This window comes from Chlamydotis macqueenii, chromosome 14 (assembly GCF_036417535.1).
Source record: "Chlamydotis macqueenii isolate bChlMac1 chromosome 14, bChlMac1.mat, whole genome shotgun sequence".
NCBI classification, from domain to species: Eukaryota; Metazoa; Chordata; class Aves; order Otidiformes; family Otididae; genus Chlamydotis; species Chlamydotis macqueenii.
Genome location: NC_141569.1, coordinates 18228109 through 18516466, shown reverse-complemented (window position 1 = coordinate 18516466; position 288358 = coordinate 18228109). Strand labels below are relative to the sequence as shown.

The following is a 288358-nucleotide window of genomic DNA, read 5'->3' as shown; positions in this document are numbered from 1 at the left end:
CCTGCAAAACGTAACCTTCCAGGTAATGAGGTGGAGGTGCTAGAGACGGAGTCCGTGTGACAGAAGGACGAGTGGCGCTGACTGCCTGGAGCAAGCGTCACGTGCCAAGGACAACGGCCCCGTCCCATCGCTGTGCGCCGTGCGCCGGCCCGGCCCTTTGCTCTCTGCGCTTATTCAGGCCAACGCGGCGGGGAAATCTTGCAGGGTAAAGCAGAAACTGAGGGGTGGGAAGGGAACCCTGCCGTGGTGCGCTCGTCTAGGGCACAACAAATGCCAATAACAGCAACACACTTATTTCAGCCGAGCTGCCCTCAGGCAGCTTTGTTATGCTGAACAGCCCCGTTGAGCAGAGCACGTATTTTGTTTTAAGCGCACGTATTTATCACCTTCATGGGTGATTTATAACACGAAGCATGTTCAAACAATACGGGACAGGGCTCGTCTTGCCATAAAGCTTTTTGTTTGTGTTTCTTTTTTGACTGCTTGTGTGCTGGGGTGCGAGTCGCTGGGGTGTTTGTGGGCAATAGTGTTTCACCGGAGGCTGTTTGTGAACCATGTGGTGTTTGAATCACTTGGTGGGAGTTGTGGTGAAGTTCAGAAATTGTAGCTGTTTAAATCAAAGTATCGGATCAATTGGGCAGTCTGGTGGAGGTGCTCCCAGAGGAAACCATTCTTCTGGTTCTGCTTTTCCAAGGAATTCAATGGCTGCTTGCACTTATTGTGTACTACATTCCTTCTTTTGAGGGTTAAATTTCATGCTTCCACTCATAGCTCTTGTTTTCAGTGTCAGGAAACCGTGGCCCACTTCTCAAAAATGAAGGGATTCCTAGGGTTTTAATCAGATCTGGCTTGTCTTCTAAGGGCCACGTCCTATGCTTTGCTTCCTTGGCCTTCATCAGTGGAGAGTTTTGCTGGGAAAGAACCGCAATGCTGACTGTAATAGTTCTTATTTTACCCTTAAAAATGTCTCCTCCATATATGAACATTCCCATTGCACGTTAATCTAAGCTGGTGACCGACTGCCCAAGACGGAGGGGGACGTCCCTCAGCCCCCGGGTGTGCGTGGCACTGTGACGGGGCCGTTGCAGCATCTCCTGAAAGCCACTGGCAGGGAGATGCTGAGTTTGGACAAACCCAACAGCTCCTGCGCAAACGACCTTCAGCCAAGCCTCCCTCTCATGAGGGCGGCCAGGTAGGAAAAAAAGATGGTAAATGGATAAGAAAACGCCAGACTAAATAAGCAGACCAAAATAACAAGTTTAAATTCCGTCGGGGCTGAGATTTCAATCTGCGAGCACAATGCATTTTATTGAATAAAGAGCAAGGTAAAGAAGAGGTCTCTTTTCTTTTTGCAAGTGTAGCATGCTGGAGATGGAAATTAGTCAGCAGCATGAGAGCAGGGCTGGGTGTGTGGAGATGCTCCCTTTGGTAAAGCAGAGCATCCACGGGGATGCTGCTGACGGGACAGTGAGCGAGGAGCTCCGTGCCCGCAGGCAGGGAGCAAGCGGGGATGCCCAGGTGTGCCAGCAGCATGGCACCCAGCCTATGCGATGGCATAAAATCAAAGATAATGCAAAGGTTATGGACCTTGGGAATGGGCTGAATAAGATTACTGCCAAAGGGAACAGCCACGGAGCTCTGACCAATGCCTTCTTACGCTGTTTCTCCCAACACATTGCTTCTACCACGGCATTTCATTTAAATGTGCTGCTGCTTCCCATGATTTCTCCCTGTTTTATTTATTTTGAATGTTGCTTAATGTTTATCTTACTGTCCTGCTGGCCTTCCACTTTTATTCTTCCTCTTCATACAGTCTCTGAATTGTCTTTGTCCTGCGTGAGTGGTGTTCGAGAGCCCATGCGTGCGTCCCAGTCTGTCCGTGCTGCCCATCCCATTTCCCAGGAGCGCTGCGGAGCCTTCGGCCAGACTCACCACCGCGCCGCCAGCCTGGCTTGTTCCTCCTCGCAGCCCGGCGGGGATCGGCAATGCCCATGAACAGGTCGTCAGAGGTGAAACTCAAACTTTTATGCACTCTCTGTAAGTGTTAATGAACCTTGTGAAGCAAATGCTCACCCAAGTATATCGAGTCCCAGCTGTTCTCCCCAGGGAAGGTAACCTGGCAGAAATTGCATGCTGTTTGCTGAAAATTCTTTAGTTTCTGGTGGTGGTGCGCATATACAGGCGATGGTTGCAAAGGGACATCCTTGCAAAGGGATTGCTACTCCTGGAGAACTAGGCTCCTTCCAACATGGTGGTATTTCCTTTTAAAAATTATTGTGTTTCTTTTGTTTTCTTCTTCTTTCTTTCTTTTAAACCACCATGCCTGGTCACTGCCCGTAATCCCCTTGTAGTATTATTTTTAATTTTCAGAAGGAGAACACAGTTTTATCCGGCGCACCCACTAGAGACGTGCACTCCCCATAGTCACATTTGTGAATCGATTTGTCTTTGCCGGGCAGAATCAGGTTTCCAGCAGTGAATCTCAGGTGCGCCTCTGGAGAAATCCAGGATTTTTTTTTTCCCTCTCCCTTGATTTACTAGTGCTGACACAAACACTGTAGCTGACATTTTGGAAGTGATCACAGAGAGAACTTGGAGCTGAGCTGAAGGGTGAGGATAATATCTGCAGCAGCAGAAGATGCATTCGCCCTCTACCAGGTGCAGATGGCAAGTCCTAGGACAAAGACAAAACCAAAGAGGAATGGGTGAAATTAAAACAAACAAAAAAAATCTCTCTTTTGAAGTCAATCGCTGAAATGCTAAGGCTAAGCAACTTCTCTGAGTGAGTTATCAATAATCAACAAATGACATTACAATTCCCGTTGCTAGCCTGACTGGTGGCACCCGTTGTGGTGACTATCTATAAGTTAAGACAGACGTCTTTAGTTGGGATTGTGCTGGAGGAAAGAGGTAGAGTTGTGCTCTTCCAAGCAACCCATTAGTTTCTCCCTTCAAACAAATAATTTTCATGATTCACTGTAATACTTAAGACAATAGGAAGCACTTTAGTTCTTAGAGGAAAAAATGTTACTGTGTTATACCACAATTTTTTGGCATTACAGAAGATCTACTGTTGTCGGTTCCTTATTCATAGTTATGAATTGCCATTCTTGTCATTTTACATTGGATATTGCTATAAAAAGAGAAGATACAACATTTCTTTTCATTTTTGTTCTGTTTCGGTAAATTGCAAGCCGTGATTTAAGTTTCCGCATTCAGGTTTATTTCTGTCTCCCAGTGGGATAATATAATCAACAATACCTACTGTTGCTTTCATTTTTAAGAGAGGATGGATGAACCAATTCTCCTGTATGTCCTGTATAAAGTTAAATTAAATACATATTTTGATCCTTCTTTTTTTCCTTAGGAGCAAATGGATATTGTTTAGTTCCAAAACAAAAGATGAGAAATCCCAAAGGTGAGTTACTTACTGTTCAAATTCCCAGATAATAAATTAATGAATATCCTTTAAATGAGGTGAATTCTAATCTTTCTCCTGCAGATGAAGTGCCCCTGGACTAGTTGTGAGACTGAGAAGGGCACCCAGCTCCTTCGCCTTACGGAATCTTACGTCTTAACTAACGGAGGATCACCGAAAGGGCTGTAACACATCTTGAATGCATTTGATAGCCCGTATGTTTAAAACTTTATCATACAGCCATATGTTAAAAACTTCCCCAAATGCTACTTTTCCTTATTTTGGGGCTGTTTTGAAGTTCTAAGAAAATGACAGTCTAATGCTGTGACCCCAGCTACTCCAGCCTGTGCCAAACATATTGTATGCAGTTACTCCGTGGTGACCTAAACACATGGAAAGCGTAGGAGTGAACATTAAGAGCAGAGAGAAGCTTGGCAAGTGACTGCAGGGAGGAAAATGAAGAAAAGTGCTTGGGAGATGCTATGATTATTATCTTTTAAGTGAATCAAGGCTGCCTCCTCCTTTTCCTGTTATTATCACAGTTTCCTCGCATTTTCTGGATACTCAGAGGGGCTAAGCTTAGCCTAGTGAGCCTGGTTTTGCCTGGCTGCCTCTACAGTCAGGGAAGAGAGAGGTTCTTGAAGTGGGCAATTCATGCTGGCCGTTCATTGAGTATGGAGGGTGGCTGAAAAGACTGGGTTACGAGGCTAATGCTGGCCTGAAGGACTACCTGCCTCAACCGTCTTGCCCTTCAATTTGCTCGTTTGGTTCTATCAATGGCCTTGCAAGAAAAAAAGAGATATTAAGGTGTGAAAGTAGCCTGCAAACATCATTGTGTTTTCTTTCCACTATTTCAAGGATGTGAGGAGCGGTAGCAGTGCAACTTGGTATGAAACAGTGAGCCCATGAAAGGGTTTTTTTGGTCCTTTTATGGTAACAGCACCATATCAAGCCATGACTGTGCAAAACAGCCTTACGGAGTTGATAAAGAAGCTGATGCAGTGTAGCTCCAACTCCCAGTACCACCAGCTTCGGGCAATGGGAATTGCTCATTGTCTTAAAATAGTTCCTTGGGCAGCTCATGTCATGCTCAAAGCTGACAAGGTCTTCTCAAGAAGACCTGCTCAAGGTCTTCTTGCTTGTATGTAGGCTCATCTGCTTTCCACCCGTGCAGTTTATCGGTGGAGAGATGCATTGCTGGTTCTGCAGGCAGCTGACTTCTCAACAACCACTGCTCAGCACCAGAAGAAACTGGAGTGAAGGCTTCTTGACTTCCCCTTGGTTTCTGGGTTAGTGGAGTAGAGAAAGTGCTCCCTTAGCCAGAGAAGAACTGTGTCTCAGCTGTTTACAAATGTCCTGAAAAGGCTTTTTACCCAAAATAAATTCATTTAAGAAGTGAAAAATGAAACAGGTTGTAATGCAGGACTGTAGCCCATCCAACAAAAGAGCTTCATTTATTTTTTCTTGGTAATAATTGTACAAGAATTTTCATTGAGAGAAAAAAAAATCCTGCCAGAAGGACATTGTAATTGAAAACCAAACTATAATCCCTCTGCACAAAATGTTGCAGGTCATCAGCACAGAACCTTCTTCATACACACGCAGCTATGATTTTATATTTTCTTCTTCAGGGCCTGCTCATGCTCTGACATGTATTAAGTCTCTTTCTCTAGAAATGATTAGATTAAGGACCTCTTTTAAGGATATCACCTTCTTTTTGAACAAGGGAGATTTGGTGTGAAACTCATGAATTATCAGTGGTCACTCCTGAAGCGGCGTTCACCCGATGAGCCGTGCTGGGCCAGCGGTAAGACAACTGGACAAACAGGCAGCAGGAGCTCCCTCCCACACCTCCGTGTGTTTGCAGTGGGTGTCACGAGCGATAGTTACAGCTGAATGAATAATGCAAAATGGGAAGCACGTGTTTTCTTCTCCACTTCCTGCTCAAGAGCACGTTAGATGCTCGCATTGGCTGGGAAATGCCATTTTCCTGATCTCTTTGTGTGAGCACTAAGCAACTTTCACTGAAACTGAATGGCAGCAATCCAAAAGTGCACAAAGAGAATTGTTTTTTGGCCTGGAATATATTAGAATATAGAACATGTCAATATAAGAAGTCTAATCCCCCCCATCAGCGCCGAGTCCTTGGTCTAAATGCTCGGTGGGAATGCCACGGCGGAGAGTTCAGATGGAGGACTCGAGCCTGATAGAGGGATTAGCCATATGATAGGAGAAAGAGAAATAGCCAGCGTTATTGGACTTAACACTAACAGAGACTTTCTGGAGGGAGATTAAAAGCTCCTGCTTTTGAATTTAAACCAGCATTTCCCTAGGTCTGGAGCAAGCAAACCTGCGTCCCTGTGGGGCCGTCCTTGCCGGCTGGCGCAGCGGGATGCCTCTCCTGTGGCTGGAGAGCGGAGGAGACACTTCTAAGAGAGGAGTATCTCACATGAACCTTTTTGTATCTTGCTCTGAAATGCACGATAGTGGCTTTTCCAGTAACCACTGGCCTGTTTTGGTGGTGCTCTGTTTTTCCCGCTGTGTTGGTGATGGCCCGTAATGAATTAAAATTTCAATATTTTGTCTGGCTCTTAAGTATTTAAGGCAGAATAAAAGTAAGACTTCAACATCAGCCATATTCCAAATCATGTAACAAGATCTTTATTTCTTGCATATAGTTACGGACGTTGTACCTGGGAGGCTAACTGCGTCGGTTTTGTTGGGATGTCACCCGCAGGTTTAATGGAGCGATCAGTAAATGGTTGAGTGTGCTGTGCTTGTGTGCCCTCCACGCTGACACTGGTGAGCAAATTCTCTGGTTTTTGAGTCTGTTTGACAAAGGCAGTCTGGAAGTAATTTTTCAGAAATGATTTAGAGCTACCACAGCACAGTTAGCATGCTGACTTGGCACGCCAAGGCCTCCAATGTGTTAAATGTTTTGCGATTTTTTTTTTCTGCTGGAAATAAAGTTAATGTCAAAATACATTTTTTGATGCTTAGGCATGTTCCAAACACTCACCAGCAGCTGATGGACACATCCGAACAAACAGAGAAAATTCATTTATAGACTTGTTAGCAGAAATGTTTGGAAAACAAGATTTATCCACTATTTCCTATCGCAGAGAGCAGCCCTACGTGCTCTCCACTGCACTGCTCTGTCCCAGCAACCCCCGGCAGCACTCCGGGGCCAGCTGCCCAGGACCTGACAAAATTTATAATAAATCTACTTTAAATTCAAATCTTTGTTTATAACGCCCTTCTAGGAGGCTTTGGGGGCTGTTCTGTATCAAATTATCTTCCATTCAACTCCATTAACACCGGTCAAATCATGCAAAGGACAGGTTTTATTATTGGTTTGGATTTTTATGCTCTAAAGACGCAACCTAGAAGTCTCTAGAAAAGAAAAAATTGTGAATGTCTGTCATTTGAAGATCCGTTCCACGCCGACGCTGTGCCCAGCGGTGGAGCAGCTCCCGCTTGCTGAACCCTGGAGGTTCTCTGCCCATCGCATCTATCACCCTAAAAAAATCCCACACTTAAAAATTGGTGCTGTTCATCTTCCTGAAAGCTGGCTATAGGTTTGCGCATGCCTTTGGAAATCAGAGCCCTGACACAAGGGCAGAGCAAAAGCAAGAGGAACCTGGATGGACCAAGGCGGGAAGCCTCCTTCCTTCTTGCTCCTGCGATGGAGGAGTAGCTGCAGGCCGAACCAGCTCGGTGCATGCTAATTCGGCTGGGGTTTGTTTTAAGTGTGCTCCTCCGTCCAGGAGACAATTTTTTTCTCAGTCTTAGATCCGAGGAAAAACCTTCTCCCCTGATGGGAGAGGTTGTGCTGGGCATTATAGAGCGGAATAAATATATATATTGTCGTGCGGCTCCTGAGCAGCACTTTTGGCCCCACGCAGAGTGCGAGTTGAGAACATCCCCTGTGGACAGCAGCTTCGATTTTACACCTCGGAGAGGCACTGCGGCACGGCAGGAGCTCAGCCAGATTCGGAAGACGTTTTTGCAGCTTCTCCCCGCCGTGGGGGCACCTGGTGTGGGGGAGAGCTCTGCAGGTACCCCCTGCCCATGAGCTGTGGGGTTTATTTGGGCCTCTGGAGCCCCCCACACAACACACATCTCTGCTTCATCCCTGGAAAGGCTGGAGTAAATTATTTCAATATCTCAGGCTGCGTTTACCCAGCCGCAGGAGGTATCTAACACCACTTTGAGGAGGTTAACACGCAGCGTCAGGAGTAAATTCTGCACCGCTCGGTGATGAAAGGTGCTGTGCAAGTGCCACGTATTTTTATTATAAAGCACTTAATAATGAAGTGTGCCTCTCGGAGGGGAAAATCCGCAAATAACTCTCTGCAGTAGAGAGGGCACTTGGTTTTGTATTGCAGTCGTTGCTCAGTGAATACCCCGGAGAAATGCTGGAAATGAGGGCGATATCTTCCAGGGAGATCAGTGTGCTTCCAGAGGGATTTTGCTCAGAAGCCTATGAAGCTTCTGTTCCTATAGCTTTTGATGACTTATATCCTTCTCTATTTCTGTCATAATCCTTCATTAGGTTTTGTCAAACTGTTCCAATTGCTATAGCAACTCTAATGAAATCTTCCTCCCTAAATAGCCACGCCAATTTTATCAGGTCAAAGTCTGCCCTGTACAGCTAATTCCCTACCTTTTGACTGTACTTTTTTCCCTCCGAGTAGAGAGTTCACTGTGAGAAGGAGCGTAAAATTATTGATTGAAATATATATATATTTTTTTCCCTTTTCAGATTAAACCAAAGAGTTTCTTTTAAAATCACGTGTCTATTCAACTAACGTGCGCAGGAGGGACAAACCCTCTGGAGATGCAAGCTGCTTGCCTCTTTTTCCTTCGGATGCTCTTGCCAGCTGACCTGCTGGGTCAGAGCAAGACAACGGAAGGCCATCGTCGTTACAAAACAGCACGTGTAAGATTTCTTTTAAATCCCCTATAAATCTGAGGAGAGGGTGTGGTGTGTATTTTATGATAAAATTGCTGCTATTTCATTGTGGTGAGATCTGATCCGTCTTGAATTGAAGCCGCTGACAAGGCAGCCCGTGTTGTATTTGCAGTGCTCTGAAGCACTCAGTCTCCCCTTTTATCCAGAAATCCAAGACTGCATTTTACGGTACCTTTGTCGGCATGCGAGCCAATCTGTAATTGAATAGTAAAAGTCTCTTTTGCCGCTTCCCTTCTGGAATCATATCTTCTGTGCAAGCAGGAAATTTTCTTCCATCTTCTGCCACTGAATGAGCTCCTTAGGCTGGTTATTTAAAAAAAAAAAAAATTGTTTAACTTTCTGAGTTGGGAGAAATAAGATGAAAATGAAAGATGGGTGGCACGCTCTGCCCCGGGTGTCGGCTGTGGCCATACAGCACCGTTAGATATTCCCCAACTGGACACAGGTGAAATTATTCTCTTTGGCCAGACAAAGGTTTTTTTTTTTGCTAAACGAATTACTGAAGTCAGAATAACAGTGCTCTAATCATAAAAATACCATGTTTCACAAGTTTTGAACAGAAAGCAGGGAAATGTAGAATGAATTCAGCAGCTGAAATAGTCGGCCTAATGTGTATTAAGGTACTTTGAAAGGGTATTGTGAAAGTTCCATTATATCTTCCTACATTTTACATGAACTGAGGCCTTCCTCTTGCCGAGCATGTATATAGTTCTCCACAAAAAGAAATGAAAAAACTTTTTCCTTGCTATTGGGGAAAAATGGTTAAAAAAACCTCTGAGGTTTGCATATTTCCCCGGATCAGAGAATTGCTTAACAAGCACAATGCTATGGAGTCTGGGCTAAATTAATATTTTCTTTCCTCATCAATCCCACCACCTGAAATTCATTAGGGATGGGATCTTTAAATATATTTGAGGAATGGAAATGAGGCAGATTCCCAGATTTTGCTAATACTCGGTGCAAGTTTCATGCTTGACGTTCTCCTCTCTTGGTTCATGTTGACCATGCCATACTCCTGTAAGTCTTGCTCCGACACCTTTGGTGGTACGTTGTGTTCATCACGTGTCCTCTGACCCCTATGTTGGGAGACGACTCTCAGCGCCATGGTTTGGAGAGTATTGACAACAACAGAACTTGCAAACAAGATCCAAGGCTCTTGGGATGATGCTGTGCGAGTTATCTGCTAAAAAGGGAGAAGAGCTCTTGCAACTCTCAGTTTGCACCACCATTTAGGATATCTTTTGCTTCTTCATCTACTCAGGATGCCATAACCCAAAGGTTTCGAGTCTCGCCCTGTGCTCCCGGACAGCAATGAGGAGGTTGGGAGGCAGGTGCAACACTTGCTTTGTAATCTTAACGCGCGCTCAGAAAGCAGCAGGGATGTCTCTTTGCCAGACTCGATAACAGAAGTACTGTTGGGTTTGAGAAGTGAGGGGGTGTCGGTGACCTGATGGAAATGGGGAGTCTCTTGCCCGACTTGCAAGGAAAACTCCCAGAACTGATAACCTTGATAAAGCTGCTCTTGGCAGTGCTCTCACTCGCCTACAGCTGTTTCCAATTTCTTATGCTATCTGACAAGATTTACATCACCTGGCCACATATCCTGTATTTAAATGGGATGCTGGAACTATGCTTTCTGGAGATCAAGATATGCATCATCTTTGGGAATGTACCACCTAAATACCACACAAACAAATCTAACTTCGCTGGAAGCGGTGCGTTTGTAGGAAGCTGATGCAGGTAAGCCATATGTGTTTTACAGAAATCAACAGTTTAAGGATCGCAGAAAACATTATTATTTTACATTGCAGACTGGTAGCAGTCGCGTCAAATGAAAAGGGAAGGCTGGAGGCAGGAGTGCTGAGATCTCTTTGAGAGACGGTGGCTGCAGAGAGAAAGGTCTGCAAGGCAAAGGCAGGAGGAGGGTGTCTGAAATCAAAGCAGGGTCTGATTAAAGTGGGAATATTATGATGCTGGGGGAATGTAAGTATAGTAGATGACAGAAAGCCAAAAAAGATCTCCAGAAGCAATGTGCAGATTCAAATGATAATACTTTAGTGGCCTGTGATGAAAGGAGAGAAGCTGATTCCCACCACAGCAGCATTGTAGTGCCAGTAATTATTGGCTTGTTTAAGCCAGACTTTGAAATTCTTCTCAGCAAACCACACTGTCCTCAATTCTTTTTCCTATACTCATGTGTTCAATTAAATGTCTGTTCACTACATACTTTATTATAATCCTGTGTCACCTCAGAGTCTTACAGGAATGTGCTGGTACTCAGGAACTTTGCTTCCCTGTGTTACAGAATTTTGATTCCTTTTATAAGTAGCCTGAGCTCATTATACATTTAATAAGCCGCGGCGGCCAGCCACATCATCTCAATTCTCTGCAGTTAGCAAATGCTGCTCTGCTTTAGCTTCTGCTAATCGTGACAACCAACCTACTCACATTACTTAAGTCGCTAATTCCACGAAATAACTTGGTGTCACTCTCTAGAGCAGATAAAAACCCAAAACAAAACTCTCATCTGAAATGTAACGTCAATCACAGAGAACAGTTACACATTAAATGTTAGCTACAGGGAAAGAAAAGGCCAAAATGTCTCAATTTTGTTCACAGAACGCTCTTTAGTTGTGAGTTTTCACAAAATGCTGTCCAATTCAATACATTCACTAAGTTAAATTACCATTTACTTGTGACTCTCCTGTTACCCATAGTAATTAAAGCTTCCTCATCCTATGCCCACCTCAGCTGGAAAGAAGGAGAGAGCATCTCTTGGTTGGTGAGCCGCAAAACAGCAACTTCTTCCTCCCAGTGTTTTTTCTGAGAAAGGTACTATAGGGGAATTGAGACATCTCCAATATTGAGGATCACTTAAAAATAAACGTTTCGCTAAGTAAAAGGTTTCCCTTTAAATTTTCCCTTTGCCAAATCCCATTTGCATTTCTAGTCCCATTTACCTAGAGATTGTCCCACATCTGTTCTGGGAATTCAGGGGCTCATATTCTGGAAACTGTATTTCTGGAAATAACTTCAGAAACTAGGAAAATCTCACCAGCTGGGAGAGTTCTCCCCTTCACACCCTCTTTCTCTCCGTCATCCTTTGGGATGTGAAAGTTGTCTAGGGCAAGTTTCTCAGCAGCAGCATTTCAAGGAACTCGTCTTTAGCTTCTTTTATCTTCTTCGGTGGCAGCAGCTGAGCACAGATGGCAGATCGGCAACAATTATGAACCCAATTAACCCAGTTAATGGCACCACAGCCCCTTGTGAGGTGACAGATTATTGCAAGTGGACATGGTGCAGCCACTCACCCCTGTCACATGCCCTTGTGCCACCGAGAAAATGAGTGGAGGTAGGAGCCACCAAGTGATTAGCCTCTGTAATGTTGTTAATTAAGCATTGGTAGGAAGTTTGCCATAAAAATAAAGCTAGTAATCTTCATCTATTTTGTCTATCTCATGTTTGGCACTGTGTTATTAGATCACAGAAAATAATCTCAGTCCAGTGTCTGGGTAGCAACTTTAGAAGAAAACGTGAACATGAAGCAAGGTGGGAGATTCAGGAGGTGTCATCATGCCACAGCGTGTTCACTGAAGTGAATGAGTGAAGCAAATTTGGATCAAACAACTCCTGAATTTCCCTGGGGTCATCCACTCCTGCATCCCTACGACAGCAGGTAGCGCGGGTCTCTGACCAGGGCGGCAAGCTGGAGCAGCCGGGAGCCCATCCGGACAACACAACCTGAGGTATGATAATTTGCAAGATTACAAACAGAATATTGCAACCTGTTACTGCAAAATGGTGAGTGGTTTCTCAGCTTCACAAAAAATGCACAAAGTAGGTGAATGCAAATAGTTTATTTTTTTTTGAGAAAGGCTTCCTGCAATCCCTTTTATCTCTTATTGTCTGGTTAACAATAGCATCTTACATTGGTTAGTGGTAGATCCCATGCTGTTTTATGCAAGGGGTTCATATAATGTTCCCCAAATTAGCCAGCTCAGGACTCCTGCCACCCTATTCACCAGGTCATTTTCTCCCTGGAATTAAACTGTTTTTTTTCTGTGCTGTGTCACAAGGTCCATTTTGCAGAGAGCTAAACCGAACAGAGCAGTGCGATGGTAAGTGGAACAGCTGGGGAGCAAAGCTGCTGTTGCAGGGAGAAATGCTAAAGCTGTGTTTCAGAGGAGATTTTAAGAAAACTACAGATAATATCCTGGACTGTGTTATCCATTCAGCTTAAATTGAGTGTAATCCCTACCCCTATCGCTACACCACTAAATGCATTTAAAAGAAGAGATTTATTTCCCCTCCTATTATCCTTCCTTTCTCCTCTCCTCTTGCACTCCACGCTCTTCAGGAGTTCAGGTTTTATCAATGAAATAAGATAGTTTAGCATGAAACTTCTGCACTCTCCGTTGTCTCTGGGAGATTTCTGGACTAATGTTCATTTATTTCAAGGCTCTCTTCCTCCCTTCTGCTATTACGATTCAGGACATCAGGGATCCATTTTGTAGGCAGGCTTTAAAGGTTACTCCCTTTAGTACCTTAATACCTCTTACTCTAAGGTTATTCTGCCATTTTTCCCTTAGAAGTTTTCAATTTTTGTTTTAAATGACAAATGTCTCTTCCAACGCTTTTGAAGAGAGCTCCTCATTTTGCATGGCTTTTCCAGCTCTTTGTCTTAGCACATGCCATATTTGGCTGCAAATAACTGCAGCAATTCTTACAAATCCTTTAGGTGCGCTGGTAATTTACAACTGGCAATGAAGTGGTGGCCGTGGATGTGTAGGTCTTCCTGCATCATCTTCTGAATTCAAGAACAAGTTGAGGTTTGACCCCGTTCTTGGTATTTTGAGTTAATTTGGGGGAATAACTGGGAAATTGAGCCTTGATGGGCCAATAATGCTCATTATGTAAATTCTAATCCAGAGTAGGCAGCATCATTTTGATTGGACGTGTTTCTCTGATTCTTCACCTTTAGGACAGCAGGACCCACCTTGTGCTGAGCTGAGAGCTCTGTGTAACTTATCACCTCAAAAAGGGCAGAATGTATTAAATTTAATATTTAAATTCCTGGTTTGTTGCTTAGTTACATATGTCATGAAGGAAAAGCAATAATACTGCATGATTTATGTAATTACCTGGCAGTCCAAATTTTAAGGCTTGAATGTTGAATATTCATACCATGTTTATGCAAGCTATTACCTACGGGGGGAAATGTCAAGAATAAACTCAACATCTTCTCTTGACGTTTTTAAAGTCAAATAAATGGAACTTGACAAACAAATTATTGTCTGAATAGTTGGCAGAGTTACACAATTATATGTGTAAATATGACTGTGCCCAGGGTAACTCTTCTTTTTGGCTGAAATTTTATCACCACAACGATGGACAGATTCTACCCTCTAAATTCTGTTGAAATGCACCATGCATTTGAATAAGGGTCTCTACAAGCATACGGTGTGCTTCAGGAAGGGAAAAAAAAATCAACTATTGAAGCATCATGTCTTCAGTTCTTCGGGGAAGAGTGAAAATGCATTTCCCCTTGGTTGCACCCTGTACAAAAGGTCCCTAGGATAATAGGAGAGCCTTTTTCCAGAAAAGTGTGTACTTGGGAATCTGAAAAAGAAATGTTTTTGCCACGACAAATGTACAGCAGCATTTAGAAAGTGCTGTCTACTGAAATTAGGAGATTTGCAGAGTGAAAAGTAAATGCATTTCCTCATTACTTTGGAGGAAAAGGCACTAAGATCTTCATTCTCAACTGAATGTGATAAATTCCTCTTTTTAAAACACAATAAATAAATGTTAAAGATTTATAAATCTCTCTAAAATGCATCCTTTCCCATAATATGCTAAGCTCTCTGTTCTGACTAGCGATCAGAGATAGAAGGTGAGCAGCTCTTTTGTGTTCGTTTTTGTACGCACGCAGCAGTCCAAGAGTGTGGTTCAGCATGTAATGACGTTCATAGGAGTGTTCCAACAGAGTCTGTATCAGGCCTTTAGACACTAAATACAGTCTATATAACTCTGGGCAATCTCTTTTTATTAATTTTAAGCTTGTTCTGTCCCACGTGTTAGGAAGGGATTTATGCTAATCTGACAAAGTACCGAATGAGCTGGTTTAAATTGCTGGCTGCTCCTGTGATGTCTGGAAGGAAGACAAACCATGTCAGCTTTGTTATGTGATGGAATTAAAAGTCTAGAATTTAAGCGAAGTCCCAACACTTTTGTTGTAATTCTTCTAAATTTCCAAAGAAAACTATCCTGTTGCCTGTCTGCATATGTACATGGGAGCAGTGCAAAGGCCTTCGTTTCTCAGCTCTGCCTCCCTGCGCCGGTTGATTGAAGAGAATTACTTTATTTAGATTTTTGCAGGATGTTGCCTTGAGCTGGAATATGAGCTTGTCCATGAGCTGGAATATGTTTTTTTTTTCAGCCAAATTTCATTCAAACCAAGAGTCCTACAACAAAACCTAGAATAGGGATGGATAAAGGGATGGTATTTAGGAAATTGTACATGGCCTTGAACAGGCACAGCCTGCAAGCCCCGTAGGAGAGGCTCTGCTCGTTCATCTAGAGTTCACACGGAGGCCTGAAGTAGCATCAGAGTTTTTCAGAGATCAATGGCTGACTTGCCTGGAGAGTTAAGAGCCATTTGACCATAATAATCGGACCTCATATTGACTTTGCGATGAACAGGACTCTCTCACGGGAATGTAAACAATCTGGGAGCTGATTTGAACAGATGAGCTGCACCATGGCTCAGCCACAAGAAAATATACTTCACCTGTCAAAATACACCCTTGCACGGTTTATGAGCTGAGAGTGTTCAGTAGGAGGTAAGATAAACTTGTTATGGGAGCAATGATCTGCCCTCTGAGAACCAAAGGACCTGGGGCTGGTCTGCACTGCTCGGCCAAGTGGATCTTGAGCGTGACCCACAGCTGGATTGGAAGGGAACTGGGGAAAGGAGATGGACTTCTCCAATTGGCCTTGTGGGACAGGGAGAGGAGGAAAGGAGGGATTGTCCTTCAGCAGCAGGAGGTAGGGAGGACAAACACGCTTTGGGCACCGTAAGCTATGGTGGACAGATATATTTGGCAAAGAGTCTGTCCTGAGACAGACACGTTGACACGTCCTGAGATATACGTTGACTTCCCGTCTGTCTGAGGGATATTACTTAAGGCTTCGAATCAATGGAATGTCCTATCAGGTTTCATTATGCTCAGCAGATTTCAGCTAGCCAGCCTCGAGCTTAGAGTGAAGACATGAAGAAAATGCAAGTTTTCCCAAACTTTGCTTTCCATCGAGGCAGTTTGTATGTTTTTTTCCCTTGGTCTGTGTATTTTCACTTGTGTGTTTTCACTGTAGGAATGAAGTACAGCATTATGGTTTTTTAGAGAAACTATGGAGCTATTGTCCAGCATAACGAAAGGAATCCATTTGTGAGTGACTTTGCCTTGTAGCTCCAGTCTCCTCAGAAGCTGTGAATTATGGCCATTTTTACTGTGCTTGCAGGGTTGGTACCCTTCGTGCTAGTCTCTACCTTCTTGTTAAGAAAAAAAAAAGTTTTCTACATCTCCCCCTCTATGTTTTCCACTCCTGATGCTGTATTGCTTCATTCTCTTTGGGCTCATAGTGAAAGCCCGTTCCTTTGTCTGATCCTCCCCCTTTGCTACTCTCCCTGTTCCAGTATTACCAAGGACTAAATTTGTGAAGTATATTTAAATGCTTAAACCTTTTTTAAGCACCTGACTGACTTTTTTTTTTTCTCCCTACTGTGATTAGGATATAGGCCTAAGTGATTAATCTGTCTTCTTGAATAATGACAAAAACGTTGCATCAGCATGAGAGGATCTAACCTTTGAAAAATTCTCCTGGGATCATCCGTTTCTGTTGGGGATTTCGCTGCCAGTCAGAGCAGTTAATAAAAAAGGGAAAGCCGGTAACACCGCCACAAGTTTTTGCCATATAAAAGTCAGAGAATCGGTTAGAGGCTGTCAAATGTAATGTATGACATTATTAATATGAAGAATTTCAGATCAAAATGGGGCTTACTGTCCCAGCAACTGGGTCATGTGGAAGTGGCTGAGGAAACGAGGAGTCCTCAAGTGGAACAACCAGAGAAGCGTGCTTGGGCAGACTCCGCAAAGTCATTAATCTTAGCATTTCACAAGGAAAAGAAAATGAAAGCAGAGGAGATATCCCAGCTGTAGTGTTGGGCACCCCTGGGGTGGTTTTCAGCCTTTGGTCTCTAGGCTCTTCAAGACATGGCAAGCCCTTCCATCCTGGTTGTGGATGTGGATGCCCGGACAACGCTGAGGAATGAGGTAGGACCCCACCTAACTGCCCTCCTGGCTGGTTGCAGTGCCGAGGTACCAGCACTATGAAAGGCAATCTTCTCAGACTTGCCCCAGTGCTTTTTCTCTTCTTTTTCAAATGTCAGACTCTGAACACATTGGTTCAAACGATGTAGGAATTTGCAGTGCCTGGGAAGAATTAATTATGCAGTCATCATGTTTTCATAAAACCATGGACTGTTTATTTGTTTAAATGTTTGTCTCATTTGTTTCATGTAAATGATGACAACTCTGATTATCTGCACACGCTATGTAAATTCAACTCACATCCAGTGGGACAATGCGCCAGGCAGCCTAGAGAAATATTCATAAGGCATCCCGAGCCTAAAAATGGCTTGGTAACCTACGGAAGATTTTTAGCAGCTTCTGTTGAGTGCACAATTTGTTTGATAAATCCCATCTTCCTTATCATCCACAAAAAACCTTGCTGTTTTTAAGCGTTAGTTAGTTTTAAATAATTCCTCAGAGCTTCATAGGCTTTCTCATGGATGTTTCATGACAAGATATTTGTTTGAGTGCAGAAGGGACATGCTGGCCTCAAACCCCTGTTCCATGACTGAGCATAACTCTCATAAATAAACTTCAGCTGCATGTATTTGGCTTCAGAAATTTCTTTGCATGAATGTTCCCGAGTTTCTCGGGCTGGTCTGTGGTGGTAGCTGGTACCCTGAACACCCCAGGCACCCGTGACTCTGGCAGTTTCACCCTGACCCAACTGCAGGACCGTGGCCGGGTGGGGAATTTCTGCATGGAGCCACGAGACCTCGCAGGGAATGAGGGCTGTGGAGGAAAAGTACAGAACTGGTTAATATTTTTTGCTTAAATAAGCTCGTCATCAGGTTTGAATGATCATTTTGAAGCAAAATTGATTCTCGTCCTGCTGTGTTAGTGGTTTGTTTTTACTTTAATTTAATTTTCTTACATTAAGGGCAGCTGAAACACTCACAAGAAAGGCTGGTTCAGGTAACGTTTGCTGCTTCGTTGTGACTTTTGCCAGGAGCAGTACTGCTGCACCGCTGCAGAGGAGGGAAGGGCAGTTAACAAAGACATCAACAACATATATCTCCATTCCTTATTATCTCTATTAGGTTTTTTTTTTTCGTCAGCAATACCAGTAGGTATTAGATTATAGGTGGCCACCACTTCTTTTGATGGACTGGATTTTATTCCTGTGATCATCTCGCTGCTCCAGCAAACCTTTACTGGTCAATGTTGACTTCATTCTCCCTCGTCACAGGTAGGCAGGAAGGTCTGTGGCAAAACACCTGGCTGGAAAATCTCTTTGGTACTAAGACATGGATTCATCCCATGGACACTGCACTCCTCTCTCTTCTCCGCTCCTTGTTTGTGCTGTCCTCCTCTTCCTTGGCAGATCTCCTGCTCTCCTCCTCCTCCTCACCTGCATGTCTTTGACCACTCTCTCTGGCTGAGCTATGAAATAAGGGAAGACTTCTCTTTCCAAGTGAACTGTGATGAAGTGTTCCCCTCCCGAGCCCAGGGAATATTTACGTTAATGTTTAGCATTTTGTGTAGATAATCTCTCAGCAATGGAAGAGTACCTCTATAGGCTGCACGTATGTCTCTGGCCATCTTCCTCAGCCCTCTCATTGCAAGGGATCTTTTGCAGCATAGACAGGAAAATTCCTTTCTCCAGTGGGAAGGTTTCCCAGCTCTCTAACTGATGATGTTTTTTCTCCATTACCTACCATGAGCTGTTCATCAGCTCCTGCCTGAACCACAAAGTGATCTTGAAATGCCTCCACGACTTGCAGGCAGCACGCCCTTGTATCAGGGGAAATCAGGGAATATTTACTTGCCCAGATACTTTTCCTCGTAATGTAATTTTGGAGCTTTTTCAACGAGGATTTAAAATACTCATTACCACGATGGAGAAGGTCTGCGCTGCTGCTCATCCTGGTGGTGCTTGGTGCCTCTAGGGACTGCTGCATTCCTCAAGAGTCTAAACGTTCAGGTGGTGGGATTTTAAAGCTCTTTGCGCTAATAATATTTGTCTTATAAGACTGTATTAAAAAAGGTAAGGTCATGCAGCTGGGAAAGGTTGTACCCAGAAGATTGGTTCTGCTGTGCAGCCAAAACACCTACTGTTCTTTACGGTGTAAGAGCATATAACTAAAATTTGGAGTGGCATATTGCATTAGATTTCCTCGAGATAAAAGTCCTACGCTGTGCTTTTTGTGATGTCTTTATTTCAGCAGCGTTAGAGCACCAAAATATTACCGCCTGCTGATAACCTGATAGAAAATATCCAACTTGCCTTGAGTGAGAAAATATTCAGTGCATGAAAATGTTCCTGTTTCCAGTAAACCCTGCCAATGACAGAGACTCCTATTCGGTTACTTTAACCTTGCCTTGCACCTTTGGGTGACAGAAAGATTTTGAGAGGAGACCTGCAAGAACTAACGCAGAACCTGCTGCCAGCATTTTAATTTAAAAACAGGTGGGATCAAGACACAATGCTTTTAAGTGTGCTGTACTGTATAATACCTGAATTGTCTTCTCTAGTGAAAACATGCGATGGGTATGATCCATATTCCAGACGTCCTCATTCTGGGGAAAGTGTAAAACCTAATTACTGATAGCATTAAAAGAAAAAGTTTATTGTTTTCACCTTGCCCAGTGTAAATGTGCACTTTTTTTGTTTCAGTTTCTGCTGGCTCCTGTTGTGTTTTACAGGTTGCCCGCTGGTCTTGGCTCCATCCCAAGGGTGATCGCTCTCTGCATGAGCCAGTTCTCACGGTGTGAGCCTGGGCCCTCGAGATCTCCGGCTCCGGCAGCAGCTCTGGTGCAGGACTGAGCTCACCTGGTGCTTTGGTGTCAAAATTATTGAGATGATGTACGAACACATCGGTTCAGCTCTGAGCTGTATGTCGGCACTGGTAGGGGAGAAACAAGGCTGCGCCAGGATCTCACCGCTGTGCAGAGAACTACGGCTACCTATTTTCTGAGAAAAAGGGATTTCCTGCAGCCCGTGGACTAGGGTGAGGTTAAAGCAAGTGTATTTTCTCACCTCATAGCCTGCAAAGTGTGGCTAAAGAGGCGTGGAGATCCCTGTCTGAAAGCCGTGCCTCCCTCACTGCTCTGGAGGGTTTGTAATGAAGCTTTTGCCCAGAAAGGACCGAGCAGCACCAGTACGTCGAGCCGCCGCGTGGATCCCAAAAGGAGATGCCTGTCTTGTCCGATCACATCTTCCTACAGCGACACACTCTGTGAGATGTCGGACTCCGTACGCTCACCCTGTGACCGGTAAGAACTGTGTTTAAAAGGGAGGGCTTTAAAACGAGGATTGCTTGAACATGAAGTAAATATTGGAGACATGTCTTTGAGCTGTGTCTAGAAATATATATAGTATATCTTTATGTACTTAGAGGGTATTGCTCGGAAAGAACAGGGCTGCCTTTTTTTATTTTTTATTTTTTTTTAATTGCTGTTCTTCAATGTATTCTGGAAATCAGGGCCAAGAAGCCCAGTGTGGAGCAATTTAGGCTTTTGCAGCTGATGGTGCTCTGCAGCAAGGAACGGAGATAAGGTGTTTCCACTCCAGAGGTGAAATACCCCCTCGGGGAATCCTGCCCTCTGAGCACAGCGCCGAGGTCTGGATCCGTGCTGGTACGGTCACAGCACCACTCGCCGCTGCCACAGGTCACGGGCATCCTCTGTTTGTCAGAGGAAGAGACAAATCGCAGGATTTTGTTCAAATCCTTGCAACGTATCTGCGAGCGTGGGTGACGCTGCCTTTATCTCGCTGGGGGTTAGAAGCGCTACCTTTTTTGTGTCTTTGGGTTTTCAGCTGTATCTCTTCATTTGAGCAGAGAAATATTTCCAATATGCAGTTACGCAGAGATAAACCCTCTGCTTCTCAGGTGCACGGGTCTTGGAGGTGCTGGTGCTGCTGGGAGCCTTCTCTTCCCTTGCAGTACGCAATCTCTGTTTTTCTCTGAAGGGATGCCCGTTTTAAAATCTGAATTAGCATATGCTGTGCAGGCAACAAGCAGAGGAGAGAACGGACTGGATGCCCCGGCTTGGAGGCAATGCTTCAAATTTTGAGAAGGGAGAAGAAACGGCACCCCTACCAGTGGGACTGCTGACCCAGTGCGTTTCCAGGGAGGGGAGCGATGCCGGGGGTGACACGAGTGGGCAGGGGACAGGAGTGGGCAATTGCCACCACGCGCAGCTCCAGCGCCCAGGCTGGGGTATGAGCTGGCCTGGTGACCACGCCCCTGCCCCGATGACAAAATGGCAGGATTAAAAGAGGGAGGAAAATTAACATGAGATCAAAATATTGGGCAGAAAATTACTCAAGGAAGGAAACTATCTGGATTGATTACACCGAGCGTAAATTCCACCTGGCTGGCATTACTGCAGCCGGATGAGGGGATGGGTGTGACTGGAATGTTAAAGTCATTTTTTAATGATTTATTTTGCAAGTTCTGAACTGCCCAAAGAGCGAGTGACACTGTCAACGATGTCATTGCTTGTTGGAGCTAGTGACAGCGCGGAAGCAAGCGACATCCTGGGACCGGGGGTTAAATCGTGAGCACAGCATCAGGTTCTGGTTATAGCTGCTACCGACCCCAGATCGTACCCCAGAACACCCACAAGCACCCAGCCTCCCAACCTCACCCTATGCTGGGGCTGTAAAAATTAGATGAGAGTCTGCTAGTTTCGTAAGCATAGAATTGCAAGAAAGTGACATATTTAGATGTAATTTTATCAGATCTGGAGAATTTGATCGCCAAACTGAAGTTTAGCACTGGTTGAACATACATTACTCTGACTTTGCCATTCCAAAGCTGGGTTTCATGCATTGCATGAGTGCAAAACCGGTAGCATACATGTGTGTGCGTGTATCTACAGAGCACACGCACACAGGCAGGCACACACGTGTGCACGTACACATGCAGTGACACACACACATGCGCACGCACACACACAGAGAGTGCATTGGCAGAGCCAGACTGCAGAAGCTGGGAACTACTGAGCCAAATCAATGAGAAGGAATTTAAACAGTTCCAATTATTTTTCGTGTTCCTTTGATTTAAAACCCATTAGTGGAGACGAGGGAAGTAACAATTAAGTGTTAAGAGACTGAAGGCCAGGTTAATTTAAGAAGAAACAGGTTGATTTTCCAGCAAAAGATATCAACAGAATCTCATTTTATTCAAGTGAGACATTTCATTTTATTAGAGGTGTATTTGCTATGGTACATATCTCCAATTATCCCTATAAAAGCGCCATTTGGGGCGTTTTGCTGTTAACTCCGTAAGGGAGGGTGAAACCGAAAATGAAACCCAGGAATGCTCTCTTGGAACTTTCTTATAAATGTGAAGCTGGAGAGGGGCTTTTGACAAGGGCAGGTGGTGACAGGACAAGGGGTGATGGCTTTATACTGGAATAGGGTGGGTTTAGATCAGATATAAAGAAGAAATTCCTCACTGTGAGGATGCTGAGGTGCTGGCCCAGGTTGCCCAGAGAAGCTGTGGATGCCCCACCCCTGGCAGTGCTCAAGGCCAGGCTGGGCTTCGGGGTTGGTTGCCGGAAGGTGCTGCAGGTCCCGAATCGACTGGAGGCACCACGCAAAGCAAAGGGAAAGCAGTCGGTTCACTTCTGTGTCAGTTCTGGGTTATTTCTGCACAGCCAGAACCAGATCCGGAGGGGAGAAGATGCTGCAGGGCCAACGGCAAAGGACGGTGCTGAGCCTTATCGTTTCCTCCAGGTTTGGGGTTTTTTTTTTTTTTTGCTTCCCAATGACAGTATCTTCGTCTCCTGTAACATCTCTCTGTTTCAGTGATCGCAGCAAGCAGCATGCTGCGGCAGTCGCTGCTCTGTCAGCGTTACCTTCCGGTTATTGTTTCAGCCTGAACGGGTTGGTGTTGACTCTGCTCGCCTGGTCCTATGGCTTAACTGGATTTCTTATCATGTCCATGTCTGCTGCCAAGAAAGGGATGAAGACCACTTATTCCTCAAAGTGGGATACTGTGTGGGAAAAACTGAACGCAGCAGCCACAGCCTAAGGAATTGCTATGGGAAGGGAGAAAAAGGAAGAGGCTGAAGATGAGGACAAAGCCAGGAATCGAGAGTCTTCTGGTAGAGAGTTCCTGGTAATATCGGTTTGCTGATAACGAATCTGTAAATGCGGTGTGACCGGAGCTGGTGAGCAGCGAGGGTCCTGGCTGCTTTGGCCCTTCACCTGGGCTGGGTACCACCTTGGTTTCTCATCATGTTTTCGGACTCTGGCAGCTCTTGTGTCCAAGAAAAGTGTCCTAAGAGCATTCCTTCCCTGGCTCTGCTGTCAGCTGGTGTCCTCTTTACAAACCACTGCCAGCAGAGAGAGAAACTGGCTCTTGCCCTTCTTAGAGCTGATGCTGTCGGCTATTTCAAAGCTAGTTCCATGCCACAAAAAAATCAGAGTTGTCAAATCAGTATGAAACCAAAGTTGATGGGTTGACAATTTGTTGTAATATATATGTATATATCTCAAGTTATATATAAGCTTCATATATAAAAAGTATAACTAGATCTCTATAGAAAGTGCATACACAAAAATACATCTGTATAAGTTTGGTGGTGGTGCTGCTGTGGTTTTCTGGCCAGTCCCACTCTCACAGGTGCCACCAGGCTCCAGAAAAACTGGGGGGTTGCTGCGGTCCCTGCGTTCAGCTCAGCCCTTCACAGCCCGCCCCCCCCCCGGCTGAGCAATGGGAGATGTTCTCCTTCGCGAAAAAATTGCATTTTCATGTGACATTTATTTCAGTTGTTTGTTCTTGTTTGTCCTTATTTTCATTAATGAGAATACACACATGGGCCCGTGCACGGTTACGTGCCGTGCTGAATCAGACGTGAAGTGGTAACTTGGGAAGATAAAAGCCTTTCCAGTGCTGTATCAGTTTCTCGAGCGAGCTATTCCTGTTTATATCTTGAACTTTAAATATTTGCCTTACGATCCAGATTGCAAGCAACTGGCCTCAGAACAGCATATGAAAGAGGAATTTTAAATGGAAGTGCAGAACGGAAACTGTGACGTTCTGGAGCTGGGCTTATCGGGGTATGCAGCAGAGATGCGGCAGTCGGACAGAGCAGCTCCTCCCGCTCAGAAGGACGTTCAGCGGGGCAAGCTGGGTGCTTTTTCCTGACTTGAACACGCAGGCTGCCTTCCTGCCATCTTTCCTTCATAATGCCTTTTAATCAAGTCACAGGATGGAGAATTTGCAGTCAATCCAAGCCAGGAATGTATAATCTCATCCAGAATTACTTTGTAAATAGAAACAATTTAATACTGTTGTATAAATTTATGTCCACTATGTGGTCTGGATTTAACATGAAATGTGTTTTCTGTGCACCTGGATGGCCAGCGCACAAATGAAAGCTGGGGGAATGATTCAATTTGTGTTTTCCTGGCGGTGCGGGGTGCGTTCGTCCCGTTGATTGCTGCTCGCAGGCGAGCCAATTAACGAAGCGCTTTCTCTTACACTCTCCATAGCAAAATCACATTAGTTAAAACAGCTCGCACAAGTGCTGCTGTACCGTGTATAATGAGGAAATAATTAAAGAACCAGGCATTCTGATTGAAATATGTCACTGGAAGAGGAGCCAAGGCTGTAGCAGTCTCTGCCCTCCGATTCCATCTGCCGGCTGCGTGCTGGCGTTCCTTGTCCCCAACCCAGGTGCCGCGGGGCCAACGGTGTGACATCTCCTCGCCACGGCACACAGGGAGACGGGGGCTGGAGCTCTGCACGTTTGATAAACTCACCAGAACGGCCGTGTGGGTTTGCTTGCAGCAAACATCGCTAGGTGTGTCTGCTCACCCACGAGCCCCTTGCACCGAGCGAGAGAGGATGCCCTGAGGGACAGGACTGGACCAAGCTTCTGAGCTCCCTGGCTTGCATTTGCCATCGTGAAGACTTTAATTTTGCCTGTGTGACGGGCATGTTGATGAGACAAGCTGCAAAGTTTTGTGCTCATTCCATCTCTCCTGTATTCCCCAGGGGTATTTTCCTGCAGGGGATGATGGGTTGCTCCCATACATCAGCCTTTCTGATGGATGCAGACATGCAAGAGCCAGATTTGATATAAAGCACGTCTGCCCGGGAGCCAGGGAGCGAGAGCAGTCGTACCTGCTGTCACACAGCATCTTCCACTGCAGCCTCTCGGAGTAATAGGAATTTATGATGCGTGTGGAAAGCATAAAACGTAACTGATGAGTTAAAGGTCAAAACTAGGGCTGGGGATAAAGGACAGAAAAATCACGGTAAATAAAAGGACTGCTGACAGCAATGGGAAATGAATAATTTCATACAGCAGCTATTGCTTAAAGCTCTTACAAAGGATGTGGGGAATTACTCACCTCATGCTAATTCAAAGTTACTGTCCCAAGCCCTGGCAACCACTGATAAGAGTGAGATTAGCATGGCTTGCCTCTACGTGAACTTGTTCAACAGAGACGCAGAGCAAAACAGAGATGTAGGATGCTGGCTGGGCGTGTGCCGGCAGTCGGCGCGTTGGTTGTGCAGCACGATGGAGGCTGAGCAGAGACGGGACGTGAGGAACCACAGCCTTCACTGGCAGCCGGGGGAGAGTTTCACTGATGAGATTTTCGGCAAACCAACTCATAGGTAATAGTGACAAACCAACCCTTTTTATTTCCACCCACTGCCTGTTTTCCTTCTTTAAAATGCTGCTAAACTCTGCCGTGATTAGTTCACACTCTATCCTTTTGAAAGCAAACAGTAAATCCGAGAGAATTAGGAGGGTATTTCATTTGGCAGCCATTTAAAATCATGCATTTCCTACGAAACATCAGCAAAACAAAGTCAGTCGCAACGCATCGTCTGCAGGTCCCTTGGTTTGCTCTTGCATGGGTTCAGTCGCCCGGCTGGGAGCTGTTGGGCTGGTTTTGGTAGTTCTCCAGAGGAAATTACCCACGCGTCATCACAAACAGCTCCATGTTCTCACAGAAGGTAATGTCTCTAAGTTTTATTTAGCTGATTTGCTTATTACATTTTGGAAAGTTTTCCATTAAAGATTGGAGTTAGGATACGCTATCCTTTATAGATAGATGGGTAAATTTCTCATACATACAAATATGCGTGTGTGTATACAAACATACATACAGACATACACACATACATATATGGCAATTATTTTGAAGGCAGTGTATAATATATATTTTTTTCTATTATGTATTTTTTAACAACACAGCTCAGATAACTACTGGCATTAAGGGACTGCATCCTGCACTCTGGTTCACGCTATGCGTTACTACACGCTTTAGTAAATCAGATATTGTTCTTGCAGGGACAGAGGCTGTCAGAATATTTTCCAGTTAAACATGAAGGAAGCCCAGTATAAAAAGGCAGGGCTGTGTGCAGAGCTGCTCTTTCCCTTTCTTTCTGCGTATGCATATATATTTGTGCAAGAAAATTAAAGAATGTAAAATACCATAGAATGTATTTCTCTTTAAAGCAAATACAGTGAGAAAAAAAAAAAGCTATATTCAGACTAAAAGGAAGGTGAGAAAGACCATTTCTTTTCATCTGGAATACTACAGAAGTCTGAGGAAATTTTTTTGAGGTTATGTCACCCTCTCCACATTCAATCAAGGATTTGTGAAATGGAGCAGGATTGGGAGCAGAGCTCTTGTTTCATGTCTTCTTGGCTCTCTTTATCCTTGTTCCTGCTTCAGAAACCGATTTTTTTATTTAGTTTTCCCAGAGCAATCAGACTGAACACAGATTAGAGCCCTGAGAGTAACTTTAAAAGCAGCTGAAACCTGCACCGGGGTAACTGCACTGAGAGGAAAAGTGTCCTAAATGAGGAGATTACTTGAAGTTTAACTAGACACCTGTGAAAAATAGACCTCTAGAGATGATAAATCAATATTATTACTGCTGGTTATTTTTAATTTAGGTGGTTGGCCTTTAAAGAGGACTTGGCTACCTACAGTTGGAAGTTAGAAGGTTGTGCTAGATGGAGAAGGTGTGATTTTGAATGGTGTATCGTCACACGTGAGTTATTACACAGAAAAGTTTTAAAAACCTGTTTAAGATACATTGATTTTTCTTGTTTTAACCAAAAATATATATTCAAGGCTAGACCCTTCATTACTAGACTGATCTACGTTTGCCACCATTTGCTGTGACCTTGCTGTGGGTTCTGCAAGGACAATGAAATTGTAGATACTTTCAAAGACAGAATTAATTCCCTGCTCAGTTGAAAAAAGCAAATAAACCAGCAGTGCAGCTCTCCATAGTGCGATGCGGTCCTGGCTGGGTGGCTTTGGTTTTTCATCGGGAAGGGTGGGCTCTCCAGAGTCTGCACAAATTGGCTGCCCCCGGGGTGGATACTGAGCTTTCTTGTTTAGAAAATTAGCATTGCAAGTTCCTAAACTTTTTTTTTTTTTTAAGACACTTCTGTTTTTTTTACGTTCCTAAACATCAGATCAACTCCATTTGCATTTTAGCCTAGGAATAAAATCCAGACATTTATTTTCATTAAGAGGATTGTATTGTTTTTGTCCGAAACAATGCGGCAAAACATCACAATTACTCCAAGTGATCATTGCGAGTGCAGCCAATAATTAGCGACTGATTTGGGGAAAAAAAATCCGCTTGGGAATCACGATAATTGCCCACATATTTCTTTGGGTCAGGCAGCCATGTTACATAAAAGGCTGGATTTATTACTCCATTTAAATAATTTTGAAATAATTAAGAATTGTGTTGTGCATCTGACTGAGCAGATCCCAAGTACAGAATCATACGTCTAAATTATGAACATGCATTGCCAGCAAATATGAGAACTGAAATACTTTTCTCACTTCTGAAGCGAAAAGGAGTCAGTATGTATTTTTCTACACTACCATATTTCAAGCTAATTACCATTTTGTTTCCATTTGTTTTCCTGTGTATGTAAATGTGCTAAAAAAAAAGCGCTAAAATATAAATCTGAACAATATTTGGAGAATTTCAGTATCTCTGCAGCGTTGACTGGTAGCTGCACCTCTTGGTATTCTCAGAGGCAATAACTGTGCCAGCTACGGCCTTGACTGACTGCAGCATTGCGTGAGCTTTAGCTCATTAATATCTTATTAATATCAATATAGAGAATTAGACATTAATATCAAAGCAAGGCTGATACCTATCGAGTGAGAGCTGCTGAATGTGTTTAGTCTCATACAGGTACCACGTTGTACCGGGGAGCATCCAGTCGCTCTTGCGTCACCTCCACCAGCACTAGTTCTTACGGATAAAATGCCATGTGGTCTTATTTCTGTATTCCCAAGGGATGAGCAAAAGATGCCAGTGTTAAACTCAACAGAACAACGTTTTGGCAAAAAAAAAAAGTTATTTCTAGACACTCCAAACCAATCTGTTGGCTCACTGCTTTAATTTGATGTCGGTATAATGGCAATAATTTGGAATCTGTCTCATGTTTTCTTCTGCAGTTTCCCTTTCTTCCTCAATACACAGTGAATCATCAGAAGATGTTTCTATAAATTATGTATTTTTTTTTCCTCTGTTAAGTCCAATGAGCTGGAAGCAGTGATTTTATTTTTTTCCTGCATTGCCTTCAGTAGAATTGGTATCAGTAATGTTCGCAGCACAGAGAATGTGTAGAACTTAGGAAGTTTTATTATTTAATTGCTGATCAGTGATGGTTAAATAATTGCCATGGAAGAATTACGGATTTGCAAATAAAAATATTATTTCTGGGATAAAAGAAATGTTGAAAGGAGTGTGGTTACTTAAAAACTGGTAATTTTGCACAGAGTTCAGTAATTTCTCTAAGGATTGAGAATTATTAAAATACTGCTTGTAACATGAGCGTGTTGACAAGTATCATCAGTTGTGCTCCAGTGCACATTGCAGCTTCTTCCTTCGGTGCACGCACAGATTTAACACTGAGGATATTTCCATGGAGCGTGGGGAAAGGAGGCTCCAGCTGCCCAGAGGTCTTGGTTGTCACGATGCAGAATATCACTGGGTTTTTTTTCCTTTAAATGAGAATCTTAATTTTGTAAGATGCCTTGATAATGATAGGATACTCAAACGGTGGTTTAAGAATTGCAATGATTTACAAAGGAGGATGCTGAGACCCAAGCCAACCTGTGGGAGGAACTGGCATGGTGGTGTGGTTTATTGGCATTGGCAGTATGGCGTGCTGCCCTATCCCTTGGACCAGGCACGGTGCCACCCCCATAGGACTCATCCCTGCTCCTAAGACCCTGCAGAACAGCTCGGGCTGACAGATCACAGGCCAAGGGGCTGATTTCCCAGTGGAGTGGCTGGAGGGATCCTTAGGTTCATGCTCATTCACTGGCCTGAAGGCCAAATCTCTTCCCTTCCCATCGTTGGCTGTAACCGGGCTCCCAGCGTAGCATTGAAATCCTGTATGGGGAATTTTTTTGCAGTCTTTTGTTGCAGTTTGGGGATTCCTGCTGTGAGGACTACATGAAAAAAGAGAATAATGTTCCCTATTCCAGCAAGGTCCGTGGTGTTGTGCAGAGTATATCGGCTTTGTAAAGGGTATTGCATTTAGCAGCAACAATAAACATCCCTTTTTGGTGGTGTTGTGTCTGTGTGCTTGGTCCCAGCTTTCCCAGAGACCTGTTGGCATCTAGTCCTGTATTCTCCAGAAGCACCTGGGGTGAAAACGCCTAGTGAAGTCTTCAATATTAAAGTTCTTTAATGCTCAGAAGGACAGAAGTAATTCTTTACTTGAATTCTGATTTCTAAAAAACCCAAGGTCATTGATGTGCTTAGTCACATAGGAAACCAACAAGATGAAATTATTATTTTTTTTTTTAAGTTGGTTTAATGTGTATCTATTCATGGTTTTTAAAATACGGTGATTTTTTGTTTGTGGACCTGGCAGGAAGACAACATCTCCCTTGGGATGCTGCAGAGCGACGCTGAGCAGCAGCCGAGGTGTCTCCAGGGATAACGGCCGCCCGGGTCTGAGCTAGCAGCCCCAGCAGCCCCCACTTCAGAACTTTTGCTTTGCAATATCTGAGCTATCTGGTTCTGCTTTCCCTGCCCTCAAGGCAGAGACACATCTTTTCTGCAGGACATCAGATCTGTTTGCACGCAAATCTCCGGGCAGGACTTGCTCTGTAACGCACAGCCTTTCTCCCTGCTATTTTATTTCAGCCTTTTCCTTTTATTCTCGAGTGAACCAGATTTACTGCTTGCAGAAAAAAAATATTGGTTCAACTTGCAAAATGTCAGCATCTAGCGAAACGAGCAATATTCACTGAGGAGGGATGGGAGGGGGCTGTGCTGGCCAAAGCCAGTGGAGCAGCTGACCGCTTGTGGCTGTTGTATCCACCCTGCGGCAACAAAATCCAACCTGTTTTCAGAAAACGAGCAAGAGTATGGGCAGAGGGGAGGTGTGATGAGATGCAAAAGCCAACACAACATCCCAGCCAGGTAGCGCTTGTCACCCCCAGCAACGACCCTCACGCCCCTCGGGTCTATCCTTGGGAAAAGCACAGCAGCATCCCACTCCAAGCTTCAGTATTTTGTTTTTTTCCCAGTTTCTATCAATTCAATTTTTCTGCCGCTGTGCCTCTCCGGAGTTTTTGCTGACAGGACAGAACTGCTGGTAGCAAACACATTATTCACTGTGATTGAGTGCCTAGTAATTACTTTATTTATTTTTTCAATTCTCAAATTAAAACCATTTACTAGTAGGAACAGATGTTAAATTCAGGACTCTTGTTGATTGTTAGTGTGACACACACATGAAATGTTTTCAATGAGAAGGCTGATTGAATTTTAAATATGCTGATCACACTGGTGGAATTGAAAATAATTGAAACTGGGAATAACTGAAGTGTTTCCAGGAAGAGAAGACAGAGGTGGGGTTTGTTTTTCAAACTCCACATTGAATAAATCATGTTAAAACCTGCAGACTAAATACAATAAGTTACTGTACGGTGGAGTACCAAACATGAAACTTGCATGGTTGTTACTTCAAAATGGCAAGAGAAAAGGACTTTAAAAATAAGGCAAAATCTATTTTCAAATCAATATTTTCAGATATTATCAAGCTCCTACAAGTGTATGGATTTTTTTTTTATGTTTGCTTATTCAGTAAAACTATATTTTTCAGGAGATCTGACATTATTGTCTACCAAGGGATCAGTGCCCATCATGAAGGCTGAGCAGATCTCTTGCTGTCCCTTTGCCTGTAGAAAGCCCCAGCTCACGTCCCCAAACTGGAGAAGGTGATGGCTTCACTCTGCAAGGGCTGGTGGTGAAAAGAGGTGAGCACATTATTCCAAAGCACCCAACACAGGATACAAATCTCTACATTGGAGGTAAGGGCAACTTTAAATAAGGAATGATAAGACAGATTTGTCTGTGCATGTATTTTGCATAAGAAAATTAAAAACCCATCAATGTATTTATGAAAAAAATGTCTATTTTAATCAGAATGGGAGATTTTGCGACGTTACATTTTCTAGTGACCCTTTGAAACCTCTTTGCTGGACAGGTGGCACCTCTGGGTTGTTCCTTGGGAGCAAGGCGCGGATTCTGCTCCCACATTTGCCCTGAAGCCATGGAGGGTCTGGCACGAAGGCTGTAACACCAGTTCCACCAACCTATAACGTGGGTTATCTTTCAGCAAAGGTGCTGAGTGTCTGCAGAACACTTCCCTGTATTGGAATTGGAGAAGATGCATGTCTTGTATGTAGAGCTTCTTCTTTTTTTTTTTTTTTAATTTTTTAACTTGATTTCACAGGATTTATTGCATACAAGGAATGAAAATTTGAGTTTGGAAAGTAATACATTAACAATTGCAATTAACCTCCACAAGCCCCCGGTAACCCCTGGGTGCTGGGTTTCAAAAACATTGCTTTTAATTAAGTTTAGTGGCCGAGTACTGCTTGTTCTAAAACACTTTACTGGCATTTCTTCCCCAGCACAATGCTTTAAAGCCTGAACGTTGTGCCAGCTTGACCCCGTGTGAACTAATGCCAAGAGGTAACGACGTAGGGGAAGGAAATACAGGGTGAAAAAGCAGTTTCGGAGCAGATACAACTTTTATTTGTTACAAAACACTTCGGTATATATATGTACTTTCCTCTTCTGTCTGACATAATTTACAGACTTATAACACTCGCTGAACTTCTCAAAATGAGAAAACTCCCACTGAGCCAGTAAATTGTTGTTGCATTGGATGATCTTTGACAATCTATTGTCACAATCCGTGCCCCATTAAAGCAGCCCGGCACCGATACTGGAGAAAACATTCTGACACACAGCATCTTCTGGGGCCGTTGTGCTTTGTTGTGCTCGTGATCCATGGAGGAAAGGTTGCTAATAGCAGGCGTTGACCCACTGGTGTTAATTGCTGTGAAAACATTATTCAAGCTTATTACGTTAATGACAGAAGGATGAGGCGCTTCCTAAAAAGTTAGTACGGCATCACCAGAGATGCTTTGTTTATTTAACTGATTGATCATTTAAAGGTTTATAAAATGCCTTCTCGGTATAATAGCACTGCATAATCATGTACGTACAAATTAAATAATCCGCAAAGCTAAAGGCAGAATGCTTGTTGCAGATCTGATTTTCATGTAAAAATGCAAGACTTTTATGGGCTTATTTACATAACAAGTCATGGTCTAGTCTCCTTTACCAGCGTCAGCCTGCCACGGAGCTGGCTTCAGCTGTAAATTGTTATGGTTTGCAGCTAGTGGAATAGAAGAGAATGTTTCACATATTTTAGTGATTTAAAATACTTTTTTTTTTTATTGAAGAAAACAGTGTAATTTCCTTCCAGGGGAATTATCTCTTCACTAAAAATGTGATGCTTGCACTCTTTCCCGGGGCAAAATTATGAGTTTTCTCCTCTCAGTTAATGCCTACAGATTACCTCCTCCGTAAGTACTCCCCTCTCTACCAGAAACAAATCTGCTGCAAACTCTGGGTCTGAGCATCCCTGATCCTCTGGAGCTCTGGGAAAATCCAGCTCAAACTGCCCTCTGGCTGGTTAAACCAAAGGAAATAAAAAGATCTTTACACAGACAAGATGTAGGATGGGCATGTTCTCCAGCTGGAAAAGCGCAGCAGAAACAGTCAAACTATTTCTCAGTATAAATGGTGTAACCGAGGGATCTGGAGGGGCTCTACCAGATTTGATGACAATCGGCTGAGCAGAGGCTACAACCCAAAGCCGGGAGAGCAATGCGGTTCTGTTGGCAGAGCAGAAGGAGAGGTGACTAAGAGCAAAATGATGGCCAAGGCTACTCTGCTCTTCCCTCTGGATTAGTCCTCCGTGTTTCCTCTAGACTCAGTCTTCAGGCTCCCGGCTCTCCTCATGATGAGGTTCTGAGCAACCTTGCAGGGGGGTTGGACTAGACGACCTTTGAAGGTCCCTTCCAACCCTTACCATTCTATGATTCTATGTCACATTGACTTGACTTGCAGTCAAGGGACAGTTAAAGTAACTTCAGTTGTATCATCTTAAACTTATTTGACTACAGCCAGAGAGCTCTAGAAATGGATTGATAGATTTTCACATTCAGAAGAGGCCATTCCCCATTTAACCTATAGATCTGTTGCTACAGCATTTCTCATCTTTGGAATCTATCAATGTGTTTGATAGATCTGACAAAAACGGCTAAAACCAAGCAGATCTGAATAATCTATTTTCTCTTCCCTACCTTTACTGCCCCATCTAGTGCAGAAGCATGCCTCCTTCCTTTTGCTTTGCAACTTAAGACAATTTTTGCTTTTGCAACCCATACCAAGCTGCATAGAGGATCCATCAAAACTCTGCAGCTTTTGACAAGTTTTCGAACAGCACGGCCAAAACTTGCATTTATGTCAGCAAGCATTAAATCAGTCCTGCGCCTTTTTTAGCAGTTATGACTTTGAACTTCTGCATGAAACAGGAACACTGACCCTTTACAGATGAAGCACATAAATGAAGCTTGGCTTAAACACCTTAAGAAAATCAGTGCTTTATTGCAAAATGTCTCTAGTCACACTCCTCCACTCCTCTCTCGTATATTATAAAAAAAGACAAACCCAGGTGTTTGCTGTGTATTCAATGGCTGGAAGAGAAAGCAAGTTTGCTGCCTTATTTTCCATCTTATTTCTTACAGGGTAATTGAAATAAGAATTAAAAAAAAAACAAACAAACAAAAAAAAACCCCAAAAAAAACAGAAGTTAACGTTTTGACATACCTCTGTTCTTGCCACCTTCTCAGCATCTGTGTTACCTAATAAAAAAGCAATTAGATGGGCAGATGAGTTTTCATGGCTCTTTTTGTCCTACAGACCACAGGGGGCAACATCTGCTTCTCCTCAGCCTTTTCCTCCCTTGAACAGGAAATTAAATACAAATTACTGAATTAAAGTAGCCTAAGGAATTAACTTAATTAAAAATAAGAAAGTTCAAGCTCAAGTCTCTTCACTTCTGTCCTTTTGAAGGTTGTGCCACTGGAGCTGAGGCGGTGGGAGTCCTTTGAGGCGGTCCCCTTTGCGACGGCGCCGATATCCGCCACTCCGACAGAGCGTGTGGTTGGGCGCACGCCTACATCTCCAAAGCTACTTTAGCGCTGTCAGCTGCTATTGATTAAAGTGTATTTGATAGTGCTATTGGTGGCTGATCGGTGCCAATCAACTTCATTCCCAGCTTTGAAAAGTCAGTGGTATGGTTACAGCTTCCCCAACTGGTCCATTGCATGAATACTGATAAAGTACCTTCGGCGTAGGGAGAGTCATTAAAAGACCAGCCGAAACGTTTGTAATTCAAGTATTTCTGGGGAGAGTTCGCTGTTCTGAACATCCCTGTGTGGGCATCAGATTCTGATATTCTGAGCACGCAAATCATCTTTCCAGATGGAAATTCAATAGCTCTCCCTAGAACTACCTGTTAAAACTCAGAGAGTAGATTAAATATTTACTTGTTCCTTCTCAGGTACCTCTGCTTTGCCAGGAGAATTTAAAGTGATGCTAAGCCTGCGGAGTGGCTGGGCTGCAGCAGGAGGGTGCCCAGGGCTGGGGCTGTGGGCATGGTGGTGGTGGTGGTGGCCCTCAGCTGAGCCTCGCCGGATCTGGGCACCCTTTCCTGGGATTCGACACTACAGATTGCGAAAGTCCAGAAGATCTGCTAAGAGCTGATTTAGCAAATTGATGAAACCTGTATCTAAATTCCCCTTAAAATCACTGCAACGTCAACACATGCCTAGTGTTTAGGAGATCATGTGGTTTTGAGCTTGTGTTTGAGCATGGGGTTGTACCTTGGGCTCTGCTTTGAATCAGAGCATGAACGAAGTCTGCAACAGTTAATTTTTATAGACTTGAGATATGAGCAGTGTGCTGCCAACTGAACGAGTAATTTTCTGTTTAAAAAATCAAATTACCTAAGATTCCAGTCTTTCATGCTTTTCCTCCCTTATTCTTACGCAATATCCATGCAACCATTGAATATTTTGTCCTGTTTAATTTCATTAGAAACCAATGTGGCCAAAATAATTGTTTTCACTGTTGGTGCCCAGCTAATATTTCCTTTTATTTCATTATTCATTCCATTCACTTGGCCTGAAATGGATGCTTGATTGTCATGTAAACGACTTTTCAAGTGCACTTCTGAACCGCAAAAATACAGGAGCTGTCAGTACAACGCATTCCAGTAGCGTTAGCCCAGATGGCAAGATACAGCTGATGTTAATAAGGTCAGGCTTTCAATGGTAACCCACTCGAGTGGTGCTTTTTTGTGTGGCTTGTCAAGGTAGATTATAAATACTTCCAGCAATGGTTAAAAAGGCAATTTAGACACAATGATCTTATTTCACTCAACCATATGGACTTTATATCTTCCACATCCTCTATTCCGTGTACATTTTTTTCTCTCCTGAACGGCTGCTTGCTGTAACAGCTGTGCAGCGTAGAGAAAAGCCTGAAATCTGAACTAGAGAGTGCACTCATCTTGTATTTGCAAATAGATACGAATTTATTGCAGGAGCGAGGGCTGTTCCGAGTTTAGCAGGCTCCCCTCTGCTTTGGAAATGACTGGCAGAAGGTCAGTGAATATGTGGAGAGGTAACACAAGAGAACTTTGGCAGATTTCCTCTGCAACTCATATACTTTTTATGTATTCTGTTTCATGAAAGGCAGAAAAGGGAAACTTCAGTGCAATTTACTTCGGAAGTTAATTGGAGCAGACATTCAAGTCTTAAGTAAATCAGCTCTATATCGTTTGACACACAACATTACTTCAATTAGTATGACTTCCACCATTATCTAGACAGAGGAAAAGCTGTACCATGCTAATCAGAATATTAAAGTGACACTAGCGTTTATATATTATGAATATTTACTTAACAAATGAATACATGATGAATGAGAGAAGTCTAGAAATCTTTTTTTGGTGGAGGACACATGGCTTCCCCCCCCCTCCCCCAGGAAATTCTTTATTGTGCCTAGTCCAGTTATCAAATTTTCAGTGCATCTTAAGCTGATATCTCCTTCGCCTCCCACAGAATAGCTCGTGTCACAGCTTGTACAGAGTTTTCTGCACACACAGAAATTGTAGTGAACCTGCAATTTTCCAAATGACCCATGATGCTGAAAGTTCTTTTGAGGCAGCCCTTTCGCATATGTTTCTACACCACTTGACCCAACCATAGATCATGGGTCAAAATCTGGAGCATGAAGCCCCATATTCAACCCAATTTTCACGGTCAGAGCTCTGTGATCACGGGGTCCACAGGTTAATGTGTGGACTTCCTAAAGCTGAACAAGCTCCAGGTCCCATGTCAGGACAGATGTGCCTGTGCTTAGGGTTGTGGACATCTATCTTCTCTAACGCTCTCCCAGTAAGACTCGTGTACCCTTCAGTATCTTCCCTCCTGGCTACTTCTGGATGGCGCAGGCAAAGCACAGCTCAACATCTGTACGTAAGCTTCAGTCCACACAAACACAGGTGTCTGCCATCCTCCAGAGTGTGTGCAGTTGTAGGCTTTTCCATTACTTTTGTTTGCTTAGCATTCTTTTGGGAAGAGGCACATTTCTAGAACCAGGAGAACAAAGAGATTGAAAATAGCCTCTGCTTCCTATTTAAGGGACGTTGACAAATGCTGACCTCGAGCTCCACGTTGAGAGGTACATCGTACTTCACTTTGAAAGCTCTCAGTCAGAGTCAAAGTGATCACACGTTTCCTCCATCCGCCTCTGTGGGTAACCACGCAGAGAAGGACACAAAACACGCAGGCTCTTCCCCTCCACTGGGCAAAGGGTAGGGAATACACAGGGACTGGCTCCGTGGTGCGGAAAGCCCCAGGGATTTTTACCAACTTTGAGTCTAGGATGGAATAATCTTCAGGAGGTAAAAAAAAGAGTCTTTTTTTTAGCAGCTCATCACTGAGTATAGCAGTGAGGTATAACCAGGGGGGTCTTGTCTGTAACAGTACATCAGGGCTTCAGCACTTTGTTTCCTTTAACATCGCAGGGCCTGGTGCTCCATCTTTAAGATGCGGTTGGCTCCAATGTTGGTGTACAGCAATTCGTACAGTAACCTTGTACTAGCATTGTCATGGTCATTTCTTGGCCATCCATGACACCAGTATCTCCATATCCTTTTGCAGAGCAAGTGACACCTTCCAGCAGCAAAGGAACTTCGATTGCATCTTATCTAGAGCTCAGGACAGAGGGTAGCTTTCCAGTAGCTCTGTCTGGGAGTGTAAATCAGCTTCTTTGCCTGCTTTTTCTGCCACATACAAAATCTTGGCAGGAGATTTTGTGGCATAGGTGGCTGTGATGTGGCTCCTATGTTTGTTTGTTTTCCTTTATTTCATGCTGTTCATGTTTGTTCTCCCCAAAGCCTTTAATCTTCCTGGAGGAAAGATGTTGACACAAAGTTGACACAAATCACACCCTCACTGGGACTTGCCCCAGACTCTAAAAAGAAGAGGGGGATTATAAGAGCCCATGATTGTTAGTGAAAGTGGAGATACAATGGTCTTTCTCCCCAACAAACCTGCCGTGGATGTCCCAGCAGCTTCACCCACAGCAAGCTCATGGGCAATGCAGCCCGTGCTGTCGGGGGCTGGCTCTTTTTCCTACCAAGACAGATAAAATACTTATCACCAGACTCCTGCTAATTAACGCTGCCTCATTGACTTCTTCTTGAACAGAGGAAGTCAGCAACTGCAAAATCCAGTAGCAGGAAAGGATCATTTTCTTGGAGTGGGTGATGACCATCGACAAGGTTTGTATGCGTGACTGACATGGTAGATGATTGATTTACAATAAAAATGCAACTTTCACATAAATTACATCAGGAGGTATCGTTAGTGCTACGCTCATCTGCCTGAAGGGACAATGTGGTTTTTCTATTACTGCTAAGATGCACAACAGCATTGCTCGGCTGATTTGGTTTTATTTTGCTATTGTGCTGCCAGATCAATTACAAATATAGACAAGCTGCATCAACGGCAATAAAATGCCCACCCTCCAAACCCCAGGTTCCTCTACCTGTCAAACAGTGAGGGCATCTAAGAAATCACTTCTCACTTTTGAAAATGTGATATCATTGTAACTTTGAAAAAGGAAGGTATGTGAATTTACACAGTGCTTAAATACATTGCTTTGCCCAAGTGAAAATGTATTTGTTGATCTTTTATAGTGCCCTTCACGTCTGGAATAGGCATGTCATGTCCATGACTTCTATTTGCCTAATTTGTTGATTTTTACAGACTTTTGGGAAAATTTCAGTTCACACATACACAGCTAAGACATTTAAGATTTTTTAAGAAGTCATATTAACCTAGATTTAAGAAGTCACATTAATCCAGATTTGTGCCTACATTGGGCAGGCTGTGGCCTATGACATTCCCTGCAATTGCATCTCTGACGGCAATGTGTATGCGAGGAAGGCTGCACGATGAAGCCGTTGTTTGCTTTTTGAGGACTCAATATTGTGACCTTAAGGATGTCCTTTTAGCACAGCTAAAATGCCTTTGGAGGTGTGTGGGGGCTGAAATTGTACTTCCTTTCCATACATAGAATTGACCTAACTTCCATGCTCTACCTTACCCTTTTTATTAACGTTATCTTGACATGGGGCAGGGGGTGAATGCAATGAGTGTCGAGAGCGAGTTGATTCTCCTACTATCTTATTGTCTGCAGTACATAAATCTTGAAAAGTGTGCTCTGAATGGGAAAGGATACAGACTTAATGATACATTTACTCTAACTACGACTGGGTGTGCGCAGAATCCTAATGTCTGCTGCGGGCTCTTCGTCGTAACAGATGTTGCTCTCTGCTTATAAAGTAAGTTTATTGCATTAGCTGCCTGTAAGCAGTTTAGTCTCTGGAAGATTCATAAAATAAATTAAAATTATCTAATTATTTGTTATCTAATTTAATAGAGAGAAGGTCTTGATCTTCAGATATCAGACATATATTATTATATTACAAGCCAGTGTGGCAGAGGTCCCTTTCTGAGCTCTGAATAGCTACTGAACATGAGTCTACTCACACATAGACATGTCTAGAGATTGGCTGCAACAGCCTTACCAGGGAGAACTCATTGGACTTTTATTTATAGATATTTTTCTGCGGATACTTGCCCGTGCCTGTTCACTTATCAGAGCCCTCCCCACCCCCCGACTCTTGGCACCTTGCTTGGCGGCCGAGAGCCCAGCTCTGCTGCGATGTCTCTGGCGTGTCCCTGCTCACCAGGTTCATCTTCTGTCATTTAAAAAACAGATACCAAACTCTTAGCAAGATTCCTTATGTCTTTGCTTAAGCTTGCTGGATAAACATAATTTAAATAGCCTTCATTAACACTATCTATTGCTGATGATGAAGAAATGAATAATGCAGTTATGAGAGAGGCTTACTCTTCGGTTACTCATAATGCCGAACAAGCGCACAATTGTTACGTGTCCACTCTACATTGGACGCCTAAGAGTGTGCCCAGGGCTGATGTAAGCAAAAACACATTTCTGAAATTGAAGATATGAATGTTTGGGTAGATGCATGTTGATTGTCCAGTCTCTCCTTTCTGAAAATATTTGAATGTACAAAATTATACACAGCACTTTTCATCACCACAATGAAGCTCCTCATAAAAGCACATTAAATTCCGAATTTTATACAAAATGTCAGAAATAAACCATGTAAGATTTTTATTAGAATTTTTTTTTTTTTTAATACTTGAATAAGGATTAGTTCATGCTGAAGTGCAGGATTTTCCCTTTGCTGCTTTTTTTCTCTGCAGGAACTACAACTGGATTGCTGAGGTACGTGTGTTTGTTAGTTGTGAAAACACTGTCACAGGCTGTCTTGGCTTTAATACTGCAAGAAATACAAACCCTACATCTGTAGGAGAACACTTTGTGTTTGGCTTGGCAAAAATATCTGCAGGGAAGCTATGGTGCTGGGTTTTAATGTACCGTGTTGTTAATGATAACTACTTAATATTTTCCTCATAGAGTCCTTTGGGTTCATTTAAGCAGCAGCTCTCCTAAGCACTGCAGAAAGACATAAAATGATAAATTAAGCTAGGTCAAAGAGGAGAAATTATTTTAAATGAATACCAACATCTAATTTGTCTGGACTCTTAATGAATTGAAACACCAAAGTTGCTAGAGATGACAGCATTGTAAATCCTATTTATCTCTACTAAAATGTCCTTATTTTTTTCCCACTCCTTCTTCCTGCACTCATACATCAAGTCAATGTAGTGAGACTTGCTCTACTAAAGTGGAACCAGAAGCCAGGATTTGCAATTCCAAGGTACCCACGGGGCCATCTTTGGGTAATGTCTGACTGGTTCATACTGGGTTTGTGCAGACCAAACCTACCACAGCACTGGAGGGCGTGGTGTCATCTGAGTTGCCATAGTACTTGCTGGATTTATTTATATACGGCTGTTTTTAACTAGTGATCCTGGACTGCCCGTCAACGCTTATTACCAAATGTAACCCCAAACAACCACAACCCAGTCTTTGCCTCTGGAATGAAGGTACAAGAGGAATAATTTCTTGATGTTTTTGTCATCATGGGATGTTTTTCCCACAGTCCCAATGGGAACAACAAATGCATGTGACATATATGTCTTCTGTGGTCTACCAGAATCTGGTAGAGGCTGCTGCCTTGCCCTGTTGTTTAATAATTAGTGATGGCACAACCAAGAATGTAGTAAATAAAATGGGGCAAATGATTAAATAATTTACCCACTAAGATGTTAAATGTATTGTTAGTTTGTGAATATTTATTGTAGGAATAATGAGTTGAATGGAGATTTAATCATCATCTTCAGTGAACTGACACTACTTAGCTCAAGTGTCTGCTACCGCAGGAAGATGAAATTGCCTGCCCCATGCAGTGACCACACAGCATCTTAAAAAAAAAAAAACCAAAACCACAAGAAACCACAACATGCTGATTTAAACTTCTGTTTTTGCAGTTAATTACAAACCGGTGCTGCAGCTGATGAACTTAGGGGTGATTAGCACAGCCCGTGAGCTGATGCACCCCTGGGCCAGCCAGGGCTCGGGCGCATGGGGCTCAGCCGGGAGCAGGACCTTTGCTTCCCATCCCAGCAGGGATTTACCTACCCCACTGTACCTCATCTTCAGAGGGAACTAAGGGTGTAAATCCCTGTACACTGGGTTGAAGCCATTAGCAATCAGAATATTAATCCTGCTAACAGCCATCCTCATGGTTGCAGGTAGAAATGTTTTTTTTTTTTTCTTTTTTTTTTTTTCCATTTTGAAAATGGCTTCCCTTTCACCAACACCCGACACACTGTCAAATCCTATGGATTGTAACTCATTCCTGAACCCGGGCAGTGAGGGGGTGTCATGGACATTGCTCACGTTACCATGCAGGGGTCACCCCACAGAGCTTTGCTGCCCGTGGGAACCTCCCTGCTGCCAGTGCTGCGAGGCTGGCACTTCCATCGTGTGTTGAGTTTCATCCTGCAAAGCACCGTCATCTTCCATGAACCATCTAACACTTCAGTTGACTTTAACCTCAAGAGCATAAGTAAATAAATAAAAAAAAAAAGTTCATATAGTTATAAGTTTGCTAGAAACCATGAAGTATGTTCTGATCTGTTAAAAAAAATTATAGTAACACTGTATTAGATTTCTTACAGTTCTTTCTCCAAATCCCTGCGGCTAAGCCTCCCAACTGAGCTGCTCCTTCAGCTCCCAACTCCAGACAGCTCACTACAGCCATTCATAAAGTTCGCCTAAAAAATATTTTTTCCCTCTGACAGGGGAAAGGACAGCAAATCCTTGAAGATGCCATATTCACTTTATTGAAGGTCTGGAAACTGGCAGCCTGTACCCGGGGCTGGGTGACCTGGGTTTTTTTTTTTTTTTTTGGCAGTGAGTTTTCAGCAGTCTCACAGCACACTCTGGACCATCCAAGCCTTCCCACGGAGGTGTGAAAGGGAGTGTAAATCTTCCTGGCTATCACTCGCCCATCGATCGCGAGGCGCTTGGCAGTGGTCTGAGCAGTTTTGTGAACAATGTGTGCTACACATCCAGCATCCATTAGCTGCCTCTCCTCTGGCCCGCAACACCGCAAATATGTTATTTGCCCCCAGTGAGCATCTCCTTCCAGGCTTGCATTAATGCCGTTGCCACCACAGCCCCTAATTTATTGGGCAGGGTGTGCTTTTCAAGGATATTTACAGCCCGGCTTAATAGCGTGGCTGCATTTTGTTTGCTGCAGATGATAATTCAGGGATTTGTTTGGCTCACTTAAAGAAACACCTTAAAACAACTGCCAGTGGGTTTGATTTTATTGCTGGAGGGATTTAAATAAACACAATTTTAACATATTCTGTATCATCACTTGTTGCTTTGTGAAGACTGTATTCAACTTTGGTGATGTTTTAAAGGATGCTTGACACAAACCTATTTATAGCTCCCAAAACCTGTGTCTTATCCAGAGTCCATTTTATTGGATACCCTGGCCATGGGATGCGACACCAAGAGACCTTTTCCTGGTGCTCTCTCTCACAAGCCATCAGCAGAAGCTGCTAATCAATGTGAGCCTGGTTATAACAATGTGACTTGCAGCAGCTGCCAGGCTCTTGGCTTATTGGAGGGACAGTTTTGCTTTGAAGAGTGCTGTACTTAATCTTCCTTTCAATATAATTCCAGGTAAGTGCATCTGCTAATTGTCCTTTTCTCCTCTCTGATGATAACATGGGCCAGTGCATTTTCCCGCTCTTGGCCAGGACGGGCAGATCCTGCAAAGTGGCTGGGCTCCCACCGCTCCCATCACAGCCAGGGAAACCGCGAGGGACCAGCAAGAGCTGGGAGTCAGCCTGTAGTTGAAATTGCAGTAATTAAAAGCAACACCTTCTCTGCTGCCCTTGTTCCTCCCATGCTTGCCAAAACCATCCGGCCTCCATTAAAATGTTCTGTGATTCTCTAACGTGTCCGGAAAACTAGCGGATGAACTGTGAGTGGATGAAGTGTCGTGCCCCTTGCACCATGGCTGTTACTACTGAACATTTTTTTTCCCTACTAACTTCCAGATGTTGTCACACAGCGATGGAAGAGCAGCAACTTTAGGGTGCTGATCAGAGCATCCCCAGTATCCCAGGATTCTGAGCTCGCAGAGCCTCTAACGGGAGAAAACAAGTGAAGCCGCGTTTGTTGACCGTAACACAAATTGACTGCTGCTTGTGCTGATGTTTTCAGCATAATTCATTGCGGCTTGAACATGTTGACTATCTGCATAATTTCTCCTTGAATAATTTTACTGCCATGTGGGATTCTGCAGACTCTGAGCTGCTGGCTCTGTGTATAACCCCTCCGTGCGTTAAGGAGTCTTGCTCAACGAGCAGAGCACAGCAACCTCCGCATCCTGGGAACGCGCCCACAGTTTCTGCTGAGTTCAGCCGATGCGGTTGCATGAGGGATGGTTTGCTAACACCCACGAGAAGCATTCGTGAATGGTGATGGTCTTGCAGATGTCGGGGCTCTGCAGACCTCGGGGCAGGGCGTGCAGAGCAGCCTGTGCTGGTGAAATGAGGTTTTAGGGCACAGAGAGGATTTTAGCCTCCAAAGCTGTCAGGTTGGGTGTTCTCATCAGCACTGATTGAACTTCTAAAGTAAAACAGTGTTCAAGAAAAATGACCAGCTTAGCCTTACGACACGGGAAAGCAAGAAATTCTTCAAAAAGCTCCTGTCCTTTACCATTTAAACTTAATGCAAAGGATAGCCTCCAGCAGCCCATGCAGCAGTTAATATTGTTGACAAGCAAGGATGTCTTTCAGGGCAGACTTCGCGTCTTAATTAAATGGAGTTTGTTTCAGCAAACAATGCTTGTCAAAAGTGTGGTGTTTTGTTTTTTTTTTCCTTAGGTCTATTACAAAGATGCCATTAGACATTTCAATAATCAGCCATCTGTGTCTCAGCGTTACAACAGCTCCATGTGAAGACAGCCTGATTCTTCCCAGGCCAAAATTTCAGCTGAATGCGGATGCCCACGTTCCAAAAAGCCGTTGACTGCAGTCTTATATCCAGCACAAAAGGGAGACAGCACCCTGTCATCAATAATCCTAACACAGAAAGGATAAACCAGACACTGTCAGCAGGAGCTTTTGTCAGGTTTTATTGTAAAATTTAAAGAAAAAGAGCCTTTACAGTATTGATAGAGAGCACTTTGTGCGATTCTGTTTTGCCCCTCCTCGCCTATACTGGCTGTTACTGCAAATACGCTGTGTGAGCAGTACCGTGTAACACATCACATTACACAAATGTGTTTCAAATGCTGCACGCTAACATCATGTTGGTACAAATCTTTACTAAAGTTGACGTAATAAAAATACTTTTATATAGTTTGTAAATAAAGGGGAATATGCTCATTTAAAAGCATTGCAAGAGGAGACTTTTCCAGGCAAAGATGATTTTTTTTTCTTCTTCTTCCATTGCACATTTTCCAGTGTATGTGTTCAGTGCTGAAAATTATTACTAGTCTGTTTTGAGACAAATGAACTTGACTTTCAGCAAGACTTAAAGGGCAGGGATGTGCTGCTGGTGTGCTGTAGCTGTGCACACCATTGACACCAGCGTGTTAATTAGCCCATCTACACAGAGGCTTTTCTGTCTCAGGGGGAAAGAAAAAACCACCCCAAGCCCACCTACTAAGGTTCCCAAGGCTTCTAAGGAGGTCTTGTGGCATTGTTTCAATTCACCTGGGGAATAAGCTTTTGTCTGCAGGATGAGTGCAGGATCTTGGCTTTGGTGAGAGTTGGGAGCACACAAAGGTTTCGATGAACTTGGGGGTGGGGGAATAAGGAGCTGGAAATGCTGTTCAGAGACAAGGGGAAAAAGAAAAAAAAGGTGAAAAAAAAAAAAAAAAAAAACCACTCAGCTTGGGAAACATCCCCTGACCAATAAGTGGCAGGTCACTTCATAAATTTATCTGAAGGCTTTGATACAGCTGCTCTTCAGCTGCCCTACAAGGCTGTGCCTTGTCCTTGAGCGCCCCTCGCACGCTCCGACCCACAGGCTTCCCCGTGCCTTCACCTCCACCTCATCGCCACAGCGGGTGGGAATTTCCCTCCACATTCCTGGCCCTATTTCTAGACTTTTTCTTCATGGGGGACTAAAAGGACACGTTGAAGTCCAGGATAAATAAGGAATCCACAGAGGCAAACCGCAGGCTTGTGTGTCCAAACTACAACGTGGCAGCAAAAGAGGCAGATATTTGTCTATTAAAATGCAAATGAATGTTAAAATGTTTCTCTCTGCTCTTCATGATTTAGGTATTGACAAAACTATTTACATTTTGTTTTTCTCAGCCATTGCTTTCAAACTTAATTATGAATTTTCATTAGTTTTCAATGTCCTCAATGAAACTTCGGGAAAGAAATAAAAAAAGCTCTTAGCCTGCAATACCCTCACCTCTTATTTAGAGAAAATAATAATTTCTTGTGTCATTATTTTTGGCCATAAGTTTGCCCAAAGATTTGTCCATGAGGAAGGGGCAGGACGTTTGGGACGTCCTGTGCTTGGGAAAGCTTGGGAAAGCTTTGTGCCTCCAGCCACCCTTGCCACCTCCTCAATGACCATTAAAAACAACAACAAAAAAAATCACATAAAGAGTTTTCAGACTTGAGAAAGTCTGAGAGAATAAAATCTGCTTAAGAAATTAGAAAAAAGCTGATGTATCTACTGGATCAGAATAATTTTACAGAAAGAAAATGCTGAGTAATTTTGGCTATGGGACAAAGATGGCATCCCATGTGCCATCGGTTACATGCCAGCGCCAGCCAGCTTCAAAGCTGCAGTTGTGTTTACTGCAGCGCTGACTTTGCGCCGAGCAAGCGAGGGAGCAGGGCTCGCTGGTGCTTGCCATCTGTGCCAACACACGGTGTCATCACGGAGGCGTGCAGCTCTGCCTGATACGGCCGGGAGTTCTGTTTGCACTTGGAGTGGATGTGCTGGTGAGCTGGAGGAAGAAAACAACCTGAAGCTTAGCTATGAGGTGGGATATAGACCATTTCAGAACAGGCATTTGAAAGAAAGCGATGCTACAGAGGGTAATTAATAAGCCAGTAGTTAGCTTTTCTAATGGTCCACCAATATTTTTTGACACTATTTTAAAGTAATCATCCTGGATGACATGTGAAAAAATAAGACTGGAGCCCAATGCAACACTCCAAAGACGGATAAAAAGAGTACAGCTGTTCATATTGCAGTGTCTGCACAACAGGGTGTTCAGGGCTGACATTCCGCATCCTTACTGCTCAGACACAGCTCACGGTGCAGTAGATACCAGCCTGCAGAGTGTGGTGCTGAAACAGTTGAGGGTTGAAAGTCGGAAATGAATACATTTGTTTAAAAAAAAAAAAAAATCACTAGCAGATGTCTTATTACTCTTTCTTAGCTTGGTAGGGCCTGGTTAAAGAAAAGGGAGATGGGATCCAAGGCGCCAGCCTGGTCTCAGACAGACAGTGCACGTCCTCAAAGTTAATCCTCTGCAGAAATTGTGCACTGTCCTCTGCAGAAACTTCCCTCTGCTTTCTGGAATTCAATTAACATCGAGTTTACTGTGGCCTTACATAAAACATTAAAAGCACTTCCTCTGCAATACTCCCTGCAGTAAAAAAAACTTGCTGTAGGTTAAAGAGTAACTGGAAGGCTCTTGGGCTGGGCATCCGATGGCGTGGCAGGCAACGTGCCCATCAAGCCATGCAACTGTGGGGAGAAACCCCTGCTAATCTGGAAATTTGAGCCTGACTTCTGGAAAGGCCAGTGCTCTGACCTTTGTAAACCAGGATGGGCTTAGTGTTTGATTTAGCGCTTGTCTTGTTTACCAGACACAGCTGGCTTTCTGCTCTCCGCTGCGCTCGCTGGCTTTGGACACGTGTCAAAGACACCATGGGCTGCCAAGGGTTAGATGCCGAAGTGCTTAATTAAACAAGCCTCCAGGCAGCGGCAATTTGAATTTGCACGGTAGAAGCACCACAGTAGGGCTCTTGGCTTTTTTTTTTTTTTTTTCCTTCTTTTTTAAAGTTAATATTGGGAATTAATTAAAAAAAATTACTTACTTTGGTCTTGCTTTTTGTCTTATAGCTACAAGAAAAGACGGAAAAGATGACACACAACCCTTCATGTTTCCCAGACTAAAGATGGGACCTGCAGAAGTCTTGTTCCACTAATGAGTTGTCATTCCTTTTCTAGGAATTTTCATTTTTCTTACAATAAAGGACAAATACATCACAAGAAAGGAATAAAACCAAAACCAAAGTAAGACAGAGCTCCTTTCCTATGCAGTCTTGTCTGTGAAGCTGTAAGTCACCCGAGCATCCCATGCCAAGGTGCCGAGGGTCATTAACAGCGCGGCGTGACGGCACCGGTACATCTTCCCAGCGGGCTCTGCAGGGCTGACCTTTAACGCCGTACGTGCCACTGAGCCGAGATCTGGGCATCAATTCAGCTGGTGCGGAGAGGCCAGGAACACGACGAGTCGTTCGGTCATGCCCTAGCCAACCGGCCCCACCTGCAAGGGCTGTAAATCCCACCTCGCCATGGCGTGGCCACAGGACTAAGGTATTTTGGCAGCCACCTCACATTGAATGTAATAAAAATAAAAAAAAAAACCTGAAGAGTTGCAGCTCTGTGCTTGCAGCATCCTTCATTACACAGCCCCAGCTCAGCCCCACCACCTGGGCACGAGCCCTGTGTCACATTTTGGGGGCATCCCGATTTTTACCAGATGCGAGCAGAGGTGAGATTGACGCCTGCCTGTTTCTCTCCTCTGTTTTCAGGGTAATTAAAGAAATCCTCACAGCCTTGTTATTTCATTCTTTATTTTCAGAGATCAGTGTTAAAAAATGGACCAGTCTTCTTGCAAAGGCAGGTTAAAAAGCAAGGTGACATTTCAGGTGTCCTTTTCTTCCTCTAGCAGGTAGGATGCTCTCTTCCCAGGCTCACCGCGCTTGGCTGGGAGTTTGTCCTCTCCTCAACACCAGGTATCTCCGCACCATCTCTAATTTAAAAGAAACACACGGGTTTTCCTGGTCTCCAGATGGAGAGATTGCCATGTGTTTTATTTCAGTCTGCTTCAAAAAGTATCAAGGGGAAAAAAAAAATAAAAATGAAACTCTCTTGCTGCACAGGGTGAAGCAGCAGGGGCTGGGTGGGAGCACGCCAGAGCGATGCAGTGGGAGCTGTGCCCACACCAGGGCTGAGGGCCCGTGTGCTGCAGCTCTGGAGTCGAGATGCAGGAAGGAGGGGATGGAATCCAGTTCAAAGCATTTGGGGAACAGCAGCTGCTGGTACCTCTCTTGAGAGAACACGGCTGGCAGTGGAGGTGTATGCAAGGGAAGGCAGAGAGGATGCTGAGGTGGGGATGTGCTCTTAGGAGCAAGTAACAGCACTAGAAAAGGTAAATACAACATTGAGCTCTGCGTTGTTTGCCATAACCTAACTGCATTTTAGGGTTTGGGGTGGGTTTTTCTTTTTTTTTTTGGCTAGCCCAAAAGAAAATGTGCAAAGCAGTGAGTCAGGCAATAAACACAAGTTTCAGAGCGGGAGTTGTAATCTGGTACAGAAACCGGGCGCTGGCTGCTCACCTTGTGGGATGCCCTTGGTTAGAACAAGTAAGATTTACTCCCAGGGAGTAAATTCTAAGGGAGAAATTTTCTAAGGGAGAAATTACCCGAGCATGAGCTGGCCAGTCATAGTACACAGAGGGGACAGGGAAATCCCTGGGGTCGAGTGGCCCAGTCCCAGTCCAAGTGATGAAGAGCAACAGCCATGTGTGTAAACCCCATGGATGTTCACTTTAAATAAAGCCCTGAATGGGGAGGGACAAAGGGGGCTTTAGGGAAAAAAAAAAAAAATACACAGGCATCATGGCATGACTGGATCTTTGATGAATAACCAGGTTATTGCACATATGTCAACTCCTACGCCTCCCTCAATCTCTGTTCCCGCTTCCCTGTTCATTATGTTGACCTCCTGTAGGGTCATACGGGGAATTAGCTGTTATCTCCTTACAGAATTGAGATCTTGGCCTTTTTATCTGTTTTATGGAGTATCTAGCACACTACCAGGCACTCTAGTAATTAAGACCTAATCATGGTATAAATCAAGTAAATAAGTACTTGTCGACAGGTCATCAGGACTCATGCGTCTCTCGGGCAAAGCCGCGTTCATGGAGGTCAACACAGCTAAAGTCCTTTGGGGTGGGTGAAGCATTCTTCAATACCTTCCCTTGCCAAGGGCCTTTTGCAGGGGTGACAGAGCAGCCCTGCCAGCTTCCTGTCTCCCACCCATCCCATGGGCATGACCACCAGAATCTTTTGGACACTTTGTTCATTTTTTTTTTGTAGCGGTAAAAAAAAAAAAAAAAATAATGAAAGTGTTGAAGTTAATTACTGTCACAGATTCCAAATTAAGGCACTCGTGAGTTTTTTCTCCAATTTAAAAGAAAAGTGGATGGCTTCTAAATAGTCACCGAGTTGCATAGTTAAAGATGTTAAGTAAAAATTCTCTCTCATTCAGAAAGTAAAAATATTGAGACAAAACAGTATTTCCATGATACTGCTGTTTAACCTCAGCAATGAATGGAAAAATGCACCTGCTCTTGGCACTAGAGTCTCACTGTCAACCAGGGACTATTTTTTCTATGATTCTAGTGTCAGAAGATCCAACTGATATATGAGTGCTATAGGATAACCAAATGGCATTAATTCCATTTAAATTCATTTCAATTGATCATTGTGATTAATTAGCTAGGAATTAATTGTGACTTGGTGGAGAACACGAAGGGAGTGGGAAAGAAACTGCAAACAAGGAAATGTAGTCTCTTTGACAGAGCTGAAAGGCCAAAATGAGTTGAAACATTGTTTTGAGTATATACAAAATTTCTGTGTCATAAAAAAAATAAAATCAGAGTAACAAATGTGCAGCACTTTAATGTCAGGTTTGACTGTCATTGGAACTGTTCACAAGTAGTGTGGACAATCTATGTTGTACTTCATTTTCTAAGTATGATATATAACCATCAGGATAATTTAGAAAACACGTCACCAGAACTTGGGCTGAAGAGGGAAGAAAAGGAACATCTTTGGGAGGTCCAAGTGGGAGTTTTCAAGTGAACGCTATTCCAATATTTTGCGACAAACAGGAAGAAGTGAGGTCTGTTACACATCTTTCACAGCCTAAATATAAACCAACCTCAAGAATATTTACCTGAACAGATATATACAGGGTTTTTTTTTTTTTAAAATACTCTTGAAAAAGTAATATTTGCTTGATCTATGACACAATGAACGTCTCTACAGGGAAACTTACCATAGGCATAATAAAATATTCAAGAAGTCATAAAAGATAACACGAGAGCAGTGTTCGGCCTTGGTAAAACACATTTAGGATGACGGCAATGTATGGATACAGCTTTGTTCAAGAAAGGAGTTGTGCATATTTAAAGGTAATTACAAAGCTGGTCTTCTCCTTTCCTTGACATGGGTATGTTTCCTAACCAGATGAGCAGAAAATCATGGACACCATGCATTGCTAAAGGAAGGCTACGCTAATCTGTTTTCTATGTCTCTGTTGCAATGATGGGATAGTCTCTTCTAACCCCTATGGCTCATAAGCGAAGAGAGATGTAGGTTTCAGCCTATGGGTGCTGAAGGGCAATTTCAAGGACTCCATGTTTAATGAATTCATAGGATTCAGCTCCCCTTCTTCGTCTGTCTGAACAGATTTTTATATAGTCTCTACAGAACCGAAATGGTTTAAATTACTTCAGGTCTACAGTCATGGTAAAATGCTACCCTTTCGGCAAAAGTTTAACATTTAAAACAAAGATTACCAGTGTTAGTCTGCATTCTTCTCATTTAAAATCCCTCTGTGTGCACTGTGAAATGGGTGACTTTAAGCATCTGTGTTGGAAAATGATTACTATACCACGAGACACATCACTGGATGTGTTTAGCAGCTGCTTTCGTACAAACTCTGGGCAAGGTCATCCGCAAACCGAGCTGGGTCTTTCAAAAGGCCGACGAGTGGCTCTGATGCAACAGATGTTTTCCTTCCAAGAGAGTTTTCCACCCACATCAAGACCGCATTTTCAAAGTGGTGCATGAGATACAAGCGCTCGTATGTGCTTGTTTATGGTGGCAGCGATGCTCACCCGGTTTGCATCGCTTCACGAGCCATAGATGCTCTTGCCCTGATTACTTCATGGCAATGGACATAGAAAGTTACAAAAACACAACTAGAAAAGTTTTTATATCCTCCAAATGTGCAAATGGATCCCTGTCTTTATGGGAACTCAACTGAAATTTCTCAATGCCAGCTGCTGCATTCTGGGGTAATCCAGCTGGTTTTACATTAACTTCTTTGCTCATAACTAAAAGATAATTGACTCTAAACAAGTGTACCGTAAATGAGAAGAAAAAAATCACAAAGAAAAATTGTTTCCTAGGATGTCTGAAAAGAAATAGGCAAATTAAGGCTATGACTAGAAAATGAGTGAGTTTTCTATTAAAAATACCTTCTGTCATCGTAGCTATTATTTTACAAGGAACCAAGTGACTTCAGTGCTACTAAATATTTAATGAGAGAAACCAATGATTTCTAGAAGTGTTGCTGCTTCCTATGGGAATAACAGTACCTAATGCTCTGCCCCGCAAGAGCAGAGTTTGCATATTGTGCTCAAGCTGACCGCACTCACAAGCTGCTGAAAGACTAATGCCCCCTTCTCAACAACAATTTTTACAAACTCTAACCCCCCTTCAGTGCTTCCTGGCTTTTACCCACTCTAATGGCCTGGATATTTCATGTTGCATTCCTCAAATACAATCACAAATATGCATTAGAAGAGGGGGGACTCATAACCTTGCCTTCAGTAGTACCAAGAGCAAAATTAAGTGCAGAAGAAAGCAAGCTGACAGTTACTATTTCTGTTATGCCTCCTTCTAACATCACATCCGTGAATCCTCCCAACGCCATCCTGCAGAGAAAACTGATCAGTTTTCATTAAATTGCTCTCCTAGGTTTCTGTGGGTTGAAAACTGCTCTCTGATGCTTAGTTTCCCTCCTCATCCAAAGGTGAATTTCAGCCGTGGTCATTGCTTCTGTAGTCTCTCCGTGTTGGGGTGGGGTAGCCAGCACGGCTAACGGGCAAGGCATACAGGAAAGAAAACTGATGGCTCAAATGTAACATAAAAGCTCCTCAGTATGAAACTCAAAATCTGTTTTGTTCTACAGAATCACTAGGTTTCGTGGCTTATACGATATCTCAGTGGAGATATTATTCGCTCCCCAGCATTTTTCTCATAACCACAAATCATAACCCCAAATAAAAAATATCCCATCCAAACCACTTCCTATTAGCAGAGCATACCTTGTATTAGAAAACTTGCAAGTAGACCAGTATTGTACCATGAAGCCTATACAGGGGTTTTTTGTTTTTTTTTTTTCTTTTTTTTTTTTTTTTTTTCCCAGTGTAAAAATATACAACGCTACTGCTCCTTTGCTGCAGTGTAAAGGTCCAACTGGTACTTGCCTGCCGAAGGCTCTACTGCTATTGCCCTTTTCATACCTCTCCCACCCAGACCACTGTGTTACCCCTCCTTATACCTGAAACCTCACAGCGTAATGTATTTTGCCTCCCATTAATAACAAACAATGAATCTTTAGCTGGTGTAATGAGATACTGTCCAAATAATCCACTGTCTTTCACAATTCTGTTGTAGCTGCTCCAGGGCCAGTCTTTGGATGTGATAGGGTCCTTTAAATTCTTCAGTACATTCATTTTCCCCGTTGACAGCTCTACAAAAAGCACATCTGTTTGCAAATGTGAAGTAGCATATATATAGTACTGATTGCCTTCAGTGAAAGAGGGTTGAAATGTCAGATCAGATACGTGTATGTCTGTTTGTAAGTCATAAATCAACTTGATTTCCCCTCGGACAGATAGAGTCTGGACTTTCATCCTGCCGCTATCTTCATCCGCACTGACCAAATAGCGTCCGTCCGGTGAGATATAAGGTGTGCCCGACACGTCGCTGTTGGGGCCGATGACGGTATCGGTAACACTGTCAATTATGAGCTGCGGCGACGCAGCCAACAACCTATTTCTCCTACACTGGACAAAGTAGTAACCGCCCAGGTGGGTATAAGCCATGGTCTGTGGTACGCAGCTATAGTTTTTGAAGTTGATAGTCTTGATGTAGGTCACAGTCTCCAGGTTAACCTTGTGAACTGCCGATTTCGATTTGTTAAAGATGAAGCCAAACCTGAAATAGAAAACATGACACTGAAGTCATCTCTGGAGACATGGTGATACACTTGAGAAAAGACAAAGGTCAGCAGAACTGGGAAACCCTATCCTGTTGTTTTTGGAAGTGTGTGTTTCTGTAATAAATCTCTCTCATATTAGCGCTTCTAAAATGCACTAAAAGGAGGTATATATGTTTCAGTTAAAAATAGCAACCCGATCCTGGAAGCTTGGATATGTGCTTGGGCATTTGAACAACATCTTCAAGAGCTGAAGCCTTTTATTAGGAAGATCAATTTACAATAAGAAATATATCAAGGCTTGGGTGTTTTGTAGGCTAGTGTGGATCATTTTTCTATTTAATCTGTTTCGGGTCTAGAGTGATGTAATTCAATATATACTCAAGACTTTTTCAATCTCAAAATATAAAACTGTTCAAAATAAAGCATATTCCTGCCAGACTGGGACCAGGAGCAACTTTGAGCTATATATACAACCATTGAGTGAAGATCATGTCCAATCTCATCTCTTAAATTACAGCACCAGAGGACAGCTGTGACGTGTTTGCTACGCGTGGTGCCTGGGGACCACTGCAGGAGCTGGCAAGGCTGAAGTGTACAGCAGACAGTGTTAGGCACCGTCCCACCAGCCCAGGGAAGGTGTAAAACATTTCTCGAGGAACACAACCAGCCAGGGTGGACTGAAGAAAAGAGGTCTTTGTTTCCCATCTCAAGAGAGGGCAGACAACAGCGAGCAGAGAATGAACGTTCCGTAAAAGACAGACGCTGAAGCACGTCTGACCTTTGGTGGAGACAAGAAAAGGTCAAGAATAGCCAAGAAAGGTTTCTGCTTAATTTGAGAGGGAGCCCACAAGAACAGCCTGTTTGTGTTCCCCTGGATTCACAGGTCACTGATACTGACTTACAAAAACTCATTTTACATCGAGTATCTTTTCATCCACTCAATGCAGACGGAAGGAAATGAAGTGAGTGCTTAGTTTTGTGTCTCTTCCCTGAAAGATGTGAAATTGCTTCGTGAAATGTGGAGGACAACGTGCTTATGTGCAGATAATATGTATTTTGCTTAAAACACTGGGTTTATTTCTTTATTCTTAATCCATCTGTCAATGAGACACTCAGCAATGATTTCACTTCTAAAGAAGGAGCCAGCGTAGTGTATGATCCCATGAAAATCACTGGGCTAAGCCTTTCATTTTCCCATTATGCTCACATCCATTAGAGGCTTCAGAAAATATCTGCAGTGGAGATTCGTGGCGCACTGCGTGTGGGGAAATTGGATATGACACTTGTATTTCTCCTGGATGAATGCATTTTAAGTACACTTTAAAAAATGCTTTCCCTTACAGCATTTTTTTCCCCAAGACTTCCGTAATACTTGGCCAAATGCTTGAAGAAGTTAAAAAATGGCTCTTATCATAAACTTTAATTTTAAAAAGTAGGTCAGACCGTGTTTTATGTGCACACAGCTACAGAAGGGTGCAGCGCTTGCGTGAAATCTATGATCTGAAATCTCAAAAACCTTGCACTTTGAGATTTTTTAACGGACAACAATCCACCCTAGGAACTAACAAAAACGGCTACATTCCTAGATATTCATCTGAAGCAACAGGCAGCTGAAATACATATGCAGAAACATTTGCATACAAATATTTTTTGGCTCATGGAAGAGATTAACTATTCACCTCCCTGGGAAAGGCTGGAATTGCCATTTATTGTTTCTGAGTGGAGAATTTAGAACATGGTCTCAGTAAGCCTCATTAAACTGCGAGCAATTATTTTTCTGTGCTGAGGGTGAGAGAGAACGGGCAAAGATCTGGCCCTGAACAAATGAAATAGGAAATTAGGTACAGCACTCCCTGCTTTGCACACGGAAAGCTACAGACAATTATCTACATTTAACACTTCTTATGGAAGATCATCTGTACACAGCCAATTAATCACACTGGAGCAAAAAGACAACAGAATAATAATAATAAAAAAGTGTAATTGTTCCATTTTCCTGTCTTTGAACCCAGACCATACCTCCTCATCTCAGGCTTTAACATTCAGCAGAGTCATCTACCTCCTGGCACCCCTATCACTCATAATGATAGTTTGAGAGTAAACTGGGAAAATGAGGTAGGGAAAAATTGAGAATGACAGTCATGAAGTAGATCTCATAATTTTGTGTTTGAAGAAGCAAGGTTATTTATTTTGGATCAGATTCAACACATAATCATTTACGCGCGACCCCCTCCTCTCCTCAGTGTGCACTGCAGGGAATCAAAGATTAATGTAGGGAGTTACATTATGATTTTTTTTTGAGAGTTTAACTTAGTTAAACTATACTGGGGACAGAAGATGGTTCAACAGTTGTTATGTGACGAGACGGTAAGAACAGTACAAATTGCTGTGCAGTTACCATCAATTTTGATAATGTTAATGGGAGGCTTCCTGTGCCTGCTGGGAGGCAAACAGTATTACTCCAAGTTATTAGTATGTTAGTTACACAATCTCATTAACTACTACATCACATTAACATTCAAAACTGATGGTTCAGAGAGGTTTTTTGTTTTTTTTTTTTTTAAATATGCAGTGCATACCATTTTTCTGCTCAAATCCTACACCTCACAAAGAGATTCAATATTTGAACAAGTAAATAGCTGGAAACATGTGGAAGAATCACGCTTTATACTTCAGGTAGTATAAACTTTTACCACTTCAGGTAATAAATCTTTGACACAGGTTTCTGCCCAAATCCATAAAGTGGTTTTCAGGAAGAAGGCAGCTTTCTGGCCATCAAATTCCAGCACAAACAAGCCAGGGTAGTGTGTCCTGCAAGAAGGCACAACTGACCAACCTGAGGTTTGCACACCTATGCATGGTCTAGGCGACGTCCAGGTTTGTTTCTTGTGTTTTCATTGATTTGCTGAATAACTATAGGTAATTTGTTCGACCATTTCTCCATTTCACACGTGAAAATGGGGGTAAGAATCACAGAATGGTTTGGGTGGGAAGGGACCTTTAAAGTCCACCCAGTCCAACCCCCCTGCAAGGAGCAGGGACATCTCCAACCGGATCAGGTTGCTCAGAGCTCCGTCCAACCTGGCCTGGAATGTTTCCAGGGATGGGGCATCCACCGCCTCTCTGGGCAATCTGGGCCAGTGCTCCACCACCCTCATTGTAAAGAGCAGTTAGCTTGATCATGAATTAATTCATTAACATTTGTCAAGTGCTGTAAGATTATTAGAAGAATGCCCATGAGACGAGAGCAGCATGGCCACTGTTCCTATTCATTAAGATCACTTCTTACCTGACGTGATTAATAATAAGATTTGTAGGTGGTATAAAAAAATCCTCCACTCCTTCAAACGGTGTGCGGATAACGTGCTGCTCCTCCCCTGCGCTCGCCTCTGGTATTACCTACAACAAACACACGCGAGGTTGAGCGCAGGAAAAGCAGCGAGTACAGCAGCGAGGTAAACACAGATTACACAGTCCTACACGGCAGCGAGTGGCTTTTCCAGGGATGCAGTAGACTCAAACTGATTAATGACTTCAAAATACTGTTTGGTGTGGCTGTCTTGAAAAAGGTGTGCTAACAAATAGCATTTGAGGCTTGACATTTGAAAGGTAAGTACACAACTCTACTTTCGTACGATGTTCATATCTCGAGAAAGAGCAGTCATGCAGGAGCTGAAGTACTATGACAACACTACGACCATAATAATTTATTCCTTGCTGTCTGAAAGAAACATTTATTTCATGGTCATATTTATTAATCTCACTTAAATGCACAGCGATAATTTACCAGCTCAAAGGATGAAACACTAACTCACAGCAGTTAATTATCACTTTTGAAGGAGAAGAGCTGTTCCTCCATCCACCGCACCATACAAAATTCAGGGAAGAGCAGAGAAAGGCTCTTTGGCACAGCACACACCTCCACGGCCACGGCAACTCAGCTCCTCCACCGCTCCAGAAAAGGAGAGGTAGAAGTTTTCAATAATTAACATGTTAAATACTCAAACTGTTTGCTCAGTTCAAGATAACTTTAGTCCGTTCAGTTCATTAGGAACATCTGCTGGTCTAACGTGCAACAGTAGTTGCTTTGAATTTATAGCTACGTAATTCATTAAGGAAACGCTAAAACCCTACAAGGTTTAGCTCAGACAGCTGTTCTGTTCATGCCATTTAGATTTCTTCCAACCAAATTGCTCAAGAAAGTTGCCCATGCTTGCACAATGCTTTCACGAGGCCAAACATTTGCTTCCCAGAAGCCAATAACAACAGCATCCCATTAGTCGGCTGCACGGGCTGTTTGATAAATCCCTGACTTCCAAAGAACGAGTGGAAATTCAGATCAACCTCTGCAGCAGCATCTTTGTTAAAAAAGATATTTTACTGCTTGTCTGCAACAAAACACTGCACGTTTTAAGAATGAACTCTGCCAAATTAGTCACTGCCCACCTTTTGGGAAAGAAGGTCGGAAAAAAGAAAAGATCTGCCAACACTGATGCTAATTGCATTCCCTATATGTGTTACTGCACTTCATAAAGATAACAGAAAGGACTACCTGAGAGCTGGAGCCTTATAACAAGTTTCCAACTGTGCAGACGGTGTGTTCTTCTTAATAATCACATGCTTGCGCCATCTCTCCTTTAATTACAGAAACCTCTCACAGCTGGACGGAAGAAATTAAGTCAGAAAGGGTAAAGAGAGCCCATTTTGTCTCCTTATACCCTGGTACAAGAAACTGCTCATCCCCAGGTGAGGCAAGCTGGCAGCATTGCCTCAGAAAGCTTTGTTTATTTGCCCCCATTCTGTTTCTGGTGTCTTTTCCTGGAAATGCCCATACTGAGTTGCTGGTCCACTCTTTATTACCAGAAGCTTGCTGTCTCCAGCCGTTATCTCAGATGGCGCATGTGGCTGGTGGGGATGGCTCGTCTTGCCTTCATCTCCAGCGAAGCCTTGGGCAGCCCCATGACTAACGTAGCCTCCAGATTTGTAGGCTTTTAGGTCAGAAAGCAGAGTCACCCTTCGTCTCTGCCTGTTGGGGAATGCTTTAATGCAGATTTAGAAGCAAACATTTCTGGTAGAAGTATTCACACGACACCTACATTTCCAGAAAGGCCGGGCAACAAGTGCCAGAAAATAACAATCAGAGACGGGCACGTCTGGATGGATCAAATCAGCTCTGGTGTCAGCTCTGTCATACAACACACAACAGCAGCAAAATGCCCTATTAGATGCCTACACTTTGTGCTTCTGTACCATCAACAGAAGCGTGAATCCTCCAGGGCAATCCAGAAACGGAAGCTAATTTAGTTGTCCAAACCCATCTGCACTACTCTGCCCAGTATCACGGTGGGTCTGACGGTCCCGAGTGTGGAGCATCTCCAGGGAGCTCACCGGCACCCCGTCAGCAGTCACTGATGCCCAGTAACAGAATTTGTCCCTGAGGCTTTACTTCTGCTGTTTACATTTTTTTTTTCATGCCCTAGAGAGCTCCTTTTGGCATTTTACTGTGAGAGGAACAGTTCTACCACACTATGCTCCATCATCATCCATAAGGACGATGAGACACAAGTGACAAAATGAGTTTAAAGAAAATAAGTAGCAATTTAGTGCACTGGGAGTCAACCTGGACTCCTCCTGTGTGGAAGATAAGAAGGGATAAATGCCTTTCCCAAACTGGAGAACAGCGCAGTTCTGCTCAAAGCATAACGAGGGTGCTAGGCGAGTAATCCTGGAAGAGTTATGAATCTTGAGGCACCGTATGACTCATTCACCTTTCAGTGCTTCTTTTAGATGCAATGCCCTCAAATTCTTTGCAGACAGAAAAAAATCGGCAGGCTGTGAACACACAGAGTCCCTACCTTAGGCTCATCCTTGAATGTGCTGCTCAGCCTGACTTCCACCTCCAACAAAACACTACCACCAGCCTGCAGAGTCACAGATGTCTATGCAGAAAGCGTGTTTTCTCTGGCTTCTTGGTACCCACTGCTTTTAGATCTCAATCAAGTTAGAAAGAAGCCGCACTCACTCGGGCTGCACAAACGACTTGGAGCATCTCTGGCACGTACCGCTCGCAGCCAGCTGCCAGCCCTTGCTGTAGGACTTTACAGCCCTTGGCTCTGTCGTCAGCCTTAAAACAAAACAGATCCTGGCAACAAAGCATCCCTGCTGCCAGCCTATGGCACAGTCATTGCTCAAAAACAAATTAAACAGCAGGAAAAATATGGGAGGATGGCTGGAGGAGGGATGAATAAAACACACTAGATATGCAAATGAAAGAGGAGCTTTATATCCAGACCATTAAATGCTGTTAATTACCTGTAACTGACCAGCCACCAGCTTGCAACTGATGACGCCAAGCCAAGGAAGGGCAAAGGCTCAGGGGCACAAGGACTTACCTGCAGCGTCGGTGAGGACTTGTGCATGTCACCCCAGCTAAGCACCCAGACCTGGTCATGGGACTTGTCGTAATGTAATTTGGTTGGCAGTGGGTCAACATCCAAGGACTTAAAAAAAAAAAAAAAAAAAAAAAAAAAAAGGAGAGATAGGTGCTTCCATAGTGACCCAAATGCAGATGATGAAAATTGAATTAGCTCACTGCAGACATTCCCACGTCCCACTGTTATGCCCATTTGTGCAGCTTTGCACAATTACCTTCAAACCAATTGGGGGATCAGCAGCAGGACCACCAGTAGAAAAAACCTGGCTGCTTGGCATCATTTTCTGGCTAGACACCACTCCATCTTACGCTGTTACTTATAGTCAGTAGATCAGGGGTCAATTTCTGCTTGAATTACGCCCACACCAGTTCATTCTTCCCAACGTGCTTACAGCCGAGGTCAGGCGGCAGCTCAGTGAGCGTAAGTCAGAAATTCGTCCTGGCATTATTTTACCATGCTAGCTGCAAGCCTGGCTGCAGATGCAGCCTGGGATGATGACAAACAGCCTGAAAGCCACACAGGGCCAACGTTTCAGTGATGCCAGCAGATCTACTGGACAATGATCTACTTTTTTTTTGTCCCATATCAGTCTTTTGCCACCACTGAATAAAGCATTCCCTCTGTAAGTACCTGCACGGCTTTCTGAGCCTGGATATCAATTATCGTTACTCTGTTCTGCTTAGGCTGTGTCGCATAAATGTACTTGTCTCTGACATTGACTGCTGAAGCCCAGAGGCAGGACTGAGTGCCTTCACCTTCCACTCTAGGACAGATCTCTTCCTGAGAAAAGGAAAAAAAAAAAAAAAAAGAAAAGAAAAGGAGAAAAGGTTTAATTTCTACAAGTTCAGGGCCTGGAGCAGCAAAGAGCTTAGCCTTGAAAACCATAGAAAAAAAAATTCTAGGGGGATTCCATTAGGATGATTTTTTTCCCCCTTTCTTACCTGGAAAACATGAAAATTATTTTATCAGGTAGCACACTGCAGCCTAGCTCTACCCAGTGACATTAAACAGCTGGACCTCCTGCAAACTCACATTGAATTTAAATAACCACACACTCTATGGATCTGTCTTTTGAAGTATGCTGTGGTTCATCAAGACTTGCAGTGCTGCCAGCATCTATTAGCAACAGAAACGTCACTCTGTGCTTTGAAAAAACAGAGATTTTCATTAATTGGATTACAGCTTTGTATTTTTCATAAAGTCTTCATTTTCATTTCAGGAGTGTGCTCTAAGATGCTTGCGCCCAGGGGAACAGCAGCAAAACAGGTAGGGTCCTACTGTCCGTTGCTCCAACACAGAGACTTCCCTTGTTCCAAAGGAACCAAATCTTGTTCCTTTGGACCAAATCCTGTTCACAGCTGCCTGATGCCACATTTTGTCTCTGATCCTCCACTCACTAAGTCCCGTGCAAAACTGGTATTAGCTTTAGCGGGAGTTCACTGGTACCCTAAGTTTGAAGAGTCAAGTGTGATCTCACCAACAAGCCTCTGCACCTTGGCTACTCTTCATCACTTTTCCTTCCGTTGTGTTGGTTTATGTGAAAGAGCATTGTGTGGGACCAGGCTATGGTTCGGAAACGAGGGTAAAACTAAAAGAACATGTAGATATTTCAGCGAGCACAACTGTTGATTTTTAAATCTTGCCAACAGCTAGGTCACTTTAAACAATGGCACAAGCTCCCTAAGAAGAAAGCGATTAGAGCAGCAGAGCTTGTTTGGGGAAAGAGAAGTACAAGCAAAAGTAATGCCAACACCAGGTCTGTAGCAGAGCAATGGTGATGGACAAAAAGATTTCACCTCTGAGCAGCCCACCTTTGTCTGTTCAGTATCTTGGTGGAGACCACCTGGAAGGGTTAAAGATACAAGATTCAACAGCTTGGTTGCATTTGCCTTTCTGGCCCTCCAGCCAGGCTGGGGATCTACGCTACTGCAAGCTAAAACAGGCTACAAAAGCCAGCCTTGGGCTTCCAGTAGCCGTTCACGTAGCCAGGCACCTGACAGCCTCCGAACTGCCCTCCTCATCCTCAGCTGTGCACTGAGGCTTGGGCTATCACAATACAGCATCCACCCAAACCAACGGGAGCAGGGAAAGGTCTCCGGCCTTTTGTCCCCTCTAACAGCAATCAAAGACACTTTCATTGTAGAAACTCTCCTGAGGTTGCAGGCTGGTGTCACTGTCTACGTGGCAAATACTCAAGATACTAAAGAAGAAAAGGGAGGAAAAAATGTCCATCCTCCGTATACCAAGGGAAAGGGCCCTGTGATATCTGCAGGAAACCCTCAGAGGTCTCTCTGAAAGGCAGCCAAGTAATGACGTTAAAAATCCCCTTCATGCCCACCACTGTGCTGACATTATTTCCTTAAGTGCCCTCTCTCCTCTGTTCTTTTCAAGCTGTTTCTCCAGAACTACCTCTTCAATATTTGCAGCTCTTTGGAAAAGAAACACAAAATACCCGTCTTCGAGTAGCAACAGCTCAAGTGTGGCTTAATAATATTAAGTCCATGTTAAGGACCAATCTTGAGGTGAGCATCAGTCTGGAGTTCAAGTGAAAATAAAATATTCCAGTGGAAAAGAAACCCCAACAGTATCAACCAGAAATTTCCTGAAATTTAAAAAAATACCGAATATAGACTCACAAGAAAATCTTTACCTATGACAGCAGAGCCTGACCCAGCCTGCAGGGCTCATGATCCTTATTCACCTGTGCTTTAACCTGGGAAACTATTTCTGAAGAGCCCACTCCTTTGCCTACGGAGTCGCCAGTAAAAGGGGCCAGCTAGCACCAGGGAGTGATGTCTGATGTCCTTGCTGCTGACTTTTGCACTTTCTGTACAGCCCGGTTACAACTTTTGGGCATGGATATGTAAATAGGTCAAACAGGACAAGTGAAAATCTTTGCCTACATTTTGACACGCTAACTGTAGGCAAATTCTCTGCAGCACATCACTAATCCTCCATGCCAGTCTTATACGTGGTTCCCTTAATTTTCAAGAAGAGAAGATGATATACCTCAGGGATGCCACATGAAGCCCACCAAGCTCCAACATCACTGTGTCAAATGGTTCCTTTATCAACAAGAACATTTGAAGAGATTAAGAGAAACTTTCACAGCTGTTGGCTGTAGCTGCCGGGTTTAGGACTTACATAACTTGTGAAAATCCTCTCTTCAGGCCTGATGTGTCTTCGGATTTCACATTCGTTTGGCTGAAGGACTGTGATCCCATCATCAGAAAAGACATAGAACATATTCCCAACACTCAGGCCTTGAAGGGGGATAAAGCAAAAAGAGTAGGATTTTTTTTTTTAATGTATCCTTAGGTGTTAGGACTTTAAGAACTCTCCCTCCTCCCCCAGTAAACAAAATCTGTCTTACATAAAAGGCGGTCATTTGGATGCAGTTGGTGCATTCACAAAATCAAATTCCATGTCACAACAAGGGCTTCAAGGAGTGAAGAGGTACAGACACATTCAAAAATGCGTTGCCTTGGTGGCGGTGGTTGTACCCAAGTAACTATATTCAGGTCTCGTGCATATGAACCAAAGGAGGGTTTGATCAAAAGAAACCCCCGTACTACACTGTATTACTCAGATTATGACTTAGTTTTCCTATGTTTTCATTAAAAACAGCTTGCTAATAATATGAGAACTGAGAAGCTACAGTCAAAATTAATCTGAAGGTTGTTCTGTTACAGTTGACTTGATTTCTTGTAACCGCGACACAAAATGAATGGCTTAACATCTGATCCATGAACGAAAATACATTCTCTATTTTCTTAAACTAACTGTAGCCACCAAAGCAAATACATTTTTGAAATCTTGCAAACTGTAATTCACAAATGTGGAGTAGTTCAGCATCGCAATACCACTCATTTATCCAACTGGGGCATTCCAGGAGATTCAGAAAACTGGTTGTCTGTCATTGCTTTGCTGTGAGAAGATCACATTTTCTCATTTCTGTCATGCAGAAATGCCTTAAAACATCGATGATTTAGTTGTTCTACAGCTACATGCTATTGAAGTAACGAGCATCTTTAAGAAATGTTCAGGATCTTCTCAAACACTCTAGGTAGAAAGATCCAAGCATCACTTAATCTTTTCCACACCACCACCAATAAGTGTTTGCAAAGACCACCCCGTAACGTTGATAGTGTACTTATCTGCCAACGAGATGGTGATGTGATAATTTGTAATTCGTTATTAATTACAATTTACCTGTGGAGAAATAAGGTCCCAGTTCTACAGATCTGAACAATGCTCAGAGTTACGATTCCCTCAGCTGGTCCTGTGGCAGCAGCTCTAAACGCTGCTTACGTCTACAGAGTTTCTCACATCTCTTAGCATTTGCAGGATTGAGGTCTAAATCCTCATAGGAAAACTTCATGGTAAAAACCACGTATAATTTGGATAAATACGTTTTTGGAAAACTTTGTAAAACACATAGTATTTCATAAGGCTAGGAGGGTTTTTTTTTTTTGGTGCTAAAAACCCCTCTTCTTGTGCCAAATAAGTGGCTTCAGAGTACAACTTCACAGCGTGTGGTGTTTGCTGTACTGACAAAGTTCAAGTTGAGTTTCTTTAAACCACAGAAATACCCCAGTTAAGGCATCAGGCAGATACGGGAGCCGTGATCCTTAAATGTGATGCCACGGTGAGGGATCATGCACGTAGAAAAAAAAAAAAAAAAGCTATCGAACTTCCATCAACTACTAAGTTATCTTTATGGACTAACGGCTAATTTCTTCCAGGTACATTGCTAAAATATTGCATTTGGGCACTTTGGACCAAAGTCTGCGCTTGCAGCACGCACACAACTCCCACCTGCTGCAATGGGATTTGCGTGGATGCAGAGGGCAGAATTTGACCCTGGCTGGAACGAGTGCACATATTTTCATGAGGAACGGATTTTAACCCTAAGAAGTGGAAACAGGCAGGCAAGAAATTATGATCACTGTGAAGATGCTTATTATTATTTTCATGCACGATAGTAGCGTGATTTTGTCTGATGATCCAATTACAATGAGAGTGTGTTTCCAAATTAAGGCCTTAATTAGTCACCAAAATACTTTGATAATAATTTTACCCCATAGGTTTAGAGTTAGTGACATGGCAAGCCCCACCATTTATTTTACAGGAAAATGAGTGCAAGTTTTTCCACTGACTGATTAAAATATGATACAAAGTACCAACAGCATTCAGGTACTCTCTTTTTAAATTTACCAATTCAAATTAAAATACCTTTTCAGACAGTAATCTTCACACTGATTTTTAGACAAAGCAGGATTTTAATAGACAAACTAGGTGTTTTCTTGTGACTTATGAAGTATTTGCCAAATTTTGATTGGGCTAAGTCTATAGACAATCTCATGGACACTGGTAAAACAGACTCCAATCTTGATTACACTCCTCGGTCTGGGGAGTTATTTTAGTAGAGAGGTGGGGAACGGAGAATTTTGCTCTGTTGTGCCATTTATACCAGTGAAGTAGGTACTAGATTGGGAACTAAGGGAATAATAAGGAGGGTTTTGCTTTTTTCCCCTTTTTAATAGAAGACATTTCAAGTTGGATGACACAACTAGTTCAAAAACTACATAACAGTTCTTATTCGAGCCATTCCAGATGAAGTTGACTCTAACTTCTCTATTTTTAAAAAAACTTCAGGAGGACACCTGATGACAACAAGAGTCTTCTTTATTTGAGGAACACACTCCCCTATCTGAGCATACATTCGTATTTTCCTCCTTTGAGATCAAAGGGCAAATTTGTCATTGCGGAATACTCTTCTGATCTGATACTTGAATAACTTTCCTCAATTTAATCTAAATGCTTGGAAGTATTTTAGAACTTAAATTTGGTAACAAAAAGGCTTTCAGCTTTTTAAGTGTATAGGTTTATATAACTGCTGATTGCCTGCTGGCACGATATGCTCCCTCTATCCAGGTATAAAGAAAGCAACACTCACTGCAAAAATGAACATTGGCATGAAGACAAATCTCTGCCTTACATCTGGGCTACTCATAGTTTTTTTCTGTGCAAAATTAAAATCTAGTTTGTACATTGCATGATACTGCACGTGCTTCCAGTTCCACGTTTAACTGGCTGGCCATGCTATGTGCACTCATTTCCTGAGGTTTTACTTGGGCATGGTCTGAGAAAGGTTTTGAGAACAGACCGATTGACTTTTAAAATGACCAGCTACTTGTGGTAAAATTTTGACTAGCAGCAAACCCTTGTTCTATGCACTTTCCCAACAGCCTTAGTTACTGCAGACCTTGCGAGCATCAGGATGTGATAATTTTATAGGAGCTCAAGTCTACCAATCCCTTTGCTGATATTGCTACTTACACATAGGTTTTCATTTTAACAGAATTGAAACAATACATTAAAATGTAAAAACAAAAATATAATTCCTCTCTTCCAGCTTTCCCTGTGCCAAAATTTCACATGTTCAAGTGTGTTCGATGGACAATTTGTCTAGAATATATGTACTGATCAAACGCTATAGAGCAACACAGGCAGGGGAATAAATCTGCTCTAAAGATACTGAATTGTTCAGGAGCATCAATAGGAAATCTGCTTTTACTGCCCATGTTTTCCCGTTCATTGCTCATCCTTTTATTTAAAATGTGCAAGATTGATAAGCAGTAAGTCCATAATGTTTAGCAGAATTATAATAAGACTTTCTGCAGCCAGCTTCTTAGTTGCTTTTTCAATATTACCACACTTCTACGTTTGGTAGGGTTATCCAACTACTTTCTTTCAAAAGGAGCATAAGGGATGCAGTATATAAATAATCACGTAGCATCATGCAGATGATGCTGGACTGATTAGAAGCACTACAGATTTTACTTCCAAGCAGAAGGGAAATTGCAATTCTTGGCGCCCGTAGTGCCATTTATGGGAACACCAGCAGTAAAGAGACGCTCTCCATTGCCGTAGCACCGTAGCATTGCAAACACACCATGCAGGAGGTGTATTTGGGAATAAGTGTTGGAGAGCTGGCTTAGACAGCTGTGCTGCATCTCACGACCTCCAACTGGCTGCATTTGCTGCATATACGTGTCCGCAGCCAACAGCGGGACAGCAGCTATACTTTGGGTGTTCACATAACTGGCCAAGGTAGCACCGGTCACTACGGGGTGGCACTTTTCTTCTGCCCCTAAAACCCTCGGGGCCAAGCCACAGCAATCCAGAGAGCTCCAAGCCGAGGGCATGAAGCACAACTGCCATTTTGGGTACCTGGAGGCACTACTGATGAAAGGGTCTTAGCACCCTCAAAGGCAGAGCGGGTGCGCAGCCCTTCCTGGAGGAAAAACGGGAGAGAGGGGTGTTTGCAATGGGCAGGGGGATGCAGTTGAGATCCGTTTGGATGTGCAGAGACCTTCCCCGCAAGGCTGGAAGGACACCAAGGTCCCAGCTTCCTCATACACAACTGGCAGATGTAGGAACTGGCTTACGCCTGGACTTCCATCCAAAAAGGAACATCCTTCCAGCGGACACCCTGCTCACGGCCCCCAGAACCCAAAGCCGAGGGGCTTCCCACCCCTGCACCTGGGCACTGTGCAGATGGGCGAGCTGCTGGAGAGCTCCTCAGGCCTTTGCACGACGCGTCTCGCTGTGCGTTTTGGAAATTATGACAGCATAAGCGCTCACAAAATCAAATAAATTTTCATTTTAAGTGCCTCCATAATATCTTTGACTGAATTTGCTGAACAGGATGGGTTTTTTCCTAATTTGGCTTCCAAGATACACAGATGTTGACCTTGTGTAGAGTACACTATAAATTTGATCAAACTAGAGATCTTAACTGCCAATTAAAACCAGGAGAAATTGGGGAACCTTTACCCTACATCGATTTAAAGGATACAGGGAAGCAAGACCTGTTGTGGGCTTTTTTTTTGCCTAACAGTCAAGAACACAATTTTTGTTGCTCATTTAGTAAATATCAATATGTGCTACAGAGGAGGAAGAGCTTGAACTGCTTGCTTAAAAATGCAGTGTATTGAATTTATGTCTTACTTGTTCAATTATGGTAATTTGGGAAGACTTCTGACACGTGCAATTGTTAATGCAGCTTGAGGATCTCAGGCTACTCACATTAGTGGCGGCTCATATAAAATTCACATTTTTTCTCTATTTTATGGTCATCTATTATTTCACAGTGGGAAAATGGAAGAAGTTATAGGTACGATTTATATTACCAGAGTGACATCTCCCATTTGAATAGTTTAGCTTTTAAATGTCTGGTCTGTACTTAATCTGGTATCTGTGAAAGTTGATAGAGTTAGTGGCAAGTCAGTGGAGAATGGCCCATCATGGAATTATTAAAGCAGACAAGCACATTATCACTACGACAAAAGAACTTTACTGCAGTACCTTCCTCTCGCCACAGTATGTTTGCAACTGCAGCATCAGAAAATTGGGAAAGCCAGAAAATAATCAGGAAAAGAAAAAAAAAAACAAACAAAACACAAAACAATGTCAAAATTTTCATTGTAGCAAATAACTGAATTAATACTCATGTTTACATGAACTGATTAATTTGTGAAAACTCTGTAACATTCATTCAAATAAAGTATCAGGAAAGACAGATATTTCTAAAGACGTTTACTCCTTCAATAGACAATTCTGAAACTTTGACATGGGAAAAATTGTCACTGAAATGAAGCCAACTTTAGCCTGTGCAAAGATCAAAGTCTTATTAAAGAGCAGATGTTATCTCCAAATGTAACAGGAGGTACAGTATGGGCCGTGATTTTCTGTACGTTCAATAAGCACACATGGCATCCTTCAGAAGCCTCAGACTGGCAGTTCCAGCAGTGACACACTTTGCTGCACTTCTTGGAATTCCATGCAACTACATTCTCTTGTAGGATCCAAATACTCTTTGAAAGTACATCTGTACTTGAATTTCTGTTTAAGATACATCCAATTATTTCTCAACATACTGTAATTTCCCTTGCTCAAGTATTCAAGGGAAAACAACAGATATTACAAGAGTACATAAATCTCTTTAATGAGGAACAGAATATATTATCCAAAGAATTGCCACGAAAGCACGTATTTATGGCTAACTTTGTTTTCAACTCTTGCTCTGTATCAACAGCCGGAAAAGTAGCAAAAATCCTATTTGCATCTAGCCTTTTAGTATCACCATGAACCCAAGCAATCTCCCAAGCAGTTAAGACGGGAGAATTAGGAAGGATCAGGCCTCTGGGAGCTTTTTCCATGGGGGCAACTAATCACCTCCTTCATTAATTGCGTTTTGCGGACATTTCGGTCAAGATAACACTGCTGCACTCCTATGGGAGACATGCAGCCAAGAGTGGCTGGGAGAATATTTGTCTTTGAAGTGGAAGATAATTTCACACCAAGGGAAAATTGATTTTGCTAGTTAGAGATGTAAATACAGGTAAAATAAATAATTCAATTAGAACATTTTTCAAGCATCTAAATATTGGAGAACTTTGATGTGTAACTGGCTTTAAAAGAAGTCTCGTACAGAAATCAATGAAATTTATTTTCTGAAAGTGCATATAATTCAACAAAATATTAGGGTTTGGATTATTTTATAACTAAAACTACTGCCAATTTGTTACTCTAGTAAAGATGTTACCCATACTACAGCCAGTACACTTCTGGCATCTAAGAGACATCATCGTTCTGAACGAGATTTCACCTTCCCCACGTAATTCCCTCCCAAAACAATATCCAATCCACTGATCAATGCACAGACCAAGTTGTTATTACCTCACACATAAGAGTCTAGCATACCACATGCAATGGACTGAACTATTAAATTGTATACGTACCACTACATTTAAACACACTTTAAAGAATTAAATACACGAAAATTAAGCTTACGGGTCTTTCTCGCCGAATCTTCTATGAAAAGTGAAGATATGTCCTCATCCACTCCCACCTCATTTTTAGCAATACAGGTATAGGCACCCGTGTCTTCATATCGAACGCTACTGATATGAAGTTCACTTCCGTTTGCTGTAAGAAAGACACCCATAAACAGTGTTCCTCGCTGCTGCTAATTGCTTTTACTGCCCTTAATTGCCTTCCATTGCCGCAGCCACCCGGCTTCACCGCACAACATTTCCTCATGCATAGCTAGAGGTATTTGTGGGATTCTCATGGGAGCTATGTTTTGCTTCTTTCCGTTAACACATACACACTCTGCACCAGAAATGAACAAAGAACAATCCCAAGTGCAAACAAGAAATTAAATTTCATTTATTTCTTCTTGTTAAAGAAAAAACTCTTTGGCTTTAGTGGAGAAAAATTCACCTCAATTTTGCATACTGTTTTTCATCAGATCACAAAAAAAAAAATGGGTTTGGGTTTGGTCTCTCTGAAGTTCCTCCTATCATTTTGCTTTCTGGAGTGGGACTGTTGCCTAAAAACTTCAGAAGATTTTGAGATATCACACCCACCTATGCAGGGATATCTGTGTCGCCAACTGGGCTGTAACACACCATGGACAGATTGGGGAGGTTCTTAATATTTTTACACAAAATACAGCAAACAAATATTTTTGCCTTTCATTGTGTCTGCTGCCCTCGCATTTGAACAGGGACCAACAGGAGGCAAGAACTTGATTCCCTCTGCAGAGGCGGGTGCGAGAAGAGAGATGAGCCACAGCCTGATTCTTAGCTGACTTGCATCCATTGTCCTGCTTACACCCAAACAAATCATTTAATGCATTTCTCTTCTGATTTGCACAGTTGTACACAAAAGACGAGGCAGTGGAGAACCAGGCACGCTGTCTTTTAACACAACACCGTTACCACTTATATCAATCAATACTGCATTTCCCGAGAAACTCACAGGAGAAAAAGACAAAAAGAAAGAACAGGGATTTTGTAACACGATTTCCAACGACTGTGGCTTAGTGAAAGTACAAGAACTTCTAATTCAAAGTGCAAAATAATCCTCCTTAATCCCCCTCTACAATACTTTAATGAATCAAAATTCTGGTCTTACCTAGGAGCGTTAGTTGTTTGGATAGTTTTGGCATGATATCAATGCCGTTCTTTAGCCAGGTAATTCGGGGATTAGGGATGCCTTCAGCATGACATTTGAGGCTCGCCGACACGCCGGGCTCCTGCGCCTGCGTTTCGGGGTAGACACGGATCACGGGCGGCACTGTGGGAAACAAGGAATTGGCGACTTTAAACTCACCTGCCAGGTGCCACCTCTCGTCAGTGGCTTGAGAGCTGCTGCAGAAGAGGTCCGATCCGAGAACTGGGGAGATGTCAGTGCAAGCTACAGTAATGATTCTTCTACTTTGGGGGCAGAAAATAGACAATAATAACAGGAAAGTGTAAACTAATAAATCAAGGCAGGGAGCAACCTCGGTATCTGATTTTGTAGTTGGACTATTCTTGCTTTCTTTCATGAAGTGACTGATTGAACTTAAGTAAAGTTGGGTTAAAACCTAAGGTGGGTACTCACACATTTTAAAATTAAAGTATAAACTTCAAATCTTCCCTGAATCTAGGAAGGAAGGAACTGGAGCTCTTGCCTATTAGAAGTAGCATATTATTAAACTTTTTAATTAAATATCCATAAGGAATACGTGTTATTCTGAACAAAGTGTTTATAAATTACTTCTCTTTTTTTTTTTTTTTTTTCCTGAGAGGCTTTCAAAGCGTGACTTACCTTATTTCAGGAAGGCGCCTCTGAACTATTTAATATACTCAATTGGCAGAACTAGTAATTATATTACAATTTCAGACAAGTTCATTGATTTTTCAATCATGTTGCCTTCATTACTCAAATCAACAAGGCTTAATATCACCCATTAACTATTTCTTAGCAATTTACTCACATGCTTTAAAGAGAATTTGCAATATTGCAGTATCAGTGAAAAAAAATCAGCATGACTCCCCTTCCTTTCACCTCAATGGACATGACAAAAGGAAACACGAGGATGTGCTGTATCACGGCTGACGGTATTTGAAGAGTCGTGGACTGCTGTGTTTCATAATCAAGTGGCCAACTTTCCTACCAGATCAGGAGATTTTGGGACTCATGATGTAACTGTTGGAAGGTGTACAGTTTTGTAAAACCACAGTCAGAGTGAAACGTGGATGTGATTTATGGGGGACCAACTTATTCCTCAAGGAAAATGAATAACCTCTGCCAGCACTAGCATAGGGCTGAGGAAAATTTGTGAGTTTTTTTAGAAAGCCTGAAGGAGTCAAATAACAAACTTCCACTGGAAACCACTGGCTGATGGTACCTAACCCACTGCAGTGTTTTTATATAGTCCATCACTAGGCTCCAGAACTGGAAAAAACTAAATTGCCTTAACAGGCAGCTTGCTATGTGCCTATATATCCATATGGGGTTAGTGTAAATAACTACACTCACTCGCATCTACTTTCCATCCTTCTGTTTTTCATGGGCCTTACCAGAGAGCGTTGTATTTTACTCCTGTCTTACCTCCCAGCTGCCAAGGATTAACCACAGCTGGGTCATCAGCTTGGAAGGAAATCAGCCACAATGGAAAGCCCTCAAAAACACATAGAAAACAATTCTACTTGGTTTTTATAGCTTTAAAAGCCAGAGAGGAAAAGAAAATGTGTTGTAAGATGCAGGGCAGTGAGTAGAATACCACCCAAGAGCTTTTTAATCAATTTTTGCAAATTCTAAATAAATGCATTTACTAGCTTTTTATCTTCTCTTCCTCCCATCACTGTCAGGGTCAGAGCTCCTCCTGATTTCAGGAGGTGCCAGATCAAGCGGAAAGAGAGCAGAGGAAGCGATCCGCTGTCGGAAATGGCCGGCAGCTGTCAGAGCCGTCCCCGTGTTTATCTAAGGGACAGTGCCCAAGCAATTCAGGGGAATAACGCTGACAGCCAGGGGCCTCTGATTCCCTCTGTACCTTGGAAAATGAATTTAAATTTTGCTGAGTCTCCAGGTGTGATAGGATAAAGATAGTAATTTTTGTCCACTTTGACAGAATTTTATGAAGGTCCTGCACCTAATACTTGTCTCACCTACAATTCGCTCACTACGAGTAACATTTTTAGAGTGAAATGATTTAGGTACTGAGCTGCATTGAAAGCTTATGTGATCTATTCAGCCTCATCAATGAGAAGTGAAAATTAGCTTAATTTGAAATTATAACAAGGTGTATTTTCAAAAGTGATTAATAAGGAAACTGCTTTTTTTTCACCTACAAAAATGTGTTGCACCTCCACTCCTGCTCTCTTATCACTTCCCTGCTCCTTCCGCTCTTAAACTTTTTATTTCTTCTCCCTTGTCTTACATAATTCATTGCACAGGTAAATTATTGCACGCAACTGCCTTGTGATAACAGCAAACTGCAGAATGCATTTTTATTGTCCTTGCTACAAATTAATACATTCCGAGTAAGCACATTTTACTTTAGACTTGCAAAGGCTTCAGCTCCAGACTTTGGAATATATAGATTATCCTTCGCTAATTCTCTTGGTGAATATACATCATTGCTAACCATTACTGTGTCTGCAGCCAAAGGCAATATAAAAATGCTATTATCTTAAGCAAAGTAGGAAAAAAAAGAGGTATTCAAATAAGTGAGAGATTGGGTAGATTGCCTGCTACTGCATACTGAGTGGCACCCCAGCCAATTCATTACAATAAAGCAGCTCAGGTCATAAAGCACAGGAGGAGCACAGATAGCGGGAGGGAGCACCCAAGATACACACTGCTGCTATAGGACCTACAGACTCCAAGACTTAATAACAATTAACACATCAATCCTTCACTTGAAATGTTTTAATCTTTCCATTTATGATTTGAAAGAAGTTTGCAGTGTTATATGTTTTCTCTTGAAAAGCCACATTAACAAAACATCCGCGTTTAAAACATCTCTCTGCTATGGGAAAATGTGTCCTATCGGACCCTTGTAATTGGGCCGAGGATCGAACGGCTTTTTAAAACTGTTTTCATGGAATACAATATTCTGATTTATGCTGATGTTTTCCAGAGTGCAAGGACCAAAGAGAATGATGGCCTACACTCAGCAGTCTCTTGATTTGCAAACTATCAATTTTCATAGTTGATTACAATTTTATGAGATTCTTTATCCTCAGCAACTCTTTCTCCTCTGGAAAGTGACAAACTGCCCTCCTCCCTACAGCCAGTGTATGCTGCACGCATTTCCCAAGCAATATCCATATGCAGGAGAGAACATAATTTTCCTACTGTTCTTGGCTTCTCCTGATCAAATATACCAGCACGCAAGATGAATTTTTCATTCTTAAACTTTGTGCTGCCTTTCAGTGCGTTCTCTTTTTCCCAAGACATGAAGGTCTGGCTGTATAAATACACTGACTTAAATTTTACCGCTGCTGTGAATTGAAAGATTGATGAGCTTAACCCAAACCTACCACATCAAATGTCACATGTCGGCTGCATTTCACGTGTGTGCTCTATGCTTCTTGCCCAGAAGATGTGAGCCAGAGGTTTGGGGCATTCACTTGGTGGTCTTCACATCTTCTGCCTGACAGGATTCTCACCTCTTCTTGCCAAAACGAGTGTCTAGATCTGCCCGTGTTATCTGTGATACCCTGAACCAACTGGCAAAAACTGGGCTCTAAGCTTTCTATTTCCTAATTTTCTGTATCACCTAATCAATGAGCTGTTACAAGCCAGTGTTATCTTCTAAAAAGGGATAAATGAGGAAGTAGGATAAAGAGAATACATTGGATAAAAGTATATGAAGAGGGCACACATAACTAGGATCAGATTCTTTTAAGGAGAAAAAGGCAATAAAAGGAAAGAACTTTGTAATCTGGACTGATGTGCCTCAGTGGGAACAGTAAGCCAAGGACCAAATGCTACAAAAAGGATCAAAGGACACTGGAAGACTTACTGCAGCTTCAAAAAACAATGAATTAACTGAAAGTTAATTCTAAAGTTAAGTCCCAGTCTAAAAGTTGGGACCTGCCTGTACAGACACAGTGAGCTTGGGAAGGGTTGGGGATAAATCCTTTTACTTCCAGTTGGTTCCTCTTTCTCTGCTCTTTCCCAACAGAGAAGGCTCCCAACAGAATTTTCTCTACTAAAAAGAAGAAAAAAATCTGATCGTTTTCACAGAATAAAAAACCCCTGTGTTTGTGATGATCAAGCATATCAGTCCCTCCCTGGAGGAGACAGGCGAGCAGACACAGCCGAGTTCTGGCTTTCTTGGTTCTGTCACATTCTCTTACAGTTTTAGTTCAACACAGAAAAGCAACAAAAACCCTCCCGTGTTGAAGATGGAGTTTTTAGTTTGATACAGACAGACAGAGACAAGCCCCGGTGCTGAACAGAGCCCATCAGCTACACTTAGCTTCTTGGCATCTTCACTCAGTTCAGCTTGGCTCAGCTTCTTCCCCTCTCCTCCTGTCAGTAGAAATTCCTCAATTTGTCCTAGAAGTTACTAAACCAAGAAGGGTTTCCTGAGCAGGGCTCTGCCTTGGGAACCCCTCCATGCACCCGAAGGTAAGCAGCATTGTCCTGCCGTTGGGGCTGCTCCCCCAAAATCAGCTGCTGGAGGAAGCCCTGACACAGGCGGAAAAGGAGAGAATTTAGTGATGTGGGCAGCCAGCCAGCCACATCAAGAACTGCAAAAACCCGGCTTTGCAAAGCCTAATGGCTCACATGGGAATATCAGACGCTGCAAGACAAAGATTTCTAGACTCTGCAGCATTTTCTAGCAAGCTTGGGTTGATACTAGAATGCATGACGTTTTTTTGGCAGTATTTAGTGACTATATAGCAGCATTAAAAAGCCAAACGAACAGGTTTTTTTTGTTGGTTTTTTTTTTTTTTCTGTAACAGTCTTCTTGTATTAATAAGAAAAACCACATGCAGCTCCGGTGTGAAACTTCCATTTAAAAAGAAAATGGGATCTTTCCACAACAAGTTAAATCTAAGTGGCAGGCATGAGCATGAAACGAATCAGCCCCTCCCAGCGCTCTATCTCGCTTTCCTCTCATTCTGGTTTCAGTTTCAAAGCCTTTGGGCCTTATATTCTCAGCGATGATAAAGTCTACATTGTTGTCTGCCAACTAAACTCCATTCAGGCTTCATAATATATCACATAATATACACGGGATTAAGTTGTTAGCTCGCTTTTCTTTCAACTGCCATTCATCAAACAAATAGCACTTTGAGGAAGGAAACCTATTTTCCCAGCTGCAGCACGCACAATCTAGTTATCCACATCGCTGAGGCTTTACAGTTTACTATCTCAAAAGATGACAAATTGTTATGTAGAACCATTAAGTCAGTTTTCATTCAAATCAACTGGATGCTTCGTGCTCTCCTCCAGGTACTCGCTGTGGGTGGGGAGCACTTACTCATGTCCAAAAGAGCAGAGCTGCACTGAAACCTAAACCCCACATCCTCCGCGGTGCTTCTTAAAGTGCATAAATACCCCTTTTTTTACTGTTTCTCATCCTGTCAGCCTCTCTCTATGACCCTGTGCGTAGCTATCTGCTCTTACCAGTAGACAAGGTCTCCTTTGTAGAGGTCTGCGTACATCTAGAGAAAGAACTAAATACTTATTTTCCTTATAATATATCCTCTGTAATAAAGTTACTGAATTTTCCTGTAAAACTGGGTACTTTAATACCAGAGTACGTCAAAATCTACCCATAGCGAGCAATGAGTTACCCCATCTCCTATTCTGGAGATACCGCTGGTCACATTAGCACGGGTAAATATGGGCTTAAAAGTTGGACAACGATTGTGCTGCAGGGGAGGCGTATACTCCACAAGCCGGTTCCTCAAGGAAATGCTGGTTTAAGCTAATGTAATTTTAAACTAAATCCGACTGACTGAGTTTGAGGTCAGAAGAAAGACAGCAAACGTCTGAATATGAATTCCACCAGGCACAAATGCGGTCCAGGGGACGAAGGTGAATGAGGATGCTGGAATACGGCCCGTGCGATTCTCTCACCTGTAAAATGGTTTGCCTTCATTTTGCAACCCAGCAGGCCACATCTTTAGCCAGCGTAAACAGCCCTCAGCGAACCAAGCTGGCTACAATCAGGTAACAATCTGATACAGAGCCGGGAGTTAGACAGCTAGCTTGGGAAACATTGTGCTGTATTTATTTAAATGTCCTGGGCTACTTCATGCGGCTGAAATGATTTTTTGGAAGAAGAAATTATTGAAGCAACACTTCCTTCGACAAAAGCAGTCATTAATCTAAGAGATGCTTTGAAACATTGATCTTGACTCTATCAGAACGTTACTGACAGCTTGTTTTACAGTGAGGATACCTGCTGAAGCCCAGGTAATTACACATGCCCCACTTGGTACCTTCCTTTTGATTGCACGAGTGAGCAAACCACGAGCCGCACTCGCTCTCGTACAAAGACAATTTGGCGTGTGGCTTCTCACGTCTCCGCGCAAACGAGATTAACACATAACTTTGCTTACAGAAACGTTTCCATGGATTGTCATATACGCCATTTACTAACCATTCACCTGAAGGATGTGGGTCTGATACAGCTCTTCATAGCCGTAGGCATGGCAGGTGTAATTGCCCATGTGAATAGTTGTTACCTTGGTGATGTAGAGGGAATCGTCTTCTCCAAAATCCTGTATGTAACAAAAGACAGCAACGGTGCCTTATTATTTAGTAAAAAAATTTAAAACACCATGTGAAGGAAGACTACCTGTTCAGCAGTTTTGACAGCATCGCAGCTTGGGAACACAGCTTGAATTTTGAACAGTAAGTTTTAAAGTTCATAAATCAACATGCAGGGAGAAAATGAGCGGCAATTTAAGAATAAGGCAAAGTAACTTATCTGAGAACATGAACTTTTGTGCTGGTTGCTAACAAGGTGCTATTTGCACGTAAAAAGGATGGCAATCCCCAGCTGTTTAATTTATGGGGGAATTTAATATCTACCCGTTAACCTCAGACGCATAAAACAGTAACTTCTGGGTGGGTTAAAGTTTCCTTTATCTCTGCTGGCTCTTAGAAAATGCACCGTAACCTTGAGACTTGACAAGAAAGAACTGAAACTTTTCCTCATTTATCTCAGGCGGTATCCTAGGCAGAAGACAAGAAAGCAGATAAAAAGCATTTTCTCTAAGAAACTTGTTTTGATCTGTAATTGCTTGACGAGTATCCTTCTTTATCTCCTTCATCTTCCCAGGTCTGGTTTTGCATTATCTCGATTTTTGATTATAGATGGGGAGAATATGAGTTAGTAGAGAGGTTCTGGCATTTGAAGATGTTGTACAAGTGCCCTGCTTAGGAATTTATTTCAAATTATAGTTAACAGAACCAAAGCACTGATGGGTACAGGAAGCAGCTTCTCTTGTTACTCCATTAACGCTCAGACTCCTGCAGCTCCAGAATGTTTGTAGTTCCATGCAGACCCAGAAGGATACATTTAAAAAACAGTTTATGAGCTTAAAGAACAACTTTTCTTTAATTAGCTCGACACGTGAAGCTGTGCTCCTCTGGCTGAGGAGGCCAAAACTCACAGCCAAGGTCTTCCAGTACAACGTGACCGAACCTACCAGGGTGGATAGCATGAGAGAGGAATGCAAATTTGCTCTGCCAGGTGGGAGTCAAGAACTTGGGTCCCAATTTCTTTGTGATGGAGAAAGGAACCATCCTCTTCCATGCTGTTACTGCCAACCCTCCTTCCAGTGCTCAAACATCATGACTAAGAATTGTTTGACCATCAGATGGACTGCTTTCTAAACAAAAGCCATTTGGGGCTCCTTATATCTCACATTTTCTGCCTCTTCAGGGTGCATCTGCTTTACAGTTTGGAGCTTTCCTTTCCAGACATGGTACTTTGAATGCTATTGAAAGGAAGCTGCAATCCTGATGCCGACTTGCGATGCCAGCTGGCGCCCTTAAAGAAAAGTACCAAAAGTAGCCCATCTCTTGCAGTACAGGATTGATCTGGCACTCCTTCTGCTGGCTCTTGACTCTTCTCCAGTAGCTTCTGTCTGGCACCAAGAAACATCTTCATGCCTCTCCTCTCAGTGGCAAGCCAGCGCTGGCAGTGGGGCAGGGAAGTTTGGGAACTTGCCTAGTTTTTAGACATGTTACAAGGCAGATTGAGAGTGAGCCCTGAGAAAATCAGAGTTTAGAGGCAGGAAGACAACCCTTCCCAAAGCACAGACCTTGACCTGAGAGGGCACAGATGTAACCACCCTGGTTCTGCTGTCTGCTACCCCAAGGCATGTGCAGCCTCAACGTGCAAATGTACGAACAATTATAAAGAACAAGAGTAAAACCACAGATGTTCCTAAAGTTCATTATCTGTCATCAAAATAATCTCAGACACTACTGCCAACCTTGGGTGTCAGGCAGATTTGGCATCTACACCGTGGGATAAGCCGGTTAAACTACTCAATAAGTTACAAATATCTACGCAAAAATTCCCATTTCAATGATTTGCCTGTCTACTGGTCAGCTAGATCTTTCCTGACGGAAAGCGAAGATGCATGAGTAACTGCAAATAGAAAAGATAATAACCCTGTTAAAATGACATTTGCATGAGATGGAGAAGATGTTCACAGTGGAGGGGACTTGATAACAGCTTTTTAAAGTTAATCCCAAAGCAACTCAAATTGAGTTTAGATCAATAAAAACAGGATAGCTACTTTTACGGGATGATTTATAAGGAGTTGTGGAAAAACAGGACAATAAAATATTTTCCGTTTTAAGTATGTTGCTTCCTTTAAGATATCTCAGAAAAATATTACACATGCTCGGTTTGTGCTCTGTAATTGTCTTTTTATGGACAATGTTTTTTTTTTCCAATGCATACAAATGTATTAATATAAGTAAAGACCCTTGCAAAAGCAAACTGATGCAAGATTGTGGTATTATTCTCCTCCTCTCCAAACACGTTTTTCTTGTAAAAAGCAGCTTATATTGGTAAAAGCATGGTTTATGACTTTTAAAAACTATTTTCTGACTTCTAGCACTTAAAGAAGGTTATCAAAGATGATTAAGGTCAACACCACAGCATTTATGAGTAAATTCACATAAGAGTACAACATTATTAAGAACGACCAGTGTTAGACGTGGGATGGAAAAAGTGATTATGAAATTCAGTTCAATACTGAACCTTTTGTTGCTGCAAAAAGAATACTGAATTCTGTAACAAATTAATGACTCTTTCCATGTGTTTATTGCAGCTCATGGTTTCTCCTTATGTTTCCCTGTGGATATAATTAGTACATTAGGATTTCACAGTTACATTTTATGTATATGCATGCATTCTTACACACAAGCACTTTCTGTGTATATTCTATAAAGGTGTATTTGGAAGCGCTGTAAAAACCCAGGCCCTCGAGCATTAGGAAATGATGAGTCTTTGATTCCTTAACCGCCTCTCACTCTACACCTTACCCTCATCCCAGCCAGGAGACCTGCAGCACACCGGGATTACATCCAAAACAGCCCTCCCCACCTTTGGGAGCTCCTAGGAGCTGCTCCGGAGCATCTCTTGCCACCGCCGCTGTATTAACGGATACGACACCGTACACGTGTGAGCTAACACCAACAGCATGTCTAGCCACTGCTTCGGTTTGCTGGGAAGCAGTCCTCAACAGGGTGTAACACCGTTTTGTCAGGCTGAGAAGGAACTGCAGGTCAATAAGGACTTCTTGCCTCTAAAAACGGGTATCAGGCAAGTGGGAGCACTTTGAACAAAAGTTCTCAGAAGCTGTTTAGGACAAAACACTTTCAGAGGCTCAGGTTCTGTGCTCCATCCCTCCGTCCAAACACACACACGTAAGCTTGCTGGGAGAACTGGCAGGGGAGAGGATGGGGTGAGCAGAGAGAACGGGAAGAATTTAGGCTGGAAAAAAGGCAGAGGAAACATTTCATGCGCTTTGACTTTTTTCAGATGGCTTTTGCTTGCAAAGCCAGGTTTCCAAGTCACCAAGAGCCCAAAAGCAGTCACAGGGAACTATAAACATCTATAAAAATGATGTAATTTAATTCTTTTCTCCCTAAAACTACCCTGTCTTTAAAGCTGAGTGTCCCCGGGCTGTCCAGGAGCTGCAGCGAGTGCTGCACCCACCCTGGGAGCTGGGACTGCCCCACCCCAGCAATGCCCAACGGTGAGCTGAAAAGACATTTTTATGGACCATCCCGTGAAAGAGCACAGGCAAGCAGCAGAAAGGCCAAACAGTAACTTGCAGGACGCAGTTTTCCTCCTTTACCAGCAAAGGTGAATTTTCTTGTGCAGAGGAAGAAATGAAAGTGATGAAAAGGGACGGACAAAAGGCAGAAATCATTCTAACCCCACAAACTGATGAGCCTTGCATCAAAGCATCCAGATAAGGATAAGGTGTTCATCATCTCTGTTTTATGAATTTCATTATAAAGTAACATTACACGTTCTGGTAAAAAAATGATTCAGCAAGCTGTGCTTATAATTTCTCATAATTGATAAGGCTGACTAGTGGCAGATGACAAATTGACTTCCCCAGCAGTTTGTCTCAGGTTTTCTCTCCTTTTTTTTTGGAATAAAAAGTTCTCTGCCCTTCGTTAGCTTCTTCTATGTCTTGCAGTTAGCCTTCAAATAAAAACCGATTAAGTGACTTCAGAATACATTTTAACTTTTCAAGATTAAAAAAATGTACCACCCTGCATTTTAAATTGATAAGAGCTCAGTAATCTAAAAAATTTTTTAAAAGTTGACACTGCACACAGTCAATTTCAAAAAAAAAACAAAGCAGATCCTAGAAGAAGGATATGTACGTGTTTTTATATTGTATTTCCTTCCCATCACTACTGATTACCCAAGGCATCAGTCTCTCCAAACAGAAGATTTTTCATATTTATTTATCCCATTCCTTCCTCCTCATGCATTCTCCGGTCATGCAATCCGCCACGGCTCGCAGACCCCGCGATTCAAAATGTGTAAAACATTGCATGGTGCTTGTAAATCTCCTCCACATTCTGTCTCAAGTGAAATCCAAAATGTGATTGCAATGCTACAAATCTCCTGCTCTGACACCCAGGAACGCAGACGGCGGAGAGGGAGCCCACGTTAACGCGGCACTGCCAAGCCGGTGCCCGGGGACGATGCTGGAGGGTGCAGGGCACTGGCTGCCTGCCTTTTTTTGCCCATTTCAGATGTTTTTTTTCATGAAGCTTTCTAATACGTCTTGGGGGCGTTCCAACACAGAACGGAAACATATTTAAAAGCCTTTACATTTTTGGCAAAGTTTCTTGTTTTCCAGCAAGTTTGAAGAGGAATTAGCACAGAATAGAATCAAGCTTATTAGTTTTTAGGATAACTTCCAGTTACTTAAGAAAAAAAAAGACTTGCCTTGTAGCTATAAATAGGAAGAAGGACTAGAAAAACATGTCCCAGTGGCACACAACCAGATGATCTTCCCATCTCTCCAGCTATCGGCATGCGCCGTACCGCAGTACCGCACTACGTACCATGTACATGCTACATACGCCCTGGGCAGCAATTGCTGTCTGGTCCACGTGATTTTAAACCTACACAGTGATTTAAATCACCCCAGTTAGGTATTGATGCTCCTACCATACTTTGGGGTGAGTCCCAAAGACGGTTGATACGCCCAGAGCAATGGAGCTCCCCAAGTGGTTTCTACTCTTCGGAAAATCCTACAGGTTGCTGGGATTTCTTCCTAAATAACATTAATAATTCACTTCACTTTTAAAACCCTTCCCTTTCAGCCCTTTCCGCCCAGGGAAGATGGGAGCCTTCCCCATGTGTTTTCAGTGCCTACTGACAAAACCAGTCCCGGCACTAGGGCTAGCTGGTGTCACTGGTTTTCCACTACACAAAGAAATACACCATCACGATTTCATAATAACCAGCACAGCAACAAAAATGTATTAACTAGTTCACATTAAAAAAGCTTGCTTGATCCTCAGAGTCCTAGAAATCTCTCTCTGATAATGTTTACAGGATTGTAAAACAAAATGTACCCAAGCATTTAATGAGATTATTATTATGCAAAATCTACAACAATGGCTATCACTTTTAAAATGATTTCTCCTCACTAATCAAATGTCTCTGATCTTTTTTACAATAGATTCATGAGTGATTCATATAAAAATAATAAAAACTAAATTAGTCATGGGCTCTTAAATCACTTTCTTTGGTGCTTTTAATAATTCATTTCCAGAGACAAGCTGAGAACTTATGCTTCATTAATATTATTTGTTCTTGGTTTTACACATGCTATCACTTTAGTAATTTACGGAGAGAAAAATTCAGCCTTAAGCAAATGCCAGAAAACTACTGCAAACACAGCCTGACGGGGTATTAATTTATCTTTTCATGTTTTTCTGCTCAAAGAATTTAGCACAACACAGGACTTTGCTGGTGAGCCAAAGAAGTTTTTTTGCTTGAACATATGGAAATTAACTTTTCAGACAGTTGTGCAATTATAACATAGATAAAAATGGATGACTTTCATATCCTGAGAAACTCACGGAGACAATACCATGAGGAAAATCAATGGTAGGTCGTGCTGCTGGCACTGCTGGAAGGGAGGAATTAACATACCAGGGATTCAGCGACATGTTTCTTCTAAATGGATCTACTAGACGTTTCAGAAAAACGCAACGACCATGACTGAACAGGTAAGTACCAATCTTGGGAGGAAATTACATTAATAAACTCCAACTTTCTCCCTACAGTACAGAGGGATTCAGGGTGTGGGTCTGTAATTCGATTATTAGTTCCAACAGCCACAGCAGATACGGGAGAGTACGACTGATTTCAGGGAGTTCTAATTCATCACATTCTCAATTTTTTTCTAATGCATTTTTTTTTGAGAGCGCCTGTTTAGTTACCTTAAGACTTCACAGCAGATGGGCTCACTCCTTTCTTCTCATTTTCAGAAGATTCTCTCTGTGTTCATAGTTCTGCTTCTCTGCTATAACACCCAGACCGAGTGCATGTAATTCATCTACAGAAGAGCTGCATCTAACACCTCAGGTTTCTCAGAAATTTCCCAAGGCACGTGCCCTGTATGCCTCTTAAAAATGCAAGCAAAACAAAACCACCCCAGAGGAACACCTTCCTCCACAAACCCGGGATATTTAGGAAGGGGAAGCCTTATACTCCATCAGTTATTTAGGACCAAGTGAACAACTCTATTCTCTCCATGAAGGCACCTCTGCATTTGCAAGAATCACCTAAAAACTTTGGTCTGTGGCCCAAAAACGAGCTATTTCACTGAAGTGGAATACAAGTGGATACAAGTTCTGTGATCTTCATTACAGCAAAGTGAGGAATTATATATATATATTCTGGAAATATATACACTTACTCTCTAAGTATTAATTTTCCACTTAACCTCTAAAGCCTGCAAGGACCTAAGATACTATAAGGACTGTGCAATTTCTTAAATTTTTATTCGAAAGAGAAAAAACTTGGCTTTAAACATGCAAGTTCCTGTAATTTACTCCCATCATTGTATTACTGCAGCATCTAGGATGACACAGGGTTTGATCACTTTAACAGCCTGATTTCTATTAGCGGGTATTAATTGGGGTTATTCACACATGGTCTTCTCATTATTTAACAGTGAAACTATATTAAAAACATCAACAAGAATATATTGCCTTCATGCAGCCTGTTTTAATGAGAAATCTAATCCAAGTGACTTGCACTTTAAAGGCTGGCCATTCACTTTGGGTTTCAAGCATACGTGGAAAATGGACATTTAAATGAACGTGTGTGAAACGTGTACCAAGGCAGGTGGGCACAGATCTTGTAAGAGCCATGAGATGCACATGGAGGTGAATCTTTCTGAGTGCACAAGTAGATGGGGAATATGAGCAATCAACCATTTAGAAAGAGGTCTGTGCCCCCCGAGATTCACTTCTGTCACTTCCACACCTCTGTTTGCACCGTGGACCTGGCAGAGGTTTGGTGGGCACAGATGGAGATAGGCTTGGATTCAGCTGGAGTAAGGCACACAGATTTGTATGAGGAAGAGGAAAACCTGTTTGGAGAAGAGAATCACACTTTTTCTTCCAAGCACGGACCTACATCTTTGAGCTCAGCCTACGTATCTCACTTGCCTCTGGGGTACTGGGTGATGATAGGAACTCCAGCAGCAAAACTCAGATTTTCTTCACATGGCTTTATCAAAGGCAAGAATGGCTGAAGGGGAGAGCAGAGGTCTCTCCACCCTAGTTTCCTCCCCCTGGCAGGAGACGACGGCAGAGGAGACACGTGGCAACTGGGCGAGCCTCAGCAGGACATGTGGCTGCGCTCCCATCAGCTCCTGCTCAGCCACTTCCCAAACTGGGGATTTCATTCTCATGCTGAACAGCTTCTCGTTGGACTCATCTCGTCACAGCTTCAACTCATCCCTCTTTCATCCCGTGTGACATCCTTGCACTATAATACAACGCATGACGTTGGACAGGAACACTCAAGACTTCTTCGAGAGTCTAGCACATGGACACCTTACTGGACATTTCTCAGCCTACTTTGTGCAAGAATAGCTGATTGATACACACAAGTGGCAATAGTAAACAAATGATACGCTGCATTTTGTTAACTCCTGGAAGCATCTTTTTAAGAACAATTATTCATTTTTCATCAAACAAGGAGAAAGATGAGTTATAAGGTAGCTGCAAAGCACTCTCTCTCCCCTGCGTTTAATCCCCCGGTGTGCTTCCACCACGTGGGACTCGATTCTGGAGTCTTGAGCTCGTCCCTGGATTTTTTTTGGAGAGCAAGGACACACTATCCTACTGGGCATCAGCGGAAATGAAGAAACTTGTATTTCAAGTCATGACAAGCTTATTTTTGAACCAGTGATCTAATGCAGATTTGAATTAAAGTGTACAGATTAAAACAAAATGAATAATGAAAGACATTAATGAATTTATGTTAGAGCTACCTGCATGACGCTTGGTAATTCACCAAATTCTTATCTACCCGTATTCCATAATATTTGTTTTCTTTCTTCTCTGTTGTTTGTGTATGCTTTCACCATGCTTCTGAAGGAATAACTTTTGTTAATAAATCTACATATGTTTCTCTGGAGATACTGTCAAATCATGTGAAACAATATCCTACAGATATTGTATAAATACATTTGATTCCATGAGGAGTTTATTACATTTTCAAATTGAGGAATGTTTTCATAATCATATATTTTGGAAAACATACTGCTTGTTCCTAGAGATCAAAAAATATATTATTTTGAAAGACGACACATTTTAACCACTTCACTATTTGTAGTCAGAAATCAATTTATAGCTCACAATCTTATCAGTTTCAGATATATCATAGTTATTTTTTGCATGAGAAAAGTTGAGTTTAAAAGTATAGCTGCAAAGAGACTTCTAATGGATAAATAATATGGATGGGTAATTTACGGATAAATAATAGTTTTATGCTAAAAGCAATCTTAAACATTTGCAAGAAAAATTGTTTAATTACATGAACCATTAAGATGGCTCTTTTGCAAGAGCTATGTGACAACTCATTAACAGAGTTCTTCACAGACAGGACAAGACAAATTATTATTATGCTGCTTATGAAAGCTTCTGATTAAAAGAGTAATTTAAAATTATTAATATTTTGTTGCCAATCAAGATATAACATAAAAGTGATTTAAGTAATGCACATAAACAACCAGGCTTTATACTAATCTTAAACCTTTCAGTTCTGCGCAAATTTAGGATTATCTAGGTTTTTGTTGACCATCTTTGTCACTTCTAGAATTAATCTGGAACACAGTCAACCTTCTCACAGCACATTTGTCACGACTCTGGAGAGCATAAAGCCACAAAGGACTTTTCAGTGGTGCCTCTCTTCTGCTGCTGTCACATCTAGATGGGAGGATTCTGGTTTTTTTTTTTTTTTTTTCAGTGTTGGGCTTCTATTTTCATCTGATTTCTTGAATTAGCATTTAGAAGAGAAAGAGTTTAATTGAAATATAATACATGGATTTTTCCAAGCGCGTGAATATTCCGTAGGTTTGTAAGTGATTACCATTGTGCCAGGAGCAGGGAGGATTTTTGTTCAGTTAAAAAGGTACAATTAATCTCCTGTTGCACTTCCAATTAGCCAAATTGCTAACCTTACTGTGAAAAGCAGAAATGCAATCGAGTTTCTGCTTGAGGCATACCGAAAGAAAACTGAAGTAATTTAATTAACTGACTTCAAGTATACTAAGAAGCACACTGGCTTTACTTTCCTGCTGTCAACGCCTTTAAATAGATTATTATTTAATGTGAGTTTCTGCACCCATGAAAGGCTGAAGCTCTGAACTGTCTGCTATCACCCACCCCAACCCATGGTGTTGAGCATGCGTGGCTGCACAGATTTTCACAGTGCAAACTTCAAAGCGAATGTTGATGCCACCTCCATGCTACACACAAGCGTCAACCCCAAACACAAGTGTGTTCACGCTGCAGATGAACGTGGCCCTTGCTCCACGGGTATCGGACTTTTAAAGCTTCTGATTAATCTAAATAAAAAGACTGGATTTACCAGCTGAAGGACCATCTCTCCAACTCTGCTACAAAAAAAAAACTGCTTCAGACATGCAGGTGCCCATCCTTGGTAGCCAGAGAGTCGACACATCTGAGCTCAAGAGTCCCACAGACTGCCCACAGCAGAAGACGGGAAATAAAAGACGGTGATCCCCAAACCGTGTCACCTCAAGTAACCAGATCAGAATACAGACGGTAGTGATACACAGAGAACGTCACAAACTTTACAGTTTAATTAAAGATGAAAAAGGTGTGGAGGTGTTTATTAGACAAAAAAAAGTTGATGCACACTAGTCACAGATGTTACATAACAAGGTGATAGAGGTAATAAACTGACATGTGAAAAAAAATTGAGGCAGAAATCCTGGTTTTCCTCCTTGTAAGAATCTCAGAGTGATCCTTTGATACAATTTCTCAGGGATATACTAGTTCAAACAGATCAAAACGTGACTTTTTTTTTTTTTTTCCTGCTGTATTGGATGAGACTGCCCTAGGGGGTGTTGAATCATTCAGGAACCAGTCAGTTTATGTGCAAGAACATAACTCTTTCTCTTAACATTTAGTAACCAATAAGAAAGGAATTATTTAGAACTAAACCAGAGATTCACTTCGGCCAGCGCTAAATTAGGGAGGAATTGGCATTTCAGCCTGAAAATTTACTCTTCTAAATTCTACTTAAAACAATAGTAGGAGTTGCAAATGAAGCCTCAGAACCATCCTTCAAGGATGTGTCTGTAGTAGAATTCCTGGACTGTTATTTTGTGTCCAGTTCACATGTAAATTTCTGATCTTTTAAGATTAGTGTGATCATAACAAAAATTTCATAAAGGTAATTTTCATTATTTTTGGCCCCAAAATTCTAAAACTGCTCTTCAGCATCCAGAGTGTGTGGAAATAAGTTTTCAGAACAGTTGAACCTCACTTCTAATCCCAACTCCGTCTAGAATCCAGCAACAAAACTGAGCCTAAAAACACATCATCTCAGATCTATTTAGTGAATAAAGCTGCCAAAAGAAAAGGGTCTTGCTAGACTCTGACTACACAAAGCTGTTCAATGTGCTTACTAGAGATTAAACTAAGTACACATGCAGTGTGTGTAATTTCTACTAAGCTTAATCTGTGTCAAGGAACAGATCTGCTCTGAAGAGTATTTGCACAAGGCGGTACAGGCAGTAAGCTGCCAGGTCAACCACCCGCACGGCTCGCTATGCCACGCTCCGACTACAGCACGGAACGCCTGACTTTGCGCATCGCAGCTTGGCAGGTTTCCATGTATTTTCAGTGCCAGTGACCCACAGGTCATTATTCTAACCCTGGCGCTGATGGATGTCTGTAAGAAATCTGGTCAGGTACATTGGTTTTGGGTTGTCTGTGCAATCCTGAGCATCCCTGTTAGGGTTCCTGCATAGTCCCGTGCCAATCCTGCAGCGTGATGTTTGCCGGATTCATGTTGCATTTCAATGTCACGCTCCAAATGGTGACAAGAAATGCATTTTAACAGGGTAATACTTGCTTTGATGAAAAGAAAAGCATGTTTAGATGGCTATAATTACTGAGTTTGTGCACACAGCAATCATCTATACATAACACACATGATTCTCCTGCTAAGGTAGAGTCGACAAATAATGCACCAAGTCGCAGTGAGTTTTTTTTATCCCACGTGCTGTAGTTTTCGTATATTAATGCAGAAGAGTAAAACGAAGATTTTTCACATTTCAACAATCCTGGATATGGCAACAGTTTAAAGAGCTATAGTATTAACTGTAACAACTTGGAACTGAGCAGTTATCAAATTAACAAGAGATGAACAAAAATATAAATCGACTCTTCCTGTAGTGTAATTAAAATAAAACCTGATTTACTGTGTACTTTAATGTAAGGAGAAACGAAATACAGACAATGTTTTGGTACACTACTTTACACTCTCTCTGTAATTAAATGTTATTAAATAAATGAGTAAGTTTATACCATTATTCAGGTATTGTCTTTACTACAAACTATGAATCACACATCAGACCAGCACTGCGAATTAAAAGAGATTAATCTTCCCTCCTGCGAGGGTATTGCCACACCCTGCTGAATAATCCCATATTTTAAACTGCTCGTCAGAAATAGTAACCGAGGAATGAGAGACAAGAATTGGCTGAAAGGCAAGTGAAACAGAGGAACAGAGATAAAAACATATTATTTGATTTAGATAGAGGAGAGGTTTCATTGCCAACCATAAATGTATTGCTTCGTGCTCTCAATGAACCTGTTTCATTGTACTGGGAATGGGATCCCTGAGGAGTTAATGGTTTGCAGGGCTGCTAGAGTGCTGGGTTTCCAGGGCTGCTGACCGTGGACCACAGGTTGCACCAAACTGAATGAGCAACAAAGGATGAAGCACCAGGGCTATGTAAGTGCCGGGTTATTACAGTACTGAGTTTTAGTTTCATAATAACATGTTTCAAGCACTCATGCTCTCAGCTGCATACATGTTGTTTTGCTTTTATTCCCGAGACACAGTCACATAAAATCAAAATATCATGCCAATTTTCAGATTTCCATAATAATAATGAGATAAAACTTGTTCCCTTAAAACTATTGTCTGTTAAATGAAATCACATTCAAAGCCCTAAAAAGAAAACGACAAGAGTAATTCAGGACTTACATCGATATCCTCCAAGTCGAGGAAGTTGAGGATGACGCCATTGCGTTTCCAGACGATGGGGGGCCGCAGCACCCCACGGATGCTGCACGTCAGAACAGCGCTCAGGCCAACCGTGATGGTGGTAACACGGATCTTCTGGTCCTCCGGCAGGCTCAGCTGAACCACCTCTGCCAAAGGCAACAAAACAGGAGTAACACTGAATACTACAAAGTGAAGCTGTTCCCCTTCTCCCCACTCTGCCTTTCTTCTTCCTAGTTCCAGGAATGACTTCGAAGGATTCTGGCAAGGAGACGGATATCTATGTTGTAAAAGAACTCCTAAACAGTAAAGCCAAGTAAGAGAGATGGCAATTAAGTCTGCAACAATCAAACTCCCTACATAATTTTCCTGAGATGTCTAGTGGCATTTGTGGCATTAGGGCACTAAGATAGGTCCCCTGGCAAACCTGGCTGCAATATTTAATCTACAAAGCAGTCATCAACAGGAGGACAAGCAAAGGCTCTCCTGCTTGAGACCATCTGGGTTTGTTTCTCTAGAGGACTCCTGCCAAGGTCCTTTGAAAAGGCACAAGAATGAGTCAGGTTCTTTCCTTGAAGAAACACAATTAAGGTAAGAATGTTGTCACTGAAATAGAAAGCAACCTGTTTTAAATTGCCCAAATATGGAGAAGTTACCAAGCACGAAAGCTCCTTTAGCAAATGCAGCCATATATGGCATCTGAGATACAGATGTTCTTATATCCAAGGAGTGAAAAGCTTTCTCATATTTTATTTAAACTAAAAAATACATTTATTTTGACTTATACATACCTCACAAAACAATCACCTGAGGCAGTCGACCTTATTGAAAACCACACCAACATCTCCCTGAAACCACACTAAGATCACATCATTTCCTTCTGGCCAGTGCTCACAAGATGCATCTGCATACTTCGCCATGTGTGGCAACACAGGTAGGTAACACATTTGATACCAGAATTGCTGTGGGTGCAGACTGTTATTATCAAGGATTTCAGCAGCAGCAAGCCAGCAACAGGGCACTCGGGGCACATTGTCAAAGCTGCTATGTTCACAATTTCATCATTCACATGATGTTTTTTGTTTACTCTCATTCACAGGCTCTGCAACAAGAAAGTATCAAAACCATATTGCATACAAATGCTGAAAATCAGTCTTTCAAGGTAATGGCCCATTGAGATGAGCGGGGAATGTTCACAGGACTTTGGTGTTACATTGCTTCAGCCACCTCAGAAACTTGGACTGGCCACAAGGCCCCTCCTTCCTCATGTCCATTGGCATTACCTGAGGTAAAACAGGGATCAAAGAGACTGATGTTGCCTCACTCAAGACCATGCACTTTGGGAAAAACCACTTCCAGCAGCGCCGACATTATAAAATGACATATGGCATCAGGTTACTCCCTCCCATCAGCTAGCAAAAATGCTCTTCATCCTGCCTGCTTGCGTCTCACCTCTGTCATTATGACCTGCACAAGATCCACGTGTCACTTACAGTGTCTCTACCTTGGTAAGGTCCAAATGCTATGTGCATTTTCTTCCAGTCCTCTGAAGAAGCATTGACTTTCACTGAATCCAAACACTCATTTTTATTATGTCAGTTCACAGCTTAAGATGTAATTTTGCCTTAAAAGTTAACAGCTTTGGTTGGAAAATCTTGCACTGTTTTATGTGGCTTAGACTAGGGAAATGCATAGAATAAAAATAAAAAAAATAGCATCTACTTTTGCAAGCATCATAGAATCATAGAATGGTTTGGGTTGAAAGGGACCTTCAAAGGTCATCTAGTCCAACCCCCCTGCAAGGAGCAGGGACATCCCGGACTAGATCAGGTTGCTCAGAGCCTCATCCAGCCTGGCCTTGAACGTTTCCAGGGATGGGGCATCCACCACCTTTCTGGGCAACCTGTTCCAGTGTTCTATAACTCACATCGTAAAAATTTTTTTCCTAATTTCTAATCTAAATCTACCCCCCTCTATTTTAAAACCATTACCTCTCGTCCTATTGCAACAGGCCCTACTGAACAGCCTCTCCCCATCTTTCTTTTAGGCCCCCTTGAGGTACTGGAAGACCGCTATCAGGTCTCCCTGGAGCCTCCTCTTCTCCAGGCTCAACAGCCCCAACTCTCTCAGCCTGTCCTCATAAGAGAGGTGCTCCAGCCCTTTTATCATCTTCGTGGCCCTCCTCTGGACCTTCTCCAACTGAAGAAGGTATCATTTTCCATCTCTTCACATATTCTCTAATTTTAAAATTGTTTTAACATCTCTTGAGCAGTAAATCTGTTAAATCTGTTCACTAAAATATTCAGTCCATTTCAGTCTCCTTGGGAAGCCTGAAAGGACTCCCTTCAGTGCACTGGTCTAGCAACTGATTGTGAACACTTAGTGCAAAACCTGCTTGTGCAGCAGTACCCAAACAGGTTTGCATCCTTTCTCTTCCTGTTCCTTCCAACTAAGCGAGAAGTTAATTCAATGTGCCACCAATGTTATTCACCACTGCAGATCTGAGCCTGACCTAGGGCTGCAAAGAGATCGATACAGCATTGCATGTTGCGTCTGCCAGCGGTTAGCCATTCTCCCACTTAATATTCCTAGCGCTATTTTAGAAAGAGTACAAGCTGTTTTAAAGAAACCGTAGCTATAGTTTTGATCAAAAATAGGAATGTTTGACCAACTTACTGCTATTATTTGGGTTGCAGCGGCTCCTGTAGGCGTTAAATGAGAACAGGGCCTGAGACAGCCAGACGACCAGTTTCTACATCTGAAACCTTAAAATCCAAATGGAGAGGAGGGTTGGGAAGGGATGAACGTCACCCACGAAGCTCACCGAGCAGGTCAGTGGCAAAGCCAGTTAACAGACCATTAAATCGCGCGGCCCTCGGTACCAGCCGGAGACCAGAGGCGCGGCCGTTCAGCACCACGGACAGCGGCCGCAGGGTGGTGATGTCCCAGCCCACCCAGCTGCGCGGGGCATCCCAGCAGCACACGGGGGCTGCCGACGTGGTTATTTTCTGCACAAAAGAGAGCTCCCTTTTATGAATAAAATATTTGGAGTGCACTTGACAGGATAAAGAACTGATAATTACAATAATTTGTAGCATGGAGTAGGGCTAATGAGGACTTCTTTTCTTGAGGAGAAATGAAATCGAGGGTCATTCATTTACAAGAGAATTGTTTTTGCATCCTACTGCTGTTTTCCTTAATTCCCTCTGCTGTTTCTCACGCTGCCTTGAGTTCTCTGGCTCACGCTGGCCTCCCATCAGCTCCCTCTTCAGCATCATTTTTGAGTGTTTTGTTGCAGTAGTATTTAAGGCTCCCTGCCCATCTTCCAAATGATAGCTAAAGAGGCATCGGTTTTACATTTTAGAAGCACACTAATGAAAAATATATTAACTTTTAATTAAGAAGACACCTTGTATAGCTGCCATTCTTGGATGAACCATATCAGGCCAAGAGATGACTTTTTATGTTAAAGTGTCTAATTAGTATGGATCACTTTAACACACATACACTCCTGTTCTGAGTATTTCTATGGAGTATGCTTGAGGGCATCTTATTAACATCTGAAAGCCTTTCTACTAATACAGGATTATTTTTTTGGTGGCTTTATTCATTGCTTTACTGTTATAAATAGAAAAGATTTCCTTACATAACCAGGTGTATTAGGAAGGAAACAGATATTGCCTAAGAGGATGCAAGGGCTGGGCTCTTAAAAAATCTTTTAAAAAACTCAGAATCTTGAACTCAAGTTACCAGAGTTTAGACACACCAATGCTAGCTGGATTATGCGTACAAATTATTCAAGTCACCATAATGATTTTGTGTAGAGCCTCTAGATTAAGTATTGAACACTGTTCATTTTATTTCTAAAAACTGTTAGGAGATAAAAGGATTTTTACCATGCGTATAAAACTGAACAGAAGAAATGGGTAATATTCAAAGTGTGTTCCCTTGCAGAACACAAGCTGGAATGGAGTTTGGTCCTAAAATCAAGCAATTTTACGTTCATTTGGAAATTCTGCAGGATGATGCATGCAAAATAACTTTCTATATTCAACACATTCAACGAGTATCTGTCCTAGCTGATCATATTTATCAAGGTGTGTCAAACCTGGTACTCTTCTCTGGGATTTCAGTTGAAGCAAGTCCTCAGTCCATTCCAGCTGGAAATAAAAAGAAAGGTTCCTGCCAACCACTCTGCCATCAGAGAATGGGATGCTATAATTTTTGACTCAATTTTTAACAGTCCAAGACAGGGTTAAAGCCTTCTTAATAACCACTTTTAAGAAGGAAGGGCTGTAACTCTGTTTCTGTGCATCCTGGAGTCATTGTTCAGGTATTGTGCCAACCGTAGAACAAAATCAAGGTCAGTAAAAGGCAGCCAGGACACTGCAAACTTTCTTTGGTGATGGTTGCAGCTCAGTGTCTGAAAATTATGCAGCTCTAGGAATTAGGGCAGTGCCATCTTCAAACCCATATCCCCTGTGTGGGAGGGCGAGGGATCACTCCCTGCATGCCAGCGTTCACGCCAAGAGGCTACTGAGGGGAAGGATCGCTCTGTCCTGTCTCTCACACCTTTTCTCTCTGCTATTATATTCACTTCGAGAGAGGCTGTGAAGCACTGTGGACCTTTGGTGACCCACGTGTAGCCATTCTGATGTTCTTATGTTAAATTTCTTGCAATACCAGGTCCCACGGTGGCACATTAGAGAACATGAAGTCTTACTAATTCCTTTTCTTGTTAAAAATGTCAAGATACTGTTGAATATTTTCCTCAGCCCTTCCTCTGCTCCAATTTTATTTCTAAGGTGCTAAGCTGGAGTTGCACCGCACCTTTGCAAGCTGTGCATACTAATGCGAGCAGGTATTACTTGTTGTGCTGTTTTATCATGGAAATTTTTTCTCTGCTGTCATTTGCAGCCCGCCAAAGGCAATCATAATTTCACAATGAAGACGTGTATAATTGAGGTCATTATAGGGAGCAACCTGGAATGAGCACCTATGGTGAAAAACTCATTGATTTAGGGCTGCGTGGAGATAATTTACACGGGAAATGTCAGTTGCCTGCCTGCCTTTGCTCACGCTACACTACATACAGAAGCAGATTTCACACTTTAAAAAGAGCTTAATATCACTAATTAGATCTTCTCCCTTAAATCTGAAGAAAAAAATACTTTAAAATACATTGTTGTCCCCTTTAATCATTGTTACATTTGTTCATGGATATCCCATCTTGCTAAAACAGAATACGGAGCAACTGACTACTGCTTAACTTCTGCTTAGGAACAAGGCAATGCTTTTTTTTTCATCCTGTAACTCGCTCTCAGTGGGGAGACAATGAACCAAGACGCAGCCTTCTTTGAAGCAACGGAGGATGACTTTCAAAGCAAGTCTCAAGCACAGATTCTTGCCCCCAAATTAAAACTCCTGAGCAAAAAGACTTTTTGTTTCTGAACTGAAGCATGGGTAATGCAACCCTAAATATACCATGTTTCTCCAGCAGCGGTTCAAGTCAGGATTGATTTAACAGGATGAAATCTTTAGCCTCCACCCAAATCCCCAAGTCCTGTAGCTGTGTTCATGCACCGCATTGCGTTAACAAAATCTGTTTCCTGCCTTGTGGCCCAGTATTGCAGCATGAAAGTCAGCCGTGATTTTAGCGTCTGTTTCAATAGATACAAGAGTCTTCCCTAGCTGAATACATTCTCAGGTGAGGAGCTAACTGAACTAAGGAAACCAAAACAATTAATGGAAAAGAGGCAAAACCAAGATACATCTTTTATAATTATTTTTTTCCCCCAATAATTTTGATGAGATGTATTTGGCTAGAGAGGCGAGAACAATTTTAGATCCTCTTAAATCTGAGCCAACTGCAGCCAATGGATGTTTAAATGACCGTGTTATAAATGAGGTATATTTATAAACATGCAGCTGAACACGAGATTTGGTCAGCCAAAGAGCGACTCCAGCGATACTGTTTGGGAGACCCTGGGATGAGATGTGGTCATCTAATTAGTCACCGCAGAGAGATTAAAAGAAATGAAGGGCAGTTCACAGTGGGTTTGAATCTGTAAAGCACTGTATAATACGCTTATAAATTACTCATATTAGCATGTAATTTAGTTTCTACCCTACTCTGTAGACCAAACAAATGAATTAATAAAAACCTTAGCACACAAATCACCCTGGGTTTGCATGCCTTTGCAAACTTGTCACACTGGCTGTTTTTAGGACTATCTCCAGAAGAAATGTTGCCATGCTATCACATTTTGCTGGTTATTAAGGTTCAACCAACCAGTCTTACTTAGATGTATTTGCTGTCTTCTCTCCTTTCCAGAGTCAGGTGAAAGGACTATTCATCACTCTATTTTCTGAACACCAACTCGGAACTACAGGAAAGCCAGTCATCCTACTAAAAATGTTTATGTTATTAATTAACAACATTAGAGCTGTTAATGAACATGATTAAAGTTGTTCACAATTAATTAACCCAGAGAAATCCTACAGCTCCTGCATCAGCTCAGAGCAGGTGATCAGGACGTAGCTTCTTGGCTTTATGACCTGTGAGAAACATCATCAACAGCTGGCTCTGCCCCCTTTGGTGTGACCACCGCTGCCCAGCTGGCCTCCACAGGACATTTTAGGAATGTGGTTTCTCTCAAAAAGAGGTACGACAATGCAGCATCCCTCTAAGGCTCTAAGCTTAATTAATGTGAATAATAAAATGGTTTCTAAAGCTAGGTAGAAATGTTCATATCTCAGCTTTACTTTGTAACTGCAATAATTCAAGTCCTTAATGTAATTTATACATCCTCAGGACCTAGGGGGTGCTCCTTCAGGAAGCATTTTATTGTAAATTCTCTACTAAATTAGTAATGCTGTTTTCTAAGTCATGAAAAAGCATAATCATATTTCTAGCAGCAAGAAAGAATTTAGTACCTCAAACACTCTCCTGTCTTTACTCTTGAAGGCCACAGGCTATGACTCCCTGAGGTAGGTCCCAACCTTGCACTGAAAGCTAAAACCTGTCTTGTCGTGGAATTCTGAATAACTATGTGCAAATCACCAATGACATTCAGCCCTGGCACGGTGCTAGAGGACAAGACCCTGTCTCTCATCCCTGTCAAGCTGAACAACTCTTCAAGTCTGTGTGACTATGACTTTTAGATTAGATGTAAGAGAAAAGCAGCTATTAGAACAACTAAAATTACAATGTCTTTTACTCTTCTTCAGCAACTGAGACATTTTGTGTGTTCATAAAACACCATTACTGCCATATCACAGAACGGTTTAAGTCGGAAGGGACCTTCACAGATCATCTAGTCCAACTCCCTGCCATGGGCAAGGGCACCTTTCACTAGGATCAAGTTGTTTAAATTTGTTGATTATTTAGATAATAAGAATATGCAGAATAAAACAAAGCTTAACTTGAAGAGGGGAAAAAAAAGATCTATGACAGTCTGTTCCAGCTTCTATCTAAGAGGGATTAGGACGTCACATACAGACCAAGCTGCCTTTGCTCCTGCAAAGTATCTGCATATTCCCCCAAATCCTCTGGAAGAGTAAAGAAGTGCACCCATGGGAGGATGAGTGTAATTTCCATCTGTTGGATTTGACAGCAACCAGGACATTTTTTTTTTTTTTCCCCAGCTCTCTGAGGATGGATTCAGATCTCCTGAACATCAGAGATCTGGAGGCCGGTACCACCTCTGAGCTGGTGTCTCAATCCCCTCCAGAGCCCACGCGGGGCCCTGGGTCACCATGCCTGGCTTGGCCATTCCATGGGACGGGGCGATTTGCACCCAAGGTAGGCCAGTTTCTCACACTGACTATAGAGAAACTCCAAGTGAGTAACTCCAACAGAGCCACCTGCACTGGAAACATCTACATCTGGAGAGGCAAATTCTGTTCAAACAGCTGCTTAGGTTTTTATCTAAATTATACATAAATTCATTAAAAAAAAAAAATCACACATATGCAAGAAAAGAAGCCCAGCTTTCCCATATGAATTTGTATCAAGAACATTCACATAGCTAATCAATTTGATAAAAATAACTTATATTGACTTTTAACCAAACACAGCTTCTTTATGTACTGTATTCTAAATATCAATTTATTTTCTTTTTTTTCTTTTAAAGAAAACAAACAACACACTTTCCACCATAAAATCCCATCACTGCCCTCCTGTTACTAATCAGAAGAACATTTAGTTTGTGCAGAAAGGGATAATTCATTCACTCTTGAAAGTACATGAATAAATATAAGTTGTTCAGTGCTTAATTATCTAATCTCCTGAGGGTGATAAGTGATGGATTCATTATGTAAATAGGCATAAGTAGTCTATTTTAGAGAACAGTTTACATAAATGCATTTGTTTTTATTTTAAATTCCTATTTCCCACAGATTGAGAGCAATGTTGATATGATTAATTTTTGATAAAATATTCCCATGTTGTGCCAACAGTGTCCTGCCCAGATTGTAACAGCCACGCATTTCCCCAGTAAATATATTAATTTGAAAAGTAAAATTGACTTGACTCAAAATGTTTAACACCTTCTTAAGAAAAGTCAAAACCATACTACAGTATACTATATACACCCACCATGTACTGTAACATACATACTCTCTGAATAACTATGGGAGAGCAATATTAAAATCATTCGCTGTATCTTGCACTCTCTACTTGAACCTATTTGAATTTACAGAAATAATTAGTTTTTTCTCTGTCACAAAAGCAATAGTTGTCCCTTGTAAAAGGCTTATTTCGGCATTTTTAGGGGTTTAAAATTTTTTCGCAGTCCTTAAGAAATACCTTAACTTCGAAATGGAGAACTCTAGCACAGGCAGCTTCTTTCAAAGCATTGAAACTTTTAAGACCAGCCACTATCTATATTGAAACTATGGTATTTCAGAGGACGAAAAAAACATATGAAACCACTAAACTTTTTTTTTTTTTTTTTTTGTAACTTTTGTAAGTCATAGCAGCTGAGCTGATTTACACCTGATTTAAGGCAGGAAAAGATAGCTTCTGGTGGAGGACGTGGCATGCCAAGTTTCTCCCTGGAGTGAATTTTTATGGTTGCTCTATAAACTCCTAGGGTTTATCACAGAAATACTGTCAGACCATTAAGTCCAGCATGACTTGTGGGAACCACTGTAATGTGTACGTAAATTACTTCAAAAATAGAGACAAGTCAGGCCACAGGGTCTTTGGGGTTCAAGAAGCATTCGTTTAAAACCACTGAGACATCAAAAATGGCTGCATCAAACTGCTCCAATCTCTCACTCTCCGATCGCTTCACTCCGAGTTCTTGGCCAGCATTATGCGACGAATGCGATACACTGAAAAATGCATGAACCAGGAAACAAGGAGCCAAGGAAAAAGCCCCACACTGCTTCTAAAGCCCACAGCAAGGGTTTCTAAAAAAAAAAATCCCAGGCATTTAAAATCAGGTGTATTTATTTCTTTCATATTCCCACATTTACTGCATCCATAAACAGCCGAATCGAGTGATAGCACACCTTTTGAGCTGTAAATAAGCATTAGTAATATTTTTCATGGAGCTTTCATTGCTCTTTCTGTGGATGACTGCAAATTCAGCCACGGCGATTATACAGATTTTGCACCTTTTCCGACTGTAGCTATGCTCAGGATACTTAATAAATGCAAGGACTCTGCTTTCCGGCGCTCACGCCCTCCCAAGCCAGAACCTGAGCTATTTCATCCCTTCCACTCCAGCCATTGCCCATTTGGGGTCTTGACTCATTAAAGTAAAAATTCAGCCTCTCTCCAAGGCTTTTGGTGGTTTTCCTTAGGAACACCTTCCCGGGTCCCAGACCAGCAGTATAAAAACAGAACACATTTCATTTGCAAATTACGGTTATGAAACCAGGGAAAAAACAATGCAGTAAGAAGCGAGGGGCTGTAGGGCGTACCCAGGTGTTTATGCCACACATCCCTGGCTGGATGTGGGATTTGCATAACATCGTTCAGAAACGCCGCCTCCGAGGCTGCAAAGCAGGATTATGGACATAAAAACTCCATCCACCTACGCCAGGGCTCAGCCCAACGTGCATCTGGAAGATGCATTTCTCCTCATCCCGATGCCGGTGCTGCCGGTCCTGCCTTGGAGGGTGAGGCTTTGGACCGACTCACCGCGTGTTGCAGCGACACGTAGCTCTGAACTGGCACAAACGGCGCAAATTCGGCTGGGGGACTGTGCAAGGTTACAGCAAGGTTGCTCTGCAGCAACGTTTATCCAGATAGTATCTTGTATTTTAAAAATACATCACTTAGTAAAAGCTTCTGCATCAGCAATCTCATCCACGTCCTTCCCATATTCAAAACCGTCTAAGTAAAGTTTGGGAGAATGTCAGAAATGTGCAGAGGAACAGCAGTGATTGGCAAAGAAACAGGTAATTAAAGAACATTTCCTTCTGGAGAGGAGGTCGAAGGGAAAGCAGAAAGCAAAGAACAACGCCTCAAGAAAATCTCCTGGTTCTTACTATCAGCACATCTATTGTTGGGGGCGAGTTTTCTCCCAGTCAAACCTTTTCAAGCCGAATCCCCTGCAGCTAAAAGCCTTTTAACCACCGCGCAGAAAGGGCCGGGTAATTCATCAGCGCTCCTGCGCCATGTCTGGCAGGCAGCTGGGACTTCTGAACAAGATTTTGATTCAGCATTTCAAGACTGTTGCCGTGGGTTTAGTCTCCACGGGGAATTGCAGGATGGACAACAGAAGGTTTGGAAGGGACAAGGAGGGATCGGGTAAGCACAGGCTTCACGCACGGCTTCTCCAATGGAGCGGAAACCTCTGCAGAGAGCTCCAGAGATGGGGACAAACGGTGGCGATGGCAGGAGAAGTAAATTTAAGTCCTCATCTGGAAAGACCGTGACCCCTCCTCTGCCTCGGTTTTCCCAGTGGGAAAGACCTCTCTGGGCCATTCTAGGAATATGTTTGTAAAGATTTATCAGCAACCATGGCAATAGGGGCTACAGAAATACCCACAAGCGTGTCATGTCTCTGGATTTCTCATTAAAAACCCTTAGAGGCTCACAGATAAAATCCACATATAAAACTGAAATTTAATTACAGAAAAATACTTTGAAGCAGAGATTTGCAGCTACTGCTGTGAGAAACTTAAATTTCAGTAATACAAGAATGATAAATGCTGCATCCTTGAAAGTAACAGGAAAAACAAATCATCCAGGCTATCGTATTAAAAGGCATATTGAAAAGCAAGATATGCTGGCAAAATCTAATGTGGCCAGTCAGACTTTGTGTACCAACTGACATCAGCTTCTTGAAACTTTTAAATCTGCACAGCAAGATGATTTATAGAAGCTGTGCTTTATCAGCCAGGCTTATAAGTCTTATGCCACATAAAACCCCCTGGCATTAGAAGAACGTTCAGGTTGCAAAGGGCAACAAGAAAAGGAGAGTCTGCATCACTCGGGTCGCACGGGCACCCTTCTTAATTCCGCCAGCGTACGCTATTTTTGCACAGAACAGACACGGCTTATTTAGAGAGCAGCTATTCAATATTTTGTTTTTCTTATCTTATATCCTCAACCTTATTTTCAACTATTCAAATGCAGCTCTGAAGGCAGAAATGATTCATTTCTCCCCGGATTTTTCCTGTAACACCCTTCACCGTTAAATCCGCTTCAGAAATGCTCGCAAGCACCTTTGACATGTTTGCCTTAAGCGAGTTGCGCGGCCTCAGAGAGGGATTGTTCCACACAAAGTACGTTTTAGCCCCTCAGCTTCATTTCTGCTCAGCTCCGACCCAGCTGAGACCTCCCGTCACCCCATGGAGGACTGGTCCCGGTCTCCCTTGCCCGTTGTTGCTGGCACAGCTCTTCCCATCACCTCCAGACTCAACATCCGCCCTCCTCACGCGTCCCAGGCCTAGCAAAGGCTGATGAGGATAAAAACGCAGCATGGTCCTACTCCTAGCTCTGCGGGGACAGCCACCACCGCTGTGGCCAAAGGAATTTCTCTGCTAAACCCTACAAAGTATTTCCTCTGTGCAAGTCTGTGCAAACTGCACCCAAGTTTAGATCTTAAAGCCCAGGTTTACTTGGGCTGCCACTCCCGCACAGCCCTCAGCCCACCTCAGCTCTTCCACCACACCAGCCTGCCGCAACACGTTCGTACTCATCCCTTCCACCCGACAGTATTTAAAATAGCGAGCACATTTCCATTCCTCCTTACCATGAAAACAATCCTTTTTTCCCCTCCTGTTTTTTAATTGTTGCCTTCCCAATTTCCACCAGCTGCATCTCATCATCCCCACGTACGCGACATTAAATGGCTCCGTGGTACCCACCAGCTCCTCCCTACACAGGTGATTATGGACCACAACACAGAGACTTCTCTTCTACTAACAAAACACAATCTTAGGTATCGCCATTTTGCTAACAGCTGTTACACACTGACTTTTTAGGCTGACTGCAGTAGGTGTATGCCTTGTTTACATTTAATGATCACAAATTAAACCAGGCTCAATAAACTGAACATTTGAGGAGTGTGCATTGCCCTATATATACATATAATGAATTATTGCTGGTTAAGTCTATAACTTAAATACAAACATAATCTTTAAACGTATCTTTAATTTACAACAGCCCAGAAATCAAGCTTGTTTAATGCTGAATTATTTGCCAGCATAGCCACCATACGCCGAGTGCCACAAATAACAATATTCATCACACCAAGAGCCTGGGGATAGTTTCTTTTTAAGATCTTTAGCACAGCGCTCATCACAAATATTATCAACCAGATGCTCTGTTTTTCCAAGAAACAACTCGCTTTTAATGTGAAGAAAAAACCCAGAAATTGTCCCAGACTGCAAGTCCATGTGTGCATCACAACAACCCAATTACAGAAACGGTTAAAGCGGCGTTCCTCCTCGTGGCCAGTCCCTCCCTGAACAAGAGCCTTCCTCACCTGCTCCAGCCAGACCTTCCTCCTCCTCTGTTTTATGCAGAGAAACAGGAACAACATTCAAAATACATTCATTCACTCTCCAAAGGTCAGACACAAATTAGTACATCACAAAAAGCCACACTCTTGTGCAGAACATCAGCACTGACAGCCCAATTGCTTTCGCTAATACCTTACCCAAATAATCTCTCTGTGATAGGAAAACCGCAGAAAACAGCATAAAAGTGTAGCTACTGCTCACGATGGTAACGTCAAAGTTAAAAATTTCCAATGTAAAGCTGGCAGCCAATGCAAGTCTTAGTAAGATCAGTGGTTGGTTTGTACACACCAGTATCTATTACCCATTCCGTAAATCATGGCTTTGATAATGAAATGATTTTCACAAACCTGATATGACATACACTCACCAAGATATAACACATACCTGCGGGGCATTCAGGGAAAAGCCTTCTGCACTACTTTAACTGATGTACAGTCCTTTGTGGCTGGTATCTGCTCAAAGCAATCTTAAATCCTACATTTTTAATTGGCTCAACCATATTATTATTAATTTGGGTAAACAATTAATGGTAATCTATAGAGCTATTATTTAGTTAGTCCCAACGCTGTCGCAGCACCCAACACGATGCTGGACAAGATTTGGTTCGGATTTTACACATGGCCGGTGAGACACAGCACACCCAACCATGATCAGGGATTCAGAGGGCAAAGCTTTGCTCAAACTTATACTAAAAAAAATGGTTCATGCTCTAGAGAGCTGCAATGGAAATACGCAGTAGTGCCAGAAGATGGCATGGGAAATGGATAGATAAAATGACTTCTGTCAAGCAGAGCAAACCTTGTCTCCCTGCTCGTGAGCAGTACCGCCGAACCCCCCCAAAATGCTATAAATGATTGATGGGAATAATTGTTTATATCTTATCCCTGAATTCTGCTTTCAGATGTTTTCACTACGGTGACCAACTCAGCTACAAGTATTTGACATTTCTGTCTCTGGCAAGACCCGAGGTGCGCGAGCGAGTGTTTCTGGCAGTGGTTAATCCTAGGTGGAAGGGATTCAATAAGCATTAGCTAAATTATGCTGTTTGAACCCGGTGACATGACTACTCTTTCATTTGTCTTACAGCTACGCTTCATCTTTTGCCAAACCTCTAATTTCTCTGTCTTTTCTAGTATTTACTCCCTCCCCTTTCTTGCTACATTGAGCAAGAAAGCAAATTGTCAATGTGTGGAATAGAGACGACTGTCTCTGATCCTATAAAAAGGGCGTCCTGCAAATGAAAATGCCTCCAACTACTGCCAAAAGCTGAGAGACACTGCTCTTTCCGTCCAGGTCAGACCAAGGAGGACTGTAATTTCCCACCCATTTCATTAAGAGCAGAGGACGGCCATGCTTAGCGCTGTGGTGAGCAAGGCAAACCTCACCTCCAACCACGGGCAACACAAACCTTCCAGGAAAATTCCTCCAGACCCTCTGCAAAGCGCTGGCGGGTTGGCTCATCGCACAGGCTCACAGCACAGCACGGGCTGTGGGCAACACTTGATAAAACCTCATCAAACAGCTTGGAGGAGAAGCACAGGATCAGGTCCTGTGGCTATTCAAAAGCGCGCTCTGAGATGAACCCTGCTCCCCTGTGCTTTGGCTGTTCCCCTGCAGCAAGCCACTGACTGCCCCCAAAAACATCATCTCAAGGTGCGCGCCAAGGACTGACTAGCACAGGCACTTCTCTTCTTTGCCCCAAGTTAAAGCTACGCCTGTAATTTTAAGATCTCCCTCTGAAGCCACGGCTCTCGTACTTCATGCACTGCAAATCATTAAGTCTCAGTATAAATCAAGAGCAATGCTTATACAGGAAACATCAAGGATGAAGTACTGAAGTCAGGGGCATACTGTGACAAAAAGACTCTTAATGATTCAGAGCAATATACTTCAAATGTTTGAGCAAACAAAGCATTCATAAACCATGGCAGAACTGCTCCTTTCAGACTGAACGGAGCCTTTTTTTTTTCCCAAGTTACAGATAACAGTGACTGAAGGAAGGAGAAAAGCCAAGGACACTAAAGCAGGTAAATCAGTGCTCCCCAAAATTTTCAAGCAGGGAGGCACAGAAATATTTCACAATGATCTTCTGTAATACTGCCTACTGCGGTGTGGAAACTTGCTTAAACTATTTTCTTCACTTAGCCGTACCTGAGCATATTACCTGCTCATCACAACTCACGCTACATGTTTAAGCAAAAAGCACGCTTATCTCCTGCAGGGTTGGAAGATGAAAGTCGGGAGAGCCCGCCTTCCTATTCTCCCACTAATACCCGGCACAAGGGCTCCAGTGGCCTCGCTCCAGGACTACGTGGACCATACCACTGAAACTCACGCTTTGCTGTAATGGCAGTGGGAGATGCCAACCTCTGCTTGTTCTCGAGGTATGGAATGCAGCAAACGCCCAAGAACTCAACAGGGTATTTCACGGCAGAAGAGGATGCGAGGAGTTTGTGTTTGATGAGTAACACAGAGGAGGAGAAGTTGGCATTTGTCCAGGATGTCAAGGTTAAAAACCACCCCTCTGTTACAAAAAACGTTATGGGTGAATCTTAAATGACTACAGATGGTCAGGTGTTGATTTTGCATGTCCTCTGAAAGACAGTGCTGTCAGCAAAACAGTGCCTTCTAACCAAATTTTGAAGTTCAATACTCTGTCAGCAGGAAGAGTGTTGGCTCTTTAACTGACTCATCAAAATACCATTCTTTTAGTTTCCTCTAGTGACTTCCCATTCGAGTACTGCTCTGGGGATGGGTCTCCAGGACAAAAATATCTGCATAATTCATAGCTGGTTTGTTTTTTGTTGGGGTTTTTTTTTTTTTTCTTTTCTTTTTTTTTTTTTTTTCTCTCCCAAGTAATATTCCTTTATGGAAAGAATGTAAAATTCCTTGCTTTACAGATGGTGAGCTGAAGCAGACACAGACGTTATTTAGCTGCAGTTACAGAGCGTATCTGAACCAGAACCAGACACACGCCTTATTTCCCAACGTTACTCTTCCAGCCTCTCCGAGATTACTTTATAATCCCATTACGGGTGGAATAGCTACGTCCACACAGTTGCCTTCTTGGAGCATTCGTCTTAAAATGTGAGCAAGGTTTGAGTTTTCAGTGGTCGTCAGGTCTTGGTTTGACCTTGGCTTCTGCAAGGGCTTGCAGAAGAGCAAAGTGGGGACACAGTCTGAGAGGAGACTGGGGGCTGGATTAAAATATACGACCACCGAACTAATAGCCCAACACCAGGAGAAATGTCATCAAAAGACTTTCTGCATCTTCACACTGTTACTGCACTGTAAGTCACCTGAGTTGGTATTGGTGGAGTCTCTTGATCCTTACTGAGTCTTTGCACGCGCTCTGGAGACCTGTCCAGCTACCTCCGGCAAAAGCAAAAGAACATGTGCTACCCCATGGCAATGGTGCCTATGGGACCAGGACAAGAAGCCACATCCTCAGCTGTGCTGGCAACTTAGAATCCTAAAATCCCAGAATGGTTTGGGTGGGAAGGGACCAATTAAAGCCCACCCAGTCCAACCCCCCTGCCAGGAGCAGGGACATCTCAAACCAGATCAGGTTGCTCAGAGCCCCGTCCAACCTGGCCTAGAACGTTTCCAGGGATGGGGCATCCACCGCCTCTCTGGGCAACATGGGCCAGTGCCTCACCACCCTCAGTGTAAAAAAATTTTTCCTTGCCTCTTTTCTACTTCAGCTAGGAGCTTTTCACATCCCCCACTTCTAACGGAGGAGACGCCGCCGTGTCCCAGGCAGGGTGCCCCTGATGCAGGTGGGGGCTGGGGACCCAGCTGCGCTGCTGCAGGATGCTCCACTCCTCCCGGGCTCCCTCCCAGCCTCATCACCCCGACATCACTGTCACATTTCTCATCAGGTGATGCATGCAAACAGAAAATACAATAGACAAACTCATTTATTTCCACTTGTTATTGATGACCTTTCATGACTTTCACAACTCCGCCTTGCTCCACCACTTATGAGTTATGAGGTCACCTGTAACTCAGCGAAATAAATGAAGTTTCCCATCAGCCTATTGTATATCCCCATTTATTACCTTTTTATTACCAACCTTTAAAGTTTTATCCCCTAGTATCTTGTTTTACAATGGCATAACATTCAGATGCAGGCATGTATAGGAATTAGGCCAATCTGGCTTGGTTCAGTTGGGTGTCACTGGAGGAAGAGCTATGTGGACCCAGAGATAATGCCATTTCTTCCAAGCCATCAGACCACGTCTGAGCCTCCAGAGTGAAATTGTGCCAGTGCTCAGGGTCTAGTGTTTATATTAAATGAAGTGTTTACCATGTTTTCTTCTAGTTCACACTAAGACCATCTGTGGAGCAAGTTTTGCTATAGAAATGGTAAGGCATATCATACAAACCATTGGTTCAAAGGTTTAGAGAAGATGTTTGAGGGCTAGCTGCTAGAGGATACGATGGCTGTACAGCATCGCATACCACAGGTTGAATAACGATCCTTTAAAAACCTTCAGCTGCAGCATTTCCATGCAAGTGCAGTGCTTCTTAACAGAATCATTTTTGTCTTTGACTTGTCAGTAAAATGCCAGAAGAATTAAATCAGACGGAACAGCAATCCTCAAGGTAATACTTACACTCCTTGGCCGTATTTATCGCAGGAGCTCCTGCGCTCCCGATGCTTTAATGACCGGTTTTGCAGGACACGGCAGCCTGTGCGTACACCTTCACGGCCGCTCTGCTTCCCACAGAGGTGCTGCAGTTCCCTCAGAGCCCTCAGCTTCACAAACCACGAAATGAGCCACGGCCAGGGCTGGCCTGCGGAGAGCCTTCCTCAGAGGAAGAGAGGAGGGAGGAGGGGATGCATTTGCCAGCGAAGGGCAAACTCCTTTGAAAACTGGAAGCTAAGTCCATGCTGGAGTTTGGGCAAGCCTGGTCCCTTCTCCATGCAACAGAGAACCACAAAGTTCAAGAGGCTTCCTTAGGTCTAGAAGCAGAATAAACCATAAGGAAGGCTAGAGCTGTCTTCCAGAAGTTTTTGCCTGACACAAGGAACTGTAGCTGCAGAAATCAGCTGCTGATCGGTGTAGACGAAAGCAAAATAATTAGCCCATGAGCTGAGAACCTATTGAGGGAGCAGCTGCTAATTGCTGCAGTCATGTGCAACACTCAACAGGACTTGAGCATTAATTTATTAATTTACTTATTTTGAATGGAAACCTTTGAGACCACCATTTAGTGCACAGTCAGAAAATCAAAGCACAGCTATTACGCCATGAGAAAAACAAAACATTGTGACTTCTCTTCTTGCTTACTGTGCCTAGGTGGCCGTGGCAAGGAGCATAGTGTCACTGTCCCGTGAGACTGACAGTGCAGCCCCAAAACTGGTCCAAGACCTGAAAGGTTGAGGGTAGGGCACAAATAAAGCCCTCACTAAATTAAGAGGAAAATACCGGGATTACTCACTGAAGCTTTCAAACTGCGAAAGGACCGGAGACCTGATAATACTGATATATTGCCACACTTGCAAAGACTAAGAGAGTGCTATAATAAGGAAATATGGGCAGACTGGAGAACTCAGAGCAGCTTCATAAAATAAAACAAACAGATCTCAAAAAATATTTTTTCAGGCAATTAAGTGAAGTCAAGAACATGGAGCAAGTGCTGGCTTGTTTCCAAAGGGAAGGCTAGAAAACAAATTGAAAGGACAAGAAAATTGTCTCTGAATCAGGACCAAATTCTATAGCTCATGAGATCATTTCTACTGACTTTGTAGAAAGTAATTTCCTCTAAAAATACAAACATAAGTGTCCTTCCCTGGGCCCAAATGAAGATTTGTCCTCCCTGGACAGCAGAAAGCTCCCCAACCCCAGTTCATGCTGAAGGGCTTATTCCCCACAGCTCAGGAGAGGAGGACAGGGGACCTCTGCCAACCTTGAACCCGAGCTGGGAGCTGACCCTAGAAAAAGAACTGCAGAGCCATGGTCTCCTTCCCGAAAGGACACTCAAACCCATGCAACCTGTCCTGGAGAAGGAGTACCTCGTGCTTAAATACCCACTGCTCTTGGGAAGAGAAACAAGGAATATGACTCTCTGCTCTTCATGTAGCAGTTTCCCATTGCAGATCACTTACTGGTAATGGGAAAAAAAAATCTTAAGTATCCTTTCTTTCCATAACTCTTCCTTGTTTTGTAAACCAACACCTTCTCAAGTAACATTTCTCTGCAAGTCCTGGTAAAAAGGTGGGTCTAGAGGAGCTGAGCAGCAGGGTATACAGCCTGCAGAAGACTTTATTGGCAGTAGGGTAGAAGCCTTTTACAACCCTTTACAGGTGAATGGGGAAAACTCAATAACGTTCACTATCACTATTGAGTGCAGTTATTAGCTTTGAACGTTTTCTAAAATAAGCCTGTCATTAAGACAAACATCCTGTTAATGGTAGGAATTTCCCAACTGAAGCATTAAAAAACCTGCAGTGCCTGCATCACCAGCCGCCTCAGAAAGCTCCTCCACTATCTGCAGCACCACATCCCAACAGCCAGTGCCACCTTCTGCTCCACTCATCTATGTGACTTCCATCCTGGAAGCCTTTCCCATTGTGATTCCTTCCGTGAGCCTTTCACGGCTCTGCCATGTGCTAGTCCTTTCTGTCTGCATTGCAGACAGAGGACATCTGCACTAACTTGGAGCAGAGGAGGAGAACGTCAGAAAACCAGATGAAAAGCCACTGTGTCATGATGGTTAGGACTTTGAAACTGGAGATCCTTCCCATACTTAATGGAGAGAAAATCAGAAGTATCGCTGACTGGTGAAGGCAGTCAAAGCCCAAAGTAACCGAGGTATTAATTTAAGCCCCTCAGTAAGATGTCCTGGATTAGGTGGGATGAAGAACGGGTGCCTCGGGATGTACTTGCATCACCTTTCCGTAAATAAAAGTCATGTTTTCCATTACAAAATGCAATAAAAGAAAATAAATATTTTATAAGCCTGAGGAAACCTGATATTTTTTTTCTCTCTCTACTAGAGCGAAGGTAGCTTTAGCCAGTATTTTGCTCCCTGTTTCAGTACAACAGAAGTTAATATTTTCAGTACTAGTATATGCTGTCCACAGATCCAGGATCATGCCAAGTGGTAACCAGCACATATTGTGGGAAGGGTCAGAGTTAGGGCTAGATTACAACGATTTATTTAAATATTTATCATCTTACGTTCGTAAGCCCCGATTCCTGTCTTCCAAAGTCTGATTTTTGACCTTACCTTGACAACGAAAATTTTAGTCATCACAGCAGTGTCACCGAGACTCCGTGCTGGTAATAGCGTTTGGAGCCAGCAAAAATCACCTTGCACTTGAAATGACCTTGGCAAAGTGACTTCTATTGAAATAACTGAGCTTCCCAGGTTCTTCTCGAAATAATAGAAATACATCTTCCATAATGTAATTTAAGAACTAGCTACCAGGCTGAGGGCAGTTTTGATTTTATTGATATTAGTTTAGTGAACACTGTATATTGTAAAACTGATAGAGTGGGAAAATGACTTCACTGGATATCAAATTTGATGGAGCTGGCAGCTGACTGCAAACGTAAGTACGGGAACCATCACCCAAGGAGGTACTCAGTATTTCATTGTGGATTTTTTAATGTTTCATATTGAGAACAACCTAAAACAGGGGCCCTGAAAACAATAAAATATGCTTGTGTAATACCACCATTTATGTGTGGTTACACTTCATTATCCCTGTAATCTAACATGGTGGCTCAAAACGGAGAACATGAACATTTTCTGAGTGATTTAGCAGGATGCTTTAATGATGTATTGAAAATGAACATTGACCCTATGTAATAGGTGCTAAACTGACACTCTTAAAGCCCGCCATCCGTTTCACCCAGACCGACTATCCGTCTTAAATCATCCCTGTGTCACTTTTACGATGCAGATCCATCTATTGAGACTACGGGACTGTGAAATGTCATAAAAAAAAAAGGCAGTAAGAAAAAAAATAAAATTAAGTTGCAGGTGGCAAGTATTAGCATTTCAAAAATGTTCGGTTGCATTACGCTGTTATTCCATCTCTGTCAAGGGGCAACAAGATTCAATTCTCACCGTAAAGAGCCTGCGCTGCTGAATGCATTAGCTGAGGGCACGAGGAGCTCCTGTGCCAGATGAAGGGCATTTTACAATAAAGGGAAAATATATCTAGGACTAAATTTGATAGGACACAAGGGTCAGCCTCCCCCTCAGATGACACAGCCATGATTGCTTCTTTTCTCCCCTCTTGTGTTCCTTAGCTCCCAGGCTTTTCACAAATTAAAGCATGGAAACTTTTCTGCCCACCAGGAAAATGGAAATAAAAGGCAGGGTGGCGAGGGACTTAACTGTAACCCTAAAAGGTCAGGCTCGCTAGCTGGCAGGGTTCATCCAAGTGTTTATGGAATGCAGACCATGGATGTTTTGTTATGGAAAACAGCACAAAAGCAGCTCCCTTCACTTTATTTCGAACCCTCGAGCTTGAAGCTGAAGTGAGATTATAACTAAGTTAAATCCCCTGAAATCACCACCAGGCAGAGAAACGTCCCGTGCAGGATGTCAAGGGTTTTTAGTGCTCTTTAAGGGCAAATGTGAGGCTCTGAGTGGAGCTATAATTAAAAAGTGTAATTGTTCCTGATGGTTTCCTAGAGAGGAGCAGGCTGGCACTTCCATGGTAGGAGGCCATCAACCGTCCCCCCTCTGCAGTGACTGAAGGATTCACTCTGGCTCTCACTGAAACCTGCCACCACCAGCGGATCTTGGGGACCAAAGACGCTGCCTCAAATACATAGTGAAATAATTCAGTAAATCTGACCATTTCCACCTAGCCCGACATAGAAAATTCCTTGTTGTTCCACGGGAGCACCTCAAGGACTGCAGCATCCATGTACTACAACCTGGGAAGGAGAAAGGACACCTCAGCAGGCAGCCTGACCCGCCTGGGTTTGCAGGGGCACAGAAATTCCCACGCATTGCCCCAAAGCACGATTCAACTCCAATAGCCTTCTCTTTAACCAGTGCCGCGACCCAAACATTTCCAAAGACCTCGCGCAGATTTTGATTTGCATCTCCTAGAGAAAATAAAAACCTAAATCTTCTGAACTCTTTGCAGGTGGTGTAGAAATATTCTTTATCATTCCAAAGCTGCAGTTTTAAACCCCAGCGTCTACTTCACAACCAAAGGTTATAAGCATTCTACTTCTCCAAACGGAGATGATTGCCTTTCACGTTCAAGGACGTTGCACCATGCTAATGAGACATAAATGATTGCACTTGACACCTGCTGCTCTGCCAGGTAGGAATTGACTATCAATGTAATTCTGGGTGGAAAATAAAACAAGAAAATTTGGGAAAGGAAGAAGGAAGTATTACTATTTCATGACTGTTCTATAAAATTTGGCGATGCAAAGCTTCCCAGAAGTCTGTACAATTGTGGGAATTATGGGATAACAGTTGGGCAGGATACATCCCTGCCAGGTTCTCTCTACTGACCACCTTGCTCACACAAAGCAACATTGTCAACAACTCATAACTTTCTCAAATTTTGATTCATTTTGCATATGTATCACAAATTCAGGAAAAAAAAAAAGTCATGACCCCAAGTGCAGCAGAATGGTCGGGTTTAAATCCAGTACTGCAAAATATCCAGTACTCGAGCTTCACAGTGGAGTGGTAATAATAAGATTTTTTTTTTTTTTTTTTCCTGTAGCATGCACTAAACACTGGATATTTCTCTAATCTCGTTACTGAAAGCTGCAGAGCAATTCTCACTGCGGTTTCCAGAAAGCAAATAAAAAAGACATATTCATTTTCAGCAGGTTCCTGGCACGGAGCATTTCAGCTCAAAGGGATTCGGTTTGGCAAAGGCATGAGAACTGGAAATAAAATCTCTCCCTGGGAAGCGTTGAGCAGAGGCTGCTCCCAGCCAGGCAGCCCCATGGGGCTCCACCCAGAGCCCCGTGGACAGCAGGCAGGGACGGAAAGCTCCATCTTTTTCTTAAAGTGTCCTCTTCTCTTGCCTTGTTTGACCTTCCTTGGCTTCTTCTGAATCCATGTTAATATTTCAAAGTCTTGGCCCTATAGCCCACCTCCCAGAAGTCCTCCCCTCCACCTTGAGCCCTGCATCCCTTCTCCTCTCCATGACCACGCTTCTCTCCGTTCCCCCAAACCCACCACCGAGGCGGCAGCCGGACCCCGTGACCCACCGCTCTCCCCACGGCACAAACAGCCACCCACTGCAACACCAACGGCCTTACTTCAGCCTCCAAACCCCGGGCTTCTGAGCCGGCTGACAACAAGGGGCTTCAGGTTGTTACCACCGCCCACAATTCGATTTATTTTATTTCCTCCTGACATCTTGCATAGGTTGACTTCAAAGTTCTTAAATATTTGTGCAAGGAAGTGAATTGAGAGCGATTCACCCCTACAGTTAGGAATTTGCAAAACACATTCTAACTGTTTACTATATCAAACAGTTTAAATTATGACTGCATTTTATCTTTCCCTTCACAGAAGGCTGGCTTTTCCTTTATAGGCATCCATCTAATGGGATTCTGTCCGCGCTGCTTTCCCCTGTGACTGGTAGCGGGAGCCTTCAGTCAGCACTTTCGTTGCTGGAATAGGTTTTATTTCAATGGGTTCCCGGGTACGTGTTACTCAGTAATAAATAAGCGCTAACCAAGCTGCGACGATTAAAGATCAATTAAGGCATAATAAATTTTATAATAGATTATGGCAACAGAAGGTTGTGCTTCTCAGCCCGAGGACTGAACCTCATGGCACGGGGAAAAGCTGAATGAGGGACAGTTTTCCTGTTTTTCCTGGATTACTCAATGGAGGGTGGTATGTTTGGATAGAGAGCAGAGGGAAAATGGAAAGGAGGAAGGTGGAGGGTGGGAAGAGGCTGGGATCGTCCATGCCGCGCCACCGGCCGGTTCATAGTTCTTGAGTTTCCTAAGGGACGCAGTTAATAGGAAGCTGAGCCCTTTACTCCTATTGAAGCCAGGCAGGAAAGTAATTTTGGAACTTATATAAATATAAAATATTTATAAAATATTATATATTTTATATGTATTTGACTTTGCTGGCTGGTGCATTTCTTCTAACAAGTAGTAAGCTGACAAGGCAACCAGCACAAAGCAGGCGCTACGGGCCACCGCGATATTTTTCCTACCTGCAGCTTCCACAGCAAACACTTCACCTGCCTGTAATTAACGTGATGGGTGACGGAATTGTATGAGCTACACAGACACTAGGATGGGTCTGCTTAAGCAATTCATCAGATCTCCAGGGCAAACAGAAGATATTTACATCACAGTGGAGCCAACCCCTTCCTAACTATGCATCCCATGCTGGTTTTGTGGTATTTAGGCAAGTCACCCAGGGAGAGTCCCCAGTCCCAAGGGCATATAAACACGTTTAATTCACCAGCACCAACGAAACCCTCTCACTGGCTCCAGAGGATTTTGGCTTTGATGCTGAGTGCTCAGTCCTCTCCTGGAGGGAACTAAGGTTTTTCCACGCGATCATTACCTATACATTCTGCTAGACGTATGCAAAATATATTATAGCTTATGCTTGCACTTAAGGTAGCCCCCAGTACTGCCGTTGTTGGGAAGAAACGTTTAAAACTGACAACAAGTAGAGTTCAAGCACACATCAGAGAGGAACTTTATGACACCGCAGAGCCAAACACCACCAAATTACTGAACCGTTTTTGAGAATCAATGAGACATATTTATATCATGTGCCTTCTACTCAGCACCGGATCTTAGCATTTCAGTTGGCTCAGGTTTAAATATATTTTAATCATCCTAATATTCTTATTATTGAAATATATTACTGGGATATTAGATTGCAATTCAATTAAAAAATGTCATCTGCAGATAATTTATTCCATGCTCATTATTAATGGAATACTGTAGCCTTGTTGGCACTTTCATATCGCAATGTAACTCACTGTACTACTCCAGAAAAATATAAATCATATTTCACCCCTTAACAGCCGTTGGAAGAGCTGAGTATATCTTGCTTTGCATTTTCTCCACCCTCTTCTGGGGGATACATTTAAAAAGGGATTTGCCTGTTACTGTGAAACCCCTACCACCCATCGGCATCGCTGCACGTTGGGTGACACGCCCAGGACCAGCATCAGGGTGGAAGCAGAGTGGTTTGTTGTTGAGCCCATCCATACAGACCCCAGGAAACAGCAGTATGTGTCGGCGATAATAAGAATATTAGGATGATTAAAAGCTATTTAAATATTAAATCCTTAAAAGCAGTGCTGGATAAAAGGCCTTCAGTAAATTATTCCCAGATTTTAAAAAGTCTTCTGGGGGCTGAGGGACAAAGTCTAAATTGAAGACGTGTCTGCTAGGAAAAGTCTGCTGATAGCGGTCCAGCAATGATAAGCTACACCAGCAAATCCGCCTTGTCCACATGCCATTTATAGGGGCATAAAATGAGCTTTGCTGCTACCACTTATACCAGCCTGCAATGAAATACCTATCCCAGCAAAACACTAATGTACTGAGTTCAACGCACCGACGCCAGGGTTATTTCAGGTATAAAAATATTACAGAAAACCTTCCGCCCTGGCCAGCGTTATTCCACCAACAACCTCCACCAGAGCAGTCCCGGTCTTGGCAGCGATCACGTTCTACTGCGCAGAGCTGCAAAGAGATGTCCAGCAGCCGCCCACCTCGCCGGGGAACGTTTGAACCCTGCCGCCGCTCCAGCCGCAGGCTGTCGCCTCCGAGCCCGGCAGCATCCTGCTGGGGACGAGATTTCATTCTGCTTTGCATGGAGCAAGAGCCAAGCAAGCCCAAGTGCCCCTCTGCATGGCAGGTGGCTCTCGAATGGGACATGAAAGTTGCGCTGGCAAGGTCTGAAGTCCTCGGTGGCATGTGTGAGGCTTGCCGTCCTCGTCACGCATGGGGACAATGCTGAGCAGCACCGTAGGGCGCAAGGGATCTCCCACCCCACGCTATTCCCAGGGCAGGACACCCGCTGGAGCCGTCCCCTGCCTCTCCTAAACCACTGACTGGTATTAAAACAAAGTGCAGGCCTGGCTCGCTTCCCACCCCACTGATTGTCTCAGCGCAGCTGAGGTTCAATTCGTTAAAGAGCAGTCTTGGGTATTTTTGTGCTTATGGTTATGTAGACTGAAATAAATCAACAACAAAAAAAATCAAATCCTGTTCCATAAATCTCTGGAAATATTTAAAACCATACCGGCTCCTGCATCTCTTTCCCACTGAGCATCACTCAAGCCTTCTCTGCTCCCTCCGGATCCAGACGGACACAGGAGTGCGGTTTCAGGAGCTTGGGTTCTGATCCCAGGTAAACGCTCAACTGGCTGCTGAATATGGAAGGATTTAAGGCATACATTTTAATGTCTTTCCACATTGAAGCCAACAGCTTTTTCTCTTTGCAGTCTCCAGAATAGCATCTCTTTTAAACAGCTGTTCAAACTCCTGCTTTGACCTATGCAAGACTCTCCAGCAGCATTGCTGCGTTTTTCCAAAGAGCAAGCTTCATGCTTCCCTCTGCGCAGGGACATCACTGCTGCCACAGCTTCACCCAACAAAATAAAGGGACCTGGTGGTGAGGTGGGACACCAGGAGATGCTCCCGTGAGGAGACGCTGCGCTAAGCCACACGCCCCGCTCGCAGAGAGGCACCCGCCCTTATTGGTATTCTCACCCACTGCAACAAAAATTAATCAGAAAGTTCCTGTGCCTAAATAACTGCACATAAATTACAGGCAGAAAGAAGCAAAGTGCTGTTTCTAATTCTACATAGCAAGTCAGAGGCATTACACTGTGTCACTCGATGGGGGCTGGACCTCCACGGACGCGTGGAGCTTGGACAGAGGGTGATGTCTTTTGTCCCAGGAGGATTTCAAGAACACCAGGTTGTAATCACCCCGAATTTCCACTTACACACCAGCAACACGTGCTGCCTCCTCAGGACCATCATCTCGTGGAACGACCATCTTGTGCAGCACGTCGGCGTCCAACCCCCAGGGACGAGCAGACGGCCCAGGCCACCCTGCAGCCCGCGCGGGCACCGCGCCTCACGTTGGCTTTGCAGGGCAGGGATGTTTGCACAGCTTGAGCAGCGAGACGCACGCGCTTACCCTTTTTAACTGATGAAGCACACTTCATAGTAATTTGCATCAGGAATTTTAAATTAAAAAAGCATTTTAATGAGTTTCTGTTAGCTGGCACCTTGCAGGTGTCAGGAGAGCGCCGCACGGATCGAGCAGAAAAGCGTGATTTCCGCAGGCAGGGCTTAGGCGCGAGGTTAACCAGCCCCCCTCGACTGCTGTGGTGACTGAGGGCTGATAGGTTCCTCCGCTGTCTCCTAATTAGAGGCAGATAATCACCGTGACAGTGATAAATGTTATTGCACACAGTAAATTTAATATTACAAATATTATAGTGCGGTTTTTACTGCTGTGTCAAAGCCCTCTGAAGCAGATTCAACACTTAGATTACAAAGGAAGGTTTTAAAGATTTTTTTTTCCCATGTGAAAACCTACACAAAACCCAGATAAGGTTACTTCAAGGCTTAGAGACCTAATTAGCAGACTGCTGCTTAAGCAGAGCATGCCTCTAACTTTCTGGTGATGGCTCTTGCAGAGTGTTTAAATTCCAGCGATCTATGTAAAGCAGCAATTCAGCATTAATGCCCTGCTGGATATTACAGGTTTATTTTCATTTAGTTTGCATGAGTACAGAGAAACCTCAAATCCAGGAATGAATATTGCACATTACCTGGTAGGTAAATTACAGATTTTGGATTTTTTTTTTTTTTTTTCTAATTGCACAGCCTTGAATAAAACAGTTTTATAACAAAAAGAGAACCAAGATCTCGTAACATTTGAGAGCAATACTGATGCTGCTGATACGCTGCGCCGGTGTTCTGCATCCCACGGGAAGGATGGGGATGTTTCCCACAGATGAGACTCAACCCACACCAGAGAAAGATAAATCCTCTCCAGCTCCTTGGACACAAAAAAGCCAGACACAGGCATGCACAGCCCAAGAAAGACTGGGAAAAGTCTGCACTGGGGTAAAATGGAGCAAACCTCCAAATTAAGAGTAGGAAAATACCACCCAGGTGCAGTGCGGCATGGGTGGGAACGGGAAGTGCAGGCAACGGTTGAGGTAAGCAGACCACACTCAGCAGTCCTAAATGCCCACTTTTCCACTAAAATCACTGAATCACACCCAAGTACTGATTAGGGGGCCAGTTTAGCTCCTTCTCCAGTACAGTGCCACATACTAGATTGCTGGGAACAGAGAGGAAAGTTCACTCAGAATCTCCTCACACTTTGCGAACGCTAAATGCAATTTTGATTTCCCAGATCTTAAGCAGCTCATTTCCTCCATCCAGGACTTCCACCCGGGTTAGCAGCAGACCCCTGAAAACACGTAATGAAGGATCAATAGAAAAAGCACATCAAATCTTAACGCTAATTTCCTTTCTCACTGCAGTGACACCATTAATGTCACACTCCTCAGAAAGCGCCATTCCTGCTACTTGAATGGACAAGTAATGAAATGAAATTAACAGCTCTGTATGTGGCTCTAATAGATTAGTCTAATCCCAATTTACGATAATTTAATCTAGACATCAACCAAGCAAGCGAGCTTCACATTTTATAAATATTATTTCATCTTAAATTACTGCAAGGTAACACGGATAGATGTCACCCAGATGCTACCCATAACATGACATTTGGATAAAAACTAATTGTAGCAACCATACGCACTAGATGTTGGTGCAACTGAGAAAATAAATCAACGGACTGATTCTGCACTAAACCAAGTCCATACCTGGCGTACCTTTCTCTAGGATTTTGTATTTTCAGTCGTGGTGTATCATCATCCCCACTCACCAAACTTCCCCCTTTGCAACAGCAGTGGAGGTGACCTTCCTAAAGCATTCATTTGCAAGTCCTATTTGTTGATTTTCTTAGGAAAATAGAAGTTTCCTAGCCAGCACAACGCTCCATGCGAAATCTTCAACACAGCGTGAACTGAGCAGTGCAATCAGCAGCAGCGAAAGCAACCTCAACTTGCCAAAGAACACATACGATTATTAGAATTATGCTTTGCATTTAAAGATCTAACAAATTTCCCAGTTAAGTTATGCACATATAAAACGTACCGAAAAGTACTGTTACACTTGTGGAATGGAAGATAGCAGTGCAAAGAAATCTCCTCTCTACATCTTTTACTCACGAATATATTTGCAGAGTAATTACGCGGGAGGAAAGCTAATGTAATTAAAAATAATGCAATATAAATTGTTGTGGAAATTTAAGATTCTATGCATGTCTTATTTCTTACTCCATCGGAAGGAGGTTTGGTTTTCATTCAGATCCAGGTGGCAGGAGGTTTGCTAATAAGCCAGAACACCCAGCACTGGTGTTTCATTAAATAGCATGATACAGAAATACTACTTTGGGACAATTAATAGTGGTGAAACAATCATATTAATGTTGGTATTCCATTAAAATTTTCTAGAATGCATTAACAATTTCAAGGATGTCTGAGGTCTAATCTTACTTTTTTTTTTTTTTTTTTTTTTTTTAATGACAGCTCTGTCATGAGGTAGATAGTAATTGCGCAACTCTCCATCACCAGTGCTGACAAAGTCACTGCCCAGCACAGGAAGACGCTGCAGAGCTCATTTGGGATTGAATTTTCCTTACATTGGGAAGAAGCAGGATGGCATGGGACCATCCTCAGACTGGTCTGGACTATCTCAGTTCAGATTGTGATTTTTTTATCCCATCACCTACACTGGCAAAAGCGCTCTCAAGTTTATACCATCATCTACATTGGTATGAAGATGGCTGACGCCGTTCCAACGTGCTTTTTCTCAAATTTGGCTAGCTCACATCAATACGATTCTTCTAACCCAGTGGAACTACATCCTTCACTTCAAATCCGCCCACATACACAAAGCAGCAAAACCTTCTAGCAAAACAAATGAGGTGCAAATCACGCCAGGTAAAATTTAGCACCAGACACTTTATTTTCTGTGTGGTCAGAAGATGACAGAAACCCTTTGACCTGTCAGAGAAGAAGGATTTTTCCCTCCCGGAGACGCGCTGCCCTGGAGCACCCACCCAGGCTGAGGAGAAAGGAGAGCGGCTCCACGTCCCACACTGTGGTTTTGGGCCAGGCAGCTCTTCCCATTTTTGCAAGAGCAGTTCTGAGTAATGGCTCCTTGTTCAGACAAGGAATTTTGTCTGTCTCTGTAATAATTTGGTTACTATCACAGATGGCAATTATCCAGACTTTTTTTTCCGCGTTTTTCATAATGAAGGTGTCTCTGGCTTTCTTTTGTTGTTTTTTTTGCTCTTTTTAAAAAAATCAAAGTATAAAACAGTTTAACATTGGCCCTATTACACGTTTGTGTATGAGCATATCATATAGTGAATTAATTGACTTGTGAGTGGGATGCCAATTTGAAGTGCAACTACTAATTTCAAGATTTTCTTTTCTATTTCATTACATTTCCTAAAACATCACTATGTTGGAGGTATTTCCAGTGTCTCCCACTATGAACAAGGAAAACACAGGAAAGCTTTCCCGATCAGCGCATCCCAGATGAACAACAAACGCGTCTCCTGTTCTACTGCACTGCCATTAAACACTTCACATCCACGCCCTAAATACTGCTGGCACTTGGGAGCGATAGTAGTGAAATACTAGGGAAAGCTTTCCAGTGAAATCGCAGGGTTTCCAGTGATTTTCTCCTGGTGGGATTCCCAGAGATGATCACCTCACATGCGGTGAAAGCACAACATAACAGCACAGGCTGTGAACTACAGGCACGATTTTCACCCTGAAGATGCATCAGGGCACAATGAAGTAAATAGCAAGAGCAAAAATAAAGCATCATGATATAATGGGAATAAGTTCAATCACTACAAGCCAAATTTTACCCGGTGACCGAAGGGAAGTCATTAGAAGAGCTTTTACTAACTTCACAGATGGACTTCAACAGGTTGGAGAAACAGGTCAACAGGAACCTAATGAAGCTGAGGAAAGAGAAATGCCAAAGACAGGCAAAAAGATGTTTATTCCTGCAGGATGTCTCTCTCTTGATAGCTTCAAGAAGGTACAACTTGAGTATGGACTCATGGCAGCTGCTGACCAGCTCTGAGACCTCATGTTCCTCTGTTCCCGCAGGGAGCTCTGCTCATGTACGACCCTTCGCTTCATCAAAAGAGAGTGATGCTTTAGTTCAAGCTTCTAGCAAGCTGATCTGGTTAAAAAAAAAAAAAAAAAAAAGAGGAGGATGTATATCTGGATGTCTCTGCATGCGATCCAGATATGCATTACATTTCCCATCAGTGCGTCCATCCATCTCTCACTTGCCATGGAGCTGTGTGGATTGTTTACAGACAAACGAGAACGAAAAGTAAACTCCTTTCAGATGAGGAAGATATACAGGCTGTGTCACTGGGGCTCTGCTACACGCATTTATACAAAACGATAGCCTATATTTGCACGGAAGAGCAGCTACTTCTCTTTTGTGGTGACACTCACCCCTCTCTGAGATAGAAGTATCATTACAGCAGGCTCCAGCTGGAATTGTTCATGAAGTGCAGGATTTTATTTCAAGTGCTCCAGTCTAATTTCAGAGATGTACACAGGAGTATATGAATTTCTGCAGGGATACAATGTTAGTCTGATGATAGTGTATTTTATTAAAGATAGGCTCTAAAATAGCAATTTCATTACTTTTATTTCTGCAGGAATGGTAACAAATTTCATCCACATGTCTTGCAACAGCCAGTTGATCTGGAGCTTTTCATCGACTGAAGAATCAGGGAAGAAAATGAAAATGCGCATACTCATCTGCCGGGCATTGCACCTGGTACGCTTAGAACCTACCACCAGCTGTACGGACCGGGACGTGGGACACTACAGACACTCCTAGTTTTGGGAAGGTAGTGTTGGAAAGTCCTTTGGGAGGACAGCTGAGGTCGGGGAGGTTCCCATCAGGAATCAGGATGCTGAGAAGGTGTCCAAAGAGGAGGAGATGCCAGGATGGCCGGAGGGTATTTCGTGGTTGGGCTAAAGAGAATACTCTGAGTTCATATAAAATCCATCAGGGATGAAGACAAGACTGCTCCTACATTCCCACAATATTTGGTTAATTTTATTACATGCTAACAACTTTCCTGTTGCGTGATTGCCGCAGAAACAATCACTGGCAGATGGACTGTTCTTCCTTGGATGAGGAACGCTAGGGATGTAAAACTTTTTCCTCCTGTGCTTTTCCAATAAAATTACTGAGTTTGGCAAAATAGGTATTGAGTGGCACAAAAAAGCAGAGCTTTCATGACACATTTCCTCTGGTCATGGAGAAAAAAAACCCAATAAAATCTAACGAGGAGGCACTGCTTTACGGGACCAGCCCGTCCCTCCAAGCTCTCTCCTCTTCCATCCAAAGCTTTTGCCAGGGCTGACTCTCCATTCAGGGAACAGGAATTTTAAGCTTTCCGGTAAAGGTCAATGCTCTTGAGTACAACTTAAATAATCATCAGCCGAGTTCTCAGAACTTCAGAACACAGACAGGCAGGGTGCTAAATAACCAAACTGCCATCTTTCCACTCTTACTGTTGCAAATCGAGCGCTTTCCCAGACAGCCCCATTATTAATGCTATAAATTTGTTACACGTTTTATTCAAACATGCAGACAGGGATCCACGACCCTTGTGACAGGTAATTTACTTTAAGGGACTTACAGAAGAAACCCTGTAAATCAGCTTGCCATTTTCTAAGAAGTGAAACTCTCAGCTTGAGATGAAGTAACTTAAATTATCTATCTTTCCACGTATCTTAGATTGGGGAAGAACCCCGGGTTTAAGAATTGTGTTAAGGTTTTATTAGTTGCTGCAATGCTGGAATAGTTAGCTGCTGGGTCCTACTTGACTGCTTCCCATGCTTTTTCACAAAGATATCCAAAATAATTAATCATCTGTAATGTCTGCACCAAACGTTTGTTCTCACTGATCCTTTTCACGCACAAATGAAAAATAAAGATGTGAATGTATTTTTCTGACACGCACATTGGTTTTTTTCTGATCATTGAACAAAGAACTCTAATTCCTCTTTTTAGCCTGCAGAATAGACCCCCCTGAACACCGAGATTCCACGTTCAAAGACGGCACAGCTCTTCATCATGGGCTGGGAGCAGACCCATCACCTCTGCCAGCCCCCAGGTTTGTACTCCCAGGACCCTACACTCGATTTGCAAATTTAATCTGTGAACAGCATTCACCCACCTACACTTTCGGGTCTGTCTCCAAGTGTAACACAGCAGAGAAATCCATATATTAAGGCCCTAAATGGGGTTTTATGAACTTGTGACAATTCACCAACAGCTAAAAAAATGGGCAGGATTTTGTGCCTTCATTCAATGCAGAGTTGTAAATCAGGATGATCTAATCTTTCTTTTGTTCTAGATTTGGTTATTTACTCTCACATTTGGTTATCTATTATCATTTATTCTTCGTTTTTTAACATCACTTGGATTTTTCAAGATTTGGACAAACACCTTCTACGAACTTCAGGGATGCCCAAGCAGATGCCCAGCTGCCACTGAAAACCTGCTCTCCTGCTTCTGAACTCCCACCGTGTATTTATGTCCTTTTTGGATGTTTAAAAATGGTCACCAAATAGCCTACCGTGAGTGAAGGCTCCATCCCTGACTACCAGAGAGTCTTTTAATATTTAATAGCAGAGAGGAGAGAGGGCTAGGGTGTTCTCTCAGTGCTTCACTGACATCCAGAGCTATTGCTGAAGCTGGAAGGAAAAAACCTCCCATGAACTATGATGAGAGCGCTTTGCTCCATCACCGGTTGTTCATTGCAAAGCATTCCTTTCCCCAGAACAACTCCACGTCACATCACCAGCCGTCACCTAAGGTCAGCACCTTAGAACAGAACATGGGGGACCATCCTTTTTTTTTCCTGGTACATAAAATAGAAGTGGGGTACACACCAGGATCTTAGCCACAGAAACGCAAGGCATCTCACAGCAAACGAGAACAACTTTCATTTCATAAATTAATTTTGCGTGTTTAGATGCAAAACGCAGAAGCGAAACCTTTCCGAACTCAGCGCACGCCAGCTGACAGCTTTGCTCTCTGCGGTGTCATTTCACATTCATGAAATAAATGAAATATGTAATTGGAAAACTTGAAATTAATTTAAAACCCATTAGCAGCAGCATAATATTTGCCCCAAATGGCAATGTTTCTCAGGAGATAAGAAAAATACACAGGGTCCTACGGCAGCTGCACTGCGCTAGAATGAATGAGCAGTGAGAAAGCGGCTACGGGTTACATCGCAGGCTCTCGGCGTCACAGCCTGGATGAGGAGGAGGAAACAGCTTGCAATCCATACCTGGTGAAAAATTCTTACCAAATAAACCAACAATTTTTGCTACAAGCTTTGCAGCACTTAACTTATGAAATGACAATGCCACTGGAGCGTCAGAGAGTGCTTTGGGGCAACTATTTTACACGCACAGCTCTTGTTTCCACATCACCACGTTTTTCACAGAGCACATGGTATATGGACACGTGCAAAACAAACACATCCACACGTGTGTAGATGGTTTAAACAGAAGTTCTTGGAAAAACATGGAAGATTGCTATATTAACATCATGAATTTTTAAAAATCTAAAAATATATATATATACACACACACATATGTGGCTTCGATAATTATGTTTCTGCAGCTGGCTCTAGAGCATCCCCAGTGTTAATTCAGGCACCTGGGAACCCAGCGCTTACCACTTCCATGGCTGAGCACTCACCACAATGCAATCAATCTGTTTGCTCATTTGACAGAGGACAGACTTAAGCCGATTTTTTTTTTCCATCACAGGAACTATTTTTGGCATCCAAAGGGGGCCAGGAAAACAAACAAACAAAAATAAAACAAAACAACAACAACAAAAAACCCCCCAAAAACCCCAAACCAACAGGGTCGGGAGACAGAAAAAGAAATCTCAGAAGGGGTGAGACCTTACGAGTCACCTCAGAGGAGGCGGCTCTGTTCTCCTGCCCTGGCAGGGTTCCAATGCCTTTGTATCTCAGGTGCTATCGGCTTTTACACAACTGACGGGTCACGGGCTGGCTCCTGGCTGTCACACGGACACGCGCCCTCTCTGCCGCAGCACGGCCCTATGCTTCACACAGGTGGAAAGGTCAAACTGCACAGAAGAAAACCCGCACACTTCCGAGAGCAAGACGCATTACTCACTTCTGGGCAAGGACCAGCTTTCCGCGGCAGCACTTGTTGTGAGATGCGGGATGCGGCAGTGCCAGCATCGGGCTTTGCGTCAGCCGCTGCCCTGTGCCAGTGGGGAACGCAGTTCAGACACTGATAAACCAAACAACATGACCTGAAAAAGCCCAAGGGGAGCGCTGGTCTCAAAACACCCTGCCCAATACCTACCACTCCCGTTCAACCTAATCTCTTAGGATTATATTTTCTTTATCCTCTGCTCAGCGCTGTATTAGATATTACTGCATAACACACACAAAACCCCAGCACTGACGTTTATGTAAAGGTATGTAACAGACACCGACTCCACTTCCCTCTGATTTTTCACGAGCTGCAGGCTGCTTCCAGCACCACGTACAAAATCTCACGATGCTGCTCTCCAACCGAGAGGATCTCTACACGCTACCTGTTCTAAAAGGCCAGAAAACATCCTTCCCAAAACCTCAATCCCACGTTCAACCTCCTACTGAAAGCCACAGGGTAGGTTCTCCAAAAGCACTGCACAAATATCCTCATTTTCCAGCAAAGAAGGGCTCTGCAAGTGCCCCGGGAAGCACTGCCCAGCTCCCTTCGCAGGTCCCACCAACACACGGATGGACCGCCGGGTCCTTTAAGTGATGTGCAGCACATCCAGCCTCGCTCCTTCCCCTCATCCGCATAAATCCCTTGGCAATTTGTGATGAACACGTTCCTGCTGGGACTTCCACTATCCACCTTTCTTCATTCTTACAAGATACCTCGTGTTATGCAAGCCACTGCCACGGCATTTATTTTCTACAATCACTAAAGAGTGAAAAAGGATTGTGTCATGTTGAACGAGCCAGGATTTGAATCCTTATCTGGTTTTCAGGTCTGATATATAAATCGTTCTAAGATTCCTTTCCTGTAGCTTCACAGTCACATTCTTTCATGTAAAATATTTGCAAAAGAATCCTGCACGCTGCTCTCTAAGTATTACCTACCACCCGGTAAGAGCACCTAGACACGGAGCTGGAGCAACCCCCAGCTCTCCTGGACAGAAGAAAGAGGTGGACAAGTCTTTATTCGGGTATTAAATAATGTAAAAATGAAATATCTCTCTGCTGAAAAGACTATTGATCTTTTAGATTGAGAAAAAGTTTGGTTGTTTGGGATGCACATAGCAAAGAGGAGACATGAAACGCAGGTTCAGATTAAGAGGTACGAATATCAAGAGAGAAAAAGGTAAAGGTCAACACAAGCCATATTCATTTAAAAAAAAAAGGTTATTTTAATTAAAAATGTATTTTTGTCTTTTAAATTAAATCTGGTTTATGGGTGATAGGCAATGCCGTACACTCATATTACTAAATTTTCTGTGATAATGTTAAAAGGAAAGGAGGAATACACATGCTCTAGGACTGCACCTGGTTTTCTAAAATTTTAGACTAAATCAGTTATACGCTTACAGCAATCAGCTATTTCCGGGAGTGACACAAGTGTTCTGGTAAACTACAGCTGACACATAATGAACAATTCAATTTCCTGAAGATTCAATAAACGATAATCTGAAGGGTAAAGTTCCCCGTTGCTGACAGCTGCCAGGTGAGGACGGGAATTTGTTTTTATTAAACACAGAGAAAGAACCAATACGTTTGCATTCACTGGATCTAAGCAAATATATGCTGACATTTTTGTTAATCTTTGAGTATTAGCTTGGTTAATTTTTTTTCTGTGAGGTTACAAAAGGACCCTGCTGCTGACAGTAACGAGTCTCTGTGCACAACAAACCTCATGGCTTTGACTCCAGGTGTATGACTTGGACCTGCCGTATTTCATATTGTCTTAAAATGAAACTATGGGCATTTCCACACAGGTAATCCCATTCCAGGCCTACACAGTGGGCTACTTTTATACAATCAGGAAACACTCGCAAACATTCGAGTTTTCAAGAATTTTTCTTGCTCCATTGCCATGACGGAGCAGTTCCTCTCCATCCTGGCATCCCCTGAGCACCCAAAACTGCCGGGTCAATGCACAGCCAGAGACCTGCCTCCTCTGCTGCCGCCAGCCCACAGCGAAGAAATAAAACACCATGGTGATGGGCAACTTCGAACTATATTACACGATTATTAATGTTAAGTCTGTAACAGATCTATTAAGTCCCATAAAGGTCCACAAATTGCTTACCATGCAATAAGAACGGACCACGGTCCAACCACTTGTGCGCTAATTTATACTCCTACATAACGGATTTGGTTTGTGTAAGTGTTAAGCCTGCAACTGGAATGATCTAAAACTATGTCAGAAAATACACTATGTTCTTCCCATTCCATAACTACTAAAAATCATGTTTATAAAGTTATATTACTGTGAAAAGAGTTCTCCACCAAAGGCTGCTTTTGCACCAATTTAATAAAAAAAACCCCACAACCAACCAACACATCACTTTGAAACTAATAATATATAATGTTTGGAAGCTGGCACTTCACCATTTTACTCAAAATATTGCTGGACACCTGGAAGTTATTAGATGCAGTAATAATTTCTACTTTGCCTCCAGTCTACATTTTTCCTCTGGGTCACTCATGAAACATTTTTAATCCTCTAAAATAGAAACCTAATTCAAAAAGTATCGATCCCAGATATCTTTCTGACTTCAAGCTCTCTCTTGGCTGGCTCGGCTGCCTGCATAACTCCAGCACGCAGCATGATCTCACACGCACAAAACATTGCCGCTACCTTTTTATTTTTACCACCCAAGAACATTAACACGGCTGAAATGTCAGCCCTTAAAGAACTACCACAGGTGATGCTTCACAGCCATAGCAATATTTAGAAGAACGTAAACTTCAAAAGTAGGAGTCACAAAGACGTCCCAAGTCAGTTCTACTGTATTAACCGTGAATGAAAGGCAAAATATTATCTTCTGGATGAATGGAAAACTCAGGTACTTCTCCATCAACTGTAAATATTAAAATTCTCATATATCTCTTCACAGTCCAGGTATAAATTACGGCTACTTGGCCAAATTCCAGCTCAGTTAATTACAATCTCACATAAAATAATCTCCTGTCTAATTTAATTGGAGTATGACATAATAGGGGATTTACATTAATCAGAAATTTCCTGAATAATAATTCACTTAAGGAGCAATTTCATTACAGATTTCTATCTATTAGTGGAAGTTTTCACCAACAATACAAGCTGTAACCACCACCTTATTACATTTTTGCAGTGATCTGTCGTAGCGTTTTATACAATTCGCATCACTGTAGTATCTGAGTATCTTCTATGTGAAATCAATAGCAATATCAAAGCCCATAACTGGATAATGAAGTTTCTAAAACGACAGCAGAGCTGAAATCCCCTTCTCTTACACTTTCATTCTCTTATGCTGTCATTTTAATATCAGGGTTCTGCCTGTGCAGGTTTTTTGATGTTTTTGCTGTTTTTTTTTTTTTTTTTTACAACCACACACCCACCTGTAAAAGAACTTGCAGAGCCTGACATCAGATCTGCTGCCTGGAAGAAGTTGGGATTTTTTTTTTTTGTCACAGAGCTTTTTACAAGCGGATCAAATCCTTAAACAGCAACGTAACCACTGCTGAAGGCACCGAGCCTGGGAACGGAGGGTGATGGAGAAAGAGTTCAATGGAAGGAGGAGAACAAGTATTGATGACGCAATATCGGAAATTAGCGCTCAGCGGCAAAAATTATTGTGGAAGAGAAGGCACCACTGCCACCCACCCTGCTGCTGGGCTGTGTTTAATACCTGAAACTGGGGCTTTGAGGTAAAACCCTGATGCACAGGTGGGTTACAATAATTTAACACATCTGGTGAAGAGGCACCCAGGGGTCTTGAGCAGTTCGGTTCCCTGACGTCCTTGGTACCGCGCACGGCGTTCAGCCTGAACTAGGCAGAAGCCCCAGGCTGGGTAATAAAACCCCAGGATTTGTGTGGCTCGTATAAATAAATGCAACCTGGGAGAAGCTGCTGCCCCAGACAGCAACATAGCTGCTACGGGGAGTTTACAGCCCAAACGGCAGCTCAGCGACAGCGGCACAAAGCGTGCTGGAGCAGCAAGTCTCCCGCCCCAGACATGCATCCTCCCATTTATTTAATGCTGGGAAAATAAATTTTATTGTAGCAAGAAGCTTAGATAATTTCTTCACTGAGGAGAGATGCTGCTTTGACTACACTGACTGGTACCTCCAGCAATAACGCCTTAAATCTCCCTGGGCAGGGTTTGATGGCACCGCAATAAAAACGTCTGTGCCCTGTTTATACCTCAGCCTCCTCTCCTGCAACAGCGGTGATGAACACCACGTTTGATTTCTCCCAGTATGGAAACACCCTCGCCCATCATCCCTGTTTGCTCTTGATTTCTCTCCTTACATTTATTGCTGGAAAAGCAGATTCCAAGTTTTCCAGGGATGGCTGGCATCTTCCGGAGGGTTTGCGCATCAGCTGCCGGCGCTTTGGGTCTCTGAGATAGCTCTGCAATTCTTTTTGCACCGAAGGGCATCCAGGCTATGGCTCTCCAGCAAAAAGCCCTGAACATCATTTCTCCCTCTCGATCACACAATGCCCATCTCATTTACATCAAGTGAGACAAGGGGATTCTGGCCCAGAGGGAGCACAGAGCCCTAATTTCATTTCATTTAGCCTGCCGTCACAAGATGACTTCTTCTGTTGAATTATTACTGGATAGCATGAAGATGTATGGCCTGCCAAATACGTTTAAATGACTTTTTGGTCCCCATCATCATCAGGAGAAAGCTAACAAGATCTGTCCAATCTATCTAAATAGAGATGGGAGGGAGCTGGGAGGAGACGACAGTATTTAATGAAGCAGTAAAGAACGGAGGCTTTCAGAAGAGATGATAGACCCTAAATAAGTAAATATAAAATGGTAACAATGGCATGATTGCCTAATTGTAGTTTCACAGCATGCCTGTTCAAACCAGCTGTATGGATTCATTCTCTCTGGTTTCTAGGCAGACACAATCCCTAAGTGATGCAGTCCTCCGAAGCAACAGCAAAAATTCATTAAAAATATAAAAAACCCCAAACAACACTGCATAGGCCCATATGCCCCTTGTTACCTGCCATCAGAGCAGAAGGGTTCGTCTAGGACATGTGATGGACACAACCTGACAAAAAAAAAAAAAAAAAAAAAAAAAAAAAAAAAAAAAAAAAAAATCCCACCTCAGGAAACGTGATGTCCGCAACACAACCTGCATGTTTTCACCGTCCCCATAGCTCGGAAGCCCAAGCACAACCAGTAAGTATTTATTTTATTTTTGGTGAAATATATACCTTATGTAATGCGTAAGGGCCACAAAAACTAGATGGGAAAGCTGCTACTTTTTTTAAGGGATAATGGGCAAAGGGAAACCAAAGAGAGAGGAAATACTAATTCCCTAAAGTCTACGGGTGTTGGAATTCCTAGAAGTAATGCAATTAAGAAAGAATAAGGAAACCATTATTTCATTTTGATGCTAGACAGTGCTTCAGAGAGTTTACACACTTGCTGTGTGCATCTTTACCAAACCACGGACAGAGACCCAATCTTTGGAAAAGGTAAGCATGCGTAAAACGGATACCTAGAAATGGAAAACCAGAGAAGCGTTTTACCTGAAATCACTCAAAATGACTGGTTTTAGGGGGGAAAATAGCTTGACTTCAAGCTGCCAGAATATCCCACACTCTTATTCAAGTGTCATATTAACACAAAAATTATAATGAAATAAGAATTGTATTATTATGATTTCAGCTAGTCACGGCAGCCAGACTAAATCTATCCAAAAGGTTCAGGAAACCAGATTTCCAACTTTCAGTCTTTTCTTTTCTGCATGAGATGATGCAGAAATCATGAACGTATTGTTACACAGCGCAAGCAGTGAACAAATCTAGATGACTCAAAAATTTCTGTCAACTTCCAGGAACACAAGATAGCATCTGATTTCAATGTATAGTTTATCTTTATACAACAAAACCCAAAGTAAACTGGTTTTTCCAAGTCCAAGTATTCTGTACTCCATGTGAACACACCAACGCACAATTCTTGCCCCCAGGATCCTATGGTGTGAAAGACCTTGCCATGTTATGACACACACCAATTTAACATAAGTCTGTTTTGATTTTTCCACTGCTATTTTTGAGGAGAGAAAAATACAAAAAACAGCACTGGAAAAAGAAAATAGTTTGAATTGTATTTTTATGCAAATGAAGTAAAGATAAACTTTATGTCTTCTCTTAACATATTTCTTCTTGCCTACAGATGCAATAAAAAGCAGCCTACTGAAAGCTTTTCATCCCTCCAAGAAAAGAATAGTCTAAAAGAAAAATGAATACTCTAAACAATTCTAAGCAGTCAATTTGTTAAGCAACCATGCAAGTTACTTCTCCTTGGAGCAACAGAGCAATATCAACAAGGGCTGCGAACTGCCGCGTGAGCTGCATCAGGATTAATTATTTCATATCACAATGTCTGGAAGTAAGGAGAGCAAAGGAATGAAATGGAATTTTATCTGGTTTTGGCCAGCAAGGAAGTTGTTTAGGCTGTTGGGTTCTGTAAGTGAATAGGCAGCGTAAAGGCAGATCAGTCAAGCTGCTTCCTACCTCGCCATACGCTGATTTAACCTCTCAGAATCCGAACGCTCGATGATGCAGAGATGAAGATGATGTAGATGATGAAGCAGACATAAATGGTTTGAAATCCAGTTGTGGCAAGGCATGTTTAAACTGGGTTGGGCAAATTGCTTGGACTATTATTTTGTAATGCCCATCATGAAATAAGAACAGATGAGCAGCAGGTATCCGTGATTAACTAGCATGTCCTACCAGGGAAAGTAAAACATGGTTCACAGCTAAGTCCCTCTGCTGGTACTGCCATTACAGACCAATACAATAAGATGGTAACTTATTCAACAACAAACATTTGACTATTTGCTTATGCTTATAAAGGAGCATCTCCATCATCACTGGAATTGAAGCAGCTTTGTTGTACCCAGCACCAGCCCAAGGTGGATCACCTTTGGTATCCAAGATGATGTGAGCTCCCAAGGATGCTCTGCCTGCGGGAGGTTTAGCAGGGCTTTCTCCTCGGTGTGTTCCCCCGTGTACCCAGGCAGTGAGCTCATTCTCCAGTGCTTCCCACAGCTGGGACACAAAGATAATTTTTGTTTCTTTTTCAGTTGTTATTTAAATAAGATTTGGCATATTAAAAACCTTTGCCTATCATCAAATGTGGCTGAAACTCATAGATAGGCCCAACAATTTTGGGGGAGGTGGGAGATAAAGCAAATAGATAGATGAAAATGATTAATATCGAAATATTGCCATCAGATCCCAGGCTGAACCTTTCCAGAGAGCCCAGCCAGTTTGAGGCAAGGGCTCCTCCATGCCCTCCCGCAGGAGAGCTTGCTCAGAAAAAAAATATTTTTGTACGTTGTTATTTGCTGTTTCCAGTCAGATAATATGACTGAAAAAGACCCATGGTTTGCACTGCCCTGACAAGGCTGGTGATGGAAAGGAACATGGCTGCTTTTTAAAAAAAAAAAAAAAAAAAAAAAAAAAAAAGAAAAAAAATCCCCTAACAAGGGAAATGACAGGTGGTTCACTTCTATAAATTCAGGTTCACTGATTTAAGGACGCAGCCCTGGAGCACAGACAGCACTGCCTTCCCTTTCTTACTGTTTTCTACAAGAGATGTTATTTTCTGGGCGATAGTCAGACTGGACAGTCCCATATTCTGCAGGGCAGAGTTACTCAATTCAGCCTCGGAGGTTTTGGCTTTTTTCCAAGACTCCTTTCCTCATCTTTTCCTGCCACTGTTAGAGTAGATGTAGCTGCAGAAGAGGCTAATACAGCTGTTCCCAGATAGCCACAAATATCACCCTGCAACAGCTGGGGGGAGCCAGTTAACTCTTTAGTGGCTGCCCAAAATGCCCAGAGCAGGTGTGGCACAGCTCTGCCTGGTACAACGCCGTTTCGGTCAGGTGTGGAAACCAGGCTCTGTCTCTTTGCCTGCCTCCCCCCACAGCCATCTTCTCACCGCTGCCATCCCTGCCCTGCCCGTCCCGGTGGGTGGATGTCTGGAGGCAGCAGCCCCCATGTCCCCCTCAACTTTCCTAAACAGAGAGACATTCCCTAACTCTTGGTATCCATCATTCAGGACCAAACGCTCCTCATCTTCCTGCACGCTCAGGAAGACGGCAATAAAAGTCATCTGCGCCCCAACAGCATCAGAGCTGCTCCATACCCAATACATGGAGAACGGCTTCTTTTCTGGAAACACTTTCTCTCATGGTCCAGGGTCCTCTGTTATGACCACAATCAGGTTATGTTTATATATTGCAATGAAACGATGACATTCATCATCATCATAGGGATCAGCATCATCATAGGGAAATCTGTCACCTCTGTCATCATAGCATGGTTTGGGTGGGAAAGGACCATAAAGTTCATCCTGTTTCACCCCGCCTGCCCTGGGCAGGGACACCTTCCACCAGACCAGGTCACTCACAGCCCCGTCCAGCCTGGCCTTGAGCACTCCCAGGGATGGGGCACCCACAGCTTCTCTGGACAATCTGGGCCAGCACCTCACCGCCCTCACAGGGAAGAATTTCTTCCTTGTATCTCTAAATGTCCTCCTATGGTTTCTCTTTCCAGCAAAAGGGGGGTTTTGAGACAAACCACCTACAGCAAATGCATCGCTGTAAAAAAATCCAGAGCCAGATCCTTTACCCTCTTTGTAAACCACTCCTCAAGGTCACAGTCATCTCGGCTTTAAAGTCGCTCCCGTCCTCGTGTGTGACACACAAGGGTGGCTGCCTCAGACTGTGCTTCTTACACTTCACAGAAAGATAAAGAGCGGCTGGCGGCAGCGATTCCCCTGGACCCCCTCTCTTGCACAATGAGCGCATCGGGTGGTGACGAGCGAGGAGTGATGGCAAGGTCATCAAGGGGAAAAGTCACTCTGAGGCACGTCAAAAATTAAGTAAAGTTTTCTACAAAAGTTTCCATTTGAAGTAGAAAGCAGTTGGGCTTTTTCTATGAGGTAAAAATAAATGCAATGTTCAGCATGAAAAAAAGAAAAAAAAAAAAACAACAAAACACACAACAAACGCTTTTCTGAAAGCCACCAGCTTCAGTGAGACCAACACAGCACCCAAACCCTTCCCCTCGGCCGGTGCCCGCTCTGCTGTCCCGCGACACAGAGAGAAGCGCAGGGGAAGCCTGAACCCCCCCTTCACGGAGACTGTGAGAGTCACAATTTTAAGCAAGAACTAGACTGATTTTGAATGCAAACCTCATGTAAGCAGCTACGACAGAGAGGTCATCAGTCCCTTTCCTGCATGTAGTAAAAAAAAAAAAAAAAAAAAAAAAAAAAAAAAAAAAAACAAAATTGAAAAACTATTCACAAAAAGATGAAGAGCAATAAATGCCATGGGTAGTGTAATGAAAGATCCCCAGTTACAATTTGCAAACAATTTTAAAAATTAAATGTTAACAATAGAATGAAATTGCAGGAAAGTTACCTATGCAGGTCTTGCTAATTCCAGCAGTTCCTCAAACTCATTTTGATGTGTTTGCTTTACAAACTCAGACCCTAACCAATTTCTTCAGACGATGGGTAAAACGCAAGGAAATTTCCTGTCATTTTAACTAAAACCCTGTGATCTGACGAGATTGTGAGGTTGACATTGTAACATTGTTCAAGCAGACAAATTTGTGAATACTTTTTCTAATATATGGATGACTCTCTTCTTCTAGAGGACCCGTACTCCGCCAGGAACACCATTCCCACACCTAAGCTCACATGAGTTAATACGCTGATAAAAAAGACCGCGTTACTTGGCAGGGGCACTTCCACACAGCTACCACTGTGACGATCAATTATAAGAAAATTACATCACATGAAATCTGGGTGTAGTTCTTTATTTAATGCCCACCAAACTGAGAGAAAAGAAACTCCTGAAGTCTTACCACAGCAAGAAGACACTGTCCATCTATCAGAGCATGGACACCTCCCATCAGCATCTCTTTTTAGAAAGCAGCAGAGCTCGCAACACCTAATTCATCCTGACGGAGTCACGCTGTTATTTCCACATCTCCATCTGCTGTAACATAAGGAATTAATGCTGACGTGGACACATCTACGAAGTCTGTAGCACGGGAATGAGTAAACTTGCAACCTTTTTCATGCAGAATACCAACGTATTTCCTTCTGCTCTGGGGAGGACGGGGACATTGGAGTCTGCCCACGACCAAAGGAGGACATGGCAAGTCTTGCAACCGATATGGTTAAGAAGGGTTTAAACAGGGAAGAAATAGTTTCTTACTCTGGTTAGAAAGAGATATGTGAGATTAGAGACAGAAATTACCCCTGAATTTCCCTGATTTTCAGTGTCTGTGAATTGAAGAGAGATGCTATAGCCCCTGACAGCTGAGAACCGTTTGCTATTGACACAGAATGATTTCTAAAAATCAGAAAAAGTCTTCAAAACATCTCTTAGACAAAATTTGATAACCAAATTTTTCAAGAGTTACACAAGGAGGAGGCTTAGAATTCCCTTAATTTGCCAAAATGGGAATTGGTTGCGTTCCTCTTGTATCTTCGTTTGAAAACCTTTCCCATTATTTCCACCAGAGCAGAAAGAGGCAGGTATGAAAAAAACCTGAGCTAATTGAGAAGAAAAAGCCAGCCAAGTGAAGCGCCGGGGTGGAAGGTGGGTCCCAGCTGCCTGCGTCGGCAGGCACCTTCCCGCATCCCTGCAAACTGGGGAGGCAGCGGCAGAGCTACCGCATACAGGCTCCTTGTTATTGTCCTTTATTAGCCCGCTCAAGGCAGGGAGGGCTTTTCAGTAAATAAATAAATAAATAATCAGCAGTTTCTGTTACTCCACACACTGTTTTCCCTCCAGGGCTGTCACTGGTTTATTTATATATTTCTGAGGCAGGCTGCCCCGATGAGAGATGTCTTGGAGATTTTATGGAGTGGGCAGAAGAAATGGATCGAAAGGAGGTTTCTTGGCACCTGAGACCGTAAATGTTTATAGATAGGTGTGCTGTGACACATGAGAAATTCCACCGAAAGTAAATGAGCTTTTTAAAAATTATTAAAGCGACAGGTATAGGCGAGGGGAATAAGATAGCCAGAGGTCATACCAGCCTAAACTTTGAAGAAGCAAAGACCATCAGGGTATGCAGAATTTGTATTTCATACACAAATCTGATAACATAGATTTACAAGAAATAACACATTTTAGAGTTGGCTACCAGCTGGGTTTGCTGGCGACTGAGCGCTGGGCACATCAGCTGGGTTTGCACCGCAGCCCCCGGGTAACCTAGGGCTCATCACCTCGGCTCCCAACAGCAAAACAACCCAATCCACTAATTAAATAACGCTTCAGCACAGCAAAATCATCACCGCGCTGAATCAAATCTGTTTTTTCAAGCAACTTTAAATAGTTTTCATCTAACAACTTTTGAAGCCAATTTGAAATTAGCTGGGCTTCTCCATGCAGCTCCTACGGGGCATCGTCCACAAAAACTAATAACAACAACAATAGCAACAATAACGATAGGAAACCAAACATCCCCACAAGACGTATAACTGCTTCATCGGATATTTCACCCTCTTCTACGAGCAACTCGCATCTAATGCTCAGAGTAAATTATCCAGTGCGCTGACAAGAGACACGTAATGAAACTGCTTTGCCACCGGCCCTGTTGGTTTCTCAAAAGTTTCTTTTATTATAGGAAATTAGTGGATCAGTTAACATTATTGAAGCACTTTGTTTCACGGCAGAAGAACGCTTGCAAAGCCTGACGGAAGATCAGCAACTTCGAGAGTTACCGCATGGAGGACTGAGGTGATGGCTCAGTAGGATGCGGTACCAAGTCCCCCAGCTTTCTTTTTCTCTTCCCTCTTGCTTTTTCCTTAAAGGAAATTACACCTGCCAAGTCTTCCCTTGCCTAATGTTTAACAAAAGGAAAGCTGATCAACAATCGCTTGGAGCTGCTGGCTCCCAGGAGCCAGAAGAATGAAGCTAACCTGCCATTCTTTTTTTTTTTTTATTTTTTAAAGCCCTTCAAAACATGATGCCTATTTGCAAGGAAAGTCTTTTATTCCCCAACGACCTCTGTTAAAGAGCTCTTACAGAAAAGGAATCCAACAGTTCATTACTTCTATCTGCTCAACACACTTTTGACATAATTGTATTAGCGCCTCATTGCAGGGCTTGAAAAGTTAAATCTGAAAAGCAGCTTTTTGCCATTGGTTTCTTTACCTGCCGAAGCCCTGTTTATGCACTAGAATACAAACCATATTATTTGCAGTTCATGTAATTTGTTTAATGCACTACGTTCAAGAGGCCACCTGTGCTAATGCATCAAAGGAGTAAGTGGGTTGCTCTCACTCTACTTAAAAAAGGAGAAAACTCTTTTCTGAGCCAAATCCCTCCCATCAATGCACTTGCTTCCACCAAATTCAAGCCAGCGAGGGTGCAGGGCAAGGGAAATATGGAAGGGGAGAGGAGGAGGAAACACCTGTGGTGCTGACCTGGATGGCAGCAGCTGGAATTCTTTTATTTCTTAAGCATCCCTCTCCTTCGCGGGAGCCCGATAATGCTGGAGGGATGTGCTGCTCTCCGGAGGAGCCCGTGCGTCAGCAGCCCCTCCAGCGCCCACAGGTTTGAATTTTGCTGCATCAGTGTGTCTCACCGTTGCCACGAAACTCCTGTCTGGCCAGGAAACTGCATTTCCATTCTCTGAAAAAGCTGTTTGACTCTGTGGAAGTCCACGTAGCCCTGCAACATGAATGCATGCCATGTCCGTTATAAGCTACTTTCATCTTTTATTCAGCTACAGTTGCTGGACATCACTGGATTCATTACAATCCACGGTGCCTGTTCATCACACTACACTGAAACATTCAATAAATACCAATTAACATACTGGAGCCTTTCCATGAATTTTTCTTGCCTGACTTGGAGTGAATGAGTTCATAAAAATACATCTTAAAACAGAATAAGGAGGGTAATAGCAATCCTGTAACAAATTTAGACTCATACACATCTCATATTTTAGCAGATGAAGGGTTAGTCAATTGCATTAAAAGCAAAACAGCTCTCTTGGCCCTGCCAGAGGATGCATTACACCTCACAGCAAACTCCAAACCAGTCTACCTAGGAGAGACGTGTATTTTTCATGGTGTATATTGCACTGAACATATACTACTGGTGAAAAAACCCCAATAATAATTAGCGTTAAAAGCAGTAAAAAGTGGAGCTGTGCTGTCTAAAACAGCCAGAGCAAGTGTCTATTTTACACCTTCTTAAGCCCATAAATTACCATATGGGTTTGTCTCAGGGGCTGGAGATGATTTTGGTGGCTAGCACAGTGCTACATGAATCAAAGATGGACAGTGCAGACTTTGATGCTGTTTTCTGCAGAAGAATCTGGCATGGGGCTCTTTTTGCTGCGACAATAAACCACAGTCCCCTGAAGAGAAAAGACTGAAGGCAACAGCCTCTCATATCAGCAAGGACCAAATGCAACCAGATGTTACCACTGCTGCTGGAACAACTTTGCCTCCAGGTCCTATAGGAATATAAACCCCTCCCGTGATGCTTGCATATCAGCTGCAGATGTCAGGACTGCCATGCTCTTGTTTGGGTTTTTAGGGCAGAAAAGGGAGTTTTGGTTTCACCTGGTCTGGTCTGTTCATGAATCTGGGTTGGCCTGCTGCAGGCCGTGCCTGAACGTGGCTGATACGGTGTCATGACCGGCAACAGCTCTTGGGTTTTCCCAGATCAGGGTCAAATAATTTTGGCTTTTCTTTTTCTTCCATGGGTGATGAGCAGGACAGCAATCCAGGCTGCAGGTCCAGTTTCAGCAAATGGGGCGCGATGCAACGATGTGACGGACAACTCTGCTTTGTGGCAGCGCCAAACACTGGCAATAGCTAAATTTTCTCCACGATTAAAACGAAACATGAATGACATGGAGAATCAGGTCACAGAGCCAGACAGGAGATCAAAAACACAAGAAGAGTCAGTCTGGGCAGCATCTTTCAGGAAAAACTTCAAAATCGGTCTCCACCTGAAAGTAATTTCAGCATCAGCTCCATCAGACCAGAGCCCTGCACTGAAACTACACAGAATCAGGCTGTGGGAAACCCTGTGAAACACAGCTCATGTCGAAATACAGCCTGAAATTGTGTTTTAAATGTCACCCTGGTCTTTCAAGCTGTTGATTCTCGCATTTAATTTCATATTTAAAAGGCTTATACACCTTATGAAATCACAAGGTGAAGACATTCTTATTCTCTGTTTTTCCCCTGCTCCTTTTTTTTGTGCTTTGCTTTGAAATTGCTGCATTCCCACTCCCTCCTCTGCCCCTCTCTGCCCCCCCATCACCACTCCAGCGGTTTTGGGGGCTGCGATGCATGGTGCCGCAGACTGATGCCGGGATTCGGCCAGTGACAGAGCAGGACACCGCTCCAAGTGTTTCAGCATCCGGTGGGCACTCGTGACCTTTCCTAACACATTATTCAGGTTTGTGTGATGAACAGAATGACAAATAAAAAGAAAAAAGCTGCATATATTTAGAATATTTTTTTTTTCTTGTTAGTAAACCATGGCTACAAATTCTCTAAGCAGCAAGTTTCTAATAACACTGCCAGGAGGTCAGCGCCAGGCTGTGGTGATGGTTTTAGGATCTAAGTGTGGCTTAAAGCACGAGTTCAATGCAACCTGTACTCATCTGTTTGCAGAAAGAGAAACACAAATTCTGCAGATGTATTTTATACACTGCAGAGGGAAAGGCTGTGGCAGAAACGGCGCTTTGGAGGCACGGCAGGCCGGAGCTCCGAGCTATTTATTTCTATCGATGGCTCTTGATGTTCTTTCCAAAGTTTTGATCATCAAGAAACTTGAGAATGAGCTTTTTTTTATGATGGTGCTAAAGACAGACACTGGCAACAGCGGAGTTTCACCTCAAATCCTGATGCCACTGCAGCACCTCAGAAGCTTTTTACTTTTCTCCATAGACTAGCATCTTTTTTTTGAAGTATCAAAGCAGAACCAACCTTTGAGTTCAACTCATTCAATTTCCTACTGCTATTCTTTTTTTTCAGCGTCTATCTGGACATCCTGGATTTGTCAAGGAAATTTTCTCCTGTGAAGAACATGAAATAAAAACATCTCAGCTGTGGCTCTATATAAATCGTATCACTGCACTGAGGATATGCACTGTACTCAGTAATTTTCTGATGGCTGCCCTGGCATTTTGATTAAAAAATTAGCACTGCAGCTCTGTAGTGCCATACAGTATCAATAAAGTACACACTAAACGGACTAAGAACTGGCTGACGGACAGATCTCTAAAAGCATTTCTCAGAGGAGGCCACTCAAACGGGGCTGTTTCTAGTGGCACCACATGAAGAATCATCCAAAGCCCAAATCTGTTCAACATCTGCATCAAGATCTGGAAGGAACACAGAAATCCACGCTGACACTACGGACACCAGAGAGTGATGGAGATGGAGTGGAGGGCAGGACCGACATGCTGAGCTTTTTGGGTTGGCTAGTAACCCGGGTCCATGCACCCCACGAGCTACCCAAGGCAAGTACATCATCAATCAGGAGCGGTAGCTGTGGTAGATACATCTGAAATAGATGTTAAACAAACTTTTTTTTTAATATATATTAATGAACATTTTTGGCCTTAAAAGCTACGAATCTGCTCAACCAGTCGAAGAAAAGATGAAGAGCACATAGATTTAGAAGTAACTCAAAGCATCGATGAGATGCCTGAAAGGGCAAAGAGAGAGAGAACATCCGCAGCAGCTTTCCTTAGATGAAGGCAGATTTCAAACGAAAAACATAGCTCTAGCAATCACTCACTAGGAAAAAACAGTCAGAGAAAATGGGAAATAAGAGGAACCCAGCAGCTAAGATGTTCCAGTCTGTATGTAATAAAAGAAGATCTAGGAAAGCCCGCCCAGGATGCTACCATATCACACCTCTGCCTTCACGTAAAATCCTAAGCATTTTAACTGATTTTACACATTTTCTGTGAAAAAAAAAAACCCAAACATTTCTGCTTCATGACTATGCTGCATTTGTTTCACAAAATCCTCAGAAAGACAGACTTTGGCTAAAAAAAAAAAAAAATAAAAGTAAAGGCAACACAGAAAGTTTGAATCCGGTTTTCAGAAATGGCATCTGCTTTTGCAAGACCAGAACAAAGCCCTAGGAAAGCTGCAATTCTGCACTCTCAGGTCATGGAAAATGCAAATTATACTTTTTAGGTCTCTACCTGTGTGATCTGAAGGCACACATGCATATCTAGAGCTGTCAGCCACTTTATGATCTCACCAATATTTATATTTGCTGTCCACCAACGTAATTTCGAGTCTGCAAGCAACTGAAAATACTACTATTTGTGTACATGAAATTGCTTCAGTAAACATTGCTGGTATGGATCAAATAATTTTCTGAAAAATGGTATTTGCCTGGTTTTATGCGCCAGTGAGTCACTCGTAACTACTTATAAATATTTAAATACCCTACTCCTGCAAAAGCGTGTGTAGACATTTGATACGGTTTGTACTACATCACCTCTGAAGCACTACTCCACATTGCAAATTCTTGCATTGAAAACCAAGATTAACGAATCAATGCGTCCTGAAAAGCATTTAAAAATCACGAGCATATCGTAGTCTATTAAGTTTTCTTTGCAACTTGTTGACAATGGATTTCCAATAACAACTCGTAATTAGTTTATTTTCTGGTATTCAGTCATTACACATTAAGCCTGCTGACATTTTGCAGATGCTATAATTTGAAATTAGAGATATTTGAGAAAATAGTAGAGTTTGGCCATTTACACTGGCGTGCACTGGTTCTGGCACGCAGGTATGCCAGACAGAAACAGCAAAACCAGTGTCAGACACTATCCCTGCCTTTTCATGAAAAAATGGGGACGGCAATTCTTGACCAAAATGTGTGAAATCACAGTCGTTTTAACCATGTTTACATTTGCCATTAATTCTGCCAAAATTTTATTTCAGGAGTGTCTTTAAATTCAAATCACAACGCTAAAATGTACAAACTAGGCAGAGCACAAAACTGAACAGCAAATCTGATTAGACAAATTGAACTCCGATCTGAACGTGGAAACATTCCCCTTTTTGGCCTAAGGCAAAACCATGTCCCTCTTTCCACCGCTAAAGATGCATCCACACGCAATGTATTTTTTTCCTGATCTGAGCACTCATAGTTCTTTTTCTGGAATCATATTTTAGCATTTGAAGCATTTTTGCTTAGAATAAATTTGTCTTTCTTGCTACAAATTAATTCTATGTTTTTTTTTTTCCTTTGAGAAAATACCTTTTACTTTGTTCAAAATGCAGCAAAACAATTGAGAATATACAACAAAACCCGACTCCAACAGATGTTTTGTGGAACTGCAAACAATGTAGGGAACTTTGCTGGAGCCCAGTGATAGATTTCAGACCTGAAACTCAGAACTAAAGATTTTCACAACTAGAACGACTTTAGAAGAGAGCGAAAAACAAATCACCTTCTTTGCAGAATGTATTTCTTTGGTAGTGTCGTAGTTCAGCCCCGACTGGGACCAGACTATGCAGTCTCTCCCTCACTCCCCCCACCCTCCAGTGGGACAGAAGGGAGAATTGGTAAACAAACAAACAAACAAAAAACAACAGCAAAAACATGTGGTAAATTTAACAGCAATAACAGAAGAAAACAAAACAGTGATGGAATACAAACACAGTATAATGGCTTACAACAAATCTCCACCCCCAGTTTCTTCCAAGTAGCAGGAGACTCCCCTCAGCACCCTCCTCACTTATATACTGAGCACGATGTCAGATGGGATGGAATAGCCCTTTAGCTAATTTCAGTAAATTAAAACCAGCTGTTAGCTAATTAGTAACCTATCCCAGCTGGGTGTCCCAGCCATAGGGGCCACCAGCTCCAGTTCTCCACCCAGCTCAGGTGAATATTAACTCTATCTTAGCCAGAACCAGGACAGGTAAGCAAGGGGGGCGGGGCAAGAAAGAAAATCAAAGCAAGAAAGTTCTCCACATTCAGAAATTCCCTGACCATTAAAACAGAGTAAGGATGGATTCACTTCAATATCTCCAGCTGAGGCATCCTACCGGTCAAAAAATACATTTCCAGGTGCAACAGGATCATTCCTAGTGCTAAAGCCAGGCATCCCGCACTCCATTTATGAGCGGGGCAAGGAGGTAGGTGCTTCTGAAGATGATCTAAAAAGTCAAGACATATTGAGCAGGGAGACCCCAAGAGCTGATCAAAGGCATCTCCAACCTCGAGCACATGCCTGGAGCTCAGCCCTGCGTTGGCTTGCCCATGGAAGGAGAGTCCCTGAGCACTGCTTTCTGAATTTCCACTTTGCTCAGCTGCTGTGTCTACCTACAATGCACCACTGCCGGCTTGGTCCTAATAAAGCCCAAAAACCCAGAGCAAGATCACGGCTTGGCCGCGGAAACGCTGGTTACTAAATGCTGCTGCAGCGACTCGAGCGCTTGTTGGTTTTTCCCATCATCCAGCTCTGCCAGTCTGCACCAGCTACAGAAACTGAGCTAAATAGTTTCAAACTTCTCCTTTTCGCTTGATTTTTAACTTTTAGTTTTGTGGTTTTTTTTTTTTCTATGAGATTGCACTACTAAATTCATCATTCCAGAAAACGCCCAGTAAGTTGCCTTTCTCCTCAGTAACATGGCTCCACATTGTTCCTCAAGGCAAGCAGGAACGGGTTGCTTTGACCAACTGACAGAAACCTCATTTCTTTCCCGAGCAGTTCACATCACCTCTAACATCGCCTCAAACCAAAAGGAGAGGCCAGCGCCCCCCTGCTTGCGAAGACGTGTTTGAAGTTGAGATATCACATCGCTCGCAGGAGAAGCAAATCAATGTTGGTAAGCTAATGAATTATTTCCAAGTTTGTACCAATATCTGCAGCAACATGAAAGAGAAATCACATACCAGGGAGCATGGTGCACAAATTGTCAATATTTTAGGCCTATGATTTGATCCTGTAGATAACTTGCTACAACATTGCTTAAGAGAACACCTCAAGCAAAACATTTTTATCTCACAATACAGTTGTCCAATATAATTAACTGGGCTTGACCAATCTAGCTGGAAGGTAGCAGTAACAAATACCCAACCCTACGTGCCGTGCCATCAATGAGAACGGCTTTGTAGAGATATGAGTAAACACTTCATCTGAACATGGAATTTACAGCAATTTTTGCTGGAACAGTTGGCTTGCTAGCTGTGCGTCAAGTACATATATTATGGACATATTTTTCCAAATATGGGTATTAATTTTCCCCACATAAAATTTATTTCTCACCTTCTTTTAGATGAGATGTCTATAAAAAATAGTTACACTTCTGAAAGCTTTCTTCCTCACTCAACAACTCCCTCTCCCACTGGACCCAACAGCCTCGTTTTAGGTTTCATTCCCTCTTCCTCAAGGTAGAGCTCGGCTTTTTCCCAGTATGCCTCAATCTCTACACCTTTGGGACAACTACAAAGCTCTGTCCTGAAGTAGTTTCCAGCAAATCAGAAACACGTACATCTCAGAAATAAATCTGTTTTATACTCTGCACTTCTAATGAGCCTCCGGAGGATGCCTGGAGGGATCAGGGACGGACGGCTCGCTCCTCTACATTACGCAGTACTCTCTACTGGAGATTTTAGGATCACTGCAGCAAAGCTGGAGCCAGTCCAACACCGTTCACTGCCTCTTCTCTACATCGGCAGTGATTTACCCAACACCCATGCCCAGCCCAAGCTCCCAATTCATTTTTTCGCCCCTTCTCTCTGCTTTTCCAGCCCCCAGTGCTGGGAAAGCTCCAGGACTCGGGTCAATGCTGTAGGCTGGTACCATCCGCCCTCTCCAGCTGTTACCCAGCATCTCCCTGACCTCCCACCACAAGCGTATATGTCCAATTTTCATAATTCTGCATCTTTCTTTTTTCCAACAAACATTAAGGACAGGTAAAAAAGGAAAATCAGAACTAAAACAGAATTGGGCAAGAAAGTAAAGTCCTTTTAAAGAGTTCAAACAGCATTATAAAAGGAAGTTTAAGAGAAGAGCACATTGATCCTGCAGCCTCTTCTGCATTCATTCCTGCAAGAAATAAGCTCTTTCTAAACAATATCTGTGTTATTTAGGTAACGACATATCCATAGATGATCTCATCTCAGAGAAACAGCCATTTTCTGCCTACATGTAACATACACGCATAAATGCTTAGGAAATAACGACTGGACTGAAAAATAACAATTCAGTATTTTTCTTTCAAACTGCCTTTGTGAGGTTGTTTTTTTTTTTTGGTCCAGATATGACATCAAGGACCTCAAAATGTCACTGCAGAGCCACAAGAAACCGTGTGATGCAGCAGCCTTCAAGAGCCGTGCCGGAAAGCACAGGGCACGCAAGGCAACCTCAGTGAGACACGCGAGCGCCGAGACGGAGAAATGATCTTGGGGTATAATTTCTAACGTAACCTAGTGAAATACGCCTGGTCTTTTATGCAACCTCAGTCAAAAAGCTTTCCAAGCCCAGCGTGACCTCCCGGGAAGCGCTGCTGTGGGGTAGCGAAGATGCTTGCAAAAGGCTTTTTCTGTGCTTTCAGAAATGTAACGAAATGCAACGGCAAGCTATGAGAAGGGGATGCTGGTTAGGAGAGCGCTGTAATTGGCAATGAGCTAGAATTTAAGAGGATTTTATGGTGGGGTTAATAACTTCTTATTAGCTAAACAATGTTGACAGGATAAAGCCATTTTGATGGAATGCATGTTTTCCCTCTCTCCGACATATTTGTATTACAAATTGACTTGTCCACATTGATGATAATATAGATCTAGAAGATTACATTGATTTTTTTTTTTTTCCCTTCAGCTAGGCTTTCACACCTGCCAACCTGCTACTTTCCCATTAGGGAAGACAACAGGAATGCCAAAAGTGACATGCCTAATTCTAATGATCTCCAGTCAGATACGGTTCCAGAAGTTATATCCAAAAATCACTCGTCTGAGCATATTTAAAGTATGACTCAGCCGGGTGATGTGCTTGCCAATTCTCCATCCTGATTACTTAGATGCACGCTCTGCTTTAAGCTCTTATGACAACTAAGCCTTTCATTTATTACTTATTTACTGAATCTTTGTGACAATATAAAGAAAAGACAACAGACACAGACTTGCTAGTACTCTAATTTTGGAATGTGAAAATCTCAAGATCATCATATTAAAAATGATTTTTTTCTTAATTATGGTCCTGAGCCTGCTTATCTAATAAAATTTATTAATGAAAAATCAGAAGATATCTACAAGTTGTTCTTGCAAGAGCTGTCAGGAGAGCATTTAATCCATCTCACATATTACTTATCTATGATTAAGGTGATTAGAAAAGTGATGCTTATTTCTAATCATCCCCATACACGTAAACAAAGTCCTAAAATGTGTATTCTCAGGATTCAGGAACAAAATAATGTTCAGAAAATCAGAAGAAAGATGACAGGGTTAGTAGAAGAGTCACTACTTCTGTCCGTAATCCAAACCTGTGCATTAAGAAGTGTGTGCAAATGACTGGCACGACTAGAAACTATTATTAAAAATAGCACCTATTAGATGTAGCGCTTGTAAGGGTGAAACCACATTTCAAAAAAAGGTAAGAGACTGGATTCTTCTCACCCACGCATTTCTCATTCATTTACAGCTGATCAACATGAATGGGGATTAAAAACACCCTTTGAATCCCCGTGGGTCTTGGAGAGAGACGACAGGTCAAGAGAAAGCAAGAGAAACACAGAGAAAGAGACCATTTTGTGGCTTTGTAAGCTACAGAAACGTCATGAGAATCTTTAAAATGAAATGCAACTTCTAAGGCAGCACAAGAATGACAAATTGGAAAGCTCTTCACATTATCACGGTCATCTTCAAACCCTTCCAACACTGTGACGCTACACCAGAGCACGGTACACCAAAACAGATGTAACGGAGCCTTTGAGAGGATAAATTAGATTGAAACTTTCTGATGTCACTGAATTCTGGTAATTATGTTCCTTGGCTTGCTGAGCAGCCATCCCTGCAGCCTGCTGCCAGCATGTAAAAATGAGTGACTTAAGTGAATTTCGAGCAACAAAAGGATCACCCTCATGGGCCACAAATACGAAAAACGTGCAGGATGCTGTACCTTTAAACTACTGCTGCAAGCCAAATTCTGCCTCATACTGAAGCACAAATTTCATAAACACTTAAAGGACTGTGAACCAAAGCGTGTGCTTAAGACAAGCGTTTGAAGTATTTTTTACATGTTTTTCCTACATTGTGTAATAAAGTAAAGGAAAAAGATCTACCTCCCCGAGCACTAAAGTTCACTTATAGAGTCCCCAAAACTTTTAAAGCTGCAAGCAATAAACTTTGTTCTTAAATTAAAAACTGATGAGCCATTAACTCCTCTTTACAAAAGCGGAGGTTCTGGGAAAATTGAAAATGGAGAGTAAGTCTGATTTTCATCTTCAGATGGGGAACGATTCTCTTCACATACAAAATCCTTCTGATAGACACTCATTGTTATGTCTTGAGTTTTGTTACAATATTTTTGCAGTTTATTGATTACTATCTCTGCTCATTGGCTAATATTTTGTACTTCTCTTATTTCCACTGCCTAGCTAAAATTCACAGAACCAGAAACTCATACAAATGACTCTTTAAATTTAGGTTCGAGTTGCTGTGACTTTGAGAACCCATTGATCCAAATATGCTCCCAAATAACTGCGTGTCAAGACTTTAGAGCTGGGTTAATTCACTTTATGGCCTTCCTAATGTATGAGGTTTTATGTTTTACTGTCTATCTGCTGGTGTGAGTGTGCTCTGTTGAATTAAATGCACATGCGGTTCAAACAGGTCCAAGGTGACAACTGGGGCTAATCTTAAAGCAGTTGAAAAATTATTACCCAAACTTCCTGCTTTTTTTTTTTTTTTTAATGAAAAGCCAGAAGTTAAGAAAACAGAAACCACTCTCTTTAGAAAATAGGATATTTGGCAGAAACAGAGTATTAGCATCGTCGCTCGCCAAAGAGCATCAATGAGGAATGTGCCAGTGGGGGGCACATGGTGACTCTCATGCACATCAGCCTCTTCCCACTGAGCAGGCACTGGAGCAGGTTGCCCTGGTTTAGAAAGTGCTATCAAAAGGTACTGAAATTACTTTGTCTTTACAATGCCATACGCAAAGATTGAGAATCCAGCTCAAGAGGCATCCAGCTTGTTATCGGCCTTTTGCCTGCGCTCAACAGTTCAATGGCTGAATCCTGGTTTTGTTTAAAGAGTATGAACAACGTCTTTGATGAACGATATACAAGTACTTCTGTAGCTTGCTATCCTGACTGTTACAAACCCCCATCATTTTCTATTTTTCTTTTTTTTTTTGCATCCCAGAGGGACAGGCATCAATAAAACTTTTTATCATCCAGGTGAAGGAGACAATGTGGGCCTTCTCCAAGGAAGGACTTCAATGAATGCTTAACTTAAAGCATGAATATAAAGTTATGAAGATAAATGGGGTAACACAAGTACTTATTTTTTCACACTGTTTAAGTAGCTCAGTGATCTAGGGATGCTTGCAAACGATGCCAAGATACATATCAACATCACACACCACAATCCACTTAACATGGAAACGAAAGGCATAAAACATCATTCCTAGGCAGAGTATTCAGTGAAACACCTTCCTCACAGCAAACTAACTCACCTTACTACAAGACATTCGGACAGATTTTAACCGTCTTTCGTCAGGGTTACTCAGAAACCACATCCTCAGATCTACAGACCTGGCCAGCTCACCGACGTCTCTCCATTGCCATCAACAAGAAGCACAACAAAATACTCAAGAAAACAAGAAGCCCCACACACTTTTACCAACCTCCTAGTTCATGCTTATCCTTTGGAGCAAGCCTTCCATAATATTTTCACGGCATTAAATACAAAAAGCTATTATCTTTGCTGACCACGTCTGAAAAGACAACATTGCCATCACAGATATTCACACACTTTCAACATCCAGATGGAAAAAAGCATCAGGACTCACGGAAAGCTGTATAGAGCTCCTGCAGGGTTAAGCGGCCGTCATTGTTGTAATCATCAAACCGGAGAAGGTCTTCTAGCGTACAATCCAATAAATCATCTTCCAGGTCCTCCTTCTTCATTAGCTGTAGCAAAGAGAGCAGGTAATCTTACATATAATGTAATGTTGTCCTGGCTCACCCAGTAGATTTTCCATTAAATGACCTTTGAGGAGATATATAGAGATATCGTATCCATCGTTACATATTTGCGTGGTATCGAGATACAACTGATATTCTCATTCCTGCAGTTCTTCATGGGCCATGAACCGGTGAGGGTGAGAACTCTTCCTTCAGCAGCAGCAACAGAAACACATTTACATTTTGCAAATGCATTGAAAAATAAATATTCAACAGGGAAAAAAGAAAGTCTGCTTTTCCTCTATAGGCAAGGACAAAATTGTATTCCTTGCTTTGGGACTAGAATATGCAAGAGCGGGTGGTGTATTCAACACTAATGTGTTTTTCCAGCCCCTGAAAGTTTTTTTTTCTTACATATTCTAAATATTTCACACATTTCACATTAAAAATGAAGAGAGCTTTTAGAAGTTGTACATCCAAGTTAGCAAATAGCCAGAATCAGACCTAAGAATAATGAAAATGTTGGGTTCTCTGAATGTATTGGAGAATGTGAAGAAAACTGCTGAATTGTTGCATCTTCCAGGCAGGAAGGCTTTTTGTTGTAGTCCAGGGACTCTTTTATTTACTATTCTAGTCTTGGCCCATTATATTGAAGCAATTTCAAGTAATAATGCTAAAAAAATGACCCTTCACCTAGCAAGTAAAAATGTTCAATAAAAGTGAGATCAACCATAACTTCCAAGATCAATCTTCTGAAGATGGAAATTTCCCTTTGTCTACCTTTGTATTGAAAATTGATTAACTTTTCATAAGACTGACAAGTTTTTACTAGTCCTTTTGATTTAACGTCAGGAAAAAAAAAAACGTCAACACAAAACACTTCAGTTTTGTTTTCCAGTATGTTTATGAATCTAACTTTAAAATATATTAAATTTTTAAATAGAAATAACATTCCAATTACCACCATTGTTAATAGCTCTGCATACCCATGGCTGCAAAACTACAGGGGCATTTCACAACGTTGGGTCGGGGGGAAACTATTTGATAGGGTCTGCCAGGAGGAAACGCAGCTCTGCAGGGGGATGGACCATCTGCTGCCATCTTTTTGCTCAAAGTAATTCTGTTGTGGAGAACAAACAAGAGGGCAAAGATCCTTGCCATCTCCCGGTGCTAAGCACTGCCCTGACGCAGGATTGTCCTCTCCGAAGGGACTCTGCATCCCATTTCTCCTTTGGGGTGAATCCCTCTGCAATGAGCCTCCTAAAGATCCCCCTTCAGGTCTTAAAACCAACTTTTTTCTGCAGCAATGCATGTTACCTGCCTCGAGTTTTTCCTTGCAGACAAGGTTATAGCACTCAGGAGACTATTTTTCTTTTAAATAAAACAAAGAAAATGCACAGCCCTTCCACCAGCCAGAGAGAACGAGATCCCACCGCACCATGTTCATTTCAGCTGCCTCTACCCCTGGGCAATGAAATTCCCATCTTCGGGGCAATTTTAAAGTTGCAGAGAGCTTCAAATTAAAGAGCCAAGGCAAATCAATCACAAACCTACCTAACAAGGCAAGAAAAGTTCCGTGAAGACTATAACAAGGAAAATTAAAAATTGCTCATTACCTAAAAAAAAAAATCCCTTGAAAACTGGGTGAATAAAGTTGGCACATGAAAACCATCTCGTTGTTAGAGCTAACAAGAAAAATAAAGAATTGGGATGCTACACGTAAACTGTGAATACTGCCGCTGTGAGAAACCCTGAGCTGCCGGCAGACGTGTCCTCAGCTCGGCCGCGACTTCAGTCGCGCTCCCACCAAGGGGCCTGTGATCAGCGCCACTCAGCTCAGGAGGAAAAGTATTTACGGCTTATCTACATCCTGCATTAACCGGCATTATTTTGTCTTTTGAGAGGTGATCACGCTGTCAACTAAGCAATGCAGGCGGCAAGCCTTTGTGGAGGATGTCTGGGTGGGAGGGATCATCCCTGAGAGATGAACGTATTCCGGTCCATCAAATGGAAGTGGGCTCCAGCCGTGCAAGCACCAATTTTGATAATAGTGAGAACAATTAAAGTAATTATCTCTTGCGAGAGAGACCCGGGCTCCAAGCACATCTGCAAAGGAAGCCCGTAGTAACTTTGCGGCACACTTAAAGCCCTGAATCCCACTCCTTTAAAATGCAGGTCATTGTTTCCTCCTAATGGTAAGGGCTTACAGGCTGCCAAACCTTTATTTCCACGCAAGTTGAGTTTTAATATCCTGACAGAACAAGTTTCATGTAAAATGGGGAAAAAAAATTGGAGTAGAAGAGACACTTAGATGTCACTATGCAAAAGCTGGCTTTGCATTCAGCTAAGAATGTTTTCTTATACCTACAACATCTTTATAAAAAAATAATCACATTTCGATGAAGTATTGTATAAATTCATAGCTCTGAGATCTAAGAGAATTTACGCTGACACTTTGCATTGTGCAGAAAGGATCGTGCATCATGTCAACAGCCCGAGGATTAAAATTCACCGCAAACTGTCCTACAAAGGAGGGGTGAGCTTGCGTCTGTCTTCCCGCGTGCTCCCAGCTTGCATTTCCAGGCTGGAACGGCAACGCGCTTCACGTTCGCTGGGAAGCCTGAGTGCAGATGAGCCCAGGGCGAAGTGCCAGCTTCGGGAACTGGAAGAGGTCCCAGGCAGGTATTGGCTTCCAAAAGGCGCAGAAAAGGCGTTTGCTTCTAATTCTTCTCATGGATGACACAATGAAATGGAAAAGGCAAGATCTTCCCACAGCTGGCATCATGCGCTCTCTCATATTTACAGGGCTGTTTTCTCAGGTCTGCATGCGCGAAGAGCAAGCTCAGGAGATGGAGTTATCGGCGCCTGCGCAGCAAGTGCAGTTCACTTCACCAATCAGAGGAATTCCAACAGCACAGCGTGCCCGTAATTAGAAATAACAGGTTTTTTTCAAGCTCTCACCTTTTCTATCGTTAGGTTCTGCTAATCAACATTTCAGCATCTGCCTAGGATTTTGGCAAAATAAAAAATTTAAAAATATTCCAACTTTGCTGTCATGTTACTACATGATAATGCACGGTCCAGAAGGGAGGGAGGAAGAATTAAGAGATTTCTGCCTAACTTGATGGATCTAAAAATTCCAAATGAGCTCTACGCAAGCCGGCTAGCTGGAAATACCCCAGAAGATGACAGTTAATGGTAAGGATTAGCATCTAACACTACTCTACGATTCTATGATCTATTTTCAGGAACATGGATGGAGCTGGAAAGCTGTCATATTTTTTGTTTGTAGAGGAACTTCAAATGTTTGAGAAAATGTTGTCTCCCCAGAGACGCAGAGAGACTCACAGGCTGCCTGAGATTTTCCCCCTCTCCCTGCTGCCGGCCGGACAGTTACAAACGACCGCTCTCACAAGAGTGCTGCTGCGTTACATTCAATTCACACTTTGAATAAGAAATGCAATCCACTTCATAATTCCATTTTTATTGAACAATAAACCCACCTGAGCCAGTTCAGAGCTGCTGAGATGCCCATCGCTGTTTATATCCAAGTGCTTAAACATCTCTTCAACTAAAACACGCTTCTGGGATGCTCTGTCCTCGGCCGGGATGCTCGCTGGGCTCTGCCGATGAGCCTGCAGGTCCAGGAGGATGCTTTTGAGCCGGCTGTAGTCTGCCATCGTACACGTGTCACCTGAAAGATAAGACCACATTACCCGGTGATGTACCTTGATCTTTTTAGAGGACTGAGCTCCTAAAGGGAAAAACAAGGCACGGTCGAAGACAGGCTGCCTGCATGCACAGCACCTCTCAGCTCTGCACTTGAGGAGCTCCTGCAATCGTTGCCTTTTGTAATAGCTGGCAGTTTTTCTAAATCCTGCCGTCAAGGATGCTCTCCAGCACGTTACCTTCCAGATTACAGGGCTTGAGTTACAGACTTCTGCACTCAGCTTCGTAATCCCCACCCATATTAAATCCGCTTTAGGTTTTTCTAAAGATAAAATAAATGCATCTATCCTGTGGCGATAAAATAAAAAAGGAACCTAGGGGAGCTGATGTTTAGAAAGTGCCACAGACATAAACAAACGGCATCCCCGAGCGTCACCTTGTGCCAAACGTTGGGCTGATCTTAAGAAATCCTTAAAGGCAGCCCAAGGTGATGAGACAGCCGGAGGGAGTACAGCGAGGAGCGTGGGGAGCCCCTGGTGCCTGCGCACATCACCCCGCTGCAGAGCGACATAAAGGCTTTCCTCAGCCCCTGGATGGGGAAAAGGTTATTATCACGGAAAAGCCCTCAAAAGCCACTCGGCTCTGTAGTGACACCAGCTCGGCTGGGGGAATCACGTTCAACCCTCACGATCCCGAGAGCTCCCGCTGTGCTCGCAGCACCCAGCTCTCCCGTGGCGCTTCTCCGGGGAACGCCTTGCTCTGACTTAAGGGCATCCTCTCAGAGGAGAAAAACACCCACATGCCCAAAGTGGTAGAAGATCGTTACAGCCCTTTTCTGCTCAACCACTGTCTGGCAGAGCTCGGCAGAATGAAGAACGGCGACCGTCTGTTTTCGTCCCGATCCGTTTGCTTTAGTGCAGACCGCAGCAGCTGGCACCTTGCAGGAACCTGGCTGGCTCTGCCTTGGAAGGGACCCCGCAGCACCTTCATGCTCCAGCTGTCCCACGCTATGTGGGAATCAACATCACCCATCAACAGTACCGACACATTCAGCTTTCCTGTTAGATGCCCCTTCTTCTGCAATATATTTTCCCTACAATGTACATACCCTTATTCTCTATAATACTGGTTTCTAAACAACTTTTTAAGTCCTATCACTGATCCTGTTGGATTAAATCTAAGAGAACCTGGTCTCACTTCAGTTTAAGGGACAATACCCTTCTAGACCAGCTCCCCAAAGACTCCAAACATTATTCCTCTGAAAAATAACAGAAGATTCTGGCACACTGACAACGAGCATCTCTATCCTTTTCTTGCTGAGCTGCACCATTTCGGGTCCTCTGGTCACACTCCAACTGAAATCCAATTAAAATTCCAGGTGGGAGGCATTTCTCTAATAGCAAACCCATCTACTGTCAAGATTTTTTTCTTCCACCCTTCATATTTTGTGCTCACAACTTCAAAAGCACCATGACTTGAGAAGGGGAGAGAGGACACAGAGGCTGGACACGCGTTCAACAGCCAGGTCAGTGCCCTGCTGCTACGTGAGCAATAACTGCAAGACAAGGCTTATTTTCCACCCTGAACTCAAACCCTTCTAGTTCTGAGTTTCTCACTGCTCAGAGATATTGAGCAGCTGCATATTTTATATCCGTCTCTCTAAACAACCTCCAAAGAGCTACTGGTCCCACATGGGATCGCTCTCATTTTATGGAAAAATCAAGGCTACTCAGCTCTATTAGTCTTGTTTATTATTTCTGCTTTCATTTTCCCCAACCATGTCATTTGATGGCTATTGTGAATGCAGCATGAAGAAATTTCTTTCTTCCAATCACGTGCTTATTTAAGAGAAAAATTGATTGCCACATTCAGTGTAATCAAGCAATTTTGCAATCTTCTGGTAAATACCATTTTAGCTCCTGCAATAACGGCTTCTTTTGTGCCGTTTTCCTTTCTCTTCAGTCACTTCTTAATCCCAGAGATGTACCTAAGGCTAATGAAGACAGGGAAATCTATTTAATTTGCTTCCACCTCTGCTTCTGCTTTGTGGTCTCCATTCACGAGCAGAAGCGCGGCTCAGGCAAGCCGCGTGGTGACAGCCAGGTGGGCTGACCCCTCTTCATGGTGGGGGGACCTCCCCACACCCGGGTCGGCACGTGCATCGCTGCCGCCAGATCTGCTCACCCCAACAGCTCCCTTTAGCCCTTTTGACTTCACTTCTTCCTCCTATCAACTTTCGCCAGTAGCACGTGCCAAAGCAGCTCTAGAATCTCTGATGCTATGATTCTAATAGCCCTTCTCACTTTATTAAGCTCATATCAACATCATCTCTGGCTACCAGCTATCCCAGGCACCAGTCCGATGCCAACCACCTGCCTGGAGGATTGACTGGGTGTGACAGTTCCTTGAACAACAGAGCCTCAGCCAAAACTCAGCACAACTGCATGCTTAAATAAGACTTCCAGTATGAATTCTGTCTTAAACCAATGGCAAAATATAAGCAATGTGAGCAAGGAGTGGATGCTTGAATCCAACTGTCACATCTCTATTCCTGCACATGTGGGACCCACTGGTGACGCTCCCAAGCTCTCGACTGCGTTGCGTGGTGTAAGCCAGGAGACAGCGATTTCCTTTCACTGCATCATAACTCCCTGTGATTTTTCCATGCTCTGCAAACAAAGCCACCACAAAACTACTCTTCTCAAAAAAGTACACACTCATCTGGAATGTAAGATAGCCCAAGGTAGGTGTGCTCATTTTGGGACTTTCAGAGGGTCACAGCCATGCTGCAGCGGCCAGGCAAATCACAGAATCCCAGGATGGTTTGGGTGGGAAGGGACCATTAAAGCCCACCCAGTCCAACCTCCCTGCAAGGAGCAGGGACATCTCCAACCGGATCAGGTTGCTCAGAGCCCTGTCCAACCTGGCCTGGAATGTTTCCGGGGATGGGGCATCCACCACCTCTCTGGGCAAACTGCGCCAAGAAGTGATGAGCACAAAGAGTGAAATAAAGGAAGCCTCAGAAGGACAGAGCCGGTGGCAGCCTCTGGCAGCAATTCCCAAACCCCACTATAAACTCATCACTTTTTTTTCCCCACCACACTACTGCTGCGTGCAGGGTCAGGGGCCATCTACCCAGCAGAGCCCCATCCCGCGTGCCAGGACAACACCATTCCACTGCATGGACAGCAAAAAAAAAATGGCAGAGACAATTATGTCTCCTATTTAAAAAATCAGTCCAGTTTCACATGCCGTTAACACACGGCACAGTCGGAAGGTCAGAAGGTGCTCTCGGCCTCTGTTAAAACTGCTCCAAAACCTCATTACCTTCACTTCCCCCAGAGAAAACGACACTCTCCGGCTCTGCTGGAAGTGGATCCCTCGGCATCTCTCCACAGTGAGAATGTGACAGACTCCGTGGGTCTGGCACCTCTGAATATTTTCCCCTGACATCTGAGACATCTGAGGGCTGCAGTGACGCACAAGCAGTCGCTTCAGAGCACGGCAGTGTAGAGCTGCTCAGCAGCGCTCGACGTGCAAAGCGACGAGTAAAGGCAATAAAAGTTCTGTTCTGGGGGTGAGAGACTGATAATTTGTGCTTCTTTGGCTGAATGAAAAGATTGACAGGAAAATGCACTAAAACTGTAATTATATATATGCTTATAAATATCTATGTATAATTTATATATTTAATCTTGCTGTAGCAGAAGAACAGTGGGAAAACCACTCCATGTCAAAGGAAATACTCTGTTTGACCTGAAACCATGACTGGCCAAAGTGTCAGTTCCAAAACCATCCGTGCTCGGGACATCTGAGCTGATGCTTTGCTGCGTGACCTGGACCTTGATGCCATTTCAGCCACAACCTGAAGGCACTGCAGTGGCCAGATGCAGATGCTGGAGGCACACACACGTTGCTCCTCTGACAAGGAAGGGAGGAGACACATGGACATCATTTGGCAAGCCAACACCAAGGACAGCGAGGTTCTCCTGTAGCAAAGATCCTTCCCCTCCTTTTCTAGGCACTATTCTTTCATCTTTTAACCTATCTTCCCTATGCAGACTGCTCACAGTCCCTCCTCAGAGCCGGCTGTATAGGTCTTGCAAAGGACAGCTCTGTATTTTCTCTCCTTCCCATTCGCCCCTCTCCTGCTGTTGATGACACTGGTAATCTTCTTACATCGTACCTGGGACCCACCAGCTTTATCACTAAACACCGTCTCTTTAGCTTTCCGGCAGCGCTGCCACCTCTTGTGTGTTTGCTGTTCTTTCCAGAATTACAACCACAGCTGTTAAACAAAAAGAGCTGCAGAACAAACATCTGCGTGGTCTCTCACTCATCCCCACTCTGCCAAGTGCCCCCAGCAGTCTCCTGTGCAACACAAGCCCATCATTAGCGGTTTGTCTCATCCCAGACTGCTCCCGTTGGTAGGTCTCATTAACGGATGTTGCTCAGCTTGGTTTCCTTGTCAGGGACTTGGCTTCTGTTTGCAGCTGTGACCAGCTCAGACGAGTTTTGTCTTTCCCAGAGACAGTTTGCTTGGAGGTGGGTCTCCCAGCCTGCACGCTCTTCTGAGGTGAGTTCCAAGGGAACATCTTCCCTTCCCCGCTATTCAGTCTTCTATCCCCTAAACTAGTTCTCCACTTACTTGACCATCTTTCTCCGCAACTTTATACAAGGGCTGGTTAGAAAACAAAAACTCACACATGTTCCTTTTCCATCCCTAACCACAACCCCAGTATGATTTATTCTGCTGACTCCAGAAGAAGAGGAGAGATAAGGTAGGCATTCAACATCAAAACTAAAATGCCAGTCATCTAACATAGGTTTTTTTTTTTAACATAAACTTTAATAACAACACATAATACCACTATCTTTGGATTCCAGCTTCAGAATTAAATAATAATAATAAAAGGCTACCTTCACCATTACAAGAGACTCTGTATCACTTTTACTGACAGCCACTCTACTTTTTGAACACAAACCTGATGTGATGGCAATACTTTGTACACCATCAGCCTTCCCCAGGAAACGCTGCATGGTTTTTGTCCCATGGTAGGATGCTCTGGGCAGAGCCACCTTTGTTCCCATCCTGCTGCTGGATGTATCCCTCCTGGGAGCTCTGCATCCCACTTTGTAGCCCTCAGAATAAAAACCCTCACACAAGGTGCAGCTCCCTCCTGTGCTCTTTGGATAAAACTTCAATATACTTGCCACACTCAAAAGACAGATTTCTGGCACTTTTTTTTTTTTTCTTATAGAAACAGACCATTAAATATCTCCTCCAAAGCAGCCTCTCCATCCCCACGTCCTACTCCTGCAGCGGCCACGGTCATGTGATGTAGGATGCAGCCAAAAGCGAGGAATCGGGGCAGAAGACGCCTGGCCAGGGAAGCCCGCAATTCCTCCCCTCCACATCGTGGGAAATCTCTGAAGAAACAAGCCCTTTTTATCCATTTCCAGCACTATCAACACCAGCGAAGCCTGGCACTGTTTGAAGAAAAAAAACAACAAAAACAAAAACCACAAAGGAAACAAACAAAAAAAACCAAAACAAAACAACCCCAAAACAAACAAAAAAACCCCAACAAACCAGACAGATAGGCAAAGAAAAACAGTAAGAGAAGAAAAGTAAAAGGAAAATTCAGCATATTAAGGTCTGACTGCTGAAGTGTGGCCAATAACTGTCACATTTACATGCTCTGCTCACTCCCAGCTACGCAGTTCCTTGCTCTGTTTCGCAGCGGCTACGTAATTCCTGCTGTTTAGCACTTCTACATGCTTTGGCAGATAAAATATTGATCAGCCTGCCAAGAAACACAGAGTGCCATTCTGTTTTCATGTCAGAACTGGGTAATGAACTACATTTATCAAGAGCATCCTCTCTGTGAAAGGTCAGCGGCGAATGTGGCTAAATTGTGATGACAGATCATTAATCCAGTTCCCTCAATAATTGCCCTCTTTCAGAATTTTAGTCCTGGTTTCTATGAATTGGAGCAGGTTTTAACAGTGGGATCCCTGAGCAATCTTCAGCTCACTTCTGAGTCGAAGCAGATAATGGAGAAATAGTAAGTCTGGGGATTAAGTGTCCTTCAAAGGAATGTGGTTAACATACAATAAAAATAAAATGAGGATGCGCAGAGCTTGCTTTGATGGGTAAATGAATCTCCCTGTAAAATATTATTGTGCAAGGTGCCCTACAAGGCAGTGATTACTAGAAATGTCAGTATTTCCTTAAATATAAAAAATGACCTGATAACATCTACAGAGCACCAATCTCAAAGCCCTTGGTCTACAGCCAACCTGACAGTAGGGGTGAACCTAAACGCCTACAGAAATCTTTAGAGGATTTGACCCCACTGGAGACACTTTTCAGCACAACTACAAGGGCTGCACACACGGCAGGTGGCACCAGCAGCTCTTCATAAAATCTGTGAAAGAAGCTGCGCGGTCGTTAGCGTTCAGGCAAAAAAAATAAGAGTATGCAATTATCCGCACAAGAAGGTATACATGGAGATGCAAACTTCTTGTGACCCTCTAAAAACTCCGGAGGAGGTTCCTTCTGGTGGCATCTCCGCACGCCTGGATGCACCTACCCACGGCAGCCCACCTGCCTTCAGGTCTGGGCTCTAGCTCTTGAAAACTCTGCAGTCGTGCTGCTAATCCCAACAACTCCAACCCAGGATCGGACTCTGTATGCTACCACATCATGATCAGGCATCCTGCACGGAGCCATCAGCCCCATCCGTCTCCCTGGATCCCACCCCATCACCTGCCAGAAATCCGCCCGCAAGGGCAGGAGCACGCTCCCACTCGCCACCGCCGCGGGGGAATGTAATAACAACCCAGCGCAAATAAACCACCGCTGAACGTGAACTCCCGTGGCACTAATTTTCAGGGTAACCCTTCGCCACCGCCCAGTGTGGTAACAAAGAGCGGTCTGGAGCAGGCTGAAGGGTGTCATTTCTAAGGCAGGAGGCACCAGGGCTGTCATTTTATTTGACAGTTCCTCTTACGCCGTGCTGGCTATTTTTGGCTGTTCCTATGGCAGTTTTCTAGCTCCAGGAAGAAATTCAGTGCAGGAGATGGGAGCATTAAGCTTTGTTTTCTTATCTGTATCCAGGGAGGAAGAAAACCATGTGGTTACCAAAAATAACATTTCTAGACAACATTAAAAGGATTTGAGAAGGGTTTTGTTTCCAAACAGGCCATCCTTTCCAATGCTTTACTCAGGCTTTATCTGGTATCATTAGAAGCATCAGAAAAGGACTAAACTAAGATGTTACGGGACACAAATTTATTTATGAGTGTGGCTCCTTAATTCTCGTGCCGTTTACGGTTAAATTGCCTATCAGCAACAGCCCATTTTCATGCATACAAAATGAAGCGTTGGCATGTCTCAACTGCAAAAATGAGGTCCCAAAACATCAGATTGCTGAATCTGAGCAAGACGATTATGTGAACTCTTCACACCAGTAATCCATGGCCCCGTGGCCCATTTGGCTTGACAGAGCTGGTTTACACAGGGCCAGGAAAATTAAAGATGACTTCAGTTCTTCAGGGGTCTCATTGCAAATCCCCATGACTCTGTGCAAATTTTCCATCTGTCTCTTTCTATCCATCTTCCTCTTCCTTTAAGAGCTCTTTTTTGCACATGCATGGAGAGATTGGATGGACTTTCCTCCTACTTTTCCTGTGCGGTTGGAAAGAAGGAGGAAAAAACTGCTTTTCTCAACAAGTTGTGTGAACCGACTCCTCTGAGCAAGCATAGCAGCTCGCTCCAGTAAAAGAGAAGAATATCAAGAAAGCTTTGTGAAATTCAGAGACATTTGAATTTAGAGACATCCATGAGTTTTGAACCCTCCCCTGCTCTGATTTTTATAGGCTGCAAGCACCAGGTCTGAGCAAGCCGATTTAGGATGAAGAAAAATTAACCCAAATCCTAATCTACAAGAAGTCACCCTATCAACCACTTGTGGCTTTTGATCACTCAGAGAAAGCTTCCTATGAAACACCAGGCAGCACTTTGCAGCAATCAGACCACACTATAACGTCCGGTAACAGAGCATCCTGCTGCCTCCAAAGACCACAATCTCCATCTTTGCCGTGCCCAGAGGAAGTCACCCACCACAGACGTGACATTTAGGCGAATCTGGCACATTGCATCGCGCTCCCATCACAGCACTACCCGCCCGCCTACTTCACACGCAGCTAAGCCCCTCCAAGGCAGAGTACCTGTTTTATTCCCAATTCACATTTACGAGTTAAGGAAAACTCTGGTAAAGTTCCCACTAAGAGGAGCAGATGTTTAACATCATGCAAATTCGTGAACATTAGCAATCCTTCAGCTGCTACTGCTGAAAAAATTCAATTAACAATAAAAGCCCAACCTAACTTGCTCATCTTAGGGATATGTTTCAGCTAATAAGATGTACATTTATCAGAGATCCATATATAATTTAGCAGCAACTGGGAGCTCTCCAAATAGATCACAGAAATTGAATGGAATATTTGCCATGAAGTAAATACTATTAAACATTAGTCATCTACAACCTAGAAGAGTTAAAACTTGCCTCAGTGGATATTTATTTCAATATTTCTTTTTATTAGAAGAAAAAGCACCCATCTATTACTCTGTGAGCTTATAAAATATATTAAAAACTTACAGCATCAGAATATAAATTCCTTGTTCTACAAACAAAAACTCAATTCCTACCTTCAACAATTATCTTCCAAACTGCACGAACCCAAATGAATCACATGCTTCAGCCCCAAACGCGCAGGAAAAGGAGACGGGTGGATTTGCAGTCTTTCTTGGGAAGCCCAAGAGTTACAGCTTAGTTTTACCAAGTCGGAAAGCAAGTCCTGGATTTCTGTCCTTCCCGGGAGGGAGCAGGCAGTGGCACAGGCAGGAGATGCTTGGAGCAGGCCCAGGGGAGGGAGGCAGGAGGATGCTTGCAGGTGGGAAAGCACACGATAAATGTCATTTATTAAGGGTCTATCACCACCTAGGTGGTGTGCCACAGCTTCATAGATTTCTAAAGCCAGAAGGGGTCACGTGCACGCTCTGACCTTCTCCATTACACACGCATGGAACTCCACGAGATCTTCCCTGCAGCAGCTCCGTGATTTGCTTGCTCAATAGCACACCTCCTAGGAAGGCTTCCAGCCCTGATTCAAGCAATAAGAGTAATTTTTCAGATGATTACTTAGCCTCAGTGGACAAACTTATTTTATTTTTTAATTTGTTTAGCTTCGGCTTCCATCTACTGAATTTTATTACACGTTTATCTGGTACATCAAGCCGTAAGTCGGATAATCCATACGTCATCTTCCCAGGTTTGCACTTGTGTTGGGCTCAGCTCACACCTTAGACATGGTCTCCGATGAGCTGCAGGACACGGTGGCTCTCACTAAAGCAGCTCACATTCTGAATTACTGTGTTTTTTTCTCTTTTTTGGGAATTTTATCATCTCACAGTGGGCACCAAAACAACCACGGCAATGTTCACAAGAATCTTCGACCTCCAGCCAGCAACGAGCAGCTCTACTGCAGTTCAGCGCCCAGCACCTGGACAGGCTCAGGCCCTTCGTGGTCCTACAAGCTGATGCTCCACTACCCATGGAGAGCCCGAGCCCATTCCCAAACCAGGGATTTCTGGAAGATTATGGTGACCAATTGGTGTCATCCCACCAGGACCATCACTCTGAAAGATGCACTCAGACACCGTTCCCAAATGCTATTTAGCAGGAAGAAGATGTAACTAACCCCAACGCCTGGACTGGCAAAGTTTTCTATGTGATACCATAAGCAAACCAGGCTGTTCCTGCTGCTTTTATTATTCGCTGCCTACTATTAGCTGTTATTTTTGTGTTAAAAAATTCAAAATGCTTATCAAACCAGAGAGAAAAAACAATGCCGTGAATATCAAAGCAGATGAAGAGGGAACACCACGTCGTCACAGCAAGCAACTCGTAAGTAACTCCCACACTGCTCGTCCAAGCTATTCGGTGAGCACAAATATAGTAATAGAAATCACGAGTGAATTATGCATGATTCATAAACAAAAACCAGTCTATGTCTAATGATTAATTTATTCACAAGACAGCCCGCTCTGCTATAAATCTATCACTCCGGTCTTACACGCTCACACACTCACTCTATGTGCCTGTTGTGTACTCTGGCACTAGTATAAGTTTTACTGATCCTGTTGTGCTCTGAAACATTTACCTTTCCAAACAATTCACCGGCTTCTGCTGTCAGAAGCAGCACTTCACCACTGCTTTCTATGCATCTGACTCTTTAGTAAAGGCACTTTGCTTCTTACCATCTTGTTTCTCCTCCATACCACGAAGTATGCATAGGAAAAGTGGCTAGCAGTAAGAACGTTAAGGGCCACCACGTGCCATCCTTGATGATGGATGGAGTCAAGAACATTAAATTCTTTTTTTTGAGTATTTGTGTAAACAGGTTTTCCCTGCTACCTTCTTGAATGCGCTCTTGCTTCTATCATGAGATCACATGATCCACCCTGGGATGGCTTCGTCCTTCATCGCAGTGATTTTTTTTTAAGCAATTCTGAGCAACCCATTGCCTACGATTAACCATGTTTCTCTCAGCTGTGTCCCCCTCCACTCAGAAGGGGTGCGATGTTTACAACTGCCCCTGCAGACAGGGAGATTAAAGGGTGCACGCACACATTGGCAACTAGTTCTCGTAACATTTTCAATCCAACTGCAATAAGAAAACACCGTAATCCACCTCCAACTGCATGTCCTTCCACATCCTCATAACCAAAGACATTTAGGGAAACCTGCCACAAAACAACTCCTGGTTTTAGGCACCTCCCCACCTTGCACTTGAACTGCAAAGTCTCCAAGATCCTCTTACTAAGCACTGAAGGACAGCACGATCACAGTAAGCAGGAGTATTTATTATTGTTAAGGATGTGTGTAATGGTCTAGCGACAATGTGCTGCGGCTGCTCTTCAGATGTCATTAGGAGACCTCTCAGACATCTCATTAGTAGATTGTAATGTGCACCCTAAAGGGCATTATAAAACGTTAACATCTAAAGAGGAAAAAAGTACTTCTAATGTAAACAAAAATAATTAAAAAGGAGTAAGAAACTTTACACAAAAAAAACCTCTTAAATTGGTCCAGCAACAACAGATTAAAGGGAAACACTTAGGATATGCACACGTACGTCAGAGTTCACTTACTCCTCCAGAATTTGATGAGGTCAAAACTACTCTACTGTAGCAGTTTTAAGGATTTCCAGCACTTCAGTTGGATTTGTGTGACTATAGTCATCCTGCACAACATATGCCCCCCCAGAAATCAATAGAGCCTCCTGTGACAGAGAGTCAAAATTTGCCACTTAATGATCAAACGTCCTGACTCCGTAAAGCGTTAAATCAGATCCCTTCTGCATGACAAACGAGGACTCTGATTCCTCCTGCACCAACTTGGCCAATCGACCACAACACTCAACCCAGCTACGTCTGAGTACACCTTCACCTGCCCAAACCAAGGCAGCTGCAGCATTCACAGCTCTCAGGGCTCCAACACGGAGACAAAAACATGAATAAATCTGCTCTAACTTCCCATTTACAACACAAACCCATACCGCCTCTCCTGCCCTCTCCACCGGAGCCCAGACAACAGGAACAACTAGATTTGTATTTCTACTTTAAATCCACATACAAGGAGCAAATGCAGCAGATGAAGAAACAGGATGAATAAGTAAAAGCTCACCAATGCACAGGCTGAATTTTGGGGATTAATTCCTCTCCTAGTTCTTCGTGGAATTTTTTTTTTTTCCTTTTCTCTTAAGCACTTTAATGATAGATGATGAATGGGACAGTCATCTAAGCCCTGGAAGTGCTTTGCTGCTGACAACGCAAATAACCTTTCTGTGGCTCAGGGTACCAATTCTGGAGTAGATCTGCTGGAGGCCTGTCAAGATAACAATATCCCCACACTGAACCGTCAGCAGTGGGATTTTTCATTATACGTGTCACTAAAGTACAGAGTGAAGCTTCTTACTGCAGAAAGAAGAGGATGAAAACATGTTTTTCCTGAAGATTTTCAGCAGCGAGAGTGACAGATATTGCAGGGTAAAGCACAAGTGACAAATCACTATGTTTTGATCTGCCAGAGCACTACACTGAGCCTCTGTAGACAGGGAATTAGCACAATTTAAAGGCCAGGACACAAAAAAACATGGCCCCCAGGGAGCTGCCTGCCCAGGCACGGCGCGGTTGGTGCCTGCGCTTCTGTCCTGTGAAGCTTCAGCTTGTGCTTCTCCCTGTAGAGCTCCCCTAAGGAAAGGGGCTCCCCAAATTTACATCTCTCCTTTGGATGAGGATTGTCTCTCCCATGGCAAACCCATGCATCACCTGTTTCTGCCTCATCTGCAGCTGAAATCCCCAAATCACGGCTGTGCTGAAGAAGATGGAGGGACCACAGAGCATCGGCGGCCTGCTACGTCCTGACAGCCGCCCCCAGTGTCCGAGTGTGTTTCAGGGTTAGGAAGGAAAGAGGGAAGAAAAGGAACAACTAGACTCTTCCAAAATGAAGAGTTTAAGCCATTTACAGGACAGCCTTCAAAACACACTTACCACCTTCCTGCCCAAACAGCACTACAACAGAGATCACCAGCTATGGTCGTGAATTTGTCTCATATGCCAGGAAATCTCGATTCTCTGCTCCACATTCCTAACAGTAGTATTTATTTCGAGTGCATTAACTATAATACAAGTGACAGATACACACGATGTATCCCTTGGCTTCCAGGGCTCTGCCGCCCAATGAACTGACACGACTCCATGCCCTGGTGCTCACAATAACCGTAAAATATCACGAGGGCTTGGGCTTATTCACAATTCACAGCCAGCCTTAGTTTCTACAGAGACAATGGAAATCCCACCTAGCTGTGTCCAAACAGCACAGGACACAAACGAAGCTCAAACCGCTGAAGAGGATAAAACTCTGAGGTTTATTACAGCTGGGAGATTAAAATTCAATATTACTGTAGAAAAGGATGTTAAAATGCTGCACAGATTTAGCTCCTCTTTGCTCAGAGAGGCGGTTTGATAATGGTAAGTCCGGTTTAACATACTTTTATTGACATAAATTCTATTTGTCGAGGGCTCTGAAGGAAGAAGTGATGCTCATGCCTCGCACTCCCAGCCACTCGGTACCCAAAGCGATTTTCTTTCTTTCTTTCTTTGTCAGGAAACGGACACAGCTTAACCCACATGGCGAAGCACGAGTCACTCACTGCGCTGCACCGCAGGTGTTGGCCATCGCAGAGCGGTTGTGTTGGTGTTGCAATAAGAGCAAAGGTCTGCATACTGAGTGCTCTGAAAAGTGATGTAATTAAGCTTTACGTAAGGAAGTCCTTCCGACACAGCAGGTTCTGTCAGACAATCAGACTTGTTGATAACACGCCTGTTTCCCCAGCGAAAACCTTTGCTAATCATCTCCGTATCTTGCTGAAGCCCTCTGCAAGCGTACAAGGACCCCACGTTAATGAAAGAGTTCTATCCGTTCATACATGGTCTCGCGCAAACGCTTTTCTCCTTGTCTTTAGCACCACAGAAAACACAACAGCTACAGAAAACGAGTGGAAGTTCCTGCTCTGGAAGGTAGGCCAAGGAATTTAATGCCGTTTAGTAGAAGCAAGGTCAGGCTCTCAGTCACATCAGGTCTTTCTCACACGCTGTGTGGTTTTGTGATGTACAAATCAAGATGTATCACTACAGTTTTTCTGCTAAACCATTTGAAAAGTGACAAAAAGTAAAAAAGGGATTAAATGCTCAGGCTTTAATTAAAAATTCAGCTGAAATTAATGACAGGCAATGAAAAAAACTCGGGCCCCACAGCCTCTCGTCATCCTCCTACAGCCCCTGCCCATCCACAGTCAGGCAATTTTTAACAGCACCAGAAGTCTGCCATGTCTTTATCGCTTTGCTTTTAAAGTAAATCAAAGGTAACATACTAACGCTGCAATTACAGGGAGATCGTACTTTTCTCCCACGGACTGGCCTTTTTACAAGAGATTGCTCCCACTCTGCTCACCCCGGTTTCGCGACGGTGGAGTATCAGTGAGTTGGCAAGACTTAGCCTTGCAGCACAGAAAAGACAACTCAAATCAAGACCTGTGTTTATTTATTTCAGTATCTTTTCCCTGCAGTCAAACAAACAAATAAATACATTTTATGCATTTAATTTCCCACTAATATGAGACTAGTGTGGTCGTTTCTTCTGCCTAGGCTGGAATGACCTCTCTAAGAAAAACAGCAGAAGATTCAGACCATCACTTGATAGCTTTGTCTATCCTTATAAACAGAATAAAAATAAATTAACCGTTCCCTTTGTTGGCTGATGCACTCTGATAAGCAGTGACCAGTCACATTAATGGGACTAAGATCCCAGCTCAAGCTCACCCAAGCAAGTAACCTCTTGAGTTTTGTTCTATTTTTTAATATAATAGCAGTCAAGCATCTGAAAACTTTTAAAACTAATATTCTAACATTTTATGCTTCACTTGCTAGGATTTGTAATATCACAAATGTTTTGAGTTGCAGTCAGTCAAGCAGAAAATATATCTATGGCTGTCAGACAAATTTATTTCGAGCTGTGAAAAAACTTACATTGCTGCCTAACTTAAGGCAGCATCTTGTCATCGCGAAGATACCAGCCAACAGCCCACTGGGCTAATCTGTGTTTCAGAGATACTGCAAGTGACCCATACACAAAGTGTGATGGTGGTACCCATGAGTAGATTTGAGGCAATGATGTAATCCTGTCATACTTTTTTTAAAAAAAGACATCTAGAAACATTGCCTATCTGGATCTCTGTTAAGGGGTGCTGAAGGTCAGCAGTGACTCAGCCTGCACCGTCTGAGATGTCTGTATAGAGACAGATACAGAGAAAGTATGGAAAAGCACTTCCACACAGGTGTTTCTTTGCAAATCACTGTGCCCACCATTTCTCACCGCTTGTATCTGCATGGAAAACACAACATACGCCAAAGCCCTGAGCAAACCAGTGAACGGCAGCAGAGCAACATTTTTTATGATGCTCATCAAATTTTGATCATCATTTCCTACAACACCCAAGGAACCGAGACTGTTCTCTGGCTAACTGTGCCACTCCCTAGGCCCCCTTTTTTCCATGTTTTTTTAAATCTTATTGAGTGCCTTTGGCTTCCAGTTCATGCATTCCATTCCCAGCAGACTCTTTTGTTAATCTCTCCACACATTCAGGCTGGAGAAAGCCATTACGGGACACCTCAAGCATCTGAACCTCCATGAGAAGCCAACCCCTGAGGTTCACAAACAATGTGCTCCCCCAGGAAAGCCATGCACAATCTCATCCCGCTCATGGACGGCCTTTCTCTGCAATGCTTTATCAGGATCTTTTGTCTTGTGAGCTTTGTGGCATATTATGGCATAACTGCTTTCTTAGAGATATTCAAACGTCAAAACAGTTCCTTTGCTTCTATTCATTAAAAAAAAAAAATCATGTCAGGTAGATCTCTACGGTTTTTTAGGTTAAAAGATGTTGTAAGAAAGCTAAGTCTGAACTTTAAAAATACCACATTATTAGAAGCCAGAGAGACTCTGAAATAAATTTATTTTCCCAGTTTTAACTTATTAACTCCTCAAAGACATTTAGAAAAGCTTCATCTGAGAAAGGGGTATGCTTCAAGAACATGTTTTATCCCTGAGTACATATTTGTGAAGTGAGAGAGGTGAAGGAAGAAAAATGTTAATACACATTTGGCGAATGCCATATTCCCTGGTACTTCACTTCCCACATGCTCACTTAGCTGTCACCCTGCAAGGGAGGAATGCAGCGAAGACCGGAGAAGAACCTGAGATAAAATACGAACAGCACGGTTCAAGATGGTGATAATGGCACATGTAAAACAACAACACCTGGCAGAAGTATCTGCAGATGGGATTTCAAGTCATAAAAGGAAAGACGGCAGCTACTGCACTTCCTTTGAGGAATGAAATGCTGAAAAACTACAATTGCAGAAGCCTTGGAGAGAACAAGATGAAAGAGTTTGACCATTTCTCCCTCATTTCTAAGGGAGGATGCCACCAGCAACGTCATTCCACCATGATGGCACTACCGTCAGTGTCAAACCTTACAGAGATGGCACTAGTAAAAAAATGGGAGCAGTCCACAGTATCAAGGCAAACTTCCTAACACTACTGTCCTTTTCAAGTTTTTTGTTAATATCAGGAGGTGCTACTAATGAAGCTAATCTCTTTGCTTCAAAGTCCACAGCTATTGTGTCTCCACCTCCACTTTTCAAATACACCGTCTATGAGCTTGAAAATATCTCCAGTTCCTATCAAGGGCTTTTGGGAAGCAAGAGGGGAGGAGGAGTTGAGGTCACCTTTTAATAGTGCTTTTCACAAGCAGCTGCTAAAAACTCTTCCTAATTTGACAATCACAGCCATGAACATCACTGGTGAAAAAGCCCCACTGCCTCTGTCAGTAAGAAAGGAAAGCAGCTCTTCCCCCGGGGAGCGGACATCAGCACGTCCTCCTCTGTGCGCAGAATCCTCCCAGCTCACCTCAAATTATGTGCGATTGAAAAACACGGTGGGAAGTGCCTTTACGGGACGGCAGTTGAAGATTTTGATGACTACTAAACTTAGAAAAATGAAATAAGCAGCTGCATCTGCTGTGAACCTGAAAAATACACTGATCTGTATGGGTAGGATTATTTTTACTCCTCATAAGTTTAAATATGGAGCTTAATTAAAAGGCACTTAAACACATATTGTGATTCAGACTATGAAGACACTGAATTATGTAATGCCTCCTGTCTGTTAGGGCTAGAAGTGGGTTTGGGGAGCATCATGACCTCCAAACTCAGGAATTCTTTAATCTAAACTCTCCTGAACTTCGTAGCACACATTGCCCAAAATTCAGCCACCTCAGCAGGGCATGCACACCTTTACACACATTTATGTATACATTCATACCTTTACACACATTTTACACACAACTGCACACACGAGGCTACAGCGCAGCAATAGCAGAAGCCAGACTCGGTGGGTCTGAGACAGGAGGACACGGAGGAGCTACATCCTGAGTAATTCAGCATCAGCATCCTTACCGCCGTAACTTGTGCCCTGAACTCTATTAGCTGGCTGCTGCATCCCCAGTGGGTGTGAAGCTTTGGACAGACATCTGCTTTTGCCATGGACATCCCCTCCATGTGAAAGTTTAAGCTCTCAGAAAAATATACTCTAAATTAAAAAATAAAAATCCTAGGAATGGACCTGTACTGTGAGTTTATGAATTTCTCTTCCTTTAATGCCGTATGCCAGGCTGTGAAGGAAATATTGGTATTTTCTGCAGGAAAAAAAAAAAAAAGGCATTTAAGAAGCCAAAGTTATCACCTTTCAAAACATCCCATGCACCTGTTTTGGACTTACTTGCTTAATTATTTTCTTTTCCTTTGCAATCTATATATGGTGTTCTCCAGCAGGGACCCATCTCTTTTCAGCTCATCCCAGCACGTAGCTGTGCTCACGCCATCACCTCTCCAGCCCTAAGGCCATTGTAATCCCAGTGCCTGCAATACCTGACAATGAACGCATCTTGGCAGGAGAACTGTTTACATCTGACACTCGTTATCTTAACGCAGAGCTGAAAGAAGCTTCCTTTCATTAAAATATGTAATTAGGGGTTCTTTTTAAACAACAGGAGAAAATCCTATCTTGTTTTAGATGAAGAGTTTTTGCTGCTTTGACTTGAATCAAAAAGCATTTCTCTTGGCAATCTCCCACCACACTCATGCATCAGCTGTTAAAAACATCTTGAAAGGCACAAAACGAAATTAATCACATCTGGAGCCAATTTGGACATGTATTTGTTTTCTGAACAGTATTAAATTCAAATCAGTATCTTGAAATTATAATATACGCACACTAAATTGGATAGAAATAATGAGAAACGGCCTTGTTCGTACCATGCTTACTGTCTATATATTTTTACCAAAATAACTCTGATCATAACTCCTAAACAACTTCATGGAACTAACAGATCACAAAATCAGATCCAAATTAAAACTACATATAAAGGGAAGTACTTCAGTGAGTTGCTACCCAGCCTGCCAGACAGCAATGCGCTAAGAGGCACAATAACTGAAAGACCACCCAAGTCATGGCTGCTTGGACCAGGCAGGAAACATCTATAAAAATTCTGTAAAATCTATAGGTTATTGATTCCTCCTGAATGCAACTATTCAGACATAGCAAACACAATGCCAGTAAAACCTACCCAACGCATGCAGCTCATCACGCTGTGTTTGTTGTCACAGGCTACGCTCTATTTGCACAGTCCTCAAGCTTCACTCATAAAACAGTTGTTTATTTGATACCGAGGGCAGCACAAAGGCAAAGGCTCGGTGGGTGATGTCTGTCATCATTACTATTCCAGTCTCTGATGCTCAAGTAAGCAGGAACTTACATTGCTCAATAAGAGCTCTCCTCCACCACCCTCCTTCAAGACTACACAACAGGCTCACATGCTGAGGAGGACACGATCGGTGCCATGAGACGACACTGGGACCCGACACCACATTCATGCCTGTGTACACTGCCACTGATTCCTCTAACTTCAGATTAGTACCTCCAAATTACCAAGATTTTCTTAGAGAGCTGCCTTTGGATTGAAATGATCTAGATGTGATTTTTTGGGGGAGTCAAAAAACATCACTCATTGGTTGAGCCAATCCCAGTGGCTCAGAAGAAAGGTGAGATGCTGTCAGATGCCCTTTCAAAGGTGCTGGAGATATGGGAAACATAAAACAAGTCAAAGCATCTCCCAGTAAAAAAAGAATTCTCTCTGTGGTGATGGTTCCTGATAAGCTTCAGAGCCAGCCTGGGTTCCAACCACCTTAAAGCCAACCCATCTCTCTCACAGGCTGAGAAGTAAACTGAGATAATCCAAATTCACAATTTGGTCTGTCAAAACCAGTATAGACAAACCAACAATATCCTCAAGAAGGGTAAAACTGCAGCTAAGATAACAAGGTTTTGGAAAAGATGGTAAAAATTATTGCAAGTTTGTGGATTTCTATACGACACTGTACTTTGAATAATGTGGTGCTGAGGGATCCTGCCACCCATGGGTGCAGCCCAGACACAGCTTGGGTATACATGCCTGGTTTCCCAGTGTGAACATTCCTGTCTGCAGCCCCTCTGCCCCTCAAGTTATTTCATTTTGGGCTGAGACTATAGGAAGAAACACAACAGAAGCAGCTAATGTCAGTGGAACTCTGAGTTGGCTGGACACCTCCCTCTCAGTGGTTTTGCTCATTGCTCGCAAATAAAACATCAAATTAACAAGAAGAAAAAGACATAGTTCAATTAAATACCTGTTCATCTAAATCCAGGTAGCTACGACTCATATGGATTGAGACGATCTGTGCAGACCCAGACACCCATTTCCCAGCAGAGTAGCTGGAATAACATTTATAAAGAAAACGCTCCAGTCTTTCAGGGTAACAAACTTCCAACAATCCTCCTTATACAGATCTCTTCCTCCCAATTACACGCAGGGCCATTGGGTTTTCCCTGGTGCAACCAGCCACAATCAAAGGTCAGAGCATCCCTCTGACCTGGCCCAGCATCTGCCCACCTCAGCTGGTGACACATTCCCACTAGAGCAGATGGGTTTACAGCCGCCAGAAATGGCAGAAAGGTTGTACTGAGACAAAGCAAGATCAGAAGGATCTTGTCTATGTACAAAAAAAGTACACAAAAAAAGAAAGCCTGCTGCTCTTCCACCATTATTTCGAAATCAAGAGAATCCCTTTTATCCAGACAATGAATAAGGAGCTATATAGTAATTTACAGCTGCCCTTTCTGATCCCTGAAACAAATCAGGAATTAGAGGAAATCAGATGCTGTAATTCCAGAGCACTCACTGGCAGGAGGAGAACAGAGCCTCTTCGAGGGTAAATACAAAGGACCAAGAACCTGGCAAGCTTTGAAATGACCCCGTCTCACTGCGAGGAGCTCGCCGGCGCAGCCACACGCAGCAAACGCCGCAGCAGGAGCGGCGCAAGGAGGAACCCACGCAGATAATGTCGCATGCGTCTCCTCCCGGAACCCACATGGCAGCCTTGGAGAAACACGCTCCGTGGAGTTCTCAAAAGACCTGGCATCATTTTTCCTGGCCAGAAAAAGTGTTAGAAATATAGAATCTAAAAATATCTATTTCTTTAATTTCCATTTTCTAAATAAATAACTGAAATGTGATGAAAGGAATGTTTCTCCAGGGCTCACACTTTTCAAACATGAATCAAGCAGATGATATCTCCCTTATGGGCAGATGATCTCCTCATCAAACAAACCCAAAGATGATATCTTCATTTTCAGAGGAGACAGAGCAACATCCTCAATGTCACGAAGAAACAGGAATCAAAACTAGACTGAAGGGAAGGAAAAACATTCTATTTCTAATGCCTATTCAGTCTGTAGAACAACGTAAAAAACCACTTTAATTCATCTCTCCCTCCACATTTTGGGAGCAATCCCTTCACACCCTGGTTCTCACTCCTCTTTTGCTGTTTTCCCATGATCAAGAGGGTGTTGCTAGCATCAAAAACATCACAAGGGCAATTTTTTTCAAACTCCAGCCTGGTCACTGCTGAGCGTTGCAGAAAAGTGACCAAGTTCTCCAGCCGTGTGGAAATAACTGGGGTGTCTACAACCGGAGACCCAACACCAACTCCAGAACTCGGAGCAGGTCTTCGACTCCTGGCAGTGCTTGCTCTGATAGGTAATAAAGGCTCATAAACCTAATCCACTAAAAAAAAAAAAAAAAAAAAAAAAAAAAAAATCTAAATGAAATTTCATAGCTAGAAGAGAGACCATACACAATTACCCACATTAATAACTGCAGACAATCTTTCTCAGGGCATTTCGGCTGTGAAACTGAGTTTTCTGTGCTTCAGAAACAGCCATAAATGCTTCTTTTCAGCTTCTTTCTTTTCACATAATTAATTGCAGAATAAATAATACTATCAAGCAGTAGAAGCTATGGGTCTGCCTTCCCGGCTGGATGAAAATGATGTCTTGTTCAAGCACTACGCTCGCTCTGATGCGTGTTCCCGGGGTGATGGGCACCAAGGGTAGCAGCACGTCAGCGCTATGCAGCCGAGCAGCTCTCTTGCTACCCACAGTAAGTTTTATACGTACAAAAGCGGAAGCATATTCCACATACAGACAGATCACACTGTGAGAGAGAAAAGACGTGTATAAAGTGAGGTCAAACACAGCTTTCCATTTGACTTCAGATGGCAAGAACACCACCGTAGTTACGCAGCCTTCCTTGAATGCCCTCCCATCACCCCAAGGTCCCACCTGCGCCAAGAGCTTCGCCTCTGCAGCGCTCAGAGACATGCCCTTGCCGCAGGGCGATGAAGCTCTGCACTCCCCATGAGGGTGGAGGTCTTAAGAGTGGAAAAAAAAAAATAATTACATAGCGGCTGGACAAAAGAAGGTGCTAGAACGAGCAATAAAATGCAGAAGGGAAAGCTGAAAGACATTCTCTAAAATCTTAATTAATAGGAAAAGCTTAAGGACTGAGAGACACCATAAATCCAAGCTGTATAGATCTCTGATTAAGGCTGCTGCATCGTATCCCGAAGAAGAATGGAAATGGTTATAGTCTGCAAATACACTCAGAAGATGATAACACGGTTTTGCTTTCAAAGATAAAGCAGAAAATAATTCAATTTAACAATCAAATGGGAGGTGGGGACGCATACTGGGGGTGCCGCGGGGGACGGAGGCTCCTGACTCGGGCACTGATCTCTTTGAAAGGAAATAAAATAAAATAATGTAAAAGGACCCCGTCCTTCTGTGTCTTAAAAATCTCCTTGGCTATTGCTGCCAACAAGCCAAATATCCTATACAATGCATGCCCATCAGATCCAGACTAAAATTACACAGACCTGAGAGGGAATAAGCAGCTAAACATCCATAGGTCTGGAGCAGAAGGGCCTGGACTTGGCCTCCATCCATCCTTCAAACTTCTCCTGCACCAATATCCACCACTCCCTGCTGTCAGCAGGGCCGGAAAACCAAACCTAAGCTAAGCAAGCAGCTGTGGAGCAGCAGCTGCAGCAGAAACTGGATCTGGGGACAGCTTGCCCAAAATGCTGTTTTTCCCCGGGGACTTTCAAGAGGGGCAGAGCCCCTCCATCCCTCTCCTTCCAAGCCCTGGACAAAAGTGCGGTGATTCCTCCTGTGCAATTGCACAGAAAAGAAGTTGTTCCCACAACACGTAACGGTTCCCTCTTGTGTCAGTTCTCCAATGTCTCTCACCAAGTTCAGCTTCAGCCTTGGCTTCCAGTGGACAACTGTGACAGGTTCTGAAATTTCATGAAACCTGTCATCGGGGTTTCCGTGCCTCTGTTATTCAGTTTGGTTTAAATTAGTCAGAAAGTTCAAAACACATTAGAGAGAACTGGTGTCCAGTTTTTGCAAACCAGCTTTAAATGGTCTGCAACATTAGGAAGGCATTGAGGACTACCCTACCTTGAGAAACTCCACCCCAAAATCACAACACTGAGCCCCAGCTAAGTGTGCAGAGCAGAGCAGGAATTATGAAGAGCAAATTGCTTCCAAGCTGTTTCTTGCACTGGTATCTCCCCTGGCAAACCATCGAGATGAGAAGCCCACAAGGATACGCTCATCACTTTCCGTATCAGTGCATGCATTACGCCGTGTCTGCAAGGAGCCAGCTATTGCTTTGTTTTTCACTTAATCCGGAGATATCATCAACAGCTTCATCTGTTTGTGGCACCAGAAAACAAGGCAGGGTCGGCCAGGGCTAACACCGAGCCTCCTCCATCAATTATCTATTCATAGGATTGGAAGGAGAAAGTCACGTGGATGGAAAAGAAAAAGCACTTCTCCGGTTTTAACTAGAAAGATGCTATTTTCAAAAATAGCACAAAACCAAACAGTAAGAGCAGACCTCGCTTGATCAAAGAAAAGATACGCTACCATGGCCATCAGTTCTGTGTCTCAGATCTCATTTTATTCACAAGAGCCCACAGTTTCTCCATGGATTATGTAGGCAGGCTTTAGGCTTGCAACAACTCAGATAACCTGGAGAGATCTTGCTTAAAAGTAAACCTGACCAATGTTTTTTCCAGAGCTTCACGTTCACCGAAAGCAGCTGCAGATCAGCACTGCACGAAGCACCCGAAAAGCTGCTATCTCCCCCACACCGATAACGCCCCACAATGCTGCAGGTAAAGTTGAGTCAAAACTGCGTTTTTTGAAAATTACATTATATGCCACTATTTTTACCCAACTTTAGCACTTGCGTTCAATGAAGAGAAGCACCCAAATCTCTTCAATAAAACTAGCTTAGCACAGAATGGGTGGTATTTACTTGAGGGGTATTTTCCCTTTTTCTGAACGCTCATTTTTGTTTGTTTAAAAGGCGGCTCTAAGGCAGAGCACAGCTAGAGAGGAGCCAGTCTGAATGTTCAACAAAATATTTTAATTAACTATAAAGAGTAATTCTGTTCAAAGTTTTTAAAAATAAAATGATAGCTTATGAACAAGGCTATTATTCTAAAAATACAAATATTATCAGACTCATGACATACGCATGAATGTATCTGAGTAAAAACATGTCAAAGTTTTTTAAAATCATAGTCAAATTCTCAAACTATCACAAAAAATTTTACAAAGTCAAGGCCACTTCAAGGGCTCTAAAACGGAAACTCTTCCGAAACTTTGTTTTGCAAAGATCAAACATTGAAACCATCTATATTCATACTATGAATAAAAGTTCTACAATCAAGACAACATTCTTTTCTTTCTTCTTAAAAGATCCTAAAAACCACCCCAAGTCGCCTCACTGTTCAGATTCACAGAACTAACACAATCCATAGCGATCCAACCTTCCCCACATTAAAAAAGTACCAAATGAGGTATTAACAGTTGGGATATTGGTTAAAAAAAAAAAAAAAAAAAAGTAAGAGCCAAACGATGCAGATCATCCTGTTTATACAAGTCCATACGCTTGCTGCCAGCACGCTCGTGTACGCTATGGGTGCATTGACACCACTGGGAAGAACGGCCTTTGGTGTATCCATAGATGGAAAACACCAAACTATCCGATCAGCTCATAATTGAGACACCACAGCACTTCAAGTCAGTTTGCTAATTTTTTGTCTTTCAGGTTATTATGCTTCAAAGACAAATGACAAAAGCCTGAAGTAAAACAGCCTGCACGCGCTCTCCACAAATATAAATACATTTAACTTAAGACGCAGGCGGTATCGATCCTGCAAACAAACTCCCCCTCTGACATTAACGGGAGCTCTGCGCGCCCGTCTCGCAGCGACCAGAGCATCACCGTTGCCCTTTTCATTTGGATGGGCCTTTATTCAATTAGACCTAAGAGCCAAGGAACAACATTTTTCATTTTGCAATGCGCCGAAAACAGAACATTCGCTCTGACACCGCTGCTGAACGCTTCCCCAAGCAGAGCAGCGGGTAGGGATTACGTGCTAATTGCAGTTGCTCTCCTAGACGTGCCACAAGAAAAATCTTTGTTACTAAAAGGTTTCATTTTGTCAGCAGTCTTGAGAGGGTTCATTATAAGCGATCACCAGATGTCACCAATTCTTCATAAAATAAAACAGAAAGAACATTTATTTTTTTTCCCAGCAAAAAACAAACCACAACCAAAGTGTAACAAGAGCCATAAATAAACCATTCTGGAGTATTTTTAGCTGCAGTACAGCTTGCCTTTTTTCATTATATATCTAAACAAACAGCTATAGAAACAGGAAAGATGCCTTCTAAGAATGTCAGCACTAATGACAAGGTCTCATTAACAGACTGTACTTCACCCCTGTCCAAGATGATGATCAACAGATCTAGAGCAGAAAAGCCCCCAGCAGCCAAGAACAAATCCCCTTCTGTGGAAATAACACAACAATGCAACCCAGCAAAGCACAATGACAGCTGGGACCAGGCTGCATACCTTCATCTCTCTCTAAAGAAAACATAAGAGAGTAGAGTAAAAAAAAAAAAAAAAAAAAAAGATGGAAAATAAGTATATCATACAGAGCCGTGTGTTTTACCAGGGGAATTCCCCGAGACAAAGGCATGTCATGCTGGTGCAACTCAAAGGCTAACTGCTCCAGAAACTCTCATACATGTGCTCAACTCCGCGGCATCGGTGAAATCCCTGGACCTCTCGTACTAGGGCGGGTCAAGCTGAAGACTGGGGGTGTTTGCTATTGCTAACTTTCCTGTGGCAATCCAATCGAGGAGACTTCAGCTGCCACGTCGCTTTCCCATTTTCAAGTCTCAAATCAAATTTGGTCACTGTTTTCATTATCAGCACAGAGAAGTGTCGGAGTGGCTGCCATCCAAAATATATTAGGACATGTGTCACTCATCCTTCGCATGCAGTGACACCGCGGGTATGCAGTCTGGCGCTCGGAGCATTTCATTTATTTTTACCTCTGGGTTATTCGGAATGAAAAATATTCTGTGCACAACCTGTGTATTGCTACCTGCAGATCTGTCAGTTACATTTATTTCACAAGCAGTTTAAGACATGACGTGAACTGAGTTGCTGGCAAGATTTTACTACAAGCTATCAAAGTCTTAAACAGACACCATCTATAACTTTTCACTTTCATCTCCACTCCCACTGACACACACTCGCAGTGCCAACGGTAAGCACAGCCATGGCTTCAAGATACCCTTGGACTGTCTGAAGAGTCATCATCTCAGCACTGAGAGAAACCCAAAACTCATCAGGAGAAACAGTCAACTCGCGATGTTCTGGCAAACCCAGATGGGAACCTCTGCTCCTGCTATACCATGGGAGTGCACAGGGGTCACTCAAACCTAAAACCCTGCCCTTCCTCCACACGGCAACCTGCCTCTTGGGCGTACCTACGCTTGGCCATTGGAAAGGTAAGAGATACGCCAACTTGAGCTGCAAGAGTACCAAAGTGTCCACAAGAATTTTAGAATGGCTACTAAGACCCATTGGTGTATCTGAAAGCCAAGTGCTCCCTGGACCGCTCATCTCCTTCTACTAAGCTCTAGGGGTACAAAACAGGGGGGTCACTCCTTAAGCACCCAACCTTCCCCGCCCGCAGCCTCAGCGGGCAGCTTGTCATGGCAGAGCCTCGCTGCAAACCTTAGCGGCTGTAGTCCTACTCCAAACATAGGGAAAATGCTCAGCAAATTATTTTAGATCAGGCTACGACCCCCAGCGAATATTTTATAGCAGCAAGAAGTCCTCAGACAAACGAGAAAAAACTGCTTTCAGATGTGGGATGTGAGCAATTAAACCAGAATCCATTGAAATGACAAGGCATTAGGTAGAGCACGCAGCCAAATAAAGTTACTTTATGTTAAGAATATATTTGGCTACTTCTACATGTGAATCTGGCCTGAAGATAAAGATTTATCTATTTAATATTAAGAGATTTTTGCAGACAGTATTTAAAAGCAGTCACTTAAAAATGTAAATTTGACTCCAAGATACAAGCACACACTTTACACAAACACACGTATTTGCATTTCATTCTCCAAGTTATATTTACATTCCCTTTTCCATGCATTTAGTGCTGTGCAATTGTTGAAAGCCTCGACAATTAAGACTTAATCCAGCTGCAATAAAATCCAAAAGCAAAAAAATTAAACCCTGACTTCAGTGAAAGTCGTATGAGGCCCCAAAAGCCCAAGACCAACGAAAAACCTACACCATTACAGTACATTAAAATGTATTTACTCATATTGCCTCACTCTCCTCTTACTCTACGGCGTCTTTAAAACACGCTCATAACCAGCACCTGAGATTCCTACAAGGGATAGATATACAACATTTCGGTGCAATCAGTTTGTGCGTGCAACAGATGATGGGTGTAGAAACAAACGCCCCCAGGCTTATCCCACCCAAGATACAGGCAAAGGCTTCGATGTCCAAGCTCAACGGCCAGCACACGCGACCGCCCAGCACCCTGCCGATGAGCTCTGGGTTCCTCTCCATCCTCTACCTCGCCCAAGGCTGCGCGCAGCCCTGCTCGGCTGCCTTCAACAGCAGTTGAGCGTCTTCTGTTGCTTGCTGAGCACTGACAAATTTTGCTGCCGTGAGCCTGGCAAGGAGTTTTGCTTCCAGCTGGGAAGTTTTCAACTCTTCCTTGTATCACAGATTGGATTTCCCATTGCTCAAGAGTCAGCACAGCAATATTGTTAAGCTTCCTCAAAAAAAAAAAAAAAAAAAAGCAGCATCTTGAGTTAATAAAAAAAAAGTAAAAAAATAATTTTTTTTTTCTTAAACTCCCAGAAAGCATCTTGCTGGCTGCACGCTGTCCTCTCTAACCAGAAGTTGTATCAGATAACCCCTGTTTCTTCACTTCATCCTCGGCGCTTTGTGACACAAACTCACCTAAATTCACAGGCACCTTCTTGTTCACAGAGCTACGTACGCAAATGATGCAGCAAGGTACTCACAATGCCCTTGTCCATCTCCGCATCCCCTGCCCACAAGAAAATGAGTTCCCTCTTGCAGTAACGAGAAAGAACTCACAGCCACGTTAACTACACCAGTGGGACTACTTCTTTTTGCAAGGCAGCTTCAACACCAAAACCCTGGAATGAAGTGGAAGTGATGCCCCACATCAGCTGCTTCTCTCTTCTTCTGTGAGCATCTTGGATGCTTCTTCTGAAGATGAAGTGATTTCTATAAATTGTTTCTGAAAATCGCCAAAAATGGAAATACATCCAGGGTATGATCCCCCGGGGCTCTGCCCAAACCACATGTGGGTTTGGACCAACTGGAAGTTTTCGCTCCCAGTAAAGCTGTTGCATGTAACATACTTTACTACGTGGCATCACTCTGCACACATCCCCTGTATTACCATGACTTCCCACCCAGAAATGTACAAAGTAGGCGCAAGTTTGTACTTTTTAAGGCTGTCCCCAACAGATGGTAGAAATTCGGAACAACTGCCAGTATTTTCTTTCCAGAAGCTGGCTGCTAAAGCTTCAGAAGATAGCTATTAGCATCTTTGTTTGCAACTGTCACAAAGAAATTACACAAAAGGTACATAAAGGTGCTTAGTCAAGCGTGCAAGCTTTCTAACTCACGGAGAAAAAAGTGCTTGCTTTTCATGACAAGAAACAGGACACATTTTGAGCAGCAAAATTTACACAATTGGTTTGCAATGCTCACCTGCAGTTTTTAGAAGTTTTTCCATTGGCATGAAAGGAGACTGTCTCATTCTCCTCCCTCTCCCTTGCCCAAAAACCAAGGAAATTTCAATTTCTCCCCTGAAAAGAACAACAATGCCAAGGGTGCCTCAGGGTCCACACTGGGCTGAGGACACTGGAGCTCCTCCTCCAAAGTGCAAGATACCAGGAGATAAGCAGCAGAAAAAGGGACACAAAAAAAAAAAAAAAAAAAAAAAAGCAGAGGTGGGGAAAGGACGCCGATGAGGTAGCAGGAAAAGCACGAGGTTTGCATCGCGAGCAGCACGCGTCGCAGCCCACCTGCCCGCCAAGCTGCTGAACGCTTGCCACCTGTCAGCTTATATAAAGCTGCTTCTCGTTCGTAACTAACAGCTTGAAAACCGGTATATAATATCAAACTCTAAATCAGCGCTTCACGCTGACATACCATATGCCACCATGTACTTAGGTAGTCACCAAAAGTGTTAACAGCGATTATTTAAAAATTATTACAGTTTATTCATGCAGAGAATCCCTTCTTGCATCAATTCAAATCCTCCAAGCCCAGAATTTTTTTTTACAAACTGCATTTTTCCACAAATTTTCAATCGTATTTTATGCTGTTTAACTATTTTAATTTTATTTCATTTAAAATTGACAGACTTGATTAACTGAAGTATTGATTTACAGTGGTGTTTTCAGGGGAAATTATTTCACAGAATGAAAATTAAAAGGTAGGAGTTACTCTCCTTTATAATTTTTTTTCATTTTTTACGGCTTAAAAGGGATTTAATACTTTATTTAAATTCTAAGCATCAGTACTGTACCTGAATAGTCTCCCAGCAGTAAGTTCTCCTAAATATTCCCTGTTTAGTTAAGGATTAAACCCCTTGTCTGACAGTAATAGCTAACTACACCGTGCATACAACCACCCCGTTTCAGTTATTATTGATCAGCGCTAGGCTACTTTAATAATTTCTATGCTAATGCAGAGTTCACAGAGTTTGGCATTTTCATTAGAAAAAGTATTAAAATAGTGGGAGGTCATCTGGAAAGACAGCCTGAGTAGCTTCAAGAAAAAAATGGAAATGCAATCTCCAAGAAAATGGAAACAGAGGTGACCAAGGATCTGCAAATTGTGATGGGGAGCATCTTCTAGATAGCCCCAGGATAGGCAGCAGAGAGAGATGGGAAGAAATAAAAAGAGATGAAGCCCTTGGACACACTAACGAAAAAAAATACGACCTTCTTGGAGTGAATTTTATCATGTGCCTGTGCAAGAGTCTGCAGAACAGGAGGATGAGCGGAGCTGGCAGAGGGCTCCACCAAGGGGTTGGATACCCCAGGGTAAAGCTCTGCCAGAACAGGGACGAGGACTAGGACGCGGCTCCTATGTAGGACAGGAGCACTGGCCACAGGGGACCCGTACGTTCTGGGAAACAGCCCAGCCAACGCTCACTCACCTGGCTCATCCTCGTGCTCTGCAGGAAAAAGCCATGCAGGGGAGAGCACGAGAGAAGTCAGTTTAAGAAGGAAGCTGAAGCTTTTTGTGTTATTATTTCAGATTTCACCACACACTGCTGAACTTCGCAATATATAACACCATAAAACGTATTGAACAGAGTTCAGCTGAAGGACTGTAAGTATCTAAATTAATTTTTCATACACAGAAGATACTCGGACAAGTTTTATAGTCCCAGCCTTCCCTGTTTGAGAGCTCTCCATAGACTTATTTCCATGGTAATATTAACAACCAGAGGCGAGCAGCTCAAACTCGTAGCACTGTGGGAACCTGCAAGTGCAACCAGAACCGTTGCGAGCTCACGGCCGGTCGAGGACATCACTTTCTGTCACATTCTCTCCAGGTTTGCCCCAGGCTGGATGTCTCATCCACTGGAGGATGGGACACGGCCTGTGTTGGGGGCTGCAGGAAAGGACAGGGTGACACGGTGCTGCTGGGACCACAGGGTTTAGCGATGGCTTGCTGGAAGACCTTAGGCTCGCAAACCAACTCTGCAACATCCCTCCAAATAGTCTCCAAAGCCAACCTCCATTTCACATGGGTGGATTTCTCCTGAATCAGCCAAACTCCTGCTGTGGGCAGGTCTAGGCTTTTTTAAAACCAAGAATAGTTGAAAGGTTCTCTCTGAGGGTGATTCTCTAAGAGCACAAGGTGCAGATCCTCAAATGCTACTCAAGCTTCTCCTGCCCCAGCCTCCAACTGGTTTCCCACCCAAGCACAGCATCTTCTCCGTGTTTCCTCAGTTCAGCAGAAACAAGGAGACTCTGTCCTGGTGCTGGTGCCCGTTTAGAACATTTGACTGCCACACCTGGGAAGAGCATCCACAGAAAACCAGTCACGGTGCAACAGCCAAGCCTTCATCGGAAAGCAATGCGGATAAAAACCCGCACAGAGGAGCGTCTTTCAGCTTGCTGGCAGGCTTGAACACGGCAGCGTGCAAAGGATTGCATCACTCAGCTCTGAAAACTCTTTTTTCAAGTTGACGCATGTAAGTAGATTTACAAGGAAAAAAATTATAGTGCATAAACCCACACAAAGAGTTGAAAATAAAAATAAGGGAGCAGAAGGGAGAGCCCGTTCCCATGGATTTTCTCCAGTGGTACAGGCAGACCTGGGAGGCAGCAATGAGGCTCTCCCTTGAATGAAGAAAGTATAAACAAAGAAAAAGTAATTAGATTAATCAAGTAGGGAACTATTTAGGACCCGATTAATCATAACTTCTTCAAAACAGTCTGCTAAAAATGGGCCAACAGTGCCCAGGCAGGAAACAAACAGCCTATTTTGGGTTTATTTTGTGCCTTCCACTGCACGCCCCGCCTGCCTGCCAGGCTGTCCGTCTCGCAGCCGGATCCACGTCGGATCCCTGGATGGGATCCCAGACCCCTTGGATCAAAATTGCTGAGAAGATCCCCTATCTCACAAACAATATAGAGAAAAGTGTCAATCAGCCTAAAAAAAGGGCATGTCAATTCTCCTCCCTGTTTTACGCTAGCCAAATCTATTTTCCCATTTATCCGCACCTTTTGCTGCATCGATCAGCAGCACAGAGTTACGACTGGCAAAGCGACTTTTTATAGAGCCGGTGTGAGCCAGGAGCTGCGACGCAAGTGCCCCTGGCTTGACAAAACCTGCTCGGGTCATCCGTCATCCTTACAGCTCCTCACCGCCACTAAAATTCGGGGAGAATTCATGGTACTAAGACAGAAGGAAAAGAAGTTTCCCATTTCTACTTGTTACAGGTGCTAAATTCCTACAAATAGCCTCTATTGCTAATAAACAATTTTTACCATCGAGCTCGTGCTTTCCTGGTCACAGATGACTATAAACTGCCAGTGGAAACATAACGGTAATAAACCAATTGCTAGTATTTTAGTTATTCTGTGCTTTTTCTTACAGAACATTCAGGGAGTTGTTTTTTTTTTCCTACTGTAACAAATACCAAGGCAAAGCAACAATGAAAGCAAAGCTAAGACCACCGTGCTCGGGAGTTTCCTCACTCCACGTTATTTACCATCGATCTCAGATTTACGTCAATGCTAAGCATTTAAAAAAAAAAAAAAAAAAAACCACCTTTAAACGCCAAAGATGAATTCAGGTGCTAACATCTACCTCAGAAACACACACAACTTCATGCAGCACATAGAGGCAGGAGTTACAGAAACTAATTTGTAGATAAATCTCCTGCTTATTCAGTATCTGAGATGTCTCCACAGGGTTAAACCTCCCTCGGACTGGTTTTAGACAACACCTACTCACTCAGAAGCTCATTCACCCCGAGCCTGTAAGTTAGAACATTATTTCTACAGCAGTTTCAAGTGTTTTCTTTAATACACTAAGTTACATTTTTTTTTTACCTTCCTTAGAACAAGAGGTTTCAGAAGGTTTAAAATTCTGTAATTCTAGTCAGAGCCATCCACCAAGACTATCCCTTTTACTCCCAAAAAAACGAGTTGCAGCCATCTACAGAGTCTGAGTACAATTTTCAATGCCCCTACTAAACTCTCCTCCTGCATTTCAACTAGATATTGACATTCCTTTTTTTAAAAGAAACAAACATTCACAATCCTATTCACATTTCCTTTTAATTTATTGATTGCAGATATATTTTGCCATCGGGTATGCTTCTGAACTTGGGCAAAGCCACTGTGGGTCTTTTTTTATTTTTTATTTTTTATTTTTTTCATACTGCAGGATACAAGCCTGGAGGAGCCCGAGCAACCGCCGCTGCCACTGACAATGCTCTCCTCTACCCTGCGCCAATTTTTAATCCTGACTTATGTTTGTTCTCTCTCATTCCTGCCTGGCAGAGACAGCTCCAGCAGCAATTCTGAGCTCTACGCCCTGACCAACAGCCACACATTTGAAATACGGCTAAAAAACCAACCCAAGTCAAGACCCCTGCAGTTCTTATGGGCCGACCACAGTTCGTGCCTGGTTAAGAAAATCCCCTCCAAGAGCACGGCAGTCTACGGCCTGGCACCAAGAGTACGTAAATGGCTGCTGGGTGACCAAAAGGAGAAGAAAATGAGAAGTTTAAATAAATGGGGAAAATAATAGAAATAATAATAAACTAAAAAACACAAACTAGATACGATATTCCATAGGAAACTTATACAAAGATTTTGTCTTCCCAGATCAAACACTTCACAACGCATTTTGCGGATGTGGCTCTAGGCTGTTTTCTGATCCAATAGATGCTATGAGATGATGTGAACGAAATGTCAGTAAACAGGTTAACGATATATCTAGAGACGTAGTAATTCTACCCGATTACTTCGAAATGTCAGAGTTCTCCAGCTCCTCGTTGGGGATGACTGCTTTTTCTGGAATCTTTTTGAGGAGCAAGGAGACAAGATCTGGGGATTCACAGCAGCTCCTTTCCTAAGCTAGGTTTCCATTGGCACACATCCTTTTGGGACCACTGGTAGTATTTTATCTGTCTTAGAGTCTGGAAAAATAAAGTTCTATTACTACATTCCCAGATCTTGGGTTACTAAAGACTTCCAGTTGTGTAGATAAGATAGTAGGGATCAGATGCCATTACACACTGGATCCACTCTCATGGTCATAACAATATTGAACAGGATAACAAAGTATTTCTTAAACCTTTCTCCAATTCTTGATCTTTTTTGAAGCCTCCAAAACAAAAAGGAAAAATCTGAGACAAACGTCTGTTCGTATAACACAATGCAAAACACCTTAGCCCAATGCAGAAAATAAAAGAAAAAAAGGACAACAGTATTACTGAAAACACAAAAAGCAGCCCTTTGAATAATTTCTATCCATTAGGAAATTGCCATCAATTTAAGAAAGTGGCGAACTCTGACTTTAAAAAATCTTCCAAAAATCTCATCAGGCCAGAAGGGGGATGATGCATTTGGGGAGCGGCTGCTCAGGAGGAGCAGGGCTCTGACAGCTCCCCCGAGCTCACCGTGGCTGGAACGGCCCCACGCGCTGCCCATGCCACCACTTGTAAAGGAAAACAAAGCTTTTCAGTCTTAAAAGAGAGCCCAAGGAATTCACTACAACCGATGAGCCTAAAACTGCAGCCTGCAACCTGCTCACATTTTTAACGCAAACCCAAAGTAACTGCACTCTGCTTTTCACCGACTCATTATGGAAAATAAAACCCAGCTGAAAGCCAGTGTGGGGCCACAAAACGCCTTCAATTATCTTTCCGTTCTGTTCCAGCAAAAATGCAGCCAAAATCTCATGGGTTCAGAGGGGCTGAGGTTTTTTGTCTTAATAGCCTTTTACTTCCTCCGCACTGTACAGCTTCAGCAAGATTTTCTGCCAGTTTGTTTGGACCTAACAAGCTGTTTCACCATTAAACAAAACACAACGTGTCCAGGAGTATTAAACATTTTCCGCAAGGCCCCGTTTTGCAGCGACTCCAAGAATGACAATGCCAAATTACGAGTCCAAGACAGATGTTTTCCAGATGTGCTGAGCATCTCACATACACGTTGGGTGCAAACTTCTTTCAAAACGCTATGCGAGTTGTACCTGCTGCATCTAGATACGTTGACCCCTGAGTTTATGCTTCTGGGAAAAATATTCTTATGAATAATTTTCTCCAGAAAATGGCCACATATCTCAAATGCCTACAGCTGGCTAAGGAATAAAGTCTGATGATAACGGCTGAATGGAATAAATGGCAAGGTAACGGGAAGCCACGGATGGAGAGGTACAGTACTGCGAGTGCAACTTCTCCACTGCACACCCACGCTCCAGGTACCAGAAAGCTGAGAAAATTGCATGAAAACCATCCAGCATCAGAAAGCTGTAGATGATCAAGGGCTTCAGGCAGAGCAGGAGCAGTCACACAGCGCCAGGATGAATCTGTCCCTCAAACAGGGGTTGTGTTTGTTGGAGTGCATGAATTGAACAAAACCACTTGGGTCTAGTTTAGAGCATGGATTTTATTCCCTGAAGAGTAAATGTTCCTTACTCCAACCTCCTTTCCCCCAAGCAGGCATCCCAAATGCTGACTCAACAATGGCATCGAGCCCACGGAAAAGAAGAGCTCCCTCGCCACGTGCTGCTGTGATGCCTCTGTATAGCTCCAACCATGGAGTCTTTGGGACAGAGATGTTCCTCTGCGTTGAGTGAGCAGAAATCTCTACCCCCCGTACAGGAGCATCCCTGGAGTTCCCGCCCAGAGGAGCTGAGCAGACAACGTCTGCCCCACAGCCTTTTGCACAGCTTCCAGCACTTGGAGTCCTTGGGCTGAGTGAGTATTCACCGCACTCAGTTTTCTTTTTCTCCATATATTATTCTAGAATTCAAGTATAAACACTGGCCACATAAAAACAACACCACAGCAATTTTCTTGAGACTGTTTCACAGCTCAAGCCAGAGGAACGCAGCAGAACTCAGAGTCCAAACCTTCAAATTACATGGGACACCCTGAACAGAAATACTTATTTCTAAATATTTCCTTTAGAAGAGCCTGAGCACAGCTCTGATACCAAAAAAAAAAAAAAAAAAAAAAAGGCCAAACACCAGAGGTTCCTGCAAGCCCACAAAAGATTTTGCTATTGCTACCAGTCTACCTGCAAGGGTATGGTGAGGGGTAACCACCCACAGCCGGTCCTGCTGTCCATCGGTATTTGATTGAGTTTATTCAAGGGCAGGTCCTGAGAATCCCATTTCCAAATAAGATTTGCTTTAATTGGCTGTGCTGGTGGTCCCCAGAGGAGCACCAAGATGGGGCTTTCACAGCAAGTAACCACAAATACAAAGTTAAATCCTGTTTCCTACAAATATTCAGGGACATTTTATTTCCTGGCAGCATTCCTGTTAGTAAACCAATTTGCTAAAATATTCATGAATAGCAAACTAAAGGGGCATAGATACAGCCAAAGTGCTTACATACAAAAACACAACTAGATATTCACCGCAGTGTTTTCACAGTATTTGGCTTGCTCTAGACTCAATGGGAAAAAACCCTATAACGATGTCTGGCACCGGGCATCGTGGCTTCCACTGGAAAACCTCTGGTGAGGAGACGGGCTGGCATTGGACAAGGGCTCCCAGAGCCAACTCACGCTCACAAGGTCCTTGCACGTGCCCTGACCCCACAGAAAGGGACCACAGCAGTGCTGGTGCACCAACACATCCCTCACCTCCTCCAAACCCCATCACAAAATCTCCCCAGCGAGCTGCTCCGCCATGAGAGCGGAGAAGTGACGATGCCGCTATGGCAAAGCCTGGGCTCTCATAGCAAAACATCCCCACGCCTATTTTAGATGAGCTCAAATTCTTTCCCTTGAGCATTTCTGCATCTTGGTCACAATCCTCTGAGTAGGATAAATAAATAAAACCCCACTACAATTTCAGATATTACTCAAATAATAATAATAAAAAAATATAATTCCTGGCATTATTCATGAATAACAGCTGCATTCGCTGAACTCAACTACATCACCAGTGTGACAGACAAAAAGCGAGCACAGAGGGAAGGAGGAAGCTCTGACAGACACCGAGAGGAGATCGCAGTGGTTGTGGTAAGAGACAAAACCCATTCATTTTACATGGCAAACCTCTTCCAGGTGAATCTGTTCAGCCTATCAGGCTGTTTTCAGTGAAAAGTGCCCTCACTCAGAGGGAAAACAGCTGTCTTCCTTTGGAATTGTCACACCAATAGGCTTTGTACTGCAAAGGTTGCATTCAAATACAATTGCAAGCAAGCAGGTTTCTCACTCCACATTGTGTGGTTCTTTCCCTCTCTGAATTTTTAACTGAAAGAGCCAAAGAGGAAGGACCTGTGGTGTTCTCCATCACACGAGTTCATTACCACGGGGATTTTTTTTTGCTCAGCAAGACCATGATGAGACAAGGAGGCTGCAATGGCATTTGCAAAACTGCAATATTTCCTTTCCAGAGACCCAAACCTGAATGTGTGGCAACGGGTTTCAAAGCCTGCCGTCCCACATGCCGAGAAGAGCACAGCTCCACGCTTACTGACGTTACGCGCCACGGTCTCTACCAACCGCTGTTACATCCCTGCCCGGGCACTGGAATCCTACCTTCAGCAGCCCCAGCCACTCCGCGGCCCTTCTTCACCCCTGCAAAACCTATAGGAAAACCAGGAATTTTATATGGACAGAGCACCTAGTATAGCGATAATTTAACCAGACCTCTGACAGTCATTTCTATAACCTTGAGAAAGTCACTGGCTCTCTTCTGGACTGCAATTCCTCCTCTATAAAGGGAGAATTACTATTTTCCTGGCATGCAGGGGTGTTACAAAGTCTAATTCATTAATCTTCGTAAAGCATTCTAGGACGCTTTGATGGAAAATGCAAAATATTATCAGTGAAAGCCTCTCATTTAAATCTCACCTGGAAACCTTCCTCTTACTCCTTAATTTGTGATTGATCCCCACTCAATTAGAGGTAATGGGATTTACACGTGCACTCCAGCGGCACAGCAGACCCCACAGGAAGGTGCCAGTGTTGGCGCCTAATTCACACGAAGCAGCAATTGGTACCTCAACGAGCCATGGTTGGATGCTGCATCCCCCATCCCCACGGTGACCACACAAATCGGGGATGGGGCACGAATCCCCCCACCACCACAGTGCCCATCCCTGCACAAACACAACTGCTGCACTTCTAATTAGCTATGTACTTTACGACTGAAATTCCTCTCTGTCTCTCTGCTTTTTACAAAAAAAGACGAAGAAAAAAAAGGAAGATGAAGAAAAAAAAAGGAAAATGAAGAAAAAAAAAAAAGGAAGACAAAGAAAAACGTTTCTACTCCAAGAGCCTTCGAGTCACCAGCAGACATACCAAATCTGCAGCTCATCCATTAGCTCATGTATGGAGTTTTAATGTTCGTGAGAAGAGTTTCATTTCACGTGGGCGAGGGAAGGCAGATATTACCTCACTGCCGGCACTTCGCACGCCTCCAACGAGAAGACGGCTCCAATGCAATATATGAAAAAAGCAACCAGGGAATTACAAAGGGCTTTATCAGCACCTCGTGCTGCGAAGCTCTGGCGGCGTACTTCATTTGAGCAGTATTCCTCCGACTTCACCAAACCTCAGGTCGGACTCAGCCCTCTCGCGTATATTAGCAAACAGCGCCTGATAAATCCTTCCGAAGGCTGGCGGAAGCCACCCAGGCTTTTTTCCTTGCACTTAATTGAATCTGCAGCACCCAGCCTCTTGGCATTCCCCAGCGCTCAGAATTTCAATTTGCTCCATGGATGTTTAGACTGAGCACCCAGAAAAATTAGCATTTGTGCTGAATAGCTTTTAATCAACTATTCTCAAATGTCAGTCCTTTTTATCTTTAAAGCACTTCTGAATCACCTCGCCTGAGTCTCCCCTAGCCCTAAAATTTATTCTATGTGTTGGTTTTCCTCCATTCGGTTTCCAGCATCCTTTTCCACAATCTTTAATCTTAATCTTTAATGCTCATCTTTATCTTTTAACCTTTTCATTTTTCTTTTTAAAGCAATGTCTTGGTCTCTCTTGGGTTTTATTGTTTTTTTTTTCAGTTGGTTGTTTTTTTATTTACAGTTTTCCCCAGCCTCTGTCTCAGCCCAGAGCTGGAGGTGGCCCATGGAGAGCTGTCTGGCACCAACTGCACGTGATCTCCCAAAAGCTGACTTGTGGGGCCCTTAATTAAATCAGGTTTTTTTCTCTGAATACAATTCACGTAATTTTAGAGAAAAAGGCAATTTCATGAGTGTCACAAGAGCACTGAAGAGCTCAGCTCCCAATTCCTGTGGTCACCAATTAACCAACACATCTAATTCTGAAAGAACTCAACATTTTAGTGCATATTCCCAGCAATTTTACCAGGGAAAAAGGAAACATTCATGGTTTTAATTCTCAGTCTAACAATGGCTCACAGGAAATTTTTTCAAATTACTTGGCCTTTTTTACAGCAGAAATTTTATGCTAAACCAGGACTCAGTTTCTTGCAGAATTGCAGTGGCTGTCAGGAAATGCAAGTAGCCCTGGGGAGAAACCCCAACCTAGGGGTGGAAAAAAAAAAAAAAAAAAAAAAAAAAAAAAAATCACAATATATGCAATTTCCACACGTACCTCCATGCTCCAAGGTCCAGGCTCGGGCACTCGCTCCCAACCAAGCCAACTCCAGGCTCCCTCCTCCTCCCCTCCCATAAGCCTCCCACAGCATGGAGAAATATTTTGCTCTTTGCAGTCACAAGGAAATGAAGCTGTAAGATAAATCCTCTGCAGAGGTGACGCTTTGCACATACATAAATTCCCCTCCTGAACCAGCATCCTGAGTTTCCACCTGATGCTCTTCTAGGTGGAAGCACTTAAGGACCATTCCAATAACTCTGAATTACTGCGGCGCAGCACTGAAATTTGAAGGTTTTCCAACACAGAAAACAGCAACAGGAACTCTTTATCTCTGCCAGTGAAGAAAGTATTAAACAAAACTCCCATTTGTTCTCTTTTTTTATGCAATATTTGTTTTACTTCACTTGAAATTACCTGGATAACAGAAGGCGCATGCTATCTTTCCCTTCCGCTGGGAAAACCACAGATGCAGACACTTTTTTGATTCCAGTCATCTTTAATACAAGCCCTAGAAACTCAACTGAATCAAACTTTAATCTAAATATCCCTTCACTAGGAGGGAGATGGAGTAGAAGTCTACAGGCAAAGCCGAGCGTGACCACAGAGCATCCAGAAATTGGTCTGGTCCTTCCAACACTCAGATCACCAATTTTACCATTATCTCCAGTCAGAGTCAAAGGGAGACGGCAGGCAGCAGCGAGAGCTTTACCAGCAGCTTGGTCAGCTCAGCATTTTGCTACACAAACACCGTCCATGTGTACACCCCGAGTGACGCCCCGAGTGACGGACAGTCCTCCCCACGAGTACCTCTCGGGAAATTACATCCTGAAATTTACAGCTTGACACAATTGTATTTTTGTAAAGTTTGACACGTGAGAAATCCTCCAAATTACTACAGAAGCTACAGAAAAGTCAAAACAAGAAATAAGACAAAAAGGAGGGGGGGAAGTGCCGGTGTTGAAGTAGGGTTGACGCAACCATGATGGCCTAGGAGCTAAAATGTGCACAGGGTTTACAAGGAAAGGCAGTATCTTTTATCAGGCTAACAACACCTGGGGGAAAAAAGTAGGTAACTTCTGAGCAGCCAAGCTCTTTTCAGGATGGGAGGTTCAGCCAGGCAGAGGCTCAGTAAATGTGTCACTTTTTAATCACGACTTCATAGTAGCACGCTCCACTTGGCTGGCATTTGTCCAGTCTATTTACACCCAAAAAGGAGTAGTTTGGAAAACTGCTGATAGAACTGCGAGAGCTAATATTAAATTCAACAAAATAAGAAAGCAAAGGTTTTTCTTTAGTATTTCCTACATAGGGTTCTTTAATATTTAATTATGGTTTAAGCTCACAAATTCAGGTACAATTAATATTAACCTGATTTGCCAAGAAGAAAATTGAGGTGGACATAGCGAGTCCAGACTGCCATTGCATCACGACAAGCACATCAGATGCAAATAATACACAAAAATATTTTTTTTGTAAAAAAAAAAAGACAAGTAAACATCCCCCAACATACCAAAGTTTGCAGAGGAACTCCAACTGGTAAACGCGAGCCACAGCCCTGTGTCTCTTTCCACATCCTTTACTTTGATTCTCCATCCTCCTCCGTGCTCTTCCTCTGCTTTCATTCCCCATCACAGCTGCTAAGGCCACATATCAAAAGCAGCTTCATTATCACCTCTCAGCTTTCCTGAAATCACTGCAGTGAAGATTCACCAGCGCCAGTCTTCGAGCCGGCGGAGCAGACATCACCCTAAAGAAAAACGAGCTGCATCTCCTTTCTCTGCCCTCAACAACATCAACTGCAACTCTGGATGCTTTATATGAGACTGCTTCATGCTACCATTGTCTTCCTCCACGCCGTGGAGCTTTAGGCTGTGCTTTTCTATTTTCAATGTGTAAACAGGTCCTTAAACCCCTTTCTTCATCCCCTATCGCAGTCTCCATCAGAGCAGGGATTCCCCCAAGCAGTGCTTGATGCTGGTGTGGTCCTCCAGTGAGGCGGACAGGCTGCGTATTTCATTAACCGTGGGCTTTGGTGACTGCAGTTCAACCAGCACACCCTGAATTATAAGGGGGGAAGAAATCAGAAGAATTTTTTTTTTTTTTTTTAAGATATTAATACTGCTGTTGAAATATCCTTTAATTCCTTTGTTCACCAGTTGGTACATAATACGAAGCTGTTTGGTTTTATAGGAGATATTACAGCCATACACGTCAAGAGTAGCAACCGGAGAAGACTGATAGACTGGTTCTTAAATAAGATGAAACAGATAACAGTCACCAAATAAAACTGTTCACGGGGGCGCCAGTCATGACCGTTGTAAAAATCAAACTTTACACACTTCATATTAAAAACAAAAGGCCACATTACAGTTACTCCTGCACTCCCCAAATGGCCATTGCCTCAAATTGGAGCTATAAAAACACCAGGAACGCTGGATAGGGATCACTTTAAATAACACCACTTTTCCCACCAGCTTCATCCGTGGTGCGTTTTCCCTCATTTCAGCTTTACCTACTGCACCCAAAACCTGTCACCAGCATCAGAGGAACAGAGATTTGGTTTTGGCAAAGCAGACACAGGTAACAACACCGCTGCGAGGAGTTACAGTGGACATAATTCACCTTTTGATGGACTACTTCAAATTTAGTGCCCGCCGCAATCCTTCAGTCCCACTTTCCTTTGAACCTGTAGGGTTTCCACTATGGCCATGAGGTCCTCATCAAAGGCTTCCTGTTACTAACTGGTATTGGGTCTCAAAGACTTTTTATTTTTCCTTCTTTTTTTTAAACAAAAACAAAACCCAAAACTTACATGCATTTCTTCTTTGGGGACTTTTTGTGGGACTTATTTTGGGACCTTTACTAACTTTGATTCTTTTACTTATGCTCAAACTTTCCACGCTCTCTTGTTATTAATTTCCAACAAAAGCCCAACCATACCAGGGAGAGTTTCACAACTGACTCTTGGAAGTTCAAGACGTCCCTTCCATGAATTTCAGTAACGTGAGCAAAGATCTTTTAGAACAGAAAATACTCTTAAAAACCTTGGACATACTCCTACATAATTCCTACGACCAAAGCTAGGAGCAGACTGTCTCATGTTCGCATCCTCACAAAAATCAATGGAATTTCCATAATTTACCCAAAGATTGGTGCAGTCTGTTTATAAGGAGTTAAGCTGTCAATCACATTCAAGACAATTTGGCCTGAAAAGCCAGGCAAAATTGATTCCTTCCCAAAAGAATCAGTGGAGGGAGCTGAAAAAGCAGCATGAGAATGGTAAGGAATCCCTTTCGGTACTCTGAGTCCTGACGTATTCAGCACAGCGAGAGCTGTATCAGCTCTACTGAGAGCAAACACGTACCTCTGTTATATACCGCACTTATCTCTCTTTATAACATTTGAAACTCCTAATATATTTACATTGGACACTGAAAAGATCATTACAGGCCAGACCTACATGTCAAAGAGCCCAGCCTCCTCCCCAGAGGGATTAATTGCGCGGCTCCCAACAGCTCCGAATCCATCTCGCCGCCGCCACAGCAGCGCTGCAATGTTAAATCGGCAAATATTAATTGCCAGCTGGGAAATCTGCCGTTAGTTCACACTCAGATTTTTTTTTTTTCTTCCAGCTGGAATGACAGAGCGTGTTAAACAGAGGAGATTTCTTTGCAGTCTGCAAACCGGCCAACGGAGTGAGTTTGCCTGTTTCGCAACCATTAAATGAGCAAAACATTCAACACCTACTCAGAGATGTTTTGAAATGCTGTTCTCTAGAACAAATTATTTCCGGAAGTAACAAAGAACTAACACATGGACAACAAATAAAGTACAGAGGAAACAAAACACCACCACCTGAGGCTGAATCCATATCTACCTGAGATTACTGCCGTGATACATTGCACAAGTTATTGTTTTTTTGTTTTTTTTTTTCCCAAGTTTGTAATTTATTTACATTCAAGCATAGAAAATTTTCTGTCAACACGTAGATTATTTAAAAAAAAAATTTTTTTACAATGAGGGTTGTAGAACACTGGTCCAGGTTGCCCAGAGAGGCGGTGGATGCCCCATCCCTGGAAACATTCAAGGCCGGGTTGGATGGAGTTGTGAACAACCTGATCCGGTTGGAGATGTCCCTGCTCCTTGCAGAGGGGTTGGACTGGGTGGGCTTTAACGGTCCCTTCCCACCCAAACCATTCTGGGATTCTATGATTATCATCACTTTCCATAATTAGAAAGAAACTTTGAGAACTGGAGGACTGATACATGAGAAGTTGAAAGTGAAGGATGCCATCCAGGCCGTGAAACAGTAAGATTTGGAGGTGATACGGGTTGGAAGAGGCCTTTGCATTTAGACATTTACCGCAGGGTCAGACCAGGTTACTCAGGGCTGTTCAAAGCCAGGACTTGAAAGCCCCCAGCCTGTCCCACCACTTGACCATCCTCATGGGAAAACCATCTCCTCACATCCAGGCTGAACCCCTCCTTCCAGCATTTCCCTGTGTTTCTCGTGTACCCGCACGCACGCCACAGCACACAGGCACATACATTTTCGAAGGCTATATATAGGTTGGTGGTACGAAATGTTGCTCTGAGCCACAGAGAAAGGATCAAACCCAGCAGCGTGATGGTGTGTGTAAGGGAGAGGAGGAAGGCAGGTGGTTTTCCACAGGGATTTCTTTCCAAATTCTGTACAAAATCTGTACAAAAATATGACTTACAGGGCAAGAATTGTCCTTGTGTGAGGAGAAAAATTACTGTCACATATTTGCCTAAAAGGAAAAAAAAAAATAAATATTTTAAGCAATGGGACCAAGTTCTTGAAAAAATTACCACTGACATTTTGGGAGAGATGGAAGGAAGGAGACCAGGACTGGAATAACAGACAAACATGTTTTTATAGTGCCCCATCTCTCCACATAAAATTCTGTCAGATCTCATAAAATTAAAGCTTTAGCAGAAGTTAGACTGAATTAAAAAAATAAAATGAATAAATTAATTGGCACAGGTACAGTCCATTGCCATAATGGAAAGTTCAAGAACTTGGTCAACTAAGTTGCATTGAATTCATGCCAGAGCACAAACTAAATCTGACCAGCTGCAGGACAAAGCTGCTATACAGCCCAGCAAGAAAAGCTGAGCCTTTTATAAAACATCCAATATACCTGGATAAAGGGAGATGTCAGAACCGGAGAAAATAAGGAATGAGCTTGGGCAAGCAACACAGCTGCCTTCCTACAACAGGGGCTCGGCCAATGCTGGGGAGCTTTAGAATTGCTGATCTCACAGAAAATAGCAGGGAGGGAAAGAAAGGAGGGGAAAAAATACTCTTAAATCCTGAAAATGGGAAAGCATAGCTCTAAACAGAAAAAATTTCTCTAATGTATGTACACTGCTAGAGAAGTGCCTTGCTCTGTTGTTTTCGGAGAAAGCAAGGAGGCAAGTGAAGAAAAACGATTGAGCGGTGTATGCGCAACTTTCGCCGGCCAAGAACAATGAGAGAAAAATGAGTGAAGAGACTGAGTGGGTGTAAAAAGTCAAAAGGAAGGAAAAAATGAATGGAAGTGGAAAAAAGGAGGCTGTACATAGTCCAAACCACCACGCTAAAATGACATAGCTGCATTATCCAAGGTATTTATTCTTATTCAAATAAGAACATTTCCAGGCCAAGTGCTCATTTTGGACGTCTGTGGTACAATTGTCATTATGAGCACAGATATCTTCCCAGTTTTCATGGACCCGTTCGCTAGCCCAAGCCTTGGGCATGGTGGCCAGCTCAGCCCAAAGCCTGCACAGCAAGGATGGACACCCTCCGTCAAACCCCTCACAAACACGGCGTTGCTGCAATCCACCCACGCATGTCAATACCGACCTCTCTACGTGGCCCACCCTCGCCCAGCAGGTCTGGGTGATTTTCCAGTTCACTCTCAGAGACACGTGTATTGATTTCAAACAATGCCACGGGGAAACCCAGACATCTGAAAGCACACAAGTGTTTAACTTCTTAGACTCTGCAGATTTCAAGGAGTCATCTCATTCTGGGCTGGGCAAAGGAGAAATTGGTGGTTTGCCCAGAGCCAAATTCTCTTCCGCTCTTCCTCACGCTAATGCCAGCACAGAACAAAACGCCAGCGAGGCAGCACAAATCGAGCAGTGCGTCCAGTCACACACAAGTATCTGCTGTACACTGGCATTTACAAAGAACTACTCACGTGATGAATACATTAAAACACCTAAAAAATCCTTTCCCTAAATACACAAAAGGAAAACGAGACCTTTATTCTTTGCTCTGTTATCAGTTTATGGTGGATAGACCTAGCTCAGTCCAAGTGGAACTGGAATACTTGATCTCTGTCATGCTTAAGGCCACCCAGTTTGTCACTGGTAACTGGGTAAACTGGCAGAAGAGCACACTGATGCAATCTGCGGTGCCTCTCAGCTCTACGATGCAGGGACTTAACTCTTAACTGAAGGAGTCAACTGGGATGAAAACCATGAAGAAGCCCACTCATCTGCCTAACTGTACTCAAATAATTAAGCCAGTTGGCAGAAAACAAACAAAGCACGTGCCTAGTAACAGATGTACACCTATCATCCTGCTGAAACAATACATTTTGCACCTTAAAGATTTTTCTCCAGTCATAAAGTCTTACAATTTATGTTACATTTATCATGTTGCTTATAAACTTGTAGCTTCCTTGCTTACTACAAATTTCTATTTAAAAGAAAATGCTCTCATTCTTGATTTACGAATAGGAGACCGAAGGACAAAGAAATTAAAAGACACTCAGAAGGTTACTCAGGAACTGCATGGCAGAAACAAGGGCAGAAGCCAAACATTCCTATGCAATCCCACTCTGTGGGATTATTCCCCCTTTAAGATAAACTTTTTCTCTACATTTCATCTCCGCAGATAGCAGTGTGAAGCACTTTTTTTTATGTGGGAAGAGATGTGAGTTTGTTTCTTTCTTCCCTTCCATGAAGCTGCTATTCTGCTGGAAAGCAGATTTAGGCAGTGCTCTATGGCAAGAGTTTAAGGGTTACTTTAAACTGGGACACAAAACTACTCCGTTCTGACATCATTTCATGGTGCGCTCAAGAAAGTATTCAAGCGTGACATGGTATCATTAGGTGTAATGCAGCCATTGCGCAGGCACTGATTACTGCCATGAGAACTCATTTTCTTTAACATTATACGCGATAAGGAATGAATAAAAACTCAGGCAAGAAGCATCGTTGCAGAAAGGTGGGCTGTGTACAAGAATGGAAAAACTGAAGATGCTTTTTGGGGAGTCAAAGGAATTAAACCCCCTGCATCAAGTGGGGTCTGAGGGCTGCTGAGCACCTCTGGAATTAAGATTTCCCCTTTCTTAGGGAGGTTTCGCATGCCGCAGTCCCATTTGCATCTTATTCAGGGATGGAGACAGCCTCCAGCCAGATCCGTGCCCCAATCCGACTCCACACCCAGAGGCAGGAACCCCAGCCCTAGGAGCAAGGCACAACTGTCCTTTCCAGATGCTCCTTCTTGAAGCGACAACCAAAAATCCCAGCTCATGTGCTGTCCCTCTAAATATGCCCATAGGTGACCCCTTTCCACAATTAAGTTCATACAAGGTCTACTGATCATAGCTCTGGAAATTTTGGGCTGGTCTCTGTTTCCAGGCCTCCTGCAAGGCGCAAGAACAGTGATGATTTTCTATCTCCAAAGGGTATCACAAGGATATATTAACAAGACTCTTTGAATAGGCTCCTGTTTTAAAAATAGGCTCTTCTAGCATCATGTTGGTAAACGAGAACCTGTGATGGATAGCTCTGTACACAGCCAGGCTCCTCAGGGGCTCAAGTGCCCAGTGAGCTGAAGATAAAGGAATTATTTTCATATTTGATCACGTAAATGTCACTGGATAGATATATTTGCAACAACCCACTCAAATCTTTCTGCAGGTATACGGAGTTATATTTGACAACGAATTTTCAAAATACACCCTTTGTGAGGCCTTTCTAAGACCTCTCATTAGAAGTAAAATAATTTACAACTTCTCCCATTCCCTGGCTGTCACACGCTGCTGCTACTGCAGCCTCACTTGATTTGTGACAGGATGGTACACGGCAAACAAAACATCAACGGCAGAGACACAGGACTCCATCTTTTTGGTGATTTGGTGCAACAATGATAATGAAATTTGCTATTGAGCCAGTAAAACAGCTGAGGATGTATGCATCCTACTGGTAACCAGAAATGTCTTTAAAATTATTTAAAACTATTCTGGTGGCACACTTCTCACTCCCCTTATTTCATCTAAACAGCTCCTTCCCTCTGCCTGTGCCATTTGCTTAAGCACGTTTTTGTTTCTCATTTCGCAGCAAACTTTCTGTAATACCATATACTCCTTCTTAACGTCTTTGTCTCGTTCAAAGCCTTACCAAATGAATTGGATTGTAAAAAAAGTTATTACACCGGCAGCTGAAAGCACTGAGCAGCACCACTACAGCGCACACAACACATACAGTGATGTTAATTATTTACCAGTTCCCTGCCTGATTACATTTTGGGTGGTGATGACACTCAGGGGCTTAATAGCTGCATAAAACATGGTGTTACGTTCTGCAGTGTCCTAGAATAAATCATCTTTGAAAAATTTATCTCGTAGAAATAAAACAGACCATTTGGCCATTTATCAGGATTACGGCAAGATGAGTGACTGAGGTTCTACAGAAGTATTTATTTTTAATGACAGCCCTACCTTTGAAGAAGCAGTCCTTGCTGTGGATAATGTAGATTTTCTTCCTCTGCAGACAGGAAGCTCGATGCAGTTGACAGTGATTTTCATAAAATTTGCCATCAGATCCACACACGGGCATGTAGCTGGACTTGCAGTCTTCTACGCATCTGCACTCGGGCTGGTGGGTGTCCCTGTTCACCACACACTTACTCCCCCGGCCGCAGTACTTCTTCTCGCACGATGCATGCAGGCCATCCTGCCCGTAAAGCACTGGGAAAAGCAGAGAAAGCCAGCGTCAGCAGCAGTGTTTTCTAATGGACCATGCATGTCTGAGGTAGTGGCACAACAGTTACAGGAGTGGGAGCCAGGTTTCCAAAGAAAAAAGCACCTCACTCAATATCAACACAACTGCTGTTTGGGGAACGTCATCACACATGTGCTGCCAGACCTCCGGCTCTTGCTCACCAAAACATCAAGTGTGCACTGAAAGGGCTCCACCCAAAAGTGATGGACACTAAGACATTTGTTCTTTCAGCCCTTTTTAAAACTAGACTGTAGAATAGAATCCAGTGAGAGTATTTCAGTGCCTGAACTTTGGCCAGGAGCTACATTCAGAAAGCAATTCTGGAAACCTACGCTCCTCCAGCCACAACACCTACGAGGACCTTCATTTTGGGCAGTGACGTGCCCTGACGGCATTCAGAGTCCAACTTCCACCCCATCCATGAGCCAGAAGCAGAACATCCCCAGGGCTAAAATTCACATGGGATTCACTGAAAGCTCAGACAGAAAATCACTGAGAGCTTTTGAAAAAATAACTCCCGAGAAAGAACTATCACTGAAGTCAAGGCAATATTATGGGAAGATACTTCTCATTGTAGAAGTCACCATCAGCATCTATCCCTACACTCCGAGTAATGACATATAATGAAAACCAACTTTCTACTACTTTTAAGAATTCATTGGATATAATGCTCTGAACATCACCGTACTGTCTGCTGTGTGACACCATTAAAAGGCTAAAGAAGTTGCCCTTGCGCTATAACAATTTCTGCTTCTCGAGTTTCCTTGCTGAAAGGCTCACAGCAGAACATTATTGTAATTCACACAGGACAGGGTACTGCCAAACAAGCCACTCCTCAGAGCAATAATTAGCATTATACTGAATGAAGAGAGTTTCAGGAAATTACATTATTCTATGCTAATTGGAGTACAAAAAGTTGAGAATTACAAAGGGATGCTGCAAAAGGCATAATTAAGCCAGGAATAAACATTTCACAGCGCACAGCCCCGCTGCCAGCCTCGCGCAGCCTTCCAACAGCAGCCGCCTCTGGCTGCACCCACGCCAGCGACTCAGCAAAGCAAATCCCCGTTGTCTACATCCACCACAGGCAGGTTTGGCTCTCAGCGAGGTTTTGGTGTGCGCTCGCCTGTCCAAGGAAGCTCAAGTGGAAGAACTGCTCCAGACGTGCTCCAGCATCCCATGGGACAAATCATGCAGCAGCAGTAGCACCACAACACCCTCAGAAATGCACCCAGGGCTCTTCCCTTCCAAGATTTTTCAAGTAGCAGAACAGTTCAGCCTAGGAGGGCGGACCAGATCGCATGCAAAGACTCCCTCCATCCCATGCAATGGAGATGTGAGGAGCATCAGCACTAGCTACGTCAATCTGTCAATCCCTTTTTATCATGCTAAATTCCTCACTAACACCAACATAGCCCCTGCTTGCACACCATTTTATGCCAATATGGACCATTTTATGCCAATATGGACCATTTTATGCCAATATGGACCATTTTATGCCAATATGGACCATTTTATGCCAATATGGACCATTTTATGACCCAGTGTGGAAGCTACACTTCATCTACTAGCCATCATGGGGTTAAAGCGTGTGCACGAAGAGAACCAAAAGTTTCTACAAAACCCCATTTTGCTTGGTCCCTGTTAAGCCTTTGTTTTTATCACTGAAATCTGAAAGGGAAAAAAAAAAAATCTGTTATTGGAGGATTAACTATTTGACTCAATAACTCATTAGAATTCCTCCAACTTGGCAAGCTAAGAAATATTGACTTTTCCTGACTTATAAACTAGAAGGTCAAAGTATCCCTGAGCAGTCCAAGAAGTACAATCTCTGGAAGGAGTATCTGAATATTTTTCGTCAACTTTACTAATTGTTCAGGAGTTTCTGCAAAAACGTCCTCACGAAGGCAAATTTTGTGACAGCTGGGAGACCTCACTGGTAAGGCCATCTCCATTTACGCTGTCTGCTGTAGATCAAAGCAGCACGAAGGACCAGGGCTCGAGGAATGAAGCCCTGTCAAGCATCCTCCTCCTCCTATTTTTTTTAATGATACATCAAAGATTTATAAGCTGGTGTTTAAACAAAAAAAAAAAAAAGAAAAAAAAAAAAAAAAAAAGACAAAATACTTCGGCTTTTCTGTGTCCACCCTGGTTACTATGTACAACTTGCAGAAAGCCTACATTTCTGCCTCATTCATTTTGTTTACAGTTTGGTTTATTCTGTGTTCCCAGATGGAGAATTCCTGTTTAAAGACACCTAAGCTGGGTGAGGGTGTGGGCAGGATAACCCGCAAAATCACGTATTCCAGAATCCTGATGCACTTCTACTGGTCCGAGCCCTCTGAAATCTGTGTGTCTGCAAGCAGATCATTAAGATGGGAGGTCTTTGCCAGCATCTGATATTGTTGATAGCAGCTCTTCAGCTACTACTTGCATGATCCTTGGAAGAACTAAAGCTCCACACAAGCACAGACGCTCTGTGGGGGAAAGACAGTAACGAGGCAGAAACAGAAGGGAGCCAGTGGGAACCAAGAGGAAAGAAGGTATCAGACTGGAAAAGCCCTGTTGTCTTTATCCAGGTAATTAACCCAGAAAGGGACTTTGCTGGATTGCATCGAGGTGCCTGGTCTGGTTGATCCCACGGGCAGCACCCGAGTGAGCAAAGACACCGGTTCAGCAGCATGAAACGTTCCTGCCATTGCTATTTGTTTGTCATTTTATTAAAAGTGACTGAATTCCCCACTCTTACAAGGATTATTAAAAACAGAAATGGGAAAGGTAATCAAGTGAAACTAGCAACTAACTGCTCACGGTGTTTACAAAGCCCCACTGTACTGCATGGAAAAGGCATAATTTATTTAATTTATTAGTCACAAAGAAAGTCATTCATTTAGGTTAAAAGTTGATCATCTTGCAAAACAAGCCACTTTTCAACACTAATTAAGGCTACCCAACATGGCTAGAGTCTGAGTTGCTATATTCTGTTAAAGCCAGTAGGATGGAGATAGAAAGCCCATTCACACACACCCATGAAAACGCTTCTCAAACTGGTTTCTGGCTGCCTCTGAGAAATTTGGAATTTCAGTGAAAAACCAACAGAAGCTTGGTGCCAGCAGTAAAGTAACTGAGTTCAGGAATTTCATAAGGCTGCTTAGCAGGCTGCCTTCTTCTCAAAGCAAGACTTTAATAAGAAAATGAAGATGTTATTGCCACATTGGAGAATACGCATCCTCTGGCTGCTCATTCATAAAGACAGAGACCTCATCTACCTTTTACATGCCACTAAATATGTTACAGATCAGACTAAGGCACTCAGACTTTTTTTTTCCCCCCACTCTCAAGTACAACCCTATTCCTTACACCAGCAAAAAAATCCCAGAGTTCAAGGGAAGGTTGGGTTCACGACAAGCATTGACTTCAACTAAGACCAACCAGAGAAACCCATCACACATAGAAGCAAAACCAAAAACCAAACAGCTCTATCATATTGCTACTCACAAAAAAAAAAAAGTTGCTTATACACTGCAAAAATGTAAATTTTTCTTTCTACATTTACATGTAGAAAGCCAGCTCGCCTTCAAGTGTGGTGAGCTCATGCAGACAGCTGGACATTCAGTTTTACTGCTAAAGGAAAAAGTTTAGACGTTACGTGAGGACTGGAGCCAAAACCAGAAAATTTAATTATGTGGCACTGCAGACTGGTATAACCGAAACTGGAAGCTTCAACTCCAAGTCCTTCAAAGGCAAGGCTGCACCTTGCAAATGTAACCGAAAAAAAAACCAAACCAAACACCCAAAATAAAACCGTCCATAAGCGATAAAAATATTCAGTCTCCAAATCTAGCTTGCTACTTCCATTGGATAAATAGGTCACAAGCTATTCCTCCAGCATCTTGACATCAGTTTTCCAATATTTTTTCTTACACTAAATAATCTTCTATGGAAGATGGTGCAGCACGGCACCTTAAACCCTCCTTTCCCCAGCACATCCTTCATACACACCTTGAATGACTCACATTGGAAGTAAGAAGAGTTCAGATGCATGACTACTGCATCTGGTTTCTGTTCAGTCAGCAAAGGCACGTGCTACATGCATTGATACTACCACAACAAAATAAGAAAGGAAATGCAAAGCAGAAACTTCATAACAACCTGCTCTATGAGTTTCTTGGGTTTTCATTGCACGCCTGTTATGAAAGTGGAGAGGCAGAAAAGCCATGGTAAATCACCTGGGACAGGGGCATGGCAACTGTGCATTCATTATCTCCGTTACTAGCCTTGGGTGCTATAATTTATTTATTTTTATAAAACAAAAATAGTGACTTATCCTGGAGAAAAATATAAACAATGAGATGTGCTTCAACCGCATTTTGCTACAAATGCAAACCATTTTCTTTCAAGGTAGAGGAGATAACCGCATGTGCGTGCCCATCGCCAGAGGATGGAGGGGGACATATCAGCCATGGAAGAGGAGGACAGAAAAATCAGTTGCTTCTACTAATTTAGATGCTCTACATGAGAAGTAAAAAGAAAAAACAAACAAACAAAAAGACAGGATGACATGGAAAGCCTCCTCAAAATAAAAACTAGCAAACCCTTCCAAATGGCCATGTTTTTTCAGGACAACTCTTGCAGAGTTTAAAGATCAAAACAAACACCCAAAGGAAAGGAAAATCTACTCTGGAAATGAGTATTGTGACAAACAGTTACGCCAATAATGCTAATGCCAAGGGAGCTGCTTAATCTGTGTCTGTAGTTTAATATTCAATATGAAAAATTGGACTTGCTCAACCAATGTTCAGTAACAGCGTGCAGTTATCCTCCAAATAACACCAAGCAAGCACTCGAAAAATTAATAGAAACATTTTCTGTATCAATTTTTAGATCTGAAAATGGGGATTAATGTTACTTTCAATATCTGTCAGGACTATGGAATCCATTAGGGGCAATGCCATGAAAAGGTATTTGAAATTTTCAAGTATCAGTGCTATTCGTAGTGTAATTAGTCTAATTTTTGCCCCATTTCAAATCCATTTAACCATTATGAGATCAAAAGCTTCATTAAACATTATTTTTTTGGATGGTATCATGGTTTATGAGGGTACTAATATGAAAAAAGAGGCAACAGACATACACAAATCAAAAGATCCCAACTATGTAAAGCATATATGCAGATTACTGAGAAAGAAATACCAGCCTATATATGAGACCATATATATTTAGATCCTTGCCATGGAACTCTACCATGCACAATTTGCTTGATTGTTCTCTTCTTGGAAGAGCTACTAAAGAGATGATTCATAAAATTGCTCTTTATTAAACCTTTATTTCAAGTTATCTACGATAGGTACTGCATATTGAAGGCAATTTTATTAGGTTACCATCGCGCAGCAGGCACAGACCTGAATCTGCTGGGCTGCGGTGCTGCACAGCTCTTGGTGGCCCCATACCTCGCCCCGCAAGCTGTCTAGCAGGTCCCCACCACCAGCCAGCCAAGAAACAGCATGATGTTAGCGGAAGACCAGTATATCACCTGCATTGATCAGAAGGATATAACGTTTCCTTGGGTGCTTTTATTGTATTGTGCGTAACCCAACGAAACTGGGTAGCAGTGTGCGCACGCACACACACTTGATTGTGTATTTAATTATCTCAGTACTGCACCACCTGAAGAATGCAGAAACTTTCCAGTATCAAGACCTGGAGGGAACAGATCACGTTAATACTTTGGTTTCTTTGGTAAAACTCTGTATCAGAATTATACACTCTTCTGAAGGCAGGCAACGAAATTCCCACAGGTCACTGCTCAAAATCAGTCTTGTTGCCTTTAATCTCGCTCATCAATCTTCTGTCTGCCCCATTCCTTCTTTCCTACTCTCAGGACCAGCCTTACTCCTCTTCCCTGTTTTCAGTGGCCTTTTATCCCTCGACCGGCACAGCAAGCCCTAGCACTCTGTGGGCTACTACAAAAGCCATGAGAAATCAATAGTGCAGTGTCACGCATCTTTCTGCTGTTCCTTCAATGAATTTTTGTGGCAGAGACTACGAGGAGTTTAGAATCCAATAACAAAATAACTACAGATGATTTGCCTGTTCTCCTGGCTATTTCTCCAATTACATTACAAGTGGAGTTGCTGGTGGCAAGCTGAACGGTCTAGATCTTCCCGGTTGCCTGCGTTATGAACCTTGAAATCTGTCCATGCACATTGCCTTTTGCTTGCTCTCCTTTCCCCCAGACACATCACCCAAGGCTTCCCCCAAAGGTTGTCTGCCCTGCATCTCACCTCCCCGGCTCCTCCACCCACTGGAGCCACAACTCACTATGAACCCAGCATCCTCCACACAACAGTACTCCTCCTTGGCACAAAGCAGCAGTCTCTCACTTCCACCTCTTTTTCGATATCCAATTCCAAAACTTTAACAATTTTACCCCCACCTTGACTATTTCTTCCTGGAGGACGGTGAAATCCATAAGCCAAGAGCATTGTGTCACACTGCAGTGGCAGGGGACACGCACGGCCATCGATTATCACACCCATGTAAAAGGGCAGGATGTCTTGCAATATTAGCAACGGTTCAAGAACAAAAGATGCCGAGTTTCAATCTGAGGGGTATTCTATAGTCTCACAGAAATCTTTCCTTTTTCCTTTTTTTTGACTCATTACTTTGCAAGAAGACTATTTATCAGAAAATAACTGCATTTGTTTATTGTATGCCTATTTTCCCCTTACATGTGCACAAAGCAAATGTTATTTCAGATTGGATAGAAAGATGTTTTCAGTTTCCTATTTATTTTCTCATTCCACATACCATTTTATAAGGCTCACTGAGGAAAAAGAATAGAAGCAGTAAGCCAGATCTTCGTGTTTGTCTCAAAAAATAACATTATTCTGATTATTTATTTTTGGTTGGAAGATGAATAGATAATGAGTTTTTATATTTAATATCTATTCAGCTTTCTTATTACATTATTCTTGAATTCTGCTCTTAGTAAAAATAAATAAATAAATAAATCAATCAATCATCTGGCTCGCACCAAATTGTACCAGTGCCACTGCACAAGGATTCGATGTGATTGATTGTGGAGGCCTCAGTCGGTGTCATCACAACGCTGCCTGTGTCAACGCTTCCATTACTGTTTCCTTCTCTTTGAGAAGTTTGAACCTTACAAATGAAGTCGCATTCTTGAAAAACATTTTTCAAGCTTTGTTAAAGCACAGTCCAAAAACGTAAAAGAGGTAGAAACACCAGACTTTTACCCGTTTCCCTTGCTGCTAGGAAAAGATGGAGGCTGGCACTGCATACAACCTAAAAATACAGTAGTTAAAATACCAAGTCTTCTAACAACTTTGATATTTCATCCAGTTATTAGCATTACTTGGAAATACTCGCTGACTTGGAGGAACAGGCTTCATTCTGCTCCACCATCAAAAGCGTTCAACTGCACAAACACTAAGAGACAAGTTCTCAAATTGAGCCACCTCCACGAGCCCCTACGCCCACCACACCTCCTCCAGCAGCCAGAAATAAAATTCTCAAACCAGCCACTCCTCTTTACCAAAATAAGCTCTTACCCTCAAAAAGAAGTGAGCATGAGCCTGCAAGTCCCCTTCCAGGGACAACTCAGGTTGGTCTGTTAAGAGACTAAATCCATGGGGTCTTCTACTGTCCCCCCTCCTGCTGCTCCTCTGCCAATCTAGATTAATTTTCAGGGACGGAAGTTTCCAGAGGGAGTTTATCAATAGTTGCATATACAAACAACTTGTGATGCTTCTGCCATTTACGCATAAACGAAGGCAGACAGCTGTGTGAAAATTAGGGACTGCGCTCACCCTGCGAGTCTATTTCTGAGCCCTGATGTGATTCTGTGAAAGTTGCCATTTGCTGGAAATAAATGGAGAGAAAAAGGGGGAAAAAAAAAAAAGCATTAAAGCTATTTAGTTGTAATGGGGTGTCTGGGTGTTTTTTACCGCTGGGTGAAGCGTCACGCATGTCTGACTCATGGCTACTTCACCTGATCGAAGAGGCAGCCCCGGCAGCGGGATTAGCGGCATTCCTGCATCGCACCTAAATCACCATAAACTTCCCACTGGAAACTGGTGAGGTTTGCACAGTGTCTTTTCACATTTCCCCGCCCCCCAAGACATTTCATTTATGTTTTCCCTACGAGATGCCTTTGAGCCTCATAGATTACAAAGGTAGGAGCGTTACTGTGTAAGACAAGTGTGAGGCAGGAGCCAAACAGGTCCATTATGGGGAGAATTACAGTCACGCCACTACTGAACCAGGATGTATTGCGTCTGTGTTTGGACACAGAGGTAAGGACATTCTCGTAAATCAGCTTTGAGCCATTCTCCAGAAAGGGAAATAAGTGGTGGAGGGACTTTCTTCCTGACTCCATGCAAGTTGTTTGCTCATCCGCGTGCATCCCCTCTTGTCATTCTTGGTGAATCATTTCATTTCAGTCTATGAGAAACCTGCAGCATGCAAATGGTCTACGGAGACAAAAGCCGTGGAAGGAGCCTGCAGCAATGGATAAGCAGCAGCATTGCTGGTTCAGCTTTGCAAAGAAAAATAACACAGAAAAAGGTGAAGCCCTGGGGAACATCAGTTTGAAGAGCGATTGGCCAGTAAGGTGTAACAGAAAGATTTCCTAGCTGCTGTCTACAACCCCTCCGTGGTCTCCACAAGCATCACAGGTGACCTGCAGATCACCTGCAGGACTCAGCAGGATATTCTGCATTTTTTATAAGTAAGGTTTTACTTGAAGTTCCACCTGGGTGTATGCTGGAGCAGGTGATGTGGTGATTTCCTTCTGAGTAAAGGCTGAAAAGGCATTTCGGCATACCACATCCATGATGATCCCTGCGCTTGCGAAAAGCTTTTCTGCTGAAAAGGCTTCAGAGGGGGTCAGTGGGACAGTGAGGGGAAAGCAGTGAGCACCTTCCAATCATCAGCCATGCTGGCCCAAGGGAGGGGGCCAGGACAGTACATGCTTCAGCCACAAACCCTACCAGATGCCCCAGCCATTGTCCAGGTGAAGCTTCTTTGAATCCGCTGGAACAATCTTAAGGAAGCACTGTTTATATATATATAATGTATTTTTTTTCCCAAATAGAAGATTCACTGCAGGAAGAGACCCAACCATTTCTGACCACAATATGAATGAAACACCTCTCTGAATGCAGCAAGTGGTGCCTCATCAGATGGAGCAAAGCACTGCTCAACTCTGCCCTATCAGCTTTGGCTCACACACAGCTGAAATTATTTTTTTCAGCTGCTCTAAAACAGAAGAAAAGCTTGCTCTTCAAAGAGCAGAGACCCAGCATCACCCTTACGCTTCCTCCAAGCTAATGGTGAGATCTTTCCTCCTAACCCTCCGTGCTGGGAGCCCTACTGCCAAACCAGAGAAATTAAATTTGCTGCATAAATAGGAGCAACGGGAGCACTGCCTTTCTTGCCTGCGGGGGACATCTCTGTCAGCATGTCCAGGACTGTGTCCCACCTCAGGAATGGTGGCAAGAAGAGCAGGGTATGGGCAGAGAGCCAGCAGCCTGGCTCAGATTTTTGAGCTCAAAGGGAAGCCTTCAGAATTAGTCGGTCACTGGAAATTGAGGCAAATTAAAAAAAAAAAAAAATTAAAGAAATCCAGAAACCAAAAGAACCTAAAACCCAGAACTGTCTTTAAAATTAGTCAGATCAGGATGTGTCTTTAAAATATTATTTCCATATGCATTGTGCAATGCTTCTCAGATAAGGTTTCATAAAAACTGTACCAGGAACAAAGTACCTTCAAATAAAAAGGACAGCAAATCAAAACAAAACCAACATCTGCCAGCAGGACAGTCACAAAAGGCAAACATACACATTGCATTGACACTGCAAATAACTCTTAAACGAACACGTTGCTGCCCAACAACGGTGATCTGCTCAGCAGCTCAAAGGCTGAACACAGCCATGTTGGCAGCGGGTGGAGGACGTTCTCAGATGGCTGCTCCAGTGAACGCATGGAGTAAAAACCACACGCAGACGCGTGTGCTGCCAGGCAGAGCGAGCCAGTTTTAATTGTGATGTCAACAAAACACATATAATAAATACAACATATAAACGCATAAAAAAAAAGTAACGTAAATGCTCCGCAAGCTTGAAGCCAGCCTGAAACATTGCCACAGCGCAACACCAATCAGTAACCATTTGCGCTCCCCCTTTCCTATTTTCTGTTATCTTTAACGAAGTTATTCACCAAGACTAAGAAATAAAGAGAAACACCATTTTCGAAGCAATCACATCCAGTTCTTCCATGCCTTACGCTAATTTTTCAGTTCTCCGCTGGTTTAATTTTCTATTTGCTGTATAACTCCAGGGCACCATCATACTCCAGTACCCCTCTATTTTGTGGCCACACTGTTTTGATTCACTGCCTGCTCCGTATCTGGGGCCAGCATTAACGCACAGAAACCTTCAACTCACACCGGACAACACCTTGATGCGTTGGTCATCATCAGCAAAGGCGCTCCAGACCAAGGAGCCTGTCATTAATACCAAGCCTTTCGAGGCTCTCGACCCCCAGGCACAGCTGTTTTGCACCCCTCTCCTGGGGATTTTACTTTCTCATCAATAAAAGGAAATTGCCTGGACTGTGACTGAAGATTTCTCTCTATCAGACTGCAAGATCTCTTCCCATTCCTGAGGTAAATACCCCCAGTACACATCCACCTCCTCCATCAGTCTTGCCATGCCACTTCCACCTGCACCAAGCGATTCGAAGCACATGCACCAACATCTTAAGCTTCTAAACTAAACAAAAGACATCTTTTTCATCCCCACTTACCCTCCAGCAGTTACTTTTCCCCATGCTTCTTATACAAAGGAGGACGGAAGAATTAACGCCATTTCTACAGCATTACAAACCTGTGACGCCCTTCGTACTTGCTCCGTGCCAAAGGAAACATTTTAACGTGCGTTTACCTGGTGGAAGAGTTACAGGCTATTGAAAGGATAATGCAGTAAAATGAAAAACCTACTAAAAAGCTATTTTCAAAGTGAAAAGCCTTTAAACTTCACCATACTGTTCAAAGTGGCTCAGAGGGTACCAGTGCAGAAATGGAACATTAGCACTGAAGCACTAACAGTAACTGCTTTTTTTTTTTTTTATTCTGAGGAGCAGGAACATCGCCAGTTTCTCAGCTTGAGACTCACGTGGTAAAAAGAAAAACCCAGAAGAGGCAAAAACAGATAAAAATATCAGTAACAAATTAAGAGTTTCTGCAGTGGGTGTATTTTCAGGCCATGGTTTAGGAGGCATGGTGGTGTTAGGCTGACGGTTGGACTTGATGACCTTGGAGGTCGCTTCCAACCTTAAGATTATATTATTTTTGTTTAAATTGTGTTTTTAACTTAATCTGAATTCTGTTAATTTGCACAAATGGGCATCTGGTTTGGGAAACTGCCCAGTGGGGCAGAGCCTTGCAGCCACCCACAGGGAGATTCATCCCCTCGCATGGCACCAGCGCTGGACCACAACCACGCAGGGAGTCCACCCAGGACTTATTTTGCTGGTAACCGAGCGTGCAGGAGCATTCCTCACGCATCCATGCCAGGGAAGCGTGTGGAGAGCTGGATCTGAAAGGGCAAATGTAAATAAGAGCACACGTATGCACTGCCTTCCCTTCGTGCTCTGCACAAGGAATAAAAACAAGCAACAACTGATAAAAATCAACAAAATATTGCTTCCCTTCAAATACAAAGGCATCAAATGAAAACAAGGTCACATTTAATAGCGGACGAGGAAAAGCTTGGGATAAAAAGCAGGAGTACGCCGCAATCATCAGTCACCAACATCACAGTACGCTGGGCAAAAGCAGCATTTCGAGGCTTTTTATTCTTTTAAGAAAGGGAGTGGAACACTATGCATTTTGGTGCAGGGCACATTCCACACGTTAAGCTGAGCCACACGGACACAGCATGGCCGTACAAACAGAGGAGTACAAGGCGTGAAGACCCTCACGAGGCCAAGGCAGACGAGTGCCATGAAAGCCCCAGAAAACCAGTGCCACCAGTTTAAAGCCAAGACACTACAAGAAGGGTGCCCAGAACGGAGCAAGCAAGCGCAGTGTTTCAAACTGGAGGCTGGAATTGGGTTTTTCCACCAGCTTATGGTTTACACCCATTCCCTGGTGCCTTAGAAGAACTAAGTACATCTTCTCATTCTAAAACAGAGGGACATTGCAAGAAAATGCCCCAGCCTGTCTTACAGAATCATAGGCCAGGTTGGGTCGGAAGGGACCTTGGAAGGCCATCTAGGTCTTCCCAGTCTTTGGAAGAGACTGGCTCCTTTGGACAAGCACACGCAGCTCTTGGGCAGTTGTAGGGGAAAGATGTGATGATGAATGAGATCAAAAGAAAGCAAGAGGGGCAGTGTTTTCCCCAGTCACTTTGGGCCACTGACCAGAAAGGAAAAAAAAAGAAGTCAGAGTCACTATACTGGACTCGATAGGAGCAAAGGGAGGTAAGGAGGAACGTCCCACGCTAAGGACACAGCCCTTTTCCCCACACATACAGAGCTCGCATGATGAATTCACCAGCAGAGGAGAAACTGGTGCTGCCCCGTGACGAGGCACCTGGGTTCTCCCACTCAGCAGTGTCCACGCAGGACCCATCACCATCTCCCCCCGAGCCTGGCATGCACCTACATCGGCTGGAGCATTCTGCAGTTTCGACACAGGAGCTGATAGCTTGCAAAGGAAACGCATGAGGGGCAAGAGAGGGATGGCTGGGACAGCCTGGGGAAAAGTTCCCTTTCAAAAACATTTGCTTTAGGGACAAAAATAGCATTCATTAACCCCCAGCCTGGCTCCTCACGTCACACCGTGGCTCGGAAAGGGCCGGATAGCCCCCTGGCCATGGCTGGACGACGCAGACCTCCTCGCGCCCTTGTCCTCTTCCTGCATGGCTCTGTCAGATCAACTGCAGCACAAAACAACTTCAATCCATTCATAACTGGAGAACACATCCAGGAGGCAAAACTCCAGCTGGTATTTTGTGCTCACGGTAAATAGGATTACTGGCAGCAGTGAAAAGTGAAGTCCTCTGCTGAACAACACACTGGGGAGAGCAGCTGCTTCCCAGCCTTGGACTGCAAATATCGTCTTGCCAAAGCTTTCTGTACTAATGGGGCCCATTTTCTCTACAGGAAAGGAAAAGACAGGGAAAGAATTCAATTTTTATGCTTCTCAGTCTCCTATAGATTGCGTGTGTTCAACTGCTGCCATTCCCATTAACACCCAGCATGGGGAGATTCAAACAACTTCATAGCTGCTATGTTTGGGTTTTTTTAAAAAAAGGTTTTATTTAATTTGAAAATTTTCTGCACTAAGTAACATAGCATAGCTCTGACTTAAAAACCTGTACTCCTCAACAGAAATACTTGTCTCCAGCTGAAGTACAAACCAAATCTTCCCGTTCATAATCCTCACCAACGCCAACGGGAGTTGCATTTGCAGAGCAGGTCTCCACAGGGATCCCGGAGGGCGATTCAGCGCCTCCGACATGACTTGCAGGCACTCAATGGTTGCCTCCAGGTTACTCAGGTGGAAGAACATGCACAGCGCCCGTTTTGGCAGAAAAAAAAAATGCCTGAAACTGTCAACGAAAAGAAATCCCTCTGGTCTGACCATGAAATGGAGCAAATGACCTGCCAGCAAGGAACAGAGAGAAAGGAAAAAGGGAAAATGAGGAAAAAGCAAATTGCTCTCAGTGCGTGATGGCAGGAGCGATCCTGAACTGAAACCAAGTTTCCCAAAAGTTCACGTTTAAAGTCGTAACTGTCTCAAGAGTGCCCACTTAACTGGATAAAACACACAAAAAATTAAAAGTTACAATACCTCTTCTCACGTAAATGCCTCTCTATCAGAAACAGGGCTCAGATTCCCAGGAACAGAGTTTAGGGGGGAGGGAAAAGACCATTTTTCCTGGTTTGCAGTGTGAAAACCCCAAGAACATCCCTGGTCAGCAATGAAAGGGTGACCGCCGGTGGTCAGGTCCAGGCATCCCCACGCCAGCACAGGCGGCGGTGTGGGCTCAGACCCCTTTTCGGGGTCAGCCCTCCCAAAGCCACTGGGCTGCAGAAGCTGGTGGATGCTTCCTCCCCCTGGGTTTGTTACATACGTTTGTGCTGGCAATTTAAATTGATTTTATACCAAAATATTGCTGTGGGATTAGATACCACCCTGTGAGCTGCAGACGTATTTAAGAAAATTAGTAGCAAATACATAGCTATTAAACAGGGGAGTGGGAAAATAAAACACTCATAATTCAGTCCCCTTGCTGAAAGCAAATATTGCATTTTGAAAGGAAAAGCAAGGATCTCGTTTCTTCCCTTCTTGTGCACCTTACCAGTGCAACTACTTCATGCACTCAAACCGAGTAACTGAACGTCTTTGAAGGCATAAATTGGGATAGAGCACAGAGAGCTGCGAACGCCGAGCTTTGTACCGCGCGGTCCAAAGGGAGTCCACGGCAGGGACGCGGCAGAATGCATTAAATCTCAATTAGATCATAGCACACAACAAAGCACAGAACATCACCATCATATCTGCTCACCCAAGGATTAAGCGGTTTCCTTCGGGGAGGTCTGCGCTTGCACAGCGTCCCGGGGACCGAGGGGCTCTTTGCAGTGAAGAGCGGGTGCCGCTCTCTACTCTTTTCATGAACGGCACCCGTTAAACGCATCTCGTAACGTGGGATTTTACACGTGCGCGTGCAAGAGACGGGCTGCAGGCAGCGAAGAGACATAGGCTCAATGCTTTGGAAGTGCTTCCAGGGTATTTTTAGCCAATATATCTTGCTGATGACTGCCTGGATATGCCTGAATGTCGAAAATAGCAGTGTAGAAAGAAAAATAAATAAATAAAAAAAACCCCAACAACCATAAAAACAGAAAAACCAAAGAAAATATAGAAAAAAAAATGAACTTGGCTGGCATACTTTAAAAAAAAAAAAAAACCCCACAATTTTAATAAGATAATGCTATAGTCATTTTTAAAGCAGTGATTTAGGCAACATGATGAAGCCATTCTTTGCAAATGTGTTTGTTACACAACGCTTAGGATTAATAAACCCTCACAAGCAGGCGTGCAAACAGCTTCCCCTTGACATTACAAACACAACCCGCTGAAGCACACCCGACAGCCAGCGACGGGCAGCAGCACCCAGCCCGGCTTCCCGGGACCCGCTGGAGGATTTATCCAGCCACCTGAAAGGATTTTTTCATCCCATCTCCTCTGAGCCAAAGTAAGGTTCACTTCCATACCACCCCACAGCCCTAATTTTTCCCCTTAACAATACTTGCCACAACACCTGACCATCCTCATTTCTTCCACCCATCCATTTCCACAGCTCTAACCCTTCCTGTCCCCACTCCAAGCACAACTTTTGTCTAAAACCTTTCAGCGCCGGGCATTTCAATCGCTATCAGCAGCGACAGAGGTCACCCAGGCAGCCCGTTGCGAATAGTCTGCACTTTACTCCTAAAGATCAGTTAATGAAGTGCAAAACTTCATGGCTGTTTGATTAAAGAGCTAATACTTGTGAAATCAATATGCTAGGGAGTGAAGCTTTCCTCATATTTAAGCATGAGGAAAGAAAAAAAAAAAATCTTTAAATGTTGTGTAGCATTCAAATGCAACAGCAGGAGCGCAGACACACTGTTTGTCAGCATCCACAGCTGTTTTATACAATCTACAAACACCTACTGTTAGTTTACTTTAAAAACACATATTATTAAACAAACGCTGCGGAAATTATCTTAAGAACTGGCAGTGCCCTGACTGGCTTCTGCAGAAGCGCTACAATATCCACACACTGCATTGACATCTTTTAAAAGGTCTCCCTTTTGGAGGAGCAGTACGAGAAGTCAAAATTATGGCAACACCAGCAGCTTCAGCAGGGTCCCCAAGACTCCGGAGGGTACTACTTTAATCAGAATCACGGAATTTTTTAGGTTGGAAAAAACCTTTAAGATCATCGAGCCCTACCATTAACCCCACACTGCCAGGCCCACCACCAAACCACGTCTCTAAGCGTCACATCCGTGCATCTTTTGAACACCCCAGGGGTGGTGACCCCACCACCTCCATGGCCAGCCTGTGCCAACACTCGATGACCCATTTGGTGAAGAATTTTTTCCTAATATCCAATCTAAACTTCCTCTGGTGCAATCTGAGGCTGTTTCCTCCTGTCCTATCACTTGTTGCTTGGGAGAAGAGACCAACACCTGCCTCTCTACAACCTCCTTTCAGACCTGTTCCCTACCCACACAAGAGTATTCAGTCAACTAAATTGCATGGCTTGATGAATGCACTCCATCACCATGCATACAGGCTTGAAAACTTCAAAGCAAGCCAATCGTAACATTTTCATTAAAACCAGGAGCTATTATTCCTCCCCACAATGAAGCCTGAAAGACAGTCTCTGATCTCCACAATGGAGGGCTCTCTTGAAAAGGGCCATCATGGCTTTCAAACACCCATCTGGGACACAGAGTTCATGGCTACAAACCCGTCCAGCCTTGGAGGTGGTTTTTTGGGTTTGTTTGTTTGGGTTTTTTGGGGTTTTTTTGTTTTTTGTTTTGTTTTGGGTTTTTTTCTACAAAGCTGGCATCAAAGCACCCACTCTGTCCCAAAACAGCTCCGAGTTTCAGATGTTATAACTCCCTTAATGGTTCGGATACAAGCTGTATGGTCACAGCCCAAATTACATTACGCATCCCCTCACTGCACACGCTGAGATTATGACTGCTCAGTGCACTCAGCACACACACGGTCTCAAGGGAACACTAAAAGCAAATTCTGGCCCTGTCTATCATCCATAATTCAAGAGAAATCAGGGTTAAAAAAAGTGCATGAGCAATTGACATAATTTATATGCTGCAAGTGGGAGAGTTGGCAGTCTCTCGCATCATAAAGTTTAAATAATGGTAGTTTAACACCAGATGTACCCACAGCTGTCCTGAGCATGACACTATTAGCTCTGTTACGGCAGGGAGCAAACCCACCCTTCGCTCCGTACCTCCACCCCTGCCACACCGCCAGCCCGTTTAATGCAGGATTTCACCAGGAATCGCCAGTCAAGCACAAGCTACTGGGTGCTACCAGCACAAAACAAAGAAAAAAGAAAAAAAGATAATAACAACAAACTACACCTTAAAAAGTTTTGTGATGCAATTGATTGGGAAAGGTGCTACCTTTAAAATTAAAGGAGGAAAGAAAGGGGGGGAAAAAAAAATCAGCATCTCTTCTGAAAATACAACTGGTCTTCCAGCAATGGTGCAAAGTTTTGGAGATGCTGCTGTGAATTTTGATCAATATGGTGACATTTACCTTTGGAGGACACCCTTTCTTCCTGTTGTAAACTAACAAAAAATATTCTTATTTCCACTGACTTTACACAAGGGATTATCAAATTAATTCAGTGTGTGCGTGCACTGAGGGGTATTAATTGATTGTTCAATCTAAACCAGCCTCTAGTCAATATTTTTTACTAAAACAAGAGAAAGCTGGAACAGTGACTGATTCCTCCCACCATCCTCAGGTTCATCCACAGCGAATATATTCAGGGAAAAACCTAAACTCCCCAGAAATGAAGGATCCCATGAACCCAAAGTGCAGGGTCAGGCACTGGCACCAGGGCTGCCAGAAGTCCCACCGATAAATTAGATTTTTCAACCAATTCATTCTGTCTCATCAGTCCCTCTGCAATTAGTCACAGGATCACTCTGAAGAGGCAGAATACGAGTGATACCATCCACAAATTCAGAAGTCTGTTTGGTGAACGTCCAACCTAGAAAGCCCAAGCCAAGCCTATCCACAGCTCCTGCTCTTCAGCCAAATTCTTTCCAACAGAGGAATTTTGCAGAAACCACAGGAGAACTCAAAGTGCAAGATCCCTGAAGAGAGGGAATTAACAAAAATCACCATCATCCTCTCGGTTTCACAGCGCCCTGCGCCCATCACGATGCCATCACACCATTATCAGCCTAACTAACACTTTTCTGCAGTTAATGCTGTAATACCAGATTTGCAGGATTTTTTTTCTTCCTTCATGTTGTGCTCTGCTGGCAAGTATAGCTAAGCTGTGCTGAAAAAAAAAAAAAAAAAAAAAAAAAAAAAGAGTGTCAGTCAGCATCAACACAGAGCTTGAGTTTTGGTCAAAAAGTCCCTTTTTGGGGAGTTGTGCAAATTCAGCAGCTCTGTGGTACAAAGATGATGAGACACTTCTTAATCTATTCTTGAAACACACAACTTGGTGAGCACATAAAACCAAGGAAGGCTTTTTTTTCCCCCCAATTCAGCGAACAAGTGCCAGCAGCGAAGCAGAGCAGGTGTGATGGGAAGCGGTGACACGGATATAGCTGCTCCCTCCTCTCTTTCAGAGCAGAATGTGGAAGCTAAGCAGAGAAGTGAAGCCTCAGAAAGCAGTCACCTGAAAAAAAAAAACCAACAAAACCAAACCCCACCTCAGTCTCTCTTTTTCTCCCCTGTTGCTCCAGAGGTGAGCAGCACCAGCACTTTTTAACTTCACTGCTTCCAGGGAGGTGGGTCTCCATCCCCAGGTGTGCCCCATATCATCCGAGGGAACGCAGGCACCTGAGTTATTTGGGTTCCCCCCCTTTCTTTTTCTTTTCTCTAGGTCATGATCCAATATTCCTACCTGAGCCTGCAGACCGCATTGTCTAGACAAACTGCTCGTTCTCTCCCCCAGTTGCACCCAGGAGCACACTTGTGTGTGGAAAATAAAAGGTGCAAGTTTGAAATACAGCAGCCAGCATCGGTCCTAAGGCAGCCACGTGAACTGCCAGTGTAAGGCACTTCACGCGGGATTTACGGCACACGTTTTTCTACTACATGAGGTGGGGAGAGAAATCTGCAAACAAGGTAGAACATAATTTAGGTTTATTTACGATTTATCTCCTTTCTTCCAGTAGCTGGAGAAGAATTTAAATTAGGCATTTCCAGTGCTTCTCTGAACACCTGAACCTGCATGCACCCATGAAGTTCAGGGAAAACTCTGGACTACGTTATCCCAGACTAACAAAACACAGTATGTGGCATCCCTGCTGCCACCTTATACTGACAAAGTGTTAAAATTAGCAGCACATCTGGAACCAGCAAACATTTTGAGCAAGTGTTAAAATTAGCAGCACATCTGGAACCAGCAAACATTTTGAGCAAATTAGTAAGATGAGCAACTTGACAAAATATCTCTGGCTGAGCTAGGTAGCCTACAGCTGAGTAATGAAAACACGGAGGGTGGGGGGAAACCCACCAAAATCCCTTATTCCAACCTGAATAACCAAATGCAGGGCTTCTGCACCCTCCTTTCTGTACCAAAGCGTATCTCTGCATGAAGGGCTTAAAATATTCCTTCACTTGTTCTCTGCCGAAGGGTCCCTTCTGTTTTTCCCAAGTCACCTCACAGCCACGTGGATGAGCAGAGCGATGGATGGGTAGCTACAAACAACAAACTCAAGCAAAACCACTCATTAGGGAAGTTTTATGTCAGGGTCAGCATAAGCAGTGGTAGGGTCAGAAGGGTACGGCCAGCGCGGGGCTGACACCGCTGCAACGAGTCCTGCAAGCTCTTAGAGGGTATGGATGGTAAAGAGTCATCCAAAACCACATCTAGTAGAGAACAAAGCATCCCTGCTGCAGACACACTTCTTTATTGACCTGGGGGAAAAGAAGTCCCTCATTGCAAGTCAGAATTACTCCCTAAAGTACTTTTATCGCCCTTGGACGTGTTGGGTTGTACCTCACCTTGCCAGTGAGAGCAGAGGAACACAGCCCAGGGCACACAGCTGCTCCCCCAGCAGCCAGAGGCATCCATCACCCAACGTGAACCCGCCCGAGGCTTATTTTGCTTTCCTATTCAAGGGGGAGCAAGAAGGATGCACTCCAGCACATGCATCCCACTTCTGTTTTCCTCTGCCTCCGTAAGGACTCCAGCACTCAGTCTGACCCGTGGGGCATGGGACTCCCTGGCCCGACACTCTGGGAGAGCACCAGCCCCCATAGGGGACTAGGACTCCCACTCAGACCACACACCCAACAAAGTCCTTCCAACACACCCTGGAGACAGCAGCCAGCACAGAAAGGATGTCACTGCTTGGCAAGCGTTGGCCAACTCACACAGCTCCCTCCCTCTCCGAGCCTGGGAAGCTCAGCAGAGCCATCCCACAGCACCCATGGCTGGCCAGCCTCCTCTCTCCCAAGGACAGACCAGGTAGTGTCCTCAGCAGCGGGAAACAACCCCTGCCACCGAGTCATACCAAACATGAAACCACATGAATGGTCTGACCATTGCTACTGTGATGCTCCAGAGCTTGCTCACCTGGGGCACCCAGCTCCACCTGGTATTTTGCCTCCTGCTTGTTCTTCTTAAGCTTCTTCCATACCAACTCTATACAACTACCCAGAGGAACAGCAACAAAACAAGTTGAGGGAGTCTGGATTTATCAGGACAGGGTGCTCCCCACCCCTTCCCAATCAGCACCACCAGATGCGATGCATTAGCAAGACCCAACCTCCTGCTCCCACCCACACCTGAGCCCCATCATGTTCACACAACTGATCCTGGTCCCTAGGAGCAAACGCGTGGCCAGGCTACATGGCAGAAATAGATTTCTGACTTCAAATGAAGCACAAAAAATAAAATATGGAAGTGCCAAATTAACAGTTTTTCAATCCAAAACACTTTAAGGACAAAGCAATTCTACTCGTGAGACCCTTCCCACTGACACAGGCTGCCCACAGGACCACCCAGGGAAGGTTTTCCCATCCTGATCCTTGCAGTGACTTTTAGATTTAAAACATCTGGGACCACAGACCTTCAGCCTCGGTGCCTCGGCTCATCGCAGCACCAGCCCTGCCGTTCACAGGGAGCGTGCTGCAAATTTGCTGTTACGCTGAGCGCGAGTCTGTGCTTTCACCCACGTCCACAGGCAATAAAAAGTCCATTCCCAGTATCCTTCAGAAATACATTTTAGATTATATGAAGCATTGCAAACACACAGTTTATACTACGCTGTGATTTTCTGGCATCCCATATAAGGCTCAGGTACATTTTCTGATCAGCTGAGAAACCATCCGGATCAGCAATTCCCCAGAGTACGCATCCCTAAGGGACAGAGAGGCCCAGAAACCTCCCAGACAGAACTGGAATACAAAGGACTTAATAAAAATAACCTTACAAAATTCAACAAGGAAGTGAAGTGCCTTCTCCTTCCTATGGCATCATGGATGAACTACTCCTAGTTTTAATTAAAGTAGTGCCAAACGAACTTGCAAATGCAATGTGAGTATTGGGAGCCAGCAGCCCCCACTGGCTTTTGCTTTGTAAACACCAATTTGCAAAACCTCACCCAGCATTTGTGAATTTGATCCTTGGTAAGGTTTCATCCCTGTTTACAACACGCATTGCAAGAACAGAACAGTGCTGGGGGGAGAAAAAAATAATCTAACTTACTTCAGCCATTAGCATTGTGAAATGTTCTTGTTTTGGTTGGGAAAAATAATGGTTTTGTCTGCTTGGTGTTATTTTGGTGGCTAAATTCCAGATTTCCACTCACCACCCCAAAATGCTGAAACTAGCATCGGTACGAAGAGGGCTGCTTGTGCAGAACGGCGATGAGCAGCCGCTGCCAGAGCCCGTGGCACCTCCACGCCTCGGACAGACATGGGGTTTTCAAAACCAGTTTGCTACACACCTGAAATAGCAAAGTGAAGGAAATTCAGCCAGCATTAAACCACAGAGACCCCACTGACGTTTCAGTGACGTGTGTTGCCTTGGCCCTCCAGCATCACCGACACATTTCGGCTTGGGGACTTCACTGGACCAAAGGAAAGGAGCAAAGCTCACGCAGGGAAAATTTCAGCGTGACAAGAAGTGCAGGATAGCTGTCCAGTCTCACCCAGAAGAAAGGTTACACCCAACAACTATAATTCTGATTACTTGTACTCAATACCTCTGCTCATCTTTAGTTGTATTTTCCCCATGTACAGTTTTTCTGAATTTAATGAAAAGTGCAGCCAAAGTGCGAGTGTGGATGGCAGATGCCGCATTTAATGCCGACCACAGTGAAAGAAAAACTAAAAATCCCTTTTTTTTCTGGAAGCATCATGAAAGTCCCATGCGGAATCCCCTGAAAGCAGTGGGAGCTTTGCCGTTAACCTCCTGGTTGTATTTATTACCTCCAGCCTACCAAGTGATATTTAAATATCTTCCCTCAATAGGAAGGAACTTAACCAACCTGGAAAACAACAAATCAATGCTGCTTGCATTGTTTTTCATGTCTAACTACACATTAATGCTGTGTCAGACACCATCAGCGTCAAGAGAGGCATCAGCCTTTGCCAGAACTGTAGAATTTTCTGAAGTGGCAAAGGAAAAGAGATAAGAGGGATGAGAAAAATTATTAATTGCCTGGGACGTTTTTTGTACTGAACCTCCCCCCTGTGATTTGGGCAGGGCTGCTGTCCCTGGAACATCTGGGAGATTTTCCCATGTTGAGAACAGCGATTTCCTTACAGCACAATGGAGAGTTGGTTTCCTTCTCAGTTCGGATGATCCCGAAGGGCCAGCTGGGACGCTCTGCTTTCTGCACCCGATCAAGACGTTTCCAAGCAATAATATCGAGCCAGAATCGAATGCTCTACTGTCAGACAAATTTCTCATTCTTGTAAGTGCAGCAGCCACCTTCCCACAGTCTTGAGAAAACCGATAGTAGTTGCCTGTGGTATCTAATTGCCACTCTTCCATCAGCTCTGGTCAACTGCGGAGAATTGTTCGCAACATTTTCATGCTCAGGTTAACTCGTTTCAGAAGAATACAACTGCGCCTACAAGCAAACTTCAAAAACACACAGTAAAAGCATACAGCTTTTATGCATGCCTTTCCCTTACGTATCTAGCTGCATTTCAAACTGCTCTTAATTCCAGATGTTATGCAGTTACGTGTGCCGGTCACTGCTGGGCTCCCTGGGGATCCTGCAAGGCAAAGGGGGAAGGCAAAGTGTATTTAGAGACAGCGACCACAAAAGCCAGGTAAGTGGAAAGATTTAATTCATTGCTGCTGAATACAAAATTGATACGGAAAAGGAGAAAATGTGTACAGCTGTATGCGAAGAGAGCTGAGTATGGAAAGGCTCCAAAACCAGTGCTATCAGTTAGCAAACGTTATCCCGCCGAAATTCAGAGAAATCCGCAAAAGTATTCCATGTTTTCTCCCACAAAAATTTGGAAGGCCTATGGTAGAATACAAGGAATAAAATGAATTCCTTACTTCAACCCTTTTTCCAGAGGGAATTTAAATATAATTTACTACTAAAAGTTTGCACAGCTAAGAACTTCCAGCAAACATTGAAAGACCGTTCGCAAAGGGCACTTAGCGTTACATAAGACAATAAAAAGACGATGGAGATTTGCAGCCCAAGGCCGTCTGTCGTACTTTAATTAAACTATAAACCCACGGTAATGTATTCTCCCTGTTAGCTCTCCTAAAACAGTAACCAGGGAATACCGCAATCGGCTTTGGAGGGAGAAAGGGTCATATCTGTGAATACAACAGAAATACATTTGCTCAAGGACAGGAGAGCTCACGGCTCTTGCCTGCACGTTATGGACCTCAAAGGTGCTGATATTTAATAAGCCTTAAGGACCAACAAAGGATATAAAAAAAAAAAAACTTTAAAAACCAACCTAAAGGGCCTTTAAGAAACCAAAAATAAATAAAAAGTCCCTGAGGTTTTCACCGGAGCAGTCCCGTACTCACAGTGCATCACCTTGGCTGCACACACAGGGGAATTCCCCAGCCAGAACGCCGACCTCATCCCAACGCGGCGGCATCACACCGATGCTCAGGGACCCTGCTCCTGTGGATCCAACCTGTGCCGGACAATCAGTCTACAGCCTGCCAAAGCTCTGCATCTGAGCTGGATGACTAGAGGATGGAGACCAGACATTTTAGTAATTAGTTTATTTGGGGGTGGCATTGGTCACTACTGGATATTTTAGCAATGCTGTTTTTCCATCAGATATGGTTTTGTAGCTGGAAAAAAAAACGGCTCATGTGCATTACAACACCTTTAATCTTTGCTCACAGGCAGCACTGAACTTCTTTGAAATATTCAGAGTTTAACCAATTGATTTTGCTTCTGGCGAGTCTCACTTGGATGTAGCTTACTGAGTGCTCAGACCTGCACTCTGAAATAACTACTTACTATCTACCTGATGGATTTATGGAAGAACGAACAAACATCCATTAATATAGAGCTAAAGTCCAGAAGACAGAGAGTGTTCAGTACAGAATAAAGAAATTAGAATAGAGAATCAGCAACTTTCTTGACAGAGAATCCCAACTTCCATTGTGTTTGCTTTGTAATATGTCAGGAGCACGAAGGACAGACGACAGAAGGGCCAGGGATGCAAAATGCTGATGCTCATCCTCTTCCCCTTGTTTGTGGATTGTTTCTTGTTTATTCATGGGTTTCATATTAAGTTCTCTGGAAAATCATATAGGAATTTATCACCACACTCCTTCAAAATGCCGTGTAAATATTACTGACCCTTACTTAGCTCAGTCGCTGTTGGTGTCAGGAATGTTATCCTTGATGCACAGAAGCTTCTGTAAGCAGCCAAAGTGAACAACGTCTTCTAAACCCTTCACATTTTCCTGTCAAATCATCAAAACTGTTGCACGATACTTTGCCAAAAAAAAAACGTGGAAGAGCAAGATGCAGACAATGGCAAAGGGGGCTGATTTTTTTGAGACAACGGATTCCTCTCACAGCCTTGTGCATAAACATCTTACGAAAATGCAGTGCTTAATCGCAAGCGGGTTCTTGGCGCAGCGATGAGGTTAGAAATCACGATCTGAAGCATCACAGGTGGATTGCTTCTCCTCATCCCAAACTATTCTAGCACCCAGACATCATATGCTTTTTCCATGTTGAAGCAAGAGAAAAACATCAGGACCGTAAGTAAAGTGACCACTGTGCTTGCCAGCGGATAGAATGGATCACCATGCCTCATTTTCTGTTAATTCTGTAGACTCAGCTCTCTCTAAAGATGTGTTTTCCTGCTTTCCAATTCCTGTCTGCCGAGTGATAGCGGACGGTAGACGTCACAGAACTGACGCTGCCGAGTCCTGACACCGCAGGGCAAGGTGGTCAAACTAAACCTTCTGCAAAAGGCACGCGCAGCTTCCCCGCTGCCTGGAGCTCCATGCGCGCCCAGACCTCCTGCAGCACAGGCGCCGTCAATCAGATTTGTGTCAGCAACCTTGGCGCAAAATAAGCATGTCTGTCCACAGAGGGTAAGACCACACTACTGAGCGTGGAAACTTTCAGAACGCAAAAAATATCCAAAAGTAAACTAACATACTAATAATTCTTTTTAGTAAGGCCTTTAGAAGGAAAATTATGGTTCTACTTTTTTTTTTTTGCTTAATAAAAAGAGTTGCATGAAGACAAGACAGCAGTATTCATATTTATAATGCCTTAAACAGACCCTAAAAGTTTCTCATCTTCAATTTAACTCAGCCTCTAATAACCTACCAGCATGAAAATGACAGTCAAGTCAACATAAGCTTAGACGCCTTTTCCAGATACAGTTTCCTCTCACATTGCAGAGATACTCTTCACATCAAGCCAAGCTATGAAAAAAAACCAAGCCATCCCTTGAAGTGCTCCAGAACTTATCAAAACATTTGAACGCTTTTCAAAACATATCTTGGCACTCTTCTCTGAATGCAATTAATACTTTTCTCCTTCAATTAGACACATTGACGCATATATTGAAGTATTACAAAAAACCTGTTGGATGAGTTGTCCCTTTCAAAACTGTACTCTCCTTGCTCTGTTCTATCTTGTCACATCTGGCTTGCGTTTCTATCCATGGGAGTTTTCCCCTTAGCTTCAGCAAGAGCACTATTTATTTCAGTATGGGCACCCCCTCCATCCCAGACTGGCTCCTGGTCGCCACGTGCCTTGGGTCCAACTGCCAGCAGGGCCAGGAGCCGCAGGTCCTCCCACCACATCAACTTTTCCCATTGCAATCAACTGGCACCGTTGTGATTTACCATCCTTTCTCTTCCCTGAACAGACGCAGCAGATCTATTCCTGAAGGAGCCCTTTGAGCCACACGAGGCAGAGATGGCCTTTGTCTTCAGGCATTCTGGCAAACTGCAATCCCGTACCAAGAAGCACCTGCTGAAGCTGCTTGCAGGCTGCCCGGGCTGCAGCTCTGTGCCAGCACCGTGAGCCACAGCTCTGCCAGACTTCTCTTTGCATCAAAAATCCACCTTTCCCTTTCAAGGGCATTACTTTTTATATCCAACCAAAACGTAGGTTTAGCCCCCAACGCATCACCTATCTCAGATACCCTAAGACATCCCACACGGGCACAGCCCAGCGAGCTTTTCTTCTCACCGGATAAATCCATGCAGTGGGTGTGTCTTGCTCTTCAGCCAAACATCACCATCACTACGTTTCCTACAATACACATCCAGACACCCTCCTGTACGCGTTGCAGTTCGCTCCATGAGTATTCTTGACTCTGCTCGAAACTCTTGACTTTATTAATGAGCAAGAAAGTATCTCTATGCCAGCTTCTCTATTTATTTGGAGAGCTGGTGCTGTCTCTGACAGAGAGGGGAAAAAACTGTATGCATTACCAAAGAGAACAAATGACACATTTTCAAGCACGACACCATCCCCTTTCAGCTCTTCGAAGGCATTTCAAAGATTACATGCTTGCAAATTTAATTGCAATTTTTTCTGTGGTTTTCTATTTTGAGATTGTAGTTGGATCCTCTGGGTCTATGAGGAGCGACGCTGTGCATTTACCTACTGAGGACATTGGCATTCATGTACTGAAGTTGCTTCATTCGTTTACTTTACGCTTTCCAAATGATCAAAGCAGAGCTTAATTTTTCATGAAGAGAAAAATTGCACCTTTTGCATGGTAGAACAACTGGGTTAATTGTCAACATTAATGCTGTATTTGTTTCCCAAAAAGTCACCAAGCCTTTCTGTCACAACAATAAACATGCACCAAGGCACAGCCACTTCAGAGAGCAGAGAAAGCTATGCCATGTCTTTCTTTCAAGCATCTACCTGCACCAGACCTATAGTTTGGACCTGGTATTTCAGTTTTGCACTTTGTGATGATCAACCACCTACCTCCAACAGCTCCTTTTTGCATGGACTAGGAAGTTTTAGAGCACTGCAAATAGGAGAGTTTTTATTGGTAAGAGGCTTGCACTGAATTTTCCACATTCAGCTCAACTGTTGTAAGTTTTGGGGAAAAGCAACTATGTCTTCCTTTGTAAGTAAAAACAGATAGCATATTTTGAACATTTCTGAAGCTTTTAATGAAGCCTGAATGTCTTCCTAAGAACTTTCTTAGCAGCTCAGTAGCCTACGGGTCATCGCGTTGATGTCCAGATTAGAAAAGACACTGCAGGAATCATCAGGTGAAGTTTCACAGACTGGATTTAAGCAAAGGACATGCCTCTAAGCAAATCTACCACTTCAAATACATACTGAATTTGAAATCTGTCCTTGCTGAGGTGACATCCATTACTCTCTAGCAAGTCAAATGGAAGATGTTGTTAGGGAAGACAAGGACGTTTTAGCCCCATGAAACCCACTATTTGAAGCTCAGATGGCAGGTACCAGCCAAAACTACGGATGGGTCTTAACCTGGGGAGTTTTAATCTGGACCTGAATCAACACCAGCGGTGGGAGGAGAATATCAGACAACGTGCTGACACTATCCATTTCTTTGTAAATCTGCACCCTCAAGAAATAACGCAACCACTGCATTCTTCCACACACCCTTTTTTCTTATTTGAAGTGACAAGTTACATCGAAAAAGGGGACTTTAATGAATAAAAAGTGAACTTCTAATGAAGACAAGCAAGTGCAGGAGCTCTGCTCCCAACTCATTTAAATACACATGGACAGAGAAACAAGTAGTTATGCTTCCCAGCTGCCCCAGGGTTCTGCACAACCCCTCAGCCCAGGTCTAGGGGAACAGCAAGAAGGGAGAAATAGAAATTAATTGCTGGGCACAAGGTCTGTGCTCTGGAGCACGCAAAGCCGCGTGGGACAATTCAATGTGTCTGCACAGGTATAGTGCAATGCTGCCATCTTCCTGGCAGGGATGCCCACCTGGCAGGGTGGTTTTATATAAAAAAAAAAAAATAATTGGAAGGAATAGAAAGGATTAGTCTGGTTCTTATAGAAGAACTAGAAATAATGGGAAAGGTACGATAAAACCGTGAGACTACGGCAACGCTGCACTGTGTCATACAAAGCTCCACTAATGCCGTTACAGACGGCGACCTGCAGTGAGGGATTTTCATGTACTTCTGTCACAAAGCACACTTCAAGAGACAGGGCTCTTAATGGCCTCTGGTTTCATCTGTCTGTGCAGTGCACTTGGTGTTCTAACCTCGACTCCTCTCCACCTCGTTTTGTGGAGAGTCTTCCAAAAGCACAAAGTCAGTACTTACCAACCTGGTAAGTTCATGGTCCTAACACCTCTCCTACAAATGCTAACTCCTACTATTTCGTATGCAATAAGACATTTTGGGGTTTTTGTTGGAGTTAACATGGCTCTGTAGGCTGCACATGGGTTTCCCATGAATTAGGCACTCATCTGGTTTGAAAAGCAGCAAAGAAACTTAAAGATGTTGCTTTTGTTCACATTGTGAAAGGTGGATGCATTCGAGGGTCGGACTTCTTGGTGTACCCCGAACAGCTCCTGCGTGGTGATACGACAAGGAACAGGACAACAACAGCTTGCCTAATGGGAAACTGGAATCTGACTAGATCGCTCTCAAAAAATTTTAAAAAAGGATACAAAAAAGGAGGAGGGATCCAAATGGAGGAAACAGAGCAGGTTTTCATAGTGGAGGCAAGAAATAAACTATACTGCAGCAAAGCAGATGACTTTGGGTTGAACTTTAGCAGCTCTTCAAAATAACGTCTCTAGCAGGGGCCACATCCTAGACAAGGATCCCTCCCTGTGACACAGAAGGAATCCTCCTCCTTTTCTGGATCCAGCAATTTCAAAATAAAACGGGCAAATGAAGCAGAGCCGTATTAGCAAACATCAGATCAATTAAAACGTATTTTGATGCTTTTACTGAAAATATCAAAAAGATAAAAGCAATCCACAGAAGAAGATTTACCACTACCGAGAGCAAAATAGTTTGACATTTGTGAACATACGCTCACCAGTCCTTCAAATACAAACTGCACTTTTGTTTTTATGGAGTTTATTTTTGTTTTACGGCGCTGTGGGTGTTAGCCAGTTTTCTCCTTATGGAATATATTTATTAATCACAATGTTTTCACCGAACATGAGAAGCACAAGAGTCCTGACTGAGAGACTGGGCAAGTTATTATGTCACTTGGATGTCCTTGAATCAATTTGAAAGCATTCACGGAGGTACTGAAACATTTATCAAAAGGACATGGTTATAGATGCATTTTAGAATCTTAACCACTCGGCCTGCCAACACATCAATTTGCTGTTTTTGTTGGCAACGTTGTGATGTTTACCACACTCCTGCATTCGGTTTAATTAAATGTCTCCCATCATATTTACTCCAATCACACCTTATTTAGAGATCAGTAAACAAACAGCTGAATTGTGTTATTTATGACAATGTTTAGTTTCACTATAACCTCATCACAGAGTGTATTTCACAGCCTTCCATCTTACAAATGATTGAGCATAACTGCCGCGATATTACAGACCGAGTAAAACTAATATCCCCTTTTATTTCTGATCCTTTTTATTCACCATCGTGTTTTAAAGTTATAATCAAGCCAGTGCACAAATGCAAAATTAACCTGACTTTAATAACCTGGTTTGTGCTTACAGAGAAAAACCCCTCACACTTCTCAAGAGCAGTAACTAGGTGTGGAAAGTCACCACGGGCACTGTGCAGCCAGGCTCATTTTAAAGCCCATTTTTCTTTTGCTGCCGCACACAGCGACCGCAGTGACTGGCAGACGTACTCATTTCGTGTTGCTATTGGTTTCCAAAGTCATTATTTAAATTTTCAGCAACATCCTCACTCCTTCCGTGAGACTTTGAGATGCACAGGGAGTTTAAGTCATTGATTTCAAATGCTCTTGATGGAAACGCTTAAAAGGGAAGAGAGAGGCGTAACAGGAGTTCCTCTGGTTTAAATAGCGTTAAATCATTGAATCACTTCACACATTGTATAAGCGACTAAATTTCTAACTTTGAAATTATTTGAAAGGGTTTCTAAAGGAGAGAACGGGCTCCATGTGGAGCCGCAGAGACGGCCTCTGTGCAATGAGGCTGAGCAACCATGCTAGCCCATGAGAAAAAAAGAAAAAGCATCTTAAACCCTTCTTTCTCTGGAATTTGGGCATCTTCAAGTAAAAGTGGAGACTTGGCACCGGGAGTCGGTGTTACAGTGAAGTTCTTACAAAAGAAAACCCCACCTTCTCCAAGGCTGAACAAAGTTAGGGATGCTTTCACAGACTGCAAAATAATATTAATTACTAGTGGCTAAACATTTGAGGAAAGAGAACGTGTTAGCCAGTTCAACTGTAGGTGTCAATTAATTCCATTAATTAAGTTTACCCTTGTAAAATAATTAAGTTTTGCAAGTCTATGAAAAGACTATTTTGCTTGTATCTTGCTTGCGAAAAGATCATTAAGACTTGAGACACCAAGATCACAGGTTGGTTGAGACCTTGTTGTAAAGCCAGCAAGCCTTACAGTATCTTCGCAATGTGGGTAAAAAAAAAACAAAACAAAACAAAAACTATGAGGTGTCACATCCTCATATTGCTCAAATTATGTGCAAGTTTCTCTTCCTCTGTCACTATTTTCTCTGGAGGTGCTGTACTGTTCCTACCAAAAAAGGACAATAAATCCTAATGAAAATCTCCACTGGCATGGTCTTCTCAGAAGGTAAAAGGGGACTCCTGAAAATAGACTTAAAGCTGTTTTCCGTAATGTTTGCACCAGTAGAAATCTTTTTCCATCTTCTTTCAAAGCCCTTTGGCTCCCAGCGCAGTACAGAGCGGGGTGCAGGTTTCCATCATCCTACGGTATGAAATCTTGAGCTTCCCCGAGTGCCGGGCAAGCTACGTTTCTGCCCTTCGCAGGGAGCTGCAATGCATCTTCCCTCCTTAGCAAGATCAAGGAGAAATTTCCCATTTAACTTGCATCTTTTAAGGCTCTCTGGAGTGCCCTTATTCCCAAGCAAGCCTGCTCTGCCTGCTCCTCCATCAGTATCTCCTGTCTTACCACCTGGAAACAGGGAAGCAGTATCACAAGAAAAACTCATAATACCCTTAAAACATCCTATAAAAGAATGTGATTTAAGAGCTTTACGCACTGATCTAATTGAAGCATGCTTGGCTGGCCAGAAGTGGATCACTTTTAGCAAAAAATGGTAAAGCTGCTGTGATCCTTCCTCCATAGGAACTTCAGCATTTTCCATTACAAGGTATTTCCACCACTTTCACACTGGTCCCACTCCCAGAAAGCTGCTACCTGGTCGACACATCCGCCCAATACCCCAGCCATGTGTGGGATTTGCACCAGCCTCCCCCTTCCCTTCCCATTCTCATACTATTCATCTCTTCCTCTCCTCCTCTGCTTCTCTTTTTTTCGTTAAGTTTCTAAAAGTAAGAAGTGACAACCAGGCAGCTAAATAGGGAATAAGACATCCAAAAGCCCTGCTGCTTCCTACATTCCTGGATGTACGGTGAAGATACAGAGCAAGAGGAGGAGCAAGCCAGCACTTCTGGCTGGAACTATCATTCGCATGGGAAAACCAACAGCATCTTTATAGCTTTTCTGGCCCTATAACCTGACAAAGATCAAGACCACCGTTAAAACAAGTCATATTATTTACAAGAAAGAGGCGCCCTACAATTGGATTCTCTGTCACAAAGGCAGAACAGGGCAAATCCCACGAGTCCTACGGTACCAATGGGCTCAGGGCACCAAAGCTGCTCCAGCAACCCACTACTGTGCACCTTAATCAGAGTTAAACAAGAGACCAAGCCCCTTCAATCTGTCTGAAGGTATCTATTGATATCACGCAAGAACGGCATGAAGAGAATTAAGAGATGAAAAGGATGGATTCATTCTGGACTCTTAGTGTCCTTTGAGTTTTGTAAAGATCAAAATGCTAGGAGAATGGAGCTCAAAGGAGTACATTTCCATCATTCTCCCATCTCCTCCATTAAAGCTCTCTCACCAAGAGCCCCACAGGCACCTTATCGAAAGGGCACACACCCCAGCAGCGTCGTCACTTCAGCTGCATGGGCTCAACCCTACCTGCAACAGAAACAAGCCTCTTCCATGCGCTGCTTTCCTTCCCAAGCCTTTCCTTCCCTTTCCCTGCTGCCCCGCCTTCCGCTAAGAGCCTGGTATAATGCACCAAGGCTCCTTGTTGCTACAACACCAACAGTCCTTAAGCAGCTAAAAACCTACCTCAAAAACCCAACATGGGTATGTGTTAGTTGGGTTGTGCATTGCAGATATACTCAGGTTTCTGAAACAACATGCTTGTAAGTAAGCACCACACAAACACCACCTTTCCCTCTCTTTTACGTACCTTTGGCTCGTTTCTTCTTCAAGAACTGGACTTCAGACAACTGTGACAATATCCCTGGGCCATCACAACCAGCTTTTCTCCCAGCACTGTCAAAACCAGGGACCTTCCCTATAGAAGTCAGTAGTAGAGGGAGAGGGAATTAAGGTAATTGATGAAATTAAGTCTTTACTAACTTAAAATTTGGATGCCCTGGTTTTGCCTTTACTGAGTTTTATTCTAACAGAGAAGTTTAAGATCAGGTGTTGTCACAATAGGTCTATACTTTGAAAATCCAAACTGAGATGAGCTGCACTTATCAGGTAAAAACACACTCTCATAGTGACTTTTGACTGTCTGTGCCACTTATCTAAAAATCCTACTGAGGAAGCACTTCCTTCATGAAGCAAAATTCTCAATCGCTAGGACCACAGAGACCTCTTTTTACAGTTCACCCTTGCAATCGAGCGGTCACAGCTGCTGCCTGGACAGCCTGCCCTGCTCCCAGGGGCTCAGAAGGGAATTTAGACAATCCTTAGATGAAAATACCCATGTATGTTTACTATTGCATTGCATGCTGAAAATATCATCCATGCAAACCACTTTATCAGGTGACTTTCTGAGTCAGTATGGTTATTCCCACACTGATTGTGCTAGCAAGTGCTTTGCCGCATCAATAAATGCCGGCACAGGATGTCAGACCATTTTTCAAATTGATGATGGGAAAAGCCTGTCCTTATTTTTCCTACCATCTGAAGGGGACCGTCCCAGCGCATCACTGGGGAAGGCAGCACAAAACTCCTCAAAAGGATGCACAAGGAGTTAGAGATGCGCATAATTATACAAACGTTTGCAGGAGTACGCAACGGCAAACAGCAGCAACTAATCCCACAAAATCCTCTGAGAAAACAGGAAGATTTTTCACTCTCTGAAATGTGATAATGAAAAAACAATTCCCAGATGCTCCACCAGATGAAATCATCTTGTTTGAAAGTTTATAATTATATAAGTTAAATGCATCGGTCCACTTTCAAGATTAGCAATAATGATCTTCCATTTTTAATAGAGCCCTTCACCTCTGGGGATTCGATGTAAGCTTACACAGGCGCTCCAGGATTGCTGCAGCTACCTCTGGCTGGAGATGTGGCAGCTGTTTAATATCACTGCATATGTTGTAAACAACACGCTGTACTACAGAACAAACAAAGGATATTGTCAGAGGAAGGAGAAGGTTACAGAAAAGCCTCCCTCCACCTTTTACTTTTCCATAAAATTGCTCAAGCACAGGAAAAAAAGGATGACCTGCAGCTGTAAAAGGTAGGAGAACCAGAGGGACCTACAGCACTTCATATCCGCCGGGAATCACACACTTCATTTGAGTCAAAGACATGAAATTGCAGACAGCCAGACCAAACGCAAGGACCACGCAGTCGTGCAGAGGCCCCAGCCTCCACTGGGTGGGCAGCAGTGCTCTGCCCACCACAACGGCTCAGCCCCAAGACGTGGATTTGGCACAAGTTCAAACTGGCTGAACACAAGCTCAAGGCCATGGCCATGATGACCACCTGACAAGAGTCCCCACCTTCTAACCACGTTGGCCACCTTCACTTCCAAAGAGAAGGACTGTGATTTGAGAAGCTACTGTAGACCAAAAGAACTGTCATTGAAGTCTTCAGGATGATTGTATGAGTATTTGATCAACGCGGAGTGACTAGGGAAAAGATCAGAATCATAGAATCTTAAGGTTGGAAGAGACCTCCAACATCATCAAGCCCAGCCATCAACCCAACACCACCATGTGTACTAAACAATGTCCTGAAGTGACACGTCTACATGTTTGTTGAACACCTCCAGGGATGGCGACTCCATCACTTCCTTCAGCAGCCTGTTCCAGTGCTTGACCTAGACCCTATCCAGAGGATATCATAAGCTGAACATTTATGTTATCCTGTAACAACCCAAAAAGTGGAGAGAACGCACAGCAACATGCTCTACAACAGGACAGTGCAGAGCATATGCTGCCCACGAGCAACAAACTCTGTGTATCTATCTATAATCCTCTTGGTACCAATGCTCTCTCCCACGTCCGCTGCTCAGGTCAGAGCAACGCTACGGCAAATCCTTGTGCCCTCAATGGCCTGTGTAGTCCTCTCAATATGGCCTCATTTCCTCATCTTTTGGACACAGCCTCGCAGGGTCATGACAGGACAGCTCGCAAAATCCAGAGTCGTGCTGATGTCGGACACATGAAATGCAAGGTACGAATGGAAAAGAAGGATCAACCCTGGCTCCTCAAGAAACACTCTTCAAACTGACCTTGAACTACAATTTACAAACAAGACCTTCGTTTCCTGCTCTCAAGTGTAGCCCTTGAGATTTTCTCTCAGGTAACCAGAGATGCCGGAAGAGAAGCTATTTAACCTCTTGGTCTTTTAAATCAGGAACAGTCAGCAGAAAGAAATGACACCGAGAAAAGCTAGCAAGTCATTATTGGAGATATAGTATGAAATAAAGTACAAGCACAAGAGGAAACCTTTTGATTGATTTTAATAGGTTTTGAATTCGGCTCTTCGAAATGGAGGCTGACCTTAGGAGATACACAGAGGACCGAATTTCACCCCTACAGAAATTATTACCAATTCACAACAAAAAACTTCGCAGTAAAGGACATGCCTGAATGCTGCGGCTGAGGTAGAAAAGCAGGAGGAGGTATTGCAGATTTTTAGTTCGGCATCCCTCACTTTATTCTTTCCCACAAAGATAAGCTCAAGCCACAGAAACTGTGGAGGGGCTTCAACCTTCCTTAGGCACCTGCAAGTCTTCACACATTTTCCAAAAAACTACTCCCAGAAAAACATGCTTTAACTTGCTGTTAACGCTCTGGTCTGAAGGCTTAGCATGGCACACAGCCACTCTCTCCTCATCACCCAGTCTGAGGCCAAACAAATCAATAACAGGTTGTTAATGCCAATGAATTCAAACGAGCCGTTTGTTTTTAAAATGAAAAGTTACTGAAACAGAACTAAATATTGCCCAAATCAAATTAGCTGCAGTAGCAATAAATAATTAAAGCAATAAACTAGTTCACAGAGAACATAATTTAATTAATTTTACCACCATGTATAGAAATATCAATACTGCAGTGAGAGATAGAGCGTACGGGAGAGCAGGGAGCTGAGGTGCTTCTGCATCCACAGCCACACAATGGCAAGATGATTGTGTGTGTGTATATATATATATATATATATATATATAAATTAAATTCTAGCAGTAATAGAGTACTTTGAAAAAATAAGTAGCTGTTGAGAGCCAGATAACTGGCTCAAGCAGGGAGACACTGTGTGTGTGAAATACATTCTGCAAAGCTGAGGGAGAGATAGGGAGAAGAGAGCAGGATGAGTTATTTGAGGTAAAATCTTCACAAACTCCAGATACAGAGCCGTGCTTGTGATCTATTCCTGCCCGTGCCGCCACGTGCCCTTTCCAGTGCTCCCCATCACCACGGACAAATCTGTAAAGGCTTCTCCCACCTCCCAAAGGTGGGCAACCAGAAGCAAAATCCTGTACAGTCAGGACTGAAAATGCTATGAGCCGGAGGGTTTCTGCTATGTCATCCCGACTCGAGCATCCCTGCGTCTATACTGGACACAGATGCATGTGCAAGCTCCCCACCCCTGGTACACTATGCGCTGGCTCCTGCACCCACAGGACTTGGGGTCCCTTGGTTGAGCTGAAAGGAAGAGCGTAGTCATGAAATCACAGCTTTTTTTCCTGTCTGGATCTCCTGTTCATAAGAAAAAAAGCAAGCATGCATACCCGTGTTCTTCTTTCACAACTCTGTCTCACACGTACGCACATTTGCTTTTTCTTCAGACCAAACCAAAACCTTTAGGGATGAGCAAGATCTCTTGAAGTAACCAAACACAAAACCAAAGAGATTCTGCAGATGTCAGCTGTAGAGTATTGCCCCAGTACTAAGACATTATCAAAGCCTCCCTCTACTTTAAAAAAAAAAAAAAAGCTGCTACAAAATACCAGGGTAACATTCAGTTACCTCAGGCTGTTAAAATGGGTTTATCTGTTCTTAAGTGCAGACCTTGCATTGAGCAAGGGATGAGATTGCAAAGCGCTGCCCTCCCCAGAGAGCCGTCAGAAGCCATTTCGCAGAGCTGCGCATCACAGCCAGGTAGAGGAACGTCATCGGAGGCTGGGCTGTACCTCAGGAACATCTATCAAAAATAATTCAGCACAGCTAAACAGAAAAGTCATACTGGCTTTGACAACGGAGTTCGCTAAAGATACTCCACCTCCTGCGTATTTGGTGCTGCTCGTTACATACGGGGAGGGTCGCTGGATGCGCACAATGGCATCTAACAGACAGGAAGGGGCTGCTCCTGGAGGCACCGGCTGAGATGCTCAATTTTGTCACTTTTTCCTTTTCTTTAAGCTTGCCCTTGCTCGAGCAGAGACTCTGAACAGAAACACCGCGCAGGCTGTGCCTCAAACCTGGCTGAAGCAACAGCACAACCCAGGCGCTTCGTCATCATTCACCGCGCACAACCGCATCCCTCTGTACGTTCTGCATCATCTCTCCAGCCGCCAACTCAACGGGAGGCCACACCGCTAAAGGCCAAATTTGCAAACGCGGCCAGGCAGGCAGCTCCCACCGCTGCGGCTCGAGGGGCGAGATGCAGCAGCGAGCAGCGCAGGCCTGGCCCGCAGTGATGCTTGCGGGGTGGTGGGAAGGAGGCCACCACATCTTCCAGGAGTCTTTGGGGCAGAAGGATGGGTTCCCCAGGCAGAAACGAGGCTGGTAATGCCCTGCGAACCAGAGTACACAGCAGTCTTCCAGCACTGAAGGGACACCAACATCTGCCACGGCATGCTGATGCTAAAATGCCCTGGGCTTCCCTTCAGATTTGCTCTGATGAGCGCACCTGAGGATGTCAAGCTTTTTTATTCTGCAATACTCCGAGTTCTTCAACAGAAAAACCACCTGCTCTGAATATGCACAGAGGAGAAACAGTGGAAAGCACCGATAGGCACCAGCAGCTGCCCACTAAATAACTTTTGGGGAGGGCAAATCCATCTCCTGGGCCCCTGGCCTTCTGCAGTGTCTGCCTCACCTCCACAAACGACTAATTCAATTGAGATTTAGATCAGTAAGCCAGACTAGACCTGGGGCTTTTTTCTTTCAAAGCATTTCATTCTCTTTTGTTCCACCCAATCCCCTCTCTGCTGCAGCCTGGGTCAGACCCAACCTCTGCCCCAGCCACTGCCAGCCCCACCATCCTCCAGCATCACTGACAGGTACAACACAAGGCCAGAAATAAACAGCTTCATTTTTAAACTGTAATTAGGTTCCCAAAGACCTAATGTGACTGACAGTATCAGGCAGATACTGTCTGGAACAACACCAGGGAGAGGAGCTCTGCTGGGCAAAGGACCAGAGAAGCACAGCAGATCATAAAATCTTAAGGTTGGAAGAGATCTCCAGGATAATCAAGTCCAACTGTCAACCCAACACCACCATGCCCACTAAACCATGTCCTGAAGTGCCACATGTACATGTTCTTTGAACACCTCCAGAGATGGTGACTCCACTACTTCCTTGGGCAGCCTGTTCCAGAACCTCAAAACTCTTTCAGTAAAAACGTGCTTCCTAATATCCCACCTAAACCTCCCCTGCTGCAACTTGAGGCCATTTCCTCTTGTCCTATCACAAGTTATTTGGGAGAAGAGACCAAGACCTGCCTCCCTACAACCTCCTTTCAGGTAGTTGTAGAGAGATGATTGGCCCTCGCTTGGTCGTGGAGCCCAGAGGTCCCCACAGGGCAAGGAACCTCCATGGGCTTCTGATGGGCAAACAGTGGTCCTGCCACATGCAACTGCCTTGTCCCCTTTCATCAGCAGTGGGCCAACACTCTTAGTGAGAGCTTGCAGCCTCCTCCCATCCCAGTAACTTAAACGAGAGAAACGTGTCCTGCAGATATCACCAGGGATGCTGCTGAGAAGATGTTCAAGCCCCACACGTCAGCATCAGGCGAGCTCTGACCCAGCCATCGTGGTGGTCCCCCAACCCATCAATAATTTTACCAGTTTGCTGCAGCTGCCTCGCTCTGTCTCTGCCCCGCACGGTGTCACCCGGGCTGAAAGCCGCTGCCTGCCGAAGCAACGCACATCGCTGGCACGCAGGCGGGCAGCTTCTTTCACAGCTTTATTTCAAATATACCAAAATACTTCAACCACCCCACGCAATGTTTCTAAGTTTACTTGGTGTTATCCCCATTTCATGCATGAGAAAGAGGAAGGTTACTTGCTGTGATTAAGATAACACAGTGGCTTTTAGGGTAAAAAGCCAATAGTCGCTAAAATTCAATATAAAATGCTCAAATCCCTCCGAGAACATAAAGATATAAGAAATTCCTGTTATTTTCAAAACTGTGTGAATAGGAGTTAAGTTATTTCCGAATCCAAGACACTCAGCTATAGGTACCGGGCTCATAATAGCCAAGATACATCTTAGGGCCTCTGAACCCATTAAGACCCAACAACGGGGTTTACTTATTGGTCACAGCCTGACATGCCAAAGTAAAGCAATTTATTGATGAAATAACTAACACAAACCCAGTAAATTCCTACATTCAGCACAAGCAGTGCTGATACAGGACAAAGTGCTGGAGCACCAGCATCTTGGAGGAGCCGGCATCTCCATGCTGCCGTTTCCCAAGCGGTGCCTGTTTTTCCACTTATCACATCAATGGATACCGCTTTCCTTTTAAACTTGCCTCACGGAAATCATGACAAAACAGCAACTGAATGAGGTTTGCGCACAGAGAAAGCAAAGTGTCCCAAATCACTCAGACTAATATAGCTCCGGGAATCAATAGGAGTATTTTTAACGACTCCCATAAATTTCTTCCTCGCTTCTGCTCCTGGAAGCACCAGAATAGATGGAGCCTCTCAGGCACCCACGGAGTCTAATTCATGGTATTTTGGTTTGCTTCTGCAAAAGCCTTGGAAATACACGGCGTGCCAGGGATGGGGTCACGGCTTGCAGCCTTGGATGCATCGGCCACTTTGTTGTGCACTAAATCTGAAAAACAAAATACGAACAGCAGCAAGACACGGTGCAGAAGCTTCTTTCTGTGCATTTTCCTCCTCCAGGAGATACACTAGAAGCATGCTACAGATTAGTCCCATCTAGGGAGAAAAGCTGTCTTCGCGTCACGAAAAAAAACCAACTTTTTTTAGACAAGTAATTGGACAGAAAATTGTGGGACAGCACCTCTCACTAATACCAGCCTGTCTCCCTCAGAGGCTCCCATCTTTCTTGCAAACTAACTAGCCCCAGCTACAGGGAAAATACTAACAGCTACATTCTAGTTTTGGAGGATATACTGAAGTTTCTTGCCCTTTTTATTAATATATGCAGACAATTTTAATTATTTGGAGCTCCTCAGAGTAAATTGGGTTGGATCAGCAATGATGACAGGCTGCCGCTGGCAGGCAGTGACAAGCTAAACCCTAACTGAGACCTGAAGGATTCACTACTGCTCTGCGAGGAAGAAGGCACATCAGGACCACCAGATAACTGAGATTGACTTTTGTGATAGTATTATGAAGTTAAACATTATGATAATTAGTTTTAAGTTGATTTTATCTCAGAAACTGTACCAGTTTTGGTGATGTTTGCAGTCGAGTGAATCATATTTTCATGTGTTTTTTCCCATCAGGGGATACAGACGAAGAAAATCTTGGAGGGGGAAAAAGTACTCAGGAGCGTGACTGAAGAAGTGATTATTATTTTTTTAACCTCTTCTATCAGAATTAATTCCTATTAAATTCTGAATGAGGTCTCGGGCCAAGAAATAAGTAAAGAACTGCAGCTAAAAGTAAAAAAGGCTGTATTTACTGTAACTTTAAAATCAGAAAATTCTATTCAAGAATAAAGGGAGGAAATCTGCTATCTGACTATTGTCACTAAAGTTCTAGACCTGACAAACAGCTCCTGTGCTCAACAGCTTCCCTGGCTTTCCTCCATCTCCACTAGCCTAATAAAAGACATTACTTCTTCCTACAGACTTTCATATTCTATGGCCTGATAAATAACCAGCACCGAAAACACAGATTTTTACCTGAATTTTAAAAAGAAAGTGTGTGTGTCCACTCCAAGGACTAACTGAATCTTTTTAAACATAACCCCACCCTTTGGCTTTAGAGAACTTTCCCAGCAGCTCATGAGTATATTCCTGGAATCCTCAGATCCTCTTTTTGCCATACAGCGTGCCTGAAGGAAACAGTGGTGGCACCAGCCATCTGTCCAGGAATTACAAAGAAGTACTAGCATAGGTGGTATTTGTAGAAAATAGCATTTATTTTTACAGCAGCATCTGCAGCATCAAAAGATGAGGAATTTGTTTCACTGTGGATCTAGACAACGCTCAGCTTCATCTCTGTTCATTAAGAAGCAAAATCTGAACTCACCCCTTCCAACCAGAAATTAAATTTCAAAATGAACTTTGCAGTATTTAAATCAGCACAAGTCCCAGTTTCAGTAACAATTAGCTCTATTAGTTCATCATATTCTTGCTTGTATGGACTTTAGCTGTAAGTAAAGGTACAGGGTGCCTCTTTTCACGTTGCAGATGGGATTCTGCAGGGGTGCTCTAAAAACATCTAGTGAGGGGTTGGTTTTTTTTTGTTTGTTTGTTTGCTTGTTTTTTTTTTTTTTCTCCAATTGCAAGCTCAGCAGAGCAGTTCTGATCAACTACCCAGTGATCTAACAGAGCCACCAAGGACCTGCAGTCCCATCCCCTCACCCCAGCAGCGACCGGCCAGCACAGGTCAGCAGGGCTTCAGGAGAGTGCCCAGGGACCACCACCTCCTCCTCAGAGCCCTTCCCAAAAGAGCAGGTTTACAGACAAAAGTTCTGTCTCCACAGCTGCAGAGGAGAATTTTAAGCTAGCAAAAAGGAGTGTTTGTGCTAAGAAAAAAAGATTTAATGTCTAAATTAAGTGCACTAGACTGAGCTCCCCGCTCCGCGCTCTCTTCCCTGCTCCCAGCTAGCTTCTCGGAAGGAATGACATCGCTGTTTTGACAGAAATCCTGCTGTCCCATGGGAATGCACTGAAAGAATGAACAACAGGTTTGGTTTAAGGACGGCCTGAAAATTATCACTACAAAACCACTAAAGTAAAATGGAAACTCCTCTGTCGGGGTACTGAGTTATTATTAGTTTCTCCATGCAAAGGAAAATAAGTCTGATATATTTAACGATTTTCATCATGTTCCATCATTAAATGAATACAATAGAATGTGTCATTCCATCTTTAATTGCTGTGATACCCAAAACTGAAAATAATCCTCTGGGTTTCCCAAATGGAGAAAAACCACGGCAAAAGTCCACATTTGTGCGCAGGCACTCAGCATGGCCAGCAGCGCCGTTCTCATGACGAGACCAGTCCCTCGCCCTCCAGTGACCAAACACCATCCTGCAAAATAATCCCATTACAGCTGCCGCCGGCTGGAAAGGCAGAGAGGCGAAAGAAGAGACAGAGGGCTGCAGTTATTATTTCTGTTTTAAAATACCAGAGGGTGCTCAGTGAAAGATGTCTGAACGCTGATGGGGTCATCTAATCAGAGGGAACACAGCTCAGCTAAAATAAACAAGCCCTGACGAACACAATTCCTTTGAAGGGAGAATTGCAGTGCCCGGTACACCGCTCAGCAAGGATTTGTTCTGGCGATGTTATTTATACAGGGTGAATGTTAAAAGGTGGTAAAGAGTCATTTTCAGCATTGTCTCACATTCAGATAGAAATCTCTTCGAAGTTCACGCAAAGCCTGACAACTTTGCCTGCATCTCCACACTTCCCACAGATGTGTTAGGATGTTCCAGTGATAACTGCAAACCCCATGACTTACCGAAAATGCTCACTTCATGATGCCTCTAATCCAGCTCATCTGTTTTGAATATAGTTAGAGTTGTCCAAATGTGAGAAGGATTTCTTGTATTTCCAGAAGGAAAAGAGAGGGCTTCCTGCTGTCTCTGCTCCTTTACTGCTACCTCCATGTGAGACTTCCCTCTAATTAAGATGCCTCGTGGTACTGAGGAGCAGCCAGGGCTTGCAGGATAATTTAATGTACTTGTAAGGGCTCTGACTTATTCCCCACGCTGTGCCTTGCAGTGGGGAGTTGCTCCTTACTGGTTTCGAGACCATCAGACCACTCTAAGCTGTGACAGTCCTATCTCCAGCAGATATTTTGCAGCCCAGGATGGACGGTTCACCCCATCACCACGGCAGAAAAAAATCTTGTCTTTACAAGAACGGCAGGAGCCTTTTCTCCATCTCCGGCTGCTGCATCGCCCCAGCTCCCAGTACACTGGTCCAGCCACCCCAAGAAGCACGTAACAGAGCGGAGAAAAGGCTGCGAGCTCTCCCATCACAACAGCACTCTGCTCTCAGGAACTGTTGTTTTCCATACCACTGTCTCCGGCCATGGGTCACCCCTCATCACCATGGGCGCCAATGGAGTTGGACATGTTGGTAAGAGCTGAGAAGCTGCACAGAGCTGCTTCCAATTTCTGGCTTCGCTAACTCTATTCCCAGGGAATAAGGTTTGCCAGTGTTGATTCTGCTGAAAGCAGCTGATAAACTTCTGTATTTAATGGGCAGTAAGAGTTAAAAGTAAATATGACTATTATATAACTTAAGGAAAACTAACAATTTTGGAAAAATAAATGAGTAAAGAAGAAAGAAGTCTATGGAAAACCAAACAGGAAACTTACAAAGGATAATTTAAAAATCTAACTTAAGTAACTGAGAAAAATTATTCTTTAAAATATTCTAATATTAAAAGTAAAGAAAAAATCATATTATATGCAATTCACATCATCGAATTTCAACGGCAGAAGCAAAACAAATACAAGGGGCATTGTATGCCATTGTCACCTGCTTTGCAGTTGCAATGAGAAACTAAATTGAAATCTTGTGAAAAGTGACATTTTGAAAAACTTTCAATTCTGTAGATGGAAAACACAGCACTTTTCTCCTTTGTACTTTTTATTTTCCAAGCAAGAGCATACCTTCATGCTATTATCTGCTGGCTGCACAAGGTGGATTTCAGCTGTGGCCTTTCCACCAACCTTTGCACACAACAAGCCTCAGGAGCAGACACTTGATAACCTCAACGGAACCAGGCCAACGTGCTGAACAAATTTAAAAGTCAGAACTCAACTTGGAAGGAACAGGTTTTCAAGTCTGTAGGTCCTATAGGTCCAGAACCACTTTTCAGACATACTAATTTCATTCTGGTAAAGCATGGTACCAGATGAGTTTCATAATATGCATCAAGTAGTTTCACACTCAACTAGAAAAAGCAGCTGGGCTGAGATTCAGCCCTACTGATCGTCATATATCTTTGGGGCCACTTTAGCAGATGGAATTTAGAAGTTCAGCAGAATGAAGGCACATTTTAACCTCACCAAAACCAAAAAAGAGTGAGAAAAAGACACTACCTGCACGGAAGGGGCAGGAAAGGATGAAGAGAAGTGGACAAGATATGAGGACCACTCTCACGCTACTTCATAGGGCCCATCTTCTGTTACATGCAAACCAACAAACTTTTATAATATTCTTCAAAAGATCTCATCAAACACAACAAGCAAGTGGCATGGCATGGATAAATAACTACTGCCTCATGACAAACAAGGAAATATTTATGGAAGGCTGTTAAGCGTGGATTACTTACCTCAGACACTGGAGCAGTTGCAGTCGCCAATCAGCTCTGCTGACTAAATACATATTTATAAATGCTTTAGCTGTTTTATTTACCCAGTGGGCCAAAATGGCTTATTCATTCTGCTCTGGTTTTATTTTGGTCTATCAAGTACAGTAAATGTGCAGTTAGGTGCATAATAAAAACTCCTTTAGAGAAGTTATTACATTACCTCACACACAGTAGATTTTTCTTTCCCAAACACCAAGAAAAACTGGACCATTTCAGAGGCTCGTAAATTCTTATTAAAAAAAATACACTGACACACACTAATTACTGAGCTGAAATCTTGCTTGGAAACGTAAAATCCAAAGGAAAGATTTACAAACAAAGCAGTGCCCCCCTGGAAAACCACTAATTTAAGCAGAGTATTTGCTATGGCAGCAGCCAGGGAGGGTTTGGTGAGAATTCAACGTGGTGGAAGGAGCTGGGTGGAAAGACCCACAGGTAAGTACTGCAAGGTCCACTGATGCTCACCTCGTAGTCACTTGCCCTGGCAAAGCAAGGCACCTCCAGGAGAAGACACCAGGAGAGCGTGAGAGCCTTCCCTACCGCAGACCACAGCCCTCCAGCTGTAGAGGCAGAGTCCATGGCCACCTGCTTATAAGTGCCTGAACCAAGAGAGCACAAAGAGGGTAATTTCCATCTTGTTTTACCTTGTATCTGGGAAGCGAGTTGAAATTCTGAAAATATTAACCTAATTGCTGTGCTTTATGGCAGTTCAGGAAGAAAAGGCACATTGAAACCTGGTATGTCTGTAACTGAAAACACGCCGTGCTCTTACGCTCAAAAATCATGACTCAAAAATCAGACTGAGCCCATAGGCAATCCCAGATTTTAAGTTTTCCGGCTCAAAGTCTGAGTAGGTTTGCTAATTTCTGAAACATGCTGGATAAACTGACTTGTTGGACAGTATTTGCATATTAGATTATACTGCCATTATCAGAAACATCTGCTGCCAGTTTTTTACTCCACTCTTACAAAGAACTTTATTTCACAGCTGGTCTGAAAACTCAGGGTTTCCAACATATTTGCATCTCTCAGTTTTATGCACAAGTAGTGTAAACCATGTGCGAGAGGCTTCCACATCACACAAAGCTCTGCGTAATAACAGTACTTCAGCAGAATTATGCGACTGGACAGAAAAGCGGTATTTCATACAAATAGCAGTGCACCACCCAGAACAACGGCCAATGTGACTTCAAATCTTACTTGGAAATTCAACCTGGCTGCTGCTAAGGATGCTTAAAGTCAACAAAAGCCTGTTCATGTGAATATCACTCCTTCTCTTAAAGACAAGTTGTCTTGAGAGACCAGTGCAAACCAGTCCTGCTTTACAGCTCTGTGTCAGCTGGAGATAAGTGCTCTGAGGATGTGAAGATGCAGCCAAGACAACGTTTGTAGGACAAAGCGGTATCTTCTAAAAGACTGCTCAGTTTAGCTGGGAAAAAAAAAAAAAAAAAAAAGAAAGCTTGTGGAAGCAATTCACATGTGACAGAATTGGTTGCGAAAAACCCTAAGGATCTCAAGCTATCCCAGTTTCCGAGGCACAAACCAGTTGAAGCAGCCTTCTGCCCCTCACCAGCAGATAAGGCCATCATATCACCGCAGGTCGGTGCACGGGCCTGTGCCCCACGTTATCTGCTGCAGATGAGCATCAGAGGGACAACTCCAGCATCATCCTGCTATCCTGTGGTGGAGCAAACCGCAGCTTGAGATTTCTACACGCCTGGTTTCGGGATCTGGTACTGCTGCACGATACCCACCCATGGGTATTAAATACAAGGAACGCAGGCAAGGGCAGCACCCTGCTTTTTTTTTACGTCTCTTTTTCAGTAACATCCCTTTGCATGCCAAGATGAATTTGACTGATTTCCTGCTGCTCCCCACACACTCAAATTAGGAACTGGGACTTCTTTAAAGGTGGGGCACAGCCAAGCAGGGCAGCGGTGGGCAGCGTGGTGTGGCAGCCAGCGACACAGAAGCCAGCAGCACAAGTGGTCTATCCAGCTGCCAAGTCAGCACAGTTCATTCTGCTTTCCAACGGGAAGAGAGAGGCCTTCAGGCACATCCAGCCTCAGCACTCTGCACTGGGGACACCCATTCCTGAAGTACGGTACTACGGAATGCATATATGCATCCTTTTGCACCTCCCCGTAAATCCTCAGGAAGTCTTAGTTTTCCAGCTTATCGCCATCTATTCCCTCTCCCCACCCTGGGAATTGAGTTCTGGCCACTTCCTAAGCTTCCCTGCGAGCTCCTTCCTCCGCTTGCTGCTGGTGACAGCTGCCTGGCTTCCTAACGCTCAAGAAGTTTTCACTTCAGCTCTTTTGTGTCCATCAATCTGCAGCTCAAGCAAAGCCACGTTCTGCTATATTTATGTACTAAACACCCCTGCCCATTCTGCCATGAACAGAACTAATTCCTCCTCCTGCCCCAAAGTACTTCACTACAGAAACCAACGTATCCATTTACAGAAGCCTTAAGTCCGCAAAACCTTTCTGCTTCCAGAAACGCGAGAGCTGGGAGTGTGATGGGTTTCCCACGTCTGCTGGCAAAGCTGGGCTAAACCATGGCTGCATTCGTATTTTCAGAAGCAATCCATCTGACTGAACAAACAGGACAAAAATCACTCAGAACCCCTGCAGCCGAGCTGCAGGTCACTGCTTAGTGCTCGCAGCGATGCATCCTTGTCCAGCACCTCATACATGTGCGCGCAACACCAACAGCTATGGCAAGGCTCCCTAGGAGCATCTGTATTACCCTTTTATTTACTACCGTGCCGAACAAGTTGATTATCTGGGGTTCTTCCCCCTCCACATGGTTTTACTCCCTCTGTTAGCTCTTGTCACTTAGAACCACAAAACATATAATTAAACACCATTACTGATAGATACGTGGGAGCAAATAATTTTTCCTCTCCCCGCCTCTCCAGTTTGAGTTAGCCTGACTCTAAAATAAAACTCAAGCTAAAAAAATGCCTTGAGCAGCTCGTTGAAAATATTTTTACCTTCGTTATTTCTACCTAATCCCCTGCCAACACTGCAAAACTATGCATCCCCACTGCCTCATGTATTTGAAGAATAATCAAGCGGGATGAGGTACAAAAAAAAAAATGCTAGGAAAAAAAAAAGCTAAACAGCAGATGAATATTGTGACCCAGTCAAATATCCTTCCCCAGGAAACAGGTTGTCATTCACCAACACTGAAAAGCCAGAAATGATAAAGATTCCTATGAAAACAAAGCAGCTGAGATGGACAGAGACATGAGCTTTGCTTGAAGTAAAGACTGAGTAATCACTGAAATCAGCATAATAAATGTGGAAATTACTCCTAGTTGTGATCCTACAAACCAGGTATTTTTAATGTATAACCCATCCTCTGAGCTTGAAGCACAGCCTGAAGATAAAGCTGATGGGTTTCTGAACATGCCAACTCCATGTATATCGCATATATGTACAGATACATATATTTGGTGTAGTACCACACAATTTGGACATCATTGGGATAGCCAGGCAACTGAGATCCTGGGAATACAGCTGCTTCTGAAGAGCGATACAGCCATAGCTACAGATTTTGGAGAGTTTTGACCAGGAACAAAACCAAACTTCTTGGACTCTAGCAATACGAGAAGAACAACAGGATGGGTAATTAATAGGTGATTTACTACAGAAGTAATTACAGCTGATTGCTTCATTGTGCTTATGAAGGGTTTGAGGAGAGAAAGTTGCCATTCCTGCCAAGTTTTGAGAGTCTTTCATCTTCCATGGATAGGTGGAAATTTGAAACGTGCAAGAAGAAAGGACAAAGCGAACAGAATTTCTAAAGGTCATTACTGTTTTATAACCAAGAGTCAGTTTTTCACCTAGGACATACGAATTGATGTCAAGTGGCAAGTAATGAAATATTTCTTAGGCTGTTGGCTGGATCCTCCACCACTGAGAGTGAAGCAGCCCCAGAGATTTTCAATAAAGCTATGGCAACTCGGGAAAGCTCAGAGCATGCTCTATTCTATCACTCCTCACCACGACTAGGAAGCCACTGTAACAGTGAGGATTGCGTATCCTTAATAAATATATATTAATACATCCAGGACATCCACAATACAGAGCCTGTGAATACATCAGAGATGTTTCAGCCTTTTAATTCAAAACAGATAGTTAAAGTTGGTGTGTTTATGGTGGTGTGATATCATCTGAGTGACTAAATCCGGAGTTGCATCTCATTTAATCAGGTTATACGGACGGACAGAGTGGAAGCAATCTGCCTGAACATTTCTTGACTGAATGGTTTCAAAAGCATCTTTTGACACTAATTTGTTGAATGGATGATTGCAAGCGACATAAAAACAAATTAAAACTTTTAAGTGCTTGGGCTGGACCCTCCGTTACTAAACAAGCAAAGGCGGTCCATTAAACTCCACAGGGCTTTGCACATTTGTATCCGCAAAGATCTGGCTCTGTACACTTCATGTGACTACACAATTGCTTGGGCATGGAGTTCTACTCAGCAGACAATTTATTCTAGTACCGAGCATCCTTTAGCCCCACACCACCAACAGTTGCAGGAGAATTTGTCAGCTCCAGAAGTTGCAGAGTTAGTTCCTGTGTTCTTGCAAATAAACAGCTGGGAAAACCACTGGAAGGCCTGCTCTGCTAGACATGGGGAATTTGACAGACGTGAACGGATAAGGCTTTTACACAAATTGTGTGGTCTAATTTACAGCAACAGGTAAGTATCACACATTCGTCTACACCCATTAAACTGAAAATCTGACAATATAAAATTAAGCCCTGCCACCATCAGCCCAAATTCTTACTGGTGTTCCCTTCAGAGCCTGGTCCAGTGCTTCTTCCAATTTACCTCAAACCCTTTAGTCTCCCACACTTCTGCTGCAGACTATTCTCCATCCTTTTCACTAAACACCTGTTGTGTCCACCTGATCTGCACAAATTGCTGATTTCCCAGCTCCCTACCCCTGTTTTGCTCTCCTGCACCATTTCACCATCTTGGGAAGCTGATGTACATGTGCAGGTTGTTAACATTTTTTGCTGTTTCACTTCCCTGTGCACTAGGCAGGTATTACATTAGAACCAGCAACAATGCTGACACCTGAAACCTTATATAAACATACAGAGTAAACGATGGAAAAGTATTTAGATAGAAATGGGAAAAAGAAGACTGGATACTCACAAAAGGTCTCCCTGCTCTAACCTGCCCCCTGGTTTTAGTTTGAAAGAGCAGTACCAATAGATGGTATTCAAATACTCTGCTTGTTTACCACATTCTGGGTTTTCTTAAGTTTTTTTTTTTTAAGCTAGCAACACAAAATCTGGCACCTGACACCATATTCTTTCTTCCATGACATGAACATAATGCGGATGGAAACTGCAGTGGGTTGCATGCGTGACCCACTGAGAGCAAAATTTAAACTTCATGAGCTTAAACTGAATCTAGGAAAGCATTTTTGCTGTTTCTAATCAACCAGCAGAATGAGGGGTTTTGGAGTTAAAAGATCATTCATTAGTCAAAAGGTAATATTCAAACACCAGTTCAGCACCCCAGGAACAAAACGGCTCTGCAACCACTTCCATTTAAATCCAGAAGGAAATCAGCCTCCATACATCACAGTGGAAGATGGCTGCCAGCTGCAGCCAGGGAAGCATCTCCCCTCCATACCACAGCAATTAAAAGATCATGTAATTAAAGTTGATCTAGCACCCACAGAAGTCAAAGGAAAGCCATTCATCGACTCTAATGGGCTTTGGAGCAGCTTCAAGATTTCTGCAGCATATGTAGTCCTGACCCTTTAGAAACCAAAAGCCTCCCTGTTTAACCACACTCATCCACAGCTGAAAAATGAAGAAAATTTTCACATCTCTTCCTTTCGTCTAATATAAACACAACCCAGAACAACTGGCCATCGATTGTATATTAAACAGACAATTTGTCGAAGGAAATAAGTATGGCCAGTTAGTATTTACTGCGGACCATTTGACAGCTAATCAAGGCTTTGCTTCCTTTGAAGGTAAAGTGTCTGCTTTCAATCTAAAGGACTCAAACCTTTCATCAAAAAAATTCTGAGAAGTGTAAGGCAGGATTGCCCCTCCTTTCACCAGAAGCTCTTTTTTAATTATCCTACTTCATCCAGGAGTGTAGGATAACAACAGCAGGCACAGAGCAAGTTTGCTGCAGCTCTCACCTTTGTGATGGTTCTCTATTAGATATTTTTAAGTTTTTCAGCTTTTCAACAGAAAGCCAAATCTTCCACCAAGGGAAGGGAACAAGCATAACCCCACACCCTCAAACATTCTCCAATCACCTGATTTCCTCAGGTAAAAACCTTTATCCACAAAAATTACCATTTTATGGAAAAGAGACCTGAATCTTAAAATCAGATCCTACCACATCACAAAATTTATATTAAATCCTTTCATGTGCATAACAAACATTTCCACCCTCCTGTTATTTTTTCCCTACTGCTGAGTGGTATCTGCTCCACACACATTTGAGTCCTGAACAGGTTTCTGAAGGAGGCTTTTGTTGAGTTATTTTATAGGCACTATTGAGGAGTAACTCCAGAGAGGAAGATACTTAATCACTGCTGAAAATCCCCAGGTAGCTCAGCAAACCCACAGGCTTTTGTGACCAAGATGCATTTACCATGTTTGTTAGCATTTTCTTCTTGACTTCCGAGGAGTTTGCAGTTCTTCAGACTTGATCATTAACAGATTGCGTTGCTGGGCATAAGCCAAATCTATCTGTAGATCTTAACTCCTCAGCTACCATCCCCTTCTCTCCACTCTGTCCATGGATCTAAGAAGCTTTCTGTCAGAAAAGTTCATTATATTCAATTAATTTCTGAAAAAAAGGTACGGTTTCACCCCTCCAAATGGAAGTCAAGTCTCACCCATCCTGTGAAGGCAATCAGAAATCAGAAAGTCTGAGCCTGGAAATTTGGTGCCTAGAGACATTGATCTCAAAATCCAGTCATTGCTCTGAAGTAACACTTTCCAAGCACCCACACGATACATAAACACAGTCCTGCTTTCAGAAATGGCTATATTTACGTTCTTGTAGGCACTGGTCACTTTCACTGGGAAGTCAACTTTGGAGACCCAAATCATATCTGAAACAGGACCAGAGATACTTCCACAAAATTCTATTCACAAAGTCCATTTTCCACAAGACCGGATTCAGCTTCCATGTCTATAATGAAATGTACCACAAACTCCACAGCTAGAGCATGACTGGAATGTCTCCACATCCAGGATGCCAAGATGCAATTCTGCATCTCACAGCAACCTTGAACCATCCACGAGCCCTCCTCAGTCTGACATCAAGGGAAGTCAAATAAAACTGAATTTCTTCATGAAGAGTGGCAGAAGTTTGACCAAACACACAACACAGGCTGGAAACCTGAGCCAAACAGATTTCACCTTTAGCAACAGCCATATATTTAATTTATTCGAGGCTCTCTGCCGCTTTAGACTTGCAGAAAGAAGAAAAACACACACAAAGAACCCAAAAGCAAAATATTTGCCCAGATAACAGGTTACCCTCGGACTTGACCTTTTTCATTCATGCAGTAAAACAGTGGTTGGTACAACCTCTTCCCAACATATGGGACGCCTAAAGCAACTGAAGAAGCTACAGGAACAAAATGGGGGAATGCATTAATCTGTTGATGAGGAGTGCCACCCGCTTCACGTTCTACCGAGACAGATGAGGCAAGCAACTGCCTGATCCAGAAAACATCTGCTAAACCAAATCAAAATTAATGACAAACAGAATGAGCTCTTTGATAACCAATTCTCACCCAGCTGCCAGGAACCATCAAAGAGCCACTCGTGGCAGCAGCCAATTAGTTACCGATGCAGAAGAATTTACAGGAGCAGGATCTGAGCTCCGGGCACCAGCACGGCTCGCATGTAACACTGCTGCATCTTCGGGTGGATTCGTGGTGTGCTGATGCATGGAAAGCCTTGTCTGAACCTTCTTCCTTCCTGAAATGCTCCAGGGTCAGAACTTAGATCTTCTGCCAGCACCCAGCAAACCTTGACTTGCATCCCCAACGCTATAATTCAGTTCTGTCCTGAAAGAGCAACTTTTCACTAAAAAAAAAAAAATCTACAATTTGCAACACTAAAAACTGTCAGGCGAGCGTTAGGAGGCAGCCTCTTTGACATCCCACAGCAGTACGCTCTTTCGAGTGCGTAAACTCACACTTGTTTTTAAAAGTTACTGCAAGAATACTCGGCACCAACACACACAGAAAGAAAACTGTATTTTTCTTCCTACCTTTTCTTCTTGTAGCTTCAAACCTTCTGGAGTCCTATAAGGAAAAAGAGAATTTTTTTTGTGGCTTTTTTTTTTTTAAATACAAGAATTGTTCAAAGGCAGCATGAACAGAACCCCCTAAAAACATTAGTTATTGTCCCAGAGAAGCATCTATGAAGCTCTACACAATAACTGAGTAGTAATTACAAGCATATATTTCAGTTTATCCATAAATAGTTGATAGATCAATATATCACCTAAAATGATTCATTCTGTGATAAGTTACACAGTAGAGCACAGCATCTTTAAAATAGATTTATTTTTTTTCCTCTATCGATGTTAAAAGGGAGAAGCTAGGAGGGTTATTACTCTACCAAGGATTTAGGCTTGAGGAGGGAGGAGGCATTACAGATATTTTTAGCAGAGCCTTATTCAAATATCTGAATAATTTCAAAGCAATCTGACTACCCATGCTTAGAGCCGAAGGCTCATTTCAGCCTTTGCACACCTACATCATTTGCCCTATTTCTTGCAAAGCATCATCTCTATCATCTCTAAGGGAGAAACTTCTTTTTAAAAGACCTTGCATGAAGTCTCAGAGGGTATTGTGTTCCCAGACAACACTAATGGTGAGACTCCATAGGAATAAATATTTAATTCCAAGCAGTAACATTCTTTAAGGGTTAATTACAAATATTTATAATTTCCATCATTCAAGTTACTCCTTGCAACCAGTATTAAAAACAGTGGAATCAGGGAGGACTCTCAAAGACCATCTTGCCTGGAGTCACATTGACCTGGACAGTGCCCACGCATGGATGATGTGGGACAAATCCCACTGCGTGCAAACTTGAAGCTGGAAGACCCCCAAGTGCCGTCAGTCCCCAGCACCATCTCCTCCACAGTACCACCACACAGGGGAGAGGAGCCAGCTCTCCAGCCCCCTGCCAAAACCCCATAATTTTCACCTACGTGCCTTGTTTAACCTCAGTTCATTCCCTCAGCACTCACTGTTCTCCGATGTTTGTTTATCGGATATTAAAATGGATTTGTTCCTCTCCTCCTTTTGATAGGCAGATAACACACGGCCTCCCCAGACACCCGAGCTTTCTGCCCCACCTGATGCTTATTACAGTTTTATTTGTACTTTTTCACTTTTTCCCAAAAATAAAGCAGACCAAGTTTAGACAAGGGGAAGTAAAGTATAGTGCTGTGAGTGAGAGAAGACAGAAATAAATAGAAATAAATATTGTCAATGACACTATTACACACACCCCACAGTGTCGTACTCACTCATTTATGCCTACAGAAACGCTCCTTCTGCCTCCTGCCCTGTTCCCCAGACCCCAGCATGGTCCCAGGATGGGACGGGACACGCCAGGCTCCTCCGGCCAAGGAACCAAGTCACATCACTGCCTGGCCCAGCTCCACTCATACTCGGTCCTTTGGCACCAGTTGTGTAGGCAACAGATGCTGATTCTCTTTCTACAAGTGACCAGTGAGCTGCCTTCCTCCAAAACAACGCTTTCACTAAAATCAAGAAGGATCAGAACAGCAGGAATGGTCTCCTCAGCACCCTCCAACTAAACGGAGGGGAGTAAACAAGAAAAAAAAAAAAAGGGTATTTGCTTATAAAAAAACCGAAGTCATTATTCCCCGCAGGATGCTGCCTCAGTGATCTTCAGAAAGACATAAAATGGCATTCAGGATTAACACAGACTTCAAAGCGTTTATCCTCTTTAGGCAGCAAAGCTCTGAGCTGTGTAGACAGCTATACTCCAGGGACCTCTCGGAGCTTTTCAAAATATTAGTTTGAGAGGTGGGGCGCAGGATAAAAAAATCCAGATACAGGCTGCTACCATTAAACCCGCGTACGTGTAATATATGCAAAAGGGAGGAGTGCTTTTAAAGGTCCCCTGGAGTCCCTCACTTTAACAAGCTGTTTGAATTCTCTGCAGTTCAAAAGCTTAAAAACACTAAAACTAATTACAACTATTACATTGATCAAACGAAAAAAAGACAATCACACTATAAAAAAAGAATTCAAGTGTCAGCTCTCTTGTATTAAATATCCTTTTGGTGTTTGCATGAAAGGAACTGCATAGACATCATGGAAAAAACAAAGGATGGTCTTCAAAGTTTCCCTTCTTTTACTCTATTCCCTTTTTATAATAAGCTGTAATGAATGTAAACTACCCCAAATCCAGACGCAGGATACAGAGGAAAAGCTTGTTAGAAATGCAATGGGAGAAGGTGGGGTCAGGCTGCAAGACATCACTTCTCATTACCTTGGAGCACTTGCTCTGCCCTCCAAAACATCCCCATCCATGGAGAAAAGACCGGTGGCATCGAGAACACTCAGCATTCCAGAAAAATAGAAAAATGGGAAATGGGAAAAATACCTGGCCACCATGGCAGGGCTTAAGGAGCAGCCACAAAAAGGCATCAGCTCCCGGTAGAGACACAACGGTGGTTTCGGTCCCTCTAGGAAAGTGAAACTATGGCAAGGACTCCAATTTTTCTTAGTTTGCCTCAGCCGAACCATTTCTCTCTTCTGTAGCACAGAAGAGAAGAAACTACGCTAGTTTTTCTCCTTGAGGGCATGTTGAACATACGACCTTTCTATTAGTGATCTAATACACCACTAGGACATCACCAGCAAACCTGGCCACAGGCACCACGCTGCACGCCATGACTTGGGCAATCTCTTCACAAAGAGTAGTCATCACCCTTTCTTTGAAGTATAAGATACCGCTATCAAGTGAAAAAAAAAAAAACAACAAAATTTCACGGAGGTTTTAATAGTGTTACTAGTAGAGAACCAAACTATTTTGATAAAAATGACACTGAAGTTCTCGGATGCATTGCCCAAGGAATACTTTTCTGCAGAGGCCATAAAGCAGATGGTTATAAATGAGACTTATTTCATGGGCATCACTTAATGATTGCAAATTCCTTTAACTAAAAATCTAATTTTATCAGACCATAAATCATATATTTTGAAGGGAAAAATTTGTTTCAGATTTCTCACTCCTTCTAGAAAGCTTCTTCATGAACACCATTTAAATAGCTTTTCATTAATGCAATACAATTTTATTTGTCAAGGGTCGCTTTTACTACCCATTTTCCTCTTTTTTAATGTTAGCTAATTGAACGTAGAATAAAAGGCCTCTGTTCTCTATCCGAAGTGCCTCATCATTGTTACATGGAAATAGATGTTGTATGTTTGGTCCGGTATTGCTCTTCACCAGACACATAGCTACCGAAAAAACGCGTCTCTGAAAGACCAACCAACCCAGTGTCAGCGCATGGGAGCGGATATTGCATCATCAAGTACAATTACTAATCCTACCTGGATTAGGAGAGAAAAATAAACATAAAAATCAAAAATACTAAATACCCACAACCACCCAGCTTCATTCCCACGTAGATGCTGCATTGCACATCAAACACCTCCGTGAACACCGAGCGATTTAACAACTCTTCTGCACAAAGCTCTCTTCTGCTCTCACAAAAAGGGAATGCCAGGAATGCCAGCCTTTCAGGAGACAGCATCTATATGTCCTGCCAAGACATAATAGCCAGTTTGTGTCCCGGGCTCCTGATTAATACTGAATCACAGGCCCACAGACGAGCAGAGCACTTCTGGAATGAAGAATCAGGCTTCATTCAGAACTAACGCAGGGCAGAGGGAACTTCACTGTGCAGCATTAAAATACAACGACATGGAGGGAATACACAACGTAGTACGGTGCTTGGTGGCCAAAGTGCTGCAAACTGATTTACGGACAGTCGTTGGTGAAAGATCCAAGCAGCAAAACCGCTTTCAAGTTGTTTGCTATCCGTGTCAATGAAACCTCTAAACACTTCTGTATAAAAACCCATTTCCGTTTGTCCCACACACCCACAAAGAGCATACTGTGCAGTATCCAGCACAGCAATGCCCTCTGCTCCCCATCAAGCCCTGCTGCAGGGAAGCGGGAGGCCCCTCATCTCCCAGCTCTGTGGGAAAAGGGAGCATCACACTGTTCGCAGGGAGCGCACAGCACCTCCTCGCCCAGGCGCTGACTTCCACCAAAACACTTCAGAGTAGTTCTCCTTCTCAAATATTGTATTTTACTTCAGTCCCCACTGAATTCACGGGGTTGGGTGTTTTGGGGTTTGTTTTTTTTTTTTCCCCCACTCTTAAATAACAGAAGATTTGGCTTCAATTCTCTTGCACTTGAGCAAACTCATCCACACTAAATACCAATTTCTTTGTTAAGATCACTTCAGAGTCCCTTTTTTACCCCAATGCAAACCAGCAGTTGATCGTTTTCACTCATTAGAGCTGTATTCACGTAAAGAGGAGGAGAGGAAGGACCACATGTATGTTCCTCTCAGCTTTATAACTACAGGCAAGACTGAAGGGCTAATTTATTATTTGGGAGATACTGATCTATGAAGCCCAAGAAATCGCTGTACAGACTCTGGGGACCTGTCACATAGAAATCGAATTTCCACCCCTCAAGGGCCATCTCCATTAACAGCATCCATGTATTCTCTCCAGCCAAGGAACGAGGAGGCAGAACAGTCACGTGGATGCTCTAATTACACAAAATTATTGCAGCACCAGCAAGGGGAGGTCACTCAAACAAAGCTAACCCAGGACTGTCTGCTGGAAGCAGAGCATCCCCAAAGCTTTAATGCACCCGTGGGATTGGGGACAAGATGCAGACACACAAACAAGCTGCCTTTGAAGTTCTCCTCTAGAAAAATGAGAGTCCAGCCCTGAGGCAGGTCATATTAGGCAGGTTAAAAGTGCCATTAGGTATCTAGAATTTCCAACTGCTTGATGCGTGTGTAAAATCCCATCCGCAGAAGCCGCTGTGCATGATTAGAAGCAATCGGTTAACCTGGATCCTACACCTGTGGACAAGACATTAAGGTGAAGAGCATAATACACACCCTTAGCAGTCTTAAAAATATGCCCACCTAATACTAAAATTGCCCACGGTTTGACAACAATCACAGCCACGCACGCTTTGTCATATGCTTGGCAGGACATATTTGTGCCGCACGCTTGGGTTTAGAAGGCACAAGAGGGACAAAAAGAGATGAAGTGTGGGACAAAGCTCCTTCCCTAAAATACTGCTCTGAAATGCATGCAGAGCCTAGCACTGCTAGAAATTACAGCAGCTGCACACAACTTTATACTTCGCTCATAAGTGATGGGCAGTGCACATAGACAACCTACCAACAGGGTGGGAAAAGGACTGTTTCCCGATTGTTCTGTAACAGTTGTTCTTCCTTCTGTCTCTGCACATCCACGCGTAGCCACACGCGATTTCCTACATTCTAATTTGAAGAGAAAAGTGAGCACGCTTTGCAAAGTTAAACAGTCACAATTAGTCCTGAAATCAGGCAAGACTGGCTCCCACCTGCTATTTCTTTCCAGTTTTCCTTTGACTAAAGCCAGAGGATGAGTGCCTACAATCCAGATGTGCAGAGGCACATCGCAAGCAGGAATCACCAAGCAATAGCTCAGTGTAGTATTTTAAGGCGCAGATCTCTGTAGTTTGGTGTCTCTTTGTAGCTCTCTTTCTTTCCCAGCTTCCTCTACTTGCAGACCAGTATTTAGAATTTTTTCTTTTTTTTCATGGCTGTGCATTTGCCATCCTCTTTTTGTCAGAAGCCTCCAATCCCACAAGTGTAATGATGCTGAACATACCAAACAGGTCCCAATTGCCCTTCACTACAGCAATTCATAGGATAACCTTCCAGTGTTTTTGGTCTTCTGCCGTTTAATACAGATGCAGATTTAGTCAAAATGAGGTTTTTATAAGCAAAGGTTAACATAGGGGACCCTGCCAAAACCAATTAATGCAGCAGATGGGAGACGCAGAAGAACACATTTCAGATCCCCAAGTCGCCTGCACCACTGGACTGCAGCAACCCTCGTATTTTGTGGGAGAGACTGCAGTGCTTGTGCAAGGGGATAAATCAAACCCAGCCCCTGCAGCTGGGCTCACGCTGGGTCTATCACTAAATCAGATGTTACCGCTGCACCAAATCTCCAGGGACCTGCTCTCAGGATCAGCCTAACTGCAGTACCATTTCTAAATATACAGCCCCGATTCATTTAGCAAATTAATAAAGTGGCTGTTCCTATTAATAGATTATTATCCCAGGGATTTTTATTTTTTTTTCCCCCATGCTTTTCCTTATCTCCAGTAAGAAGTCAAGAAAATGACACAGCCATCCAAGCTAGGTGAAACACTCCGCGAGCAGGTTGTAGCGTTTGCGGTGGTTATGACTAATACACGGCTTAGTTTGACAATCAGGATTTTCTGTTTACAGCTATGAACAGGGAATATTAAAAAAAAAGATGCTAATGAGGCATAGAATATCCACTTTTTTTTTGAGCAGGCACGAGGAAAAAAAGAAATCACACACTACTGTTTAGAGAAAGCTTGCTGTCAGTACAGACACTGGCAATTTAGATTTGTCTTGTCTGGTATAAACATTGAGAGAAGCTCTGCTGTCTCACACGACAGAGCATCATCTGCTCACCCATACGGTAGCTAATTGAGATAATTGCTGCATCTCTGATTTTACTTACTACTATTTCTGGACTTGAGACGAGAAGCACAGGCATGGCTCCATGAAGTTCCACATTGTCATAGGGAAGCTTATGGGATGCCTGTTTTAGAAACCCCAAGTTTGCAGATGTACCCTTTCTAATTAAAAAAAATCCTAACAATTCCCCTGCTTGATAGTAGGAAGTACCTTAAGTGGAACTGTCTCCCTTTAAAAAGTACTGCTACAGGCTTTTTTTTTTTTGAAGGGAAGATATGCTAGATTGGAAAAAAAAACAAACCAGTCAATATTTAGTCTTTCATGGTTAAGTAGCTTCTGAACAGAATATCAGAAAATGTAACCCTCTGAACTACAACACACATCATAGCCAAGTTAAAATTGTCTTGATTTTCTTTTTTTATTTGCAAGATGTTTTACTCTGGTCTTACTCTGCCTCAGGAATATGTCAGCATTGCCCCACCTAGGTAGGATTTTTCACAGCATCCAAGCACTACCCACCTCCAGCCGCACCACCAAAATTCAAGGTCATTCGCATCCAAGGCGGCTCCCAAACTGGAGGGAGGGCTCCCCTGCAGCAGCCAGTGGTCCCAGTTGGCTGGAAGGTGACAGCTCCCAGCAGGCTGGGCAGGGCAGGACCACTGAGAGGTATTGCACGCTGCATCACACCAGAAGTTAAAAAAAAAATAAAATAAAGGAAGTAGGATTTTGGTTCTGTAAGGGACTTCTTTCTGCTGAGCTGTAGATGCATCCTGCCAGTCCCTGACACTCCCTACTGAACCACAACCATCTCCCTAAAGTTCTTCCAGTTCTATGCTGTTACTCAAGCACACAGTGCCTGCCTTCTTCCCAGTGACCCGACATCCACATTTTCTAGCACTTCAAGCATAACAGCATCTCATAACACACGGCACTTAAGCCCCCTGGCCACCTCCCATAAGATAAAGCATTTATTAAACTCTCCCACCAGACAGGAGGGGGTAGGTGGGGTTTGGGGATGCAGAGGAAGGACCCCAGTGTGTGCATCCAAACACCACGAGAACATCCCACAGCACCTTGAACTGCAGATGCTCTGATAACCAGCACCTCGGGCAAAACCTTCTCATCTCCACAGAGATAAGACACTAGGTAAGAGTTAGAACAAAGAGCAGTCACAGCTTGTTAGAGACACCACATAAACAGGTAAGGAGCGAACTGCCAGTACGTACCAAAGTGATACAAAAATAAATCTAAGTCTTGTCTCCTTCGTAACCTTCATTAACGTCTAAAACAGGAGCAGGCGGTAGCCCAGTACAGATTTTAACTCAAATCTGCTTCTTACCTTCCTTTCTCCAAACTTACACACATGGCAGAGAATACATTACTAATAATAATTTTTAAAATAAATTCCAGGATATTAGATCTTCAACTGCATATAAAACTGATACACTGTGCCTGTCTTATTCCAAGCTCATGCTCTGAAATTATGCCTCTGAATTATAAGCAAAAGCTTTTACCAAGAGCCTTTGCAGTTTTGTGCCTTCCTTCCCAAAGCACTCCTTTCATAGTCTGTCAGATCAGGAAACACGACTTTGCTGGGAGAAGGAGCACAAAATCATCCCCATGACATTTGAATAACCAACTGTGGTCTTCAGCTACAGCAGTAAGTGCAGCAACACTTCAGAATCTGAGGATAATTAGGAATTTCTGCAGTAATTGATACTCCTAGACAAGTGCAGTTGAGGCTGTGCGCGGGCTCCAGAGGGATGCCCCAGCCGTGCAGGATGGCACTGAAGGGCTGGTAGGACCCAGTGTTTGCAGTCACAGCGAAGGCTAAGGTGACATTTATTACACGGAGATTTTAAGCAGTTCAGGTCTCCTGCAAGTAATAACTAATGAACGAGTAAAACGATGGGTATCCTACACAGCCAACACCTTCCAAATGCCAGTAAGTTTATGGTACCTTAAAGAAATTTTTGTGTTTGCTACACCCATCAGCATAAAAATAAGTGTTGGTATTGCTTCACACGATACTTGGAGACTGGTGATACAATTTAAGGCATAAGCCAGATAAGGTGATGAACATCATCGCAGGCAAGTGATCAGGGAACTCATTGGCACAGGTTGTCTAGTTCACCCCTCGAACTGTGCCGTCACAGCCCATGTCAGACACCAACAGAGCCGCCTGCTCCCAGTAAGGAGCAAGGTAAAGGACACAATGCCACACCAGCGAGGCGCGAACATATTGCAGCATGCTGGGAGGGAAAAGCAAACGTGCCAGCGCTTGGATCCGCGAGAGCCACTGGTACTCGCGGAGCACGTGGAGCATCGCCTGTGAGCTCTGCGCCAGAGAAGCCTCCCCAGGGACACAGCTTCTCCCTGCAGCAGACGGCAGACCCACTCCTGGCAGAGCTGGTGAAGACCCGCAGCACTGCTCTGTGGGCTCAGGAGATGACAAACCTGCCCCAAGAACCACGGCAAATTCAACCTGGCCCCGGCACGTAGCCGGGAACAGGAGAAGGTATCTTGGCATACATTACACGCAATAGGAGTTTGTCCCATGATGGTTCAGCCCTGGGACCTCCTACCTCCACAGGAGTTCATGGGCAACATCCAGAAGCCTCAAGAGCTTACCAGTACCCTCTGGAACCAGCCTATGAGAAGTTTCACCATGAAAAAGTGACAACAATATTCTCCAGAATTAATATGGACCAGGCAAGTTGCAGCTTTTCAGTTAAATACTTTGTCCTTTTTTTTTTTTTTAGATTAGCTTTTCTATTTTAATTCAATTTTACATCCAAAGAATTTCACACTGCATGTACATGTTTATTAACTATTCTGATTCTAAAAATATTTCTGAAGACAAACCTCTTCTCAGGAACACCCCATAAATTTGAGATGTGGAAGGCATCACGAAAACAGACACCATTGCTGTGTTAGAGCCCGTTTCTGATGCAGAAGGGCTGTAGCAGTCTACGGCCTCAAAATTTATTTTTCCTTTATAAATGCAAAGCATGACTGCAATAATTCCATCACAGACCATGAAGAAATTGATTTAGCAATCTGAACATAAATTAAGCAATGTTTTTGATTCAGTAAACTTGTTCCTATGCAGATCAGAACCAGTATTAGTGAAGGTCAGCGACCCATACCCAAGTATTTGCTTTGATGAAGTTCATAGGAATTTTAGATCAGAGCACACTTCAAATTATTTGACCTGTAAATTAACCCTTTACACATTTTTAAAGTGATTTTAGTGAATTGCTAGGAGCTTTTCTATTTACCATTCAATGTTTTAAACACATGTTAATGGAATTACATATTCATCAAACCATTAAATCGGTAGCTAACAAACTCGTCACGAATAAGGTGCTCCAAACTGAGCAAAACCCAAAATGACTAGGAGAGGAGAGGATTTCAGGTGATTTTTATTATTCAAAAGATATTATGGCTAAACTATCTCCCGAAAGAGAAAATAAACACCTTCTGAGATAAAATAGCACTTATCTCAATCTCACTGACCTACCCGAAAGCTACGTTCAGCACTCCAGCTTCATCTTGGTGTTTGGTGCCACACCACATAAACGCTATTTCTTGTGGAACAAGCTTTCTGTACAGGTACTTTTTAAACAAATCTGCGTTATAACTTACATCCCTTGAAGCCGTTTTAACTGCAATATTTATACATTAAAATTTTTTAATATTCACACTTGTTATAAATTCTGTGCAAATCTGAACAAACGCGTTTCTAGGTTAGATCCTTTCACCTCAAGCAAGATCAAGTAATTGCTACAACAACTTCATGGTTTTTAGAGGAAGATCAAATGAATTAGTGTCTTTCAAGCAGTATAATAGTTCTACAATTTATGTTAAAGTAAATCCTTTGAGTAATGAATTTAATTCCTCAGAGTAACTTTTCCAGAAATATCAAAAACTAACACACATTAGTGAAGAACGAGATCTTTTTTAAATGCAAAATATTGAATTATTTTTAATATAAAAGCAAAAGTGATCTGAGACAATGCAAGAGCATGTTTGATAGCCTGAGTCTACACAGCACCAAAATAACAGCGGAGGTGTGGAGTGGAACTGTTTTTCTTCACATTTACAGAACAGAGGATGGACACCTCATAGAAGAAGCACACCTGAAAGAACTCAGGACCGCAGAATCTCCAACCCCACTGAAACTATTTCCAAGTCCTACTGAGCAGTGAAAAGCATCTTTTTGATTGACTTAAACTGCTTTCTTGAAATAATGCACGCAACCGCGAGTACTTGTAGATGGGATGTGACTGGGAGAAACAGGATTCTCCAAGTAGAGCAAAATCCTGCGGCTTAAACAGATCCAATTGCAGCGTGAATCCATCAAGGGCTCATCATCAGCCTGGCTTCGACTAATGTGTCTGCCGGGGGGGAAGCGTTCCAGGCAACGGCAGTTAAAAAATACCAGAGTATCCTTTCCCTTGCCTCCACCACCATCTCCTACTGTTCAGGCGTTTGAGCAATCATTTAGCAAACCTACGATAACCAGGAACTAATTAAGTAACTAAAATTGTTTCAGCATTCATCATTTTCTTTTAATGAAAGTCACACTTCTAGATTTTTATAGCCTTACTTGCATGCCTCAGCCTCAGACACGAGAAAATCTGAGCCCACCCACCCTCAGCGCTTCTCCACTCCCACAAGCCCAGGGATGGAAGGCTGACAAGTCCATTACTGTCCTGCGCGAACGCATCAGGAGCCCCACCTTCCAGCAAGCCTGGCATCAGGGATGCTCCTCTCCAGCTGGGTCAATATCACCGTCCCTTCCTACAGCCACCACGCTCCCTTTCCCATTACTTTGTGCTTCACAGGGGTTTGGTATCAGAAAGTCAGGAGGGAAACACTCCGGCCAGTAACTTGCTGGTTCTCTCAGCCACCTGTGGCTCGGTTTGGGGGCTTTTAAGCAGCAAAAGGACTTTTTTCAGGTTTCACCTGAAGGCCCAGTGACCCAAATGAAGAGCCAGGACAAAGTTTGCTTATTAAATTTAGTTTCACTGGTCCCAGCAGCCCCAGGACAAAGCATACCATAAAGCTTTTAGGGCAAGGACTGCATCCCCACAATGGCCAGAGGCACTATTTACACTCCCAGAATGATGTCAATATACCCCCAAAAAATGTAAAAGCTTCTGCTTCACAGTTTGTACCCAATCGCTGCTCTTTCGCTGACCTCCTCAGCAAGTGTTTAATACAAATACACATGGATGAGTCCTCACTTGTTTTCCATTTTCACAGTACAGAAAAGCCTGAACACCGCGCAAAACCAGAAACCCAAGAGTTGCAGCTGCAGCAGAGGATGATGTACAGTACCTCTTGATGCAGCCTCCCCACGTCTGCGTACAGCCTTCTGCTCCTGTCCGCGTCCATCCATCCCCTCGCGACCGATGGGAAAACCCCAAGCAATACAAGAGAGAGCCAGAAGCTTCTTGATGTCATCATTTCACGTCTGTTGAAATTGAGAAAACAGTCATGAAACAGTCATCTCGCCACAAAACCCAGCGCAGATTCAGTAACGCGGCAGAAGCTGCAGCTGACGGCACCCACCCACACTCAGCCAGTGCAGACGGAGCTTTGCAGACCCCCACACCACAAGCAGCAAAACGCTGATTTTTCCTGTTTTGCACCCATCAGCATATTGGCAATGAATTTCCACAGTGCAACATTTACCCCAAAACTATCCTCCACAGGACATGTTCCCACGTAGCACCTGCAGACCCAGAGCTCTGGGGTTTCTAAATCCAACTACTGCGGCCAAGAGCAAACCACATCAAAACACAATATTATGGTACTGTAGAAACCAGAGGGTGACTTTATCCCACCTCCATAATCCCTAGCAGCACAGTGCCACTCATCATCAGGGACACACACTTGTACCCTCAGCAGATCTTCAGGAAAGCCCCAAACACCCACATTCGTTTCTGTGACCACTGGAGGCTTCCAGTAATGATATTCCAGAAAATTATCATGTTCAGAGGATGACACTGCCTGGAGCAGATCCAGCCCTGCCCAGATGGTTACCAAACCCACTAAAACGTTCAAGACCTGAAACAAACGCTGTGGTGAGGAGGGCTGATGTGTCCCTCCAACCCCCACGGAGGTGAGCTCCACCTGGTACTACAATTTCTCTACTCATTTGCCTCTGTCCCAAATAGAGACATTTCCAACCCCTCCCAGACACATCCTACTTAAGAACAGCACCGTCTCCCTGGCAGTGCCCCACCACAGCCCCGCACCAGCAGTGGGAGACTGGGAAGATGCAAGCAAGGATTTCCACCACAATAGCGTCCACTTCTTGCCTTTTATGGCTTTCTGAATGAATTCCCTGGAAACATTCCAGGCCAGGTTGGAATGGGGCTCTGAGCAACCTGATCTGGTTGGAGATGTCCCTGCTTTTTGCAGGGGAGGTGGACTGGGTGGGCTTTAACGGTCCCTGCCCACCCAAACCATTCTGGGATTCTAATTTGGAAGAAAAACCAATGCAGTTAGTTGTCAGATGGAACTGCTGTGTGTGTCACACACGCATAGCCCCACAAGCTCAGCCAGGAGAACTCTGTACTCCATTTGAACTTTTTTTTTTGGGAACAGGACACCAGATCACACCACTGCTTTTCACAATAAAAATACCAAAGGAGCCTCCCGGCCTGGTACCACTTCCGCGGTACCCGAAGGAAGCTTTGACCTTTCACGGCAGCTGCAGAGGATGCTAACGCAGACCCCTAATGAAGCATAATGACCAGTTAATGAAGCAAGCGATGGCATTTCTATAGCATGTGACAGGTCGCTGCTTGGTCTGAGCAATATACATTAACGAGGCACGGTACCTGCTAATGGCAAAACAAAGCCTGGCTGAATTAAGTCACCATGACATACCTTGCCAGAACAGGACTCGTTTTATGGTGTTTTCATGCCGTGTATTTGCTGCAGGGTACACGAGTCTCGGTGCGTCACGTTAATTTTGGAGCCAGGACCATTTACACCAGCGCTGAGTCGGTCTCGGCTGACACACTGTTAACACAACGCGCACCCAGAGAGTTCACACACAGCTTCTTCTCAGCGCTAACGTAAACAACCCAGACTGAGAGCACTCAGGATGAAATCAAAATTTATTAGGCTTTCTAAATTCCAATTAGAAGCCTCAGATGTAGCATTACTGGGGCTACAAATAAATGTTTAATAAAGCAAAGTCAATAAGCGACAAGTGCATTGTTACATTATGAATTGCTCTTGCACACCATTTCCCACGTTTTTTACATTATTTTGTATGCTCAGTTGATACCTTCACAGCAAATATAACCACTTCACTCTGCAGCTCTAGACACCTCTGACTCATGTGCTGCTGGAAATTACCGTCCTAGAGCAGAACAGGGCACTAGCTGGTTTAATGTATATTTAGTAAATACCCAACTGCTACAAACCATGATGGGATTTAGACGAGGATGCCCGTAACACTGCTGAAACTGAAAGGGCAGCCTCTACCTACTAGAAACTCTGGGTGTTTTATAAACGGAATTCATTGAGCATCCTTCTCCAGACAGTTTAGAAATCACTTATCTTTATTGCATACTGGCTGACAGTACACTAATTGCTCTCACTCATAACAAGAGGAGGACACACAAATTACACATTATATAGCAGAATAGCCTAAACCAAGCAACAAATCTGCACCATAAATATCAAGCGAGGGTTAACTCTGAAGCCGTACAGCATTTTCCCATCACCTGGCATCCTAACCCATAGCTCAGCATCGCCTTGCCCTGAGCTCAGGGGAGACTCTGCTCCTTCCAGAATCTGCTCTGCAGCTGCGTCATGCAATACAGCCACTGGATCGCGGTCTAAAGTTCCCTGAAGTCAGAAAAATTCAAATTGATTGAACAGGTCCAGAACACCGCTGTAAACTCGGACAACTCTTACTACCTGTTTCCTTTCCTCACTAGGATGAGGGACAGATCTGCACGGTGTGAGCCTCTACAGACATCACTGCCAAGATAAATCAAAGCTTGTGTATGGAAATGTCTGCGTAAAACAAGCAGTTGTATTCAAAAGAAAAAAAAAAATAAATGAACAACATTTGTGGGTAAACACTAGAAGTCTCTCAAGAGCTGGGGGCGGCAGGGAGTCTATCGCACACCGGCTCTCAGCAATGCACGTGAGCAAATAGACAAATTTCAATCTACTGTGTAATGCAGAAATGGGTAACTGTAATACAGACCCTAGAATTAAACCAGACTATTTTAAAGTAAACAAAGTTGAGCATCACAGCCACTTGCAGCATCTCCTTTGGTTTCAGGGGAATTACTTTCCAAGGAATTTCAGCCATTACGTTAAAGTACACAAAGCCTGGAAATTTACCTAAAGGTTGCAGTTTCTTCCTCCAAGCTAGAGCAGCGCTTCACAGCCTTCCTTGCAGCTGGCACCGCTTCACCAAGAAGCACTACGACAGCAGCGCCGTGTCACACACCGCTATCTGAAGGACCTCAAAACGCGACCGCCCAGCCCGGCAGGAACATGCATGGCAGCCAAGCCCCGCAGATGCTCTTGCGGCCCCAGTAACCACAGAACGCCCAGCCTGAGCTGGGATGGGTCTGCGCAGACACCGATGCACAGGGAGAGCCTCAGCTCACAAGAACATCAGTGCAACACCCCTGAAGGAAGAGGAATAACAGCAAGCAGATGCGAGCCAAAGATACAAGCGCAGGTTTTAGGGCACAGGTTTGAGAGCTGCTCAAGAACAAAAGGTCACCTTGAGAAAGGAATGGGAATAATCACAGTAGCCATCTGAGTGGAGACCAACAGAAATTGTTTAAAGCACTTCTGTGACATGCAGTATGAGCAGTCAGACAGCTAGATTGCTGCAGAGAGCCCACAACTTTTTCCTCCACAACACAGAAGCTTTAAGAATTCAACTATGGTGACCGTAATATGATTAAAGAATTTGCCAAAAGCAGTTACTGGTTTTATTTTCAGGGCTACCTCAATTGCAGCTTATTTTTTTAGCATTGAAAAAATAATAGTTGAGAATAGCTTTTAATAATTTCTAACAAGCCTCACCTTAGAAAGAAAGGGGTTGAACTTCATTACCTGAAGTTGTGGTTGTTGTTACAGCAAAAGGAAAGCACCCGGACCAAACCATTGCGGCTATATAAATGGGTTCTATTAGCGCCAGATAAGAACGTGGTCCTCAGCTCCTCTGCCATCAACTGTTCCAATTGCTTCAGCCTTATCTAAACAGCATTTCTATGGCCTGCAGAATAATTCTGATGCCCATAATTTCTTGTTGAGTGCTACAAAATTAAGCTATAAAATTAAGGAGAAAAATCCATTCTGAGATAACCTCTCAGCGAGGCAGAACAAAGCCAAATCACCAGTTCAGCCAGCTGCCTGCAGTATCTTAAACACATGAAGTTTGGATGCATTAAGAACTCATGCGAATCAGCTGTGATGTTTTAAGTACAAACCAGACATTTCATTTGAGCAAAAGCAGACACATGAATATTTCATTTGATCTTTATACCCTCCAAAAAAAAAAAAAAAAAAAAACAATGTTTCCCAGAAAAAAAAATTGGGAATCCAGCAGGGATGGACTGTCAAGAAGCTCCTAAACCTCGCAGGTACACAACCTTTGGTTTCCAGGCCTTGGGGACACTTTGCTACACTTCACCCGCAGGTTTGCTCAGAGAACTCCCACATCATCCCACTCCGTTATCCGGCAGCCAGCGCTCACGCAAAACCGGTCACTCCCACCGCGCAGAAGGATTTTCGACAAGTTGGGAAGGGAGCTCGATAGCTCTTATAAAGAATAATAAATTTTTAAAAAAACCCCATCCCTCCCAGCTGCCGGTCGCGAACGCCCCCCGAAAGCGCCCGCAGCCCGACGGGGCGCTCCGCATGGCGCCGGCACCACAGCGCCACCTAGGGGGCGCGGAAGGGAAGCGCCTGCCCCACTCGCGATCGCGACCGGACGCGCCCCGGTCGGCAGCAGCCCCGCAGCTTCTTCGGCGCGGGGGAACCGCAGCTCCCCGCGCCGCACTCCGCGGCGGAGGGGAGGGAGCCGCGTCCACCCCCACGGGCGGCATCCCCGCCTCTTGCTCCACACGCTGCGGAACGCGGAGCGGGGAAGGGCGGGGGGGGGGGGGGGGTCGCACCCGCCAAGCCCACCCCGGGTGCCCACCTGTTACCGCGCCCAGCCCGCGGCCGCGGCATCCGGATGCCGCCCCGGCGCCCAGCGCGCCCCGCGGAGGGACGCGGCGCGGTCTCCCCTCAGCCCGGTCGGGGATGGCAGCGCTCCGCCGGGCGCGCAGAGATGCGGGGCAGCACGGAACCCCCGCAGTAGCGGGATGGAAGGGCGGGCGCTGCCCCCGCCGCACTCACCTGGGGAGGGGGAGCGGAGCCGAGGGACGGGGCGGGACGGCGGTTGCGGGGCGGGAGCGGCGGCGGCCGAGTCGGCGGTGCGGGGCGGGCCGGCCCTATTTCTGCTCTCTGGGCCGGAGCCGCCTGACGTCACCGCCGCATTTGCATATTCCACCCAATCGCCGGCACCTGTACAGGGAGGGCGGGACCGCCCCCTCGGGGCACGCGGGGAGGGGGGCGGCGGCGGCCCCGTGGGACCGTCCCGCGGCGTCACCCACTCGCGGTTCGGGAGGACACAGAGGGACAGCGCTGTCCCCCTGGGGCACGGATCCCGTGTTGGAGCATCCCTGCCTGAGCGCCGGAAACACAGGGGGGACCCCCCCCGGGGGTGGGCAGCGTCTGGGGGTGCTGCTGCAGGTACCGAAAGGCAAACATTGGAATTCAGTCATTCTCCTCATCGCCATCGCATCTGATTAAAATATATATATATATATCAATATAATAATTTCTTATCGATTTTTTAAAAGGGTTGGGTGATAAGGAGAGGAAGGCACAACGGGACTGGAGAAGCAAAGAGAATTTAGACTGCGAGGAGGATCAGGCACATACTGGAGACCTGCAACACCCAAATAAACAACAGAAGGAGATGAGCAGTCTGAAAGAGCTAATAAAACATGTCAATTTTTGTGTTTCTTCCCATAAAGACTCTTAGAGCTGGTTCTGGCAGAAACAGATTGGATTTGTCATTGGCTTTGGCGTGAAAACGACGGGACCCCCAAGTTCAAATGTTTACAAAGACACAGACTGCTCTCGGAAACCTGGTCTCATCTGGAAGAAAATCTGCTTCATAAAAAAAAAATAATAATAATCATTCCACAAAATTAGGCACAAGGTTATGGAAGAGGGTCTTTCATGAGAGCAAGCTTTTTTTTATTATTTTTTATTTTGCATTTCCTTGCAGGACACACCAAGTGATCAGGCAGGTTGGTTTTCCTGGCTTTGCCACACCTTTTTCTGGCCTGTTAAATGCAACACCTCTGAAATATTTTCAGTGTTCACAAAAAAAAAATGGAGCTGCTTTACCAAAACCCTGTGCAAAGGCTTATAGGGAATCTTGTTGGTTTTTTTTTCTGTTTTCCTTCTTCAGGAAGGAAACGACCTGAAATCGCTGATTTAAGGTTTGGATTAAAAAAGAAATCACAAATGTAATAAAGCGAGGAGTACCCACTGTGAATTGTGCGTGGCAATGTAGAGGAGGTCTTTGTGGAGCATCCTAGGAGGAGAAATGAGTGCGTGTTTCACAGCTGGCCTGCAGGTGTAAGAGGTCTGAGGTCTAAAAAAATAAAGCTGAAATCTAATCAGAGACAAATACTGTATCTTCAGTGAGATCTTTTTCTTTTTCCCAAGGGAAAAAAATCAGAAATAGTATCAGTAGAGACAACACTTCCCCGTTTCGTGAGGTGAAGGAAGAAACTCGCCAGCATCCATTAGTCTATGAGAAGACACTGGTGCTGTCAATTTGGAGTATTTAGTGATTGGTTGCTGGGCTTCTGGGTGTCCGCGGCAGCTGAGATGAACGGGAGAGCGTGGTGCGGTGTCCTGCTCGTGGCAGCCGAACCAGGAGCGCGTGCACCCTGCGCAGAGGGTGTGCTGGGCAATTCGGCTGGCGGAGAGCGCCCATCTGCGCCTCCAGCAGATAGCGGGTGCCGAAGGTGACCGCCTTCCTCACCCAGGTATCGCACGATGCCCAGATTTCCCTTCCCCACCGTTAGGTACAAACAGGCATTTTTAGTCCCAAGGGCTCCTTGAAAGGGAGCTTTGTGGGTGGGTGGGGGATCTGCTGTGCCCCAGCGCTGCTTCACCCACCCGCAAAGTCTGAGCAAAGCCAACAGCTCTGTTACAGAGCTGCAGAAATAAACTGCTGCTTGCTCCAGAGAGGGCTGGCAACCAAAAACTGATAAATTCCTCATCTTCAGGGCTGGATGAGTTTGAAGCAAAATAATTGCTGCTTTCCTTTGAACTGAGAATTGGAGAGGTTCAAAAAACAGTGACTGGAGATATAATGAAAAAAAAAAAGAATGATTTTCGAGTCAGACTTGAGGAGGGGGAGGTTCCTATGCAGAGAAAGGGGAAAAACAAGTTTGCAATTTTTTAAAATTTATTTTTTCTTGAAATACAGGATAGCCCATTCACTGAAATTAGAACTAAGACTCTTCCCCTCCACTCAGTTTAAACAAAAAAAAAAACCCAAAAACAATTTAAAAAAAAGAAAAATTAAAAGCAGAAAACAAGCAACAAAGGAAAAGCACTCTGGAAATCTAGAGGAGTTGAGGCTGCAAGTGACAATATGTTGAGTGTGACGTGGGCAAATCTGAGGACTGTGAAGAAGGAGAGACCTTGGGCCAGTCCTGGGCTCACGTACTTCGGTGAGAGGAGCTGGAAATGTGCAACCTGTTGTCAGCTTTGACTGGTGTGACTTCAGGAATTTGATGAGAAAATTTAAACAACAGATTGGCAAGGTAGAGCTCTGTGTCACTGAAGATACGATGGCATTCAAGGGTGACCACGGCAGTTAGTTTAAGGGAAAGAGTTTTGAAGAACAGATGGTCGTCTCTTATTGGACTTTTTTTTTTAAATAAAAAAAAAAACAAACACAACAGAGCAATGCACATAGCCAAGACTCCCTGATTTCTACCAGCAAAGGAATTAACTAGTAACCATCTGAGCTATCTGAAGTACTTCCAAAATCTGCTAAGTGATGTTCAGAAGAGGAGGATAAGGTTTTGTCTTTGAAAATTCAGACTTTGAACGGCAGCGAATCACCCACCCACCCCCCTCGTCCACTCCTGGTAGCTAAATGCAGTAATTAACGATGAGTTTTTAAAAGAACATTGTATTCACTGGAAAGAAGAAGCTGAGGAGGTAATAGGACAACAAGATTCATGCTCATCACTTTCAGTTATTTGAACCAAGAGCCTAAATCAGGCCTGATTAAAATAGGAACTCAAAACCAGATTCAACCAAAACTAGAGATATTAAACAAATATGACTGTGACAAGAGTCATGATTCAATTATTAGGAGTCCATCTTTTAATTGCTCATTAAGATGACAGTGTGTATCTTTGCCTACATACATTTAGCAAAGCCTTTTCACTTTGACAGCGCATAAAATTATCCATGCCAACTGTATATCTCTTACTTTTTATGTCAACTTTAGAGTTGCCAGTTTTTCATTATCCTCTTGGCCACAAATTAATAAGGAGGAACAAATTTAATAGCAGCCTCAAACCTTTAGAGATTATGTCAGCCTTGTGTATCTGCGCCAGTTAAATTACCATTTATTTCTGCTTAAATTTAATGTGGTCATCTTCATACAAACACACACATATTTAAAGCCTGCTCTCAGGGATCGGCGTTAGCGTGCCGAGGGGCTGCGCTGAAAAGCCAACACGGAGCTCAGACTTGAACCTTTCTAACCACGTCACTCTGTTGAAGATGCAACAAATGGAGAAGATCAAGGTCAAGAGCTGGAAAGACGCAGGAGTTTTTTCGTGGGTGCCGTTCTCCCATGTCATTCCCAGCCGGGACTTCTACGGATGACCCTCCGCAGCAGTGGCGTGTCCTTTGGGTGGTCAAAATGGGTCGAGACCCACATCTAGGTAGGTGCTGCCCGCGCTGACCCATGCTTCTCTGCCTTCGCCGTGTTTTATTGAGCGAGTGCTCTGTTTGCTAACATGCACACAAACACTGGATCTGGATTGCAGTGCTCTTCCCTGTCTTCGGAGCTGTAAGCCCAAAATAATAAAAAAATAAATTGTAAAAGATGTTTTATACCAAAGGAAATACTAAACGTAGAAACAGCGGTTTGATTCATTTCACAGCTGTAGCCTTTTTTGATTTGTTTGTAATTTTCTACACTACTGCTTCCAATTTGATACTGCCTGGGCCTCGGATGACAATGGGAACGGGATAACAGATGATGAGCTCAAAATACTGAACACAATGATACTCGCCCTACGTGTACCCACAATCAATATGTCAATTTGAGGAAGGAACCATCAGCCACCGGGCAAAGTTTGGAATATAAAATGTCACAGGAACTCAAGGCACATTTCTTATTTCTTAGGAATTGTCAGAGCAGCCGGCTTGTTGCTGTGTAGGGGATATACAGAGGGTTCAAATATTTAGCCCCAGAGACCTGAATTAAAATCGACGTCACAACTTTCAGCGGCTCCCTTCATTGCCCTGGGAAGCCGAACGCACCCGGCTAACTGTAGGGCCAACGGCAGGACCTGCATGAGCAGGTCCCACCACCGTTGACCAAACTCAGGGCTTTGGGAAGGGCACCTGTTTTCCTCAATTTACCCATCTCTGGATATTTTCTTGGTTTCTTCTTCCAGATGCACAGGAGAGATCATCAAAGACAGTGGACAGGGTTTATCTGAAGACAAGAAAGCACTTTGATCCATGGGCACAGATAATAATAAGGCGTTTAGATTTTTTTCCTTGGCTGTTCGTACGTAGAGTCGAGTCATAGGAGTCTTGGTGAATATTCTGGAGTATATGGTGATCTTTCTTTCAAGCTTGTTTCCAAGAGGACGTTTAAAGTGAGGAGCTTTAGCAGAGCTGTTAACATCGCAGGCTGTACAGCAGAGGAGCGGGTGGTCAGAGGTACGGGACTCCTGATCCACATCGACAAAACTCCCCGTGTCAGAGAGAAAGAGGCAGATGAATGAAACAGGTGAAGATGAAAGAACATGCACCAAAGCAGAAGAAAAACCGGCAAGAAATGTGAGTCTGCCTCATCCGAAACATTTGAAGAAGTTTTCTAAAGCATCTTGGTGTTTCATCTCATCACTTAATAGGTTTTACTTTACGCCTGTGCATGTCTACACTGTATATCAAGTTCAAGAAATACTTATGAGCAAGAGTGAATTGGCTGCAGATTCCTTAAATTGCCTCTGCAGACAGATGGCCAGCAAGCAGGCTGGGAGGGAGAGTACGAGCAAGGAAGACATTGTTCTTCAAGAAAAAATTGAGAAATGTAAACTGCACCATCAGCGCTAAGAAAGACAAACCCCTGCAAAGCACTAGCCAGGCTCAGTTCAAACAGCAATTAAATGATTTAAGACAAGACTGTGATCGTTTACAATTTTTAAAGGTGAAAGGTGTGATTTTGGTAATACCTTAGAATTAAAAGGCCAGCCGCTCCGTCTTTAAAATGATGGTTTCTCTCCTGGAAGACTTATCTCATTGTCAGTCCATTAGCAGCCAGCCAGAACCCATCCATACAAAAATAATTGGCTATTGATATACGGTAATGCTGAAAAGTTATTCTTATTTTTGTTCATTGCTACAGAAAGATGTCCTCCCTAGCCTACGCTTTCAATCATTATAAAAGCTGCTGTGAAAAACTAAAAACTCTTCTGAGATGGATTAAGATCTACTTCACAAATAAATACATTTTATCACTAAGAGAAGAGGCAAATGTCACTGGTACGGAGTGTTTTATACACAGTAGAGACCGCTTACGCTGGAATTGTCCCCTCATGGTAAATTAATGTTACTATGCGCAGTCCACCCCGCGCGAGCGGGCTCGAGTGCAGGGTTTATGCCTGCGGGACACATGCGGAGAACTGTTTTTCAGCCACAAACCAACCTTCCTTTTTCTTTGGCTGTAGTGAGCTAGAAGGGGGTAAAAAGGATGGCTTACCTCCAAAAAAGGATGGTTTTACCTCAGAAAAGCATGGTTTAACTCAAAAAAAAAAAAAAAAGGATGGTTTACCTCAAAAAAGGATGGTTTACATCAAAAAAGGATGGTTTACCAAACAGGGGCAGCGGCCACCGCTCTCTGCAGGGACCAAGGTCCCGTCTTCTCCTTTGCTCAGAAAAGGGTCGCATCCTGCACGCCGCTGGCGGTGCCTGGGTCCCAGAGGAGCCGGCAGCCTGGGAAGGGCAAAACCCACCACCACCAGCAGCCATCGGGCCCCGTAAAATGTTATTTGTGAACAGGCGGGGAAGTTTGCGCTTGGAAGAAAACAAATTGTTAAAGCAGCGATGAGGCGGTGGCAGATGCTGCACTCACCAGCTAAGCACCCCTCAAGAACAGCCAATAAAACTGGGGGCTATCAGACTTTGTAATGCTGTATTTTAAAGATAAAGAGTATCCGGTTGGAATCGCGCTAAGGTTTTTACTTTCTCGCGGATGGCTATTGGGCTGTGCTGTAACACAGTCTCAAGCTGAACTGAAACAAGGGGGTGTAAAACCCCGCTGGGACGATACGCAGGGAGATGTAGAAGGCAGAATGGAGGAAGTGGGGAAATAATGGAGCTTGACAGGGAATTTTTGGGACCATCGTTTGAGCCAGTGGTTGAAATTTCTCATGCTTAAGGCTCAAACACAGACCGACGAGAAAGCAAGGCGTTGGATGGCTCCAACAAATCTGCCTTGGGACCTCGCATAGATGTTGATTTGGGGTTGTTTTGCCTTATTTATGGCCATTCACTTGTAACTGTTGTTGATAAAATGTTTAAAGGAGTAAAAATTTAATAGTACATTTGTTTCAGCTGTCTATGGAATTATTTTTCCTTATATATTTTTCTTGTTTGGCCAAATCTCTACTGTAACTCCTTCAACACAATCAGTTTTGGTTGCTTTTGTGCTGCTATTAGAAGCGTATCACTGCTGGTAGTTACTATACTGAGCCTCTGTTATCCCTTTAGCAACAGTCTCTCCTGCAGTAAAAGGAAATGCATTTATTTTCTCTCGTCTCTTATTGTCCAGAATTGCTCTTGGATATTACAGTCGTCAATGTTTAGTATTAAATCATTTCCCTGCCAATTCATTGTAATCAAATCTTCCGCAAAGTCAATAGCAATAACATTTTTATAAGGCATTGTCTCTCTCATCCTATTAGGTGCTTTCAGATCCTTGAGTTTTCCATTCTGAAAATAATAGATAGTGACCTGGGAGAAAGCATAAAATCTGTGAAAGTCACACAAGCAATCATGTAATTGCTCATACCGACCAAACCTTTGGGCCAGACCTTTGGCTACTTCAGACTGAAGGTCACTGAATCCTACGAGTGACTTTTATTTTCTGGGAAAAAAAAAAAAAAAGCAGAATAAATAAAGGAGCTACCAGGCCCACTGGAACCGATAACAATATTTCTGTGTTTAATGGGGCCAGATGTTGGCTTTGCAAAGTTATAGGTGGTGTTACACTGGTACATCTGTGCCGCAAGGCAAACGTGCCGCTACAGCTCACAGGGTGGTACAAAGCTGGTTTAGAGGAGATGCCGACAGCCGCATGGCTGAGGATGCTGCAGAGCCCACGTCCCTCTGGGATGCACCACCCCAAGCAACGGGTGCTACACAGCCTGTGGTGAAACACCGGGACAGAGTCTGCTTCCTTCAGCATCCTTTCAACTGAAAGCAGCTTCTGCCTGCCTCTTCATCAGGTCCTTAGGATAAACTTGGGTTTCATCTTCCTCTGCCTTTAGGAGGGGCAGAGTTGCACTGCTTGGGTTTACTCTGGCTTAGAAGGAACCAAAGTAGGCCACAGATACAGCCAAAACAGGACAAGTCACCTTAATTTTAAGTGTATAGCTTGCACAGAAGACAGCAGAAGCTTTCTATGAAAGGAAATGGCACAATTATGGCTTCCTATTACAGCTATTTACAAACACAGATGGAGAAAATATTACAATGGATGGAAGAAAACAAATTTCTCCATAGTTACATTGCACTAATGGCACTTGCTATGCTGTAACTCCATAAATGAAAGAGTAAAGGCTTATCTAAATTAGTTTGTTCAGCCGTAAGAGGAAAAGGCTCCGGAGGGTACCTCGCTGCACTTGCAGCTACAGAGAGGGAGGGCAGCGAGATGGACTGAGATGCTCCTCATGGGCACACAGAGAACACGCACGGCCGAGAGTACAACAGGGGTGTTCTGGGGGGAAAAAAATCACCTTGAGGGCAGTTAAAGACTGGAACAGGGACCCAGAGAGGTTGCAGAATCTTACCTTTGAGATATTTAAAATTTGGCTGGATGAGGCTCTGAGCAATCTGCTCTAGCAGACCCTGCCTTGAGCGGGAGGTTGGGCTCAGTGACCTCCAGAGGTCCCGTCCACCTAGGTCAGTCTGTAACTCAGGAACTCTGTAAACAGCTTTTGACATTAGCCTCTAGGAAAAGGAGCATCACTCAGTGAATGTAAACCGCTAAACCCACAATCATTTCCAGACAGCCAGGCTAGTATTTTCCTCGTCTGTATTTTAATGCCATTGGAAGTAACAGGTATCCAGCTGACTTCTGGGTAGAGCAGAGGTTCAGACTCCAAATCAGTAGTGAAAACTGATCTAGAAAGTCTTATTTGCTGTCTATAAGCAGAAGTTCAGTTGAAAATTACATACAGGATATTACGATGAACAGTGGCTGATGTGTTATTAAATAACACATGTAAAAAAATCTATTATTTAATTTTCACCTTATGAAAACTCCCCATGAGGTCTGAACGGAGATCTTTCACTGACACTGAACTCTGCTTTGTTCTGGGTGATGCTGCTCCACACAGTTGCCGCTGCTTCAGCAGAGATTTCCAAAGTACCAACCCAGCATCTTCCAGAGTTTTCTCTCTCAAACACACAGCTCTCCTCAGATGAAGGTTCCTTGACTTGGATTTAAATATTACTAGTGCTGCTGTTGAATTCTTGAATCCATCTCTTCCACAACTTAGTGCCACACTGCCTGTACATACATCCCTCTTCTGTGGATTTTAATGAGACCAGAGGATCTCTCAAAGTCACGAGGTGGTTGCCCATGAGGCAATTTAGTTCTACTTTCACTTACAACACCGATCCTGCCGTCAGTGAACATCTGGCAGTTTATAACCAATGAAGTAAACCACCTAAAAGGGAAGGTGTACCAGGCACGACACCGGCAGTGAAGTAGTTGTGCTTTCTCAGTTTAATTTGAGCTTTGGGGGAGCATGATAACCTCAGTGTCACTGAGACACCAGCATCATGACCCTCAACAAACTTACAATTTGGTTTCCATACCAAGAAGAAAAAGTAATGCTGGTTTTGAAGAGACTTTATCATTTGTCCAACCCATCAGTACTGTGAAGCAACAGCGATGATCCCAAAGTGACCGTACACTGACGAGCGGGTTTCTCCCGAGGGTGGCTTGCACACCCTTACACACTCAGATGAAGAAGTACGGAAGTCATCTGCAAGCACTTATCACTTGCAAGGATGGGTGACAGAGCTACATCTGTGTAAACCACAGCCGTGAGTTTCATTGATTCTGATGGGTAATTTGTTTCGGACTCTGCAAGGCAAACCCGTAGAGACCAGCAGTCAATACCAGTAGAAGTGGATTAGCGCAATAACATGCATCTTTTGGTTCAGTGGGCAGGCAGAATAGTTATTATTCCTATTAGCTCACATTCAGGTGAAAAACAAAGCAAAAAGTTAGTGTCAACTGCAGGCTGGATAGATCTTGTTTTTCCTTCTTCATTGACAGGGTTACAAGATCTGCCGCTACTCTAGTTTTTTCATTCTTTCTTTCTTTTTTTTTTTAATATTGATGCATTTTAAACAGGAAGAAAGAGAATGGGGACATCTCTAGTCCCTGTTCTCATCTCAACTTCTTCATGTATTGTGTAATTCCCTAATGTCTGGGAACCTGTTCAAAACTCCTCATTGTCAGCGTGTTCAGATCTCGAGGGACAAGACCCACAGCTAATATTCAAGAAAATGTATTCCTGTCTATGAATAATATGAAGAGCTGAATCCTTATTTTCTTCTTTTTTTTTTTTTTTCCTCTCACATGGCCTTAATGAAGACTTTGTAATGCTTTCTCCCCAGGGCCACAAGGTACCATCTAATATCTGCATTAAAATATTCTCTCCCTGCCTCAAACCCCAAGCTGACATCTGAAAACTGGGAAATAGTTTGTTCCAGGCTTCCTGGGCAACATAGAAACAAGTCTCTGCAAATAAGTAGAGCTTTAAACCTAAAAAGAGCCACAGAGTAAAGAAGAAACACAGCCAAGCTTAGAGGCCGTTACCCTTCTAGGGATGCTGGAGTCAAGGCATGAACCTGGTGAAATCTGAAATAAAAGACTTTTACAAGCAGGACAAAACCTATTTTTACAGCATCGTTCCCATGTGAAGTGGATAAAAGGTCCCATTTTCCTCCTGCCCCGCTCTCCCTGCCCCCAGTTTCTTCTCATCTCACATAAAAGATTATTTTCTCTTTTTTTTTTTTCTATTATTTTCTCCATACTGGATGTAGGTGAGCTTCATAGGGAGCTGTGCTGGCTCCGGGTGCAGAGCTGCTCTCCTGGGAAGGAAGGAAGAGCTTTAGATTATCTTCCCCATTTTGCTCTCATTGACTTAAAGAACTGACAAGTTTACCAAAAGTAGAGCTGGCCTTGAAATATCTTGAAAATCCAGTGACTTCTATGTTCTGAAGCTTACCTTGAATCTAATTTTGAAGATCTCACTTGATAGTATGTGCAGCCCCCGTGCCAGCAGCATTCGATCTCTACATCTCAGGTAACCAAATCATCTCCAAATTGTTTTTAAAGATGAATATCATTCCTGCATCACCGAGAAAGTGAAGAACCAGCCTGACCGGGACAGCTTGTACGGATGAGGCTTTATTTGGGCAGCTGGTTTCACCAGTGACGCTGTGGGGGCAGGTTCTCCAAACCCATGCTGAGAGCAGGGATGCAAGCGTCGCTCCTCACGTAAGTAGAAACCTTCAAACCATTGTCCCTTTTCCGGTGAAAATAATACCAATGACGTATACTTCAAGCACATATTGACAGATCATTTCGATCTCTCAGTGGCATTTTTGCTTTGTTAGTTAATAGATTTGAGTGCTTAGATAGATTCGTATTCTGAAAAATTTTCTAGTTTTTGTTGGAGTGCAAATGACCAAGATTTGGCCCCCAGTTGCACTGGTCTAGCTGGAGTATAATTTTTATGGGATTCAGTTTTAAGAAGCGAGTGAAGCCGGCTATGATAGAGCTGGTGAGAAGAAAGGGAAAGTGGGCAAGAATTACAAAGATATGCATAAATTAACCTTTCTATCCTGTTATTTGAGGTTCACAAATATTCAGCGTGTCAGAAATGTTAGCTCATCAAAAAAGCTCAAACTGGCCAGGTGCTAAGCCTTACTCTCCCACTGGAAAAGTTACAGGCATCCAGGTCGAAATGGTGCTGTGTGACCTCAGAGACCAGTCGCTGAGCCTGGCAAACAACCAAGAAGTAACCAAAATGGGAAGATGATAAAAAATTAACCTGCCTGCTGAAAATTAGTTATCCAAGCAACTTGGTGAATACTTATAAACAAGAAATACAATAGCACTGACTGGAGTTGGCTCAGGAATTATCCACAATTAATAAATTGACCCATCCTACATACTGTGTTATTTTCCCTGACATTTTCACAAGCTACAAATCTGATAATACAATTAAATGACAAGTTCAATCACTTCTTTATTTCATGTATATGTATACATAATATTTTATAGCCGTACTACAGCACAGACTGTTTACGCACATTGTCTCTTCCCTAGCATAATTCAGAGCTTTGCTTGCCTAAGAAATTACTTGTCTGCCTTTTGATTAAAAAAGCAAAACCTCATTGTTCCCGTGGCAAATGAATTCAGTCTGTAAATGAAACTCATTGTCGCATGCTTTTCTATGCAGCAAAGGCGTTCAGCTCCTGGAATGGTTTTAAGCTCTAACAGCACTTTTGTGTCTGTATCTGATCCAGCATCCAGCCATGATTCATTTCTCTTCCAAAGCTTCGTCAGTGTTTGGGCTCCGTACTTAGTTCTCAATGAACTGGCTATAACGCAGTAGTTAGAGCTCCCTGGAAAATGACACACAGTAACTCTGTCAAGTTTTTTTTTATTAGCTTAGATAGGTCTTTTATTTTAGCAAGGTCTTTTATTACCTTGGATGGCTTTGAACTAGTTTTGAAGGGGATGAGTGAAGACCTGGAGATCCAATTTTATATCGAGAGCCTTTTTTTTTTTTTAACTGCAACCCCTTGATTATTGATGGGCTTTTGTTCTTTGCTATCATTGCACAACGCATTGTTTGAAGTGAATCAGAGTGCATAAACTTTCACAATTACTTCCTGGAGTGCGGATGGGTCACGGCAACCAACCGGCAGAAGTCCTCTGACTTTCAGGATGCAAAAAGCATCTGCTCTAGACCAGAAGCTAATCTGATCCTTTTTGTTCCATAATATTTGTCAGAAAAGATCATAAGAATGTTGTGGAGAAAGCAAGCATCTGTAAATCTCAGATGGTGGTTATTCTTTTGTCCATTAATCCACCCAAACCCAGCTAATTTGGAGTAGTTTAGCATTCCAGCTCAATAACTCCATAAATCAAAAAGGACTCCATCAAAACAGAGGAGCATGAATGAGGCAGTAAGACCAGGATCAAGCTGTAGAAGCACAGAAATTTGAAAAAAGAAACCAAAAAACAAAAACCAAATAAATAGAATTTAATTTAAAATGTCAAAGTCTCAAAAAATGGTGCAAAACTTTGCCGAAACAGCATGCAAGTCACCCTAAGGACACCTCCCTTGAGCCTAGGAACCATTGTCTTCATTTGCATGCTTGGAGTTACACTTTTATGGCTTCAACATTTGTTAAATTTGAACTGAATTCATAATCTGGATTCCTTGTCCAAAGTAAAGTAATAAAATATATGTTTGAGGAAATTCTGGAAAATGAGCAAGAAATTAATTTGCTCCCTTTTTCTAATGGAGACTTCTTTATGTTATCAAAACACTTAAATAATCTAAAGCTTTAAAGTTAAAACACATTGCAAAAATCTTGATTTTTTTTTTCTTTTTAAAAAAGTGCTGGGAGTACAAAATTTCCTTAATGAATCACAGTACAACTTCCTTCCAAGTTTGGTTGTTCAAAGATGTTTTCTTTTTAAATTCACACTTAAAATGCAACTGTATTTAAATCTTGAGTCAATTCAGATTTTCAGGTGACTGCGGTCAGCCTATGACTATTACTTGGTAAAGTTTAATCCTTTTACATCAGTCATTTATGAATCCAGTAAAAGTTGTATCAATCAAGATTGCTTCCATATTTAGGCTCTTTTGCCTTAGAATTATTCTTACACTGGGCTGCAGCATGTAACACTTTGTTGTGTTATTCCTTGGATTATTTATGCTGCTGTGGCATCCAGGGACCCACATCACAGCATAAACACCCCTGGTATCGCTAATATAACCATCAGTTGCAATGATGCCCAGATGTTGTCAAGCAGCTGGATACATGGAAATCCATGTCGCCATGAGGATTTGCTTGGCAAGGACCCAGCTGTAGACTTGGCAACAATAACAAAAATCACATTTTTCCTTTAGCATTATGGAAGCCTTTCCTGTTTCTCAGTCCCCATATCTGCATGGCAGCCACAGCTGAGCAGCGTGGCCAGGAGTCGGACGTGGCACCTGCAGAAGGTCTGCGAGGAGCCGAATGATGATGCAAAGTGTCCAGATGATGCTATGCATTTTCCTTTCTTGGGAGCAAAGGTCACTGGTGCTTGGCAGGATTTGGTCCTCCCTACAGTACCTATGACCACCACACATCCTCACGAGTTTGCATTTAAATCGCCAGTTTGAGAAGTTTCCATTTTCCTTACGGACCCTGTTGTCAAGATCTCACAGACAGATTACACTGTCCTGCTAAAGAATTCATTCTGTAGGGATCAGCTGAAGTTAAATCTAAGAGGAATAGTTCATTAACCTGGGATTAGACTCATATTTCAAACAGACTGTTTGCCGAATAAGATCTCAGAGTGTGATTAAAGATAGCAGAATCGGGCCCAAAGCCACCAGGCGTGCGATGGGCTGGAGCAGGGACGAGGAGCATCCCAGGAGCCACTGCAGCTTTAGCGAACGGAGAAAGATTTGCAGGTGCCATGTGGGATGGAGCCGGGATGTTCCAGGGATAGCTTCTCCTGTCCACCTAAAGGGAGAGAGGGTAGACTTTGGAAATGTTTTTGTTTCCAACAAGACATCCCTTCGAAAAAATCAGGAAGCAAATGATAAAATATGGGAAAAGAATCTCCAGACTGGAAAGTTTCTATATTTTTTTTTGAAACAGCACATTACGTGAGTTGCAAAGGGAAGGAAAAACAACGGCATCCCTGTGCAATCCTTGATGAATTCATGGTCATTCCCCTGGTCTGGGAAGAGGAGGTCTGATACAGCTTGTGAAAACCCCTCACTGCCACTTCTACCCCTGCCCAAAACCTGGCACCTATTCTTGATATTTTCCCTGAAGCAGAGCCTAGAGGGGTTCAGCCAGCACTCTCCTACACGGCACAAAGGCTGGAGGGGTAAAACACAGCAGGTGGCTGGTGCCAAGCCCCAGGAATGCCCGTTTCTGCTCCTGCCTCTCTTCCTTCAGTGGCTCTCTCAGCTCCTCACGGGAATCCCATGGCTTACTCGGCCCCGTTACCGGGTCGGTACGGAAGTGCATTTGTCATGTTATCAATATGGTGATAATCTGCCACCCGATAAGAAGTCAGAAATTCCTGGAAAATTTCACAGTCGAAACCACTACTTGCATTCACTTTTTTACACAGCCAGCCACAAAGCCCTTAATTTCAATGTTAAGAAATTATCTTTACAAATTGTAGCCAGTATCTGATGGATTATGAATTTCTGTACACATTTCTCCTTTTTGGTTTTGATAAAAGCAAAAAACATTCTGTAGACGGTGGTGTTAGTTTAGTTTTTTCAGTCCCTCATATATTTGCCATCTGGAAACACCAAAATGCCAGCAGGTTTTGGCCTCAGGTTAGAAAGCATTTGCAATTTATTTCTCAGAATTGCTTATAAGTTTCCCTGCCAAAAAAAAAAAAAAACCAAAAAAAAAACCCAAACAAACAATGATTCAGCAAAGCCTTTGAAGATCAAAAAGAAATGAATTATTTAATTTGTTAAAGTAGAAAAATATCCCAAATACCTGTTAACAAAATTGTATTTGATCTTCTGCATTTTTTTTTTTTGCTGAGAAGACAAACTTTTTACTTTAAGCCAGCAGGATTCTCCTCGCTGAGAGAAGTGACCACCCCACACCATGGAGTTTATGAGACTGTTTTATGGCACTATATAAGATAACGCACATACACCTGTGCTTGCCCCTGCCACTTACTCACCAAATCTCGTTTAACAGCAAAGTTACTAACAACCATCATAAATACATAAGGCAGAGGATCATCTTGCTCAATGTACCAGGCACACAGGACTTTTTAGGAATGGGAATACTGGGAGGACAAAGGTACCACCCATCTACAGTGCAAAGGTACCCATCATCTTCCCACAACAGCAGGAAAAAACCCAATGAAACAAAATCTGAGCAAATTCTGATGCTGGATGCTCTGGGGAAATCCAAACCAAAGAAGTGGCTGACGCTGGCTGCTCTTGAGCAGTCATGTCCTAATTAAGTTTAATTTAACAGGCAAAAATGCATTTCCAGCAGTTTACGTGATTATAAAAAGCAGTTAGGGGTGATTTAACCAAACCAGAACTGCAGCTCCCATGACAAACATCTTAAAATTCTGTGAACTACCTTCCACCCCACTGGAAAAGTGTGATAAGGTGCCCTGGTATGGCAGTCACTGAGTGGACTTAAATACTAATACATTATGTGAATTAAAATGTTAGTGGCTATAACTCTGTTTAACACAGGACGTAATCCTTAACAAAAAAAAATATAATATTACGGGGAAAAAATTAGGTGATCTGAAATTTTGCAAGTAATCGGAACAACTGGAATACAGGTAGGTATATCATGTTGGCAAGACTTACTTAGAATGGAAAAAAGTGGAAAAAGCTTGTGTTAATGATAGGAGATAGATGTTTGGTTTTAGGGAATTAACTGTGCAAATAAACTTGATTTAATTCCTACATTAGTGTGAGAACTTTAAAGTCAGACTCACAGATTTTTCTGTGGCTTGGTAACAGTGATATTAGCAAACAGACGCTCTGGAATTGGTTTAATATTACTAAATTAATTATTTCTGTTGTCTTAACCCAAAGAGAACTGAAAGCAAGACAGAGTAAATCAAAAGAGAAATGCAATATTGTAGAAAGACCTGTATGTACACAACATATGTTTCAAAGATAATCAGTCCACATTGAGTTGAACAGTGAGTTTTATGAGATCTGAAGCAAAGGGTAGAGCAATGGGGCAGGGTTTTCTGTCCCAGAATTCCAGCTGCTAATTTAATTTTCACTCTCACCATAGTGAGCAAAAAGTCAATCCGAACACTATGGGGAACTCAGAGGGAGGTATCAGTAAAAATAATAATAAAACAACTAAATTAAAACAAAAACCAACTACTTATTTTTCATATTAAAAAAAAAACTTTACTATTAGGTTAATATTAAAGTCTTCTTGAGTCTGCCAAAGCTTCTGAGATAGTGGGGTGGAACTCATGTGGAACTCATGTGGACCTCATGCTCCTCAACCCTACTACAAAGGGTGAGCAGCATCCTAATATTGCATAATCCTGCATGATCCAGCCCGGCGAGAGGCTGCTGTGTGCGATGACGCAAGCCTGAGGATAATTCCCTAGTTTGCATCATGGATTCACGTTTCATGATGTTCCACATCATGAATTCATTCCCAAGCAGCTGACTCCCCTCTTCCTACCAATATTTCCTTTGTCTTTGCTCAAGATTCACAACAGAATGAAATAACAGGTTGATGGGAGTTGCTAGTTTGAAAAATTAATCCAATAACCTGCAATGTCACAAACGTGAGCTGGAACTAAACATGTCTGGGAAGACAAATTCCTTAACTGTTCGGTGCTGAAGGACAGGGTAGGTAACATTAACTTTGCTAATTGTTTACTTGCTTAGCTAATCTAACATAATCTGCATTGATTAGATTTTGATTTCATGCTGGATGAGTATACTGCTTCTGTACACCTTTCGCTTAATTTGTGGACCGTACCAAAAAGTCATTTTTATAACGCGTTTAATGCTCCAAAGCTACGAGGGAAGAGCAGAGAGAGAGAAGGCATCCAGCTGGACTGGTATTAAAAGGGTCATTAAACTCAGCATTAGGTAAAGGTCTTGTTTTGGGTTGCATTCAACTCGCTTGATTAAAAATGAAGTGTAAGCAAAAGGCATTCAAGAGAAATATTCAAAAGCGAAGTACACTGTAGGTTCTCCTGTATGTAACTATATGGCGCTTATGGATGCTCATCGTCTCTTATTCAAGCTCCTTCCACAAGAAGTCTTTAAAGTTCACAAAGCCTCCCTTCATGGGCTCCATGGTTTAAGGGTGAATGTGTTCTAACAAGCGTAATGAGTCCGCCATTTGCCTGACAAATCCTAAACGTTCACATGGGAAGAACAGAGGTAATTTTAAGCCTAATG

At 43.3% G+C, this 288358-nt stretch overlaps 1 protein-coding gene across 1 annotated transcript; it reads right to left on the bottom strand.

The window, feature by feature from the left end:
* Positions 1 to 50182: 50182 nt before the first annotated feature.
* Positions 50183 to 270779, bottom strand: FSTL4 (follistatin like 4). Its single transcript, XM_086758856.1, has 16 exons — positions 270739 to 270779; positions 265881 to 266016; positions 253998 to 254031; positions 200978 to 201226; positions 153207 to 153397; positions 149589 to 149709; positions 90112 to 90278; positions 77440 to 77560; positions 70959 to 71120; positions 69831 to 69965; positions 68343 to 68369; positions 63114 to 63232; positions 60600 to 60749; positions 59928 to 60035; positions 56825 to 56934; positions 50183 to 53531 (listed from the first exon to the last, which is right to left on the bottom strand). The coding sequence occupies exons 1-16, from the start codon at positions 270768 to 270770 to the stop codon at positions 52829 to 52831; spliced, it is 2565 nt and encodes an 854-aa protein (XP_086614982.1). The 5' UTR covers positions 270771 to 270779; the 3' UTR covers positions 50183 to 52828.
* Positions 270780 to 288358: the final 17579 nt, after the last annotated feature.

Bases quoted from the DNA above. Each gene is read 5' to 3' on its own strand.
- FSTL4 (XM_086758856.1), bottom strand. From the start codon at position 270,770: ATGCCGCGGCCGCGGGCTGGGCGCGGTAACAG. The intron at 69,966-70,958 runs GTAAGACCAGAA...TCTTTCTTACAG, and splicing joins CAAACAACTAACGCTCCTAG to CAAACGGAAGTGAACTTCAT. The intron at 56,935-59,927 runs GTAAGTCCTTGT...TGTTTGTTGTAG, and splicing joins AGTCCTCACCGACGCTGCAG to GTAATACCAGAGGCGAGCGC.